We start from the raw sequence: 288,358 nt of genomic DNA, 5'->3' as shown, positions 1-288,358 counted from the left end.
CAGTGTGTGGTGCGATGGCGATGGCATCATCTGTGGATCTATTGGGGCGGTAAATAAATTGAAGTGGGTCTAGGGTGTCAGGTAAGGTAAGGTAGAAGTTATATGATCCTTGACTAGTCTCTCAAAGCACTTCATGACGACAGAAGTGAGTGCTACAGGGCGAGAGTGATTTAGTTCAGTTACCTTTGGTTCTTGGGTAAAGGAACAATGGTGGAAATCTTGAAGCATGTGGGGACAGCAGATTGTGATAGGGTGATGGAATATGTCCGTAAACAATCTAGCCAGCTGGTCTGCACAGGCTAGGGATGCCATTTGGGCCGGCAGCCCTGCGAGGGATAACATGCTTAAATGTCTTACTCACATTGGCCACCGAGAAGGAGAGGTCACAGTCCCTGATAGCTGGCAGCATCGGTGGCACTTTGTTATCCTCAAAGCAGGCGAGAAAGGTGTTTAGCTTACCTGGAAGCAAGATGTCAGTGTCCGCGACGTGGCTGGTAGACCCTGACAGATGCGTCTTGTAATGGTTTTCCTCCTCTTCGTCTGAAGAGGAGGTGTAGCATGGATCGGACCAAGATGCGGCATGGTAAGTGTCCATATCATTTTTAATAACAAAAACACTGAACACTATGAAATACAAAAACAATAAACGAATACGTGAAATGACAAAACCGAAACAGTACCGTGTGGTGAAAAACACAGACACGGAAACAAACACCCACAAACAAACAGTGAAACCCAGGCTACCTAAGTATGATTCTCAATCAGTTACAACTAATGACACCTGCCTCTGATTGAAAACCATACTAGGCCGAAACATAGAAATCCCAAAATCATAGAAAAACAAACATAGACTGCCCACCCCAACTCACGCCCTGACCATACTAAATAACGACAAAACAAAGGAAATAAAGGTCAGACCGTGACACATCTTGTGTCTGAGCTGTTGAATTGTGACTCCACTTTGTCTCTGTACTGACGTTTTGCTTGTCTTTTGGCATTACAGAGGGAATAACTACACTGTTTGTATTCAGCCATATTCCCAGTCACCTTGCGGTGGTTGGCGCTTTCAGTTTTGCCCGAAAGCAGCCATCTATCTATGGTTTCTAGTTTGGGTAGGTTTTAATAGTCACAGTGGGTACAACATCTCCTATACATTTCCTGAAAAACTGAGTCACCATATCTGTGTATTCATCAATATTATTCTCAGAGCCTACCCAGAACATTTCCCAGTCCACATAATCAAAACAATATTGAGGCATGCATTCCAATTGGTCAGACCAGCGTTGAATAGTCCTTAGCATGGATACTTCCTGTTTGAGTTTCTGCCTATAGGAAGGGAGGACCAAAATGGAGTCGTGATCAGACTTGCCGAAAGGAGGACAGGAGAGGGCCTAGTAGGCATTTCGAAGAGTTGAGTAGCAGTAGTCCAATGTTTTCTCAGAGCGATGCATAGAGAGCAGTTTCTTTATGAGGTACCTTCACCTGAAAATACATGATCTAAGTGATTGATAGTTGGTATTCAGCAGTCATAAAACTATGACTTATTTACTTTTAAGAACTACTAAAATAGTGATTTTGTCAGAAAGTAGAAGCAGCAGCTCTATATAGATGATATGATGACTTGGGTGATGACTTGGAATAAGCTATTTTCAAAACAAGACGTTGCTTTTTAGGGGCATTCACTCTTTAAGTGCCTGTGCCTTTGCTGTCTTTGTCAAACAGTTACAAGCCTATGAGAAGTGAAACTTCTTCAGCTTCAAATTAGGATCATCTTCCAGAACCTTGCCCACAGCTGTTTCCCCCCACTCAATCACTATAGGCAGATAAATGGTGAGATGCCAGAGGAAGCTTTGAATAGAGCAGTAGCCTACAGAGTAATATGAATTTATGTAGATATTGTAATCTAAGTGTTTTGGATTTTTATAAATGTATTTTCAGGTCCATGTAGAATAATCAACTCTTTACATAATAGCATAGAGGCAGTGTTCTGCTTCTATGACAATGTGCACCTTTCACCTTTCATTGTCATTCCCAGCCAATAAAGATACTATGCCTATTGGCATTTTGTCTGGTGATAATGGGGCTACCTTGGCAAACATGTCAGAGTGGTCAAGTATAAAGTTTTAATGTCATGTGCAAAAGTATAGTGAAATGTCTTTATTGCAAGCTTTAAACCCAACAATGCAGTAATGAATAGCAATGTAATACAAAAAATAACATAAGGTAGAACAAAAAAACACAAGAAATACAAATAAGAAGAACATGAGAAGGTAAGTAAGCATACCATATACAGGGTAAGTCAGTTCCAGTACCATATTTACAATGTGCAGGGATACTGGAGTGATAAAGGTAGACCTGTATAGGTTGTATGGTGACTAAGCACCAAGATATATGATAAAAAGAGCAGCAGCAGAGTATATGATGATTGTATGTGATTGGGTGTGCGTCTGTGTGTGTAGAGTTAGTGTAAATGTATGTTCATATTATGTGTGTGAGCAAATAATGAAGTGTGTGTGTATGGGTGTTGGAGTGTCAGTGTGTGTGAGTATGTAGGGCCCTGTGACTGTGTATAGAGACTCAAATAGTCTGTGTATCCAATTTGTTAGATATTTAGTTAGCTATTAAGCAGTTTTATGGCTCCTGTTCAGGAGCCTGTTAGTGCCAGACTTCATGCACCAGTACCGCTTGCTGTGCGAAAGCAGAGAGAACTGTGAGAACAGGAGTGTAATCATGGTGAGGATTACACAGGGTTTCTCCCTCCCCATATTGACAGATACCATTCAATTTGTACTCAGCTTGCATTTTTTTTTACTAAAGAATTTACTTTATTTTTTAACCTTTACGTTAAGACATATTGAGACAGTTGAATTTGGAAGTTTACATACACCTTAGCCAACACATTTAAACTCTGTTTTTCACAATTCCTGACATTTAATCCTAGTAAAAATTCCCTGTCTTAGGTCAGTTAGGATCACCACTTCATTTTAAGAATGTGAAGTGTCAGAATAATGGTAGAGAGAATGATATATTTCAGATGTAATTTATTTCATCACATTCCCAGTGGATCAGTAGTTTACATACACTCAGTTAGTATTTGGTAGCATTGCCTTTAAATTGTTTAGGAAACATGTGGAAAAGGCACAACATGCCCAAGCCCCGGTCTACAATCGGGGAACCCAGCCCTAAGAATTCCAAGTGGGAGACAAGGTGTTGGTCTTAATCCCCACGGCCGAAAGTAAGTTCCTGGCAACATGGAACGGGCCATACGAGGTGATAGAGAAGCTGGAACCCGTCAATTACCGTGTACGGCAGCCGGAGAAACAGAAACCCCAACAGATTTACCACGTGAACCTGTTGAAGAAGTGGCACGACAGGAAAGTGTTGGCCGTGTTATGGTCGGGACCCAGGACGCAAACTGTACCAGTGGTGGTCCCGAGCAATGAGGACCTCGACCCGGCACAGAAGCAAGCGCTCAGGGAGCTCGTTGATCGGAACACGGTGGTGTTCCCCGAGAAGCCAGGCCGCACAACCCTGATTGGTAGGAAAGAGGCCATATCGGATTCCTGAGGCCCGAAGTAAGGCCGTGAAGCAGAAAGTGGAGGCTATGCTGAGGATGGGGGTTGTTGAAGAGTCCCACAATGCATGGTGCAGCCCCATCGTGTTGGTGCCCAAACCAGATGGAAGCCTGCCCTTCTGTAATGATTTCCGGGGTGTGGAATGAGTACTATTGTTTGTACAGATGAAAGTGATGCCTTCAGGCGTTTGTAAATTTCTCTCAAGGATGAACCAGACTTGTGTAGGTCTACACCTTTTTTTCTGAGGTCTTGGCTGATTTCTTTTGACTTTCCCATGATGTCAAGCAAAGAGGCACTGAGTTTGAAGGTAGGCCTTGAAATACATCCATGGGTACACCTCCAATTTACTCAAATTATGTCAATTAGCCTATCAGAAGCTTCTAAAGCCATGACATAATTTTCTGGAATTTTCCAAGCTGTTTTAAAGCAGTGTATGTTACTTCTGACCCAATGGAATTGTGATACAGTGCAATATAAGTGAAATAATCTGTCTGTAAACAATTGTTGGAAAAATTACTTGTGTCATTCACAAAGTAGATGTCCTATCCAACTTGACAAAACTATAGTTTGTTAACAAGAAATTTGTGGAGTGGTTGAAAAACGAGTTTTAATGATTCCAACCTAAGTGTATGTAAACCTCCGACTTCAACTGTAGGTGTCTTTTACAAACGCACCCTGTATAAATAAAACATAAATATACACATTATACCCCAAATTAAACACTGAGTATTCTGCATCAGGAAACTCCTGTTCTCAAAGTTCTCTCTGTTTCCCCATGGTAAGCAGTGCTGGTTTATCTCAACAGAGGTTGTTGGCACCTCAATTGGGGAGAATCAAATCAAATCAAATTTATTTATATAGCCCTTCGTACATCAGCTGATATCTCAAAGTGTTGTACAGAAACCCAGCCTAAAACCCCAAACAGCAAGCTATGCAGGTGTAGTAGCACGGGCTCATGGTTATGACTGGTTATGACTGGAGCAAACTTTATGGAATGGTATTTACACATGGTTTCCAGGCGTTTGATGCCATTCCATTTGCGCCTATCTGGCCATTATTATCAGCCGTTCTCCCCTCAGCAGCCTCCTGTGATATATACACTACCGTTAAAATTTTTGGGGTCACTTAGAAATGTCCTTGTTTTTGAAAGAAAAGTAAAACATTTGTCCATTAAAATAACATCAAATTGATCAGGAATACAGTGTAGACATTGTCAATGTTGTAAATGACTATTGTAGCTGGAAACTGCAGAATTTTTATGAATTGTCTACATAAGAGTAACCATCACACCTGTGTTCCAATGGCACGCTGTGTGAGCTAATCCAAGTTTATAATTTTAAAAGGCTAATTGATCATTTGAAAACAGTTTTGCAATTATGTTAGCACAGCTGAAAAGTGTTGTCCTAATTAAAGAAGCAATAAAACTGGCCTTCTTTAGACTAGTTGAGTATCTGGAGCATCAGCATTTGTGACGTTAAGTCATGAAGGTCAGTCAAAAAAAGTGCAGTCGCAAAAACCATCAAGCGCAATGATGAACCTGGCTCTCATAAGGACTGCCAGAGGAAATGGAGACCCAGAGTTACTTCTGCTGCAGAGGATAAGTTCATTAGAGTCAACTGTGCTTCAGATTGCAGCCCAAATAATTGCTTCAGAGTTGAAGTAACAGACACATCTCAACATCAACTGTTCAGAGGAGACTTTGAATCAGGCCTTCATGGTTGAATTGCTGCAAAGAAACCACTACTAAAGGACACCAACTATAAGAAGAGACTTGCTTGGACCAAGAACCTCGACCAATGGACATTAGACCAGTGGAAATCTGTCCTTTGGTCTGATGAATCCACATTTGAGATTTTTGGTTCCAACCACTATGTCTTTGTGATTCCCTCTGCTGCATGTGTGGTTCCCACCGTGAAGCATGGAGGAGAAGGTGTGATGGTTTGGGGGTGCTGGTGACACTGACAGTGATTTATTAGAATTCCAGACACACTTAACCAGCATGGCTACCACAGCATTCTGCAACAGTACACCATCCCATCTGGTTTGCGTTTAGTTGGACTATCATTTGGACTATCAACAGGACAATGACCCAACACAGCTCCAGGCTGTGGAAGGACTATTTGACCAAGAAGGATAGTGATGGAGTGCTGCATCAGATGACCTGGCCTCCACAATCCCTTGACCTCAGCATAATTGAGATGGTTTGTGGTGAATTGGAGCGCAGCGTGATGGAAAAACAGCCAACAAATGCTCAGCATTTGTGGGAACTCCTTCAAGACTGTTGGAAAAGCATTCCAGGTGAAGTTGGTTGAGAGAATGCAAAGAGAGTGCAAAGCTGTCATCAAGGCGAAGGATGGCTATTTGAAGAATCTCAAGTATGAAATATATTTTGATATGTTTCTCACTTTTTTGGTTACTACATGACTCCATATGTGTAATTTCATAGTTTTGATATCTTCACTATTATTCTACAATGTAGAAAATAGTACAAATAAAGAAAAACCCTTGAATGAGTAGGTGATCTTAAACTGTGTATTGTGGCAGACCAGGGGGTTTGGTCAAAACATTTACACCAATTAGACACAGACAGAGTAGGATTAGCTCGGTTTCAAGGGTGTTTATTTGAGTAACAAATCAAAAGAAAATAATAGGTCTCCCCCATGAGACCCTCTCCGGGATACCGTCTTCTGGGCTCCGGGTCTTGCTGTATCCTGTGGGGAACAAAAACTGAGCTCCCTCCTTTTATCTCTGGAACTGTCCCCAACTATACGGTAGTAACCTTTCTTCCCCCAGTCCCTTCCCCCATGTGCTGCCCTTCTGGCAGCTTCATCCAGCTGGTGAGCCATCAGCCCTTGATTACCAACCACGATCAGCCCCAGTTAGTCCTGGCCGGAGAGCCCGTTTAGACCTGGCACCTCCAGCACAGGGAGCCATCGCCTCGTGATGTAGACTCCATCTGTCACCAGGCCTATACGAGTCTCCCTCGTATAGGCCAGGTATAGGTAAAGGGTGCTGATGTACCGGGCCTTTCCCAATCGGTCGATGAGCTCGTCAACCCTCGGCATGGGGTAGGCGTCGAACAAGCTGATGTCGTTCACACCCCGGAAATCATTACAGAAGCGCAGGCTACCATCTGGTTTGGGCACCAACACGATGGGGCTGCACCATGCATTGTGGGACTCTTCAACAACCCCCATCCTCAGCATAGCCTCCACTTTCTGCTTCACGGCCTTACTTCGGGCCTCAGGAATCCGATATGGCCTCTTTCCTACCATTTCCTTGGGCCAGGTACGGACGTGGTGTTCAATCAGGGTTGTGCGGCCTGGCTTCTCGGGGAACACCACCGTGTTCCGATCAACGAGCTCCCTGAGCGGTTTCGGAAGTGTGCTTTTGCGCAGTATATATATTAAAATACAAAAACACAGTCATGGGAAGCACAAATAAAACTTTACATTATTGGGGTGATCCAAAACACAATTTTCACTCATTTTATAGACCCCAGAGCTTTGTCTATTATGTTAGATACGCATCTTATTGAATCAAGGTTTTTGTTGATAATTTAGCAGATACTCTTACAGTTAGTGTATTCATTTTCATATTGGTCCCCCCTGGGAATCAAACCCACAAGCCTGGCCTTGCATGCACCATGCTCTAGGAATTGAGCCACACGGGATCACCTGTGTCATCATGGGCATACTGAATAAAGGGGTAATTTTCGGTATATTACAGTCATTAGTAGTGTATGGGAATATGAACAAATAAATGTATTGAAAGCATTGACTTAAAGATGTCCTCTAGCATTTTTTAAAACTTTTCCTGTTGAAAAGTGATATCCCAAGTATAAATACAGTAAAGTACACACACTAAAGCGTAAAACCACCCTGTCTGTCTTTGTGTACCCTGTCTGTCTTTGTGTTGGGTGGTGTGAGTCATTTAGCTCATTAACACTTGGGCTGTGTATGTTCCTTTCTAAAGCAGAACGATGGGGGTTGTGGGGTGCTCTGTCACAGTGTGGGTGAAGGTGTTGCTGCAGCTATTTCTGCTTGCACTGGTGACAGTGTGTGGGACCGGATGACAAGCGGCTCTACTTCAGTTTCACTCTGTATGTTTATAATCATCTCAACAATGGCAAAATGTATTCTGTCACCAGTTTCACATCTTTTCCAAAGTACATTTGTAGCTACCATTAAGATGCGACTGTCAAAGAGGGCAGTAAAATTCTTCCATCTGCTAGTTAGATGATACACAGCTCAGAGGAAGGAAAATATTTTACACTAACTGCTGGGAGAATTGAGAGGATTGCAATTACTCTAATGAATTATATACCATTTCATGTTCCACTAATATTGCCTCATATCACATGGTTATTGTTAAATAATAATTTGTATTATTTTGGAAAACACATGAGAACTTGAAAACAATGTCTGCAGTGGTGTGTATTCATGGCTGCCAAGAGAAACCAGGCTTCTCCAAATATTTGACAAATAAAAAAATTACAATGATAAAATAATGTGTCTTTCGTCTCACTGTGTTTTCATAATTTTCCTGGCTGAATCTCACTTGAGAAATAGTCAGAGTGGGGAAAACAACGCCCCTCTGTCTCAGTATGTGTAGCCCATTTATCTGATGCTGTCTGGACCAAAAGAGTATGAAATGTTGCCGCTGTTGTATTTGATTGATTAATGGCAGCAAGCATTTGGCCTCCCTTGATGAAAAATTATAAAATAATTAGCCAATCAGCATTGAGCTGTGCTCAACTCTGGGTTGTCCTGATGCAGCAAAAGGACTCACAAGGGGAGGCCAGTTTGGATTTGGCTTCACACCAATCAAATCGTATTATTAGAAAAACATGTATGTTTCTGGTCTGCTTTTGTTGTTGTCCTGCATTAGCTAGCTTGCTAAATTGACTGTTCCCTTAAGCCATGGATGGAGATGGGGATTTGGGTTGTGGTTTTGACTTAATTCACTATACAGAAGGGGAGGCTCCTAAGAGGAGGAAGGGTTGGACCATCCTCCTCAGTGAATTTCATAAGAATAAAAATGGTAAAAACGTTGAAAAGGTTAGCCTTTTAAGACAAAATTATACTAAATATATTCACATCACCAAATAATAGATTAAAACACATTGTTTCGCAATGAAGGTCTACAATCGCCTCGTCAGCACTCTATAGGAGAGCACTATGGCGTATCCTGAGGTACATTGACTTTCATTTTGAAACCTAGGAGCCTCTTGGTTTTCACCCCCTTCCATAGACTTACACAGTAATTATGACAACTTCCAGAGGACGTCCTCCAACCTATGAGCTCTTGCTACATGAATTGACATGTTTTCCACCTTATCAAAGGATCAGATAATGAATCTACGTAGTACTGAAAGCATAAGCTAAAGGTAGCTAGCACTGCAGTACATTAAATGTGGTGAGTAGTTGACTCAAAGAGAAAGGCAACAGTTTTCAACAAATTCATTTCTTTAAAAATTAAGGGGAAACGAGTGTCATTTTTTTCACTTTCAGTTTCAAATACTTATGTAGATAGTAAATGCTGCTGGCTAGTTTAGTTACTCAAACATCTGACTCAAACAGAAGGATGCTATGTAAGCTAGCTGGCTATGACTATCCAACACAAAACTGCAACTCTTCCAAGTCTAGGTAAGCTTTTGGTTTTATTAATGTTTTGCCCGCCGGTGTAACTGCTCACTGACTATACACTGTAACGTTACTGCATGATTGTAGCGGGTTTACTAACGCATTAGTACTATTAGTAGCTATGTTGACTAGGAAGTTATCTTAGCTAATATGGGGACAACAATGTAGGCTGTGTGTAGCAGTTATGACATGGTTTGGCTTTGAATGATTTTTTCTGCCTGGTCACATACAATGGTTCTTCCTGTAAAAGTTGAGTCACACTGCAGCACACCTTGCGGGCTTCCGCAGAATTCTATGGCACTTTATTTAATTGTCAGCCGTTGTTGTCATTAATGCTAGTTAGAGTTAGTTTGACTACCAGAAGGCTTCTTTGAGAAAAGTTTGATAGTCTTCAATATTGCCTGTACTATATGTAAGAACATAGTATATGGGATTGATTTTAAGAAATGTTGCTTAATTAATTTGATTAATATTATGGTGTGTCTATTTCAAGAAAAACAAAAACCCTCAGGGTTTCCTTCAGGAAAATATGGTGTTGTACAAAGTAACGGTCGGTAGTAGACTACACTACTAAGAGCAAAACATTTCCACACCCTAATTGTAGTCTAACCAATACCCAAATGGAGATTTAGTGAAAATAAAAAATCTAATTGATTTATCAAGACCAGTCCCCATGATTGTCTAAGAGCAGCGTGAAACGGTGCTGAAATAGTTGACCATACACAGGTAGGCTATTGCTTCAAATCCTATTGCTACTAACTTCAATATGCTTTTTAAATAAATAAGACCTACACCACTTTTAACAGCACAGTACACAACACTACTGAGACTCATGCCGCCTACTGTAGGTGTACAGTAAGTCTAACAATATTTTTTTCAATTACGTGAGACTCCGACAATAATTACATTTAGAGGATTGGAGGATTCTAAATGAATATTTAAGGAGCATTTTTTTGTTTGGGCAAATCTGATCTGTGACAATATCTAAGGGGCTGTTATATAATTGTAAAGTAATAATAACAATAATAGCTTTCTTTAAAACTTGTTCAGGATAGGGGGCGATATTTCCCCTTTGGATGAATTGCGTGCCCATAGTAAACTGCATAGAAATCTGTCCTAAATTGCTAATATATGCAAATGATTATCATTATTGGATAGAAAACACTCTGAAGCTTCTAAAACCGTTTGAATTATGTCTGTGAGTATAACGGAACTCACAGGGCAGGCAATCTTCCAAACTAGTTTTGAGATCCTGAAAGTTGGGGCAACTTTGACGTCATCGCCCCCTCCTTTCCCAGCAAGTTATGGATCTGGAAACACTTCCTATGTCTTCCACTAGATGTCCTCATTCAGTAGCGTTTAATTGTGCAAATGCTGTGAACTTTGACCCAATGAGGCAAAAAAACTTTGAGTGTCGTGAGGATTTCCATGTGCGTTAGGGCGCGCGTTGGGCACAGAGCTTCCTTTGTTCCAGCTAGCCCTAGATGAACTATGATTGCCCGGTTGGAATGCTATTCGTTTTGTACATTTATAACATCCTAAAGCTTGATTCTGCACTTAGTTTGACCAGTTTAGTCGACCTATAATATGTCATTTAGATGTAGTTTTGATGCGCAATTATTCTGGACCAGAAGTCATTTTTTGGGCATTTGAGCTGAAAGTGGTAGCATATGCTACTACATGGACACTAGAATTGAAACAAAACAATGTATTGGGTAAGTATGACTCCTTCCACTACATCCTGATCGAAGACCATCAAAGGTAAGGTGAATATTTATGTTGTAATTTTGTATTTCTGTTGACTCCAACATAGCGGAGAAATATTGTTACGTCTGAGCGCCGTCTCAGGTTATTGCATAGTCAACTAATTCTGTAACTTTAAAAACAAATCTGACATAGCGGTTGCATTAAGAACCAGTGTATCTTTCCAACTATATGTAAAACATGTATCTTTAGTCAAAGTTTATGATGAGTATTTCTGTTATCTGGCGTAGCTTTCTATAATTTCTCCGGACATTTTTGATAATTTTATGAACATGGCGTCAATGTAAACCGTGATTTATGGATATAAAATGCATATTATTGAACAAAACATAAATGTACTGTGTAACATGTTATATTACTGTCATCTGATGAAGATTTTCAAGAGGTTAGTCAATGATTTATATTTTTATCCTGCTTTTATAATTTTATATTTTCTGGGACAAAATGGCTGCCTCTTGTCTTTGTTTCGGTGGTGGTCTAATATAAATATGTGCTGTGTTTTCGCTGTAAAACCTAAAAAAAATCTGACATGCTGGGTAGATGAACAAGGTGTTTATCTTTCATTTGAGGTATTGGACTTGTTAATGTGTGGAGGTTAAATATTTCAGCATTCCCTGTGCCACCGTTTCAGCTGAACGGGGGGGGGGGGGGTTGTTCCCTGAGAGGGACCCCTCGCTTTGACAGGTTTTAAAAAATAACAACATTTTGGAGATGATTTTGTTTTCAAATTACCAAAAGTGAGCAATTGTAATCTGAATAAAGGCAAAAATAATATTTAGAAAGGCCAGAATATTTATTTCTGTTTTAGGAGGGAGAGAAACAAAAAGCACACCGTGCCTATTTTTTGGACAAGGACATCCCCTAAGCCGGACGACACTGATCCAATTGTGTGCCACCCTATGGGACTCCCAATCACAGTTGGTTCTGATACAGCCTGGATTCAAACCAGGGACTGGAGTGATGCCTCTTGCACTGCGATGTAGTGCCTTAGACCACTGCACCACTCAGGAGCCATGACCAATTTGACCAATATATATTGTCCTGGAAAAGTTGTTTGTCGATTTTACAGCCTGCGATGCTTCTGAAAAACAGGGTTAATAATAATAACAATAATAACACTTTTTCATCTTTCCACTTGTTAAAGTTTCCAATTGATAAAGTAAAAAAAAAAATCTATTAGTATATTTGAGTTTAACCACTATATTTGTTGTATTAATTGTTCTGTCTTTTCTGGTGTATTAAACTGAAATTGCAACCAATTTCTATGTCTTTTTTTTTACTATATCTTGGAGAGGATTTTGTTTTCAAATAACTGAAAGTAAGTGAGAAAAAGGCCATCCTTGAACATGAGGTGAGATATTCTTACTAATACATAGTATATGGGATTGATTTTATGAAATTACATTTCTTTGATTAATATTAATTTGATTAATATTATGTTTCTATAAAAAAAAAAACGAAAAACGAAACCCTTAGTGTTTCCTTGAGCAAAAGATGATGCATTACAAAGTGATTTATTTAACTAGGCAAGCCAGTTAAGAACAAATTCTAGTTTAAAATGATGGACTACACCAGCCAAACCTGGGAGACACTGGGCCAGTTGTGCGCCGCCCTAAGGAACTCCCAATCACGGCCGTTTGTGATACCCTCCTTCTTGGCAAGAGTCTATTGTCCTGCTAATAGCCCATAATGGCGCTCGTTCCTCAAACTCTTCAACGTGTCATTCTCCACCTGACTCTCTGCCAATGACGAGTGACTCTCTGCTCATACCGCTCTGGACCGCCTGGACCGCCTGTATCTCTGCCCTCAGATAATGTTTCTCTTTTTGCTGTTAAGGGTGGAGTTTGGGACAGGGTGAGAAGTACTGGAATGGTGTGACTTTTCGGTTACAATAGGCCAAAAAATATACAGAAGGTCGACGATTGTCCTCACTTTGATTATGCTGTAACAACATACTGTAGCACCATGACCAGGCTCTCTATTTGTTTAATTGAGCAGATTAGGGCGTTCAGGAGGAACGAAAAATCTACTGGAGACATTTACTGGAGATTTTGTTCACAGACAGTGCTATTGGCAAACACTATCATCAGATGCCTGTGCTACGCGGAACGCGAAAGCCTGGGAAAATTAACAAGTACAGTAGAGTACAATACTGTAAAGTAAGTCTAATAATGCTAAAATGAATGCTTAAAAAAATTGACTGCGGGTATTTACTGTATGCTGTACATTTTTACATTGTATTTCATTTCCAGCTATTCTATTCTCATCGACGGTGCTATAGTGGAGCAGGTTGACAGCTTCAAGCTCCTTGGTGTCCACATCAAGACAGTCATGAAGAGGGCACGACAAAGCCTATTCCCCCTCAGGAAACTAAAAAGATTTGGCAGCTGCAACATCCAGAGCATGGTTGCATCACTGGTTGCATCACTGCCTGGTAAGGCAACTGCTCGGCTTCTGATCGCAAGGCACTACAGAGGGTAGTGCGTACGGCCCAGTACATCACTGGGGCTAAGCTGCCTGCCATCCAGGACCTCTTCACCAGGCGGTGTCAGAGGAAGGCCCTAAAAATTGTCAAAGACCCCAGCCATCCCAGTCATAGACTGTTCTCTCTACTACAGCATGGCAAGCGGTACCGGAGTGCCAAGTCTAGGACAAAAAGGCTTCTCAACAGTTTTTACCCCCAAGCCATAAGACTCCTGAACAGGTAATCAAATGGCTACCCAGACTATTGGCATTGTGTCCCCCCCCACAATCCCTCTTTTTACGCTGCTGCTACTCTCTGCTGATCATATATGCATAGTCACTTTAACTATACATTCATGTACATACTATCTCAATTTGGCCGACCAACCAGTGCTCCCTCGCATTGGCTAGGCGGGCTATCTGTATTGTGTCCCACCCACCATCCCCCAACCCCTCTTTTACGCTACTGCTACTCTCTGTTCATCATATATGCACACTTTAACCATATCTACATGTACATACTACCTCAATCAGCTTGACAAACTGGTGTCTGTATGTAGCCTTGCTACTTTTATAGCCTCGCTACTGTATATAGCCTGTCTTTTTACTGTTTTATTTCTTTACCTACCTATTGTTCACCTAATACTTTTTTTGCACTATTGGTTAGAGCCTGTAAGTAAGCATTTCACTGTAAGGTCTACCTGTTGTATTCGGCGCACGTGACAAATAAACTTTTTGACTATTCAAGCGATCGACTCACTAGTGGATGAAGATGCGTTCGGCAAAGGCCATCAAAATTGCTACAGATAAAAGGAAGAAGATCAAGCAAGCCGAGTCCCAAGCATCTCCTCAAACTCCTTGTGTGGGGGGCAATTTCTCTCCAGGGTCCAGGACCATATTTGATTTTTGATGGTAAGTTTAGCTATTTATGAAGCAAAAGGTTCATAAAATATTGTAGCCTTCACCTCACAGACTGCTATGTGTTCCACAATAATTCATTGTTGCCTCCTTTGTCAGGTATTTTGTTATGTTTAGGCCTATTTACATGTCTATTTCTAGTATTGTACCTAATGTTAGCTGTTAGGCTATAAATTGTCATGTTCTGACCTTAGTTCCTTTGATTTGTCTTTGTTTTAGTACGGTCAGGGCGTGAGTTGGGTGGGTTGTCTTTGTTCCGTTTTCTATGTTGTGTTTTGCGTTTGGCCTGGTATGGTTCTCAATCAGAGGCAAGTGTCGTTAGTTGTCTCTGATTGAGAATCATACTTAGGTAGCCTTTTCCCACTTGTGTTTCGTGGGTGTTTATTTTCTGTGTCTGTCTGTTCCACACGGAACTGTTTCGGTTGGTTATTTCACGTGTCGTTTATTGTTTTGTTTCAGTGTTCGCTTGTTTTAGTAAAGAGCATGAACATGTACCATGCTGCGCATTGGTCCTCCGATCCTTACTACTTCTCGTCGTCAGAGGAGGAAGACAGCCGTTACATAAATGTATTTTTTCTGCTCCAAATGCAGATAATGACCCAAACCAAATTGTGGGATTTTCACACCTACAGTAGCCAGGCTATGAAGAAAAGTCTATTGTCCTGCTAATAGGAAACATTGTTTGCATGATGGGCTACACTTGGTACAGTACAGTACTCTTGTGAAAACCTGTTTTCAAAATGCCTCCAGCGTTCCATCACTACAGTAAATAAAATAAAGCATCTTGTTTCCATTCTTTATTGTGGTTACAATGTCACAAATAATGTGTATCTCCCTTTCCATTTACTTTAAGATTTTGGGATTTACAAATGTGCGCTGTGAGAATATCTAATAATAATAATTGCTTTGTAAATAAGGATACATTATGAAAGGAAAATGACATGCGCAAGAGAAGGTGGTATTTTTTTCCTTTTAGAGACTATAATACTGTACATTGTATCTTGGTCATTTTTGTTTCTCTTAGAATAAAAACCTTAGTACAATAACAGTTTGAGAGGGATGTGGCAGAAGGAATGGAAAATAAGTTTGGCTTGCACAACCGATTGGCAAACATATTGCAAATTGAGAAATTATGTGACTAAACTGAATAAAAAGAAGAAACTACACGATGAAACAAAAATAAATGAGATAAAGAAGGATAGCAAAAAGATTTGGAGCACCTTAAATGAAATGTTTGGAAAAAAGGCAAACTCAGCTCCATCATTCATTGAATTCATCACAAAACCAACTGATATTGCCATCTACTTCAATGATTTTTTCATTGGCAAGATTAGCAAATGTAGGCATGCCATGCCAGTAACAAACGCTGACACTACACATCCAAGTATATCTGACCAAATTATGAACAACAAACATTGTACATTTCGAATCAGCCTTTTTTTTGGTTACCTTTATTCATCTAGGAAAGACCAATCAGCCTGTTACCAAACCCTTAGTAAACTTTTGGAAACCAGATAGAATGATATTTTACAGTAAACAAATAGACAACAGACTTCAGCACTCTTATAGGGAAGGAAATTCAACAACACTACACTTACACAAATGACTGATGATTTTGATAAAAAACATTATTGTGGGAGCTGCTTTGTTAGACTTCAGTGTGGCTTTTGACATCATCATTTATAGTATGCTGCTGGAAAAACGTATGTGTTATGGCTTTACAACCCCTGCTATATTGTGGATAAAGAATTACCTGACTAACAGAACACAGAGGGTGTTATTTAATGGAAGCCTCTCCAACATAATCCAGGTAGAATCAGGCATTCCCCAGGGCAGAAATCTAGGCCCCTTACTTTTTTCAATCTTTACCAATTACCAATTACTTTGAGTAAAGCCAGTGTGTCTATGTATGCCGATGACTCAACACTATACACGCCAGCTACTACAGCAAATTTAAATCACTGCAACACTTAACTGCTCAGGCTCCTGAGCGGTACAGCAGTCCAAGGCACTGCATCTCAGTGCTAGAGGTGTCACTACAGACACCCTGGTTCAAATCCAGGCTGTGATTGGGAGACCCATAGGGTGGTGCACAATTGGCCCAGTGACTTCTGGGTTTGGCTGGGGTAGGCTGTCACTGGAAATAAGAATTTGTTCTTAACTGACTTGCCTAGTGAAATAAAGGTTAAATGTAAAAACTGCAACACTTGTTAGCTCTCTCTGTACATCCAAGGGCCAGCCATGCTGCCCTGTTCTGAGCCAATTATTTATTTTCTAACTAAATGGTACAACAGGATAAACATACACACTTAACACATTAGAAACAGGTCCCTAGTGGACTGACACAATATAGTGGCTTGAGAGAGAGAGAGATAAACATACTTTGGTACATTTAGAAACTACTCTCACAGTAATCATACTGTATAATTTGCACAAGTTGTGGTTCTTTGTGGATTTCTGTCAGGACCAGGGTTATTGGAAAGGTTGTTGGGCCTTTTTGCAGCATGCTTGTAAGGCTCTGATTGTCCAAAAGGGGTCCCCACCCGTCTCCTACTCTTGCTCTCCTCTGCCTTCACCCAGCAACCCGTTGTGTAGTTCTGAACAAAATTACAGAGCTCACTCGCTCTGGAAGATGATTATTTGAAGTTAGGCTATATTTTCTGGGTCAAGGTTTGGCTTTTTCAAGAGAGGCTTTCATTATTTGTAACATTTCATACACAATGTAGAGGATGGAGACTTGTACATGTAGTGTATATACTTTTCAAGTTACAATATTTCCTTTATAATTTTTTTTATGACATCACAAAATAACAACCAAAATAACATTCATATTCTTTAGATCGCCTCTGACCATTCCCCACTTTCTATGTTAGAAATATTGTTCCAGTATTTACTTTAGAACGTGTTAGAGTTTTGGCGGGAAAGCGCCTGTGAAACAAAGACACATTTCTGTGTGACTGGAGAGGGAGATAGCTGAACGTTCTAATCCTTGATTTGCCACGGGGTATGAACTAACAACCCCTACCATCTCCCATCTCTGAGGGTGAGAAGGGGCCTGGCCGAAGTCACCATAGATCTGCAGATGACGCCAGCTGGTGCAATGGCTGAGGAGGTCCGTCTGTTCTTTTGTCTCGAGTGGTTTAGAATCCATTGTGGATGATGAAGGGGCCAAAGTCTCAGACCACATCATGGTCCATTGATGGGATGGTTCTGAGGATATAAACCCTAGGTAGAAGCCACCAGACAGTTTTTTTCTGATTCATACATAAATGTGCCTAAGTAGTCTACAAGTTTAGAGTATTTTTACATCTACCAGTTGGTGTTGAAATAGAGATGAATATGCATATACTTAGATGGCTTTCTTTAATTGATCCCTATTTTCTGAACCCGTTCTTTCGAATTCTAGTCTGTAGACAAAATTCTAATTAAAATGAACACTGTATTTAAAGGATGGCTTAAGATAAATGTACAGACAACCCTATTGAATGAAAACACCATGAGAGCTTCCTTTCAATAGGGTATTTTTTAAATGCCTTCGTGAACTATCTTGTACTTTACTTTTTCTCCCCCTTACTTGTTCAGACTTAGCTGATAGCTACTTTGAGGAAAGAGTTCCTGACTATGACTGTGATATATGGTTGTCCCACATAGCTATCTTAAAAGGAGTACACTAACTGTAAGTATCTCTGGATGAGTGTCTGCTAAACAAATAAAATGTCAATGCTATAGGGTTATTTGCGGACTCCTGCGTTATCTTGGCTGTGTGCTTAGAGTCATTGTCCTGTTTGAAGGTGAACCTAATGCCCCCGATTTGAGGTTCTGAGCGCTCTGGAGTAGGTTTCCTTCAAGGATCTCTCGGTACTTCCATTCATCTTTCCCTTGATCCTGACTAGTCTCCCAGTCACTGCCGCTGAAAAACATTGCCAAAGCATGATGCTGCCACCACCATACTTTACTGTATGGATGGTGCCAGGTTTCATCCAGACGTGATGCTTGGAATTCAGTCCAAAGAGATCCAGCTTGGTTTCATCAGACCAGAGAATCTTATTTCTCATGGTTTGAGTCATCTAGGTGCCCGTATGTGTGCCTTTTTATGTGCCTTTTCCTGAGGATTGGCTTCCGTCTGGCCACTCTACCATAAAGGCCTGATTGGTGGAGTGCTGCAGAAATGGTTGTCCTTCTATAAAGTTCTCCCATTTCCAAATAGGAACTTTAGAGCTCTGTCAGCGTGATCATCAGACTCTTGGTCACCTCAATGACCAAGGCCCTTATACCCCGATTGCTCAATTTGGCTGGTCGAACAGCTCTAGGAAGTTTTGGTGGTTCCATACTTCTTCCGTTTAAGAATGATGGAGGCCACTGTGTTCTTGGAGACCTTCAATGCTGCAGAAATGTTTTGGTACCTTTCCCCAGATCTGTGCCTCGACACAATCCTGTCTAGGAGCTCTAAGGACAAATCCTTCAACCTCATGGCTTAGTTGTTGCTCTGAAATGCACCGTCAACTGTGAGACAATATATAGACAGGTGTGTGCCTTTCTAAATAATGTCAATTCAATTAAATTTACCACAGGTGGACTCCAATCAAGTTGTAGAACTATCTCAAGGACGATAAATGGAAACAGGATGCACCTGAGCTCAATTTTGAGTCTAATAACAAAGGTTCTGAATACTTGTTTTTGATTTGTCATTGTGGGGAATTGTGTGTAAATTGATGAGTAAAATGTTTTATTTAATACATTTTAGAATAAGATTCCAAGAACACAGGATGAGATGTTACTATCCTTTGTGCAAGCACTTCCAAGAGTTAATGAACAGTGAGCCTGGTGAAATTTGGGGAGCGCATCATCAGTAGTGTACCTTTGGTTCCTAGGGTGTTTCGGCCTTTCACACTATACACCCTCCCCAAAGGCGGCCAGCGACAGGGTGATCAATCCTACGCTTGCGTCCCATTCCCAATTAGTCATAGGAGTTGCCTTGTTGATGATAGCCAACATCCCATGGGACTATGCATGGCAGGGGCGTCCTCCTCCCTGAGTCAAGCATTGTTGACCGCATACCTCCTGGCCCTCTCACTTCGGGGCCCAGCTGGGGTCTTTCCTCTTCATCCAGAGCCACTGACTGCTGCCTTCTGCCGCCTCCGATACAGCTTTGATTGCCGAACGCTGGCTCTGGCCCTTAATTCCAAGGTCTCTAAGCAGTCTGGTTGTAGATGTTGCCACAAAACCTCTGCAGCCCACCTCCACTGGTCGGACTTCTGTGTTCCAGCCATGATGCCGTGCTTCGGCAGCTAGATCGGCATAGCGCAGATGTTTTCGCTCATAAGCCTCATCTACTGAGTCCTCCCAGGGTACTGTGAGCTCAATGATGAAGACCTTCTTGAGCGAACGGGACCAGAGCACCATGTCAGGTCTTAGGGTGGTGGTTGCAATCTCCGGAGGAAACACAAGTTGCCGGCCAATGTCAGCTAGCATTTTCCAGTCGCGGGCCAAGCGCAGCTGGTCTCGCTCTAATGGTGTCGAGCCGCGCTTCGGTGGTTTAGCCCCTTCGCGGACAAAGTTTGTCCGTAAGGGGTGTGATGCTGCTGGGGGTGGTAGGGAGTTGGTGGCAGCTCGCTTGTCCTCCAGGGCGGACGCAAGGTTTTTAAGGACTTGGTTGTGACGCCAAGTGTAGCGTCCTTGGGTGAGGCTTGTTTTACACCCCGTGAGAATGTGCCTGAGGTTGGCTGGCATGGAACAGAGGGCACAGTCCGGATCTTCACCATACCATTGGTGAAGATTAACTGGAGTTGGAAGGACGTCATATGTTGCTCTGATGGAAAAGCTCAACCGCCTCGCTTCCATGGCCCACAGATCCTTCCAGCTGATCTTCCTCTTCTCCACACTGTCCCATCGAGTCCACTGTCCCTGTTTGGAAAGAGAGACTGCCTTGGCCCACCTTGCAGCCTCCTCCTGATGGCGTACTTCCTGCACTACCATCTTCCGCCGCTCTGGTGCAGTGGCCTTACTCCAAGCAGCACGGCTAGTTAGCCCAAGGCCTCCTCTCCCTTGCTGAACATGATCCACAATGTCAGCATGTCTGAGGGCTGCTGTTGCCTCCTGGACTGCTTTTCCTGGCCTCCATTTGCGCCCAGTTGCCAAGGTCGGCGCGTTGTTGCTCACCACTGGGTCTCGAGATTCATTCAGTGTCATCTGGAGCCTGGTTTTTGAACACTTGAATTCCTCTGTTAGACTGGTGAGGGGCAGCTTGAGGACACCATCTCCATAGAGGCCGATGGTGGTAAGGCATCGTGGAACTCCGAGCCACTTCTTTAAGTAGCCTGTGACTCCTCTTTCCATCTTCTCCACTGTTGAGATTGGAACCTCATACACTGCTAAGGGCCACAACACCCGGGGTAGGAGACCAAACTGCAGACACCAGGCCTTTAACTTTCCAGGTAGCTGGGTGTTGTCGATGGACTGTAGGCTACTACTGATGTCTTTACGCAGCTGTTGCACCTGGTCTTTGTCCTTCAGGCTTGCATCATACCACCTTCCAAGGCTTTTTACCGGCTGCTCAGACACTGTTGGGATTTGGTCATCTCCGATGAAGAATTTCAGGTCAGAGAGTACTCCCTTCACAATCGAGATGCTGCGTGACTTGGATGGTTTAATCTTCATACGGGCCCAGCTGATGTTCTCCTCGAGTTTTCTAAGCAGTCTCCTGGTGCATGGGACAGTGGTAGTCAATGTTGTAATGTCGTCCATGTAGGCTCTGAGTGGAGGGAGGCGGAAACCAGAGTCGACTCGCTGTCCACCAGCAACCCATTTTGAGGATCTGATGATAACCTCCATTGCCATTATGAATGCCAACGGAGAAATGGTACATCCTGCCATTATACCTACATTCAGGCACTGCCATGAGGTGGTGAACTCTGAGGTGGTGAAGCAGAACTGCAGATCCTGGAAGTACGACTTCACCAGGGTTGTGATGGTGTCCGGTATGTGGAAAAATCTGAAGGCAGACCACAGGAGTTCATGGGGCACAGAGCCAAATGCATTGGCGAGGTCGAGAAAGACTACATGGAGGTCCCTTTTCTCCACCTTGGCCATTTGGATCTGGTGCCAGATCATGCTGGAATGTTCCAAGCAGCCAGAGAACCCTGATATTCCTGCCTTCTGTACAGATGTATCGACGTACGCATTCCTTTGCAGGTACTCGGCCATCCTCTGGGCAATGACCCTAAAGAAGATTTTACCCTCGACATTCAGTAAGGAGATTGGGCGGAATTGGCTGATGTTCACTGCATCCTTCTCCTTAGGGATCAGGACCCCGCCTGCCCTACGCCACACTTTGGGTATTATCTTATTTTTCCAAGCTGTTCTCATAAGCCTCCAGAGGAACCTCAGGACGTCTGGTGCGTTCTTATACACTTTGTACGGGACTCCATTTGGCCCCGGGGCTGATGCTGTTCTTGCCCGTCGAACTGTGTTTGCCACCTCTTTCCATGTCGGAGGGCTGGTCTCAATATGATGTTCCGGGGGTTCAATGGGTGGGATATCTGATGGGATGGCCAGATGTTCATGTCGCTTTTGTCAAAGTTTGTTGTTCTCAGGTGCTCCTCTAGGTCTTTCTTTGTTGTTTTTAGAGCTCCACTTTTTTCCTTCGTGAAGAGACTTTTAAGGAACTTGAAGGGATCTTTATAGAATCGAGTTCTAGTTTGTTCTTTCTTCCTTCTGCGTTTCCGTAGGTTCTCTGCTCTACGGAGGGATGCCAACCGGGTTTTGATATCAGCCTGAAGTGCCTCTATGCCCTCCTTCTCCACTTCCGAGGCCTTCTTCCACTGTTTCTTAAGCTGTCGCCTTTCTTGAACGAGGCGCTTGATTTCTTGTTGCCTCCTGGAAGCTGGTGGGGTTGGAACCTTTCTCCCGCCTTTTGCCTCTTCCACTCCAAATCTTTCTGTCCCGTACTCATAGATAATCTCCCCCATCCTCTCCAACTTCTTCTCCACTGTGCCTCGAAGTGTCTCGAGGGTCAAGGTAAGGTCAGTATTCACTGTTTCCCACAACTTCTTGTCACTGGCGCCGGGCCACTTCACATATGGTCTGTGCCCTGGTAGTCTCCTCTCGACTGCAGGTCTGGGAGGCTCGGTGAGTTCCACTACTGTTGTTGGTTCCACCTCAGTTGTTACTTCGGTGCTTGAGTTTACGTCCTCCATGACAGTGGTACTGATGCACTGCAAACTATGGTTTGCGTCCAGTTGCTGTGCTTCATTCGACTGATTTGATCGCTTTCGCAGAAAGTAATCAATGCGAGGCCTCTGTCTCTCTTTACCCAAAAACCCCTTCTTCCCCTGGTGGATCCTCAACCCATGGTGTGATGTAACTTCCCTCCAACCACAGACACATACCTGCATCTGTTTGTGGCCCGCTGTTGCAGCAGAACTTGTGACAGTTGCTGTGGTGTTCTCTTGTGCTGTGCTCTCATTACTCGTAGTTGTTTCCGGTCCAGTCGTTACCATGTTGTCAGCCGATGAGTCATCTTCCGCCCCCGCTCTCGCAGACTCTAGGGGTATTCTCGTATGTTGACTTTCTGTAGCTAAAGCGGGTGTTTCCAACATACTGCGACGCATGGGAAACTACAGAAATGGGAAGCTACCCCATGACTGTCCCAGTGGGGTCTATTCCCTCCTGTCAGCCGTCTCTCCGTGCCGCCACAAGGACTTTCCCCTGTTGTCAGCTGATCTTTCTCAGCAGTCACTGGACAAGTCCAGATATTCAGATTCCAAGAACACAGGATGAGATGTTACTATCCTTTGTGCAAGCACTTCCAAGAGTTAATGAACAGTGAGCCTGGTGAAATTTGGGGAGCGCATCATCAGTAGTGTACCTTTTGGTTCCTAGGGTGTTTCGGCCTTTCACACTATACACCCTCCCCAAAGGCGGCCAGCGACAGGGTGATCAATCCTACGCTTGCGTCCCATTCCCAATTAGTCATAGGAGTTGCCTTGTTGATGATAGCCAACATCCCATGGGACTATGCATGGCAGGGGCGTCCTCCTCCCTGAGTCAAGCATTGTTGACCGCATACCTCCTGGCCCTCTCACTTCGGGGCCCAGCTGGGGTCTTTCCTCTTCATCCAGAGCCACTGACTGCTGCCTTCTGCCGCCTCCGATACAGCTATATAAATAGAATAAAGCTATAATGTAACAAAATGTGGAAAAAGGGAAAGTTCTGAATACTTTCTGAATGCACTGTGTATATACAGTATCAGTCAAAGTTTTGGAGACATCCACTCATTCAAGGGTTTTTATTTTTACTATGTTCTACATTGTAGAATGATAGTGAAGACAACAACCCTATGAAATAACACATATTTAAATCATGTACTAACCAATAAAGTGTGAAACGAATCAAAATATATTTAATTTTTGAGATTCTTCAAATAGCCACCCTTTGGTTTGATGACAGCATTGCACACTATTGGCATTCTCTCAACCTGCTTAATGAGAAAGTCACCTGGAATGCATTTCAATTAACATGTGTGCCTTGTTAAAAGTTAATTTGTGGAATTTCTTTCCTTATTAATGTGTTTGACAAGGTAGGGGTGGAATGCAGAAGTTAGCACTATTTGGTAAAAGACCAAGTCCATGTTATGGCAAGAACAGCTCAAATAAGCAAAAGAGAAAATGACAGTCCACCATTACTTTTCAGTCAATCCGGAAAACATCAAGAACTTTGGAAGTTTCTTCAAGTGACTATATATTTGAATGTATTTTAAAGCCACCTCTTGAAAAGAGTAGTTTGGATGATGATGGTGAAAATATATTGAATGATACTGAAAATGCTGGTCAGGAGTTTTCTTTTCGTTAATTCAGTGACAAATAAGTCCTGGATGCTTTGCTAAGATTTGCTAACAACAAAATCCACAGGGGCTGATCATTTGGAGCCTGGTCTGCTTAAGTGTGCAGTTCCCTTTATTGCTGGCTCAGTAGCTCACATTTTGTATTTAACATTGTTATCAGGAAGCATTCCAAAAGCATGGAAATCTGCATATGTGCTCCCACTCCCACAAATGATCTTGGCAACTATTGCCCCATTTCAAGACTACCTTGTTTAGCCAAGATTCTTGAGTCCTTGTTTAATGTACAAATTAGTTCCTTTTTATCTGATAATTGTATGTTTAATATAAACCAATCAGGGTTTAGGCCTGGGCATAGTACTACCACAGCAACCACGCTAGTTGTTAATGATCTTGTCAATGCCTTTGATGCTAAAAAAAGCTGTGCTGCCTTATTTATTGACCTGTCAATAATAAGCCGTTTGATACTGTTGATCATTCTCTTTTGCTGAAGAAGTTATCAAAAATAGGCCTGGGATATACAGCCTGTTTATGGTTTCAGAATTATGTTAGCGACAGAACTCAGGCCATCTTAACAGATGGGGTTAAATGTGAATTTCTTGAGATTCAAAAAGTTGTTGATATTGTTTACATGCATGCGGCAACCTCGGTTTTGAAACCCTTGGACGCAGTCTACCATTCTGCAATATGTTTTATCACAGGGGACGATTTTAGGACTGATCATTGTAGTCTGTATAAAAATGTGGGGTGGCCCTTTCTGTCTGCAAGAAGAGAGCTGCATTCTCTTTTATTAATTTCCAAAGCAATCTTACAGAGACTGCCTCCATATGTAACTTCATTAATTAAGTTGTCGTGCCTTTGGCCCTGCCGGATTAAGTGATATGATATGCTGTCCTATAAAATAATAATCGTCATCTTAATTCAGTCTCATCTGAAAGTTGTAAATTCTTGGTTATCTGCACAAGTTGAATCAGCAATACAAAATTGGGTTTAATTATTTATTTACTAAATACCTAACTAATCACACAGAATTACACATACACACATTTAAATCATAACTTGATTACAAATTACGTCATAAAGGAAAACGTCCCTAGCGGGCGGAACAGATATGACAGCTGGTTACACAAAAGAAAAGGGCTGGGTTTGAGTGAAAGAGCAGGAAGACTGAGGAACAAAGGGCGAACCTGTGCTATCGTAAATACAGTATTTTATGCATTCTAAATTACCGCTCATTTGGAAAAGGAAAATGCAATAAATATTTACTCTGAGCTGCGCATCAGTAGGTTGGTGGTAGATGGAAGGCCATGTTGCCCAACCGAGTCCTGTGTCCTTTGAAGAATGTCTCTGCTGGTAAATTGAATACGCTGTAGGAACGTCGTTGTGTGGTAGACGGGATACTCTGTCTGTTCCTTCCTAACCCTCGTTTGCAGCCGCTGTTGCTAACTCAACGGCTAGGAGGAATCACTTCTGTAGTGAATAAGAGTTCAAAGTTCAAACCATTCGCAACCAAAGCTCACGCTGATGTTGGCTTCGTTCTGTAGTTATTATTGGCCTGTTCTGTAGTTGTGATTGGCCTGACTGACTTTTCGTCTTTTGAGCTTCTAGTCATGAAATCTATGCAGCCTACTCAATTGCTTTTTATAGCTACTGTTTACAGGCCTCCTGGGCCATATACAGCGTTCCTCATTGAGTTCCCTGAATTCCTGTCGGACCTTGTAGTCATAGCAGATAATATTCTAATATTTGGTGACTTTAATATTCACATGGAAAAGTCCACAGACCCACTCCAAAAGGCTTTCGGAGGCATCAGCTACTCAGTGGGTTTTGTCCAATATGTCTCTGGACCTACTCACTGTCACAGTCATACTCTGGACCTAGTTTTGTCCCATGGAATAAATGTTGTGGATCTTAATGTATTTCCTCATAATCCTGGACTATCGGACCACCATTTTATTACGTTTGCAAATGCAACAAATAATCTGCTCAGACCCCAACCAAGGAACATCAAAAGTTGTGCTATAAATTCACAGAGAACACAAAGATTCCTTGATGTCCTTCCAGACTCCCTCTGTCTACCCAAGGATGCCAGAGGACATAAATCAGTTAACCACCTAACCAGGGAACTCAATTTAACCTTGCGCAATACCCTAGATGCAGTTGCACCCCTAAAAACTAAAAACAATTCTCATAAGAAACTAGCTCCCTGGTATACAGAAAATACCCGAGCTCTGAAGCGAGCTTCCAGAAAATTGGAACGGAAATGGCGCGACACCAAACTGGAAGTCTTCCGACTAGCTTTGAAAGACAGTACCCGTGCAGTATCGAAGAGCCCTTACTGCTGCTCGATCATCCTATTTTTCCAACTTAATTGAGGAAAATAAGAACAATCCGAAATTCCTTTTTGATACTGTCGCAAAGCTAACTAAAAAGCAGCATTCCCCAAGAGAGTATGGCTTTCACTTCAGCAGTAATATATTCATGAACTTCTTTGAGGAAAAGATCATGATTATTAGAAAGCAAATTACGGACTCCTCTTTAAATCTGCGTATTCCTTCAAAGCTCAGTTGTCCTGAGTCTGCACAACTCTGCCAGGACCTAAGATCAAGAGAGACACTCAAGTGTTTTAATTCTATATGTCTTGACACAATGATGAAAATAATCATGGCCTCTAAACCTTCAAGCTGCATACTGGACCCTATTCCAACTAAACTACTGAAAGAGCTGCTTCCTGTGCTTGGCCCTCCTATGTTGAACATAATAAACGTCTCTCTATCCACCGGATGTGTACCAAACTAACTGAAAGTGGCAGTAATAAAGCCTCTCTTGAAAAAGCCAAACCTTGACCCAGAAAATATAAAAAACTATCGGCCTATATCGAGTCTTCTATTCCTCTCAAATTTTTTAGAAAAGGCTGTTGCGCAGCAACTCCCTGCCTTCCTGAAGACAAACAATGTATACGAAATGCTTCAGTCTGGTTTTAGACCCCGTCATAGCACTGAGACTGCACTTGTAAAGGTGGTAAATGACCTTTTAATGGCATCAGACCGAGGCTCTGCATCTGTCCTCGTGCTCCTAGACCTTATTGCTGCTTTTGATACCATCAATCACCACATTCTTTTGGAGAGACTGGAAACTCAAATTGGTCTACACGGACAAGTTCTGGCCTGGTTTAGATCTTACCTGTCGGAAAGATATCAGTTTGTCTCTGTGAATGGTTTGTCCTCTGACAAATCAAGTGTACATTTTGGTGTTCCTCAAGGTTCTGTTTTAGGACCACTATTGTTTTCACTATATATTTTACCTCTTGGGGATGTCATTCGAAAACATAATGTTAACTTTCACTGCTATGCGGATGACACACAGCTGTACATTTCAATGAAACATGGTGAAGCCCCCTTCCTTATGTGAAGCCACTTTCCTTATGTGTCAGACATAAGGAAGTGGATGGCTGCAAACGTTCTACTTTTAAACTCGAACAAAACAGAGATGCTTGTTCTAGGTCCCAAGAAACAAAGAGATCTTCTGTTGAATCTGACAATCAATCTTAATGGTTGTACAGTCGTCTCAAATAAAACTGTGAAGCACCTCGGCGTTACTCTGGACCCTGATCTCTCTTTTGAAGAACATATCAAGACTGTTTCAAGGACAGCTTTTTTCAATCTAAGTAACAATGCAAAAATCAGAAGGTTTCTGTCCAAAAATGATACAGAAGAATTAATCCATGCTTTTGTCACTTCTAGGTTAGACTACTGCAATGCTCTACTTTCCAGCTACCCAGATAAAGCACTACATAAACTTCAGTTAGTGCTAAATACGGCTGCTAGTATCCTGACTAGAACCCCAAAATTTGATCATATTACTCCAGTGCTAGCCTCCCTACACTGGCTTCCTGTAAAGGCAAGGGCTGATTTCAAGGTTTTACTGCTAACCTACAAAGCATTACATGGGCTTGCTCCTACCTATCTCTCTGATTTGGTCCTGCCGTACATACCTACACGTACGCTACGGTCACAAGACGCAGGCCTCCTAATTGTCCCTAGAATTTCTAAGCAAACAACTGGAGGCAGGGCTTTCTCCTATAGAGCTCCATTTTTATGGAATGGTCTGCCTTCCCATGTGAGAGACGCAAACTCGGTCTCAACCTTTAAGTCTTTACTGAAGACTCATCTCTTCAGTGGGTCGTATGATTGAGTGTCGTCTGGCCCAGGAGTGTGAAGGTGAACGGAAAGGCTCTGGAGCAACGAACCGCCCATGCTGTCTCTGCCTGGCCGGTTCCCCTCTTTCCACTGAGATTATCTGCCTCTAACAAGGGCTGAGTCACTGGCTTACGAGGGCTCTTTCATACCGTCCCTAGGAGGGGTGCGTCACCTGAGTGGGTTGAGTCACTGATGTGATCTTCCTGTCTGGGTTGGCGCCCCCCCTTGGGTTGTGCCGTGGTGGAGATCTTTGTGGGCTATACTCGGCCTTGTCTCAGGATGGTAAGTTGGTGGTTGAAGATATCCCTCTAGTGGTGTGGGGGCTGTGCTTTGGCAAAGTGGGTGGGGTTATATCCTTCTTGTTTGGCCCTGTCCGGGGGGTGTCATCGGATAGGGCCACAGTGTCTCCTGACCCCTCCTGTCTCAGCCTCCAGTATTTATGCTGCAGTAGTTTATGTGTCGGGGCTAGGGTCAGTTTGTTATATCTGGAGTACTTCTCCTGTCCTATCCGGTGTCCTGTGTGAATTTAAGTATGCTCTCTCTAATTCTCTCTTTCTCTCTTTCTTTCTCTCTCTCGGAGGACCTGAGCCCTAGACCATGCCTCAGGACTACCTGACATGATGACTCCTTGCTGTCCCCAGTCCACCTGGCCATGCTGCTGCTCCAGTTTCAACTGTTCTGCCTGTGATTATTATTATTTGACCATGCTGGTCATGTATGAACATTTGAACATCTTGGCCATGTTCTGTTATAATCTCCACCCGGCACAGCCAGAAGAGGACTGGCCACCCCACATAGCCTGGTTCCTCTCTAGGTTTCTTCCTAAGTTTTGGCCTTTCTAGGGAGTTTTTCCTAGTCACCGTACTTCTACACCTGCATAGCTTACTGTTGGGGTTTTAGGCTGGGTTTCTGTACAGCACTTTGAGATATCAGCTGATGTACGAAGGGCTATATAAATAAATTTGATTTGATTATCTGAACCGTTCTGACATCGGACCGTCGTCCTCACATCCTCGGAACAGGAGGTTATATTGTCGTCAAGGCTTTATATAGGAAGGGATAGGAGGGTGTGTTAGCTCATGTCCATTCACAGGGGCGGGCCACTGACTGAGCAGAGCCCTACCTTATGAAAACCCAAATCTCACATTTTAGAAGCTAAAATCCCATTTCATCCCATCACGAATAATTTCATATTCAAACATTTAAATTGAACAACAATTCCATGTGAATCCGATAAATCTGATGTGTAGACTTTCCACTGTAGAGTTTATGTCATCTTATCATTGATGAGAATGTCTCAGATGACAACATATTCATTAAGCACCACCGCATATGTCCAATTGGTCGGATTACCAGAATATAGTTCATTTCCCCCCACCTTCTGATGTTCCCAGAATCTCTATGTTAACCAAGGGTTTTGCAAATGTAACATCAGTATGTAACATCAGTAGGGTAGAGTGAGGAAAAAGGGGAGGAGAGGTATTTATGACTGTCATAAACCTACCCTCAGGCCAAAGTCATGACAAAGTTAAGAATCATGAATGACCAAACCCGTTCCCAGGAATGGATAACAGATCCCTTCAGTTTCCACAGATTTGAAAAAATCTGTGTTTAGTTTTTTTCCCCCTACTCAGGCAGTTTAAATGATTGATTTAAGACCTCTATGTAATTGAATGTGATTGCTTTTATTAAATAGGTTGATTTTTTTGTTATGGTTTGCTGAATTATATTGTTTATACACATTTACAGGCCTTCTTGGTTGAATTGTTGCTAAGAAATCACTATTGAAGGACACCAATAAGAAGAGACTTGTTTGGGCCAAGAAACACGAGCAGTGGACATTAGAACGGTGGAAATCCAAATGTGAGAATTTTGGTTCCAACTGCCGTGTCTTGTGAGACGCAGAGTAGTTGAACATATGATCTCTGCATGTGTGGTTCCCACGGTGAAGCATGGAGGAGGATGCGTGATGGTGTGGGGGTGCTTTTCTGGTGACACTGTTGGTGATTTATTTAGAATTCAAGGTACACTTAACCTTGAAACTATGTCTAAAGACTGTTCACACCTTGAGGAAGCCATAGGAAAGGAATCTGGTTGATATCCCTTTAAATGGAGGGAAGGCATCCAATGGAAAAGAAAGCTTTCAGGAAAAACAGCACTTCCTTGTTGGATTTTCCTCAGGTTTTCGCCTGCAATATCAGTTCTGTTATACTCACAGACAATATTTTGACAGTTTTGGAATCTTTAGAGTGTTTTCTATCCTAATCTGACAATTATATGCATATTCTAGTTTCTGGGCCTGAGAAATAGGCAGTTTCAATTGGGTACTTTTTTCAGTTAAACACAAATACTGCCCCCTTACACTCAAGATGTACAATTCCACATGTTAGCTTAGTTATTCCAATTACTTATCTGATCTTGTAATGTTTGTATATTCTTTCAAAGTATTTTTTTCATAGATTTTGGGGTTGTAGAGCAATATAGAGAAACCTTCAAGTTTGTGAGAGCTTCCCCTTTCACAGATGTGTGTCATATTAGTTTGCAGCCCAAAGGTTTTTGGACGCTATTGACAGAAGTTGGCACATCAACGTTAGAGAATTGAGACGAATCCCGTGGGACTTGTGGGGAGTCTCATCTTTCCATAGAGTGGTCAAATTATTTGTTGACCAAACTGTTTGGACACTACTGATGTTTTTTTGTGAGAAGACCGATTTTCGGGATGTCTCATGGTCTGACAAAAACCAAGATAGCTCAGCAACCTTCCACCGCAGATGCGTAAAGGCCAACATTGGCGGAAGCGGCATATTGAGATGCAGCCTTGCAAAAAATAAATAAAGATATCTCTAGCTTAAATGGACTGATTGAGATTGTTTTAATTATGTTACTTAAATTGACACCCGGGTGCATCAATAGGCTCTGAAGGATTGATTCCCCTATATGGGTGACCTTGAATAGGTCTGGACTGGTTCCAAATTACATTTTGGTGTAGAAAGGGCTACGTGAGTGTTGTAGGGTCCTGCCAGAAAGCACCATTTGCCTGTTTTCCACTACCACTCTCTCAGCGGAGCTGATTTAAGTGTCAGGTTACAAACCCCATATTTGCATAGTGAGTGACATGTCAAATATTCTGGCCTTTCCTGACTAAGAATCGATTTGCTCTTCCTCTGAGGTCATTTGAAAAGGTGACAAAAATCACTTTGTGAAAATCTATTTGTGCTTAAAGCTGAAGTTGTAACGAGTCTGTACATGTTTGAATGGAGTCTCTGCGCCACTCAGTGGATGTTTAGGAGAAAATTCTCTGAAAAAACAGAGTAGAAACTCAGACGGACAACAAGAAAAACCTCTAACCAGGTTTATGTAACCCACTGGATGCTTCGGCTGCAAAACACACAAACATATACCTTACGACTGGGTGGAGTCACCTCCTTTTATTTCTAAGGTAAACAATCAGTCTCTGTTGCTGGGCTGGAAAATAGTCTGTTCCTTTTTTCTGGTATTGATATGGCCTAAGTTTGAAACATTCGTGGGCGGGGAGGGGTGTGTGAAACAGGACGGTAGTTACAGTGTTGTTGGGGTGGGTCCCTCTGGCCTTGTTGGGGTGGGTCCCTCTTCCTCTGTTGTCCTCACCTCGGGGGTTGACTTTCACATCCTCACCCTAAATCCACAGAAACTAGCCTGACTTAACAGGAACTGAGACTCAACTGTTGCTTTCTACCTACTTCCTCAGAAATATGAATATACAGCTGAACAAAACTGTGTCTCACACAGTAACTTTCCATCAGTGGCGACCCGTCATTCATGGCAGGTGGGGGCAAAGCCTCTTTTGTTGCCTGTTCTGCATGTTATTCTAGCATTAATGTGTCACATATCTGTTTGCAAACAAAATAATTGATTTCATAAACCCTCCATACAAACATGGTCTCTTTTTTTGCTTTCTTGAGTAAGTCAGCTCCAAAATGCAGGTGTTTCAGCATAGCTCAGTGCTTTCTGTGGTGGTGAGGCCCCCAGTGGAAAATACAGAGTGTACGGTTGGCAATGTTCTTTAATTGCACTGTGATTGGCTCAGTGATCTGTCACTCATGGGGACACTACGTCACTGCCAAATCTAAGGGTAGACCTCGGAATTCAAGACTCTTAGGTGCTGCCATAGAGTTCCATTAGAAGTGCCCATCCAAGAAGGCTCAAAGTAATTGGCCACATATAAAATGACGTCAAATCACATTATATTTATAGTACCTTTAGTTGGACTCACATGCCAACAACATAGTTTCAGCATCTTAGCTGTCAGTCATCATCATGAAACAATTCGACAATCTACTGGGAAATCCTTTTAAATCCTTGTCATATGAAGATAAATAATGAGAAATTATAGATAAAACGTATCTGTGTTCATCGGCCATTGGAAATAAACCTTACACAACAAGTTGAATATCGCAAATTCAACATTGAGTGGTTTGGAAGGAATCACTGGCTAACTGTAAGCATTGCAAAGCATTCACTAGCCTGCTATTCAGTGGAGTGGACATGTGGTCCCAATTATGGGTTTAGGGGGCTCTTTTCCAGGATTAAAATGATCAGCATTCAACATTGACCATACTGTCAATCCGTGATTTTTGCCATGCTCAAGACAACTGTTAACTCGGAACTAGGAAATGTAACAACAATGAGTTCAAGACTAATGGGAAGTTGGGAAAAAATGAGCGCTGACTGGGAAAATACGTTTTGAACGGTCATCCAACTCGGAATTGTAAATCAGGAACTCGGCCTCTTTCTAGAGCTACGACCTGAAGGTCACTGACGTCGTCAAGATTCAACCTTGTTTTTTTTTACAGAGTTCCCAATTGTCTTGAAAGCACCATAAATCCAGAGAATGTGTCCTACGACCTGAAGATCACTGACGTTATCATGATTCAACCTTGTTTTTTCCCCCAGAGTTCCCCGTTGTCTTGAAAGCACCATAAATCCAGAGAATGTGTCCTACTGTTCGCTCATTAATGTCTAAATCTAAATTATGGATTGCCTCATATCCGCTTGACGTCCCCTTATGCCATAGTTTGTAGTTCTCAATTGTCAGTAGAAACCACATTTCTTTAAGGAAGTCAGCCATATCAGCTATGTTTTTTTAAAGGCAGTAAGTGAGGCTGAATTTACTGTTTCGACAAGGCTCTGTTGATAACCAGGTGTAGAAGTGGTAAGGTGTTGGGACTCTACTGTTGGGACAGCTTTATGTAGGCCTTAACAGTTTGTGGGCACCATTTGTCACCGTTTTAGACACATAACATATACATTTCTTATACATGTAACGTAATCGATAAGGTCTAAGATAGTGACAGGAATAAGAATATTTCAAATTAGAACCCATTACCAGTTATATGAAATGGTGCCAATGCTTTACTGTCACTAAGTGGGATAATTTATTTTACAGTTACAAAAAAGTTGCAATCTTTATAATAAGTCCTTTATAATTCAAATGTTTAGAAATCATTTCAGTCATTTTAAGCTCCAAGTTTACTGAATAGGAACAAAAAATATGATTTTTCATATTTTCACAATATTTGTACAGTGTACTTGAGCTTGTGTTCTCAAAAGAATAATTATACAGAAATGTATAATTATTTTTTTTACGTAGAAGGTGAGTTCCAGACCTTTCTAAAACGATGTAACATTACCAGTTATTATTTATGGCCATCTCATGAAAAATAATTACATTTGAGTATGTCTATTTTAGGCAGAAATCTACATTTAATTCAAGAGTTAAGGATAGTTTTTGATAATGAAATTAGTACCCTCTTTGGTAACACTTTACTTGACACCAAGTTTGAAAGTGTGTTTCTTACATCCTTTGTTGTCGTTTTAATGAATTCTATACAGTCATGTATTTTTCATCATATTTTAAATAACTTGTAGAAAATACACTTTATGACACCGTCATGAAGAATTATTACTATCCTGTGTCACTTTACTTGGACTAAGGAAATACACTTTGACACTGTCAAGAAGCATTATGACATTCATAATCAGATAGGCTTTTCACGTACATGTGTTTATATCAGTCATCAGTCAAAAAGAGGGTCTCTTGTCCTGTTCCTGAAATCTGCTCCTGCATTCATCCCAGTCATCAGCAACAGAGAATTTGGGTAGGTGCATGTCTGACATCAATGTGTGAGCAATTACAATGATCATTTAATATGGTCAAAAAAAATACGTAAATAACAAAAATATACTGTTGACACATAGACTATAGCGTTATGGAATGTTTTGCCTTGTGTGGTAGGTTTTGTGTGTTTTGACACTCTTATGTATGTCATAACCAGCAAGAAAATAATGTAATATGTCAAAACAGGTGTAAATGTGTCATGACAGTGTTATGACCATATTATAACAGGTTTTGACACGTTATGGCAGCTGTTATGACATATTATGACATGGTTATGACCATGTCATAACGTGTTAGAATGCTGGGTGTCAAGTAAAGTGTTACCTATTTGGCAAATGTCATATTCATTTTTTGGGTTACAATATCTAACAAGCGGCCTTGAAAAGATATACTTTTGTGGTGTATCATGTGTATATAATTGCATTCGCCTTGTTCAGCCACAAGAGTGCAATACAAGCAAGGCTTTGCCTGATCTACAGTGCCTTGGGAAAGTATTCTGACCCCTTGATTTTGTCCACATTTTGTTATGTTACAGCCTTATTCTAACATTGATTACATTTTAAAAATCCTCAGCAATCTATACACAATACCCCATAATGACAAAGCAACAAAAAACAAACATTTATTCTAAATAAATAACAGAAATACCTTATTTGAATTAGTATTCACACTCTTTGCTATGAGACTCGAAATTGAGCTCAGATGCATTCTGTTTCCATTGATCATCCTTGAGATGTTTCTACAACTTGATTGGGGTCTACCAGTGGTAAATTCAATTGATTGGACATGATTTGGAAAGGCACACACCTGTCTATATAAGGTCCCACCGTTGTCAGTGTATGTCAGAGCAAAAGTCAAGCAATGAAGTTGAAGAAATTGACCGTAGAGCTCCTAGACAGGATTGTGTTGAGGCACAGATCTGGGGACAGGTACCAAAAAAAGTCAGTATTGAAGGTCCTCAAGAACACAGTGGCATCCATAATTCTTAAATGGAAGAAGTTTGGAACTTCCTAGAGCTGGTCACCTGGCCAAACTAAGCAATCGGAGGGAAGGGCCTTGGTCAGGGAGGTGACCAAGAACCCGATGGTCACTCTGACAGAGCTCTAGGGTTCCTCTGTGGAGATGGAAGAACCTTCCAGAAGGACAACCATCTTTGCAGCACTCCACCAATCAGGCTTTACGGTAGAGTGGCCAGACAGAAGCCACTCCTCAGTAAGCTGCTCCTCACAATTCTTGCAATTCCCCTTCAACCTCGCATCAACGAGCTGTTTTCACCCCCACTGACTTGATGTTTTTTGTTTGACGCACCATTCTCAGTAAACACTGTCATGCATGAAAAGTTCAGGAGGCCAGCCATTTCTGTCTTACTGGAACCGGTGTGCCTGGCAGCGACAATCATACCAAACTCAAAGTCACTTAGAACACTCGTTTTGTCCATCCTAACGTTCAATCAAACAGTAACTAAATGCCTTGATTCCTGTCTGCCAGCTTTATATTGCAAGCCACTGCCACATGACTCACTGTCTGTAGGAGCGAAATATTTTTGTGAACGGGTGATGTATCTAATACACTGTCCACATGACCAAGTACGGTTGACCAAGTACGGTTGTAATTGACTGTGTTGTGTGCTTTGTGGCCCACATAAGAAACATAATAGAGTCTACTTGGCTGAAAAAGGTTGTAGAGGAGGTGCTTCACGAGGAGAACGATTGGAGTGAGCTAGAGCTTTGATACTGTCTCAATGTACTGTCCATAGTAAGTGATCCTGTCTAGGTATTATTACTGACCTATGCTCTGTCATAATGAGCTGGTGTCTGAGGTGACTGATGAGGAGCTCGACCTCACAGAGGGCATCCCTGTGGCCTACACCATCCCTGAGAAGGTCAGTACCAAACAACACTTTTAAGAATACTGTATGGTGTATGGTGAGCACTAGCCTCATCGCGAACAAGGCTTCCCTAAAATGTGAAGCCTAGGGAAGTTCCATTGCAGAAATAAAATTATAGAGGGGACGGAACCCTGTGTAAATCAGTGACGTTGTTGTTCGTCGCAACAGTTTACGTGAGGACAGAAATGTCAACAAAACAAGCCCTGGTGACAAAACATTTTTGAATGTTTGCAGCAAGCTGGTTTTCACAGCATTTCACTTATTTCGAGATGAGCCAAAGCTACAGCAAGAGGGGAGAAATGGTCTACAATGCTGGCCATATCAATATTTTAAAATGTTCATGTTTCTTTAGAGATATTTGGCTGTAAAGGCTAGCATGAGGGACACAATGAGGTTTGTTTTGAGAAAAGTCTACTGACCTTGTAAGCTACCTAGGTATAACTAGCTAGCTACCAGCTAGTTCTATTTTTCCCATGATTAGAAAGCCAACTAAGTTTTTATAAAACAGCATATCATTGACCTAAAAGGATAGGCATGTTCGCCCAGTCCCTAGTTTATCCATATGTAACAGCTGTCCAGGGAAGACAAGAAGACTGGTCTCGGTACCAGTGTAACAGATGTGATCGTACTTCCTAACTCTCTTGTGTTGTGTTTTTTAAAGAAAGGACTGTCCAGCCAGCAAGCCCAGCTGATCTGTAGTTTATTCAAGCACAAATACAGTATTTAATTTCAAATAACAAATTTGTAATAGTTCCTATTATGCAATTGTTTCTAGTCGCCACCAGATGACAATATATCCCCACAACCTGATGATGTTGATTCATTTCCTTATATGAACTGTAAATCAGTAACATTTTTTAAATTGTTGTGTTTATATTTTTCCTCTGTGTACATGACAATATTAAATTGTCCTTATAGTTCACAAAATGTTTGGTCCCACAGGCTGTCCCAATACATAATGACATGAAAGTTCATTCTGACAGTGTAAAATGCCCTTAGTTGAATCTAAAATGTTGTATTCTATACCCATCTGAAGAAAAACAAAGTTATTAATGTGTTCAATAAGATTTAAGATTCTCTCAGGTGACCCAATTTACATTTTAGGGGACCCCAAGTTTGGGAACCACTGTATCACTAACCTCTCTCCTTGCTTGCTTAAATGCTTCCTCTCTCTGTGTATCTCCTTTGCCACCTTCATTGCAGCCTGAGTATTTTGTTATGAGAACTTATAGCAGCCCATCTGTCAATTATAGCTAGCAGTCAACTGCTCTTGCTGAGGCCAGGCTCCGTTCAAAGTTAGCTTCTAACTTCATCATTTTAGACAGCTAGTTATAGCTAGCTACCTGGCTAACAGCGAGAGACCTTGAGCTACCTAGCTAGCTAGCTATCTGACTGAACTATCAGCAGCAATTTACCAGTTGTACATTCATTATCTGAGAGTCAGAGGGGTTTTGTTTGAGGGATGTCTGTTGACACGGCAGGAGTCGAGGGATGTTTAAAAAATCCCATAGTCACCAACATCTCTCTCTGCCACCAATGGAGGTCTCGGCTGAGGTAGTTTGTTTCACCTATTGGCCTGAGTCGTGGGCAGAGTTTCCCATTGAATGGAGTGGTGAATGTGGTGCTAACAAGGCAAATTCAGGGGAGAAGGTGAACATAACATTTTTTTTACCTTTATTTAGGCAAGTCAGTTAAGAACAAATACTGACTTACAATGACAGCTTAGGGATAGTGGGTTAACTGCCTTATCAGGGACGGAATGAGAGATTTTTACATTGTCAGCTCAGGGATTCGATCTAGCAACTTTTCAGTTACTGGCCCAACGCTCTAACCAATAGGCTACCTGCCGTCTACATGAATCATTCATGATTTCACTCGTTCGAAAAGGTAGGTGCGATTAGAACTCAGATCTAGAAGCCTTCTGGACATTGATCAATGCTGGGAACTAAATAATATGTGGGTAAATTATAACTAACAAAATAACTAAGGTGAGTAAACGCTATTTCACGAATAAAAATGTGCATAAATGGCATTTACGTACATTTACCCTCCACAACATCCCTGGATGGGTCTGGCAAACCCATTCATAAACATCAATATGGACTATGCATGGCAAGATTGAAATAAATTTGCATGGCATTTTAGCTATCAATGTAATGTTTGGCGGCAGTTAGTTCTGTACCTACCTTGTTGCAGTGTGGGTGGAATGAGCAAGCTAGCCTGGCAAATCAGACATCAGAGAAATCTTGAGGGAAGGATGTTCATATGATAGGTAAGATTAACAAAATCTTGCAGAGAGCCTATCCAACTCTTTAAAAAATATATAAACTACTGGAACCAAGACTTAAAAATAACTGATATTGGTAGGGAATGTTAGTAATGTTCTAACTAATTTGGAATTAACGAAAATGTACAAAAGAAAATGTACATCGGTGGGACAATAAGGTCTGTTTTTTATTTTGAATACGTTTTCTATATGTAGAATTGTAATTTTTGCTATTGTGGGGTATTGTGTGTAGATTGCTGAGGATTTTTTGTTGTTGATTTAATACATTTTTGAATAAGGCTACAACGTAACAAAAGGCACTGTGTGGAAGCAAATACTGTAGGTGTCTAAATGTTCATTTTAAATGCAAATTACATCGACAACTATATTCTACCATGCATAGTAACAGGGTAATGGCATTTTGGAAACATTTGTGAATGTGGAATAAAATCTTGGTGTTGATGTCCTTTCATATTCTTTCATAATATTAATAATACATGATTACACAATTTTTTTTACAAAATAACCACCTTAACAAAACAGCCATTGAACAGCCATTATTAAATAAAGCATAGTCCATTTTTCCATAAAGGCAGTTAGCTACAGTACACTTGACAGGTTTACAGGTAACTCCACTACACTGTTCCATCTCAAAGCAGCATCAGGAATACTGATTGTGAACCTTGGGTGACCCTCGTCTGTAATTCGGTGATTCCTCATGTCATCTCTCCTTTCCCCCTTCCCAAAATCTGGGAGGAGGGAGGAAAGGAAGATGACAGAGAAAACAAGATATGGGGTTGATGACAAGGATGATGTTGAGCTCATAGTGCTGAACAAAAATATAATCTCCACATGTAACAATTTGAAAGATTTTACTGAGTTACAGTTCCAATTGTGACAAACCAAGGTTAGGAGAGTATGTCACAATTAAGCAGGAGACCGTCACCAAAATCACCTACAAACCTGACTCACAAGGAATCGATGACAACACTTGGTATGTAAAGCATAAACAACACATTTTCATTATTATTTAATTTACCTCCAACATGATTGGCACTCTGTGGCTTGTTTGGAATACCACAACAAGTCAACTGCTTGATTGATGAAGGCATGTCATCCAGCAAAGGCAGCTACGCAGTCATCAACTACATGCACCATTTCTTCACCAACTACGGAGTTGTGGAAACACATGTGGACCTGAATTGACAACTGCAGTGCCCAAAACAAGAACACGTTTGTGCTCTGATATTGTGCCTGGCAGATCCTGCACAAGCTTCACCACAGTCTAGATATACAGCAACTGAGACCAAGACATTAAGGAACGTGAATGTGACGTGTACGGAACGTGTACGTGTACGTGTACAGCCTCAGAAGACTCGTCTAAAGGTCCGCCGGTACCAGTAGAAAAGATTTATGGAAGTACAATAATCAAATCAAATCAAATGTATCTATATAGCCCTTCGTACATCAGCTGATATCTCAAAGTGCTGTACAGAAACCCAGCCTAAAACCCCAAACAGCAAGCAATGCAGGTGTAGAAGCACGATGGCTAGGAAAAACTCCCTAGAAAGGCCAAAACCTAGGAAGAAACCTAGAGAGCAACCAGGCTATGTGGGGTGGCCAGTCCTCTTCTGGCTGTGCCGGGTGGAGATTATAACAGAACATGGCCAAGATGTTCAAATGTTCATACATGACCAGCATGGTCGAATAATAATAAGGCAGAACAGTTGAAACTGGAGCAGCAGCACGGTCAGGTGGACTGGGGACAGCAAGGAGTCATCATGTCAGGTAGTCCTGGGGCATGGTCCTAGGGCTCAGGTCCTCCGAGAGAGAGAAAGAAAGAGAGAATTAGAGAGAGCATATGTGGGGTGGCCAGTCCTCTTCTGGCTGTGCCAGGTGGAGATTATAACAGAACATGGCCAAGATGTTCAAATGTTCATAAATGACCAGCATGGTCGAATAATAATAAGGCAGAACAGTTGAAACTGGAGCAGCAGCACGGCCAGGTGAACTGGGGACAGCAAGGAGTCATTATGTCAGTTAGTCCTGGGGCATGGTCCTAGGGCTCAGGTCCTCCGAGAGAGAGAAAGAAAGAGAGAAGGAGAGAATTAGAGAACGCACACTTAGATTCACACAGGACACCGAATAGGACAGGAGAAGTACTCCAGATATAACAAACTGACCCTAGCCCCCCGACACATAAACTACTGCAGCATAAATACTGGAGGCTGAGACAGGAGGGGTCAGGAGACACAGTGGCCCCATCCGAGGACACCCCTGGACAGGGCCAAACAGGAAGGATATAACCCCACCCTCTTGGCCAAAGCACAGCCCCCCCACCACTAGAGGGATATCTTCAACCACCAACTTACCATCCTGAGACAAGGCTGAGTATAGCCCACAAAGATCTCCGCCACAGCACAACCCAAGGGGGGGGGGGGGGGGGCGCCAACCCAGACAGGATGACCACATCAGTGAATCAACCCACTCAGGTGACGCACCCCCTCCAGGGACGGCATGAGAGAGGAACAGTAAGCCAGTGACTCATCCCCTGTAATAGGGTTAGAGGCAGAGAATCCCAGTGGAAAGAGGGGAACCGGCCAGGCAGAGACAGCAAGGGCGGTTCGTGCTCCAGAGCCTTTCCGTTCACCTTCCCACTCCTGGGCCAGACTACACTCAATCATATGACCCACTGAAGAGATGAGTCTTCAGTAAAGACTTAAAGGTTGAGACCGAGTTTGCGTCTCTGACATGGGTAGGCAGACCGTTCCATAAAAATGGAGCTCTATAGGAGAAAGCCCTGCCTCCAGCTGTTTGCTAGCGTACGTATGTACGGCAGGACCAAATCAGAGAGATAGGTAGGAGCAAGCCCATGTAATGCTTTGTAGGTTAGCAGTAAAACCTTGAAATCAGCCCTTGCTTTCACAGGAAGCCAGGGTAGAGAGGCTAGCACTGGGGTAATATGATACAAATTTTTGGTTCTAGTCAGGATTCTAGCAGCCGTATTTAGCACTAACTGAAGTTTATTTAGTGCTTTATCCGGGTAGCCGGAAAGTAGAGCATTGCAGTAGTCTAACCTAGAAGTGACAAAAGCATGGATACATTTTTCTGCATCATTTTTGGACAGAAAGTTTCTGATTTTTGCAATGTTATGTAGATGGAAAAAAGCTGTCCTTGAAATGGTCTTGATATGTTCTTCAAAAGAGAGATCAGGGTCCAGGGTAACGCCGAGGTCATTCACAGTTTTATTTGAGACGACTGTACAACCATTAAGATTAATTGTCAGATTCAACAGAAGATCTCTTTGTTTCTTGGGACCTAGAACAAGCATCTCTGTTTTCTCCGAGTTTAAAAGTAGAAGGTTTGCAGCCATCCACTTCCTTATGTCTGAAACACATGCTTCTAGCAAGGGCAATTTTGGGGCTTTGCCATGTTTCATTGAAATGTACAGCTGTGTGTCATCCGCATAGCAGTGAAAGTTAACATTATGTTTTTGAATAACATCCCCAAGAGGTAAAATATATAGTGAAAACAATAGTGGTCCTAAAACGGAACCTTGAGGAACACCGACATTTACAGTTGATTTGTCAGAGGACAAACCATTCAGAGACAAACTGATATCTTTCCGACAGATAAGATCTAAACCAGGCCAGAACTTGTCCGTGTAGACCAATTTGGGTTTCCAATCTCTCCAAAAGAATGTGGTGATCGATGGTATCAAAAGCAGCACTAAGGTCTAGGAGCACGAGGACAGATGCAGAGCCTCGGTCCGATGCCATTAAAAGGTCATTTACCACCTTCACAAGTGCCATCTCAGTGCTATGATGGGGTCTAAAACCAGACTGAAGCATTTCGTATACATTGTTTGTCTTCAGGAAGGCAGTGAGTTGCTGCGCAACAGCCTTTTCTAAAAATGTTGATAGGAATGGAAGATTCGATATAGGCCGATAGTTTTTTATATTTTCTGGGTCAAGGTTTGGCTTTTTCAAGAGAGGCTTTATTACTGCCACTTTCAGTTAGTTTGGTACACATCCGGTGGATAGAGAGCCGTTTATTATGTTCAACATAGGAGGGCCAAGCACAGGAAGCAGCTCTTTCAGTAGTTTAGTTGGAATAGGGTCCAGTATGCAGCTTGAGGTTTAGAGGCCATGATTATTTTCATCATTGTGTCAAGAGATATAGTACTAAAACACTTGAGCGTCTCTCTTGATCCTAGGTCCTGGCAGAGTTGTGCAGACTCAGGACAACTGAGCTTTGAAGGAATACGCAGATTTAAAGAGGAGTCTGTAATTTGCTTTCTAATAATCATAATCTTTTCCTCAAAGAAGTTCATGAATTTATCACTGCTAAAGTGAAAGTCATCCTCTCTTGGGGAATGCTGCTTTTTAGTTAGCTTTGCGACAGTATCAAAAAGGAATTTCGGATTGTTCTTATTTTCCTCAATTAAGTTAGAAAAATAGGATGATCGAGCAGCAGTAAGGGCTCTTCGGTACTGCACGGTACTGTCTTTCCAAGCTAGTCGGAAGACTTCCAGTTTGGTGTGGCACCATTTCCGTTCCAATTTTCTGGAAGCTTGCTTCAGAGCTCGGGTATTTTCTGTGTACCAGGGAGCTAGTTTCTTATGAGAATTGTTTTTAGTTTTTAGGGGTGCAACTGCATCTAGGGTATTGCGCAAGGTTAAATTGAGTTCCTCAGTTAGGTGGTTAACGGATTTTTGTCCTCTGGCGTCCTTGGGTAGACAGAGGGAATCTGGAAGGACATCAAGGAATCTTTGTGCTGTCTGTGAATTTATAGCACGACTTTTGATGTTCCTTGGTTAGGGTCTAAGCAGATTATTTGTTGCAATTGCAAACGTAATAAAATGGTGGTCCGATAGTCCAGGATTATGAGGAAAAACATTAAGATCCACAACATTTATTCCATGGGACAAAACTAGGTCCAGCGTATGACTGTGACAGTGAGTGGGTCCAGAGACATGTTGGACAAAACCCACTGAGTCGATGATGGCTCCGAAAGCCTTTTGGAGTGGGTCTGTGGACTTTTCCATGTGAATATTAAAGTCACCAAATATTAGAATATTATCTGCTATGACTACAAGGTCCGATAGGAATTCAGGGAACTCAGTGAGGAACGCTGTATATGGCCCAGGAGGCCTGTAAACAGTAGCTATAAAAAGTGATTGAGTAGGCTGCATAGATTTCATGACTAGAAGCTCAAAATTTAAATTTAAATTTGCTATCGTAAATGTTAGCAACACCTCCGCCTTTGCGGGATGCATGGGGGATATGGTCACTAGTGTAGCCAGGAGGTGAGGCCTCATTTAACACAGTAAATTAGTTCATTGACTATAATTGCATTTGAAGTAAGGGATCTAACATTAAGTAGCCCTATTTTGAGATGTGATCTCATGATAGCCCATGGTAGCCCTATTTTGAGTCATGATCTCTTTCAATAATGACAGGAATGGAGGTGGTCTTTATCCTTGTGAGATTGATAAGGCGGACACCGCCATGTTTAGGTCGAGGCACAGACACGGTCTCAATGGTGATAGCTGAGCTGACTACACTGACTGTGCTAGTGGCTGACTCCACTATGCTGGCAGGCTGGCTAACAGCCTGCTGCCTGACCTGCACCCTATTTCATTGTGGAGCTAGAGGAGTTAGAGCCCTGTCTATGTTGGTAGATAAGATGCGAGCACCCCTCCAGCTAGGATGGAGTCCGTCACTCCTCAGCAGGTCAGGCTTGGTCCTGTTTGTGAGTGAGTCCCAGAAAGAGGGCCAATTATCTACAAATTCTATCTTTTGGGAGGGGCAGAAAACAGTTTTCAACCAGCGATTGAGTTGTGAGACTCTGCTGTAGAGCTCATCAATCCCCCTAACTGGGAGGGGACCAGAGACAATTACTCGATGCCGACACATCTTTCTAGCTGATTTATACGCAGAAGCTCTGTTGCGCTTGGTGATGTCTGACTGTTTCATCCTAACATCGTTGGTGCCGACGTGGATAACAATCTCTCTATACTCTCTACACTCGCCAGTTTTAGCTTTAGCCAGCACCATCTTCAGATTAGCCTTAACATCGGTAGCCCTGCCCCCTGGTAAACAGTGTATGATCGCTGGATGATTCGTTTTAAGTCTAATACTGCGGGTAATGGAGTCGCCAATGACTAGAGTTTTCAATTTGTCAGAGCTAATGGTGGGAAGCTTCGGCATCTCAGACCCCGTAACGGGAGGAGTAGAGACCAGAGAAGACTCGGCCTCTGACTCCGACTCGCTGCTTAATGGGGAAAACCGGTTGAAAGTTTCTGTCGGCTGAATGAGCGACACCGGTTGAGCGTTCCTACAGCATTTCCTTCCAGAAACCGTGAGAAAGTTGTCCGGCTGCGGGGACTGTGCCAGGGGATTTATACTACTATCTGTACTTACTGGTGGCACAGACGCTGTTTCATCCTTTCCTACACTGAAATTATCCTTGCCTACCGATTGCGTCGGAAGCTGGGCTTGTAGAAGGCGGTTAAAGGGGTTAAATACATGTCCAAAAAAATAACAAATGTTTTCTGATCTTACCACTCGAATATGGGACAGACACTTCAGAAAAAAATTCCTTTAGATATTTTGGGGGGACTGTTGTTCCATGTGGTGAATGAATATCTTATTCAATGCGCTTGTACGTGCTAATAACAGTAAGGTCAAATTACATTTTTCATAACTGTTTTAAATTTAAAAAATTATACTTCAAGGGGTCTTAAAATTGAAATAGCTAAATGATCCTTGGCATGACTAGCCGGCAATTCCATATTGCTTATTGACATTCCTCTTGTCAAGATGTGATAGGGCAGTGTGAATGAGATGGTGATTGCGTCATTGTTGGATCTGTTGGGCTGGTATGCAAATTGTAGTGGGTCTAGAGTGTTGGGTATGGTGTAGTTGATGTGATCCTTAACTGGCCTCTCAAAGCACTTCATGATGACAGAAGTGAGTGCTATGGGTGATAGTCATTTAGTTCAGTTAACTTCTGTGTGTCTATCATAGACTCTGCTTGACTAATTTTCATTGAGTTCACTGGACATATTAATCTGATGATGTTCAGTACAACCCCTTTACTTGGGAGTGTAATTATTTTTAATCGCAGCTTTTTTGAACTGGTGCAAAAGCCGATATGAATGAAACCCAAGCTATGCTGCTGCCACCCAACTACGGGACATCTGAAAAGTACCTGAGGGCAGGATGTTTAACTGATACCTCCTCCTTCTGTAAGTTCTTTAAAACCCTAGGTTTTCATTGCTTTTTTAGATGTTTTTTATGGAGGTGGTGTTCTCTGGCAGAAAGAGGTTAAGGCCCATTCCACACGCTTCACAATAAACGGCATGCTTTGGTGTAAACATAGGATACCTCTATATCATGTAAAAGGTTTACCGGAAAAGCACAGTGTAAAAAGTGTGTATTCAGTTTGTTCAGCCATAAGATACTTTTTACTGGAAATAGGTGCTGGAAAGCAGCCTTAAACTAGCCTTCAGGGAGCTGTTTTATAGTCCATGTTCTAACATGAATGAAAATAGCATAGTTTAACTGAAGTGGCGAAGACAAAATCACCGAAAAGCATGGGTAAAGTATGGAGGATTTATTTTTACCCCCTAGAGTTGATTGACACGCCGTTCTGTCAATCTAAGTTATATAAGCAATCCCTATCAGAATCTGTCAGTTGAAGCAACAGATATCTGGGTTTTTTTGCATTGGAAGTGTCTCGTTCCATTACATCTGCTAGTGTCACAGTGAAAGGTGGCAACTGGAGCGGTGTTTGTCTGACCATGAGACATCCCGAAAATCTGTCTTCTCGCGTGAACGTCGGTAGCATCCGAACGGATGGAAAGGTACTTTATCTCTTGACACAATGATGAAAATAATCATGGCCTCTAAATCTTCAAGCTGCATACTGGACCCTATTCCAACTAAACTACTGAAAGAGCTACTTCCTGTGCTTGGCCCTCCTATGTTGAACATAATAAATGGCTCTCTATCCACCGGATGTGTACCAAACTCACTAAAAGTGGCAGTAATAAAGTCTCTCTTGAAAAAGCCAAACATTGACCCAGAAAATATAAAAACGAATTGGCCTATATCAAATCTCCCATTCCTATCAAATTTTTTGAAAAAGCTGATGCGCAGCAACTCACTTCCTGAAGACAAACTATGTATACGAAATGCTTCAGTCTGGTTTTAGACCCCATTATAGCACTGAGATTGCACTTGTGAGGGTGGTAAATTACCTTTAAATGGCATCAGACCGAGGCTCTGCATCTGTCCTCGTGCTCCTAGACCTTAGCGCTGCTTTTGATACCATCGATCACCACATTCTTTTGGAGAGATTGGAAACCCAAATTGGTACACACGGAAAAGTTCTGGCCTGGTTTAGATATTATCTGTCGGAAAGATATCAGTTTGTCTCTGTGAATGGTTTGTCCTCTGACAAATCAACTGTACATTTCGGTGTTCCTCAAGGTTTCGTTTTAGGACCACTATTGTTTTCACTATATATTTTACCTCTTGGGGATGTCATTCGAATGTTAACTTTCACTGCTATGCGTATGACACACAGCTGTACATTTCAATGAAACATGGTGAAGCCACAAAATTGCCCTCGCTAGAAGCCTGTGTTTCAGACATAAGGAAGTGGATGGCTGCTAACTTTTTACTTTTAAACTCAGACAAAACAGAGATGCTTGTTCTAGGTCCCAAGAAACAAACAGATCGTCTGTTGAATCTGACAATTAATCTTGATGGTTGTGCAGTCGTCTCAAATAAAACTGAAGGAGCTCTGCGTTACTCTGGACACTGATCTCTCTTTTGACGAAGATATCAAGACTGTTTCAAGGACAGCTTTTTTCCATCTATGTAACATTGCAAAAATCAGATACTTTGTCCAAAAATGATATCCATGCTTTTGTTACTTCTAGGTTAGACTCCTGCAATGCTCTACTTTCCGGCTACCCGGATAAAGCACTAAATAAACTTCAGTTAGTGTTAATTGGCCCAAGCAGCATTATTACTGCTGTCCTTTAGTAGTGATTTCTTTGCAGAAATTTGACCATGAAGGTCTGATTCACGCAGTCTCCTCTAAATAATTGATGTTGAGATGTGTCTGTTACTTGAACTCTGTGAAGCATTTATTTGGGCTGCGAATTCTGAGGCTGGTAACTGGTAGCGTAGTGGTTAGAGCGTTGGGCCAGGAACCGAATGGTTGCTAGATCAAATCTCTGAGCTGACAAGGTAAAAATATGTCGTTCTGCCCTTGAACAAGGCAGTTGACCCACTGTTCCTAAGCCATCATTGTAAATAAGAATTTGTTCTTAACTGACTTGCCTAGTTAAATAAAGGTTACATGTTTTTAATGAACTTATCCTCTCCAGCACAGGTAACTCGGGGTCTTCCATTCCTGTGGACGTCCTCATGAGAGCCAGTTTCGTCATAGCACTTGATGGTTTTTGCAACTGCACTAGAAGAAACTTTCAAAGTTATTGAAATTTTCTGTATTGACTGACCTTCGTGTCAGGGGTGGGCAATTACAGTCCTTTGGGGCCTGATTGATGTCACATTTTCACCCCAGACCCAGCTATCACAACTTACTCCAAATCATGATCTTTAGTTTAGAATGTAATTTGATTTCATTCGCTGTATTTGCTAGGATGGAGAAAAAGTGTGACACCAATCAGGCCCTCAAGGACTGGAGTTGCACACCCTTGTCTTAAAGTAATGATGGACTTTCATTTATCTTTGCTCATTTGAGCTGTTCTTTCCATAATATGGAATTTGTCTTTTACCAAGTAGGGCTATCTTCGGTATACCCCCTACCTTGCACAACACAACTGATTGGCTCAAATGCTTTATTAAGAAGGAAATCATTTCCACAAATTAACTTTGAGAAGGGCACACCTGTTCATTAAAATTGCATTACCGGTGACTAACTCATGAAGCTGGTTGAGAGAATGCCAAGAGTGTGTGCAAAGCTGTCATCAAGGTAAAGGGTGGCTATTTGAAGAATCTCAAATTCTCTGTTTAACACTTTTTTGGTTACTACATGATTCCATATGTGTTATTTCATAGTTTTGATGTCTTCACTATTATTCTACAATGTAGAAAAGAGTAAAACTAAAGAACCCTTGAAAGAGTAGGTGTTCTAAAACTTTTGACCGGTACTGTATATTTCCTAGATTTCGGACAGACACTTCCAAACCTTGTGTCTTATGATTGATTTTATGACTGTCCTTTTTCCCATTCATGAATGTGTTCATTGTGTTTCTACGGGCTTTAGTAGTAGAGGCCAATATATATATATATGTTTTTTTTATATAGTTGTTTTATTATTTTTTTTATTATATATTTTCTATACCTAAAGGGGTCCTAAAAATCAAAAGTAAAATAGATAAATGATCCATCATAGAACCATCTTAAATCAATTCCTATGTCAGCTTAGCACCCCCCCCCCCCCCCAATGCCTTACTCTAAATAATTAAAGATCACATTTACTTTTAGACTAGGCTGAACTCTCAATGGAGTGGAGTTAAAATTGGATTTGATACATGCCCATTTTGCTGTTGAATGACTGGAGCGCTTTGATCTCTTTGGTAAGATAAGCTAAATCCGTGTCATATCTAATATCTATTCCCCCTGCATAGTGCAGTACTTTAGACCAGAGCTTGAGGGGGTTGACTAGAGCTCACAGTATAGGACAGTGCATCCTATCATTATTTCCTATCATCATTGCATTCTTCAGAGAATCTTCTGTCACTGAATGTCAAGCAGGCATTTGAAGCCCACCCTTGTTCATGAGGTGGGGAAAAACATTGTATTTCATGGGTGCACTGGCTGCTGTGCATGAGCACATAAAAGTTGACCGAAAAGGATCTGTATAGCAATAAGACAGATCGCATTTTGATGTGTATGGTCATTCGTTCCTGTGTGAAAGTTTGGGGATGGATCTGTACCTCTGTGGATCACTGGTCTCTCAGATGTGAAAGAGTAACCCTTCTAATAGAGCCATAGTCTCTCACTATGGACTATCGCAATGTCATGCAATAAAATGCTAATTCATTTCTTAAAAATCGTACAATGTGATTTTCTGGATTTTTTTCGATTTTTGATTAACTTTGCTAGCTAATGGCAACATTGCCATCGATTTGAGGACATGATGATAATGATGGCAAAGTTTATTCCTAATAAACATTTGCCTACTTTAGCAATGCCATCAGATTTCCAGGCCACTACAGTGTTATTTAGACAAAACAGTTGTTAGCCTCCATCAATCACAACCTTTGGGCAGCACTATAGTGATGCAAGCAGAAGACAGCTTGAGAACGTTCATGACAATGGCTTGACGTGACCCAGTGATGGAGATGCAAACTTTGAATAGCAATATTTGTTTTGCATTATCTTATCTATTTTACCCAGCTCTCACACTGTGTGTGTCTGTCCATCTGTCTGCCTGCTAGTCTGTCTTTCTTGGAGTTCCTGATGTGGTTTAAGGAGTGGTGGTAGCCACTGGAGGGCAACTTTAATACTGGAGCACATGGAGGAGCTCATTGTCAAGCTGTAGGAGCCAAGTTCATCGCCATTCAACCAGTGGAGGCTCCTCAGAGGAGGAAGAGGAGGACCACCCTCTTCAGGGGAAGGGGAGGACCATCCTCAGTGAATTTCATAAAAATAGTGAAACATTAAAGTTATCCTTTTTAGATTAAACTATACTAAATTGATCTGTTTCACCTGTCTTTGTGCTCGTCTCCACCCCACTTCAGGTGTCGCCCATCTTCCCCCTATAACTGCGGGGATGAGCCTTCTCCCAGGCACCGCCCCGGGAATGACTGTACTCTCTGTCGTGTCCAGAGACCAAGGTTATGGAGACCTACAACGAGGACTCTGTAGCTGCAGGGTGTATCCATCCTTCTGCCTCCCCCGCTGGCGCAGGGTTCTGCATTAACAACAGAGTGTTTTCTGTTTTCTTTATATTTTGGTTAGGTCAGGGCCTTCACGGTTGGTTATTTTGTTAGTTTGTTCTGTGTTCATTCTTTTAATAAATAAGAATGTACGCATACCACACTGCGCTTTGGTCCGATCCTTAAAACAAATGTGACAGAGGCCTCAATGACATCACTGTGGAGAACCGCTACCAGCTACCACTCATACCAGGGGGCCACCATTTTCTCCACGTTGGACCTGCGGAAGGCCTACCATGTGGTGCGAATACGGGAAGGGGACGAGTGTAAGACTGCCTTCAAACATCGCCAGCGGTCACTATGAATATTTAATCATGCCATTTGGCCTTACCAACGCTCCAACTGTGTTCCAGGTCCTGGTCAATGACATTCTCCGCAACATTTTGAACTGGTTCATCTTCGACTACCTTGACGACATACACGTTTTCTCCCACTCAGCCCAAAAACACGTGCTCCACGTCCGACAGGTCCTCCACTGCCTCCTGGAGAACCAGATTTTAGTGAAAGCGGAGAAATGTGAATTCCATCGCTCCACCATCCCCTTCCTTGGTTACATTATCGCTGCAGGGAATGTACAGATGGATCCCAGAATGGTGAGAGCGGTGGTGGATTGGCCCCAGCCTACATCCATGCAACTGCAACATTTCCTGGGATTTGCCAATTTATCCAGGGTTACATTACCCTGACTTCTCCCCTGTCTGCACTCACCTCTCCCAAGGTTCCGTTCACATGGTCCCAAGCTGTGGACCGGGCATTCCGGGACCTCAAGCACCACTTCACAACAGCTCCCATATTGGTTCATCCTGACCCGTTCCGTCAGTTTGTTGTGGAGGCTGTTGCTTCGGATGTCTGAGTGTGGGCTGTACTGTACCAGTATTCTGCCCTGGACCTCAAGTTACACCCCTGCGCCTTCCTCTCCTATCACCTCAGCGCTATGGAGAGGAATTACGATGTGGGGAATCGTGAGCCTTTCATGGTGAAGATGGCGTTGAAGGAGTGGAGACACTGGTTGGAAGGGGAAGAACATCCTTTCATTGAGTGGACAGATCACAAGTACCTGGAAAATCTCTGCACCGCCAAGCTTCTCAATTCCAGACAAGCTATGTGGGCCCTGCTTTCCACCCAATTTAACTTCTCCCTCTCTTACTGACCGGGATCCAGGTATATCAAGCCAGATTCAATGTCACGCCGCTATTGCCCCGCGGCTACACCCTCGGACCCCAAAACCAAACTTCCCACCTCGTGCCTGGCTGATGGCAGTCAGATGGGGAATAGGGAAGCAGGTCCGTGATGGGCAGCGTTCCCAGCCGTATCCCGGGGGGCGCCCAGATAACCAAATTGTTGTTCCTGAAATTGTTCATCCCTTGGTCCTGGTGTGGGCCCACTCCTCCAGGCTTACCTGCCACCTGGGCTCCCGTCGGACCCTGGCCTTTGTGCGGCAACGCTTTTGGTGGCCTACCATGGTCCCGGACGTCTCCGCGTTCATCGTCGCCTGCACGATCTGTGCTCAAAACAAGACTCCTCGGCGAGCTCCTGCTGGTCTCCTTCAACCACTGCCTGTCCTTCACCATCCCTGGTCTCACATATCCCTGGACTTTGTCACGGGTCTCCCCCGTCTAATGGCAACACTTCCATCCTGACAGTAGTGGGTCGGTTTTCCGATGCTACCCACTTCTTTTCTCTCCTTAAGCTACCCTCTGCCAAAGTGTCGGCCCAGCTCTTGGTGCAGCACGTCTTCCGGATCCATGAAGCTCCAACGGGGTTCCTCAGTTCTCATCCTGTTCCTGGAAGGCATTCTCATTGAGTCGTTGGCCAGCCTGTCCTCTTGGTTCCACCCTCAGTCCAACGGCCAGTCAGAACGAGCCAATCAACCTGGAGATGACCCTTCACTACCTTGTCTCTGCCCCACCAGCTGGAGCCAGCAACTCGTATGGGTTGAATATTCCCGCAACACCCTCCCTTGCTCTGCCACTGGGCTCTCTTCTTTTGAGTGTCCCCTGGGTTATCAGCCCCCGCTCTTCCCGGGGTAAGAGGAAGAGGTCAGCATGCCCTCTGTCCAGATGATTGTCTGCCGCTGTCGCCGTATCTGGAAGAGAGCCCGGTCGGCCCTTCTCAAGACCACCTACAGTTATTGACGACAAGTGGACTGCCACCAGACCCCGACATCGTCTCAGGCAGAGGGTATGGCTGTCCACTCAAGATGTTCCGCAAACTTTCCCCCCATTATTTCGGCCCTCCCCATCTCCAAGATTACTGTCCCCTCAGCTGTTTGTCTTCTGTTGCACCGTACCCTCCGTTTACATCCCACTTTTCATGTGTCTATGATTAAACCCATTTATCACAGCCCTTTGTCTCCTGTTTCTAGGCCCACCTCTCTTCCCCATTTCATCGACAGCCAACCGGCACCTCCCGAAGGCTCGACCCAGGGACAGGGGATTCCAGTACCTGGTTGACTGGGTCCCTGCTAGGGACATCCTGGACACAGGCCTCATCACTCAGTTCCAAAGCCGGCGACCCGGTCAACCAGGTATGTGCCCAGGTAGGACGCCAGGTGACGCCCCTGGAGGGGTGGGTACTGTCACACCCTGATCGGTTTCACCTGTCTTTGTGCTTGTCTCCACTCCCCTCCAGGTGTCACCCATATTCCCCAGTGTACTTATGTGTTCTGTTTTTTTTGTTTCGTCAAGCCTAACAGCGTTTTTCCCATGCTCCTGTCTTTCTATAGTTCCTGTTTTCTAGCTTTCCCAGTTTTGGCCTTTCTGCCTGCCTGCCGTTCTGTACCTTTCCGAATCTGCTCTTGACCTGTCGTTTGCCTGCACCCCTGTTCCTGCAATAAATGTTAGTTACATTGAAACAGTCTGCATCTGGGTCTTCTCCTGAGCCTTGATACTAAATATATTTACATGTCACCAAATAATTGATTAAAACACTGTTTTGCAATGAAGGTCTACACTAGCCTCAACAGCACTCTGTATCGTGGCACCATGGTGTAGCCAGAAGACAGCAAGTTGTCGTCCCACTCTGTGTACATTGACTTCAATACAACATTTTGGAGACTCAATGTTTTCACCCCCTTCCATAGACTTGCACAGTAATTATGACAACTTCTGGAGGATGTCCTCCAACTATCAGAGCTCTTGTAGCATGAACTGACATGTTGTCCACCCAATAAAATATCAGAGAATGGATCTAGCACTGAAAGCATAAGCTACCTAGCACTGCAGTTCATAGAATATGAGTAGTTGACTCATATTAGAATAGAAAGAAAGTAGTTGAACAGTTTTGAACAAATGCATTTATTGAAAAATGAAGGAGAAGCATGAGAGTGAGAGAGCCAACTATATTTCAAATTAACCTCAGTAGGGTAGGGGGCACTATTTTCACTTCCGGATGAAAATATAGTTGGCTCTCTCACTCTCATGCTTCTCCTTCATTTTTCAATAAATGCATTTGTTCAAAACTGTTCAACTACTTTATTTAGTATTTATGCTGCAGTAGTTTATGTGTCGGGGGGCTGGGGTCAGTTTGTTATATCTGGAGTACTTCTCCTGTCCTATTCGGTGTCCTGTGTGAATCTAAGTGTGCGTTCTCTAATTCTCTCCTTCTCTCTTTCTTTCTCTCTCTCGGAGGACCTGAGCCCTAGGACCATGCCCCAGGACTACCTGACATGATGACTCCTTGCTGTCCCCAGTCCACCTGGCCATGCTGCTGTTCCAGTTTCAACTGACCTGAGCCCTAGGACCATGCCCCAGGACTACCTGAAATGATGACTCCTTGCTGTCCCCAGTCTACCTGGCCATGCTGCTGCTCCAGTTTCAACTTCCACCTGACTGTGCTGCTGCTCTAGTTTCAACTGTTCTGCCTTATTATTATTCGACCATGCTGGTCATTTATGAACATTGAACATCTTGACCATGTTCTGTTATAATCTCCACCCGGCACAGCCAGAAGAGGACTGGCCACCCCACATAGCCTGGTTCCTCTCTAGGTTTCTTCCTAGGTATTGGCCTTTCTAGGGAGTTTTTCCTAGCCACCGTGCTTCTCCACCTGCATTGCTTGCTGTTTGGGGTTTTAGGCTGGGTTTCTGTACAGCACTTTGAGATATCAGCTGATGTACGAAGGGCTATATAAATAAATTTTGATTTGATTTGATGAAAAGCATGCCGAAAGCAAACTGCCTGCTACTCAGGCCCAGAAGCTAGAGTATGCATATAATTAGTAGATTTGGATAGAACACTCCAGTTTCTAAAACTGATCAAATAATGTCTGAGTATAACAGAACTGAAATGCCAGGCGAAAACCTGAGCAAAATCCATCCAGGAAGTGGGATTTTTTAATGTTTGTTATACAGGTTCCATTGACTTAGGACTCAAATAGCACTTCCTATGGCTTCCACTAGATGTCAGTCTTTAGAAATTGTTTCAGGCTTGTATTCTGAATAATGAGGGAGTAAGACCACTCTGAATGAGTGGACAATGCAGTGTCCCAGAAGTTTTTCATGCACGTGACCGAGAGCCCACCATTCTTTTTTACTTTTATATTGATGAAACTTTTGTCCTGTTGAAATATTGATTATGACTAAAAACAACCTTAGGATTAATTATAAACATCGTTTGACGTGTTTCTACGAACTTTACTGGTACTTTTTGGATTTTTCATCTGCCTGTTGTGACTGCCTTTGAGCCTGTTGATTACTGAACAGAGGTTTTTGGATAAAAAGAGGTACTTTATCGAACAAAACAAACATTTATTGACTAAATGGGAGTCTGTGAGTGCAACCATATGAAGATCAAAGGTAAGTGATTAACCTCTAGTGACACCCTATCCTGTGAACGGGACCGTTGTCATCATCTGACACAATTAGCATAACGCGACAGACATAAATATTACTAGAAAATATTCCTATTCATGAAAATCACAAGTGAAATATATTGAGACACAGCTTAGCTTTTTGTTAATCACCCTGTTATCTCAGATTTTCAAAATATGCTTTACAGACAAAGCTAGACAAGCATTTGTGTAAGTTTATCGATAGCCTAGCATATAATTTTGTCCAGCTAGCAACAGGTAACTTGGTCATGGAAATCAGAAAAGCAATCAAATTAAATAGTTTACCTTTGATGAGCTTCGGATGTTTTCACTCACGAGACTCCCAGTTAGATAGCAAATGTTCCTTTTTTCCAAAAATATTATTTTTGTAGGAGAAATAGCTCTGTTTGTTCTTCACATTTGGCTGAAAAATCGCCCTGAAATAGCAGTCATGAAAACGGCAAAAAATATTCCAAATTAGCTTCATAATATTGACAGAAACATGGCAAACGTTGTTTATAATCAACCCTCAATGTGTTTTTCAAATATCTATTTGATAATATATCCATCGGGACAATTTGTTTTTCAGTAGGACCGATTGGAGTAATGGCTACCTCTATTTTACGCGAGAATCTCTCTGGGAGCATCAGGTGACCACTTGCGCAATGTAGCCGCCTACGGGTATTCTTCAACAGAAATGCGTAAAACTACGGTGTAGACACCTTCGGGAATACGGAGAAAGAGTAATCTGGTTGATAGCCCATTCACTGCTCAATAGGGACACATTGGAACGCAGCGCTTGCAAAACACTTCCGTATTGGATTTTTCTCAGGCTTTCGCCTGCAACATCAGTTCTGTTATACTCACAGACAATATTTTTACAGTTTTGGAAACGTTAGAGTGTTTTCTATCCTAAGCTGTCAATTATATGCATATTCTAGCATCTTGTCCTGACAAAATATCCCGTTTACTACGGGAACGTTTTTTTCCCAAAAATTTAAATACTGCCCCCTAGTCACAAATGGTTAACCTGTCTAGGACTGGAACCCCATTCTGCTAGCGGAACCCCTCGCCAACAGCCAATAAAATTGGCATCATTCAGACAGTTTTAGAAACTTCAGAGTGTTTTCTATCCAATACTAATATGCATATATTAGCATCTGGGCACGCTATTCATCCAAAAGTGAAAATGCTACCCCCTATCCCAAACAAGTCAATTTTATTGCTATTTCTGAGTTCTCTACTTGGCTGTTAACTGTTTGTAAAGATTTGTCTGCTGGGCACTGTTCTCAGATATTCGCATGGTATGCTTTCGCCGTAAAGCCTTTTTTGACATCTGACACCATGGTTGGATTAACAAGAAGTTAAGTGTTATACATCAGTTTAAAGATGATGTTTTATGAATTTTTACAATGTGTATTTCTGTTTTTGAATTTGGTGCTCTGCAATTTCACTGGATGTTGGCCAGGTGGGACGCTACCGTCCCACACCTCCTAGAGAGGTTAACACTTTCCCAGCAAGAGGTAGTTCTAATAAGGGGAATTTCACCCTGGCTCTGTCACAGCATATAGTCATTACTATATTAACATTACGTTTTTATCATAAACATCACAATTATCCAAATCACAAGCTAGAACTCTCACATTTTCATTTTATTGGGTGAATAGGGAAGTTTCGACTCCCTGTGTATTTGTCTGCTCATAGTGAACCACAAAGTCTGGCATTCATAGCAAAAACTGATACCGCCCGCTAGATAGAGGGGGCATGCCCACAAACGTTAATAAAGAATAAATACTCCAACCCCAGTTGTAACTAACCTGATTCAACTTACCAACCTGCTAATTAGAATCAGATGTGGTAGATTATAGAACTGGGTATACAACAAGAATGTTATTTGGTCAGAGTAACATACCAAAAAAGGTCTGAGTGTGTCTCTACGTGTAGAGACCACAAGTGCAGAGAACTGTAGCTACATATTGTTAACACCATGGAACAAACTGTATATCAGATGATAATATCGGGTACACTTTGACCTGGTACAGAACCTCAGTGTACTCCGAAAGCTGCACGCTAGGAGGTGGAGGGGGTAGGCCTACGCTTTCTTAACTGTGTGTGTGTGTGTGTGTGTGTGTGTGACTTAGAGAGGAGGAAAGGGAGAGAGGAGGGGTGGAAAGAAGGAGGTAGAGAGAGATGCTCCCCTCTCTCTCTCCCCCCTCTCTCTGCACATTTTAAAACCTCAGTGCAGAGTGTCTCTTCGATTCACGCTGGGATGTTTAAAAATACTCTTCCAAACAGCGCTTCGACCTTTGCAAGGGAAATATTAGATGACAAACTTGAAATGAGTCCACCTCCTCAAAGAATATTGACTTTTGCTATTTCAAGAGTGGGGAAAAGTCAGTATTTTCAACTAGATGGAAGCAGAGACAACTACATTTCGTCACATTATCCATCTTGCCAATGAGTCAAGGGCACGATTCCTAGAATCCTCTGAGCTTTATAAATGGTTTATTTGAGGATATTGAGGACATGAGAAAGTGGGTAAAATTCCTAATTCCATCTTCAGCATGAATGTGATCCCATACAAATGTTAAGAATATGAGAGAATATGCACCTGGCAAGAGTGAAGTATTTGTGGGGTAAGTCATTTTTCACAAAAAAGCAAGAGACCACAGTTCAATGATAATGACGCATTTAAGTTGCATAGTGCTTTTCAAGAGACAAAGCTTTAGAGGATAGGTGTGACATATGTCATTTTCAGGTGTTAGATATTTAAGTCTGTGATTCAGTCAGTCCATGGTTCGGTGTGCTGTAGAGCCTCGCTGGTAAGCAGGCCAGTGCAAACATTTAGAGGGAGATGACACATGCATCAACTGTATATCATCCAACCGCCGGTGCCCAAAATAGCCCAATTGGCCTCATTGAGGTCTGTTACTATGCATGGCACAAAGACCTAGCGATGCCACCAGATAGAGGTTAGTCACGCATGCCATGCAGGACCCTGGCATTCTGGTGACTGCCCACCTTCTGGTTGTCTTTCAGTGGTTGTCAATTGCGGGTAACATTATGCCAGGCAATGCTCTGGTAAATTCTCTACAGAAATAAGAACCAAGGAGAAAAAGGCATTCACACCCTCACACGTGCACACACACACACACACACACACACACACACACACACACACACACACACACTAATACACAGTCTACATGTTTTTCAAAATGAGGGCAACTGATGCTACTGAGCCAGATGTCAATGTGTGAGGGGAGAAGCTCCAGGTGGTGTCCGATTTTAAGTACTTAGGCATCATAATTAATTCCAACCTCTCTTTTAAAAGGCAGGTGAAAAAGGTAACTCAAATAACCAATTTCAACCTAGCTAATTTCCAATTTGACTACAAACTGTTCTTTAATGCTCTGATACTTCACAACTTAACATACCGCTTGACTAGTTGGGCCAAGCTTGCTGTACAACATTAAAACCCTTTTTTACATGTTTTTATTGAACTAGCCAAGTCAGTTAATAAGAACAAATTCTTATTCACAATGACGGCCTACCCCGGCCAAAACCTCCCCTAACCCGGACGACACTTGGCCAATTGTGCACCACCCTATGGGACTCCCGATCACGGCTGGTTGTGATACAGCCCAGATCGAACCCACCCCTCCAGCACTAGCGATGCAGTGCCTTAGACCGCTGTGCCACTCGGGAGGTCCAAAATTCAGTCTATCTACAAACAGGTTCTCAATGTGCTTGATAGGAAGCCCAATGGCCATCATCACTGTTACATCGTCAGAAAGCACAAGCTCCTGAGTTGAAAAAATATTGTGCAATACATACACCGACGCATGTCTTGTATTCAAGATCCTAAATGGCCTAGCCCTCCCCCTCAACTTAGTACTTTTGTCAAACAGAAAATCCAAACTCATGGCAGCAGATCCACACAGTCTGCCATGCGAGGTGACTGTATAGTTAAAACCTCTCTGGGATATGTGGGACGCAGACTTTGTGGATCTGCTGCCATGAGTTTGGACATTCTGTTTGACAAAAGCCAAAAGCCAGGGAAAATGCAGAGTGCCAAATTCAAATAAATTACTATAAAAATCTAACTTTCCTTAAATCACACATGCAAGATAGTAAATTAAAGCTACACTTATTGTGAATCCAGCCAACATGTCAGATTTCAAAAAGGCTTTTCGGCGAAAGAAAATGATGCTATTATCTGAGGATAGCACCTCCGTAAACAAAGAGAGAAACCATATTTCAACCCTGCAAGTGCGACACAAAACGGAGATAAAAATATAATTCATGCCTTACCTTTGACGAGCTTCTTTTGTTGGCACTCCAATATGTCCCATAAACATCACAAGTGGTCCTTTTGTTAATTCCGATTAATTCCGTCGATATATATCCCAAAATGTCCATTTATTTGGCGCGTTTGATCCAGAAAAACACAGGTTCCAACGTGACTGCAAAATATCTCAAAAGTTACCTGTAAACTTTGCCAAAACATTTCAAACTACTTTTGTAATACAACTTTAGCTATTATTTAACGTAAATAATCGATAAAATTGAAGACGGGATGATCTGTGTTTAATACAGGAGGAAACAAACTGTAGCTATCTTTCTGGTCACGCGCCTCTATCTAACAGTACACTTCAAGTAACCCTCGTTCAAGATGGCCGTACTTCTTTATTACACAAAGGAATAACCTCAACCAATTTATAAAGACTGTTGACATCCAGTGAAAGCGATAGGAACTGCAAGAAGGTCCCTTAGAAATTTGGATTCCCAATGAAACCCTATTGAAACAGTGACCTCAAAAACAAAATCTGAATGGTTTGTCCTCGGGGTTTCGCCTGCTATATAGGTTCTGTTATACTCACAGACATGATTCACACAGTTTTAGAAACTTCAGAGTGTTTTCTATCCAAATCTACTAATAATATTCATATCTTATCTTCTTGGGATGACTAGCAGGCAGTTGCATTTGGGCATGCATTTCATCCGGACGTGAAAATACTGCCCCGGTCACCAAGAAGTTATAAGGAAAAGCACCTTTAGCCAATCTGCTTTCTCTGCTTTCTTTGTGAAAACTCCCCATATCTGTAACACACTGCCATCAGACACATACAACTGCACCACCTATCACACCTTCACAAAAAAATGTAAAGACATGGCTAAATCAGACTTGTGAACTTAATCTCTAGCTGTGTATTGCCACTTTCCATGGTATCTGTTGTCTGTTGCTTGTGAGGTGTGTGTGAACACTTTGTTGCTTTTATGGATTTTGTTTTGTTGCTTTTTGTGCAATTGCTCTGTCTGCGTGACATACGTTGCTTGTCATATGTTTGTCTGAATGTGCTTACTGTTCATTGTTTGTATGTACTGTTACTGCCCAGGGACTGAGGTTGAAATTAGCCTGCTGGGTAATACCGGCACTTTTACTGAAATGTTGATTAACTAAAAATAAAATATAACTCAACTCACACACGTGCACAACAGTGGAGGCTCCTCAGTGGAGGAAGGGGAGGACCATCCTACTCAGTCAATTTCATAAATAAAAAATAGTGAAACATTTAAAGTTATCCTTTTAAGAAAGGACTATACTCAATATATTCTCCTGTCAAATAACTCATTTAAACACACTGTTTCACAGTGAACATTACAGTAGCCTCAACAGCCCTCTGTAGTGTAGCATCATGGTGTAGCCAGAGGATATACTGTACTCTATATCATCTACTGCATCTTTATGTAATACAGTGCCTTGCGAAAGTATTCGACCTTTTGCCACATTTCAGGCTTCAAACATAAAGATATAAAACTGTATTTTTTTGTGAAAAATCAACAACAAGTGGGACACAATCATGAAGTGGAACGACATTTATTGGATATTTTTTAACAAATCAAAAACTGAAAAATTGGGCGTGCAAAATTATTCAGCCCCCTTAAGTTAATACTTTGTAGCGCCACCTTTTGCTGTGATTACAGCTGTAAGTCGCTTGGGGTATGTCTCTATCAGTTTTGCACATCGAGAGACTGACATTTTTTCCCATTCCTCCTTGCAAAACAGCTCGAGCTCAGTGAGGTTGGATGGAGAGCATTTGTGAACAGCAGTTTTCAGTTCTTTCCACAGATTCTCGATTGGATTCAGGTCTGGACTTTGACTTGGCCATTCTAACACCTGAATATGTTTATTTTTTAACCATTCCATTGTAGATTTTGCTTTATGTTTTGGATCATTGTCTTGTTGGAAGACAAATCTCCGTCCCAGTCTCAGGTCTTTTGCAGACTCCATCAGGTTTTCTTCCAGAATGGTCCTGTATTTGGCTCCATCCATCTTCCCATCAATTTTAACCATCTTCCCTGTCCCTGCTGAAGAAAAGCAGGCCCAAACCATGATGCTGCCACCACCATGTTTGACAGTGGGGATGGTGTGTTCAGGGTGATGAGCTGAGCAGGTGTGTCTCCCAGGTGGCTTGTGGCAAACTTTAAACAACACTTTTTATGGAGATTCTTAAGAAATGTCTTTCTTCTTGCCACTATTCCATAAAGGCCAGATTTGTGCAATATACGACTGTATCTTGCCTATGCCGCTCTGTACCATCACTCATTCATATATCTTTATGTACATATTCTTTATCCCCTTACACTTGTGTCTATAAGGTAGTAGTTTTGGAATTGTTAGCTAGATTACTTGTTGGTTATTACTGCATTGTCGGAACTAGAAGCACAAGCATTTCGCACAACCATGTGTATGTGACAAATAAAATTTGATTTGATTTTGATTTGCTTCCATCAAACTCTTGGTACATTGACTTCAATACAAAACCTAGGAGGCTCATGGTTCTCACTCCCTTCCATAGACTGAGAAAGTTATTATGACAACTTCCAGAGGATGTCCTCCAACCTTTTGAGAGATCTTGAAGCATGAACTGACATATTGTCCACCCAATCAAAGGATCAGAGAATTAATCTAGTACTGAAAGCATAAGCTACAGCTAGCTAGAGCCGCAGTGTATAACATGTGGTGAATATTTGACTCAAAGAGAGAGAAAGACAATAGTTGAACAGTTTTAACCAATTCATTTCTTTAACAATGTAGAAGCTAGAGTGCGAGAGTAAAACGAGAGAGCTAACTATATTTTGTTGTTTTATTTTTCACTTTCACTTAGCTAGCAAATGCAGATAGCTAGTTTAGCCAAACACCTGGCTCAAACAGAGAGGGATACTATGTTAGCTAGCTGGCTATGGCTATCCAACACTGAAACTTTTCCAAGTCAAGGTAAGCTTTCGTAATTTATTGCCACCGGTGTAACTGCTAAACTGCTTGCTTACACTGTACTGCAAGATTGTAGTGGGTTTACTAATGCTTTAGTTATTTTAGAAATGTTGACTTTGACATCAGCTAATATGGTGACAATGATGTAGGCTGTGTATAGCGGTTTTCAATTGATTCTGTGGCTTGGAAAGTTTTTTTGCCTGGTCACAGACAGCTGATTTGTACTGAAGTCCACAAGGAAATGAAAAAGGTGAGAGGAGAGCACATAAATGCAAGATGATGCAAGATGATGATGCTGTTTGTGTGTGGCTGCTATGAATGTGAACTGTGTTTCAGGGGTGTATTCATTCTGCCAATTCTGTTGAAAACAAAATCTTAAATGGAAGCAAATAAAACAAAACCAGGATAAACATACCTGAATTTGTCCAACAGAATCTCCTATTTGCAACTGTTGGACTAATGATTACAGCCTAGATCAGCTAGATGCAGGCAATAGTGTTCAAGGCTGTTGTCATGTTCTGACCTTAGTTCCTTTATTTTGTCTTTGTTTTAGTATGGTCAGGACGTGAGTTGCGTGGGCAGTCTATGTTTGTTTTTCTATGTTGGTTTTTGTGTTCGGCCTAGTATGGTTCTCAATCAGAGGCAGGTGTCGCTAGTTGTCTCTGATTGAGAATCATACTTAGGTAGCCTTTTTCCACCTGGGTTTCGTGGGTGTTTATTTCCTGTTTGGTGTTTTGTCATTTGGGACTGTTCGTTCGTTTGTTGTTTATTGTTTTTGTTCAGTGTTCATTTTGCCTCATTAAATTATGGACACTTACCATGCTGTGCTTTGGTCCTCCTCTCTTTCTCCCGACTACATCCGTTACAGCTGTATTTAATGTGTCACCTTGATTACTCAAATTTTTCTCTCAATCTGTGCACCGAGTGTACGTTGTATTCTTTCATTCATAGGCTAGGTTGTAGCAACCTCATGATGGGTATAGGGAAATTTGAGTATCATGTAGTAACCTAACGCTTATATCTAACATTGTGCTGGGTGAATGGAATAGGAATGACAGTCATCCAATATGCGGTAATAGAAATAAGGCCATGCTCATTAAAAAAAATTGCGTTCACCCTCATCTTAAACGGCACAGACGACCACTTGTGTGCGCGCACACACACGCACACACACTCCTCTGAGGCAGAGCAGTTGGCCAATTTCTGAGGGCAGCTTTTTCAGACAAACAGGCAGTAGCAGGAATAGAGAAACCTCTATCTGTTGGTTAACCTACCTAGTAGACAAAAAGTATGCATTCCAAATGTCACCCATTTCCCATTATTTATTTATTTATTTATTCATCTTTATCTAACCAGGTAGGCTAGTTGAGAACAAGTTCTCATTTACAACTGCGACCTGGCCAAGATAAAGCAAAGCAGTGCGACACAAACAACAACACCGTTACACATGGAATAAACCAACATACAGTCAATAATACAATAGAAAAGTCTATAGACAGTGTGTGCAAATGAGGTAGGATAAGGGAGTTATGGCAATAAATATTACATAGTGCCAAAATAATTACAATATAGCATTTAAACACTGGAGTTATAGATGTGCAAGTAGAGATACTGGGGTGCAAAGGAGCAAAATAAATAAAATAAGTAATAGTATGGGGATGAGATAGTTGGATGGGCTATATACAAATGGGCTATGTGCAGTGTGCAGTGATCTGTGAGCTACTCTGACAGCTGGTGCTTAAAGTTAGTGATGGAGATGTGTCTCCAGCTTCAGTGATTTTTGCAGTTCGTTCCAGTCATTGGCAGCAGAAAACTGGAAGGAAACTCAGCCAAAGGAAGAATTGGCTTTGGGGGTGACCAGTGAAATATACCTGCTGGAGCGCGTGCTATTATAGTGCACTAATTGTTACCAATTTTGCACTACGTAGGGAATAGGGTGCCATTTGGGATGCATTAATAGATTCTACAATGGGAGGCTAAACACACACTTCTAAACACACACTGTTGCTCAGCTTTCATATACTGTACAGCATAAAACCTATAATGAACCCCTAGCCACTGGCAAGCTCTGTTCCCATAATTCTTTACCATTTGTCGTAAGACAATGATATGGGAGTTTTTTAGTGGCAGTTGTGCTGCTGCTGGTGCACATCACTAAGGCTAGCAAGGTCAGACTGTGATCTTGAGGAAAGAGAGGGAGGGAGAGAAAGAGGGAGAGAGAGATAGTGATCAAAAGGGATAGAGAGTGAGGGGATTAGAGGGCGATATATAGTGAAAGAGAGGGGGAGAGAGGAGTAGGGATGCAAAGGGAGAGAGAGTGATAGTGAGAGAGGGATGCATGGAAAGAGGGGGTAGTAGAGAGAGGGGTGGTATAAAGGATGAGCAAGATGGGGAGGGAGATAGAATGCGGTGTACATTTGTGACTGGTGGTGGGTGGCGGAGATGGTGATGTGTTAAATGTGCTATTTACAGGCATCCCCTGGCCAGCGGCTCCTGCTGTTTTATGACTAATTAATCTGATTTATCAAATTGCTCGGTGGCAAGGCGAGGCAGCTTGATTGTAGTCAAATAATTGTATTCTTAATTAACCTGTGGGGGGTGGAGAGAGATGGAGGCTTTGATGTGCTTCCGCAGACCTATTAAGTGGCCAGAGTGTGAAGGGAGAGAGGAGGAGAGGAGAAGCAAGTCTAGCAGAGCTGGCTTCTCCGAAGGGTGCGAGATGCACATGTAGGCCGCGGCAACGCCAGCAGCTCGCAGGAAATTGGGTTTTGCTGTGTACTAGGCAGGGGGAACATGACCAATAGCATGAAAACAACCTTAGATTTGGGGTTATGATGGGGTTAGACAGTTGAACTAAGCTCATGAGGCATTTATAAGTGATATTTTTCAAGAATCAATGAGTATAGTATAAAAAATATGACCGCCCGGCTCAAATCACCATTTGAAATTGTGTTTTTTACATTGGATAAAAGTAGAGACTCCTAGCTAGAAAATTGTATATCATACACTACAGTTGAGGAACAATGGTAAAGTAATTCTACTTTGAAAGTTGATAAACTTGTAACCTCACTTTTGAAAAAATGGTCTTGGGAATGTTTTGGTACTACTACTAGAGAGCCCTTCTTTGTCTACACCCATTCACCATCAACCCATCTCTTTAGGTGGATCTGAGTGTTCTGTCCTAACAGCAGTCAAGCACTGAAGCTAACTGGCTAATGTTGGATAGCTTGCTAGCTACTTCTAGACACGTGAGAGAACAGCTCACTGACCATTTTACTCGCTCTAGCAGAGCTGGTTAGACTGTTTTTATGTTATCCAGAGCGTTGGTAACGGCAACTGTGCTACCGGCAACAATAAATAAATACACATTTGCTGACACAGGCCATTTTTATTTTTTTTATTTTTTATTTAACCTTTATTTAACCAGGTAGGCTAGTTGAGAACAAGTTCTCATTTGCAACTGCGACCTGGCCAAGATAAAGCATAGCAGTATGAGCAGACAACAAAGAGTTACACATGGAGTAAACAATTAACAAGTCAATAACACAGTAGAAAACAAAGGGGGAGTCTATATACAATGTGTGCAAAAGGCATGAGGAGGTAGGCAAATAATTACAATTTTGCAGATTAACACTGGAGTGACGAATGATCAGATGGTCATGTACAGGTAGAGATATTGGTGTGCAAAAGAGCAGAAAAGTAAATAAATAAAAACAGTATGGGGATGAGGTAGGTGAAGAAGGGTGGGCTATTTACCAATAGACTATGTACAGCTGCAGCGATCGGTTAGCTGCTCAGATAGCTGATGTTTGAAGTTGGTGAGGGAGATAAAAGTCTCCAACTTCAGCGATTTTTGCAATTCGTTCCAGTCACAGGCAGCAGAGTACTGGAACGAAAGGCGGCCGAATGAGGTGTTGGCTTTAGGGATGATCAGTGAGATACACCTGCTGGAGCGCGTGCTACGGATGGGTGTTGCCATCGTGACCAGTGAACTGAGATAAGGCGGAGCTTTACCTAGCATGGACTTGTAGATGACCTGGAGCCAGTGGGTCTGGCGACGAATATGTAGCGAGGGCCAGCCGACTAGCAGTGGTGGGTGGTATAAGGTGCTTTAGTGACAAAACGGATGGCACTGTGATAAACTGCATCCAGTTTGCTGAGTAGAGTGTTGGAAGATCTTTTTGTAGATGACATCGCCGAAGTCGAGGATCGGTAGGATAGTCAGTTTTACTAGGGTAAGCTTGGCGGCGTGAGTGAAGGAGGCTTTGTTGCGGAATAGAAAGCCGACTCTTGATTTGATTTTCGATTGGAGATGTTTGATATGAGTCTGGAAGGAGAGTTTGCAGTCTAGCCAGACACCTAGGTACTTATAGACGTCCACATATTCTAGGTCGGAACCATCCAGGGTGGTGATGCTAGTCGGGCATGCGGGTGCAGGCAGCGACCGGTTGAAAAGCATGCATTTGGTTTTACTAGCGTTTAAGAGCAGTTGGAGGCCACGGAAGGAGTGTTGTATGGCATTGAAGCTTGTTTGGAGGTTAGATAGCACAGTGTCCAAAGACGGGCCGAAAGTATATAGAATGGTGTCGTCTGCGTAGAGGTGGATCAGGCCATAAATTCGTCAGTTATTCTTCACTCTGGCACACTCAAGGCGAGAGTGCTCTGAAATCAGAGTAGATAGCTAGCTACATCTATCAACAGTTTTCGCAGTGACATCATTTAAACCTCTTAAAGATCCCCCCCCCTATCTTTTTTTAAATTGACGCTTTGCCAGTTTGATGGTTTTTAATTAACCTTTCTAAGGCAGGCGTCCTGCTTACAGAACCCCTCGACAACTTTCCGCTGAAGAGGCAGCGTGCGAAATTCAAAAATATATAATATATATAAGTCCAATGCAGCAAATGAAAAATAAACATCTTGCTAATTTTGTCCGATTTCAAAAATGCTTTACAGCGAAAGTACAACATATGATTATGTTAGGTCATAGCCAAGTCAAAAAAACACACAGCCATTTTTCCAGCCAAAGAGTCACAAAAAGCAGAAATATAGATACAATTAATCACTAACCTTTGATGATAGTCATCAGATGACACTCATAGGACATCATGTTACACAATACATGTATGTTTTGTTCGATATTTGCATGTGCATATTTATATAAAAAAATCTCAGTTTACATTGGCGCGTTACGTGCAGTAATGTTTCGATTCCAAAATATCCGGTGATTTTGCAGAAATACTCATAACAAACATTGATAAAAGATACAAGTGTTATTCACAGAATTAAAGATAGACTTCTCCTTAATGCAACCGCTGTGTCAGATTTCAAAAAAACTTGACAGAAAAAGCATAATCTGAGGATGGCGCTCAGAGCCCAAAACAGCCAGAGAAATATCCGCCATTTTGGAGTCAACAGAAGTTAGAAATAACATCATAAATATTCACTTACCTTTGATGATCTTCATCAGAAGGCACTCCCCGGTGCAAACCTCAGATGTCCCACTTCCTGGTTGGATTTTTCTCAGGTTTTCTCAGCTGCCATATGAGTTCTGTTACACTCACAGACATTATTCAAACAGTTTTAGAAACTTCAGAGTGTTTTCTATCCAATACTAATAATAATATGCATATATTAGCATCTGGGACAGAGTAGGAGGCAGTTCACTCTGGGCACGCTATTCATCCATAAGTGAAAATGCTGCCCCATATCCCAAAATAGTTTTATCCTAGTTTTGCTAAACAAAACAAAAAATTGCGCAGATGGTATATGTTACAAAAAAATGTAATTTTCCTATAATAACCGCAGCTCCATGCCTACTGATAACAATCAGCAAATACCCATTCGGGGGAAAAATAATTTCTATTTAATTCTGTTATATTCCATCACATTCTTACTGTAAAATATACAGTCCCTTCGGAAAGTATTCAGTCCCCTTGACTTTTTTCCCACATTTTGTTATGTTACAGCTTTATTATAAAATTGATTAAATTGTATTTTATTTTATATAAATCTACACAAAATACTCCATAATGACAAAGCAAAAACAGGTTTTTAGACATTTTTGCTCATTTTTAAAACCTAATAGAACTAAAATATTACATTTACATAAGTATTCAGACACTTTACTCAGTACTTTGTTGAAGTTGGTAGCGATCTTGGGTATGATGCTACAAGCTTGGCACACCTGTATTTGGGGAGTTTCTCCCATTCTTCTCTGCAGATCCTCTCATGCTCGGTCAGGTTGGATGGGGAGCATTGCTGCACAGCTATTTTCAGGTCTCTAGAGATGTTCGATCGATCGTGTTCAAGTACGGGCTCTGGCTGGGCCACTCAATGACATTCAGAGACTTATTCAGAGACATTCAGAGACTTCATCATATATGCATAGTCACTTTAACCATATCTACATGTACATATTACCTCAATCAGCCTGACTAACCGGTGTCTGTATGTAGCCTCACTACTTTTATAGCCTTGCTACTGTATATAGCCTCATTACTGTTTTTCACTGTCTTTTTACTGTTGTTTTTATTTCTTTACTTACCTATTGTTCACCTAATACTTTTTTTGCACTATTGGTTAGAGCAAAAAATAAATGTTCTATTAAGGTATCTTTACCTGTTGTATTTGGCGCACGTGACAAATAAACCTTGAATTTGTTTTTTGTTTTTGATTCATCCCGAAGCCACTCCTGCGTTGTCTTGGCTGTGTGCTTAAGGTCGTTGTCCTGTTGGAAGGGGAACCTTTGACCCAGTCTGAGGTCCTGAGAGCTCTGGAGCAGGTTTTCATCAAGGATCTCTCTATACTTTGCTCCATTCATCTTTGCCTCGATCCGGACTAGTCTCCCAGTCCCTGCCACTGAAAAACATCCCCACAGCATGATGCTGCCACCACCATGCTTCACTGTAGGGATGGTGGCAGGTGCCACGTGACGCTTGGCATTCAGGCCAAAGAGTTCAATGATAATTTAATCTGACCAGAGAATCTTGTTTTGTCATAGTCTGAGAGTCTTTAGGTGCCTTTTGGCAAACTCTAAGTGGGCTGTCATATGCCTTCTACTGAGGAGTGGCTTCCATCTGGTTACTTTAGAATAAACGCCTGATTGGTGGAGTGCTGCAGAGATTGTTGTCCTTCTGGAACGTTCTTCAATCTCCACAGAGGAACTCCAGAGCTCTGTCAGAGTGACCATTGGGTTTTTGGTCACCTCCATGGCCAAGGCCTTCCTACCCGATTGCTCAGTTTGGCCGGGTGGCCAGCCCTAGGAAAAGTCTTGGTGGTTCGAAACTTCCTCCATTTAAGAATGTTGTAGGCCACTGTGTTCTTGGGGACCTTCAATGCTGCAGAAATGTTTTGGTACCCTTCCCCAGATCTGTGCCTCGACAAAATCCTGTCTCGGACCTCTACGGACAATTCCTTCGACCTAATGGCTTGTTTTTTCCTTTGACATGCACACTCAACTGTGCAGTGGTGAAAAAGTACCCAATTGTCATACAGTAAAATACTGCTTGAGTAAAAGTTTTAAACTATTTGGTTTTAAATATACTTAAGTATCAAAAAGTACATGTAATTGCTAAAATGTACTTAAGTATCAAAAGTAAAAGTACAAGTATAAATAATTTAGTATTCATTATATTAAACAAAGCAGACAGCCAAATTTACCAGATTTTATTTATTTACGGATAGCCAGGGGCACGCTACAACTCTCAGACATAATTTAAAAATGAAGTATGTGCTTAGTGAATTTGCCAGATCAGAGGCAGTAGGGATGACCAGGGATGTTCTCTTGATAAGTGTGTGAATTTGACCATTTTCCTGTCCTGCTAAGCATTCAAAATGTAACAAGCACTTTTGTGTGTCAGAGAAAATGTGTGGAGTAAAGAGTACATCATTTTCTTTGGGAATGTAGTAAAGTGAAAGTTGTCAAAAATATGAATAGTAAAGTACAGATTCCCGTAAAAACTGCTTAAGTAGTACATTAAAGTATTTTTACTTAAGTACTTTACACCACTGCAACTGTGGGACCTTATATAAATCGGTGTGTGCCTTTCCTATCCACTCAATTGAATTTACAACAGGTGAACTCTAATCAAGTTGTAGAAACATCAAGGATGATCATTGGAAACAGGATGTACCTGAGCTCAATTTTGAGTCTGATAGCGAAGGGTCTGAATACTTATGTACTCTAAATAAGATATTTCAGTTTTTTATTAATAAATTAGCACAAAAACAAACAAAAAAACTGTTTACACTTGCCATTATGGGGTATTGTGTGTAGATTGCTGAGGATATTCTTTTATTTAATACATTTTAGAAAAAGGCCTGAATACATTCCGAAGGGGTCTGAATACTTTCTGAAGGCACTGTATGTGTGACTATGGCAGGGCTGGGGAATATATGTGTGTAATTAACAAGTTAATTTCATTGACATGGTGTAGCCATAGCCTCAGTTACTGTAGCACAGATGAATAAATATTAAAACATGCTATTATTTTCATTTGAAATAAATAGTCTTAGAATGTTTTTATGACATTCCTATACAAAATACTAATACATTTCTTTGTGATTGTGTATATTACATTTATTGGTACGCTACTCGTTGAGTCTCGGCTATTCTACTGTTAATATTGCTTGTGGTGCATCAGACCATAATGGCGCTTTGAAGATTAAATTCTCAGAAGGTTTTTGATATTTATCTCAATGTAGGACTACTGCTAGAGTGTAAAATACACATTTTTAAGAAAATTCAGGGACAGATGGGTTCAAGATTTTTATTGAAATACAATTATTGAAATGACATGGAGCTGTAGGCCTAAGAGTCATGTCTACAGTATCTGTCTTAACGTAACTTACTTATTGGCCTAAAGGCCTACTTCAATATATGCAACATGATAAAAGGTATGTGGACACCTGCTTGTTGAACATCTCATTCCAAAATCATGAGCATGAATATGGAATTGTTATAACAGCCTCCACTCTCCTGGGAAGGCTTTCCACTAGATGTTGGAACATTGCTGCAAGGACTTGCTTCCATTCAGCCACAAGAGCATTAGTGAGGTCAGCACTGATATTGGGTGATTAGACCACTTCATCCCAAAAGTGTTTGAAGGGTTTGAGGTCAGGGCTCTGTGCAGCAAGTCAATTTCTGTATGGACCTTGCTTTGTGCACGGGGGCATTGTCATGCTGAAACAGGAAAGGGCCTTCCCTAAACTGTTGACATAAAGTTGGAAGCACAGAATTGTCTAGAATGTCATTGTATGCTGTAGCGTTAAGATTTCCCTTCACTGGAACTAAGGGGTCTAGCCCAAACCAACAGCCCCAGACCATTATTCCTCCTCCACCACACTTTACAGTTGGCACTATGCATCAAATCAATTACCAGCCACGGAAATTGCAGCCCAAATAAATTCTTCACAGAGTTCGAGTAACCGACAAATCTCAACATCAGCTGTTTTGAGGAGACTGCGTGAATCAGGCCTTCATGGTCAAATTGCTGCAAAGAAACCACTACTAAAGGACACCAATAAGAAGAAGAGACTTGCTTGAGCCAAGAAACACAAGGTTTTGACATTAGACCGATGAGTCCAAATTTGATTTTTGGTTCCAATCGCTGTGTCTTTGTGAGACGCAGAGTAGGTGAACGGATGATCTCCGCATGTATGGTTCCCACGGTGAAGCATGAAACATGGAGGAGGAGGTGTGATGGTGTGGGGTTGCTTTGCTTGTGACCCAGGCTCCCAAGTGGCGCAGCAGTCTAAGGCACTGCATCTCAGTGCTAGAAGCGTCACTACAGACACTGTTTAGTTTCCAGGCTGTATCACAACCGGCCGTGATTGGGAGTCCCATAGGGCGGTGCACAATTGGCCAAGCATCGTCCAGGTTAGGGTTTGGCTGGGGTAGGCCGTCAATGTAAATAAGTTAACTTAATTGCCTAGTGAAATAAAATACAAAAAAATATGTGGATTATAATACATATACATATTTGTTGGTTTTGATGCATTTGTCATTGTTTCTGGATGGCCAGATACAGATTAGTTTCAATCACCAATTAGTTATTATGACTGTTTCGGCTGGCTAGTGTCCAATTTAATGGCTCATCTATGTATGGACTGTGACCGATGTCCATCACTACTGTCAATAACTCTTATTCTAACAATAAAAACACAGCATCAGAAATATATTTAATTTGATTTTAAAAAACTGTTTCAAAATGCATATGCTTATTAGACAAAACACAAGATAATTATATTTTTACTGGAGCCAACTGTATGTCTAATTCTCGAGATATGGGAGAGCAGACTAAGCTAAATTTACTTAAATGCCTTGTATCATATGACGCTGTACTTACTATAAAGTCAGAAACCTTTGGTTATTCATAACGCGTACAGTTGAAGTCGGATATTTACATACACCTTAGCCAAATACATTTATACTGAGTTGTTCACAACTCCAGACATTTAATCAAAACAAATGTATCTATATAGCCCTTCTTACATCAGCTGATGCCACAAAGTGCTGTACAGAAACCCAGCCTAAAACCCCAAATAGCAAGCAATGCAGGTGTAGAAGCACGGTGGCTAGGAAAAACTCCCTACAAAGGCCAAAACCTAGAGAGGAACCAGACTATGAGGGGTGACCAGTCCTCTTCTGGCTGTGCCGGGTGGAGATTATAACAGAACATGGCCAAGATGTTCACATGTTCATAAATGACCAACATGGTCAAATAATAATAATCACAGTAGTTGTCGAGGGTGCAACAGGTCAGCACCTCTGGAGTAAATGTCAGTTGGCTTTTCATAGCAGATCATTGAGAGTATCTCTACCATTCCTGCTGTCTCTCGAGAGTTGAAAACAGCAGGTCTGGGACAGGTAGCACGTCCGGTGAATCCATGTAAAATGTCCCTGTCTTATGTCAGTTAGGATCACCACTTCATTTTAAGAATGTGAAGTGTCAGAATAATAGTAGAGACTGATTTATTTCAGCTTTTATTTATTTCATCACATTCCCAGTGGGTCAGAAGTTGACATACACTCAATTAGTATTTGGTAGCATTGCCTTTAAATTGTTTAACTTGGGTCAAACGTTTCAGGTAGCCTTCCACAAGCTTCCCGCGATAAGTTGGGTGAATTTTGGCCCATTCCTCCTGACAGAGCTGGTGTAACTGATTCAGGTTTGTAGGCCTCCTTGCTCGCACACGCTTTTTCAGTTCTGCCCACAAATTTTCTATGGGATTTAGGTCAGGGCTTTGTGATGGCCACTCCAATACCTTGACTTTGTTGTTTTTAAGCCATTTTGCCACAACTTTGGAATTATGCTTGGGGTCATTGTTCATTTGGAACACCCATTTGTGACCAAGCTTTAACTTCCTGACTGATGTCTTGAGATGTTGATTCAATATATCCACATAATTTTCCGTCCTCATGATGCCATCTATTTTGTGAAGTGCACCAGTCCCTCCTGCTGCAAAGCACCCCCACAACTTGATGCTGCCACCCCCGTGCTTCACGGTTGGGATGGTGTTCTTCGGCTTGCAATCCTCCCCCTTTCTCCTCCAAACATAACGATGGTCATTATGGCCAAACAGTTGTGTTTTTGTTACATCAAACCAGAGGACGTTTCTCCAATGTACGATCTTTGTCTCCATGTGCAGTTGCAAACCGTAGTCTGGCTATTTTATGGCGGGTTTGGAGCAGTGGCTTCTTCCTTGCCATTCAGGTTATGTTGATATAGACTCATTTTACTGTGGATATAGATCCTTTGTACCTGTTTCCTCCAGCATCTTCAAAAGGTCCTTTGCTGTTGTTCTGGGATTGATTTGTACTTTTCTCACCAAAGTACGTTCCAATCTAGGAGACAGAATGAATCACCTTCCTGATAGGTATGACTGCTGCGTGGTACCATGGTGTTTATACTTGCGTACTATTGTATGTACAGATGAACGTGGTACCTTCAGGCGTTTGGAATTGCTCCCAATGATGAACCAGACTTGTGGAGGTCTACAATTTTTGGCAGATTTCTTTTGATTTTCCTTTGAGGTCAAGCAAAAAGGCACTGAGTTTGAAGGTAGGCCTTGAAATACCTCCACAGGTACACCTCCAATTGACTCAAATGATGTCAATTAGCCTATCTGTAATGATTGTCTTCCTCTTCTGATGAGGAATAGGATAGATTGGACCAATGCGCAGCGTAGTAAGTGTTCATGTTATTTTATTTCAACTGAACACAAAAATTCCAAAGGAGAAAACACGACAAAAACAAAACAGTCCTATAAGGTGCAACAAAAACACTAAACAGAAAAGAACCACCCACAACCAAAAGTGGGAAAACAGGCTACCTAAGTATGGTTCTCAATCAGAGACAACGATTGACAGCTGCCTCTGATTGGGAACCATACCAGGCCAAACACATAGAACTACAAAACATAGAATGCCCACCCCAACTCACGCCCTGACCAACCTAAAACAGAGACATAAAAAGGAACTACGGTCAGGGCGTGACACTATCAGAAGCTTCTAAAGCCATGACATAATTTTCTGGAATTTTCCAAGCTGTTTAAATGCACAGTCAACTTAGTGTATGTAAACTTCTGACCCACTGGAATTGTGATACAGTGAATTATAAGTGAAATAATCTGTCCTGTAAACAATTGTTGAAAAAATGACTTGTGTCATGCACAAAGTAGATGTCCTAACTGACTTGTCAAAACTATAGTTTTTTAAAAAGACATTTGTGGAGTGGTTGAAAAACGAGTTTTAATGACTCCAACATAAGTGTATGTAATCTTCCGACTTCAACTCTATGTATCTTTTTAGAATATATTTTCCTTCATTATTCCCCGCAAACCGTAACACCCCTCTCCCAATTGGATTAAACTAATAAACAATAGCACTTAGCCTTCTACTTCCAGCATATAGATACTATATACATTTTACAGACACAATCTATTTCACAATAGTTCTATTTTGTTTGTATTTTGTCCTTCCTCTATTTCCGATATCCATCCAGTTTATTCCTATTTGTAACTGTGCTATTTCACAGAAGTTCTGAACCTATATACATTTTACAGACCTCATATGCTTTACATTGTTTATCTTGTTGTTTTTACGCCCCACCCTTCAGCTCCATTCAACCCCTCCCATCTATCTCTTAACACCATCCATTTTGGATTTCTAATTGCCATATATTTTCAACTGTGCTGTGATGCTTCACAAAAGTACTGAACCTTTCTATTCGCATAGATTCTACAGATTGTAAATTAAAGATAAACATATATGCTAAATTAATTATTGTATCACTGATCGATTGACGATGACTTTTCAAATCACCCAGTATTGCGATCTTCAGCGTTAACTCTAAGTAAATGTTCCAATTCTTCAACCATTCCTGGACCTGTGACCAAAAACAAGCTACATATGGACAGTACCAAAATAAAGTATCTAATGAGTCTGCCTTCTAGCAGCAAAATCTGCAGATCTGGGAGGAGTGTATCCCCAGTATATATAACATTCTATTGGTTGCAAGAATTTTGTATCATCATTTAAATGGAAAAATTCTAGGTTTTGAATCTGGCATGTCAATTCATAAACCATGTGCCATGGAATCGGTACATTGAAAATCTCTTCCCAACTATTTTGCAATTTATATGTACAGCTGTCAATTTTAAGGTCCTTGAATGAAACTGGTATATACTTTTATTATACTTATACTTTATTATACTTCTATTTATCACAATTTATCACAATTATCAGAATTTTCTTCCTTCCCTTTTTCCCCTTCCATTTGCCTCTTCCAATTTTGGTCTTTAATGCAGGGCTGCCAGACAAGCTCCTTCCCTTTCCCCCTTCCACTTGCCTCTTCCAATTTTGGTCTTTAATGCAGGGCTGACAGACAAGCTCCTTCCGTTTTCCCCTTCCACTTGCCTCTTCCAATTTTGGTCTTTAATGCAGGGCTGACAGACAAGCTCCTTCCGTTTTCCCCCTTCCACTTGCCTCTTCCATTTTTACAGTAGTGCTGCAATTAGTTGGTTGTAATTTGGGTAGAGCAGACATTTCCATATGTCTGTGTTAGCTGTGGCATAACTCCACCAGTCCTATTTATGATATCATTTACACAGATTATACCTTTTTTTTTATCTCAAAAATATAGTTTTATCAATTAGTATAAATAAAGGTTAACTTATTTGTTTTTTGCTGTCCAGTTGCACCACAAGTGGGTACTTGATTCGCGAACACATCACGTGTGATTACTGCACTTCAGAAACACTGCTAACCAAACAACAGAGCAAGTTTCATAGATTTTTCCCATACCTCAAAAGCCATCTCCTGGTGTGGTTTAAGCATTGCTGTAAACACAGAACATCTCATTTTTTTCTATTAAAAAAAGTGTTAAATAAAAAAGTGTGGGAAAAGCAGAAGAAAATTGGTGAAATCTGAAACCTGGAATAACAAAACCGAGTAAAGTAAACTCAGCCAAATAATAAACATTCTCTCACTGTCAACTGCGTTTATTTTCAGCAAACTTAACAGGTGTAAATATGTGTATGAACATAACAAGATTCAGCAACTGAGACATAAACTGAGCAAGTTCCACAGAAATGTGACTAACAGAAATTGAATAATGTGTCCCTGAACAAAGGGGGGGGGGGTCAAAATCAAAGGAACAATCATTATCTGGTGTGGCCACCAGCTGCATTAAGTACTGCATTGCATCTCCTCCTCATGGACTGCACCAGATTTGCCAGTTCTTGCTGTGAGATGTTACCCCACTCTTCCACCAAGGCACTCACAAATTCCCGGACATTTCTTTGGTGGAATGGCCCTATCCCTCACCCTCCGATCCAACAGGTCCCAGAAGTGTTCAATTGGATTGAGATCCGGGCTCTTCGCTGGCCATGGCAGAACATTGACATTCATGTCTTGCAAGAAATCACGCACAGCACTAGCAGTATGGCTGGTGGAATTGTCATGCTGGAGGGTCATGTCAGGATGAGCCTGCAGGAAGGGTACCACATGAGAGAGGAGAATGTCTTCCCTGCAACGCACAGCGTTGAGATTGCCTGCAATGACAAGCTCAGTCCGATGATGCTGTAAATCACCGCCCCAGACCATAACGGACCTTCCACCTCCAAATCGATCCCGCTCCAGAGTACAGGCCTTGTTGTATCGCTAATTCCTTTGACGATAAAAGCGAATCCGACCATCACCCCTAGTGAGAAGAAACTGCGACTCTTCAGTAAAGAGCACTATTTTGCTAGTCCTGTCTGGTCCAGTGACGGTGGGTTTGTGCCCGTTGTTGCCAGTGATGTTTGGTGAGGACCTGCCTTACAACAGGCCTACAAGCTCTCAGTCCAGCCTCTCTCAGCCTCTGTGCTTTCCTGGTGTAACCCGAGCAGTTGTTGTTGCCATCCTGTACCTGTCCCACAGATGTCATGTTCGACTGTACCGATCCTGTGCAGGTGTTGTTACACGTGGTCTGCCACTGTGAGGACGATCAGCTGTCTGTCCTGTCTCCCTGTTGCGCTGTCTTAGGCGTCTCACAATACGGACATTGCAATTTATTGCCCTGGCCACATCTGCAGTCCTCATGCCTCCTTGCAGCATGCTTAAGGCACGTTCACGCAGATGAGCAGGGACCCTGGGCATCTTTCTTTTTGTGTTTTCAGAGTCAGTAGAACGGCCTCTTTAGTGTTTAGTTTTCATAACTGTGACCTTAATTGCCTACCGTTTGTAAACTGTTAGTGTCTTAACGACCGTTCCACAGGTGCATGTTTATTAATTGTTCATGGTTCATTGAACAAACATGGGAAACAGTGTTTATACCCTTTACAATGAAGATCTGTGAAGTTATTTGGATTTTTACGAAAAACAGGGTCCTGAAAAGGGACGTTTCTTTTTTTGCTGAGTTTATTTGACTGCGCATGACTGCACTTTAGTGTGTCATCCTGCAGCACAGCATTTTGGGGAAAGTTTAGGTCAGGTCCAATATTGGCTATGCACCCAAGAGGGCCATCCTGGAAATGTTTTAAAGTAATAGAATATAATTTAGAAACTGGGTGATTCGAGCCCTGAATGCTGTTTGGCTGACAGCCGTGGTATATCAGATCGTATACCACAGGTATAACAAACCATTTATTTTTACTGCTCTAATTATGTTCGTAGCCAGATTATAATAGCAATAAGGCACCTCGGGGTTTGTGGCATATGGCCAGTATACCACGGCTAAGGGCTGTGTCCAAGTACTCCGCGTTGCGTCATGCAATAAAAACAGCCCTTAGTCGTGGTATATTGTCCATATACCACCCCCCCACACTTTTATCTGAAGCGATTTCAGTTGTGTGTGTGCATACATTTTTGAGTATGGGTGGTCCCGTGAATCTAACACACTATCCTGGCTTTACAATGCTCTTCCAAGAAGCATGACAAGATTTTAAATTCATTGTGAAGCCTCAATTGAATATTTCGGCGGTGCTTATGCCACCCTTTATAAAGCACAGGTTTATGTCATATTTAAGATAGTGGGTTTTGTCACATTTGGCTAGCAGATACCCATAGACTTCCAGTCATTGTGCTAACGCTAGTTAGCATTGGCTCGCAAAACCACCTCAAACTTCCTGCATACTTGACACAGCGACATACAAATGGTATCTACAAGTTCATCTGAATCTGGGGAAGTAGATACAGGGCCTCATTGCCAAAATCATAAAGTATACCTTTAATCCCCACATGAAATAAATTCTTTCCCCACTCACATCAGCAAGAGAACCTGGAAAAGGTCTACATTTTTCTATATATATATATATATATATATATATATATATATATATATATGTATATATATGTATGTGTATGTATTTTTACTTTTTATTTTAATTTTACCCCCTTTCTCCCCAATTTCATGGTATCCAATTGTTAGTAGTTACTATCTTGTCTCATCGCTACAACTCCCGTACGGGCTCGGGAGAGACGAAGGTCAAAAGCTGTGCGTTCTCCGAAACACAACCCAACTAAGCAGCACTGCTCCTTAACACAGCGCGCATCCAACCCGGAAGCCAGCCGCACCAATGTGTTGGAGGAAACACTGTGCACCTGGCGACCAGGTTAGCGTGCACTGCGCCCGGCCCGCCACAGGAGTCGCTAGTGCGCGATGAGACAAGGATATCCCTATCGGCCAAACCCTCCCTAACCCGGACGACGCTAGGCCAATTGTGCGTCGCCCCATGGACCTCCCGGTCGCGGCCGGCTGCGACAGTTTTCTATATATTTTTTTACCTATATTTAACTGTGATTGAGGCACCCTTACCAAAAAACAGGCTTCAAATATTTAGCCAATTTGCCCCAAATTTGCGACAAGCTCATATTTTCCCATGCAAATTAGTTTTGTGGCAACATGATTCCATATATGTTATTTCATAGTTTTGATGTCTTCACTATTATTCTACAATGTAGAAAAGAGTAAACATATAGAAAAACCCTGGAATGAGTTGGTGTGTCCAAACATTTGACTGGTACTGTATCTACGACAAAAAAAATCCATGTGTATGTGTGTGTAGAGTGCGTGTCTTATCATGTGTATGTGTTTCTGTGCCTGTGTGTATGTCTGTGTCTCTTCACAGTCCCCACTGTTCCATAAGGTGTATTTTTAACTGATTCTAGTGCTTTCATCAGTTACCTGATATGGAATAGAATTCCATGTAGCCATAGCTCTATGCAGTACTGTGCGCCTCCCATGATCTGTTCTTGACTTGGGGACCTTTTTACATTCGATATGTCAACACTTCTTATAAATACAAGTAGTGATGAAGTCAATCTCTCCTACACTTTGAGCCACTAGAGATTCACAGTAAATCCATATTGTTAATGTCAGCTCTCCATGTACATTTAAGGGCCAGCCGTGCTGCCCTGTTCTGAGTAAACATTGGAGATGGCAGCCCTGTGGAAGTACTTCGTCTAAAGCTTGTTGAATGCAGGGCACTGAAACAATCAGAAAACACAAAACAAAAACAACATTAAGATAGAGAAAACAATTACTCAAAACATGTTCTATTTTGGCATCTTGAAATGTGGACTGGGAGGCTAATGGGCAGGTTTGGCTTTGGAAAAGCAGGGTCAGCTGTTAAAAAATTGCGCTAATGTTGCTATGCTTCTCACTTAATAAATTGGCATTCTATATATTTTTCAGCATGGAAACAATTGTATCAATGCTATATAAACAAACAATTTAGCTAGCAGAAACTGGGATTTAGGCCTACTAATTTTACATTTAAATGTGTACCTAGAGAGTCACACATTTTCTCCAGCCGAGCCTCAACACAATTGATTCAAACGGATCAACTAATTATGATCTTCCGTCTAGACTGGGGACGTCATCATCAAGAGCCAGTTGTCTACTAATTGTCTATTCTTCCTGACTCCAGTGTATAAGGCTTGGGTGGAAGAAAAGGTAAATAAAATGTTATGTTTATGGAAATTGATATGAATTTTTCAAAAAAGTATTATGTTAACTTGCATCTCAAGGACATGCATGAAAGAAGTATTAACCCTGTGCACCCATATTTCTCTGATCCTCACTTTGATTGAGGGCCTCAATTTGTATTTTTGCCTGGTAACTGCTTCTAGAAAGAGCAGTTGGTTCAAAGAAAATGAGTTGGCTACAATTATGAGAATAATACATGCATTTGCTTACCTTATCAAGACGATACACACATTTATCACAACAAAGAGTGTTTTGAGTGAGTGCACCACAAACATCTTTACAGGGTGTTGATGTATCCTCATTCCCATGCAACCTCTTTCAACACCATGGGTAGGGAAAAGGTATCCATCTGCAAAAGCAAAGTTTTGCTTTGATGTCAAGTCAGCTCATATTGTTGCTACCTTAGCTTTTGTGCTAGCTAACATGCTACTCAACACTGAGACAAGGATATTAAAATGCATATACAAAGCCTTCAGAAAGTATTCACATCCGTGAACTTATTCCACATATTATTGTGTAACAGTTAAAATTGATTAAATATAGATTTGTTTGTCAATGGCCTACACACAATAACCCATAATTTCAAAGTGGATTTCTTTTATTCTGAATGTTTACAAATTCATAAAAATGTAAATCTGAACTCTCGACTCTTGAAGAACAATCTGGCCTAATTAGCCATGCGCTCTTTTAATTTCCATCCAGCACAGCCTGAAGAGGACTGACCACTCATCAGAGCCTGGTTCCTCTCTAGGTTTCTGCTGATGTAAGAAGGGCTTAATAAATACATTTGATTGATTGATCGAGTCAATAAGTACTCAAACCCTTTGTTAAGGCGAGCCTAAATAACTTCAGAATAAAATAGTTGCTTTAACAAGTCACCGAAGTTGCATGGACTGACTGTGTGCAATAATAGTGTTTAACATGATTTTTGAATGACTACCTCATCTCTGTACCCCACACATACATTTATCTGTAAGGTCCCTCAGTCAAGCAGTGAATTTCAAACAAAGATTCAACCACAAAGACTAGAGAGGTTTTCCAATGGCTCGCAAAGAAGGGCACCTATTGGTAGATGGGTAAAATACAAAAAGCAGATATTTAATATCCTTTTGAGCATGGTGAAGTTAATTAATTAATTACACTTTGGATGGTGTATCAATGCACCAAGTCACTACAAAGATATGGGGGTCCTTCCTAACAGTTGCCAGAGAAGAAGGAAACAGCTCAGGGATTTCACCATGAGGCCAAAGGTGAATTTAACACAGTTACAGAGTTTAATGGCTGTGATAGGTGAAAACTGAGGATGGATCAACAACATTGTAGGTACTCCACAATACTAACCGAATTGACAGAGTGAAAAGAAGGAAGCCTGTAAAGAAAAGCATTCCAAAATAAGAATCATGTTTAAAATATAACTGCAAAAAAATGTGGCAAAGCAATTCACTTTTTGTTCTAAATATAAAGTGTTAAGTTTGGGGCAAATACAATACAATACTTTACAGAGTACTACTCTCCACATTTTCAAACATGGTGGTGGCTGCATCCTTTTTATGGGTATGCTTCTAATTGTCAAGGACTGGTGAGTTTTTCCAGAATAAAAAAATAAACAGAATGGAGCTAAGCACAGGAAAAATCCTAGAGGAAAACCTGGTTCAGTCTGCTTTCCACCAGACCCTGGGAGATTACTTCACCTTTCAGTAGGACAATAACCTAAAACACAAGGCCAAATCTACACGGGAGTTGCTTACCAAGAAGACGGTGAATATTCCTGCATGGCCAAGTTACAGTTTCATCTTAAATCTACTTGAAAATCTATGGCAAGGCCTGAAAATGGTTATCTAGCAATGATCAACAACCAATTTGACAGAGCTTGAAGAATTTTGACAGGAGTAATGGGCAAATGTTGCACAATCCAGGTGTGGAAAGCTCTTACCCAGAAAGACTTACCCCAAAAGACTCAAAGCTGTAATTGATTCCAAAGGGCCATTTACAAAGTGTTGACTCAGGGGTGTCAAAACGTATGTATATTAGATATTTGTGTATTTAATTTCCTATAAATGTACAGACATTTCTTAAAACATGTTTTCACTTTGTCATTAATGGGTATTGAGTGCAGATGCATGATTTGTTTATTTTTTAATCAATTTTGAATTCAGGCTGTAACACAACAAAATTATCAAGTGCTATGAATACTTTCTGAAGGTACAGTAGGTTTTAAAAGACAGCAACGTCTTCACCAAAAAATATGTGTTGAAAATATCCAGCAAATCATGAATTCGCAAGCTAGCTATCACATGCAAAAAAATATATGATAGCTAACTTTAGCTAGTTAAGCGCTATATACTAGCTAGCTAGCCAGTCAGTGGCATTGACAGTGTCACGTTCTGACCTTTATTTCCTTTGTTTTGTCTTTATTTAGTATGGTCAGGGCATGAGTTGGGGTGGGCAGTCTATGCTTGTTTTTCTATGTTTGGTTTCTGTTTCGGCCTAGTATGGTTCTCAATCAGAGGCAGGTGTCGTTAGTTGTCTCTGATTGAGAATCATACTTAGGTAGCCTGGGTTTCACTTTTGAGTTGTGGTGTTTGTTTCCGTGTGAATGTTTGTTGCCACATGGTACTGTTTCGGTTTTCGTTCATGTTCACGTTTATTGTTTTGTATTTCAGTGTTCAGTTCGTTGTGAATAAATCATCATGAACACTTACCACACTATACGCTTAGGCTGTCTCTCCATCTTCTTCCTACAGGTGTTCCCACCTGTCCAGCGCTGCTAGAGCCTTCCTCCTCTCCAGAGCCGCCAGAGTCTCCCGTCTGTCCTGAGCCGCCAGAGTCTCCCGTCTGTCCTGGGCCGCAAGAGTCTCCCGTCTGTCCTGAGCCGCCAGAGTCTCCCGTCTGTCCTGAGCCGCCAGAGTCTCCCGTCTGTCCTGAGCCGGCAGAGTCTCCCGTCTGTCCTGAGCCGCCAGAGTCTCCCGTCTGTCCTGAGCCGCCAGAGTCTCCCGTCTGTCCTGAGCCGCCAGAGTCTCCCGTCTGTCCTGAGCCGCCAGAGTCTCCCGTCTGTCCTGAGCCGCCAGAGTCTCCCGTCTGTCCTGAGCCGCCAGAGTCTCCCGTCTGTCCTGAGCCGCCAGAGTCTCCCGTCTGTCCTGAGCCGCCAGAGTCTCCCGTCTGTCCTGAGCCGCCAGAGTCTCCCATCTGTCCTGAGCCGCCAGAGTCTCCCGTCTGTCCTGAGCCGCCAGAGCCGCCAGTCTGTCCTGAGCCGCCAGAGCCGCCAGTCAGCCAGGAGCTGCCAGAGCCGCCTGTCACGCCGGCATCGCCCTTCACTCCGGAGCTGCCGGAGTCTTCTGCCTGTCTGGCGCTGCCGGAGACTCCCGCCTGTCCGGTGCTGCCAGAGTCTCCCGCCTATACGGCGCTGCCGGAGTCTCCCGTCCATTCGGGACCCATTTCTAGGGTCCCCAGTCCGAGGTCAGCGGTGAGGGTCGCCGCTCGTAAGAGGCCACGGAGGCGGACAATGAGGCAGACAAAAACTGTGGTGAAGTGGGGTCCAGGTCCCGCGGCAGAGCTGCCACCGTGGACCGACGCCTACCCAGACCCTCCCCTATAGGTTCAGGTTTTGCGGCCGGAGTCTGTAGGTACTGTAGGTTTTAAAAGACAGCAACGTCTTCACCAAAAAATATGTGTTGAAAATATCCAGCAAATCATGAATTCGCACGCTAGCTATCACATGCAAAAAAATATATGATAACTAACTTTAGCTAGTTAAGCGCTAGATACTAGCTAGATAGCCAGTCAGTGGCATTGACAGTGTCACGTTCTGACCTTTATTTCCTTTGTTTTGTCTTTATTTAGTATGGTCAGGGTGTGAGTTGGGGTGGGCAGTCTGTTTTTCTATGTTTGGTTTCTGTTTCGGCCTAGTATGGTTCTCAATCAGAGGCAGGTGTCGTTAGTTGTCTCTGATTGAGAATCATACTTAGGTAGCCTGGGTTTCACTTTTGAGTTGTGGGTGTTTGTTTCCGTGTGAGTGTTTGTTGCCACACGGTACTGTTTCGGTTTTCGTTCATGTTCACGTTTATTGTTTCATATTTCATTTTATGGACACTTACCACGCTGCGCATTGGTCCTCCGATCCTTCTCGCTACTCCTCCTCAGAAGAGGAGGAAGAATGCAGTTACAGACAGGTTGAAACTGATATAAAAATATGTATTTCACTCTATCCCATGAAACATGACATTGCTAACCAGGCATTAATTAGCTAACACATTAAAAATGTATTAGGAAGTTTAATTAATACGTTTAGACACTCCCCGGACAACATTGCAAGGTAGCTATATCCTTGGTCTCCATTAGCAACATATTTTTCTTCTCCCTCTGACTCGTCGTCAATGGTTACTGGTTTGGAACATGTGTGTTCACCAGAGATGTCTTCTGGTAAACTGTTTGCTACTAGTGGCAATAAATATTGTTGCCAAAGGTATGCCACAGATTAAAATATAATCTTGAGAGAATTGTTTGCAAAAATTGTTTGGCACCAATAATATTTATTGCCAATAGAGGCAAAGTTTTTCTGGCAACATTTTGTGGCACACTATTTAGTTTGTATCAAATTTTCCACAAACATGTGGTAAATTTTCTGCAATTTTGGTAAGGACACTGCTTATGTGTTGAGATCAGTTTAATTAAATATGTCTGCCCGATTGAGCTATCATCAAGCGTATGGGGTAATTACCTCAGTCATTCTTTGAAAGACTCTTTGATCCATAGGTCTCCATTTAACACTGCAGCTGTCATGCCTGCTCCCACTCTCCCTCCCTGGTGCGTGGCAAGGCTCCCCAGCATTACGCACTCCTGCCACCTGCCTTTCCCCGTCACGCACATCAGCGTATTATTTGACTCAATCACCTGTTTATTACTTCCCCTATATCTGTCAGTTCCCCATCCCTGTTCCCCTCTGCTGCATTAATTGTAATTTGTCCTTGTATACCAATGTGCTGACTCTGCTCCTGTCCTGTTCTCTGTCTATTCCTAATTAAATGTCAACTCCCCATACCTGCTTCTCGAATCCAGCATCGGTCCCTACAGTAGCTAAATTCCTATCATTGTCAGGGTGAAGTCAGGGGTCATTGGGATCGACATCACTGCATAGTGAGCACAATAGCATGGGACTGTTCTCTTGGAGGTTGATTTGAAGAGGGGCCACTATTGCCTTCCTCCTAGATGGCAGCCCGAGCAATGACCCATCATACCCTCCCCAACACACCTCTCCCCCTTCAAGCCCCCTGCCCAGGCCCAAACCACAGCCTGTCATACACCCCTCCTCGCCTGGTGATGGAATCGCAGTGATTAGAAATGTACTCCTACGGTTCTCTGAGCTCACCCCCCAGTCCAGAATGGCCCTCACTTAACTCTCTGAGTGAAGTAAGAGGGTTTGTCAGGCGTTTAGCATAGGACTGGATTGGTCAGGCCCCAGCCCAGAGGTTGCAGCAAAGCAGCAGCCTTTTCACAGTTGACTTGGCAGCATGGTTATAAAAATGCCACATGACCTTACTGGGTCAGAACACCAGGGCTTGCCTGAATAGGCCCCATCTAGTCCAAATACTGTACAAGACAGGGACACAGTGCTTTGTAGAATGTTTACGATCCCTGCCCTTGCCATTGACTTCTTCTGCTTTGTTCTCCACCTTCCTTTCTCTCTCCCTCTTTCTTTCCACAGAGTCCTCTGTCATTTACAAGAGAACATCAGAGGTTCCTCAAAATAGCTTTTCCTTGTGCTTAGATAAAAGTGAACCTAATGAACAGTGTCCCAGAAATCAATGATCTGTCTGCAATTATGACTCACCATGGTCGCTTTGATTGAAGTTAGATCATCGATTTCTGAGACTGTTCAGTAGGTTCACTTTTATCTAAGCACTAAGGAAATGCTCTTTTGAGGAACCTCTGTTCTCCTATAAATGACAGAGGACTCTGTCGAAAGAGAGAGAGATAGAAAGAGAGGTCAGGTATATGCTGGAATATAACAGTAGGTAAAGGCATTCATGAGATGCAGAAGTCAACTGATATTCTATTGTGTGTCATCTGTAATTATGACTCACCTTGGTTGCTTTGATTGAAGTTTACAGACGATAGAATGTTGCATCTCATGAATGCCTTTACTTACTGTTCTCTTCCAGCATATACCTGTCTGTGTCACGTGTGCTCCCCCTCAAGCCTCTAGGTCACCAGGCTGCTCGTTAAGGCGCACACCTGTCACCATCGTTACACGCATTAGTGCAATATTACACTCCTTGATTACCTGCCCTATATATATATGTCACTCCCCTTGGTTCATTCCCCAGGCGTCATTGTTTCTGTTTCATGTCTGTGCGTTGTTCGTATTTCTTGTTTTGAGTTATGTTGCGTTTTTTCATTAAAACACTCACTCCCTGAACTTGCTTCCCGACTCAGCGCACAACGTTACAGTCTGTGTCAAACAGTACTATAATTATAGCAATGATCAGCATTGACACGGACATCCATCTCAGTTGTTTGTGTACTTGCAATATTTACATTACGTTTTATAGTTATGTTGAAATTGAAATGGGGCTCAGGTGGTTTTTAAAATGATTGCTGGGAATATAAAGTTGTCAATCAAAGAACAATCACATCAACATTTATGTAGACGCAAATCATTCAAATCACAAGGAAAAGTTCTCCAAGTTTCAGGAAGACAATGTGGATATTTGTGATTTAGGGCTGATGCACATAGTGGTCAGTGCTGAGGGTAGTAGAGCATTATGGCAGGGCAGAGCACAGAGAAAGCTGCCGATACTGTTTATATAAATTATATAAATTATTATGTATGGTCCTGTGTGGTTCAGTTGGTAGAGCATGGCACTTGCAGTGATAGAGTCGTGGGTTTCATTCCCCCCTGTGGCCACCCATATGAAAAAATCTTTGCATGCACTATAGTAAGTCACTTTGGATAAAGCATCTGCTAAATGGCATATATTATCTAAATAATCAAAGTAACTGGTTATCACCACACACAGATCTTACAGTTGCTGCAATATTATCATATTATGTCTATATTAACATGACCTTCGATTGGCATCATCAATCTCGAATTCATTCAAGTCTTCTTACAAAATCGAATGTCCAAATAACTATTATGATTTACCGTCGGATAAAACAAGTGTTTAAAATACCCAATTACGAAGGAGCTATTAATTTATTTTATGCGACAATAAAATATCAGAGCTTACCAGTGAGAGCTAAAATCAGCGGGAGGAGTAACATTTGTAAGCAGCTGAGCACTCACATTTCTATACAGTCCCTCTGCATCATCTGAGATGGTCAAATACAGCTATATTACTAAACAAAGCATTGGTTCACTTTTAAGCATTGTATAGCCGCACTTCATCAATTTAACAAAAAATGCCCTCCCACCCCATAAAAAAAACATCAAAAAAGCAGTACTTTCACAAACTATTCACTAATCCCTCTGACAGTAGAAAAAGACTAACCAAGCCTTTCTCCTCCAACCTTGGGCTGTTCCTTCAACGTTGCGACAGGATATTTGAATGTGTTATAGCTCATCTAGTGGAGAAAGTTAAGTTTGGAGCAATGATATTGGTCAGGGGGATGAGGGGCAGAGGGGAATGGGAACTCTTGGTAATCGGCCAAGCACACACACACACCTTTCACAGTCCCTCCACAGAACTTTGAGGGAATGTTGCACCTCACTCTCCGAGGCTAATTTCAGGAGCCTGTGTCATTCAGTCACACGCTGTGTGTAATTGTCGAGTCTGACTGAGCAATTGTCAGCGATGGCTCATGTGTTATTATCACTATCTCTCTTCAGCGAAGATGTGCTGCGTTTAATCACAACGTTCATCTCTATTAAAGACTCATCACAGAGGGGATACTTATATATATACACAGTATCAATGTCTTATTTCTCTAAAATGGTTTCCTCTGAACAATGTCTTATAAGCGCGTCAGAAGCACTTGATGATCAACTGTACGGCTGGTGTGGCTGCTTTCACATACAGAGAGAATCCTTGACAGAGACAGAGAGACAGAGAGACAGAGAGACAGAGAGAGAGAGAGAGAGAGAGAGAGAGAGAGAGAGAGAGAGAGAGAGAGAGAGAGAGAGAGAGAGAGAGAGAGAGAGAGAGAGAGAGAGAGAGAGAGAGAGAGAGAGAGAGAGAGAGAGAGAGAGAGAGAGAGAGAGAGAGAGAGAGAGAGAGAGAGAGAGAGAGAGAGAGAGAGAGAGAGAGAGAGAGAGAGAGAGAGAGAGAGAGAGAGAGAGAGAGAGAGAGGAGAGAGAGAGAGAGAGAGAGAGAGAGAGAGAGAGAGAGAGAGAGAGAGAGAGAGAGAGAGAGAGAGAGAGAGAGAGAGAGAGAGAGAGAGAGAGAGAGAGAGAGAGAGAGAGAGAGAGAGAGAGAGAGAGAGAGAGAGTCTGTAGCAGGGGTGAGTATTGTGCTGGACTAGCTCGTACCAGAGAAAAGTATCTCAGATACACACACACAGGCCTACCTCCCTATGTTCTCTAACCCCCTCTCACGGTTGCAACTCTTGCTCTTAGCAGTAATATGAATTGGATAACAACACCTTGTCCTGTTTCTAAAGGCACCATCAGGAATACTCCTAATAAAGCCATCCTTATTCAAAATAACTACTGTACACTACATGACCAAAAGTATGTGAAAACCTGCTCGTCGAATATCTAATTTCAAAATCATGGACAATAATATGTGGTAGGTACTCACCTTTGCTGCTATAACAGCCTCCGCTCTTCTGGGGTTTTCCACTAGATGTTGGAACATTGCTGCAGGGACTTGCTTCCATTCAGCCACAGTGAGGTTGGTCAATGATGTTGGGTGATTAGGCCTGGCTTGCAGTCGGTGTTCCAATTCATCCCAAAGGTGTTCAATGGGGTTGAGATCAGGGCTCTGAGTGGTTCTGTCAAGTTCTTCCACACCGATCTCGACATTTCCGTTTGGACCTTGCTTTGTGCACAGAGGCATTGTCATGCTAAAACAAGAAAGGGCCTTCCCCAAACTGTCGCCACAAAGTTGGAAGCACAGAATTGTCTACAATGTCATTGTATGCTGTAGCTTTAAGATATCCCTACACAGGAACTAAGGGGCCTAGCCAAAACAATGAAAAACAGCCCTTTGCATTTGGGCAGGTAGCGTTCTCCTGGAATCCTCCAAACCCAGATTCATCCGTCGGACTGCCAGATGGTGATGCGTGATTCATCACTCCAGAGAATGCGTTTACCACTGCTCCAGAGTACAATGGCGACGAGATTTACCCCACTTTAAGCCTAAGCTTGGCATTGCGCATAGTAATCTTTGGCTTGTGTGCGGCTGCTCAGCCATGGAAACCCATTTCATGAATCTCCTGATGAACAGTTCTTGTGCTGAGTGTTGCAACCGAGAACAGAATATTTTTACGCACATCACGCTTTCAGCACTCGGCGGTCCCATTCTGTGAGCTTGTGTGGCCTACCACCTTGCTTTGAACTGTTGTTACTCCTAGACGTTTCCACTTCACAATAACAGCACTTACATTTGACCGGGGCAGCTCGAGCCAAATCAAATCATATCAAATTGTATTGGTCACATACACGTATTTAGCAGATGTTATTGCGGGTGTAGCGAAATGCTTGTATTTCTAGCTCCAACAGTGCTGTAATATCTAACAAGTAATATCTAACAATTTCCCAACAATATAGTCAATACACACAAATCTAAGTAAAGGAATGGAATTAAGAATAAAATATTTAGAGGAGCAATGTCAGCACGGCATAGACTAAGATAGAATACAGTACATACATATAAGATTAATAATGTTGAAATATTTTGCATTACCAAAGTGTCTAGTGTTCCATTATTAAAGTGGCCAGTGATTTCAAGTTTATGTATATAGGGCAGCAGCCTCCAATGTGCTAGTGATTGCAATTTAACAGTCTGATAGCCTTGAGATAGAAGCTGTTTTTCAGTCTTTCGGTCCCAGCTTTGACGCACCCGTACTGACCTCGCCTTCTGGATGATAGTGGGGTGAACAGGCAGTTTCTCAGGTGGTTGTTGTCCTTGATGAGCTTTTTGGCCTTCCTGTGACATCGGGTGCAGTAGATGTCGAGGCGATGCGTTGGGCACCACCCCTGGCGATGCGTTGGGCACCGCCCTGCGGAAAGCCCTGCGGTTGTGTGCGGTGCAGTTGCCGTACCAGGTGATAAAGCCCGACAGGATGCTCTCGACTGTGCATCTGTAAAAGTTTGAAGGTTTTAGGCGCCAAGACAAATTTCATCAGCCTCCTGAGGTTGAAGAGGCGTGTTGTGCCTTCTTCACCACGCTGTCTGTGTGGGTGGACTATTTCAGTTTGTACACTGACTGACTTGAAACTTTCCTCCTTCTCCCTCTGCTGTTTCCTGAAGTCCACAATCAGCTCCTTGTTTTGTTGACATTGAGTGAGAGGTTATTTTCCTGGCACCACACACCCAAGGCCCTCACCTCCTCCCTGTAGGCTGTCTCGTCATTGTTGGTAATCAGGCCTACTACTGTTGTGTCATTTGAAAACTTGATGATTGAGTTGGAGGCGTGCGTGGCCACGCAGTCATGGGTGAACAGGGAGTACAGGAGGGGGCTTGAGTATGCGCCCTTGTGAGGCCCCAGTGTGGATCAGCAAAGTGGAGTTGTTGTTTCCTACTCTCACCACCTAGGAGCGGCCCGTCAGGAAGGCCAAGACCAAGTCGCACAGGGTGGGGTTCAGACCCAGGGCCTTGAGCATAATGATGCACTTGGAGGGTACTAGGATGTTGAATGCTGAGCAACAGTCAATGAACAGCATTCTTACATAGGTATTCCTCTTCTTCAGATGAGATAGGGCAGCAGTGCAATGACAATTGCATCGTTTGTCGATCTATTGGGGTGGTAAGAAAATTGAAGTGGGTCTAGGGTGTCAGGTAAGGTAGAGGTGATATGATCCTTGACAAGCCTCTCAAAGCACTTCATGATGACCGAAGGGAGTGCTACAGGGCGAAAGTTATTTAACTCAGTTACCTTTCTTGGGTACAGGAGCAATGGTGGCCTTCTTGAAGCATGTGGGGAAAGCAGACTGGGATAGGGAGAGATTGAATATGTCCGTAAACACTCCAGCCAGCTGGTCTACGCATTCTCTGAAGATGCGGCTAGGGATGCCGTCTGGGCCGGCAGCCTTGCGAGGATTAGCACTCTTAAATGTCTTACTCACGTCGGCCACAGAGAAGGAGAGGTCACAGTCCTTGGTAGCGGGCCACGTTGGGGGCACTGTGTTATCTTCCAAGTGGATGAAGAAGGTGTTTAGCTTGTCTGGAAGCAAGACGTCAGTGTCCGATGTGGCTGGTTTTCCCTTTGTACTCCTTGATTGTCTGTAGACCCTGCCAGATATGTCTCGTGTCTGAGCCATTGAATTGCGACTCCACTTGCTCTCTATACTAATATTTTGCCTGTTTGATTGTCTTACAGAGGGATTAACTGCACTGTTTGTATTCGGCCATATTTCCAGTCACCTTGCCATGTTTAAATGCAGTGGTTTGCACTTTCCTGATAGACAAATACACCGACATGGTGACTGAGTTTATATGTAATGCTCGGAAGCTACCCAGAACAAAGCCCAGTTTGCATGATCAAAACAGTCTTGAAGCATGGATTCCAATTGGTCAGACCAGCAATAGTCCTTAGCATGGGTTGTTCCTGTTTGAGTTTCTGCCTACAGGAAGGGAAGAGCAAAATGGAGTCGTGTTGAGATTTGCCAAAGGGAGGGTGGCCTTTTAGCCATTCCGGAAGTGGGAGTAGCAGTGGTCAAGTGTTTTAGCAGCGCGAGTACTACAGTCAATGTGTTGATAGATTTTTTGTAAAATGTTCCTCAAATTTGCTTTGTTAAAATCTCCAGCTACAATAAAAGCTATCTCAGGATATGTGGTCTCCAGTTTGCATAGTCCAGTGAAGCTATTTTTAGGGCCGTCGTGGTACTGGCTTGAGGGGGAATATACACGGCTGTGTCTATAACCGAAGAGAATTCTCTTGGGAGGTAATACGGTCGGCGTTTAATTGTGAGGTATTCTAGGTCACGTGAACAAAATCACACCATGAGTAGTTAATCATGAAACATACACCCCCACCCTTCTTCTTCCCCAACAGATATTTATTACTGTCTAAGCGATGGACTGAGAAGCCACCTGGCTGTATGGACTCAGACAGTACTGTATATCCCGATATCCCATGTTTCCGAAAAAACAGAGTAAGTTACAATCCCTGATGTCTCTCTGGAAGGAAATCCTCAGCCTGAGCTCGTCAACATTACTATCCAGAGACTGAACATTAGCGAGTAATATACTCGGAAGCGGGTATGGTAGTATCGCTGGTGTGTGCGTCTCCTGAGTCGAACTCCGGCGCACTCCAGGAAGTCCACTCCGAATACCTCCTCTCCGCCGGTGTTCTTTGGGATCGGCTTCTGGAATCATTTAAATTTCCCTGGGGGGTACGAACAAAGGATCCGATTCGGGAATGTCGTAATCGTGGACATATTGCTAGAAATGCTTGTGAGTTACCGCCACTCTGATATCCAAAAGTTATTCTCAGCTGAATGCAATAACACAAAAAAAATCTGAGATAGTATTGAAGTATTGAAGCCGAATACACCAATTTGAAGTGGTGTCCACATACTTTTATATATTCAGTTGAAATTGTAAGTTTACATATACCATAGCCAAATACATTTAAGCTCAGTTTTTAACAATTCCTGACATTTAATCTTAGTATAAATTGCCTGTCTTAGATCAGTTAGGATCACCACTTTATTTTAAGAATGTGAAATTTCAGAATAATAGTACAGCTTTTCAGAATGCTGTTAATTTCAGCTATTTCGTTCATCACATTACCAGTGGGTCAGAAGCTTACATACACTCAATTAGTATTTGGTAGCATTGCCTTTAAATTGTTTAACTTGGGCCAAAGGTTTCAGGTAGCCTTCCACAAGCTTCCCACAATAAGTTGGGTGTATTTTGGCACATTCTTCCTGACAGAGCTAGTGTAACTGAGTCAGGTTTGTAGGCCTCCTTGCTCTCACACGCTTTTTCAGTTCTGTCCACAAATTTTCTATGGGATTGAGGTCAGGGCTTTGTGATGGCCACTCCAATACCGTGACTTTGTGGTCCTTAAGCCATTGTGCCACAATTTTGGACATATGCTTGGGGTCATTGTCCATTTGTGACCAATCTTTAACTTCCTGACTGATGTCTTGAGATGTTGCTTCAATATATCCACATAATTTTCTATCCTCATGATGCCATCTGTTTTGTGAAGTGCACTAGTCCCTCCTACAGAAAAGCACCCCCACAACATGATGCTGCCACCCCCGTGCTTCACAGTTGGGATGGTGTTTTTCGACTTGCAAGGCTCCCCCTTTTCCTCCAATCATAACGATGGTCATTATGGCCAAACAGTTCTATTTTTGTTTCATCAGACCAGAGGACATTTCTCCAAAAGTACGACCTTTGTCCCCATGTGCAATTGCAAACTGTAGTCTGGCATTTTATTCCGTTTTTTGAGCAGTGGCTTCTTCCTTGCTGAGCGGCCTTTCAGGTTATGTCCGATATAGGACTCGTTTTACTGTGGATATAGATACTTTTGTACCTGTTTCCTCCAGCACATCACAAGGTCCTTGGCAGTTGTTCTGGGATTGATTTGCACTTTTCGCACCAAAGTACGTTCATCTCTAGGAGACAGAACATGTCTCCTTGCTGAGCAGTATGATGGCTGCGTGGACCCATGGTGTTTATACTTGCGTACTATTGTTTGTACAGATGATTGTGGTAGCTTCAGGCGACGAACCAGACTTTTTTTTAAAGTCTTGGCTGATTTATTTTGATTTTTCCATCATGTCAAGCAAAGAGGCACTGAGTTTGAAGGTAGGCCTTGAAATACATCCACAGGTACCTCCAATTGACTCAAATTATGTCAATTAGCCTATCAGAAGCTTCTAAAGCCATGACATAATTTTCTGGATTTTCCTAGCTGTTTAAAGGCACAGTCAACTTAGTGTATGTAAACTTCTGACCCACTGGAATTGTGATACAGTGAATTATAAGTGAAATTATTTGTCTGTAAACAATTGTTGGAAAAATGACTTGTCTCATGCACAAAGTAGATGTCCTAACTGACTTGCCAAAACTATAATTTGTTAACAAGTAATTTGGGGAGTATTTGAAAATCTAGCTTTAATGACTTTAACCTAAACTTCCGACTTCAACTATATAGTGTATCTGCAGACATACATGGAAAGCAAATTTGCTAAATCATAGTTAAAGTGTGGGTCTGGTCTGATGTGACATTTATGCTTAAATCCAAAAATGACCAAAACATGGGCTGAAACATCATATTCATAATCAGTGAAGACATCTCATGGATACATTCACAACCTAAAATTGACACTACTCCACATGGCACACAACAATTCTAAAGGAAAACACACAAAATCCAATTTAATTTGTTTCCTCTTTCAGTCCAGACCTTTAAGGCTAGGCGTCCCGCTAAAGAGTCAACTGGAGGGCCCGCAATTCAAATAAATAATCGTAAAAATTATGGATATTAAACATTTAGGAACATACAAGTGTCTTATATCGGTTAAAAGCTTATTCTTTTTAATCTAACTGTACTGCCTGATTTACAATACGCTTTACAGTGAAAGCATGTAAAGCATTTTAATGCCCTGTGATTGTTTGAGAACAGCGCCCCACATCAAAATATTTTTCCTTCAGCACAAGTTTCATAAATTCACAGATAGTGGTTAAATATTCACTTACTTTTTGAAAATCTTCCTCTGGTATGTCATCCAAAGGGGCCCAGTTACAACATGTTGTGTCGTTTTGTTAGATAAAATCCTTCTTTATATCCCAAAAAGTCTGTTTAGTTCGTGCCATCTATTTGAGTAATCCACTTTTTCAACATGCAAAGAAAGGAATCCAAAAAGGTACCGCTAAACTTTGTTAAAACAAGTCAAAATACATTTCTATGTAATCCTCAGGTATCCTAAAATGTCATTAAATTATACTATTTCATATGGAAAGAAGTATGTTCAATAGAAAAACGATATTAGCAGCTGCGCGTCATCTTCTTCGCACATGGATAGACTGATTTCCAAACTACTAAATCTCATAATTCCTCTTTGGGAAGAAACCAGCCTGAAACATTGAACAAAGACTACTGACATCCAGTGGAAGCCATAGGAACTGCATACTAGGAGCTAGATAAACATTTTTCCCTATACGTTTCAATGGAAGAGCATGGGCTCTAAAAAAAAAACGAAGTTTTGGTTGGTTTTCTCCTCCCATATCTACTGTGTTATAGTCTCCTACATTATTTTAAAATTTCTACAAACCTCAGAGTGTTTTCTTTCCAATGGTACCAATTACATGCATATCCTGGCTCCAGGGCCTGAGCAACAGGCAGTTTACTTTGGGCACGTCAGTCAGGCAGAAATTGAGAAAAATAGACCCTAGCCTGAGGAAGTTTTTAATGCTCTGATTTCTCCACTTTCACAGGACATATTCTATTCAATAATTTTGAATGGTGTAAAATGTTTTTGAATAAGACACAGGACATGTCACATGTATCAGTTTGTAGCCTATTGTTGATTTATGTATTATTTATTTAATGTAATTAATATCTTATCATATAGGCTATATCTCATATGCGGGTTTGGATGAGGCTGGGATACCTTGTTAGCGTCCCAACTATATGACCATCAGATGCATAATCTCTAACACGTTATCACATCAAGATCACTTATTTTGTCATTAAACCGCACATAAGGGCACGGCGCAGTCAAGGAGAAAAAGTAGGACAACCGTCTGGTAAGGTAGTACAGTAGCCCCCTGAATGCTGCGGGTGAGCATGCGTAGAAAGATTGCAACCCATCATGAATCACATCGCCGTCCAACATTTGGAGCGAACAACAACGCACCGTTATCATCAGGTTTTGACTCGGCATTCCACTGGCATCTGTTGGAAAATTTGCCTATCACTTGTCCGCAGGTAAGGATATATAACGTTTATTTAAATAGCTTGACAAATGCAGTGCGCAAGTTTTGTTCTTACTTCTACCCTGGCTGTTGATCGGAAAGAGTAACTTTAATGTCAAAGAGAAATGTCAAGCAGCGTTTTTAATGTATGTTATGGATGTTTTGTTCACGAGCGAATAATCTGTCCGTGCACAAAGAAATCATATGATAATGTGCCTGACCTGATACACTGTTCAAACTTATCCGGTCTATTTCAGGATATATCCTACCTGGTAATACATTAAGACAGTCTACAGTAGTGCATTTTGTTCCACCCAAGAATTGGGATCTTGGTTATAGTTGACAGCATGATGATATATGTTCTGGTATTTCTGACTTTGTGAACCTTTGGCGTCATAAAATCCAAAAGCTATCAGTTTGTTTTGTGTAAGAGCTCAATTATGAAAAAAGGTGTTTTGCAACACTCAAACTTTTCTCTCAATGGGGGGATTCCGATAATGTAGATTTCAGCCACGTTTTGAGTTTAATCCTCTCTGGTCCATCTCAGTCTGGTCTATCTATATAGTATAAATGTGTATCCAGATACATACCTTTCATTAAAAGCTTTCCTGCTGTGCTTGGACACTTGGACCAACCTACATTATCAGGAGTGCTGTTCTCTTTGGATTTTGTAATTGACAACAAGTGTGTAAAACGTAACACCTTTTTAAACAGATTACAGTTGTCCTCACAAAAGAAAGAAAGCAAATGTTCTACTTTGGTGAAGGTGCCAAGTTCACATAATTCCACTGTTAGCTGGTTATGTGTTGCTATTTCTGGGTATCAAACAAGTCACACATGGAAAAATGACTCATTTAACATATCTCAAGCACTGTGTCAGAAGCATTCAGATCATTGAAGAATACTAATGTAATGCAGCTCATGCTGTTTGGTATAGAGGGCAAACACCTCTTGACCTCCCAAGAGGTGTTTGCAAATGTGTGAATATGGAGCAAGATTCATATTTGTATTACCAGGTAAGGATCTGTTTTGTATATATGTTATGTAGATCATTAGTAGGTTTGTAATGCTGCCAGAGCGCAGGGCAGCGGATCTCTTTCAATTTGAGAATACATGAAGCTGGTAAAACTATTTACTTAAAAATGATAGAATGACAAACTAAATAAATATGTATAGCAGCCAAGAGGTAGGCCTAGCTACAAGGTGGTTTCTTCCGTGTCTTCTCTATGGTGGTGGAGGGAATGATGAAGAACTATAGGCTATTTGTGTGAACTGCGGAGGCCCGTCACATGCTTGACCACTTTGGCCAATCAGAACGTTGATAAAAAGCTGCTGTTTTCGGGGCGTTCCGACATGTGGGCATTTCTGCATCTGCAGTAACCCCTCTTTATACTTCAACTGGTAAATTTTTAATTTAGGACAGGTGGGAGGAGAGGGTGTTCCAGTACAGTAAGTGGTGTTAATGCACAATAATGTTGGATGCCAGCCACCGATAAACCCCAGGCTCTGTCGTAACCGGCCGCGACCGGGAGGTCTGTGGGGCGACGCACAATTGGCCTAGCGTCGTCCAGGTTAGAGAGGGGTTGGCCGGTAGGGATATCCTTGTCTCATCATGCACCAGCAACTCCTGTGGCGGGCCGGGCGCAGTGCGCGCTAATCAAGGTTGCCAGGTGCACGGTGTTTCCTCCAACACACTGGTGCGGCTGGCTTCCGGGTTGGATGCGCGCTGTGTTAAGAAGCAGTTGGTTGGGTGGTGTATCGGAGGACGCATGACTTTCAACCTTCGTCTCTCCCGAGCCCGTACGGGAGTTGTAGCGATGAGACAAGATAGTAGCTACTGAAACAATTGGATACCATGAAATTGGGGAGAAAACAATTAAAAAAAGAAGAAGGGGCGGAGGCGACTACGGTAGCTAGCTTTCTGTACACTGGTAGACAGTGTCCTTCGCCCCTGCCTGTCAGGCACTGTTTTCCCACAGTTCTGTTAACAACAGCGAGGGCAGGTGCTCGGCACGCGGGAGCGAAGGACACTGTGTGCTAGCTTAGCCAGCTAGTCCTACGGAGGACTCTAGTACACAGCAGCTGGGAGGTGAGCAAGCTAACAAGCATTCTGTGTCACTAACTATCAAGCTAGCTAGTATACGGTGTTGCCCAAGCCTCGTGTGTTAGAGGGAGACGGTGATGACCTGTAGACAGTGTACTTCACCCCCGCCTGTCGCAGACAGTTTTCTCTGGTACACAGCAGGCAGGAACGACACAGTGTGCTAGCTAGCTAACTAGAAAGCTAGCACACTGTGTCGCTAACTAGCAAGCTAGCTAGTAAACTAGCATACGGTGTCACCCTAGGCTCCTGTCTGCTGTGCTAGTGGGAGGCAGGGACGACTGGAAGAGAGTGTCCTTCGTCCCAGCCTATCAGGCACTGTAATTCCACAGTTCTGTTAATGACTGAGGGCAGGTGGGAGGGAAGGACACTGTCTACTGGTGTCGCTCCTGCTAGATAGCAAGGAGGACTCCAGTAGGCATGGGCGAAAAACTCAGATAATACTTTTATTTCCACACCATTCTGCTGAGGACACCCACACCGGAGTGATCACATCAAAGCCCAAGGAGCCTGAACATCTCTGGATGTTGCTTTGGATATTTAGCCTATATTCACTATTGGTTGAGATGCAGGCACTGTTCTAGCTTGTTATGTTAGTGTGGGCAATTGAAAATGTGAATGCATTTAGGTTATAGAACAACAGGTTTTTACCTCATCAGCTCGGGGATTCGATCCAGCAACCTTTCGGCTCCTGGCCCAACGCTCTAACCACTAGGCTACCTGCTGCTCCAAGATTCATTCCCATACCAGGAGTCGAATCCGGGCCGCCAGGGTAAAAACCACGAATCCTAACCGCTAGACCATATGGGAAATGCATGAATACACCACACCAAAAGCTTGATTTTTATGGGTGTTTTAAAACGATTTTCCTGCAATTCTATGTCGTAAAGATTTATGTTTTCTACTTGGCCAATTGATTTGATAGGTGGGAAATGTTCTTGTTACTTATGCTCATGCTAGTCACATTAGCTCAACAGTCCCGAGGGTGAAACACCAATCTGTAGAGATCCTTAAGAGGATTTATTAACCTCTGAAGGATCATTGCCCCCTAAAGCGCAACTCTAAATTGCGCCTAGATTTCTAAGTCATATTGGCCTTTCTCATGCATTTCAAAGATGATGGAACAAAAAATAATGCATGTTTTTGTCTTTGTATTATCTTTTACCAGATATGTGTCATTCTCCTACATTCATTTCGCATTTCCACAAACTCCAAAGTGTTTCCTTTCAAATGGTATCAAGCATATGCATATCATTGCTTCAGGTCCTGAGCTACAGGCAGTTAGATTTGGGTATGTCATTTTAGGTGACATTTTAGAAAAAGGGTCCGATCCTTAAGAGGTCCTTTAAACAGTAACAGCAGCATAGGCGATGAGTCAAAATAGTTAGTGCAAAAAGGGTAAATGCAGATAGTTAACTATTTAGCAGTTTCCATTCCAAGTGGTGATGCTGCACGTCAAGATGCTCTCAATGGTGCAGCTGTAGAATGTTTTGAGGATCTGAGGGCCCATGCCAAATCTTTTCAGCATCCTGATGGGGAAGAGGTGTTGTCATGCCCTCTTCAGGACTGTGTTGGTGTGTGTGAACTAGGGCCGGGTGATATGGCCAAAATATCATATCTCTTTCTAAATTTAGTTTATGAATAGTGAGTGACCCTAGGGTGGCAACACATACATTCTAAGTGATTTCAATGTGTCTTTTTCCATTATGATTGTTTTATACTGTTCAGTTCAACTTCAACTGAAAATAATATTTTGCATTTTCATCAACTTCTGCATTTCGGGCACTCATTTCAGTTCATTTCCACACTGCCACGTAGGGCTGCACGGTATGGCCAAACAATCTAAGCTGTATTTCTAACCAAATGTTGCAATTGCGATGTTAATTGCGATTTAGAGCAACACACTTGGGTAAACTGTTGAAATAACGGAAATAGAATGATAATTCAAATTCTATAGTTAGAATATAATAGTGGGCATTTTCAATAGTGTTTGACATGACAGCGAATTAAAATGAAGAGTAGGAACCAAAGTGTTGATAAGTGTTTCCTTGTGGACTCTAATCTTTGGATACATTTCATGTTTTCTCTTAGATACAAGATGTAGCTGAGATATTCTTGCTTCGCATATTCCTCTTTGATTTAGAAGATACTGTTGCAAAAACATGCTGATTTAGGTCTACACCATCACTGGTATTATCAGGCTGTATAGCTAATTGGGTTCGCTCTGACTCAGTACAAGTATTAGCTAGCTAGCAATTAGCATTAGCAATTAGTATGGACTATTAGCGGCTAACAAGATTGATGAAATACAATCTAGCTGTTTCCAGATGTAAGAAGTCACAAACTAATAGTGTAATTACAGAATGCTAGTGGATTTACCGTTGAAGTCAGAAGTTTACATATACCTTAACCAAATACATTTAAACTCAGTTTTCACAATTCCTGACATTTTAATGCTAGTAAAAATTCCCGGTCTTAGGATCACCACTTTATTTTAAGAAAGTGAAATGTCAATAATAGTAGAGAGAATAATTTATTTCAATTTTTATTTCTTTCGTCACATTCCCATTGGGTCAGAAGTTTACATACACTCAATTAGTATTTGGTAGCATTGCCTTTAAATTGTTTAACTTGGGTCAAACGTTTTGGGTAGCCTTCCACAAGCTTCCCATGATACGTTGGGCCCATTCCTCCTGACAGAGCTGGTGTAACTGAGTCAGTTTTGTAGGCCTCCTTGCTCACACACGCTTTTTCTGTCCTGCCCACACATTTTCTATGGGATTTAGGTCGGGGCTTTGTGATGGCCACTCCAATACCTTGACTTTGTTGTTTTTAAGCCATTTTGCCACAACTTTGGAAGTATGCTTGGGGTCATTGTCCATTTGGAAGACCCATTTGTGACCAAGCTTTAACTTCCTGACTGATGTCTTGAGATGTTACTTCAATACATACTCATACTCATAATTTTCCGTCCTCATGATGCCATGTATTTTTCAGCAAAGCACCCCCACAACATGATGCTGCCACCCCCGTGCTTCACGGTTGGGATGGTGTTCTTCGGCTTGCAAGCTTTCCTCTATTTCCTCCAAACATAACGATTGTCAAACGGTTGTATTTTTGTTTCATCAGACCAGAGGACATTTCTCCAAATGTACGATCTTTGTCCCCATGTGTAGTTGCAAACTGTAATCTGGCTTTTTTATTGCGGTTTTTGAGCATTGGCTTCTTCTTTGCTGAGCGGCCTTTCAGGTTATGTCGATATAGGACGCATTAGAGGTCCGGTCCATCCTGTGCCACCTTCACACACCAGTCCTCCGGTGGCAGCTCCCCGCACCAGGCTTCCTGTGCGTGTCCTCAGTTCAGTACCACCAGTTCCAGCACCACGCACCAGGCCTTCAGTGCGCCTCGATTGTTTAGCACTATCAGAGCCTTCCTCCTCTCCAGTGCTGTCAGAGTCTCCCACCTGTTTAGCGCTGCTGGAGCCTCCCGCCTGTTCAGCGCAGCCAGAGCTTTCCTCCTCTACGGCGCTGCTGGAGTCTCCCGCCTGTTCAGCGCTGCCAGAACCTTCCTCCTCTACAGCGCTGCTGGAGTCTCCCGCCTGTTTAGCGCAGCCAGAGCTGCCAGCCTGCATGGAGCAGCCAGAGCTGCCAGCCTGCATGGAGCAGCCAGAGCTGCCAGCCTGCATGGAGCAGCCAGAGCTGCCAGCCTGCATGGAGCAGCCAGAGCTGCCAGCCTGCATGGAGCAGCCAGAGCTGCCAGCCTGCATGGAGCAGCCAGAGCTGCCAGCCTGCATGGAGCAGCCAGAGCCGCCAGTCTGCATGGAGCAGCCAGAGCCGCCAGTCTGCATGGAGCAGCCAGAGCCGCCAGTCTGCATGGAGCAGCCAGAGCCGCCAGTCTGCATGGAGCAGCCAGAGCCGGCAGTCTGCATGGAGCAGCCAGAGCCGCCAGTCTGAATGGAGCAGCCAGAGCCGCCAGTCTGCATGGAGCAGCCAGAGCCGGCAGTCTGCATGGAGCAGCCAGAGCCGCCAGTCTGCATGGAGCAGCCAGATCCGCCAGTCTGCATGGAGCAGCCAGAGCCGCCAGTCTGCATGGAGCAGCCAGAGCCGCCAGTCTGCATGGAGCAGCCAGATCCGCCAGTCAGCCAGACTCTTCCAGATCTGCCAGTCAACCAGACTCTCCCAGATCTGCTAGTCAACCAGACTCTTCCAGATCCGCCAGCCAGCCAGGATCTGCCGGAGCAAACTACCTGCCTGAGCTTCCTCTCAGTGCTGGGCTTCCTCTCAGTGCTGAGCTTCCTCTCAGTGCTGAGCTTCCTCTCAGTGCTGAGCTTCCTCTCAGTCCCGAGCTTCCCCTCAGTCCCGAGCTTCCCCTCAGTCCCGAGCTTCCCCTCAGTCCCGAGCTTCCCCTCAGTCCCGAGCTTCTACCTCAGTCCCGAGCTGCCCCTCAATCCAGTGGGGTCCTTGGTGAGGGTTATTAGGCCTAGGTCGGCTGCTTGCCTTACGGAGTCGATAGGAACGTTAGCCCAAGCTATTTAGGAGGGATATCACACCTGGCACAAATGATTGTCTAGTTCTGTTTTTCCTGCTGAGGGGTGCCCTATACCTGCACTCAGAGTGGAGTAGTTCAAAGTCCAGGTACAGGGAGTGGCTTGGGTCTAAAATGATTTTGTGAGCCTTACGGAGGGCCCTGACCTTAAAGATCTCATCCAGGCCTGACTGTTTGACTCCAAGTACCTTGCTTGTTGTGGTAATAATCCTTCTCAACATATTTCTCTGGCTAACAGTGGCATTGCCAAACCAACAAACAATACAAAAAGTTAAAATACTCTCATTAAAAGATTTGTAAAACAGAGTCAAAATAGTACAGTCTACATTAAAAGATCACAGCTTTTTGAGAAAGTACAGTCTCTGTTGGCTCTTTTTGTAGATCAGGTCTGTACATTTACTCCACTGAAGCTTATTGTCCAAAAGGACACCCAGATATTTGTATTCCTCTACAATTTCTATATTCTGACCTCTGACAGATGTTGCAGAGGTAGGTGTTGTACGCTTCCTGAAGTCTCTGCACATCTATTTGGTCTTGTTGGTATTGAGGACCAAGTGTGATTCCTCACACCACTCTACAAAGTCATCTAGGACCGGGCCATGATGTTCTTCGTCATCATGCAACAGGCTGATCAAGGCAGTGTCATCAGCGAACTTAACGAGGTGTCTGTCCGTATGGGAACTAGTACAACTGTTACTGTACAGGAGTGGGGACAAAACATATCCCTGAGGAGAGCCTGTGTGGGTATTGCGTATATCCAACACGCGGGGACTTATTTTAAGCGTTGGCTCAGGAACTCCAACAGCCACAAAACCAGCCCCCCATCTAAGGAGACGTCCCGAATGACATTCTGGCACAGAGACTAAGGCTGGATTGTGTTGAAGGCAGAAGAAAAGTCAACAAACAGAACCCTGACATGGGATTTGGCACCCTCTAGATGTCTATAGACTATGTTAATTAAGGAGGGTAAGAATGGCATCATCAACTCTGCTAGGCTGATAGGCAAACTGAAATGGGTCGATAAGCTTCTGGGTGACACTGAGTATGACTTCGCAATTTTCTCAAGGAATTTCATTACGAAGGATGTCAAGGCGACAGGGCTGTAGTACAGAGGGATTAGATGCTTTAGGAAATGGTATAATTATTGAGTTTTTCCACAATACTGGCACGTGTTGCTGGTCGAGTGAGGATTGGAAAATGTCTGTTAAACACCAGCCAATTGTTCAGCACAGTGCTTTACCACACGTCCACTTATTTTGTCTGGGCCTGGGCTTTTGTATACGTTAAATCCCCTGAGTAACATTAAAACATCAGACTGTTTAACAACAACTCCCTCAAACATTTGTAATGATGCTTCCATTTGTTTTTTTCACCTCCGACACAAAGTTGTCCGAATCAAATCTTGAGAAGAAAACATTCAGTTCATTAGCCATGTTCTGGCCCTCATATCCCCCAAGGTCAGCACTGTTTTTTTCCTCCTGCCTATGTGGGGGGTACTAGCCATGGATTTAATCCCTTGCCAGGCCACCCTTGCGTTTCCTGTGGAGAGGGTCCTCTCCACCCTTTGCTTGTATGCCTCCTTGTCCACCAGTATCTGTCTTTTGATCTCACATTGTATATCTCTTAAAGACTGTCTATCACCCACAGCATAAACTGCCTTCTTCCTAGCAAGTAGTGATTTTAGATATTTTGATACCCAAGGGTTATTGTTAGGGAAGACTTTACAGGTTTTAGTAGACACAACTGACTCAACACAAGTTTACGTAGTCTGAAATAACATCTGTGAGTTCATCAAGATCAGAGGTGCTGTGCTCAAATACCTCCCACATTGTACAGTCAAAACACCCCTGGAGACAAGTGATACTGTTGTCATTCCAGATCTGGACAGTTTTAACTGTGGGTTTCTACCTCTCCAGGAGCCGACAATAGATTTGCCTGAGGTAGACCACATTGTGGTCTGATGTCCCCAGGGGAGGTCTGGTGGTGGCAGAGAATGCATTTGGTATTGTCCCATAGCACAAATCAAGAGTCCTATTTTTGCTAGTGTGACATTTCACATACTGGTGATATGTGCGCAGGACTTTGCAAGGTATAGTTGTTAAAATCCCCTAAAATAAATTTGGGAGCGTCGGGAGAGATGGATTCCAGTTTCTGTGACAGATTATAAATAATCTGATGCCTTTTTTATATTAGCTTTCGGGTTGAAGGGGCACAACGGTAACAAACCATTGGGGGAACTCACAGGGCAGATGGTAAGGTCGCAGTGATACAGAAAACAATAGTATGGGTCTTGCCTGTCCTAGCCACTCGGGGGCTCACCATCTAACGCTTCTAGCCCCTTCTTATTAATGGTATCTGTTGCTTTTATACATGTATTGCTACTCGAAAGTTGTCTTAATTCTCGCTCAAAAAGCATCTGTGGCTTATTTTTCAAATTGGCATGTTTTGTTTCAAAATTTCTTCACGAGTGAAAGTTTCACCGAGTTGTGAGAGTACTTTTGCACGTATAACACACTGTGGCTGAGGAAAGGCACTACTCCCAATATAAGTGAACCTCACATGTGGAATTACTAATGCTTGCATTGGATGTGGTCGTGGAAGCAGAACAACTTGTTTCGTCGACAAGTGCAGGTGTAGAACTGCTGGTAGAAGCAGTACTACCACCAGTAGAGCTGGTATGTGTCTCTATGGATGCGGGCATTACTTCTTCTTTTTTTTACCATTTTATCTATTTTTGAGCAAAAAGAATGAGCAGCAGCTACGTTTGGCTACATACGCGAGAGAGTAACGGTTAATGTGATTGGATTATTTATTTGACTAGGCTACCTGTATTTGACGTTGTTATTTCGCTGACCACTAGATGTGTGTACCCCTGGGAGTGTGCGTACCCCTGGGGGACACGTACCCCAGTTTGAGAATACCTGTTGTAGATTACAGCATGCCCTTGTTTTGCTGTAGGTAAGCACACTGTTCAAAGGAATAGGATATTAGCTGCGTATCCCAACTCCCGAAGTGACTTGGCTATGTTTTAGAAATGACTGGGAATCTGTTCAAAACAGTCCATGTATTTCAAATTGGAAATCGGAGGTGGATACTTTGAAAACAGGGTTGTGTTAAGTTGGCACCAAACAGTAAAAACTGTGAAATTGAGAGGTATCTCTAATTGTCAAATAAGAAGTGCTTGTTTTCATTTTCTGAAACATTTTGCTACAGTATGCTCTTGTGAACATGACCCAGGCCTCCTGGTAGATACAGGGAGAACTCGGATGCTGCAGGGGCCCCTATACTCGGCCTCCAGGGTTCTCTATATGGGCCTGCGCATGATTGAGAAGATGGTGTGGGAAGATTCATACTGTTTGTGAATGTGCCATTTAGGCAAATCCCACTCCCATGAGAAAAGTGCAATCCAGGTGAGCTGTGCTGACTCTAGCCCTGAGGTCAACCTCCATCCCCCCCTATCCATCCCCACTTCCCCCTTTCCCTCTCTCTCCCAGGTGTGCACTGCCTACTAGATAAGAAAGCGTCAGGTGCACCATGGGAAAATAAGTCATAAATCGGCAGAATAGGCCTGGGAAAAATTATAGATGCAGGGCTATGCACATGAAATGCAGAAACACAAAAAACACTTTGAATGCAAACTATGAACTTGACTTGATACTTTCGTGTTGATATGTTAGAATGGACCCGGACGATGTTGGGCCAATTGTGTTCCGCCCTATGGGACTCCAATCACGGCCCGATGTGATACAGCCTGGATTCAAACCAGGGATTGTAGTGACACCTCTTGCACTGAGATGCAGTGCCTTAGACCGCTGCGTCACTCGGCAGCGACCCCGTAATGGGTTGCTCTATGATCGCTGTGAGATCCTATACCAGCTTTTGTTTACTGTAGTGGTTCTCATTGACTGGTATGAGACTGGACTGTTGTGCCTTTTTACTGTGAGGGTGGGGTTCATTAGGCACTAGACAGAGAAACTGACAGACAGCCAGGGACCACCTGGACCTGTAAGAAACGCTCATTTACATGTTCTGTTGATTGCCCTCATGAACACAACACTGAAGTAGAGTGTTTTTGCACAGTAGTGGGGATAAGTAGTTCAACAAGCTAGAATTGGGAATACTATTTGAATGAGCATTTGAGTTGAAGTATCCTGAAGGCTACAATATAGAAATCAACAATTGTAATGTCAATAGGTAAAATGTATGCAATATTGGAATGCTCTCATAACCTTACATTTTACATTTACATTTAGCAGGCGCTCTTATCCAGAGCGACATAGTTAGTGCATTCATCTTAAGATAGCTAGGTGAGAGTCGTAGTAAATCTTTTTTTTCTCTCAGTGAAGGAGTTATCAGCAAAGTCAGTGCTATTACAAAAAGACACGTGCAGTAAAAAACAAACATTTATGGGGATAACAATGAGATGTCTTATTTAATATACTCTTTGAATAGGTAGGGTTTCAGAAGTTTTCAGAAGATGGGCAGTGACTGCTGTCCTAGTGTCAGGGGGAAGCTTGTTCCACCATTGGGGTGCCAGGACAGAGAAGACCTTTAATTAGGCTGGGATGGTCAAGAGACCAGACGTGGCAGAAAGGAGTGCTCCCGTTGTGGTGTGGAGTTTGAGCATATCCTGAAGGTAGAGAAGGGTCGGTTCCCATTGCTGCTCCGTAGGCAACCCTCATGGTGTTGTGGTGGATTCAAGCTTCGAATGGAAGCCAGTGGAATGTGCAGAGGAGTGAGGTGACCTGGGAGAACTTGGGAAGGTTGAACACCAAGTGTTCTGAATAAGTTGCAGGGTTTTGATGGCACAAGCGGGGAGCCCAGCCAACAGAGAGTTGCAGTAGTCCAGACGGGAGATGACAAGTGCCTGGATTAGGACCTGTGCCGCTTCCTGTATGAAGAAAGGTTGTACTCTACGGATTAAACTCTATAGTATGTACCGATCTTTGAGTTTGCCACATTATGTTGCTCTAACATTAGTAAAAAGGTGTTTTTAAATCTAGACCCCACTATCAGCATAAATCAGAGAAATGAGATTCAAAGCTACAGACTACATTGTTATCATGTGGAATCCCCCCCCCCCCCCCCCATGTACTTTACCATTGCCTTTGCATTGTGGGGCCCTGTGTTCACCATGAAATGTACATGTTTATACGACACTCGACGGAGCCTGCCATAGAGGTTGCTGGGTAGTCAACTGCACATAAATAAATTGGCTCCCTGTCTCGGGTGTCTCGGCGGACCTAAACAAATGATCGCTGTGGAGATGAACTAGGATATTGGGAAGGTCAGCTGGTTCCAGCAGTTAGCTGCAAGGATACGGAGAGTGAAGGGGTCTAGGTCTACGTCCCAACTGGCACCCTATTCCATATGGAGTGCATTACTTTTGATCAGGCTCTTGTCAAAAGTATAGCAGTATGTAGTAGAGGTCGACCGATTATGATTTTTCAACACCAATACCGATTATTGGAGGACAAAAAAAAAAGCAGATACCGATTAATCGGACGTTTTTTAAAATGTGTGTGTGTGTGTGTGTGTGTGTGTGTGTGTGTATATACACATTTTTGTAATAATGACAATACATATGAGCTTTTGGATGGGTGTTCTTTAAGGGGATTCCACAGGTTGGTGGTATTGTTTGATTTAGCCGTTGCTGACCCCATGCTTACATCTTTATCACAAATAAGACACCTTGCTTTCCCTGGTGACAATTCCATGTAATAGTCCCACACTGGTGCTCTGTTTTTCTCTGCCATCTGTAAAACACACATACAGCTCTGAAGTGACAATGATACTGAAGAGTCTGCCTAGGAGACAAATACTCTCAACTGTTTGAATAAAAATAGAGTTTAAGTTACCTGTGATGAATGTTGAAAACAAAAACTGTAATTTCTACGTGCAGGAAATCCTATTTTATTTTAATAATGGACATGGTAAGAATTGACTACCGAAGTGTGAGTCATAATTCCCATGACACCTAGCAAAATCTGAAAAGCGGTTCCTTCATTCATTTATTCCATAGGATATTTTTTAGAGTCACTTAAAATAAGGTCTGTGTTTTGTGTAGGCTTAAACCACCTTGCCAATTTTATAACTGTGTAGATATCCATAGGACAAGGTAACTCTGATCAATATTGGCTAAATATAAGCGAATATCACAGTACTTATTTGAAGTAGATCAAGACATTCTCTATGGAAGACATGAACGGTAAAATAACGAAGGAACCCCTTTCAGGTTAAGACGCAAGTTATTACAGGAATTATAACGCGTTGACTATTTCTCTCTAAACCATATTCCTTTGACTATTACGAGCCTGCTGCTGCCTACCACCCCTCAATCAGACTGCTCTATCAAATATCAAATCATAGACTTAACTATAATAAACACACTGAAATACGAGCCTTAGGTCAAATCCGGAAACTATCACCTCAAACAAAACGTTTATTCCGTTCTGTATTTTATCTTACGGGTGGCATCCATGAGTCTAAATATTCCTGTTACATTGCACAACCTTCAATGTTATGTCATAATTACGTAAAATTCTGGCAAATTAGTTCGCAAAAAGCCAGGCGGCCCAAACTGTTGCATATACCCTGACTCTGCGTGCAATGAACGCAAGAGAAGTGACACAATTTCACCAGGTTAATATTGCCTGCTAACCTGGATTTCATTTAGCTAAATATACAGGTTTAAAAATATATACTTGTGTATTGATTTTAAGAAAGGCATTGATGTTTATGGTTAAGTACACATTGGAGCAACGACAGTCGTTGATTGATTTGTTTTTTATAAGATAACTTTAATGCTAGCTAGCAACTTACCTTGGCTTACTGCATTCGCGTAACAGGCAGGCTCCTCATGAGGCAGGTGGTTAGAGCGTTGGACTAGTTAACTGTAAGGTTGCAAGATTTCATCCCCCGAGCTGACTTGGGAAAAACTGTCGTTCTGCCTCGTTCCTAGGCCGTCATTGAAAAAAAGAATGTGTTCTTAACTGACTTGCCTAGTTAAATAAAGATTAGATAAAGGTGTAAATAAAAAATAATAAAAAAATAAGCAAAATCGGCGCCCAAAATACCGATTTCCAATTGTTATGAAAACAACTTGAAATCGGCCCTAATTAATCAGCCATTCCGATTTAATCGGTCGACCTATGTAAGGAATAGCGTGCCAGTTAGATGCAGCCTGGGAGCTCGGAGGGGCGGTGCAAGAAGACAGGAGGGCTGGGGAAGACCCCTACTGTTGGGTGATTCATTCATCATTCCTGTCAGGTACAGAGCTATTATGGGTAGAGAACAGAGGGAAAAAGGAGTTCTTGAACAGCAATGGTCTATGTAAACTCATGTCATTAGCACACACACACCCACCCCCCAAAAAAACACCTACGTCTATCCTTTGGCCTTCTCACAGATGGGTGAGGAGAGGGCAGGCAAGTAGAGGTATGCTGTGAACCCTAGTTCATCTCAGGTTGCCAGTGATTATATGCTAGCCCATCTTGTGTAAGGTTCTCTTTATTGGTTTGGTCATTTTGTCCTTCTCTGCCCTTCAGTTGAGCTGTAGAAGCTACCTCTGCACTCCCCCACTCTGCGCTTCCCCCATAGGTTAAAGATACCAATCTAGGCCCCTCTCTGGCTGTCAGATCTGGAGGTCATGTCCCCCACAACATCGACAGCCCTTAGATGTGAATGTGTGATAGTGCAGATGTAAATGTGTGATAATGCACTCAATGCCCATCAAGGGCAGAGTGAAGGAGAGGAGCTGATGCATATTTGGCTGCTGGAGTGCAGAGCAAGAGGCTGCCACCCTCCTCTCTGTTACCTCACCCTCTCCACACTCTCTGCTCTAGCGAAGGCTATTATGTAACTTCAAAACATGGCTCATTCTCCCTTGTTTTCGAAGAGGTATAACTATTCCCTGGGCTGCCTTCGCTTCATTAAACTGAGGTCAGGTTACGTGGCATGTTGAAGCTCTGCCAGTCATCGGGTCTGTTTGGAGAGGCAGTCAGATGGAAAACACTCCTCACAACAAGGCACTGGTTGCAAACGCAGCCCTGTCTCCCACACAATACTTCAACTCAGTCCAGTAGTATTTTCATACCTACAGTAGCATCTGGGTCATATTCATTAGTGCACACTGCTTCAAACTCTTTTGCAACGGAAAAGGAAAACAAGCATTCAGGTAGATCCCTCTCTGTTACATTGTGTTTTTTAAATTTGGTACCTGATTAACAAAACCCAGTCAGCAGATGATTCTCTGAAGACCACAAGGCCAACTTAACATAAGTGATGTCATGGAGTAAAGGTCTACAGAGCCAAAATAGCTTCAATCAGTCCACTTAATCCTATGTTGTGCCGGAATACTTACTAATCAATGTTTTTCAATCAATATCAAATTGATTTGTCAGCCTGTTTAAGCAACGACTAACTTCATTAACTGATTATCTTAAATACAAGGAATTACAGGCAAACTGAATAGCAGTCAGTCCCATAAATGCCCTACATGTATTAATATGTTTCTGAACAGGGCAGAGGTCACCTCAAGTAAGAAAGTAAAGAGTTATTGCAAGTAGATAGAAAGACGGTAGAGGTCTCTTCAGTAAGGTATAGGAGCTGAAGGCACACACCCAAACACGTAACTGGTGCAGACCAACCTCATAAGGTTATGATTATATACTGCAGAGTTAACCTTTAGTACCTCCCAGTGGTGTAAAATACTTCAGTAAAAATAATACTTTTAAAGTACTACTTAAGAAGTTGTTTTGGGTCATCTGTACTTTACTATTTATATTTTGGACAATTTATACTTTAACTCCACTACATTCTTAATGATAATAACACTTTTTACGCTATACATTTTTCCTGACACCCAAAGGTTATATTTTTTCTGCTTGGCAGTACAGGAAAATGGTCCAATTCACATGCTTATCAAGAGAACATCCTTGGTGATCCCAACTGTCTTCAATCTGGAGAACTCTAAACTAAACACACATGCTTCATTTGCTAATTATGTTGGAGTGTATCCCCTGGATATCCGTTTAAAAAAAAATTGCGCCATCTGGTTTGCTTAATATAAGGAATTTGAAATTATGTATACTGTTACTTTGACACATGAATACATTTTAGGGATGACATTTACTTTGATACTTAAGTATATTTAAAACCAATTACTTTTAGACTTTTACTCAAGTAGTATTTTACTGGATGACTCACTTTTACTTAAGTAATTTTTCTATTAAGATACAGTGCCTTGCGAAAGTATTCGGCCCCCTTGAACTTTGCAACCTTTTGCCACATTTCAGGCTTCAAACATAAAGATATAAAACTGTATTTTTTTGTGAAGAATCAACAACAAGTGGGACACAATCATGAAGTGGAACGACATTTATTGGATATTTCAAACTTTTTTAACAAATCAAAAACAAAAAAATTGGGCGTGCAAAATTATTCAGCCCCTTTACTTTCAGTGCAGCAAACTCTCTCCAGAAGTTCAGTGAGGATCTCTGAATGATCCAATGTTGACCTAAATGACTAATGATGATAAATACAATCCCACCTGTGTGTAATCAAGTCTCCATATAAATGCACCTGCACTGTGATAGTCTCAGAGGTCCGTTAAAAGCGCAGAGAGCATCATGAAGAACAAGGAACACACCAGGCAGGTCCGAGATACTGTTGTGAAGAAGTTTAAAGCCAGATTTGGATACAAAAAGATTTCCCAAGCTTTAAACATCCCAAGGAGCACTGTGCAAGCGATAATATTGAAATGGAAGGAGTATCAGACCACTGCAAATCTACCAAGACCTGGCCGTCCCTCTAAACTTTCAGCTCATACAAGGAGAAGACTGATCAGAGATGCAGCCAAGAGGCCCATGATCACTCTGGATGAACTGCAGAGATATACAGCTGAGGTGGGAGACTCTGTCCATAGGACAACAATCAGTCGTATATTGCACAAATCTGGCCTTTATGGAAGAGTGGCAAGAAGAAAGCCATTTCTTAAAGATATCCATAAAAAGTGTTGTTTAAAGTTTGCCACAAGCCACCTGGGAGACACACCAAACATGTGGAAGAAGGTGCCCTGGTCAGATGAAACCAAAATTGAACTTTTTGGCAACAATGCAAAACGTTATGTTTGGCGTAAAAGCAACACAGCTCATCACTCTGAACACACCATCCCCACTGTCAAACATGGTGGTGGCAGTATCATGGTTTGGGCCTGCTTTTCTTCAGCAGGGACAGGGAAGATGGTTAAAATTGATGGGAAGATGGATGGAGCCAAATACAGGACCATTCTGGAAGAAAACCTGATGGAGTCTGCAAAAGACCTGAGACTGGGACGGAGATGTGTCTTCCAACAAGACAATGATCCACAACATAAAGCAAAATCTACAATGGAATGGTTCAAAAATAAACATATCCAGGTGTTAGAATGGCCAAGTCAAAGTCCAGACCTGAATCCAATCGAGAATCTGTGGAAAGAACTGAAAACTCCTGTTCACAAATGCTCTCCATCCAACCTCACTGAGCTCGAGCTGTTTTGCAAGGAGGAATGGGAAAAAATTTCAGTCTCTCGATGTGCAAAACTGATAGAGACATACCCCAAGCGACTTACAGCTGTAATCGCAGCAAAAGGTGGCGCTACAAAGTATTAACTTAAGGGGGCTGAATAATTTTGCACGTCCAATTTTTCCGTTTTTGATTTGTTAAAAAAGTTTGAAATATCCAATAAATGTCGTTCCACTTCATGATTGTGTCCCACTTGTTGTTGATTCTTCACAAAAAAATACAGTTTTATATCTTTATGTTTGAAGCCTGAAATGTGGCAAAAGGTCGCAAAGTTCAAGGGGGCCGAATACTTTCGCAAGGCACTGTATCTTTACTTTTACTCAAGTATGACAATTGGGTACTTTTTCCACCACTGAGTACCACACATTACTTGTAGCTGAAAAGTTTTTTTAATTGATTTTTTTAATGACATGAATCAGCATTAGCTGGGGGGAAGAGACACTTCAACAGTCTTTAGTTTCACCTTTAGTACCCGCAGTGACTCTTTATCAACTCTTTGCTCGTAAATGGCAGAATGAAATCCCTCTACTCCTTAACTGTGTCACATCCTCCAACAGACACTTCCTCATTTCCACTATGGCGGAGAACGAGAGAGAGGGGAAAGGGCTCCAGTAGATTATGTGTATAATTACTTCCACAGTAGGAGATTCACAGGCCGGCAGAAAGCCCCTCTACAGCTGAGACCATAATAATAGAATGATTTAGAATGGACAATCCCATTCAAGTGAATATCCTGTGATTGGGAGGACAGGCAGCCATATTGATTTGAAGATATTCCTGGAGGATTAAGTGGACTGAAGTTTTTTTTTTGGCTCTGTTGACCTTTCTCTATAGCAACACTTCTTTTAAGATGACCTTGTGATCTTTAACAGAGATTAATCTGTATCTCAACCTGGGTTGTGTTCATTAGGCCCCAACCAAAGAAAATGGACAGAGACAGGAAAGGGAGTACCTGGACAATAAGAAACGCTCCATTCAAGTAAGAAAATACAAGTAACGAGTTATTTCATAAAGTAGATAGAAAGCAGGTAGAGGTCTCTTCAGTAAGGTAGCACACACCGAAACACATAACAGCCTTAGTCAAATGGTCCATTGGTCCAAATCACAAATAGGCCTAAGAACTAGAAGCTTCATCATAATCATCAATATTACAAATGACCTTCAAATCAGTATTACAAATTACCTTTAAATCATTTTTTAAATGTCTTTCCAGTGAGGGTGATCAAACCATATTGGAAAGTCAGGACAGAGATCATACAAACCCTTCAAAGAAGGGTTTCCAGTACATGTCTTATCAAATTAATTAACGTGTTCAATTCAAACTCAAAAAAGAAAAACGTCCATGTGTGTGCCTCTTTAAGATACCTTGGCATGAAGACAAAAGGAAAACTCACTAAACCCAAATGAAATAGAACACTCACAATAAATCAAATGTAGTATTTTAAAAACACCAACAAATTGTCATATCAGGTGTGTTGTGTGTGAGTATTTGCAAAACTAAAGGTAAAAACAAACAAAAATGGTCAGGCCTTATTTAATTTGGCAGTTTATGGCCTTACTCTCACTCACTACTCTCCCCAAGACCATAGCCCCAGGAAACATTTCAAAGAGAGAAAATGACTACCCACATTATCCTGGAAAAAAAGAAAAAAAGTCAATTTCATTAGCATTCACTATAATAATATCAAAATCAGTAACCCAAAGGTTTATGATAAGTCCATTGTATTCCCTCAAATCATTAATCGTTTGTTTTAATGTACCCTAGCGCTTATGTGCGCTCAATTTAGCATGTGCTACCCTTAGACTCTGTGGCGAGATACATTTTGCTGTGTATAACAATTCACTCCCATATTATATAACTGGTCTCTTTTTCATAACCATATAACATTATTCTGGTATCGTTACTAAATGTACTACTTTTTTAACTGTCGCAAATGTCAATTTCTCAGCGTAAGGTATCAGTGATATTTGATCCCAGGCATCTATTAAAGTAGTTTGAGACATGGTCTCCTACGTCTCCCTTAAGGGTTTGTTTATTTTAAGTTTGCAGGGGCAGTATTGAGTAGCTTGGATGAAATGTGCCCAGAGTAAATGGCCTGCTCCTCAGTCCCAGTTGCTAATATATGCATATTATTATTAGTATTGGATAGAAAACACTCTGACGTTTCTAAAACTGTTTAAATGATGTCTGTGAGCATAACAAAACTCATATGGCAGGCAAAAACCTGAGAAGAAATCCAAACAGGAAGTGGGAAATCTGAGGTTGGTCGATTTTCAACCCAGCCCCTATTGAATACACAGTGGGATATTGGTTGTGTTCCACTTCCTAAGGCTTCCACTAGATGTCAACCATCTTTAGAAACTTGTTTGAGGATTCTACTGTGAAGTGGGGGCTCATAAGGGCTGTTTGAGCCAGGTCTCTGGCAGATTGCCACAGGCTCTGAGGCGCGGTCACGAGAGAGTTAGCTCTCGTTCCATTGCTTTTCGACAGACATAGGAATTCTCCGGTTGGAATATTAGTTTTATGTTAAAAACATCCTAAAGATTGATTCCATACATCGTTTGACATGTTTCTACGGACAAAATGTTTCCACGGACTAAATCAAACATTTAATGTGGAACTGGGATTCCTGGGAGTGCATTCTGATGAAGATCATCAAAAGGTAAGTGAATATTTATAATGCTATTGATGACTAATGTTGACTATCCAATATGGCGGATATCTTTTTGGCTGCTTTGTTGCATGGTTTGCTTTTTCACAGCGGTTGCATTAAGGAGAAGTGTATCTATATTTCCATGTCTAACAATTGTATTTTCATCGACATTAATGAGTATTTCTGTAAAATGATGTGGCTCTCTGCAATATCACCGGATGTTTTTGGAACTAGTGAACATAATGCGCCAATGTATACTGAGAATTTTAAAACAAAACATATGTATTGTGTAACATGAAGTCCTATGAGTGTCATCTGATGAAGATCATCAAACGTTAGTGATTAATTTTCTCTTTTTGTGACTTCTCTCTTTGGCTGGAAAAATTGCTGAATTATTCTGTGACTTGGCGGTGACCTAACATAATCGTTTGTGGTGCTTTCGCTGTAAAGCCTATTTGAAATCGGACACTTTGGTGGGATTAACAACAAGATTACCTTTAAAATGGTATAAGATACATGTATGTTTGAGGAATTTTAATAATGAGATTTCTGTAGTTTGAATTTGGCACTCTGCACTTTCACTGGCTGTTGTCATATCAATCGCGTTAACTAGTTGGATATAGGGGGCGCCCTTTTAATTTTTGGATGAAAAACGTTCCCGTTTTAAACAAGATATTTTGTCACGAAAAGATGCTCGACTATGCATATAATTGACAGCTTTGGAAAGAAAACACTCTGACGTTTCCAAAACTGCAAAGATATTGTCTGTGAGTGCCACAGAACTGATGTTACAGGCGAAACCCAGATAAAATCCAATCAGGAAGTGCCACATTTTTTAAAACCGCCTCATGCCAATGACTCCTTATATGGCTGTGAAGGAGCTAGGAGTCAGCTTACGTTTTCCACCTTTTCCCCAAGGTGTCTACAGCATTGTGATGTCTTTTTAGGCATTTCCATTGGAGAATGGCTGTAAGAGACCATATAGGGCAAGTGGTCGCATGGTGTCTCCCGGAGAAAACCTTGCGTAAAATACTGAGGTAGCCATTTTTCCAATCGTTTCTTATGAGAAACCAACTGCCTCGACAGATATATTATCGAATACATATGTTAAAAACACCTTGAGGATGGATCCTAAAAAACGTTTGCCGTGTTTCTGTCGATATTATGGAGCAAATTTTGAAAAAAGTTTGGCGTTATAGTTTAAGTATTTTTCGGTCGATTTCTCAGCCAAGCAGGATTAACAAGTTTTTCGCCTACAAAAATAATATTTTTGGAAAAGATCTTTTGGTCTTGTTCATAGTGGAGTTTGTAGTGTAGTGGAGTTTGGAGTGTGACTGTTTGAGGTTGTGGACAGGTGTCTTTTATACTGATAACAAGTTCGAACAGGTGCCATTAATCTAGGTAACGAGTGGAGGACAGAGGAGCCTCTTAAAGAAGACGTTACAAGTCTGTGAGAGCCAGAAATCTTGCTTGTTTGTAGCAATAATAATCCACCATAATTTGCAAATAAATTCATTAAAAATCCTACAATGTGATTTTCTGGATATTTTGTTTCTCATTTTGTCTGTCATAGTTGAAGTGTACCTATGATGAAAATTACAGACCTCTCTCATCTTTTTAAGTGGGAGAACTTGCACAATTGGTGGCTGACTAAATACTTTTTTGCCCCACTGTATATATTTTATGACCCCCAATGAGCTTCCCTCTGGCTCCCCTGTGGAATGTCCATGGTCCTCTGTTTGTTAAGCCAGATGTCAGAATCACAACCCTGTCCATCTTCTGTTCTGGGCCTGACCCTGCTCTCTGATCCTCTTATCTGATTAGGTCATGCTTTCTGAATCAGCATGCACACAGTTTCATGGCCTAAACTCCATTAATGCTCACAGTAATCATTCACTAAACAGAATACAAACTACATTTTTTACTTGAAACATGTTACATTTTAATAGAATCCATCAGTCCCCCCTAGTAAAGACACAACAGTTTAATATCATTAACTGAAGACTGATAGTTTTTATAAAAGATTCTCTGTAATTAGTTATTACGCGATTAGACTGATTAATCATGTAACCGTAATTACTAGGAAGTCGGAGCACCAAGGAAAAATATTCCGATTACAAAGTTATAATTTCCTAAAATAACTTTTCAGATATTTTATCTGATCAATTAGTCTTCGAATTAATGAATAATTTACTTTACCTCACGTTAGTCTCATTCCAAACGTCGTAAATTGTTGGTTATCTGCACTAACCCAGTCTTCATTATGAGTCATCCATACATCAATTGTCTTAATTTATTTATTTATTACTAACTAAGTAATTCACAGAAACGCATAAACAAACAAACAAGGTAAATGTGGTTACATGAAATGAGAGGAGAATGTGCCCTAGTAGGCTGAACCGGCATGGCGGCTTGTTAGACAAAAGGGGAAGTGGGGGGGTCGACTAAAGTCACTACAAAGTGATAATTATAGCAATTGAAATGCTAATCCTTTGCACATGAACGCTCACTCATTCGGGAACAATTGCAATCAGTATATATATTTTCTCTCAGTGTGTCGTCTTGATCGCTGGTGAAAAGTTTATTTATTTTGTAGAATTGTCCATCTCTCTCCCTCTCTCTCGGTTGTGGTTAGAGGGGATTGTTCAGAGTGACATTCGTTATAGATTAGATATTTTGGCGGTTGTCGTTCTTTTCTTTGTTCAATGATACCGAATTCCTAGCTGCAGACTAGTAATTAATATCAAAGACTTGTTCTTATTCTGTCGGTATCGATAGTCTAAGAGTTTAACCACGTGGTATGGTTAAAAGATTCAGCAATGGTCTACAACCTTTGTCCTCCTAATGGAGAAAAACACGGTCTTCAACCTTTAGCCATCTCGTAATTGAGGTAAGCTCGGTCTGCTGATAATTTCTCAAAGTTGGGTTTTATTCAGAATGGCAGAAAAGGGGCTGTCCCAGGAGGCCTGACCCTAACTGGGCTCAGGGGCGGTCCTCTGATTTAGTTCAAATCAAAAGGGAATTCTATTTTTCTTCATAAAACAGTCAAATCATATTACACAATTATACAAACAGTATCATACTCATTCATCTTATACAACAATTAGATGTAAACCTCATCTGAGGCTATTATATAAATAGTGTTATGGTAATGTGGCCACACCGTCTCCCATGAGTTGTGACAAATGAACCAGTTCGTAGCTGGATTCTTCACCGATCTTTTATACTTTCTCCGGAACATGAAATTTGTTCATACCTCAAGTTCTGTGAGGTGGAAGGATTTCCTTTGTTTTCCATGAAAATCTACTCTCTATACTGTGTGTCCATGAGGAGATTCTCAGGAATTTATGACATCTCTCTGACCACAGCAACCTAGCTGAAGGAGGAAAGGGGGAGGCAGGGAGAGGGGGATGGGCTTGCTATACCCAAAGAGGCCAACGTCATGACAAAACCATAAACACATTGTTTAATATCACTAAACAATCATTCAACTGCTGTTAAGGCTTTCTTCCGTCGAAGGAGAGGCGGACCAAAATGCAGCGTGATTATTTCGATACATGTTTAATAAAAGATAAACATGAACAAATACAAAACAATAAACTTAACGTGAAAACCTAAACAGTCTATTCTGGTGCAAACTAACACAGAGGCAGGAACAATCACCCACGAAACACTCAAAGAATATGGCTGCCTAAATATGGTTCCCAATCAGAGACAACGATAAACACCTGCCTCTGATTGAGAACCACTCCAGGCAGCCATAGACTATTCTAGACAACCCCACTAACCACAATCCCATGGCCTACAAAACCCCAAGACAAAACACACCACATAAATAACCCATGTCACACCCTGGCCTGACCAAAATAATAAAGAAAACACAAAATACTAAGACCAGGGCGTGACAACTGCCTGCTGTAGACTTTCTTCTTTGGTTTTCTCCAGACCGGAGAGTGTGATAGAATCAACAGACTTGATAGAGAAAAAAGAAAATACTAAACACAAAACAGAAACAAAAAACAATCATGAGTTAAAACAATCCTACGTTTTACTGATTTATCATAAGCTTCTATGTAGATACATTTATAAACTAAATCTCTGACCACAGCTTGAAGAACCCGACTGACGCAATCTCCTGCTACCCATGAACACTATGCCCACTGATATGCTTTTCTGCGAAGGTCCACAAAGATGTTTTTCAGCCAAGTCCTCCTCACTGCGTCCACCTCCTAAAGCTACCCTGAAGACGCGAGCCGGAGCCTGAATCAATTTCACCTCCTACTGTGGCAGTTCCTCACTATAGATGCGTTTCAACAACAAAGCTTTTACTATATGGATTCCTAACAATGCCATCAGAGCTACCTCGTAACTGCCAATGCGGCATAATCCAAAATCCACCTTATTTGATTAATAGTCCAATACCATGCTGTTCCTACAGCATCTTCCACAACCTTAAGTGTATTTTGTTATTACTCCCAATGTAACTGCAGTAAGTATTGTTACAGCTGTAACTCTGTCACTGTCAGTAACTTTCATCACTGGCTTTACCGCTAGATCTATGATTGAGTTTGTGAGATATTCTCTGCCTTTTTCCCAGTCCTCTCCTGTTTTCCTGACCATCTCATCTATTGCCTCCTTATGTTGTGCTATAGTAGGGACTGGTGGGTAATAATTGGTAATAATTACCATTACTCGGATCTGGATCACATCTCTCATCCCATGGCATACCTATCCCCCAACCCCTTGTGGAAACCCTGTGTGTGACATAGATTTTAGGGCCTAAAGGTTGTTTTTCCACAATCCCTCTACAAATTCCTATTTAACCATGTTGGTCCCAGTTCTCTGGGAGGTATGTAAATGGGTTATCTGCTCTTTGATATGGAGGAGAGAGCAGTGGGTTTGAGAGTGTGTCCAGTTCAACATATCTCTGAGTCACATGCTTCCTGATTGTCCGCTGCAACAGATGAGCTGCCACAACTACTGCAAGCTTTTTCCTCTGGGAATACAGCTTCCTGTATACATGGGTCTGTGGCAACCCTCTCAATTGTTGTTCCCTCATCCGTAAAACCATCACCATATGTGGATATTAAAGTCTGAAATGACAAAACTATTTCAGCGACGGTTATGATCACTCTCCTAGAGTCCTCCATGTTGAGCTTATCCTCATAGTAGTCCTTCCACTCAGTGGAGTGGTATCATTCTCTAATGAGTCTATCACCCATTTTCTTAATTTATAGGCGAGTCACATTTATTCCTCTATTTCCTGTCCCTGTAAAGACTATGGCCTTGGTTTTCAGAATACCCTGGAGCGGCCTTACATGGGTTACCCCCACATCTGACATCAACACTCCATATAAATGTCCAGTACTTCCCACATTCTGCCAAAAGCATTGGTGTATATGTGTCTCATGAACTAAAGTAGGGCCTAACTGAGCCTGTAAATGAGCCTTCATCTGCTCATATCCCTCACTTTGCTCATGCCGTTTAACAATAAGGACTATCTGGTCATTATACTCTCTTTGCATAATATCATCCAGGGTCTGATTACCCCAACAAGTTATTTCTCACCAGGTCCTTAGCCTCTCACTATCTAAAATCTTCCCAGACCATTTCATTCCTGTTGGTGTTAGGTAATACGGGGTGACAGGTATGTAAAACCTCTTGCTCTGATATAATCACCTCTTTTGTTTCTGTAGCTTCACCTGGCTTGACGTCCTGTGTCGTGTAACTCTCAAAAGTGTTGTCCTCTGCCCACAATAACTTGAAGGTTATTCATTTAACTGCTGTTCTTTTTATCTGGAGTCTATCGCACACAATGCCAAGTTGAGGGAGGGTCGAGAATCTGGTTTCATCCCTCAAACTATCTGTTCCATTGCGCTCTTTACAAATGCATGTTTGTAAGAGAACCGTCCCCTTATCAGAACATCCTACGTCTAGGACACTAGACCTATTTTCTAATGGAGCCTCCCATATCCCCATGCCCTTATTATTAGTCACGCTCATGGCTTCAGCAACTTTGGATGTTACCCTCTCCCAATGAGTATCGAGCTATCCACTCTATATGAAGTGGTATTTGATTTTCTCCCCTTGGAGTAGTAGTGATTATAGCAGCTGCCACAAAAACTACCCCAACTAAAAATGTCCCTAGGTGTCACGTTCTGACCTTTATTTCCTTTGTTTTGTCATTATTTAGTATGGTCAGGGCGTGAGTTGGGTGGGCAGTCTATGTTTGTTTTTCTATGATTTGGGTATTTCTATGTTTCGGCCTAGTATGGTTCTCAATCAGAGGCAGGTGTCATTAGTTGTCTCTGATTGAGAATCATACTTAGGTAGCCTGGGTGTCACTGTGTGTTTGTGGGGGATTGTTCCTGTCTCTGTGTTTTGCACCAGATAGGACTGTTTAGGTTTTCACACGTTTCTTGTTTTTGTAGTCAGTTGTTTATGTGCACATTTATGTATTAAAAGAACCATGGACACTTACCACGCCACATATTGGTCCTCTGATCCTTTTCGCCTCTCCTCTTCGGAAGAAGAGGAGGAAATCCTTGACACTAGGCCCCACATTAATGCCCTTCTACAGTGTGATCTACACTCCTTTTCCATTATCACCTCTATCAAATCTTGCTCTTGCCTCTCCCAATTTTGACTCCCATCTAATTTCCCGTGACCCATCCAGCCTTTCATCCATTCATTAAATCTATTTCAGAATATGACGAAATATGTCTCACAAGATTAAAACATTTCCCCCAATGTTTTCTGAGTTTGCAAGGCGTATTTTCCCATTCCGATTCTAACTTGTTACCTTTTATCCTCCATTGTCTTTGATTCTCGCAAGGATTTTCCAACCCCCCCCAATTGGCTCCACTTCCATCCATGTCAAATTATTTGGATATTGTTACTGGATCTATATTCAATGACATGGTTAATAGCTGTATCGCCTTAGATGATGACAATATTACCCTGCTAAATTAAGTTGTTTCCTGTCGCAATTGTAGCATATATCTTATCTTATTTAATCCCTGGCATCTTAAAATGTTGCGTGACACGTGTCCTCCCACGTCTCCCTTCGCGTAACTCTATGATCTCTATGAACCACTATTGATCGAACTGAGGCCATACAACGCTATTGAAAAGTTTCCTGCTCCTCTGCCTTTAACAGTTGCTCTGTTCTTTGGTTGAAGATGCAAACATTTGCATTGCTGCAGTCTCTCCGAATGCACCGGGTGTAGTCGGCTCCATTACTACTCTACACTCATTCTTCCAATGGCCCCACATCTAAAACAGGGATCTATCACCTTAGAAACCAGCTCCCTGGTACCTTATGGAACAGAAACACCAACTCATGCTATGGAATGCAGTCACCCAAAGCATCATAAATCTTCTGTCAGCATTGAGCCCCCCAGAGGCCCACTTTCAGTTCACACAGACACAATAGAGTTATAAGAACCATTGATGTTGCATTAAACAACCATTGATGCAATACAGTATTATAGGAATCTTGCAGACCATCATAAGGTTCTGATTGTATAGAATTAACTTTCAGTACCAGCAGTGTTAAAACATTTAGGTAAAACTTGAGTTCTACTTACGAAGTTGTTTTGGGGTATCTGTACTTTACTATTTATATTTTGTGTTCATTAGGCCCCAACCGAAGAAAATGGACGGAGACAGGGAGTACCTGGACAATAAGAAACACTCCTTTCATGTAGGAAAGTAAAATGAATACTTGGACAAGGAGTACCTGGACAATAAGAAACACTCCTTTTCATTTTCCGTTGCAAAGCTTCCTGCCCTAATGAACATGACCCAGGTGATTTGATTTCTTAATGTACATAATGGCAATCCAGCATAGAGTCCCCAAAGGGTAGGCTATGCAGTCTGCGTATTTGTGGAAATTAATTGGACTTTATTACTGCAATCCCTGGGGTGGAAATTAAGAGCACACAAACATAATAACAACACATAAACAGTATTGGTCCACTCCACTCTCAGTGATGTGTGTGTGTGCCATCATTGACATGTCCACCTCAATGTATTGTTTTATTGACAGCTAAGTCAGAAGGTAGAGAGTAGGGGCTGAGGTGAGGTCTGGAGTCAGCAGTACAACTAGACCAGACTTCGGCACGGGTGTGTTTATGTGAGTCATACAGTCCTACTGACATTGGTTTTGCATGCAGCAAGTGTGTCCGTCAGAGTAATGATATCATGCTCGGCCGGATGCTGTGCTGAGCAGGTGCATACACCGCAGACACTTTGACCTCTGCCACTCCACATGCCAGAAGGCAGATGGAGGAGAGTTTAGTCCTACCCCCCCAACCCCCCTCCTCCCACCGACCGACCATCATCACCTTGTCCACAGCCCTCCGTGGAGAAACTAAATGAAATGTTCCGTCACTGTGTTGGCGCTGCCTCCTCTTCTCCTGGTTCCCTACCTGGCCATTACCTCACAGCCCTGTGTCGGCACAAAACCTGGCTACATGCATGGCACAAGTCTCACTAAGTACCTCCCTATGGAGAGACAGTATGGCCAAACCGCTAGGGAAAAAGACAAGGCATCAAAAGGATGCTGATTCAAGCCCCTATTTGGGATTTGAAGCCCCTTTTGGGATACATAAAAGTTTTAGACAATTGTTTGTTTGTTGTTTATCACAGTGAATATATATATATATATATATATATATATATATATATTCTCGCTTTCATCCTTTGTTTTCTGTTTGGAACAGAGGCATTGTGGACTTGTGAAGACTAATTTGCTGAATGAAAAAAAAAAAAAAAAACCTGAGGCAAGTACTGACCTGGATGGGAGAATTAAGAGTTGTTGTCTCCAGCTGTTACCCTCCTCATAGGGATTGTTAGCAAACACAGAGGTTGAGTCCTGAATGGAACCCTGTTCCCTTTATGGTACACTACATTTGACTAGGGCCCATAGGGCTCTAGTCAAAGTAGTGCACTATAAAGGGAATATGGTGCCATTTGGGATGCATACAGAAACACTGGAGAGATTAGTCAAATAAGATTATTTAACTTGATTTGGAAAGATGAGTAGAAAATGTTTTGTACCTTTTCAGAAATATACAATACAACTGTATTGTCCATATGTTACACCGCCGAAAGATGGACATTTGTCTTCTGCTCCATTCTCAACCCATGCATCCCTTTTGATATTGTAAGTAGACATTGTGCACCAATATTGAATTATAAAAGCCTGTTATATTAAATGAATTGCCTTTTAATATAGACCACATTCATAATTAATTTTAATATGAATAAAGGCTTGCTAAAGTGGCAACAATCTGCATTTTGACATGTCCCTAATGTTTTCCGATTTCTAGGAAGATTTGTACACACTTAACAAAAATTAATATCATTGTAAAGTTACTTTGTTACCATTTCTGAAGATGATTATTAATTTCACGTGATTCATTTTCATTTGTCCTTCATTTTAAGGTCAACTCTGTCACGTGAACTGAACTCTTGTTTTAATATGGTGAAAATATTCCTTTTAAAATTGTTTTTTTTCAAAGGAAACATTAAACGTCTAATAGTCAAATCATTATGTAATGGCCAGTGAGCTGGTTCTACTCTTTTTGGCAATTTTCTGGTGTTTTGTGGTGGAAAACTGAGCGGGTCGAGCACAACATGTCAACTCTGTTACCCATAGACAGATAGGCCATTTGAGTTTTTTGTAAAACCTGCATTCAATTGCCCTCCCTGTTGCATACAACAAGCTTCCATTTCCTGCGTCACTATGGGATTTATGACCGATTTAAGATTACGTCAACCCTGTTACTTTAATTGACACCAATCAGGGGTGGACATGGGAAATCAGCAAATTATGTCACAAATTGGCTTAATCTACGATGCATTGTGTTGAAAAATTCTTTCAACTGTTAATTTTTATCTGTCCCTAGTCTATTCAAAACATCTATTTGAAAATGAAGACAGAAAATATTCAAGTTAGATACATGTTAACTTAAGTGGTAACTGACTCCCATTGAATAATTACCAACCTTTGAAAGCAGTAAGGCAATTCCAAGGTAACATAGTGACACTAAGACTTAGATTTGTCCAGGGGCACGCCATTCACTGGGAACATAATCCCCCCACATTCTGAAATTGCATTTTTGTCCCCGTTCCCTGGAGTATAATCATTGCACTGTGATACAAAAAGCGGAACCGGGACCATGCAGACACCTCAGAGCGGTTGGGTAGGCTGTTTGGTGGTTTTCTCAGACTGGATTTAGGTTGGCGCGGATACCACAGAGCGTGCGAACAGAGGCAGCTGTTGTCTATGTGTGTTTTGCTATTTATCAGAGTTGTAAAGCAAGCAGAGCAGAAACTGGCTACTCTTTATTTGGCTGATATAGCTGGCAAGGTAACTGCTGTTTGACTTAACAGGAAACAAGTGTTTGCTCTGTGCTGAGCTGGTAGTGTAACAGACATGTAAAGTAAGCTAATGTTTCATCCCCTCTTGACTGAAGTTCTGTCTGAAGTGAATGAAATAGCTAGCTAGCTACAACAGCCAGTTCAGCTGTAGCCTCTAGCTATCTGCGAGGTAGCAGTATCTAACAGATGTTGTATGTATGGAAATGTTTTGTAGCCTTTGTTTTGTCCCCTTTCAACAGAAGTAAATTGATGTACCATTGGTGCGAGCCAAAAGTTGGTTAACCTTAGATGTTATTTTTTATTCAATCAGTAGCAATGCAACATTATTGGTCTGTCTTTTTCCCAAGATAATTCCCGACTTTACACACTGACACGGTATAAACAGCTCTAAGGGCTTCACTTTCATGGTGCACAGTCAGTACACAACACTTTGCTCATTATATCTTAGCAGGATCAGATGGTGACAGGTGTCCCAGCAGGGTCAGACAGCCGCCAGAGAAGACCAGTCTACAGAGCTCAGGTGAATTTTGTAGTATATTATCGCAATCAGTGAATGAAAACAAAGTTCCATCTTGAGTTGATGGGTAGGCTACAGTCTGGGATCTGGGAATAATGGTAATTTCAATTATTTAACTATTAATTATATTCTTGGATAATATAATGTAAAAATGTATACTAAGCTAATTCTTTGTCATGCCTCATCTGAGCAGGATAAGATGGTGACTGGTCTCAACAGGGTCAGGCAACTAGGGAAGACCAGTTTGTGATGACGCTGAGGGGAACTCTAGGAGATGCAGCAAACACTGGACAAGCCAGAAACTTCAAAGATTAAAACTATTTGCAGGCAGTTTGGGGGCACAGGTAAGTCAAGGTAATTGAGGTAATGTAGTTAGAGTTAGTGGCTATGCATAGATAATATACCCAGAGTAGCAGCAGTGTACTGTATAAGAGGGGTCTGGGTAGCCCTTTGATTAGTCTCAAGAGGGGGGAATATGCTTTACCGTCCCCTCTTCAGGACTGTCTTGGTGTGTTTGGACCATGATAGTTTGTTGGTGATGCAGAAACCAAGGAACTAGAAGCTCTCAACCTGCTAGACTACAGCCCCGTCGATGAGAATAGGAGCGTGCTCGGTCCTCCTTTTCCTGTAGTCCACAATCATCTCCTTAGTCTTGATCACATTGATGGAGAGGTTGTTATCCTGGCACCACACGGCCAGTCTCTGACACATAGGCTGTCTCATTGTTGTCGGTGATCAGGCATACCACTGTTGTATCATCGGCAAACTTAATGATGGTGTTAGAGTCTTGCCTAACCTTGAAGTCATGAGTGAACAGGGAGTACAGGAGGGGCCTGAGCAGGCACCCCTGAGGGGCCCTCTTGTTGAGGATCAGCGTGGCGGATGTGTTGTTACCTACGCTTACCACCTGGGGGTGGCCCGTCAGGAAGTCCAGAATCCAGATGCAGAGGGAGGTGTTTAGTCACAGGGTCCCAGTAGTCATTTAGGCAGGTTACCTTGGTGTTCATGGGCACAGGGACTAGGGTGGTCTGCTTGAAACATGTTGGTATTGCACACTCAATCAGGGACAGGTTGAAAATGTCAGTGAAGACATTTGCCAGTTGGTCAGTGCATGCTTGGAGTACACGTCCAGGTAATCCGTCTGGCCTTGTGAATGTTGACCTGTTTAAAGGTCTTACTAACATCAGCTACGGAGAGCACAATCACAGTCATCCGGAACAGCCCTGCAAGCCCTGCCACAACCAACGAGCGTCGGCACCGGTGTAATACGATTCAATCAAAACAGTTCTGTAGCTGAGCATCTGTGTCATCTGACCACTTCTTTACTGACCGAGTCACTGGTGCTTCCTGCTTTAGTTTTTGCTTGCAAGCAGGAATCAGGAGGTTAGAATTATGGTCAGATTTGGAAAGACAGTACCGTGCAGTATCGAAGAGCCCTCACTGCTGCTCGATCATCCTATTTTTCCAACTTAATTCAGGAAAATAAGAACGATCCGGAATTTCTATTTGATACTGTCGCAAAGCTAACTAAAAAGCAGCATTCCCCAAGAGAGTATGGCTTTCACTTCAGCAGTAATAAATTCATAAACTTCTTTGAGGAAAATATAATTAGAAAGCAAATTACGAACTCCTCATTAAATCTGCGTCTTCCTCCAAAGCTCAGTTGTCCTGAGTCTGCACAACTCTGCCAGGACCTAGGATCAAGAGAGACACTCAAGTGTTTTAATATTATATCTCTTAACACAATGATGAAAATAATCATGGCCTCTAAACCTTCAAGCTGCATACTGGACCCTATTCCAACTAAACTACTGAAAGAGCTGCTTCCTGTGCTTGGCCCTCCTATCTTGAACATAATAAACGTCTCTCTATCCACCGGATGTGTACCAAACTCACTGAAAGTGGCAGTAATAAAGCCTCTCTTGAAAAAGCCAAACCTTGACCCAGAAAATATAAAAACTAAAATCGGCCTATATCAAATCTCCCATTCCTCTGAATAAAAAATAAAAAACTGTTACACGGCAACTCACTGCCTTCCTGAAGACAAACAAATTATATGAAACGCTTCCGTCTGGTTTTAGACCCGATCGATCATAGCACTGAGACTGGACTTGTGAATGTGGTAAATTACCTTTAAATGGCGTCAGACCGAGGCTCTGCATCTGTTCTCGTGCTCCTAGACCTTAGTGCTGCTTTTGATACCATCGATCACCACATTCTTTTGGAGAGATTGGAAACCCAATCTGGTCTACACAAGTTCTGGCCTGGTTTAGATCTTTTCTGTCAGAAAGATATCAGTTTGTTTCTGTGAATGGTTTGCCCTCTGCCAAATCAATTGTAAATGTCGGTGTTCCTCAAGGTTCTGTTTTAGGACCACTATTGTTTTGACTATATATTTTACCTCTTGGGGATGTCATTCGAAAACATGTTAACTTTCACTGATATATGGATGACACACAGCTGTACCTTTCAATGAAACATGGTAAAGCCCCAAAATTGCCCTCGCTGGAAGCCTGTGTTTCAGACATAAGGACGTGGATGGCTGCAAACTTTCTACTTTTAAACTCGGAGAAAACAGAGATGCTTGTTCTAGGTCCCAAGAAACAGAGACTTTCTGTTGAATCTGACAATTAATCTTGATGGTTGTACAGTCGGCTCAAATAAAACTGTGAAGGACCTCGGTGTTACTCTGGAACCTGATCTCTCTTTTGACGAACATATCAAGACAGTTTCAAGGACAGCTTTTTTCCATTTATTGCAAAAATTGCAAAGATCAGACATTTTCTGTCCAAAAATGATGCAAAAAATGTATCCATGCTTTGTTACTTCTAGGTTAGACTACTGCAATGCTCTGCTTTCCGGCTACCCGGATAAAGCACTAAATAAACTTCAGTTAGTGTTAAATACGGCTGCTAGAATCCTGACTAGAACCAAAAAATGTGATCATATTATTCCAGTGCTAGCCTCCCTACACTGGCTTCCTGTTATGGCAAGGGCTAATTTCAAGGTTTCTCTGCGAACCTACAAAGCATTACATGGGCTTGCTCCTACCTATCTTTGCGATTTGGTCCTGCTGTACATACCTACACGTACGCTACGGTCACAAGATGCAGGCCTCCTAATTCTCCCTAGAATTTCTAAGCAAACAGCTGGAGGCAGGGCTTTCTTCTACACAGCTCCATTTTTATGAAATGGTCTGCCTACCCATGTGAGAGACACAGACTCGGTCTCTACCTTTAAGTCTTTACTGAAGACTCATCTCTTCAGTAGTGGGGGCTGTGCTATGGCAAAGTGGGTGGGGTTATATCCTGCCTGTTTGGCCCTGTCTGGGGGTATCATCGGATGGGGCCACAGTGTCTCCTGACCCCTCCTGTCTCAGCCTCCAGTATTTATGCTGTAGTAGTTTGTGTGTCGGGGGGCTTATCTGGTCTTATCTGGTGTCTTGTATGAATTTAAGTATGCTCTCTCTAATTCTCTCTCTCTCTCTCTCTCTCTCTCTCTCTCTCTCTCTCTCTCTCTCTCTCTCTCTCTCTCTTTCTCTCTCTCTCTTTCTCTTCTCTCTCTTCTCTCTCTCTCTCTCTCTGAGGACGACCTGAGTCCTAGGACCATGCCTCAGGACTACCTGGCATGATGACTCCTTGTTGTCCACTTGGCCGTGCTGCTGCTCCAGTTTCAACTGTTCTGCCTGCGGCTATAGAACCCTGACCTGTTCACTGTGATTACTATTATTTGACCATGCTGGTAATTTATGAACATTTGAACATCTTGGCCATGTTCTGACATAATCTCCACCCGGCACAGCCAGAAGAGGACTGGCCACCACTCAAAGCCTGGTTCCTCTCCAGGTTTTGGCCTTTCTAGGGAGTTTTTCCTAGCCACCGTGATTCTACACCTCCATTGCTTGCTGGTTGGGGTTTTAGGCTGGATTTCTGTACAGCACTTTGATATATCAGCTGATGTAAGAAGGGCTATACAGTGGGGCAAAAAAGTATTTAGTCAGCCACCAATTGTGCAAGTTCTCCCACTTAAAAAGATGAGAGAGGCCTGTAATTTTCATCATAGGTACACTTCAACTATGACAGACAAAATGAGAAAAATAAATCCAGAAAATCACATTGTAGGATTTTTAATGAATTTATTTGCAAATGATGGTGGAAAATAAGCCTAAGAAGCCCATGCGCAATGCCAATCTTCGGTTGGAGTGGTGTAAAGCTCACTGCCATTGGAGCAGTTGAAACACACTCTCTGGAGTGATGAATCACGCTTCACCATCTGGCAGTCCGACGGGCGGATCTGGGTTTGGCAGATGCCAGAAGAACGCTACTTGCCCCAGTGCATAGTGCCAACTGTAAAGTTTGGGGGGGGGGGGAGTAATGGTCTGGGGCTGTTTTTCATGGATCGGCCTTAGTTCCAGTGAAGATAAATATTAATGCTACAGCATACAATGACATTCTAGGCGATTACCAACCTTGTGGCAACAGTTTGGGGAAGGCCTTTTCCTTATATCAGCATGACAATGCCCCCATGCACAAAATGAGGTCCATACAGAAATGGTTTGGAGAGTGGAGGCTGGTATAGCAAAGGGGGACCAACTCCATATTAATGCCCATGGTGTTGGGATGAGATGTTCTACGAGCAGGTGTCCACATACTTTTGGTCATGTTGTGTGTGTGTATATATGTATATATAAAAAATTCATTTTCTAATCATATGAGCATTAATGATTCATTGAACTTGGTTTATTCTGGCACAAAGAACCAAATCAAATCAACCTTTATTTATACAGCCCATTTCAGACATGGACTGCAATGCACTTCACAATCTTTTTTAAATAAAAAACATTAAAATAAAAACGAATATTTTCTACAGAACATAAGAGGATAAAAACAAAATAATAACAATAAAAACTGAACGACTACAAGGGACACTAAAGAAAAGCAAAGCTAAAAAGTTGTGTTTTAAGATCTCTTAAATATATCCACATTTTCAGCCCTCCTCAGGTTCTCTGGCAGGCTATTGCAGAGGCTGGGGGCATAATAAATAAAGGCTGCCTCTCCATGCCTCTTGGTCCTAGGCTTTGGGATATTTAAAAGGTCAGTGCCAGAGAACCTTTTGGCTACATCTCCAATGGAGTTGATAGGGAGAGATGCACTGATTTTAAAGCAATGACATTCAAGTGATAAACTGTTATAACACTCTGCAGCTGCAATTCATTTTTGGGGATTTTTACAATTAAAAAACAAGGTGAGCATAGGCTATGCTGCAGCAACTGTAGGCCTTCGTGTCACAAGAAAAAAAAGTTACCATGATGAGATGATAGGTCTACATCCATTGTGAATTGCTTTCCATACTGAGATGGGTTGTCTGACCCCACCCTGAGCATTGATTCATCTTGCAGAAGCCATAGATAAGCAGATTTAGACATTGCATATAATTTAACAGTTCCATTTCACGTCATGCTGTTCATATAAATCATTTATTATAATTAACCAGCTTCTCGCAGTTATTTATCCCGGGTAAAGGGAGTGGTAACCGGGTTCCCCGCCATTCAACCCTCGTGTGTATGTGCATGGATGTGCGCCTGAATGTTTGTAACTGTGTATGCACGAGATGTGTCGCTGTTTGCATGAGAACGTGTGTATCTGGAAGGTTGCGTTAGCAGTTGATGTTATTCTTCAATAACACACACCCCAAAGCAAATCGTGGGGAGTAAAATATATGTATTCAAAGAGAACAAATCATAGTTGTTATGCTGGAAAGTATATGTTAGATGTTTATTCTTCCCTGTCCTCAGTGTTTTCTCCAGGGAACAAAGAGACAGGATGTAGTTTATACCCAAGCCTGTCACGCCCTGACCTTAGAGAGCCATTTTATTTCTCTATTTGGATAGGTCAGGGTGTGATGTGGGGTGGGCATTCTATGTTTTGTTTTCTATGTTTCTTTATTTCTATGTTTTGGCCGGGGTATGGTTCTCAATCAGGGACAGCTGTCTATCGTTGTCTCTGTTTGGGAATCATACTTAGGTAGCCCTTTTTCCCTCCTTTCAGTGTGGGTAGTTAACTTTGTTAGTGGCACTTAGCCCTGTAAGCTTCACGGTTGTTTCGGTCGTTCGTTTGTTTTGTTGGCGACATTTTTAAATAAAAGAAGAAATGTACGCTCACCATGCGCACTTTGGTCCACTTATTTTGACGACCGTGACAAAGCCTTTGGTTGACCAATTAGAATTCCTTGCAGTAAAATTGGGCCAATGGCAAAATACCAAGTTTTCCATTTCAGGCTCAATGTAAAAACAGTTTGGAACAATGAGAACTTGCCATGTGTAGCTATGAGTCCCGGACTGAAATTCCTACACAGATCCAAAATATATGTTGAACTGAAAAACACGAGTTCCATTGCTCTCTAGCCCTCTTGACCTCTAGACCTCTGCATTGTGTATTTATATTAGAATATTCTTACAGTTGGGGAGTATTTGGTAAGTATTCAGGCCCCTTGACCTTTTCACATTTGTATACAAACCTTATTTGAACATTTATTAAATTGTTGTATTTTTCCCTCAACAATCTACACACAATACCCCATAATGACAAAGCAACAACAGGTTTGTAAGAATTTTTGAAAATTTATAAAAACTGAAATATTCATTTACATAAGTATTCAGACCCTTTACGCAGTACTTTGTTGAAGCAGCTTTGGCAGCGATTGCAGCCTCGAGTCTTCTTGGGTGTGTCGCTACAAGCTTGGAACACCTTTATTTGGGGAGTTTCTCTCATTCTTCTCTGCAGAACCTCACAATCTCTGTCAGCTTGGATAGGGAGTGTTTTTTTCAGGTCTTTCCAGAGATGATAGATCGGGTTCAAGTTTGTGATCTGGCTGGGCCACTCTAGGACATTCAGAGACTTGTCCTGAAGACAGTCCTGTGTTGTCTTGGTTGTGTGCTTTGGGTCATTGTCCTGTTGGAAGGAAATCCAACAGGACAACCTTCACTAAAGTCTGAGGTCCTGAGCACTTTGGAGTAGGTTTTCAACGAGGATCTCTCTGTACTTTGCTCCATTCATCTTTGCCTCAATCCTGACTAGTCTCCCAGGCCCTGCTGCTGAAAATCATCCACGCAGCATGATGCTGCCACCACCGTGCTTCACCGTAGGGATAGTGCCAGGTTTCCTCCACACGTGACACTTGTCATTGAGGCCAAAGAGTTCAATCTCGGTTTCATCAGACTAAAGAATCTTGTTTCTCCCCCTATTGCTCAGTTTGGCCGAGGGGCCAGCTCAAGGTGGTTCTTGGGGACCCTCAATTCTGCAGACATCACCAACGAACTGGTCCAAACACACCAAGACAGTCGTGAAGGGGGCAGAACAACACATTTTCCCCCTCAGGAGACTGAAAAGATTTGGCGTGGGTCCACAGATCCTCAAGAAGTTCTACAGCTGCACCATCGAGAGCATCCTGACCTGTTGCATCACTGCCTGATATGGCAACTGCTCTGCATCTGACCGTAAGGTGCTACAGAGGGTAGTGCGAATGGCCCAGTACAACACTGGGGCCAAGCTTTCTGCCATCCAGGACCTATATAATTGGGGCGGCAGGGTAGCCTAGTGGTTAGAGCGTTGGACTAGTAACTGAAAGGTTGCAAGTGCAAATCCCCAAGCTGACAAGGTACAAATCTGTCATTCTGCCGTTGAACAGGCAGTTAACCCACTGTTCCTAGGCCGTCATTGAAAATAAGAATTTGTTCTTAACTGACTTGCCTTGTTAAATAAAGGTAAAAAATAAAATAATAATAATAATAGGCGATGTCAGAGGAAAGCCCAAAAATGGTCAGATACTCCAGTCACCCGAGTCATCATAGACTGTTTTCTCTGTTACTGCACGGCAATTGGTACCGGAGCGCCAAGTCTAGGACCAAAAGGCTCCTTAACAGCTTCTACCCCCAAGCCATAAGACTGCTGAACAATTAATCAAATGGCCACCGGACAATTTACATTGACTTTTTATAATTTTTTACTTTAGTTTATTGGGTACATTTTTTTCTTAACTCGTCTTGAACTGCACTGTTGGTTAAAGGCTTTTAGGTAATAATTTTACTCTAAGGTCTACACTTGTTGTATTCGGCACATGTGACAAATAAAGTTTGATTTGATTTTTTGGTACCCTACCCAGATCTGTGCCTCGACACAATCCTTTCTCAGAGCTCTACGGAAAATTCCTTCAACCTCCAGGGCTTGTTTTTTGCTCTGACATGCTTTCAACTGTGGGACCTTATATAGACAGGTCTGTGTCTTTCCAAAACATGTCCAATCAACAGAATTTACCACAGGTGGACTCCAATGAAGTTGTAGAAACATCTCAAGAATGATCAATGGAAACAGGATGCACCTGAGCTCAATTTCGAATAATTATGTAAATAAGGTATTTCTGTGTTTTATTTGTAATAAGTTTGCAAAAATGTCCAACTGTTTTAGCTTTGTCATTATGGGGTATTGTGTGTAGATTGATGTTGGTTTTTTAAAATGTAAAACATTTTGGAATAAGGCTGTAACATAACAAAATGGGGGTAAAGTCAAGGGGTCTGAATACTTTCCGAAGACACTGTATGTGTTTCCCAGGCCTTTCTGCATGTGAATATGTAGATGTGAGTGGAGGTGACCTGGTGTTTACCAACTAGTTGCTAATCCATTTGGAACGAGCGGAGTGACAGTGCTTTGATAAACACCAGGTTCACCTCTGGCCCCCGGGAAGCCTGCACCCTCTGTTTGACACAACGAGTGTCTGAGAATCGTCATTTTTCATCTCCGTCAAAGAAAAATCACTTAACCTTTAGCTGATAGGCAATTTGGCAGTGAGTAATGCTGGGTCTGGGCTATAGCTTTGTCTTTGTCCCAAATGGCACCCTATACCTGGGATAAAAGTAGCACACTATATAGGGAATGGGTACCATTTTGGATACACGTTTTGTGATGATGGCAGAGCAGAGGTAAAACAAGTGGTACTAGTTGATGTGTTGACTAGCAGTTTTTGAGTGGAACTCAAAGGTAATAGCATGTGAAGACTTTGTGCAGAAGGTGACGCTAAAAAAAATAGCGAAATAAGTTGTGAATATGTGGTTTGGAGCGAAGACTTTTCTCCCTCTGCAATTACCGTCCTCATATTTTTTGCCTGTATCTATGCTCTTGGTGTTACCTGAGGAGTTTTGCTACGAAATCCCAGCCGTTTGCACCCGAGTTGGAAAACTGATGGGCAGCACACTGTAAGATGTCTAAAGAAGACATTTCCAATTCTGTACCTATTACTCATCTCTTGACTCACCCTGTTCCCCCGCTGTGTTAATTTCTAGGTATGAAGAGGCCTCGGAGTCCGACCCAGTTGCTGCAGAAAGGCAGTGGCGGCGGCCATGGCGGAGGCGTGTGCTTGCCCTTCAACCTGTGTGGCGAGCTGCTACAGGAGCCCGAAGAAGGACACCCAGATGGCCCTCAGCAGAAGAAAAGGCTGCTCTACTCCCTCTGCGAGGTGTGCAACCTCCAGCTCAACTCAGCCGCCCAGGCCCAGGTCCACTACAACGGCCGTTCCCACCTGCGCAGGGTCAAGCAGCTCAACAATGGAGAGCTCCCCCCGAGCACAGGCAGCGGCACCAGTCCAGCACCGGCCGGCACTCTCACCTGCTCCAGCATAGGTAAGCTGGGACAACTCGCCATTCACCAATTCACTGGAACATAGAATAAAATAGAATAATATGTTATTAGTCTGTCTACTGAGACATAATTATTCTGCTCTACTTCCAACACCCAAAGAGTTGTTTGTCTCTGTTCATCTGTCTCTCTCTCTCTGGGCGTGCATGTGTGTGTGTGTGGGCACTGTGCACGCATGCAATTGTGGACGGAGGTGTTTTTGTGAGTGAGAGAGAAAAGTACATCGTGTCCTGTGGGTTACTCATGGTGAAGAGATTCCCTGCCCCCCATGGTTGACGAGGCTTGTGATGGGCTGTGCCCTCTCTCTCCCCTGTATTAACCCAGCTGGAGATGCCTGGTTAGGGCCAGAGTCTGAGCATCATGCACACCCTAGAGTAACGAGCTCTCACGGAGGAGAGAAGCCATGGTGCTGGGGTTGGAGCTCGGCTAGAGCTGGAGATTGAGGGTCAGGCTGGAGCTGAGGCTGTGGGTCAGTTGATGCTGAGGTTGGAGCCTGAAGTCAGGCTGGGGCTGGAGGTGTGGGTCGGCTTGGGCTGGAATTGGAGGTCGACTGTTGCCTGCTCATGGCAGAGCTGCAGCTCAAACACCACTCTCAGTGTATTATTGGTGAGAGAGCAGGGAAGAGATAGTGAGAGGATTACATAGGTCAGGTGCAGTGGGGCAGAGGAATATAATCACAGTTACCAGGGCAGATGTACTGTAAACAGCATGGAAAGAGCACTTGCGGGTGAAACACCATTTAATAACACGGATGTTGTAGAGGGATGCATTGGGGAAACAAGATGAAACCCTTACAAGTAGAGTAGGTAAGGTTAGATGTTACTAAAAAAACATTGAAGCGATTTGCAGAAACATTTAAATGGAACACCACTAGCTAAACAGTAACAGAGTTTTGGAAGAAAATGACTGGGACCATCCAGCAGAACTAGGTTCAAGTATTATTTATTTTCTTTCAGATTATGAACCAATGGAATAGTCCCAAAAAATGCTAATCCCACCCATCTGTCACACAATACAGCATTGATCAAAAAGTATTTGAAAGAAAACAAGCTATGCTATTTGAACCCAGGTCTGTTTTAAAGTCTGTTCATAACTCTCCTTTCAGTCAGGAGGTCCACACTGCTGTTGTTGTGTCGTTGTAGAGCTGTCTGAGCCAAACAAATGTAATTACAGCAGGCTCAGGCTAGGACTGGAGATCCTCCTCAGTAATACTATATCATCCTAATCAGGAAGTGATGCAGAGTGCCTGGAAATCTCCTAAAGTCACCACACACCTTGTAAATAAATGAGTCCTTGACCTGCAGTGAACCAATCAGTGGCGTGCCGTGGGCCTGGGGCCTGGGGCCTGGGCCTTCAGTGAAGTCCTACACAGTCCCACCCGAATTAAGCCACCTCTTATTACCATCATTATGATGCCATGGCTCTAGACACTATACATTTAGACAGAAACGCAGTATAACCAGGCGTTGCGTCACCTTGAAATCGACATTTTTATTCAGAGAATTGCAGGGGAAGAGTACAATACCTTTTCATTGTGCAGCTTCGTTGCCCTGCGCGCTTGTTCGTTGAGCTGTAGATCCACTCGGGTGTCCCCAAAAGTTTTCAAAAGCACCATTGCTTGTAAGTACCCAGCCGTACTTTGGAGTCTCGTTGCTGCCTTGGTTAGACAACTCAGGTTAGCAAAGCCAGTGTGGCTCCAAACACCAAATCGATCACTTGCAAATAATAGGCATTCCCAGCAGTACAGTTTGCAGTGCTTCTCGGAGCCTGTGAGCCATTGATAGCGCTCGTAGTTAGAACTTTGAAAGTGGCGAACGAACCCCTTTCCCGCCTGTGACAGGCTTTGTAGCGTCGGCGTCGACCTCTCCTGACAATGTCTAACTTTTCTTGAAATATTTGTCTTGAGAATGGCGTTATAATTATATCCTCGACCAAATCGATATCTTCTCCTTCCGCCATTGTGGGTTGAAAAAACAGCTTAGTACGCAAATTAATTTGTTTATCAATTTCAGTTTCCTAGTTCTGAGACCTGCCCATATAGGACCTGCCTCTCAATATTGGTAATCCAATCAAAAGACGTGCACGCACTACGCCTGCTAGCTGGCTCCTGTGTAACACTGGAGCCAGCCAGCAGGCGTACAATAGCCAACTCTAAAGCTGATTGTTTGACACTAAATTTTAATTTCCATTCACTTTAAGCTACAAGCGCCCGCACTGTTGATTCTGAAGGCCTGAGGGCAGATTTTAGACCCCTGGCAACACATGATGACTGAATATGATTGGATAAAAGATCTAACATAAAGCCCAGCCCTCCAAATCTCAACCTGGGGCTGGAAGCAGTGCAACCAAGAGGAAAGCTATGAAATGAAGAGTGTAACTCTTACTCTGGGGAATAATTTAATACATATTTGTGGGAAAATATATTTAAAAAAAATATATATTCTGATGATGTTTAGGCCAGCAGAGAAGGCCTTGCTGGCCCTGACGGCCCACCACTGGAACCAATGGTTGTGCCAATTGGATGTATGGATGTCTGATATGGCTATGGTTCACAATTGCCCCCCCCCCCCAAACATTGGCAGTAGAATGGCTTTACTGAAGAGCTCAGTGACTTTCAATGTGGCACCATCATGGGATACCACCAACAAAATTTCAGCCTTACTAGTGCTGCCCCGGTCAACTGTAAGTGCTGTTAATGTGAAGTGGAGCAACAACGCCTCAGCCGCGTAATGGTAGGCCACACAAGCTCACAGAACGGGACCACCGATTGCTGAAGCGCGCAGCATGTACAAATCATCTGTCCTCGGTTGCAACATTCTAGTGAATGAGTTCCAAGTTACAAACTGCCTCTGGAAGCAACGTCAGCACAAGAACTCTTCGTCAGGAGCTTCATAAAAGATCACCATGCGCAAAGCCAAGCTTCATCTGGAATGGTGTAAAGCTTGCCGCCATTGGACTCTGGAGCAGTGGAAACATGTTCTCTGGAGTGATGAATCATGCTTCACCATCTGGCAGTCCAACGGACAAATCTGTGTTTGGTGGAAACGCTACCTGCCCCAATGTATTGTGCCAACTGTAAAGTTTGGGGGAGGAGGAATAATGGTCTGGGGCTGTTTTTCATTAGTTCCAGTGAAGCAAAATATTAACGCTACAGTTTACAATGACATTCTAGATGATTCTGTGCTTCCAACTTTGTGGCAAAAGTTTGGGGATGGCCCTTTCTTGTTTCAGTATGACAATGCCCTCGTGCAAAAAGCAAGGTCCATACAGAAATGGTTTGTTGAGATCGGTGTGTAAGAACTTTGAATGGCTTGTACAACCCTGATCTCAATTTCTTTGGGATGAATTGGAACGCCGGCTGCGAGCCAGGCCTAATCGCACAACATCAGTGCCCAACCTCACTAACATGCTGACCACACCTCTCGCATCGCATATGCGAGTGTCGCAAAATACATTTTCACCTGTTATTTAATTATTGCGCCCACACTGATCGCGCACGTCAACGAGCATCTGCGTAGCCAGTCGCTAAAATAGAACTTGATTATTTTTTTGACGCTTGATGCTCTGCAAGTCCCGCCTCTCCCATCTCCTCATTGGTTTTTAGGAGCATATACCCACGTGAATGACTGAAAGATGAACTGAGGTCCACACTCCGTTCCTGTTGGTGGTGGTAATGCACCTTTAAAGTTGTTTGCCAACCGCCATAAAGTCCAAAGAAGAAGAAGAAGCCTGAAGGAGGAGAGATTACTAGAAACGAACTTGGCCAATTCATCCATAGATAAAAGGATAAACCGAGTAGAGGACCTACCCTGGCGTAACACAATGTTTATCACAGGACAAATTAGATAGCAACAGCAAGTTGGCTAGCAAAATTGACGTAAATCTTTAATGCTTTTTGTTCTGTCCCCAAATAAAAAAAATTGTTTCAGAGTTGTTTCAGAGTTCGTTTTGATATTTCAACCTGCGTGTCGTGATTGTGTCTGCTGTGGGTGGACAAAATCCTCATGCGTGCTCTTGTGCAAACAATGTACCAACATCCAGTGGAAAGCCTTCCCAGAAGAGTGAAGGCTGTTATAGCAGTAAAGGGGGGACCAACTCAATTAATGGCCATGATTTTTTTGAATGAGATGCTCAACGAGCAGATGTTCACATACTTTTGGTCTTGTGGTGTAGGTAGCCTAAACAGTACCAACTACCAGCCTACAGGATCCAGATTACACTGGCCTCACCACTAGATGGCAGTGCTGACAAAAAGCAGTAGCCAAGACACTGCACCATAGAGCCGCTAAAAGGGTTGATGGTAAGTGTTGGTGTTATGAACATAAAATAAAACTATTTGCACAGTAGCTCTTTTTTTCCCATGGTCGATTTAAAAAAACAAATAATTGTTGTGGGGACTTTAAATACTACTACTACTACTACTAATACTACGACCACCAACAGGTAGACTCCCCTCACAGGTATATGCTTCCAGTGATCAGAATAACAATCATTTGTAGACAAAACAATTGCTATGGGGTTTCATTGAAATTCTAGCAATTCTTTGAATTTGACCTTTCATGTTCATTGCATGTATATGTCATTTGTAAATACAACATTTAAATTTCTCTTTGATGAGAGCTCAATAATAAAAATATAGGAATGTCACCGTGGAAATGGTGGGCAACATCATCCGTATATACAAAAATAGTATCTGAAAGTACAAATGCAATTGTCTTATGTGCATGTATTTAGGCTACACACAGCACTGAGGTAAAAACTGTTCTGGTGCTTTGGTAGGTTCCTGAGCTCTGAAGCTATTGTACAAGTAAAATGTAAAAGAGTCATGAGTGAGCAACAAAGCACATTTTCACCCGTAGTCGATTTGCATCACCTCGAGATTAGTATGACAGAAACAATGACCTTATCAAACCTAGGCTGGGAGCATAACTGTTTGGAAAGTTAATTACTTTATTAATTCATTAATGTGTTGTGTCTCTTGGGCCATGCTGTAAATATAATCATGTAATGTGATCTTGATTACCAACAACGACGAGACGGCCTTCAGGGAGAAGGTGAGGGCCCTCGGAGTGTGGTGTCAGGAAAGTAACCTCACACTCAATGTCAACAAAACGTGTGTGTGTGTGCATACGTATATGCTCATCTATACATCTCCCAACATTGATGACAAAAAAACCGCACAAACACATCCCTCTGCCTGTCCCTGAGGAGAGTGTTTCCGCAGTGTGTTTTGTCCTTCTCTTCTGATATAGTCATCGAAAAGACTTTCTGAATCGCACCAGTGACTAATCAGTGACTAATTCATTATTCCCCAATTGCACTTCCCAACCAGTGTTGCAATCACATGGTACTGGTACTGTATAATTCAAACTCATTTGTTCGCCTCTTTATTTACAATTGTAACGGACACAATTTGAAATCGCCCTTCGAGCATGAAAGCAGACATTGGCAAGATGCCAAGTTGGCCCCCTCTTGGTGATAATTGAAGCATTGCTCCAGATGCTATGGCAGAGTCATAAATAGCCCATGGGCTCTGGACAAAAGTAGTGCACGATTTTGGGGAATAGGGTGCCATTTGGAACGCAACCTTTAATTGATTTACTCACCAGTGAGGGCAATCAGACAGGCTTTATTTGTTTCTGTACTTGGCACGGTCACTGGAGAAATGAGCTGCTAGCTAGGTCAGGGAAACTGCTGACACGTCATTGTGGAGCATCAAGATGCTATTGGGACAGATTGCACAGAGGACATTGGCACTCACTCAGACACACACACACTCTTGTGTGCACACACATACTCGCACGTGCACACACACACACACACACACAACACACAGATGACGGCAAGAGCAGTACAGCATTCCGGGCTGTGGTGTGGGATCTCTCTATTTACTTTCCATTAAGGACAACTTCTGTTTAGGTTAGAGAAATAATGCACATGAAAAGTGATCTCATTTTGGTGTGAGTGGCATCCAGTGCCGGTGATTTGGTATTCAGGCACTGTCAAACTGCCTCCTGTCAACAGAAGCAGAGCAGGGCTAACACGGCACGTTAGGGGGAAGGGAAGCGGGAGGAGAGGGGCGAGGACAGACTGATTGGGCTTTGGGACCAGTAGGACCTCTAGAGAACGATCTTGAGAGAGCTAGATGTTTGACTGACATTTCTGTTGCTCCTATCCACCAAGCTCCTTCCTCCCTCTGCCTCAGCAGACTCCACTCGGAAGACAAGGTCGTTTTCATTAGGACAGGGTATGGAGTACAGCTGGTCCAAATTGCTCCCTATAACCCCTCAATGTGGTTAGCATGTCTGGATAGGTATAAGCAGTGTGGTAGTAAAGCTTCCACCATATTGCTTCCTGCAAGGATTATGGCCAAGTAAAGTGATAGGGAATGAACTGGGACTAGCTTGTTGTGCAGTATACCCAAGTATAGCGTAGCATTGTGTAGTGTCCGGGGGTTGTTGCGGACTGCTGTGCATGCATTGCTTTCACACGCCAAGGTCACTTTCACACTCTTTACGTAGCACGTTATTGTCTGCTCTTGTAGATTGACATGAGAGAGAGATTGAAATATATCCCACATGAAAAAAGTTGTTTGAACCAGCGACACCCCCTATGGCTACTGTCCTTGTATTTCATCATTCTCAGTATTACTCCTGGCCAGCACCATTAACTTGGCAGCACACAGTATATTTGAGGAGCTTTACATAGCCAAGATCTTTTCAGAAGCTTTGTTTTATTTCGGCCATAGTACATCCCTCATGTTTTTCCCCAAGGCTCGAGACATATGTTTGCTATATCAGAAGGTGGAACATTTGTGGCGTTTGGCACATGTTGAGGCTCTCACTCTGTGTCAGTGAGAACACATGCTCTGTCTCTGTCGGGAGCTCAGTGTTTGTAATTCTAGTCCGTCATCTCTCTCTCTCTCTCCTCTCTCGCTCTCTCTCTATTCAATTTCAATTTAAGGGACTTTATTGGCATGGGAAACGTGTTTACATTGCCAAAGCAAGTGAAATAGATAATAAACAATAAAAATGAACAGTAAACATTACACTCACAACATTTCCAAAAGACATTTCAAATGTCGTATTATGTCTGTATACAATGTTGTAATGATGTGCAAATAGTTAAAGTACGTGTTAAAGTATTAAAACATAAATATTGGTTGTATTTACAATGGTGTTTGTTTTCTTCACTTCACTGATTGCACACTGTGGTATTTGACCCAATAGATATGGGAGTTTATCAAAATTGGATTTGTTTTCGAATTCTATTTGGGTCTGTGTAATCTGAGGGAAATATGTGTCTCTAATATGGTCATACATTTGGCAGGAGGTTCTCTCTCTCTTTCTCTCTCTCTCTCCCTTTCTCTCTTGGCACAGGCCATGCCATCACACTGTGGCCACGGCCAGGCTCCCTGGTGCTGTGTGCCTGGCTCTCCGTGCCAGTCCTGCTTTATATATCCCATGCCTGGACCGTGCCAGGCCCTGCTGACGCCAGGAAGACCCCAGCCCTCCCACTCCTTCATACAGGAATTAAACTTGGCAACCACTAATAGGGACTCACAGGCACTAAAGGTTCAGAGATTAAAAAGGAAATGCCGATAGGGATATGTCAGTTGAAATTTGATGGAGATGTCTTCTTCCTCTTTAAAAATGTGTATGTGTGTGTGTCACCGGCATACCACGCCCCGCGAAACTACGTGCACGTGTGTCATTTGATTTCTCTCCCTTTAAACCGTGTGTGCATACATGTGTGGTGTGTACATGTGTGAGAAAGATGACGGAGTAGACAGGCTATCGGCTTGTTAGCTGCTTGGTCAGATAGTGAGAGAAATGTTATGTTATAACATGTTCTGAACGTCAAACACACACACACACACACACACACACACACATACACATACACATACACATACACATACACATACACACACACACATACACTTATTTACAACTTCCTCAGAAGTGTCACTGTGAACTAGTCTCTCCTCACCTCATTTGTTATCTCTAGTGGCATGGCTTATCTGTGTTTGTGTGTACCTGCATGCGTGTGTGTGCCTGTGCACATGTGTGTGCCAGCTTGCGCGTGTGTGTGTGTGCGCGTGTCACTCTTTCTTGCTTCCCACTGAGTGAAGGGTTTTGCTCAGGGGGAAATGAGCCAGTGTCTAGGGAGCTGCGGAGGTGTGCTGATCTTAAAGTGTGTTGTCACACTGACGATAAGGCTCAGAGGCAAGGCGCACTAGTTCTTCACCACTCAACACAGTGCAGCATTTCTTTCTCTCGCTCACTCTCTCTCCCTTTCTCTCTCTCCCTCAGCTCTCTCTTTCTCTGTCTGTTCCTCTCCCTTTTCCCCTACTCTCTCTCTTTCTTAGTCCCCTTCTCTTTTCCCCTACTCCCTCTCTTTCTTAGTCCACCTCTCTCTCCTTCAATCTCCTTTACTCTGGCTCTCTCTGCCCCCCCCCCCCCCCCTCCACAAACACACACACACACACACACACACACACACACACACACACACACACCTACCTCTCTCTCAATCTCTCTTTTAACATAGGAGGACACAGATTCTATTCAGCATTGGGAGGGAGGAGTTGTGTGTGTGAATATGTGGACCAGTCTACTGAGCCGAGGTGAGCGACGCTGTTCCGTTGTTGCTGATTGTTTTTAGTAGTGCTGTGCTTGAGAGAACTCGAAGCTGGTAACAGTACAGCAAATGCATGACTTTGACATTTCTTTCAGTTTATTGATTTCATAGTAGTTGTTCCCTGCTTTGAGTGAATACGTGTTTGATATACAGTGTCTCTGTTAGGTTACAGTATGCCAACAGATTTTTTTGATTTATTGTCTTTTTGTATTGACATTTGAGAAGCAATTTTTTATGATGTATAGTATTTTGAATACACAGTTATGGACAACTCTTTATAGCACACTGTAAAGAGGATGTCGTGAATTTGACAGTAACTTACAGGCAGCTAGTGGTAAGTAAGTTACTGTATTTCATATTGGAGTACAACTACTGTAATCTAAATGCAGTATCAAAGCAAGTACTGAGTAATGACACACAGTAAAATACATACCGTAGAATTGATTGTATTATACTGTTTAAAAAAAAGTTAATGCTAATGTAATTGTATAGAATGAATGGGTGAATTAGTTAAATTCTTTAAGGGCAGATGGGATTTGTATTTCACAGTATTATACTGTAATTACATGGGATTGGTGCAAGCAGGTTGGCTGATAGCTAATGTGTTTACACATTACAGCATATCAATTCATATTTGGTATGTTATATGACTTGCACTTCTAGAGTACTTATCAAATGCTTTCAAATTGGCTGCGACTACAGGGCAAAACTGACCAAAAGGACATGTCAAAATGCTCAACAAGGTTTAAGACTTGATGCCATTCCAATCTGTCCCCTATACATTTTCATTTCATGGGGCGCTACTACTACATACCAGTTAAATTGGTGCAGCATTGTTTAAATATGTTAATGTGCCAGAAACAGCAATACCATGCACCCACTGTTGGTCAAAATGGTTTTGGCACTCCAATAACACGGTACTGTCCTGTTTTCTGTGGGAAGGAATTACTGCACACAAACCTTTCCCACAACGCATCATAAATTTACAGTATGCTTCAGTAAATCTTTTTACACTATTTTACTGTTGATAATACCCCAAATTACCAGATAAATTACAGTTTTACATTCGTGTGTCTGTGTATGTACTCTACTCATCTACTTGGGAATCAGAAGGTGTGTGTGTGTTTGCATACAGCTTGTGACCATAGATTGTTGATACTAGAGTAAGGGCTGTTGTATTCTGTAACAGTCAATCATGACTGTGTGTGTCTGTCTGTGTGAGGGTTTGTGACTGTGTGTGTATTTTCTTTGGTTGTGCATCTGTGCATGCGTGACTGTGTGTGTTTGTTTGCTGAAAGAGCTATATGGAGTCAGGAGTTTTCTCCTCTGTCATTATGCAGAAAGCTCATTCAATAGGTCAAAATGTCTATCTATGTCTGCCTGCCTGTCTGTATGTCTCACCATGGGCCAGCAGAAATGAGTGTGGCTGCCCTGCACCCAGTATATTGGTCAATTCTAATGCCTGTTGATTGTATTTATTGGTGTTGTCTGGATTTGAATGTATGTCCAGCATTATACATTATGTTCTTCAAGCTTATGTACTTCAATTACTGTAGATCAATAGACACAGTATTAATGTGGAGAATAGCTTTAAATCAGCTTTACGGTGGTAGGGGGGGGGGGGCTCCATATCGCCTTCTCACACCATGTCACTTTTATGGGCGGCTGAAAAGTAGTGTCAGTCTGCTTAATACTCGGCCCTAGGCTCCCTTATATTGGGTTGCCTTCATTAGGGTACGCAGCAAAAAATCTTTTAGCATTTTGCAAGGGAAAACGAACATTTACATTTCTATTGGACAAATCCAGGTAGTACCTACCTGTTTTACTCCATTTCCCTTTATTTCGGACCACTTTCTTCTGTTTCTTGCCTAATGAACACGACCCTGTTGGTGTGATGCTTTAGCCTCGCAGTCCACTGCTCCTCCACAGTATAACCAGCTCATAGTCTGGAGGAACAAAGAATGGGAATTTGTCCTAGTCTTCCTCCCCACCTGAGAGGAGAGGTCAGCTGTCAGCTGAAAATGTTATCAGGATGATCCCAGGGCCAACAAGATACGCCATATCCCGGGTTGATGACATAAAATCATGATTTGAACTGTTTCTGACAGTCAATTGAAACTATAGTGATCAACATGACCAACTTGGAGGGGAGACACGTTTACAAAGACAACTGGAAGTAGGTAGACCAGACAGATGTTCAAGCATACGTGGGTCTCTTGATTTTGGCTGGCGTGTACAGGTCCAGAAACAATCTACCAGTTTATGGGATGCAGAGTCTGGTCGTGCCACTATGTCATTTCAGACATTTCACCCGTGTTGTCAAGTGTGATTCGCTTCGACAACCATGATACATGACCAGGCCGCCGTCAACCAGACAAGCTTGCAGCAGTCAGATAGCTTTGGCACAAGTGGTTGGAGAGCCTGCCACTCATCTATAACCCAAGTCCAGGCACATGCAACAACCACCACGCATTTTCCAACATGTGCATGAGAACACACAAAATGTTGATTGACAGATTGTGAACATTTTAATGTTTGTTGTTCTTTAGTGCGTTCAGACACACATTTTGTAATATGGTAAAGTTTTCAAGTGTGGTTTTGGGCCTATGTCCTTTCTTTACGAATAAATCAGTTTTGACCGGGAACTCAACCAATGTTATTTTGTGCCACTATTTAAAATGTTGAAATGGTTTCAAAACAAATGTCCTTAATAAACTTTGACACAAAGTGATAAATAGCACAATATGTTTCATCTGAGTATTTGTTATAGTCAAAATAATTTTGGACTAACATTTTTTTACTCAAAAACGAGTTGTTTGAGCTCAGGTCAATGAGGCCTACAGGCCATAAATAACAAATAGAAGTTCAAAACTTGTAATGTTCACAATAACTTAAGTTGATAAAAAGATCTAACACAACATTAGGTGATAATATATGTATAATTATGGATTTATAATCAGCTATAATGGGGTGGTCATTTAGGACAGAATGAATTAACATGAAACAAACACAGAGGGTTAATTGAATCTTTGAAGTCTCTTCTGTGATGTTAAGCCCTGAGAACAACTAAGGGGTTGGGGTGGGAAAAATGTAATGTAATACACTCATATTCATAGACGGAGCAATGGATGCAAGGATCAATGGCAATATATCATTACTTTAAAAGTCAAAATTTGTATGTACCAATCCCAGATTGCAATTTCAGTACAACTGAAGTGGGTACCTTTTGGAAATGTGTGCGTCTTTGCACGTTAATATGAGAGTTCAATGCTATCACTTTTAGTCAAGTCAACTCTAACAACCGACACATTGCTGATTTAGTGTTGTACCAAGATCAAATATTAGATGAATAATGTGAGGAATGTCTTTGGAGATCAAATAGTAGCTTTGGTATTGCCAGTAGCGGTGCGTGGGTAAAATCAATGGGGGAAAAAAAGCCATTTAACAACCTATGTGGTGTTATAATTGCGTTGGAACCGTGATATGTAGGCCTGAGGCCAAAACAATAAGAATACACAGTGGCAGAATAAATTTAACCACACCTTGGCTTCATCACGAAACCAGAGAGCAACCTCTGGCTGGTAAGGTCTGTTTCAAGCCAAATACAATCAATGGGCAATAGAAAGTGTGTGTCTGCTTTCTGAAAGGTTATAGTTAGTCCTAAGCAATTAGTACTTTTCTAGCTCTGTTCGGTTTCATTTTGATTATTCAGTTTTGCGGACCCCCACAAGTGTCAGGGGACTCATATAAAGGTAACCGTACTGGTTAAGGAAATGAGCCTCCGCCGAAACCTCCAGTGACTGTTCACGGCCCGGAACCTCCACCGACTGTTCACGGCCCGGAGCTTCCAGCGACTGTTCACGGTCCGGAGCTTCCAGCGACAGTCAACGGTCCGGAGCTTCCAGCGACAGTCAACGGTCCGGAGCTTCCAGCGACGGTCAACGGTCCGGAGCTTCCAGCGACGGTCAACGGTCCAGAGCCTCCAGCGACGGTCAACGGTCTGGAGCCTTCCTCTGCGCCGGTGCCCAGTCCAGGCACGGCGTCCAGTCCCGCTCCATGGCTGGCGCTTTCCTCTGCGCCAGTGCCCAGTCCAGGCATGGCGTCCAGTCCCGTTCCATGGCCGGAGCCTTTCTCTGCTCCGGAGCCGCCACCAACGCTAGTTGCCCACCCTAACCCTTCAGGTTTTGCGGTCGGAGTCCGCACCTTTGGGAGGGGGGGGAGGGGTACTGTCACGCCCTGACCATAGAGAGCCCTTGGGGTCAGCAACCGCTGAATAGCATAGCGCAACAGTCAAATAATATTACAAAAAAATATTCATATTCATGAAATCACAAGTGCAATATTGCAAAACACAGCTTAGCTTTTTGTTAATCCACCTGTCGTCTCAGATTTTGAAATTTTGCTTTACAGCAAAAGCAATCCAAGCGTTTGTGTAAGTTTATCGATAGCCTAGCATAGCATTATGTACACTTAGCATCAGGAAGCTTGGTCACGAAAATCAGAAAAGCAATCAAATGAACCGTTTACCTTTGATCTTCGAATGTTTTCACTCACGAGACTCCCAGTTACACAACAAATGTTCCCTTTGTTCCATAAAGATAATTTTTATGCCCAAAATACCGACGTTTGTTTGTCGCGTTATGTTCAGAAATCCACAGGAAAGAGCGGTCACGACAACGCAGACGGAAATTCCAAATAGTCTTCATAATGTCCACAGAAACATGTCAAACGTTTTTTTATAATCATTCCTCAGGTAGTTTTTAAAATATATATTCGATAATATATCAACCGAGTGTGTAGGTTTTTCAATAACAGCGGGAGGAACAATGGCGGCTTTACTCTGTAGTGCAAAAACTCACTCTAAGAGCCCCCACCTATCCACTTACGCAATGTGATCTTTCACGCTCATTTTTCAAAATAAAAGCCTGGAACTATGTCTAAAGACTGTTGACACCTTAGGGAAGCCAGAGAAAAATGAATCTGGTTGATATCCCTTTAAATGGAGGATAGGCATGCATAGGAACAGAAGGGTTTCAAAATAAGAGGCACTTCCTGATTGGATTTTCCTCAGGGTTTCCCCTGCAATATCAGTTCTGTTATACTCTCAGACAATATTTTGACAGTTCTGGAAACTTTAGAGTGTTTTCTATCCTAATCTGTTAATTATATGCATATTCTAGCATCTGGCCCTGGGAAATAGGCCGTTTACTTTGGGAACGTTATTTATCCAAACATAAAAATAGTGCCCCCTAGCTTCAAGAGGTTTTAACACTTTTTTTGGTTACGACATCATTCCATGTGTTACTTCATAGAGTAATAGTGAAGACATCAAAACTATGGTGTAGAAAATAGTTCAAATGAAGTAGGTGTGGCTTAAAAATAGAAAAATTATGTTCAAATGAGTAGGTGTGTCCAAACTTTGGACCGGTACGGTGTATATGTATTTTTTCTATCTTTTTTGCCATTTATGAATGTGTTATTCAGTGTGTTTCTCTGGGCCACAGTAGTAAAGTCCAAATTCAATATATTATCCCCAAAGAATTATCCCTAAAGGGGTCCTAAGATTCCAAATCAAATAGTTCAATGATCCATAGTGTGACCACCTTAAAACACTTCAATATGTCAGTTTGGTAACCCCCCCCCCCCCCCAATGGCTTCGACTTTTAAAACTTAAGGATTAGCCCCTTAAGTTTTTAGCACACCATATTGGAATAAGGTGCATTTTGGGACAAACCCAGAATGCCAAAGCCTAGGCACTAGATCCTGAGATCAAGAAGAACCCAATGAAAGTTTCAGAAGGCTCCCACCCAATTACTGGCATTATTCAAATCCCAAGCTTGCTAAACACTGCATTGATAAACGGTGCATATATTTGATGTTTATTTCAAGAGCTTGAAGCTCCCACCTCTGACTGGTTAGACTGAGACATTGAAGGTATTATTTTGTTGTGAATGGTGCCAATAAAAATAATGGAATGGTGGACTTGTTACTCTTTGAACTTGTAATTATACAGCACTATAGGTCAAAACACACAGCATTGTAAAAAATTGTAAAAATAATTGGTTGTTGGCACTGGCCCAACCACATTTCTTTGTTTGATAAATCCTGACATTTTGTGTGGTTTGGGTTTCGTTGCACTGCACAGCACACCTATTGTTGGTCTACCTGTCTACCTGTCTACCTGTCTGTCTACCTGTCAACCTGTCTGCCTGCCTGCTTGTCTGCCTGTTTTGTCTTTCCTTTGGTCTATTCTCATCTGGCACTGTATGAAGCAAAGCAAAACTGCACTTTTACCAACCTCTTTCCATAGTATGTTCCGTCAGCTCAAATGACAGTGACAGTTGGAGAGCGATGACTCCATTGCCTCATTCACACTGTCACACATACAGCACCCCCACCAATGCTAAAAGGGTATTTCAGCACAAAGATTACCTGGAAGGTCTGTCCCGTTCTACTCAATGTTAATGATGTTGTGAACATTGTGGAAATTAAAGCTGGAGTGTATGAACTGTGATTGATGAGTGTGTCAGCTGTTTGGGATGAAAGGCCATTATCACTGGGAGATACAATTATAGATCATGACACAGTTGAATTTCACTGGGAGCTCTGTTACTTAAGTCTAGTAGCTTAGTCTACACACAGCACCACGCTAGTTGTGTTGAGGGGAATACTCAAGCGTTTGTATTGGTAAGGAGACAGGACAGCATTATGTTAGCCTCAGAACATCTTTACTAAGACAATACTGGATATGGTGTAGAGAGCATATGGGTTCTGTAGCATAATGCTTCAGCTCTGGTTAATGGTATGATCGTGTGAATAAATAAGAGGTGCTTGTATATGCTTCAATTCAAGATGTCTAAGTCAGGGGTGTCATTGACCCCCACCATATTCCCTATTCAGTGCACTTCTATTTTAACCAGGGCCCATTGGACTCGGGTCAAAAGTAGTTTAGGTAATAGGTTGCTAATTGAGACACATAACTATAACGCATCCAGGGCGAAACCAGGATGCAGACACAGGAGGCAGATGGTATTTATTGAAATACAATGGGCAGGTCGGGTACAGGCAGAAGTTCATAAACCAGGTCAGAGTCCGAAAGGTACAGTGGGGGTAGGCAGGCTCGAGGTCAAGGCAGGCTGAATGGTCAGGCAGGCAGGCTCAGTGTCAGGGCAGGCAGGAAGACTAGGAAAACAGGAGCACAGAAAACACGCTGGTAAGCTTGACAAGACCAGACGTACTGGCAACAGGCAAACAGAGAACACAGGTATAAATACACTGGGGATAATGAGGAAGATGGGCAACACCTGGAGTGGGGTGGAGAGAAGCACAAAGACAGGTGAAACAGGGAGAGCAAAGACAGCTGCTGTCATCGCTGTGGTTTACCCATGGCATTACGATGGTGGAGTTACAGGCTGGGTTGGTTACACAGGATAGCATTTATGCCACACCTGACATAGGTTCTCCAATCTGACCAACCATTCAAAATATATAAGCCTGCTGTTTGTGTGAGATAGAGTATATAACCTACACATTTGTATAGGGCCTTTTGTGAAAATCTGACAAATTTGAGGAGTTGCTTGTGAAAGAAAACCAGATCTGTTTGTGAAATAAAGGACACAGCATTGTATGACCACTACAAACTGGAGAATGGAGTTGCTTAGCAGGTTAACGGTGACTTATTAGCTTATTTCTGATTTACCAATAGGATGATATAATTGTATTTAATTTCAAGTTTGTTTCTCATGTTATGCTTCTCCTTCCACCTCTCGTTCCTCATACTTTTCAATGCACCGCAAGCTGATTCAATCCATTTCCACTAACATTGCTACATGTTCAAAACATTTTTCAGAAAGAAAGTTGAAAGTCAAAAGCAGTACATATGCTAAAAATTCACACATGGTGAACTATCCCTTTAACTCCTTTCTGTTAGACTTGAAAACCCCTCAGGTAAACTTATTTCTGATAGCAGAGAATTCAATCTGTATGTGTCTCTCCTTTTTGCAGCCATGGGCTCTTCTCTCTAAAGAGAGATGTTAAATTTAAATATGAGATTCATTTCAAAGGGGATTCATGATTCCAACAGCAGCACTGAGCACTTTGTCTCTGTACACATATTTGACTTTCTTGTTTGGTACTTCAAAGCCATCATTGTGCTTCTGGCTTGGTGTTCACCAATCGTGTATTCTAGTCCTGACGTTTCTGTCTCATACCGAATTGTTATTGTGCAAGTAAGTCCTTGGAGAATAAACTGAATTGCGTGATATCATACAAGATTCAATATTCTTAATGTGAAACCACTTTTTCCTATTTTCTGCTAAATTAAGGATTTATGCTCTTACCAAGGGGGGGGGGGGGGGGGCGAGAAACATAGACTTCAATTTGAGGTAAACCCCACTACAGCTTTGATATTCTCATTTCAATACTGCTGTCAGGAATCCACAGGGAACCATATGGATTTGAGGGTTGAAAATAGCGCAGTTTATTATAATTGCCACTCAAGTTTCCCTTTATTAGACAGTCTGAGGACTCCCAGTTGAAGTCGGAAGTTGACATACACCTTAGCCAAATACATTTAAACTCAGTTTTTCACAATTCCTAACATTTAATCTAAATAAAAATGTTCTGTCGTAGCTCAATTAGGATCACCACCTTATTTTAAGAATATGAAATGTCCGAATAACAGGAGAGAATTATTTATTTAAACTTTTATTTCTTTCACCACATTCCCAGTGGGTTTGAAGTTTACATACACTCAATTAGTATTTGGTAGCATTGCCTTTAAATTGTTTAACTTGGGTCAAACGTTTCGGGTAGCCTTCCACAAGCTGAATTTTGGCCTATTCCTCCTGACAGAGCTGGTGTAATGGAGTCAGGTTTGTAGGCCTCCTTCCTCGCACACGCTTTTTCAGTTCTGCCCACACATTTTATATTGGATTGAGGTTAGGGCTTTGTGATGGCCACTCCAATACCTTGAATTTTTTGTCCTTAAGCCATTTTGCCACAACTTTGGAAGTTTGCTTGTGGTCATTGTTCATTTGGAAAACCCATTCGCGACCAAGCTTTAACTTCCTGACTGATGTATTGATGTTGCTTCAATATATCCACATACATTTCCAGCCTCATGATGCCATCTATTTTGTGAAGTGCACCAGTCCCTCTTGCAGCAAAGCACCCCACAACATGATGCTGCCACAACATGATGCTGCCACACCCTTGTTTCACAGTTGGGATGGTGTTCTTCGGCTTGCAAGCATCCCCCTTTTTCCTCCAAACATAACGATGGTCATTATGGCCAAACAGTTCTATTTTTCTTTCATCAGAACAGAGGACATTTCTCCAAGAAGTACGATCTTTGTCCCCATGTGTAGTTGCAAACCGTAGTCTGGCTTTTTTATGGTGGTTTTGGAGCAGTGGCTTCTTCCTTGCTGAGTGGCCTTTCAGATTATGTCGATATAGAACTTGTTTTACTGTGGATATAGATACTTTTGTACCTGTTTACTCCAGCATCTTCACAAGGTCCTTTGCTGTTGCTCTGGGATTGATTTGCACTTTTCGCACCAAAGTAGGTTCATCTCTAGGAGACAGAACGCGTCTCCTTCCTGAGCGGTGTGACGGCTGCATGGTCCCATGGTGTTTATACTTGTGTACTATTGTTTGTACAGATGAACATGGTACCTTCAGGCGTTTGGAAATTGCTCCCAAAGATGAACCAGACTTGTGGAGGTCTACAATGTTTTTTCTGAGGTCTTGGCTGATTTATTTTGATATTCCCATGATGTCAATTAAAGAGGCACTGAGTTTGAAGGTAGGCCTTGAAATACATCCATATTCCTGAAAACCTGAAGTAAACAGTGGCCAGGGGGTGCTAGGGCACCCAGGTTAAACTATACCAAATTATTGGGGACCAATTTTTCTCTCCATGTCCCTGGATTTCGACTGCTCTCTGGACATTCATACCCGGATCTCACAGCTAGCTAGCTGCTATCCGTGTGACTATCGGCCTTCGTCGATTCCGGAGCAAACATCAATTATTCCGGAGCTAGCAAGCTCCGTCAATCACTCCTGAGTTCCATCAATCACACCTGGGCTGCAGTCACCTATCCGGACCCGTTTTACTGCCTTCGCGGAGCCCCACCGGGCCTTCACAACTGGACTGCCGACGTTATCTACCCGAAGGAGTTATTCGGCTGGCTCCTCCGTCGCGACGTTACCTGAACGCCCATCTGCGGCGTTTTGTATTATTATTATTATGTTTTCTTCTTGGGCCTCTATAACTATATCTATTGTTTTTATTTTTGTTGTTGTTGTGTGATTTGGATTAATCCCCTCTACCACACGGAACCCCACTAATCTACTGACGGAACGCAAGAGGTAGCTAACAACAGACCTCCATCCTATGCTAGCTTGCTACCGATGCCCTGGCTAGCTGTCTAAATCACCAACCAACCTCTCCACTCACCGGACCCTTTTGATCACTCGACTAAGCATGCCTCTCCTTAATGTCAATATGTCTTGTCCATTTCTGTTCTGGTTAGTGTTTATTGGCTTATTTCACTGTAAAGCCTCTAGTCCTGCTCACTATACCTTATCCAACCTATTAGTTCCACCACCCACACATGCAATGACATCTCCTGGTTTCAACGATGTTTCTAGAGACAAGATCTCTCTCATCACTCAATACCTAGGTTTACCTCCACTGTATTCACATCCTACCATACATTTGTCTGTACATTATACCTTGATGCTATTTTATCGCCCCCAGAAACCTCCTTTTACTCTATGTTCTAGACGACCAATTCTCATAGCTTTTAGCCGTACCCTTATTCTACTCCTCCTATGTTCCTCTGGCGATGTAGAGGTGAATCCAGGCCCTGCAGTGCCTAGCTCCACTCCTATTCCCCAGGCGCTCTCTTTTGACGACTTCTGTAACCGTAATAGCCTTGGTTTCATGCATGTTAACATTAGAAGCCTCCTCCCTAAGTTTGTTCTATTCACTGCTTTAGCACACTCTGCCAACCCGGATGTTCTAGCTGTGTCTGAATCCTGGCTTAGGAAGACCACCAAAAACTCAGACATTTTAATTCCAAACTACAACATTTTCAGACAAGATAGAACTGCCAAAGGGGGCGGTGTTGCAATCTACTGCAAAGATAGCCTGCAGAGTTCTGTCCTACTATCCAGGTCTGTACCCAAACAATTTGAACTTCTACTTTTAAAAATCCACCTCTCTAAAAACAAGTCTCTCACCGTTGCCGCCTGCTATAGACCACCCTCTGCCCCCAGCTGTGCTCTGGACACCATATGTGAACTGATTGCCCCCCATCTATCTTCAGAGTTCGTGCTGCTAGGCGACCTAAACTGGAACATGCTTAACACCCCAGCCATCCTACAATCTAAACTTGATGCCCTCAATCTCACACAAATTATCAATGAACCTACCAGGTACCTCCCCAAAACCTTAAACACGGGCACCCTCATAGATATCATCCTAACCAACTTCCCCTCTAAATACACCTCTGCTGTCTTCAACCAAGATCTCAGCGATCACTGCCTCATTGCCTGCATCCGTAATGGGTCAGCGGTCAAACGACCACCACTCATCACTGTAAAACGCTCCCTGAAACACTTCTGCGAGCAGGCCTTTCTAATCGACCTGGCCGGGGTATCCTGGAAGGATATTGATCTCATCCCGTCAGTAGAGGATGCCTGGATATTTTTAAAAAATGCCTTCCTAACCATCCTAAATAAACATGCCCCATTCAAGAAATTTAGAACCAGGAACAGATATAGCCCTTGGTTCTCCCCAGACCTGACTGCCCTTAACCAACACAAAAACATCCTATGGCGTTCTGCATTAGCATCGAACAGCCCCCGTGATATGCAGCTGTTCAGGGAAGCTAGAAATCATTATACACAGGCAGTTAGAAAAGCCAAGGCTAGCTTTTTCAAGCAGAAATTTGCTTCCTGCAACACTAACTCAAAAAAGTTCTGGGACACTGTAAAGTCCATGGAGAATAAGAACACCTCCTCCCAGCTGCCCACTGCACTGAAGATAGGAAACACTGTCACCACTGATAAATCCACCATAATTGAGAATTTCAATAAGCATTTTCCTACGGCTGGCCATGCTTTCCACCTGGCTACTCCTACCCCGGACAACAGCACTGCACCCCCAACAGCAACTCGCCCAAGCCTTCCCCATTTCTCCTTCTCCCAAATCCATTCAGCTGATGTTCTGAAAGAGCTGCAAAATCTGGACCCCTACAAATCAGCCGGGCTAGACAATCTGGACCCTTTCTTTCTAAAATTATCTGCCGAAATTGTTGCCACCCCTATTACTAGCCTGTTCAACCTCTCTTTCGTGTCGTCTGAGATTCCCAAAGATTGGAAAGCAGCTGCGGTCATCCCCCTCTTCAAAGGGGGGGACACTCTTGACCCAAACTGCTACAGACCTATATCTATCCTACCGTGCCTTTCTAAGGTCTTCGAAAGCCAAGTCAACAAACAGATTACCGACCATTTCGAATCTCACCATACCTTCTCTGCTATGCAATCTGGTTTCAGAGCTGGTCATGGGTGCACCTCAGCCACGCTCAAGGTCCTAAACGATATCTTAACCGCCATCGATAAGAAACATTACTGTGCAGCCGTATTCATTGATCTGGCCAAGGCTTTCGACTCTGTCAATCACCATATCCTCATCGGCAGACTCGACAGCCTTGGTTTCTCAAATGATTGCCTCGCCTGGTTCACCAACTACTTCTCTGATAGAGTTCAGTGTGTCAAATCGGAGGGTCTGCTGTCCGGACCTCTGGCAGTCTCTATGGGGGTGCCACAGGGTTCAATTCTTGGACCGACTCTCTTCTCTGTATACATCAATGAGGTCGCTCTTGCTGCTGGTGAGTCCCTGATCCACCTCTACGCAGACGACACCATTCTGTATACTTCCGGCCCTTCTTTGGACACTGTGTTAACAACCCTCCAGGCAAGCTTCAATGCCATACAACTCTCCTTCCGTGGCCTCCAATTGCTCTTAAATACAAGTAAAACTAAATGCATGCTCTTCAACCGATCGCTACCTGCACCTACCCGCCTGTCCAACATCACTACTCTGGACGGCTCTGACTTAGAATACGTGGACAACTACAAATACTTAGGTGTCTGGTTAGATTGTAAACTCTCCTTCCAGACCCATATCAAACATCTCCAATCCAAAGTTAAATCTAGAATTGGCTTCCTATTTCGCAACAAAGCATCCTTCACTCATGCTGCCAAACATACCCTTGTAAAACTGACCATCCTACCAATCCTCGACTTTGGCGATGTCATTTACAAAATAGCCTCCAATACCCTACTCAACAAATTGGATGCAGTCTATCACAGTGCAATCCGTTTTATCACCAAAGCCCCATATACTACCCACCATTGCGACCTGTACGCTCTCGTTGGCTGGCCCTCGCTTCATACTCGTCGCCAAACCCACTGGCTCCATGTCATCTACAAGACCCTGCTAGGTAAAGTCCCCCCTTATCTCAGCTCGCTGGTCACCATAGCATCTCCCACCTGTAGCACACGCTCCAGCAGGTATATCTCTCTAGTCACCCCCAAAACCAATTCTTTCTTTGGCCGCCTCTCCTTCCAGTTCTCTGCTGCCAATGACTGGAACGAACTACAAAAATCTCTGAAACTGGAAACACTTATCTCCCTCACTAGCTTTAAGCACCAACTGTCAGAGCAGCTCACAGATTACTGCACCTGTACATAGCCCACCTATAATTTAGCCCAAACAACTACCTCTTTCCCAACTGTATTTAATTTTAATTTATTTATTTATTTTGCTCCTTTGCACCCCATTATTTTTTATTTCTACTTTGCACATTCTTCCATTGCAAAACTACCATTCCAGTATTTTACCTTGCTATATTGTATTTACTTTGCCATCATGGCCTTTTTTGCCTTTACCTCCCTTCTCACCTCATTTGCTCATCATGGAATATAGACTTGTTTATACTGCATTATTGACTGTATGTTTGTTTTTACTCCATGTGTAACTCTGTGTCGTTTTATCTGTCGAACTGCTTTGCTTTATCTTGGCCAGGTCGCAATTGTAAATGAGAACTTGTTCTCAACTTGCCTACCTGGTTAAATAAAGGTAAAATAAAATAAATAAATAAATAAATTGCCCTGTGTAGGGTGCCGTCTTTCAGATGGTATGTTGAAAGGGTGTCCTGACTCTCTGTGGTCACTAAGATCCCATTAAACCAAGCAAGAAAAATAAACGTTCAATCAGTATTCAGTGATTGAACAACGACATAAATTTCCTGTTATTACCATACTGTCCATATAAAATGTGTCAAGATAATGCGTTCATGACAGGGTTCATAGCGTAAGCGTTAACACCACCGCAATGGGATCTGAAGAGTTACCACAGTCACAAATTAATGTATTTAAAAAAGACATACTTTAAGGTTCGGGTTAGACATAAGGTCACCAGTGTGATTAAGATTAGGGTTAAAGTTAAGGTTAGATTTAAAATCCTATTTTAAGAAGATAAATGGTAGGAATAGGCAGGGTTCATGACTTTATGGCTATGTTAACTAGACCAATCTGAAGGTCCTGGGTTCGCCTCTCAGAGGAAAAATTTGGACCATTCTGTTATGTTTATTTTTTTGACACCCCGTGCCAATCCCAACACACACACACTGGCCTGCACAGGCACCGGTGCTCCTAGTGGCCGGAGCCTTTATTGCAGGGAAACTTAAATCAGTTTTACCAAATTTACATCAACATGTGAAATGTGCAACCAGAGGGAAAAAAATTCTAGATCACCTGTACTCGACACACAGAGACGCATACAAAGCTCTCCCTCGCCCTCCATTTGGTAAATCTGACCACAACTCTATCCTCCTGATTCCTGCTTACAAGCAAAAATTAAAGCAGGAAGCACCAGTGACTCGGTCTATAAAAAAGTGGTCAGATGAAGCAGATGCTAAAACTACAGGACTGTTTTGCTATCACAGACTGGAACATGTTCTGGTATTCTTCCGATGGCATTGAGGAGTACACCACATCAGTCACTGGCTTTATCAATAAGTGCATCGAGGACGTCGTCCCCACAGTGATTGTACGTACATACCAGAAGCCATGGATTACAGGCAACATTCGCACTGAGCTAAAGGGTAGAGCTGCCGCTTTCAAGATGCGGGACTCTAATTCGGAAGCTTACAAGAAATCCTGCTATGCCCTGCGACGAACCATCAAACAGGCAAGTGTCAAAACAGGGCTAAGATTGAATCATACTACACCCGCTCCGATGCTCGTCTTATGTGGCAGGGCTTGCAAACTATTACAGACTACAAAGGGAAGCACAGCCACGAGCTGCCCAGTGACACGAGCCTACCAGATGAGCTAAATCACTTCTATACTCGCTTCGAGGCAAGCAACACTGAGGCATGCATGAGAGCATCAGCTGTTCCAGACGACTGTGTGATCATGCTCTCCGTAGCTGACGTGAGTAAGATCTTTTAAACAGGTCAACATACACAAGGCTGCAGGGCCTGATGGATTACCAGGATGTGTGCTCCGGGCATGTGCTGACCAACTGGCAGGTGTCTTCACTGACATTTTCAACATGTCCCTGATTGAGTCTGTAATACCAACATGTTTTAAGCAGACCAGCATAGTCACTGTGCCCAAGAACACAAAGCCAACCTGCCTAAATGACTACAGACCTGTTTCACTCACGTCTGTAGCCATGAAGTGCTTTGGTAATGGCTCACATCAAAACCATTAACCCAGAAACCCTAGACCCACTCCACTTTGCATACCGCCCAAACAGATCCACAGATGATGCAATCTCTATTGCACTCCACACTGCCCTTTCCCACCTGGACAAAAGGAACACTTTTGTGACAATGCTATTCATTGTCTACAGCTCAGCGTTCAACACAATAGTACCCTCAAAGTGCATCACTAAGGTAAGGATCCTGGGACTAAACACCTCCCTCTGCAACTGGATCCTGGACTTCCTGACAGGCCAGCCCCAGGTGGTGAGGTTAGGTAGCAACAAATCTGCCACGCTGATCCTCAACACTGGAGCTCCCTGTTCACCCAGGACTGCATGGCCAGGCATGACTCCAACACCAAGTTTGCAGACGACATAACAGTGGTAGGCCTGATCACCGACAACGACGAGACAGCCTATAGGGAGGAAGTCAGAGACCTGGTCGGGTGGTGCCAGAATAACAACCTATCCCTCAACGTAACCAAGACTAATGAGATTATTGTGGACTACAGGAAAAGGAGGACCGAGCACGCCCCCATTCTCATCGACGGGGCTGTAGTGGAGCAGGTTGAGAGCTTCAAGTTCCTTGGTGTCCACATCAACAACAAACTAGAATGATCCAAACACACCAAGACAGTCATGAAGAGGGCACGACAAAGCCTATTCCCCCTCCGGAAATGAAAAAGATTTGGCATGGGTCCTGAGATCCTCAAAAGGTTCTACCGCTGCAACATCGAGAGTATGACTGGTTGCAACACTGTCAGGTACAGCAACTGCTCGGCCTCTGACCGCAAGACACTACAGAGGGTAGTGCATACGGCCCAGTACATCACTGGGGCTAAGCTGCCTGCCATCCAGGACCTCTACACCAGGCGGTGTCAGAGGAAGGCCATAAAAATTGTCAAAGACCCCAGCCACCCCAGTCATAGACTGTTCTCTCTACTACCGCATGGCAAGCGGTACCAGGGGGCTACTCTCTGTTCATCATATATGCATAGTCACTTTTACCATATCTACATGTACATACTGCCTCAATCAGCCTGACTAACCGGTGTCTGTATGTAGCCTCGCTACTTTTATAGCCTCGCTACTGTATATAGCCTGTCTTTTTACTGTTGTTTTATTGTTCACCTAATACCTTTTTTTTGCACTATTGGTTAGAGCCTGTAAGTAAGGATTTCACTGTAAGTTCTTCACCTGTTGTATTCAGCGCATGTGACAAATAAACTTTGATTTGATTCATGCTTGTGTGACACTTGAATTTGTCTATGCGATTATAATGTGGGTCAAAAGAAATGGGAAATAAAAGTATTACTTGAGTTTTTCGGGGATGGACACTATCTAGGCATCTACCGGTGTCATCCCCACCTCCCACCTGCTGTGTAAAGGTGTCCTCCTAGCTATCTATCACACAGTGTCCTTTGCTAACGCCACCTTTGTGTGTCTGTGTGTGTCTGCTCGCCATACACAACTAGACACACAGCAACAGAGAGGCAGTGGGTCAGCTCTGATTGAAGTCCTATTCTCTGGGAACGAACTCCAGGAGCAGAACTTATAAAACTTAAGAATTTGTTCTTAATTTACTTGCCTAGTTAAATAAAGGTTACATTTAAAAATATATATATATATTTTCCTCCTACTGTCACTACACCTTATATCTTACCTCCTAAACTGGTTGATCTCCTCCTACCTCTTACCGCTTTCCTCAAATATGCTATATCCTACCTCTTACCTCCTTTCACCTACTGTAGCTCTTACCTCCTACCCCTCTACAGTCGCTCACTATTACCTCTTACATCTTACCTTGTAACTTATGCGGTGCCTGCTCCAACCGCTTACCTCCTACTGTAACTCGTACCTTCATAGCTCCTACACCCTACAGTAACTGTTCCTACCTAGTACTTCCTACATATTACAGTTTACCTTCTACCTCCGCTGTGGCTGCTGCTCCACTGACAGCTGCTTTATTGTCTGGGTGAGTCCGGAAGTTAGTGCACCAGCCACCTCTTCCCCCCATCGCACCCCAGCGTGTGTTCCCCTGTCCTCACAGTAGAGCTAGCAGTGACAGCAGAATGCCAAAGTGGACCAGGAGGGGAGTTGCATGGATGTACTCAGGCGTATTCACGATCACACTACATAGTGCAAGCATGCTTTTAGGTGAGTTGGACCGTTGGATTCCTTTGATTTGATGGGAGCATGCAGTGTGTGGTGAAGGCGTCTGTTGACATGGTGTAGGCAGTTTGTGCTGATATCAGAACACTCCTGTGTCTGTAGAATTGTCTGGAATTAATTGTTTGTTTGATCTAAATTTGAAAAGGTTTTTGAAATGTGGAAATGTCTTAATTGAAGACAATATCTGGGCTATCCTCTGTTACATAATACTTGGTTGTTGTTGCATTCTTATGTCTTTGAAATATGCGCTGTGCTCCTACTGTCACCGTGACAGTGTTCCTCAAGTGAGCAGCCAGCAGAACAGAGGATGTTGAAGTGAATTGTGAAGGTGTTTGAAAGAGCATTGATGATGATCCTACTTCTGCTTCAAATTCTAGATGGCATTAAGCTGAGAAATCAAGCTGAGAAATTCCCTTCCTGCTGTCAATCCCAGATAGGAGAGTACATCTGAAATTCCTGTCAACTTAAATTGAATGATAACAATGCGCCACTCTGAATATAGCAGAAATCATCTGTAACATCACCCTGACTGAATGACTGAACTGTCACTTGGCGACTCGATGAAATGGTTTTCGCACTGCTATCGAATAGCTGGTGTAACATACTACCCTGCTGTCCTAGTAGATCTGTTTCCACTGCTAACAGTGAAAGGATGTATTGTGCGTGTGTGTGTGTGTGTGCGTGTGCGTGGTTGTGTTTGTATGTGAGCATGTGTGTGTGCTTGCGTGTGTGTGCTTGCGTGTGTGTCTCTGCTTCTGCATACCAATGTGTGTGTGTGTGTGTGTGTCCTCACAGGGCCCTGGAGAACACCAATGGGGTCTGTACCAGACTGACCCTGAGACAGAGCACTGCTGGGACCACTTGGCCATTCTGGCAAATGGTCCAGGGGGCTAACAGTTGCTCCTTTCAGACACTGCTTGGTTAAACTGAGGTATAAATGCCAGCATGTTCAACTGCAGTTGTACAGTTTTGAGCTCATGGCAATATGAGTGTATTACAGTATCTACTTTTATATAGTCTGTTTTGTTACTAATTAAAACTTTGCAGCAGTAATTACATTGGTTGTGTCTCCACCATCTAGGACATAACTTAAGATCTGTGTGTATGTGTGTGCGTGTGCTCCTATTCCACTGTCAGGAGAAAATTAAGGGAAGTTCCTCTCCTTATGTAGGCCCTTTGTTTCCATGGAAATCTTAAAGCTGAAACAACAAGAACATGCCCCTATTAAAGTCAGTAAATTGAAGTCGATTTTTTTACACAGCTTACACTGTTTTGTGATGGGAATTAATTGATTGCTGTGAGCATGTGCTTGCCTATTTGTTTTCTTTGTCAAACCCCTTTGTTCAGAATTTAACATTTGGTTAACTTTGGGAAAGGTGGGGCGCTAGCTCCCCATCTCGACAACATCCGGTGAAATTGCAGAGCGCAAAATTCAGAATACAAATATCGTAATATTAAACATTCATGAAAGTACAAGTGTCTTACATTGCTTAAAAGCTTAACTTCTTGTTAACCCAGCCACTTTGTCAGATTTCAAAAAGCATTTACGGCGACAGCATAGCATGCGATTATCTGAGGACAGCACCCCACACACAAAAGATTTAAAACATTTTCCAGACCAGCAGAGGCGTCACAAAAGTCAGAAATAGTGATCAGATAAATCACTAACCTTTGAAGATCTTCCTCTGTTTGCAATCCCAAGGGTCCCAGCTACATAACAAATGGTTGTTTTGTTCAATGAAGTCCTTCTTTATATCTCAAAAAAGTCAGTTTAGTTGGTTTGCTTGATTCAGTAATCTACCTGTTCCACTCATCCAAAATGCATACAAAGGAATCCCAAAAGTTATCAATAAACTTTGTCCAAACAAGTCAAACAACGTTTCTAATCAATCCTCAGGTAGCCTAATATGTAAATAAATTATCAAATTTAAGACGGAGAATAGTATGTTCATTACTGGAGATAAATAACGAAGTGCAGGCCCTCATCCACGCACGACAAAACACTACAGTCAAAATGAGAACCACCTAGAAAAACAACAAATTCTAGCTTATTTTTCAAAAAACAAGCCTGAAACTGTTTCTAAAGACTGTTGACATCTGGTGGAAGCCCAAAGAACTGCAATCTGGGAGGTATTCCTTTGATTTTCCCATAGACAGGCATTTTAAATGATGGTCACCTCAAAAAATTCTGGATGGATTCTCCTTGGGTTTTTGCCTGCAATATCAGCAATATCACTTCAGAGTGTTTTCTATCCAATACTACAAATTCTATGCATATCCTAGCTTCTGGGCCTGAGTAACAGGCAGTTTACATGGGCACCTCAGTCATCCGAACTTCCGAATACTGCTCCCTAACCCAAAAAGGTTCTAAGGTTAGCTCAGTGCATTCAATGAATGCAATGGTAGGCTATGGCATTGTGCTTTATATCTTTACATTGTGTTTCATGCCAGCTGGTGAAAAGTGCATCTTGGGCATTTTGTTGATTCCTTCAGGTAATATGTGGTCTCAAAATAGTGAAGAGAATGCAATGGAAGGCAATTTCATTTGATCAATTTTATTGTGTATGCTACTGTATTCAGCATCTCATTTACAGTGTGAGTCATACAACTGTTTTGTGTTTTGTCTCGTGTTTTTCCCATGTTGAGTGGACTTTTCAAGGGCATAAAGTGCCTTGATATTCATCTAAATGAACGATTTCACTGAGATACACTCTGTGTGTGAGACTAATAGTGTTGTTGGCTGCTAAATGGAGACGGGTTTGCGTTTAGCTACAGCTTAGATGTGCCTGGATTGGTGTCTGCAGTGGTTTACCTGCATGTTTGATTCATTGGGCATCGTCGCCTCTTCCTGTCCTCATCTTGTGAACTTCACATCTAAGCATTACATTTTCATGTACTGTATGTATTTCATTGTATTTGTCACTGTTTAATGCAATGACTGGTAACAATGATACTAGGAAATAATAGTAGAATAAAAACCCACTACTTTTTTATTATCCTAAAGTTTTCGAGCAGATGTGAACTTCACAGACCCACACTGACTGGTTCTCTGCCACCTGTGTTCTTTAAGTTAGGCCTAATTGCAATGGTAGACTCTATTTCTTATTAAAGCATTACTGTAGCCTGTTTTCCAATTGTTCTGCCACTGGCTTTGACTTATGAAGGCTGTCTATATTTATTTCCCATGTGGAATCTGGACTTTCTTTTTCTGTAGAGCAGCATTTCCCAAACTCGGTCCTGGGGAACCCAAGGTTTGCATGTTATGGTTTTTGTCCAAGGACAATACAGCTGATTTAAATAATCAACTCATCATCAAGCTTTAATTATTTGAATCAGCTGTGTATTGCTAGTGCAAAAAAAATAAACCTGCACCCCTTAGGGTCCCAAGGACCCGAGTTTGGGAAACGCTGCTGTAGAGAGAGATCCCAGGTACTCCCGTATTTATGGATTCATTCACACTAGAAATTACTAATATCTTCCACGTTGAGATGGACCACTCTCCTTTCATTTTATTCCAACATGTTGGATTTGTCTTTGCATTTGTCCATATTAGCAAGCAATATTTAATTATGACTTAATTATGTGGAATGTAGCCTCAGTGTTATACACAGATGCTCTGAAGTTTACATTTTTTAAGGAAGTGGAGCATATTTTCTGTTTAGTGACCCTGTTCACTGCTCTAACCCAACTCTGCCTTATGACTGGCAGGCCTCTGCTCCCACCAGGTCATCTGCCTCTGCAATTGAATTAGTCCTCCCTGGCATGCGGACCCAAATTTGTGATAAGCCCTAATTTAATTTCACCCAGCCTGCATCAGATGCTTCTAATAGAAGGGAACCTTCAATCTTCTCACAAAATCGTCTGTAGCATCCGAACGGTTTGGCCTACAAGCTATTATGACCCCTCTATGGAGACTCTCACGAACACGTTTTGCTCTACGACCCCCACATGCATCTTAGGACTCCGTCTGACGTCGGTACAGCCAATCTGCCAACTTCTGTCTGTAGCGCCCGAACAGTTTGAGCTACACACAAATAGACTCTCGCGAGACTCTCACGAACGCGTACATGTTGGTTGTTTTGCTCTAGGATGTCCACAGTCCTCAGAAGACCCGTCTGAAGGTCCACGGGTACCAGTTGAAAAAATGAATGGAAGTACAGAGCCTTCGGAAAGTATTCAGACCCCTTGACTTTTTTCCACATTTTGTTAGGTTAGATCCTTATTTTAATGTCAGTAGTCTGCAAAGCTGTCAAGGCAAAGGGTGGCTACTTTGAAGAATCCCCCCAAAAATGATATTTTTAATGTTTAACATACAGTGCCTTGCAAAAGTATTCACCCCCCTTGCCATTTTTCCTATTTTTTTGCATGACAACCTGTAATTTAAATATATTTTTATTTGGATTTCATGTAATGGACATACACAAAATAGTCCAAATTGGTGAAGTGAAATGAAAAAAATCACAGAAAACGGAAAAGTTGCTTTCCTATGCTATGAAGCCCCTAAATAAGATCTGGTGCAACCAATTACCTTCAGAATTCACATAATTAGTTAAATAAAGTCCACCTGTGTGCAAACTAAGAGTCACATGATCTGTCACATGATCTCATTATATATACACCTGTTCTGGAAGGCCCCAGAGTCTGCAACACCACTAAGCAAGGGGCACCAGCAAACAAGCAACACTATAAAGACCAAGGAGCTCTCCAAACAGGTCAAGTTGTGGAGAAGTACAGATAAGGGTTGGGTTATAAAAAAATATCCAAAACTTTGAACATTCCACGGAGCACCATTTTAAATCCATTATTAAAACATGGAAAGAATATGGCACCACAATAAACCTGCCAAGAGAGGCCCAAAACTCACAGACCAGGGAAGGAGGGCATTAGTCAGAGAGGCAACAAAGATACAAAAGATAACCCTGAAAAAGCTGCAAAGCTCTGTCCATGGGACCAGTTTAAGCCTTACACTCTGCTGGGAATTACGGAAGAGTGGCCAGAAAAGAATAAGCAAACATGTTTGGTGTTCACCAAAACGCATGTGGGAGACTCCCAAAACATATGGAAGAAGGTACTCTGGTCAGATGAGACTAAATTTAAGCTTTTTGGCCATCAAGGAAAACGCTATGTCTGGCGCAAACCGAACACTTCTCATCACCCTGAGAATACCATCCCCACAGTGAAGCGTGGTGGTGGCAGCATCATGCCTTGGGGATGTTTTTCATCAGCAGGGACTGGGAAACCGGTCAGAATGATGGATTGCGCTAAATACAGGGGCATTTGTGAGGGAAACCTGTTTCAGTCTTCCAGAGATTTGAGACTGGGACAGAGGTTCACCTTCCAGTAGGACAATGACCCTAAGCATACTGCTAAAGCAACACTTGAGGGGTTTAGGGGGAAACATTTAAATGTCTTGGAATGGCCTAGTCAAAGCCCAGACCTCAATCCAATTGAGAATCTGTGGTATGACTTAAAGATTGCTGTACACCAGCAGAACCCATCCAACGTGAAGGAGCTAGAGTAGTTTTGTCTTGAAGAAATGTCAAACATCCCAGTGGTTAGATGTGCCAAGCTTTTAAAGAGACATACCCTAAGAGACTTGCAGCTGCAATTGCTGCAATAGGTCACTCTGCAAAGTATTGACTTTAGGGGGGTGAAATGTATTTTTATTTTATTTTACAATTATTTTACCAGGTAAGTTGACTGAGAACACATTCTCATTTACAGCAACGACCTGGGGAATAGTTACAGGGGAGTGGAGGGGGATGAATGAGCCAATTGTAAGAATAGTTATGCCCGCTCAAGTTTTCAGTTTTTATGTCTTATTTCTTGTTTGTTTCATAATAAAAAGTATTTTGCATCTTCAAAGTGGTAGACGTGTTGTGTAAATCAAATGATACAAAATCTATTTTAATTCCAGGGTGTAAGGCAACGAAACAGGAAAAATGCCAAAGGTTATTTCTTAGTTTTGTTGTCTTCACTATTATTCGACAATGTAGAAAATAGTGCAAATAAAGAAAAACCCTGGAATGAATAGATGTGTCCAAACTCCGTACTTTGTTAAAGCGCTTTTGGCAGCGATTTCAGACTCGAGTCCCTTTGGGGATGAAGCAACAAGCATGGCACACCTGTATTTGGGGAATTTACCCCATTATTCTCTGCAGATCTGCACTTAACCAATCTCTGTCAGGTTGGATGGGGAGCATTGCTGCACAGCTTTTTTTAGGTGTCTCCAGAGATGTTCGATCAGGTTCAAGTCCGGGCTCTGGCTGGGCCACTCAAAGACATTCAGAGACTTGTCCCGAAGCCACTCCTGCGTTGTCTTGTCTGTGTGCTTAGGTCGTTGTCCTGTTGGAAAGTGAACCTTCGCCCCTGTCTGAGGTCCTGAGTGCTCTGAAGTAGGTTTTCATCAAGGATCTCTCTGTACTTTTCTCCATTCAAACTTCACGTCTGGAGGAAATCTGGCACCATCCCTACAGTGAAGCATAGTGGTGGCAGCATCATGCTGTGGGGATGTTGTTCAGCAACAGGGACTGGGAGACACTAGTCAGGATCGAGGGAAAGGTGAATGGAGCTTAGTACAGAGAGATCCTTTATGAAAACCAGGTCCAGAGCACTCACTACATCCAAACCACTTGAAAAATGATCATGTAAATCTGAAATGTCAGACTACAAATTGCAAGACAGATCGCTTTAGGGTAAAATGTTATCAGAATGTGTAATTTGTCCTATTAAACACAAAAAAATATGTTTCAAGTTAAAATTAGGCAGGTCTGATGCCAAAATAGAAAGTACTTTATTGCTTACTTCCCCCATATTGTATTTTCTTTTAGCAATAATTAGACCTTTGATTTTTATCTTTCTCTAAAGCAATTTAAGACTTGGGGTTACGTCCCTCGAATTGGAACAATGTGTCTGCACTTAACCAGTGGCAGCCAATAGTTGGGGAAGGATGAGGTTGTGGTAATGTGGTGGCTGTTTGTCTTTTTAACAGAGCTCAGGACTTAATTGTAATAGATGACGCACTGGCTATTTAGCGAACATTGCCAGCTCTGAACAACCAACTGACCAGCATTTACAATTCTTGTCATTTTTAGGTTCCCTCTAGCCTGGTCCCAGATTTGTTTTGTTGCTCTTGTCAACTCCATTGCTGCCATTGTCAAACCATGCTTTTTGTCATGACAATGAGTGACAAGGAGTTGGCATAATGGCACAAACAGACTGGCACTCAGGCTATCTTCCATATCATATGAGATAAAATGTGACCAACCGGCTCTATTCTGTTTTATGCAGCAAAATTTACATTGCATAAAAGTACAGTCAGATCTACAAAATGGTATATCATACACTACAGTTGAGGAACAATGGGAAAGTAATTCTGCTTTGAAAGTTGAGAAATGTGTTACCCCACTTTTGAGAAAATGGCCCTTGTGTGTTTTGGTGCTGTCACGCTTGCTCCCGCTCTTCCCCCCTGGTGCTCGAGGACGCCAGGCTCCCCAGCGTTACACACTCCTGCCAGCATCATTACGCACACCTGCCTTCCCCCATCACGCGCACCAGCGATTATTGCACTCACCTGGACTCAATCACCTCTGTCATTACCTCCCCTATATCTCTCCGTTCCCAGCTTCAAAATTGATTGTCATATGTTCTTGTATACCCGTGTGCTGGCGCTGTTCCTGTCTTGTTCCATGTCTGTTCCAATTAAATGTTTGACTCCCTGTACCTGCTTCTCTACTCCAGTGTCGGTCCTTACAAGTGCACCTACTGGAGAGCTCTTCTTTGTCTACACACATTCATAATCGTCACACACCTAAGCCTTATGCCCACCCATCACTTTAAGGATTCACATGTGAGGCCATGTGCTATACAGAGTAAGTACGGTTGTGTACTAAACAACCAAAGATTTCAAGATTAAAGGCTGGTTTATAATATGTCTATTGTCATGTTTGTAGACAGTTGTTGCAGTGACATTATGAACATTCTAGTGTCGTCCGACATCCAACTTGTCGTTGTCTTGATGAAAAAGTATAAACACAAAAATGATCAGGGTTGGTAGTCCAACATATCATAACTGGTGAATTTTAACACGAATAAATCCGTTATTGTAAACATTTATTTTGTGTAAGTCCATCTAACAAACCAATCAACTAAAACCAACTCTCGAAACAATGTTTTGGTTAGTTTCTAGCTTGTTAGCTAGAACCCCACTTTTTTTTGGACCGTAACATAAAGCTGACAACGTCTTAACTTTAGCTCATTTGTATTTGTTATTAAAGGAAAATAAACTCGCAACAATAGTTAATGGCAAGCTAATTACAGAAAATAGCTTACGGTTGTGAGTGTGAAGAAATAAAACGAGGGCATTCTACCGGAGAATTTTAGACAATGTCTCATTGGCCTAATGCTATATCCTAATTTGACTTTGGTGCAGTTCATGTTGTTCTTCACATTACCATTAACAGTGACACTGAGAAAAATGGCCTTACAGATTTTTTTTTAGCTAGCTAGTAAATATGTTGTAAGAGAAAAATGCACTGATTTCTCATCTTATTATTAAGTAATGTTTATCATATAAACCATGACCACTGATTTGACCTATGACCGTTTAAATGCAGATACTGCACTCTGCCTTTGTATTACCTTAAAAAATTACACGGAGTGTACAAAACATTAGGAACACTTGCTCTTTCCATGACAAACTGACCAGGTAAAACCAAGTGAAAGCTATAATCCCTTATTGATGTCAATTGTTAAATCCACTTCCATCAGTGTAGATGAAGGGGAGGAGACAGGTTAAAGCCTTGAGACAATTGAGACATGGATTGTGTGTATGCCATTCAGAGGGTGAAAGGACCAGACAAAATATTTAAGTGCCTTTGAACAGGATATGGTAGTATGTACCATGCGCACCGGTTTGAGTGTATCAAGAACTGGAATGCTGCTCTGGGTCAGGAGACGGAGGAAACCAAAGGCTACCCTCGGAACTGCATGAACAAACCATGCAATCTGGAGTGAAAATGTCAAAGCTCTTGGCAATGACAAATCTGTTCTTTGCCACCAATTTAAGGGAAACTCTCCCAAAGTGGTCTGAAATCAGACTGAACTACTTTTTTACTATACATCAGTCATTATCCACCAGTCAGCTGTTTACCTATACAGGATGAATTATAGTGGTTTGGCATAGTGGTCTTGTGTGGCTAAGCTAGTAAGATTTTGGCGCTAGCAATTGGTTGTAGGTTCAACTCCTGCAAGGATCACCATCATGTACATACAGTACGTAAAATGTATGAACTCAGTACTGCAAGCCACTTCAGCTAAATGGATAGGCTAAGTGGCATGTATAATTATTATATTATATATTATCAAATATTACTCTGAATACAAGTGAGCACTCACATTTGGTGTGCTAGAGAGTGGAAGTATTTCTCTCTTCTCACTATTTCACCCTCAGTTGATGCTCTTGGGCCTCATGTAAAGGCCGCAAGATGAGGGTTCTTTTGTTGCATCTTTGTCCCAAACTGAGGGAGTAAGTTTGGGTCACTTCCATTTCAATTCAGGGATTGAAAGGTCTGCACAAAAATAAATGTGTAATTTCCTATTCAACCATTGAAATGCAATGTACAGTGGTTCCTCCTTTAAAAGTTGTGAGCTTGCACCGCGGTACCCAGCGTCACGGCTTCATTGCTCCAGACCACCACAAGGGGGAGTTAGAGCACTCGTTATGCATTTGGGTCCCAAGGTTTTTATATGACCAATCATATCGAGTGGTTCCAATGACGAATTTTGACGCGAGCCACCCGTCCCTGGATGAAGATGGCTGACAAATGTTAGTTGTTATAACGTCATAACGAGTCAAGCAAAACATGTACAACTGAGAGGAATATGTTAGTTAATATAGAGACAAACGTTTATTAACAAAAAGTACATTTACGAAACTTGCTATTTAGCAAGTTATCTGACTAGTGAACATTAGCCAGCTAGCTAATGTTAGGATAATGAATTTGTAATTTGTGTTGTTTAACAATTAAAGCGAGGCGTCCCTCTCAGTGTCTGTTGGCAGCAACAGACAGCAACACATAGTCTTGTGAAAATGGCTTTGTTTATGTGGTGTAAATCTGAAAAAGAACACAGAACAGTTTAATTACCTCTGGTTATGGACACTTTTGCCAGCAATAAAGCTTCCTCGGCCTGTTCCTCGGACAGTGAACATCTGGCAATATCTACATTTTCGACCCCTTGATCAACTCGCACTCTGAAAGTAAAGAAAACAGCTTATTTTTTATAGATATGAAAACAATATCTGAGATATGACCGTTCAATCTAAAGCAGCAGATGTAATTTTTTGGATACGTCAATACAGCCCAGTGCTGCTTACCTGAGATGACTTGTCCGCTTTAACTTCCTTTGTGTCGGGGAAAAAGTTGCCTTCAGAACAATTATTTTTGATTGAAAATCAAGGTCTTGCTCTTGACATAAAGACACAAATGTACCTCCATAGCATATAACAATTTGCATGTGAATTATTATTTTTACCTTCATTTAACTAGGCAAGTCAGTTAAGAACAAATTCTTATTTTCAATGACAACCTAGGAACACTGGGTTAACTGCCTGTTTAGGGGCAGAACAACAGATTTGTACCTTATCAGCTCGGGGATTTGAACTTGCAACCTTCCGGTTACTAGTCCAACGCTCTAACCACTTGGCTACCCTGCCACCCCTGAATAACCACACCTTCATACAAACGTGGTATTGTATGCAGAATGCTTAGCGCACAACCGAAGATGCTGCCATATCCTGCCAGCACGCCCACAAGCTAGCCACTCAGGAGCAGAATGACGACACATGGAAGAGGGAAAGGAATGCGATGGGAACAATTTGTTGCAGGTTGGAGAGGGGGGCTAATAGCTGAACAATAGACTATTCAACCTTTACTAAAGAATAGTCTAATAGCCGAGCTAGGTGTGAAAAACACCCCTCCTATCACAGACCAGATTTGCCCTAACGACCAATGGGTAGCTTGCTACTCAATAAAATAAAGTAATGACTTTTCAAATAAGTTACCTTACATGTTATGTTGACTAACAATTTGTTAGCTACACTGTTATTACGACAACAGAACAAGTCAAAATTCACCCAAGGCTGAAAAACGGCTTAAGAACATTGGCTGAACTGGAAAACTAGAGCGAGCCCATAGCAAATTAATGGAATCGAACATTGGCAGTGCCAGTTGCGAACATTCGCAACTGTGCTTATGTCTGCGTAAAAGTAAGGGAAAAATACAAACTTCTGACTATTAACGAGCTCGCTGCCCAGACTTACATAATTACGTCCCTGGTTTGAGGGTCCCTTTGGGTGCAGAGGGTCCCTCAAACCAGGGACCCTCTGCACCCAAAGACAACAACCACCCTCGAAGCATTGTTACCCATCGCTCCACAAAATCCGTGGCCATGGCTCTTGGCCTCCGACTTGAAAATAGTCCAAATATACACATTGCGAGATATTTTGCAAAATAGACAGACATGCCAACATTTCCGCCATAGGAAACAATTGAAAGACCGCAGAGTTCCAATATTATTTTTGTTCTTTACATTTTAACTATAAAACAACGTGAGCAGGTTTCATTTCCAACAATACCGAAGCAGGCATTGTAATGTTGAACAATTAGCTGGGAATAGAACTTTCGGATGGCGAGTTGATGCAATGGTGCTCAATAGTACTAATCAGAGTTGGCAGGGTGAAGAATGCAGATGTTCATTTAGTTATGGATCCATAACGAATTACTTTGGGAAAAAATATTACTGATTTACAGAAATATTGGAACAAAGTTGTCTAATGAAGGCAAACAATTTAGAATCCTTCAATCCTGTAGCCTACTCCCGACAATCACGTTGTACAGTGCCATTTTCCATTCGAAATTCAAGCAAACAAATACAGGTCTCAGTAATAGTAAGAATTTTGCACAGCTATCTTTTGAAATGTAAGGCTATATTGTCTGAGATGGCTTTCTCAGAGAGAGATACACAAATTCTGTTTGTGTGCCTGCATATGTGCATGTTTTTGTTTCACCTTTATTTAACCAGGTAAGCTAGTTGAGAACAAGTTCTCATTTACAACTGCGACCTGGCCAAGATAAAGCAAAGCAGTGTGACAGAAACAGTGTGACAGAAACAACACAGAGTTACACATGGAATAAACAAGTCAATATGTCACGGCCTGACCTTAGAGAACCTTTTATTTCTCTATTTTGGTTAGGTCAGGGTGTGACTAGGGTGGGTAGTCTAGTTTCTTTCTTTTCTATGTTGGCCTGGTATGGTTCCCAATCAGAGTCAGCTGTCTATCGTTGTCTCTGATTGGGGATCATATTTAGGCAGCCTTTTCCACCTGTTGTGTGTGGGATCTTGATTTTGCATTGTTGCTTTTTAGCCCTACAAAGCTGTACGTCTCGTTTGTTACTCTTTCATGTTTTGTGCCGGTTATCATAAATGAAAAATGATTAACCTGCATCTTGGTCCGACCATCCTTCCAACAACGATCATTACACAATAACACAATAGAAAAAAAAGAAAGTCTATATACAGTGTGTGCAAAGGGCATAAGGAGGTAAGGCAATAAATTGGCCATAGTAGCAAAGTAATTACAATTTAGCAGATTAACACTGGAGTGATAGATGAGCAGATGATGATGAGTAGATGATGGTGTGTAAGTAGTGATATTGGTGTGCAAAAAAACAGCAAAGTAAATAAAAGCAATATTAGGATGATGTAGGTAGATTGGGAGGGCTATTTACAGATGGACCATGTTCAGCTGCAGCGATCGATTAGCTGCTAAGATAGCTAATGTTTAAAGTTAGTGAGGGAAATGTAAGTCTCCAGCTTCAGCAATTTTTGCAATTCGTTCCAGTCACTGGCAGCAGAGAACTGAAAGGAAAGGCGTTCAAAGGAGGTGTTGGCTTTGGAGATGACCAGTGAGATATACCTGCTGGAGCGTGTGCTACAGGTGGGTGTTGTTATCGTGACCAGTGAGCTGAGATAAGGTGGAGCTTTACCTAGCATAGACTTATAGATGACCTGGAGCCAGTGGGTCTAGCGACAAATATGTAGCGAGTGCCAGCCGACTAGAGCATACAGGTCGCAGCGGTGTGTGGTATAAGGCGCTTTGGTAACAAAATGGATGGCACTGTGATAGACTACATCCAATTTGCTGAGTAGAGTATTGGAAGCTTTTTGTAGATTACATCGCCGAAGTTGAGGATCGATAGGATAGTCAGTTTCACTAGGGTAAGTTTGGCGGCGTGAGTGAAGGAGGCTTTGTTGCTGAATAGGAAGCCGACTCTAGAATTGATTTTGGTTTGGAGATGTTTGATATGAGTCTGGAAGGAGTTTACAGTCTAGCCAGACACCTAGGTATTTGTAGTTGTCCACGTATTCTAGGTCAGAACCGTCCAGAGTAGTTCAGAACATCTGCAATCTGGATTTGGGTGAAGGAGAAGCTGGGGAGGCTCGGGAAGTAGCTGCGAGGGGTGCGGAGCTGTTGGTTGGGGTAGCCAGGAGGAAAGCATGGCCAGCCATTGAGAAATGCTTGTTGAAATGTTTGATTATCATGGATTTATTGGTGGTGACCGTGTCACCTAGCCTCAGTGCAGTGGGCAGCTGGGAGGAGGTGCTCTTGTTCTCCATGGACTTTACAGTGTTCCAAAACTTTTGGGATTTAGAGCTACAGGATGCACATTTCTGTTTGAAAAAGCTAGCCTTTGCTTTCCTGACTGACTGTGTGTATTGGTTCCTGACTTCCCTGAACAGTTGCATATCGTGAGATTGGGAGCATCTAGCTTAGATTGTAGGACTGCTGGGGTGTTAAGCATATTCCAGTTTAGGTCACCTAACAGAACGAACTCTGAAGATAGATGGGGGGCAATCAATTCACATATGGTGTCCAGTGCACAGCTGGGAGCTGAGGGGGGTCTATAACAGGCGGCAACAGTGAGAGACTTATTTCTGGAGAGATTCATTTTAAAAGTAGAAGCTCGAATTGTTTGGACATAGACCTGGAAACTATGACAGAACTTTACAAGCTATCTCTGCAGTAGATTGCAACTAATCCCCCTTTGGCAGTTCTATCTTGACGGAAAATGTTGTAGTTGGGTATGGAAATCTCTGAATTTTTTGGTGGCCTTCCTAAGCCAGGATTCAGACACGGCAAGGACATCAGGGTTGGCGGAGTGTGCTAAAGCAGTGAGTAAAACAAATTTAGGGAGGAGGCTTCTGATGTTAACTGTCATGAAACCAAGGCTTTTTCAATTACAGAAGTCAACAAATGAGAGTGCCTGGGGACACGCAGGGCCTGGGTTAGCCTCCACATCACCCGAGGAACAGAGGAGGAGTAGGATGAGGGTAAGGCTAAAGGCTAGCAAAACTGGTTGTCTAGTGGGACGAGGTATAAATCAATCACAGGTGTTGATTGGGAGATTGCTAAGTCATCAACGGGTAAGACAACAAGATCTAATCAGCTAAGACAACAACAACAGGTAAAATGGCCATGTATGGGCAAAGAGGGTCGGTTAACTACATACAGGGTTAACTACACACAGTTCGGGGCTAGGGCCGACAGATAAACTTAGGTAAACAAAGTGGAGTACCGTGATAAATGAACAGTCCAGCAGGCATCAGCTATGTAGCCAAGTGATCATAGGGTCCAGTGTACAGCAATAGATGAAATAGGCAAGCCGCTAGGTATTTGTTACTACGCTAGCACGCGGGAGACACAGCGTTTAAAGTTAGCAGTCTGGGGTAAGGAGAAGCATCTGCTCCGTCGTCCGGCAAAGACCGGTTGAAGGCACAGCTGATGGGCGGGGCGGGGCGCCGAACCAGATGGCAAAAGAGGTAGTGTAGTTGTGGTAATTTTGTTTGCTAGCCGGGAGATGCGCCTGGCTCAGGGCTAGCTTCGGGGCTGGGTCACTCAGTGGCAGCTAGCTAGATGTGATGATCAATGGTCCAGGGTTTACGGCAGGAATCTGGCGTTGTAGTGGAGAAAAACAGTCCAAGGCTGGCAGGTATTATCCACGCTAAAAAAAATGGTGTGTGCGTGCTGCCATTAAATAATTTTGGTTTGGTTTTGTAATTTGCTCAACATTTCTTTGAATCGTCATTGTGTTTCCTTAGTGACTATTTCAGATTTCAAATTGCCTTGATGTTATTCAGAACAGAGTGTGCCGGCTGTTTTTGTCTCTCTCTAGTCTGGCTGTGGAGCTGCGATCACTGCTTTGAATATTGATGAGAGTTCAAAGAGATTGTTAGCATACGTTTCTTTCTGATTACAGCATCACTAATATGACCAGTGTATATCTGCTACTGGTGTGCTGTGCTATAACTTATATTGATATTTGAGCATAATCTCTCAATCTGAGTACAATTATACCTGCAAAATGTTACTGTCCATCCATATTTTATTGTTTGACAGATATAGTATGAAATGAAGGGGAGATAGAGAGAAGGGAGATGCTGTGTAGGGCCGGTAGATGCTGAGATTTGTACCATGGCAGGCAGATGAATCATATACATGCTTTAACGACAAGGCCAGCCTCAGGCACCAATAGATTTTGTTCAAAACATTTTTTTTCTATGGCCTGACATTGTCAAATGAATATTTCATCAAAAGAGATGAGAGGGATGCTCTATTGCATCGAGAGTTTGGTATGACCTTAGGAAAGAGGATCTAATTGAGGCCGTTAACCTAAAGCTCTGGATTAAGCTGTCAGTTAGCCTGCTCCATGTTTTCAATAATTTTCAATAAACACTCTTTACGTTGACCTTATTCCATGCAGATGTGCATGAGTTATTGGTTCCCTTAAATGACACGGCATGCTTTTCATCCACTTCAACGGGAAAGGCAACTGGAAAATGTTAGATGTCTCAGAGATTTACCCAAAAGGTTGGCTGGACTTCATTAAAGTGCCGTAAATCACTTCTGTATTCCCTTTTTGTTTGCTAAGCTCTACTGACCTTAACTTTGCTGTTAAAATATAAAAACATGAGACACCATGGGGTTGGTTAACCTGATGTTCCTCAGGTCTCCACCAACATAGGTAAATCCGCATTTAAAGCACCTCATACATGGAAATGGATCGGCGTCCTGTCAACGGGTCAGTTGTAAATCATGCAGCACCTTGTGTCACGATCGCAGGTTTTAGAGAAGCAATAAATGTCGGTACTTATAAGTGTCTTATATCGTCTGAAAGGTTCAATTGTTGTTAATATAACTGCACTGTCCAATTTATAGTAGCTATTACTGCGAAAAAATGCCATGCTATTGTTTGAGGAGAGCTCCTAACAACAAAACACTTTTCACGCACATTAGGTTTGATAAATTCACCTCTGAAGGTGAAACGTTCTGAAATCTTGCTCTGATCTATCATCTAAAGGGTCCCAGAGATAACATGAGTTGTTGTTTTGTTAGATAAAATCATTTTTCATATTCTAAAAAGGTCCATATAGCATGCACGATCGATTTTTGTATTTCCATTTGTTCAATTTGCAAAGAAAGGAATCTGTGAAAATCTAACCCTAAACGTTGTGTCAACCAGCCAAATCACGTTTGCATGTATTCCTCAGAGATCCTAGAATGTAACCAGACTTCACTATATCATTAGCGGTGTAGTATATCCTATAGGACACTATATTTGGTCAGAGAGCGACGCCTTCATGGCACGCCGATGACGCGGGCGGTCTTCACTTGAACGACTCTAACTTTGACAAATAAGCTCCCATCAGGGTTAACAAAGCTAGCTAGATAGCCAATGAGCTGGGCTTTACGGGAGTATCCGGGAACCCTATATGTGTCCTAAAATGTAGCTACTAACCTTGTACAACAGCATGCCTTTTCCTTTTGGACAAAAATTATAATTAATATTCAGAGTTATGAAGTTATAAAAATGGTTTGTTTTTGCAAATGTTGAACTTATAATATGGCTACTAATACCGGAAAAGCTCAATCAAAGTCCAAGTATACAGATTTGACAATATTCTTGCAGAAAAATGTAATATGAATGCAAATGTCTCCTTCACGATTTGCCCAAATGTACCTGGGTGACTTCACACTAGATGTCATGTAGTTCGCTCATACTTCAAGTTATCTGTCTGAAACTTTGCACATACACTGCTGCCATCTTGTGGACACCATCAGACTTGGAGTGATTAATAGAACTGGGACTTTTCTCTTGCATTTCAAAGATGGTTGTAGAAAAAAAACGGTTGTTTTTTTCTTCGTATTTTCTTCCACCAGATCTATTGTGTTATATTCTCCTACATTCAATTCACATTTACACAAACTTCAAAGTGTTTACTATCAAATATGTAAATATACATATCCTTGCTTCAGGGCCTGAGCTGAGATAGATTTGGTATGTCATTTTAGGCGAAATTGAAAAAACGGAGGCTATCCCTAAGAAGTTTTAACTCTTGAGGTTCCTCAGGTCTCCACCAAACTAGGTAAATCCACCTCATTGCTGGAACCAACTACAAAAGACATTACAATGGAATGTTTTTGTGCCGCTCGGGCAATTTAAAATATTGATTGGGGACCTTCTTATTGAGGAATGTAATTGTTTTCTTGTAAATGTGTGTTGTGTAGTATTTTACATGTTTTATATTGTATTTGATTTTTGATTATCTCAAATGAAATTGTAGATGCAGGGCTTCCTTGTGAAAGAGACCCTTGTATAAATAAACTCCTTGCTTAAATAAAGGTAATATAAAAAAATATACCTTAATGTTGCCTCGAGGATCCTCTGTTCCTCCAAAACCACATTCCAAAGTGTGTGTTTTTATCTGAAAAGATATTGAAAATAAAGTTAGACACGTTTTCTGAAACTCTGCTGTGATGTATTCGTCCTGTTGTGATGTATAGCTGCCAAAATTGCAAACTCGTTATTGATTTATTGTTGTCGTTTGCATTTTAATTGGATTTCATCAGTTATACGCTTTCATAGAATTCTGTCTGCTTAAACATCATCAATAATGGATTATGTGATGATCTAAGTCAAGAGCTATGAACTACAATGTTATTATAAGATATTGCAAGTTACATTTCAGTGTGTATTAGTCTGTACGATGCTTTTGATAAAACCATCTGCTAAAATGGATGTACTATGCTATATATTATGACGTGTTGGGTTATTTTGAGTGGGACTGTTTTTTGGAGATTCAGCATGTATGTTCGACTGGATTGATGTGGGATTGTATCAATTGTTCACTGGGCACAGAATTACCATGCTGCCTCAGCACAGGTGCATTCTAGTCCCTTGGTGCGTCGTACTGTATGACATGATTGTCTGCGAGGGGATCCATGAGCTCAGTGGCAGAGCAAAAAAAGTGATGCAGTAGGGAAATTCTGAAGGCATGTTGTGTGTGTGTGTGTGTCTTGTTACTCTCTCACGCATCACTGAATACTTGGCTCCCAGGTGGTGCAGCGGTCTAAAGCAGTGTAGGCTGTCATTGTAAATAAGAATGTGTTTTTAACTGACTTGCCTAGTTAAATAAAGGTTAAATAAAATAAAATACTTATCCACACTCCATCTCCTCTTCCTCTGTCCTCTTGATGCCGTCCGTAGGAATGAATTACATGTGTGTGCAAGCACTGTTGCAGATATAACCATGGTTTCCTGTGAGTATGGAAGACATTTACGTATCTAATTTCTCTCTGTCTCTTCCTCCCCTCTCTATCGCTTTGTCTCTCTCTACTGTTGCTAAATTGCGTTCTCTCTCTCTCTTTCTGTAGGAAGTGCCTTCCATAGCAGCTGTCTCCCGGCGTTGGTGCGGACCCCTCCTGTTATGATGCAGTCCACTCTGGATATGAAGTCCTTCATGTCCTTCCCGGTGGACACCACATCAGCAGTGGGACTCTTCCCCAACTTCAACACAGTGAGTCTCCTGCTATCACTTCCTATCTCGCTGAACTGCTCTGATCTGAATTGATAAGTGATGCTTTGGGCTGGACAATTAAAGCAAAAGTTGGTGATTGGTACATCCATTTTGGGACTTTAAAATTAATAAAAATTAATACAACCTATATACAAATGGCTCATAAGCTTGGATCGACTGTCTTACCCCATCAAAAATGTCTTGTTTTTAGGAGCATTTATGTCCACTTGTTCTCATGTTGTCTTTTTGGTCTCATCTCTTTCACTTCATTCTGTGCTTTGCTCACCTTCCCATTTACTCACAAACGCCAAGCCCCTTTCCCTGCCACTCACAACAACAAATGTGAAAGATCACTTCTTCCTTTCTGACAAGCAGTTTCAACTCGCCATTTGCATTTGAGGTTTGGGCCAACAAAATCAGTCATAAGGACACTGAAAGACATTTAGACATTATTTGTTAACCTTTCTAACAATACCCTTTTTATGTCTCAACTCCTCAAATTGCATGCAAAGCAGACACTACTAAAACAGCACTATTAATGAAAATTTATCCTGGAAAATTCATGCTCAGTTTGTCGTGCTGTACCAAGTACAGCTTGTCGTGCTGTACCAAGTACAGCTTGTCGTGCAGTACCAAGTACAGCTTGTCGTGCAGTACCAAGTACAGCTTGTCGTGCAGTATACTTTGTTTAGATGTTGAAATCAAGTGGCCTCCCAATTCCTTACATAATTGCAATTCATGCTTATTGCGCCTATGAAATAACACATATAACACAAATGATAGTCCCACTAAGCCCAAACCAGATGGGATGGTGCATTGCTGCTGAAAGCTGTGGTAGTCATGCTGGTTAAGTGTGCCTTTAATTCTAAATAAATCACAGACAGTGTCACCAGCAAGGCCACACCATAACACCTCCTCCTCCATGATTTACTGTGGGAAATATACTTGCAGAGATCATCCGTTCACCAACACCGCGTCTCACAAAGACAGCGGTTGGAACCAAAAATCTCCAATTTGGACTCCAGACCAAAGGACAAATTTCCACCGGTCTAATGTCCATTGCTCTTGTTTCTTGGCCCCAGCAAGTCTCTTCTTCTTCTTGGTGTCATTTAGTAGTGGTTTCTTTGCAGAAATTTCGACCATGAAGGCCTGATTCACACAGTCTCCTCTGAACAGTTGATGTGAATTGTGTCTGGCACTTGAACTCTGCGAAGCATTGATTTGGGCTGCAATTTCTGAGACTGGTTACTCTAATGAACTTATTCTCTGCAGCAGAGGTAACTCTGGGTCTTCCTTTCCTGTGGCGGTTCTCATGAGAGCCAGTTTCATCATTGCACTTGATGGTTTTTGCGACTGCACAAAGTTCCTTAAATTTTCCGTATTGACTGACCAAATTTTCTGTATTGACTGACCTTCGTGTCTTAAAGTAATGATGGACTGTCCTTTCTCTTTGATTATTTGAGCTGTTCTTGCCATAATCTGGAATTGGTATTTTATCATTTCTTAACCTTTTCAGTGTGGATGATCTCCACGTTCTCTGGTGTTGTCCTTTGGTAGAGTTGCCAACCATTGCAACATGTAGCGACAGCGTCCATGTTTTCTGGTCTCAATGGTGGATCATTCAGGTCACAGGTAGAACCACTTCACACACCGGAAGCAACGCGGCGTGTTTTGGTCTAGTGTAAATTTTGTCGGAAGTAGGTTTTATACTTTCAGTAGAAAGGGGGACGCGTTCCATGACGCCGTGTAATGTCTGTGCTCACGGGAGCATGGCCACTGACTGATTGTAAGTTACTATGAAAAACAATTATGTGTATACTTCTCAATGTGTGTCTCCTGTCTTTCATGAGGTCACCAAATAAAACAAATTCGACATGGTCATTTTCTGCTTCCCCACTGACCGGTTCCACATTCTCAAAAATGTTGGGGATGTAGAAGTTTGTGGGAACAGCTTCTTTGTTCCACTGTGAAGTCCTCTCTCCCCATACTGCATGTCCAAACGGGGAGAGGGTCTCTTCAAGGAATTTACAACCTGTAACGGCGTTCTTCGTTTGTTGAGAGAGAGTCGGACCGAAATGCAGCGTGGTGGTTAAACCTGATTTTTAATAAAGAAAACCGCGATACATGAAATAACTAAATAAATACAAAAACAACAAACGGAACGTGAAACCTAATACAGCCTATCTGGTGAAACTACACAGAGACAGGAACAATCACCCACGAAATACAAAGTGAAACTCAGGCTACCTAAATACGGTTCCCAATCAGAGACAACAAGAAACACCTGACTGATCGAGAACCGCCTCAGGCAGCCCAAACCTAACTAGACACACCCCTAATCATAGCAATCCCAATCCTATAAAACCCCAATGCGAAACACAACACGTAAACCCATGTCACACCCTGGCCTGACCAAAATATATAACGAAAACACAAAAACCTAAGACCAAGGCGTGACAGAACCCCCCCCCCCCCAAGGTGCGGACTACCGGACGCACCTCAAAACCATAGGGAGGGTCCGGGTGGGCGTCTGTCATTGGTGGTGGCTCCGGCTCGGGACGTGGACCCCACTTCATTAATGTCCTAGTTCCTCCCCTTCGCGTCCTGGGATAATCCACCCTCGCCGCTGACCATGGCCTAATAGTCCTCACCCAGAACCCCACAGAACTAAGGAGCAGCTCGTGACTGAGGGGCATCTCGGGACTGAGGGACAGCTCGGGACTGAGGGGCAGCTCGGGACTGAGGGGCAGCTCGGGACTGAGGGGCAGCTCGGGACTGAGGGGCAGCTCGAGACTGAGGGGCAGCTCGGGACTGAGGGGCAGCTCGGGACTGAGGGGCAGCTCAGGACTGAGGGGCAGCCCGGAACTGAGGGGCAGCCCGGAACTGAGGGGAAGCCCAGTACTGAGAGGGAGCCCAGTACTAAGAGGAAGCCCAGTACTGAGAGGAAGCCCAGTACTGAGATGAAGCTCAGGTAGGTAGTAGGCTCCGGTAGATCCTGGCTGGCTGGCGGATCTGGAAGATTCAGGTTGACTAGCAGATCTGGAAGATTCTGGTTGACTGGCGGATCTAGCTGCTCCATGCAGACTGACAGCTCTGACTGCTCCATGCAGGCTGACAGCTCCTTGCAGACTGGCAGCTCTTTGCAGACTGACAGCTCTGACTGCTCCATGCAGGCTCACAGCTCCTTGCAGACTGACAGCTCCTTGCAGACTGACAGCTCCCTGCAGACTGGCAGCTCCTTGCAGACTGGCAGCTCCTTGCAGACTGGCAGCTCCTTGCAGACTGACAGCTCTGGCTGCTTCATGCAGACTGACAGCTCTGACTGCTCCATGCAGGCTGACAGCTCCTTGCAGACTGGCAGCTCTTTGCAGACTGACAGCTCTGACTGCTCCATGCAGGCTGACAGCTCCTTGCAGACTGACAGCTCCCTGCAGACTGACAGCTCTGACTGCTCCATGCAGGCTGACAGCACCCTGCAGACTGGCAGCTCCTTGCAGACTGGCAGCTCCCTGCAGACTGGCAGCTCTTTGCAGACTGACAGCTCCATGCAGACTGGCAGCTCAGGCTGCTTCAAACAGGCAGGAGGCTCCGGCAGCGCTGTAGAGAGAGAAGGCTCTGATAGCGCTGAACAGGCGGGAGACTCCGACAGCGCAGGAGAGGAGGAAAACGCTGGCTGCGCTGAACAGGCGGGAGACTCCGACAGCGCAGGAGGGAAGGAAGGCTCTGGCTGTGCTGAACAGGCGGGAGACTCCGACAGAGCAGGAGAGGCGAGGCGCACTGTAGGCCTGATGCGTGGTGTGGGCACTGGTGATACTGGAGCGAGGACACGCACAGGAAGCCTGGTGCGGGGAGCTGCTACCGGAGGACTGGTGTGTGGAGGTGGCACAGGATGTGCAAGGCTAGGGATGTGCACAGGAGGCCTGGTGCGTGAGGCTGGCACCAACTTCACCAGCCGACTAACACGCACCTCAGGACGAGTATGGAGCGCTAACTCAGGTGCCATCAAATCCCCGACACGATCCGTCGGACGAATATGGTATCTATAGCACCAAGCTAGCAACTCCCTCATTACTCTCCACTCCACTTTCCCCATTAACTCCTTCACAGTCTCTGCTTCGCTCACCTCTAACACCGGCTCTGGTTCTGGTCTCCTCCTTGGCTCCTCACGAAAAACAAGGAGAGTTGGCTCAGGTCCATCTCCTGACTCAGCCACTCTCCCTCTGAGCCCCCCCCAAAAACATTTTTGGGGGTGACTCTCGGGTTTCGCTCTGTGCCGCCGTGTCTGTTTCTCCAACTCCATTCGCCTATAGCCTTCTTCGCACTGTTCCAGCGAATCCCATGCGGGCTCCTGCACTCTCTCTGGGTCGGCCGCCCACCTGTCGATTTCTTCCCACGTCGTATACTCCATGCCATTGCTGTCCATTACGTCTTCCCATGTCCATTCCTCCTTTCGCTTTTCCTGCGGTCGCTGCCTGTAACCACGCCGCTCGGTCCGTGTGTGGTGGGTGATTCTGTAACGGCGTCTTCGTTTGTTGAGAGAGAGTCGGACCGAAATGCAGCGTGGTGGTTAATCATGATTTTTAATAAAGAAAACGGCGATACATGAAATAACTAAATAAATACGAAAACAACAAACGGAACGTGAAACCTAATACAGCCTATCTGGTGAAACTACACAGAGACATGAACAATCACCCACGAAATACAAAGTGAAACTCAGGCTACCTAAATACGGTTCCCAATCAGAGACAACAAGAAACACCTGACTGATCGAGAACCGCCTCAGGCAGCCCAAACCTAACTAGACACACCCCTAATCATAGCAATCCCAATCCTATAAAACCCCAATGCGAAACACAACACGTAAACCCATGTCACACCCTGGCCTGACCAAAATATATAACGAAAACACAAAAACCTAAGACCAAGGCGTGACACAACCTGCCATTTTGTCATAAAACTGTGGAGAGAGAAGGGGGGGTGGGCGTCATGACAGACGCTTGGCCTGAAGAGCACTCAGAAGGACCTAGAACTGTTTTGTTTCTCCGTTTTTTTTGGCACACAATATTTAATAACGTTATTTTCTGGTTGTGAATTTGTTTTCTGGTTGAGAAGACATCATACAACCAGTTTACAACCAACTAATCAAATCAAAGTTTATTTGTCACGTGCACCGAATACAACAGTGAAATGCTTATTTACAGGATCTAACCAATAGTGTGGAGAAAAAAAGTATGTGTGTGTGTGTGGTAAGTAAAGAAATAAAACAGTAAAAAGACATTTGAAAATAAGAGTAGCAAGTCTATATACAGACACCGGTTAGTCAGACTTATTGAGGTAGTATGTACATTAATGTATAGTTAAAGTGTATAGTTGACTATGCATATAAGATAAACAGAGAGTAGCAGCAGCGTAAAAGAGGGGTTGGGGGGGCACACACAATGCAAATAGTCCGGGTAACCATTTGGTTACCTGTTCAGGAGTCTTATGGCTTTGGGGTAAAAACTGTTGAGAAGCCTTTTTGTCCTAGACTTGGAAAGCTGGTTCCGTTTGCCATGCGGTAGTAGAGAGAACAGTCTATGACTGGGGTGGCTGGGGTCTTTGACCATTTTCAGGGCCTTCCTCTGGCACCGCCTGGTGTAGAGGTCATGGATGGCAGACAGCTTTGCCCCAGTGACGTACTGGGCCGTATGCACTACCCTCTGAAGTGCCTTGCGGTCAGAGGCCGAGCCATTGCCGTACCAGGCAGTGATGCAACCGGTCAGGATGCTCTCAATGTTGCAGCTGTAGAACCTTTTGGGGATCTCAGGACCCATGCCAAATCTTTTTATTTTCCTGAGGGGGAATAGGCTTTGTCGTGCCCTCTTCACGACTGTCTTGGTGTTTGGACCATTCTAGTTTGTTGTTGATGTGGACACCAAGGAATTTGAAGCTCTCAACCTGCTCCACTACAGCCCCATCGATGAGAATGGGGACGTGCTCGGTGCTCCTTTTCCTGTAGTCCACAATCATCTCCTTAGTCTTGGTTACGTTGAGGGATAGGTTGTTATTCTGGCACCACCCGGCCAGGTCTTTGACCTCCTCCCTATAGGCTGTCTTGTCGTTGACGGTGATCACTGTTGTGTCGTTCAGTAAACTTAATGATGGTGTTGGAGTCGTGCCTGGCCATGCAGTCGTGGGTGAAAAGGGAGTACAGGAGGGGACTGAGCTCGCACCCCTGGGGAGCTTCAGTGTGGAGAATCACAGTGGCAGATGTGTTGCTACCTGATCTCTGTTATAACAATTTAATTAAAGAGACCTTTTTCATGATTTTGAAAATTAGAGAAAAAATATTTCATATAACCAGATGACAACCAGATAGACAGCCTTTTCTGGCTGCTAGAAATATCTTAGTAAAACATCCTTATATGACCGGTATACAACCTGACCATGCGTTGTAAAATAAAACAGCGTTGTGGTGAAGTGTAAGAGATACTCCGCTGCCCTGGCATGAGGTCAGCAGTGTCCATGCATCTTTCATGGGAACAGCGAGCAGTTGTCCATAGTTATAATTCGCAGTGGTTACTCTTTTTCCGAGCGAAGAGAATAGGCAGGGCAATAGGTGGCATAGTATTGTAGCATCACGAAAGTCAGAAATAACAATAAAATAAATCGCTTACCATTGAAGATCTTCTTCTGGTGGCAATGCCAAGTGTCCTAACTACCCAGTGAATGTTTGTTTTGTTTGATCAAATCAATTTTTATAGCCTAACACAAAACATTTGTAAACCGGTTGCGTTGTGATTTCCGTCTCATTCAACTTTGGACGTGGCGTTCGTGGTAATTACACACACTAAACAAACGTTTATCCAGTCATGGTTGGTTTCATTGCAATCCTCTGGTTGTTACTAACACAACCATACATGATGGTTCTTTTCCCGGGACGTATTGACCGAAAAACCCCGATTTGAAGACACCAATCAATGACCTCATTGCGCACCAATGGTAGGACCGGTCTATCGTTGATTGACTGTATTTTGGCCCAATGACCACTGATCCTCTTGAAATCTAGCTTGGAAGAAAGCCAATGTGCTGAGGTAATCGGCAATATGTAATGGTTCTACGTTCGAAGACCAGCCTTTGTCGTAAACTCAGTCGTAAAAGAGGTTCATTCGCCATTGCAAATCCTACTTGACGGAGCCACAAGTGTTACGCATAGCAGTACATATTCAATAGCATTTTCAACAAGTTTATATATTTAAATTATGGCGAATAAATCAGGAAAAGCTAAAAACAAAATCTAGGTATACAGATTTAACCCAAATTATAGAGGAAATTGATTGAGACAGCGAGACAGAGTTTCTTCAGGAAGATTAATCTTTCAGCGAAGCTAGTTTTGCTAGTTTTGACTCCCAGGCGGAATAAATGTTTCTGCACAGAGAGGATGCCATGCTGGATTGGTAAATTCTAATGCTAATGTCATTGTTTGAAATTAATATGAAATATTATTCATTTGAGATTTTTTTTAATTTTCTTATTTTATAAAAATATAATCTGTAATGAAATGTGTAAAGTACACATTGGCAATACTGTGTGTGTGTGTGTGTGATATATATTTTAAATGTATTTTACATAAACATGGAATGGAACAGCACTTCATCATAGTGATTATGTTCCCTGTACTCTATATTTATCTGTATATGTTATGTGTTGATACAGGGCTCATACATGAAAGTATTGTTACTGATTTTTTAAACATTTCACAGTGGCAGTGATTCTGATTATGAGCCGCCAATGTCTAGGTGTCCATCTCCCTCTGAAGCTGGTTCATCCAGCCGGACCCTCACTGTCTCCGGCTCCACATCTACCCGGCCAACTAGAGTTGTGAAGTCAGTGACAAAGAAGAGGAGGTGGGGAAGAGAGAAACCTGCAGACAGAGGGCCACAGGGTCGTTGGCACTCTGTGTTAGAAGATGATGTGGAACCAAATCCACCAGTTTTTAGACCCAAAAGGCAGCCAGGACCTCAACTAACCATGACTGCAAAGTGCAGCCCCCTTCAACTTTTTCAACTGTTTTTCACCTCGTCAGTTGTTGATTCCCTGGTGTCGAACACCAATAAGTATGGTGCTAAGAAGCAGGCAGGAAAGAAAGAGGCATGGAAGACCATTTCCATGTCAGACCTTTTCTGCTACTTTTCAATGGTCATTTACATGGGGCTGGTGAAGTTGAAAACTCTAAGGGACTACTGGAAAACGTCAGCTCTCTATCAACTGCCTTTCCCCATGACTGTCATGTCTTGTAAAAGGTTTCTATCTCACGGGCGCTTCACATCAGTGACCCAGAAGTTGATGGGGAGAATGACAAGAAGAGAGGCACACCAAGGTTTGATAGGCTCTATAAAATAAAACCTCTCTACCCCAGCATCGTTGATGCCTGCAAGACTTATTTTCAGCCCGCCCAGAACCTGTCCATCGATGAGAGGATGGTAGCCTCAAAGGTCAGAATCAGCCTCGAACAATACATGCGTAACATGCGTAACAAGCTGTTTGTTTTGGCTGATTCTGTGTGTGCCTACACTTGCATTTTTTTTATGAGGGGAAAAACAGTTTTGCTACCGGTAATGGACTGAGTTATGATTCTGTTATGGAGTTATTGGATTTTCAACTGCTGGGGAAGGGCTACAAACTGTTTGTGGACAACTTCTACACAAGCCCTACAATGTTTACAGAGCTGAGGAAGCAGGAGGTGTCGGCTTGTGGCACCATTCGTACCAACAGGGTGGGATTTCCAAAGACCAAGGTGAACGACATGCCTAAGCGGGCTGAGCGGGGTACCATGCGATGGATCCGTGAAGATGGCCTGCTGTTTGTGAAGTGGATGGATACCAGAGAGGTGGTCATGTGCTCCAGTATCCACATGTCCTTCAGTGGAGATCACGTCGTCAGCCGTGTGAAGGACGGTGCCGGGGCATGGACCACAAAAAAATGTCCCCATTCCAGCTGCTGTGAAGGACTACAACAAGAGCATGGGGAGTGTGGACCTGTCAGATGCGCTGATAGGATACTACAATGTTCTTCACAAGAGCATGAAATGGTACGAAACATTTCTTTATAATTTCATTGACATTGCTGTGGTGAATTCCTTCATCCTCCAGAAGGAAATGGCCAAGAGCTGTGGACAGCCCCCCATCTCACAGTTAGCCTTCAGGGAGCTGCTCATCCAGGAGCTTGCTAGCTACAGCAAGTCCACTGCAGCACCTTCTGCTCCAACCAGTGGTGTTCACCTGCCCAGATTCATCTCTGCAGGCATGAATGTACCTGGGAGATGTCGTTGTGCCCTTTGTCACAGGAAATGCCCCATCACCTGCACCACCTGTTCAGTAAGCCTCTGCTTTACAGCAGAAAGAGACTGCTATGGGCCATGGCACCAGCAGCACAATATTGTGTAGAGGACTGAGGGTTTTCACAATATTGTAAATAGAAAATGTGTAAATAGTTACCCTTGTTATTTGTTTGTTTATTATTATTTATTATATTTTATTTTTCATATATGTAACATTTGGGGGGGGGGGGGGTGTTAGAATAGCATTTATGTATTTTGTATATAGTTCTTTCCTTCGAAATGTATCACTGTACCAATTCGGCCACTTGGGTACATTTGTGTGGGACACCTGGGTGACTTCATGCTCAATGTCATGTAGCTCGCTCATTTTTGAAGTTATCTGTCTAAAACTTTGCTCAGCTATTGTAGCCATCTTATGTTCTTCATTCAAATCATCCACAGCATCCTATCTGTATGTTTGGCTGTTCTTGGCCATTTGAAAGATGATGCGACAACAATAAAAAACAGAAAACGTATGTTTATTTCCTTGCATTTTATTCTACCAGATGTATTGTGTTATATTCTCCTACATTCAATTCACATTTCCACAATTCAGAGTGTTTCCTTTCAAATGATACCATCATTTGAATATGCATATCCTTGCCTCTGGGCCTGAGCTACAGGCAGTTTGATTAGGGTATGTCTTTAGGCGGAAATTGAGAAGAAGGGGGGGTACCCCAAAGAAGTTAAGGTTAGAATTAGGGTCAGGAGCTAGGGTTAGGGTTAGGGTAAGTTTACCTGTACAAGAGAGAGAGAGAGAGAGAGAGAGAGAGTGTGTGTGTGTGTGTGTGTGTGTACTGGGATTAATGTTTGAACACACCAGACTATAACCTATACACATTGATATGTCTGTTCAGAAAGTGAAAGCCCTTGATTTTCTGGTTGACCTACTGTATCTCCGTTAGTAATCTAAAAGGGCATTCTGTGTGTATGTATGCGTGCTTATGTTTGCACACATAAATATATACACACACTACTTCCTGTGATGAATGACTAGGCAAGACTTCATTAGAACGATTCCGCGTACCCATCTATCAGGCTGATTAGTGGTGTGTGGCTGGGCATGCGGAAAATTATTTCTACATGATTGCATCATAGCCCCAGAGCCGGTGCGTGCCCTCCATTCTGAGACTGTGTAATCAATACTTGTTGGAAAGCAAACACAGCAGATAATGGCTGCGTTCCAAAGGGTAGCCTTTTCCCAATATAGTGCACTTCCTTTGACTAAAGCTCTTTGGACCGTGATCAAAGTTGTGCACTAAATAGGGTGCCATTTGGGACGTAGACAATGGGCAACTAGAGGGCAGCCAGGCCAAAAAAAGGCCCTGATCAAAAAGTTAACGGACGCGATTCAACTGTATCCAGGGGCTAGGTAAGGCAAGAGGTGCTAACTTAACTGATGCTAACTGATATTAGTGGACGGACAATAAACAAGGTAATAGACAAACACACTCACACACACTCATCCATAGACCGACAGATACCAAAACAAGCAAGCACTCACAATAGCAAGCCAGCGACAAACCAGCACGTGTGAGTGACAAGCCTGAACACACCGACAAGCACATTCGTGAGTGACCGTTACAAAATACCTCACATGGTGCCATGACTATTGCCACCGCTTGATCAAATTAGTTTTTCTTGTGCATACCGTGTCGGAATATATTTGTCTTGTTCCATGCATCTGTTACAGTCAGGTGTGTGTTAGGTTGAGCCTATTAGGCTTTAATGGTCTATAACACTGCAACAGTGAGAACCACAGCTTTGTATGCGTGTGTGTGCGTGGGCATGTGCGTGTGTGCATCTGTGTCGTTAGTTGCCTTTTTCTGCCTGTGTATGCTACAGCCTGCATCTTCGTTTGCTGCTCATGTTTTATGCATCCCACAGCACACAACCTCTTTGTTCCCGCGCCAGGATATGTAAAACTGGCGAGCCTCAGCTCTTCATGCCAAACATTCCTGGCTCCAGACTTGACATTTGCCACACAGGACCTCTCAATGCCTGTTAAGTCAACAAACACTCAAACACTGCACCTCGCCTGTAATGGGGTGGGTGCTGGTGGCAGGGAAGTCAGGCGCAGGAGAATGAACTTGGTATAAACGAAGCAGTTTAATAAGTACTCAAACTCCGTTAACCAAAATGTACAAAATAAAATAATGGGGTGAAACACCCGTCGCGCACCAGAACATAATCTTGCACAAACATACAACAAACAATCACCGACAAGGACATGAGGGGAAACAGAGGGTGAAATACACAACATGTAATTGATGGGATTCAAACCAGGTGTGATGTAAGACAAGACAAAACCGCCCGAACAAGGAGAGGGACCAACTTCGGCGGAAGTCGTGACATCGCCACTTGTTTTAAACATTATATTCTCTCTCTCTCGCTGCTTTGCTCTGCCCAAATTATAAATTATTGCTCCTACACATACCCTTATAAGGTGTTTGAGTTAGAACCAGTAGTGGAAAAATACCCAATTGTCATCACCCAGTAAAATACTACCGGAGTAAAAGTATTTGGTTTTACATATACTTAAAATATGCTGAACCCTTTGACGCGTATGTCACATATTTGTTGAGTGGTCCCTGCAGCGTATGCTCTCAAATATGTGACTGGAACAGTAGCAACAGAATGTACGAAGCAACAAATGCGTCTAAACAGCATTGTTGTCTGAACAACATCTAAATATTTGTACTGATGGAAAATTAAGGTCTTAAACTTTATTCCTCAATTTGACCTTTTATTATGAAAGCAACAGAACATAGAAGATAAATGCGAACTTAATCATCCAAGAAATCACACGGAACACATCCACAGTCAAACTCATTCCATAAACTGTAATGAATACTCAGGGAGAAAAAGGTGTAGATTCACGCGCAGAGGGCAGCAGGTGTTTATTTCGCCCTCGCAGAACGCATGAATCGTGGTCAAATGCAGGCAAGGCAAACAGGCAGGTGAATCAAAACTAGGACTGAAGACTATAACTGGTTCGCACAAACGAGCTAGGAAAAGGCTTAGTTGAGTCAAATTGAACAATACCTCACAAAGGCACAAACAGAATGAACTGAACTGAATAAGGAGTTGATGAGACCAGGTGGTTAACTAACATAGTTGAAATCAATGAACAAAAATGAAAGACAGGGCTACGTTCAAGAACACAAAAGAAACAGGACACAAGGTTGACTTGCCGGACCTCACCCCCGAGGTAGCCCTCCCCCTTCAAGCCCATAACCTTCCCAGTCCACTAGATCTCTCATGTGTTTGAAATCAAGGATGGCCTGAATGGCGTAGGCAGGTTCCCCTCCGATGTCTAATGGTGGGGGCACACTGTGGGTTGAGACTGGAGGATGAAGCGGACTGTAGGTGACCAGTTTTAACAGAGACACATGGAAGGACGAGGAGACTTTATATTGACGGGGTAACTGGAGGGGGTACGTGACAGGGTTGATGCGATGGGTTATCTTGAAGGGACCAATGAAGCGAGGACAGAACGTTTTGCATGGGAGGCGGAGCCAGATGTCTCTGGTAGAGAGCCACACATGCTGTCCGGGGTGAAAGAGTGGCGTAGGTTGGCGGCGTATGTCGGCAAAGCGTTTCTGGGTATTAGAGGCTTCCTGCAGATGCCGGTGAGTGGTCTCCCATATCCGCTACTACACCAAAACCAGTCATCGACAGCTGGGACAGTACCAGGCTTCACCTCCCAGGGAAATATGGGGGAGTTGGTAACCAAGTGAAACGGAGTAAGGTGGAAGGATGAATGCATGAGTGAGTTCTGAGCGTATTCGGCCCAGGCCATAAAAAGTGTGGAGAGGCAGAACATTGTTGGCCTAGGTACTTCCCTATTTCTTGGTTCAGGCATTCCGTCTGCCCGTTGGTATGGGGATGGTACCTGGATCAGAGTCTTTTGGCTGGTAAGGGCAGTAAGGGGAGCGGCAGTATAACAGAAGTTACGAATGAACCGGCGATAGTAGTTTGAGAACCCAATGAAACATTGGAGTTCCTTAACGGTGGTGGGTTTGGGCCAGTTACTGGTGGTGGTGACTTTGTTCTCATCCGTGCTGACCCCTCCAGGTGTCAGTACGAAACCGAGGAAGCTTACCGAGGTTACATGGAAGGTGCTCTTCTCAGTCTTGACATAAAGGTTATGGTCAAGGAGCCGTTGAAGAACCTTTTGCACATGCTGTATGTGTTCCTTCAGGGAATGGGAGTAAATCAGGATGTCATCAATGTAGATGATGAGAAAGCGGTTGATCATATCCTGGAAAACCTCGTTCATAAAGGATTGGAAGACGGTGGGGGTGTTAGTAAGGCCGTAGGGCATGTCCAGGATTTCGTAGTGCCCAAGTGCGGTGATAAAGGCCGTCATCCATTCCTCGCCTTCACGTATACGGACAAGGTTATATGCACTTCCTGGTTGAGTTTTGTGTAGATGTTGGCGCAGCCCACTTGTTCAAGGGTCACTGGGATCAGAGGAAGAGGGAAACGGTTCTTGACCGTGATGTTATTCAGGGAACGGTACTCAATACATGGACAAAGACCACTGTCCCCTTGACCACTTTTTTTCCAACGAAGAAGAAGCTGGACGCAGCCGGGGAAGAAGAAGGATGAATGAAACCATCGAGTGTTTCGATTTTCGAGTGTTTCATCAATGTAGTTCTCCATTGCCTAATTTTCCGGGATAGATAGGGGGTTAACACAGCCCTTTGGTGGGGACACTACAGGGAGTAAGTCAATAGCACAGTCCCCCGGGCAATGTGGAGGCAGAGTGGAGGCCTTGATTTTGCTGAAGACATTTCTGTACTGGGCATATTCAGATGGTATGGTGGGTGGCACTGCAGGGTAGGCTGAGACAACTGGTGAAGCAGGTAGAAGACCAGGACAGTAGTTCACCTTGTCGACAGCAGGGTCGTGACGACAAGGCCAGGGATGTCCGAGGATGAGTAGCTGTTTGGGGGATGAGAGTTCCATGAGTTGGAATGGTTTCGGTGTGGAAGACTTCAATCTGGAGGGTGAGGTTGACTATGAAAATAAATAAAGAACCTTTTATAAACCAGTCTAAATAACAGGTTGCGCTGACAAAAAAACGAAACACAAGTTAGCGACCTAACAGCTAGACTAGTTTACAATGTACCACATCTCTGGTGAGCACAAGAGCCTAATGTAATGTTGTTTAGAAAAGAAATGTGTGTCAGCAAAGCTAACAACCGCTAAAGTCCTTATGATGGCAGCCATGTTTGTTTATGTTTCACCTGGCGAAAACTCCATAATCCCAGAATGCCATTCACTATGAGACGCAAATAAATAAAGTCAAAGACTGCTGCACCCATTTCCTGAAAAATATTAATTTAATTTAGCGACTTTTCAGCATAACATCGGTGTACTTGTTACAGTATATACAAGAACCGGAGCACATGATTTGACAAGTCGTTTATAGTTTTTTTGACATCATAAAGCAAATAAAATATTTTCACCTCACAGCTCATCACATCAAATACAAGCCTACTGCCTAGCCTAACCGTAGTGCATAAGCTAAACAGGGAATAAACTATTTTAGGGTTGTTTGTAAGTGGGGTTAATTTAATTTGTAGGGGGTTTTCAAGTCCATGGGGGGTAGAAATGGGGGAAGGTATTGTGGGGGGATATGCTGCAGGAAATATTACTATGATGGAGGATTTATCAATAAATGGGGGGCAAACACAGGATAAGTTTTTAAACCAAATATAAATAAAAACCCTGGAAAGGGGGTAGGGTCGGACCTGGCAACCCTGAGGTACCAAAGTTACAATCTGATGTCGTGTTCAAAACAACTGGGAACTGGGAAATCTCTGACTTCCGACTTCAGTACGTTTAAGACAACTGGGAACTCTGGGAAAAACAAGCTCCGACTGAGAAAAATAGTTTGGAACGGTCTCCCAACTCGGAATTCCAACTCTGGAACTCGGACCTCTTTCTTGGGCTCCGACTTTCCGACCTGAAGATTATTGACATCATGATTTGACCTAGTATTTTTCCAAGTTCACAGTTGTCTTGAAAGCACCATAAGTCAGTCAAGTGAACTATCCCTTGTTATAACATCTTTGGTCTGACAGAAGCTTACATGACAACCAGAATGCATTGTATGATGTCAACAAACATGGCGCCACATATAGCCGGAAAGGAGCTTAGCATTAACTCCTCATAATCAGTAGAACATTCAAAAAAGTAATGTGTCTGTTACAATCTATACAAGAATTGGAATGCATGATTTGTCACCAGTACTTGAAAACATTTGAATAAAACAGTGAATACATTATGATCCATATATACATATGGTGTGCTACAGCAGAAACAACAACAAAATATACAACAAATAAGCCATTTACTTTGATAGGAACGCACACATGTCCAAGGTCCAATGTTCAAGGAAAACAATCATGAAGGTAATGCGGGCGCCAGCCAGAAAATGTGCTGGTGGAAAAGATTTGTGCAAGGCCTGTTCTGACTAGAGATGTGCAATGTCTTCATACTTGATCTGTGGAAACACTAAGGAAGTACTCAGGCTCTCGATGAAGAGAGAATTTTATCCTCTCTGTAAAGCCTCAAACATAAATTGTCCGCAAACAGTGAAATGGGCCACTTCTTATGTGAATTAACGAGGAGGCGGAACACACCTCAATTCAAACTGTTTTTAGAAAATCAACTTGTTAGAAAATAATTTGAAAATAACACGTTGAAGCATAGCCTATAGATAATTAGCAGGCAGCGTGCCTTGGTTTGAGGGCAGCGCGGGTAGCTGTCCTGTTGCTGAACAATCACATTTTGGAACAGTGATAGCATTCTGACAGGAGCGACGGTTGGTATATTTGGAACTCAAGCGTGAAAAGGTTCAAGGAAAAATCCACCCCAAACTATCTTTTTTAAAATTTGTTTCATTAGTCCATTGTTGACATAGTCCCAACTTTGATCAGAAATCAAAGTTTTCCAGACATGTAACTTTTAAAATACAGAAATCATCCCCGTTTGGTGCATTTTGCATCATGTGATTTCTGTATTTTGAAAGGTACATGTCTTTATAACTTGATTGCTCACAAGCAAAACATTTTGGGACTATGTCAATAAGGGACTAATGAAACAAATACCAAAAGATAGATTTGGGGTGGCGTTTTCCTTTAAGTGTCAAAAGTAAAAGTATGAATCATTTCATAATCCACAATATAACAGGGGTGTAAAAGCCATAACATACTCTATATATTTTTCCAGCAGCATACTATGATCGATAATGTCAAAAGTCTAACAAAATAGCTCCCTCAATATTTTTATTATCAATTTCTCTCAGCCAACTATCCGTCATTTGTGTAAGTGTCGTGCAAATAGAATGCCCTTTCCTATAAGCGTGCTGCAATTCTGTTGTTAATTTATTTACTGTGAAATAGCATTGTATCTGGTCAAACACAATTTTTTCTAAAAGTTTACTAAGAGTTGTTAACAGGCTGATTGATTGGCTATTTGAGCCAGTAAAGAGTGCTTTACTATGCTTGGGTTGTGGAATTACTTTTTCTTCCCTCAAGGCCTGAGGGCACACACTTTTTGTAAGCGTAGATTGAAAGATGGCAAATAGGAGTGGCAAAATCATCGCTATCATCCTCAGTCATTTTCTATCCAAGTTGTCAGACCTAGGTGACTTGTCATTGTTGATCGACGACAAAAAAAATCACCTCTTCCACACTTACTATAAGGATTTCAAAATTACAATGCTTGTCTTTTATAATTTTGTCAGTTATGTTGGATGTGTAAGTTCGGTGTTTGTTGCTAGCATGTCATGCCTAAATTGGCTAATCTTGCCAATTAAAAAATTTGTAATTGGCAATATCAGTGGGTTTTGTGATGAATAAGCCTTCTGATTCAATGAATGATGGAGCTGAGTTTGCTTTTTTGCCTAAGATTACATTTAAGGTGCTCAAAAGCTTTTTACTATCATTCTTTATATCATTTAGCTTTGTTTCATAGTATAGTTTCTTATTTTTGTTCTGTTTACTCACGATTTCTCAATTTGCAGTAGGTTCGCCAATTGTTTATGCTGCCAGACTTAATTGCCATTCCTTTTGCCTTATCCCTCTCAACCATAAAATGTTTCAATTCCTCTTCAACCATGCGGATTTAACAGTTTTTCCAGTCATTTTCTTAACTTTCCTAATATTCTCTTGATAAGTGTGAATTGGACAAATTTCCTGCTAAATATTCAAAATATAACTAGTACTTTTGGGTGTCAAGAGAAATAAATGGACTAAAAACTATATTATTTTCTTGAGAGTGAAGTGAAAGTAAAAGTTGTCAAAAGTATAAATAGTAAAGTCCAGAAGATTAAACTACTTAAGTTAATTTCCCTAAAATGTTGTGCACAAAATTTAGTGAGAATTTCTCCTTTGTCAAGATAATCCATCAACCAGACAGGTGTGGCATGTCAAGAAGCTCATTTAAACAGCATGATCATTACACAGGTGCACCTTGTGCTGGTGACAATAGAAGGCCACTCTAAAATGTGCAGTTTTGTCACACAACACAATACCACAAAGTTTTGAGGGAGCATGCAATTGGCATGCTGACTGCAGGAATATCCACCAGATCTGTTACCTGAGAATTGAATGTTAATTTCTCTACAATAACCAGTTTTTTTTTTTTTTTTTTTTTTAACCTTTATTTAACTAGGCAAGTCAGTTAAGAACAAATTCTTATTTTCAATGATGACCTAGGAACAGCGGGTTAACTGCCTGTTCAGGGGCAGAACAACAGATTTGTACCTTGCCTGCTTGAACTTGCAACCTTCCGGTTACTAGTCCAACGCTCTAACCACTAGGCTACCCTGCCGCCCCAGGGTAGCCTACTGTGACGGGATCATGAGGCCCATTGTCATGCCATTCATCCTCCGCACTCACCTCATGTTTCAGCATGATCATGCACTGCTCCATGCTGCAGGATCTGTACACAATTCCTGGAAGCTGAAAATGTCCCAGTTCTTCCGTGGCCTGCATAATCATCAGACATGTCACCCATTGAACATGTTTGGGATGCTCTGGATTGGCATGTACGACAGCGTGTTCCAGTTCCCACCAATATCCAGCAAATTCACACAGCTATTGAAGAGGAGTAGGATAAGCATTCCACAGGCCACTGATTAACTTTATGTGAAGGAGATGTGTCGCGCTGCATATGGTGGTCACACCAGATACCGACTGCTTTTCTGATCCAGTCCCCTACCTTTTTTTAAGGTATCTGTGATCAACAGATGCATATCTGTATTCCCAGTCATGTGAAATCGATAGATTAGGGCATAATGAATTTATTTCAATTGACTGATTTCCTTAAATGAACTTTAACTTAATAAAGTCTTATACATTTTAGCTTATTGCGTTTATATTTTTGTTCAGTATAAGTACTGTACAGTCATGGCCAAAAGTTTTGAGAATGACACAAATATTATTAATGTCCACGAAGTTTGCTGCTTTAGTGTCTAGGTATTTTTGTCAGATGTTACTATGGAATACTGAAGTATAATTACAAGCATTTCATAAGTGTCAAAGGCTTTTATTGACAATTACATTAAGTTGATGCAAAGAGTCAATATTTGCAGTGTTAACCCTTCTTTTTCAAGACCTCTGCAATCTGCCCTGGCATGCTGTCAATTAACTTCTGGGCCACATCGTGACTGATGGCAGCCCATTCTTGCATAATCATTGCTTGGAGTTTGTCAGAATTGGTGGGTTTTTGTTTATCCTCCCGCCTCTTGAAGATTGACCACAAGTTGACAATGATTTTCCTGGCCATGGACCCAAAATATCGATGAATTGTTCTCCGAGCCACTTAGTTATCACTTTTGCCTTATGGCAAGGTGCTCCATCATGCTGGAAAAGGCATTGTTCGTCACCAAACTGTTCCTGGATGGTTGGGAGAAGTTGCTCTCGGAGGATGTGTTGGTAGCATTCTTTATTCATGGCTGTGTTCTTAGGCAAAATTGTGAGTGAGCCCACTCTCCTGGCTGAGAAGCAATCCCCCTCATTAATTGTCTCAGGATGCTTTACGGTTGGCATGACACAGGACTGATGGTAGTGCTCACCTTGTCTTCTCCGGACTAGCTTTTTTCCGGATGCCCCAAGCAATGGGGTGAAGTCAGAGAAAATGACTTTACCCCAGTCCTCAGCAGTCCAATCCCTGTACCTTTTGCAGAATATCAGTCTGTCCCTGATGTTTTTCCTGGAGAGAAGTGGCTTCTTTGCTGCCCTTCTTGACACCAGGCCATCCTCCAAAAGTCTTCGCCTCACTGTGCGTGCAGATGCACTCACACCTGCCTGCTGCCATTCCTGAGCAAGCTCTGTACTGGTGGTGCCACGATCCCGCAGCTGAATCAACTTTAGGAGACGGTTCTGGCGCTTGCTGGACTTTCTTGAGCACCCTGAAGCCTTCTTCACAACAATTGAACCACTCTCCTTGAAGTTCTTGATGATCCGATAAATGGTTGATTTAGGTGCAATCTTACTGGCAGCAATATCCTTGCATATGAAGCCCTTTTTGTGCAATGCAATGATGACGGCACATGTTTCCTTGCAGGTAACCATGTTTGACAGAGGAAGAACAGTGATTCCAAGCACCACCCTCCTTTTGAAGCTTCCAGTCTGTTATTCGAACTCAATCAGCATAGAGTGATCTCCAGCCTTGTCCTCATCAACACTCACACTTGTGTTAATGAGAGAATTACTGACATGATGTCAGCTGGTCCTTTTGTGGCAGGGCTGAAACGCAGAGGAAATATTTTTGGGAGATTCAGTTGATTTACATGGCAAAGAGGGACTTTGCAATTAATTGCAATTCATCTGATCACTCTTCATAACATTCTGGAGTATATGCAAATTGTCATCATACAAACTGAGGCAGCAGACTTTGTGAAAATTATTATTTGTGTCATTCTCAAAACTTTTGGCCACAACTATACACCACTGGTTATGACTCATAGCCTGAGGGGTGCCTGGGAATGGTTAGGCCGGGCAGATGCATTAAAAGATGAGGCGTGACACTCTTTACTATCAAATATACACTCAGTGGCCAGTTTATTAGGTACCCCACGTTTACATGCCTCTAAGAAATCAGGCTATTGTGGAGGAAAAGGGGGTCCAACCCGGTTCTAGCTGTACCTAATGAATTGGCCACTGAGTGTAAATAGTTTATTGTATAACCAAACTTATAAACATACTGTGAAGATCACACCTCATCTTCTAATTCATTGTTCGATTATTTAAGGTAGCACCAGCAAACACCAGTTTTCTCCTAGCCGAGGATGATGGGAATAGGCTTTTATTGGCTTTGGTACAGGAGTGGAGAGCAGGATGGGGAACATATCTACTATTGAAGTCTGAAAAACACTGAAACCCTGGATAGTACAGTATCTGGCAATAAAACATCCCTGGATTATGTTCTATATGATGACAAAGTTTAAATTGATCCAATTGAGTAGAGCACAGAATAAGATAATTTGACAAGGATCGACACAGTGCATCCTCCCAATCATCATTTGATAAAGGATATATCATCATTGGAATAACATGAATAACATTTTATTAAGAATAACACCACAACATACTGTGTACATATAACTCATTATTATGGCATTTAGTGTGGTTTAAATATTGCATGCACACACACACACATACACAGACTCACTGCGGTAGGGAGCTAACAGATTGGCATCACTCATGCGTATCGTGAATGGTACTTATCTTCTTATATGAAGAGTGGCAGCTAAGGTAGTATGAAGAGTAATGAATGTTGTTTTTACACAGGAATAGAAACAATTAGTCACATCCACTAATCCCCACAGCTTGTGTGTGTGTGTGTGTGTGTGTGTGTGTGTGTGTGTGTGTGTGTGTGTGTGTGTGTGTGTGTGTGTGTGTGTGTGTGTGTGCGCAAACTCACAACCATCCATTTCTGTGTCCATGGCGACAGTACATCTAGATCTCAGGAAGGCAGTAGCAACGTACTAAGCTAACATATGGAAATGTTTTAAGATGGTCATACCAAGGATCATTTAGCAATTTGATTTTGAATTTTAGGACCTCTTTAAGTATAATATAAATACATCCATTCATTGTTACCATTCATTGTGTAACAATGAGCATTGGGATTGCAAACAGAGGAAGATCGTCAAAGGTAAACTATTTATTTTATTGCAGTTTGTGATTTTCTTACGCCTGTGCTGGTTGAAATAGTTGTTTTTTTATGGGGCTCTATCCTCAGATAATCGCATCGTATTCTGTCACAATAAATCATTTTTTAAATCTGACAACGCAGTTGGATTAGCAAGATTCTAGGCTTTCGAAACATGTGAGACACTTGTATTTTCATGAATGTTTAAAACCTGTTAAAGATAGGGCCGACTACTGCCCCCTTTGGAGGAATTGCGTGCCCATAGTAAACAGAAAAAAAATCTGTTACAAATTGCTAATATATGCATATAATAATTATTATTGAATAGAAAACACTCTAAAGCTTCTAAAACCGTTCAAATTATGTCTGTATGTAAAGCAGAACTCTCAGGGCAGCCATTCTACCAAACTCTCTCTTGTCTTCATGAAAGTTGGACCAACTTTGACGTCATCGCCCCCACCCTTCCCAACCAGCTACAGACCTGGGAACAGTTCCTATCTCTTCAGCGCGGTGTCCTCTTTCAGTGGGGCCTCTCTTTGTGAGAATCGCGCACTCCCTCGAGTTTTGGCGGGCTGAAACATCCGGGTCACGTGAAAATACATGTACTTTCATGCGCACGTCTGGTCCGGAGCTCTCTTTCTTCCAGGATTGACCAAACGATTTCGGTTTGTCTGTTCGGGGCTAAGGTTTGTTTTGCATGTTTAGAACATGTTTAAGCTTGATTCTGCACTTAGTTTGACCAGTTTAGTCGACATATAATATGTAATTTTGAAGTTTAGATGCGCATCGACTAGAATTTTGGCTGCATTTCAACCGGAATTTGTCGCGTTTGGTAACCTAAAGACACAGACTTGAAAACCAAACACAGTTTTTGGTAAGTATAACTCCTTCCACGTCTTCTGATCGAAGAACATCAAAGGTAAGGGAATATTTATGTGTTAATTATGGGTTTCTGTGGACTCCGAGATAGAGGAGACATAATGCTAATTTCTGAGCGCCGTCTCATATTATAGCCCAGTGAACGAATTCTGTAACGTTAAAAATAAATGTAACACAGCGGTTGCATTAAGAAGAAGTGTATCTTTCTATCTATATGTAGAACATGTATATTTAGTCAAAGTTTATGATGTGTATTGCTTGTTATCTGACGTTAGCTCCGGCAGATATCATCATTTCTCCGGACATTTGAGTAGCATTTTGTGAACATGCCGTCATTGTAAACAGAGATTATGGATATAAATAGCATATTATTGAAAAAAACATAAATGTACTGTGTAACATGTCCTATTACTGTCATCTGATGAAGATTTTCAAAAGGTTAGTGAATTATTTTTCTTTTAATCCTGCGTTTGTTGATTGCATTTTTTGGCTATGCAAATTAGCTGTGTCTTTGGTGGTGGTTTGACATAAATATGTGCTATGTTTTCGCCGTAAAACATTTTAGAATTCTGACTTGCTGGCTAGATGAACAAGGTGTTTATCTTTCATTTGAGCTATTGGACTTGTTAATGTGTGGAGGTTAAATATTTCTAAGAATATTTTTGCGTTCCGTGCGCCACCGTTCCAGCTGAACGTGGGAGGGGTCGTTCCCAAAAGGGAACCCTAACCCGTCAACAGGTTTTAATATGACTATTTATGTAGCGATCACCGTATGTTGTCGAATTTCATCCCGCTACCGGGTTCGGTGCGCAGAGAGGTTAATCTATTTTGCCACAACTTTGGAAGTATGCTTGGGGTCATTGTTCATTTGGAAGACCCATTTAACCCAAGCTTTAACTTCCTGACTGATTTCTTGAGATTTTGCTTCAATATATCCGCAGAATTTTCCATCCTCATGTTGCCATCTATTTTGTGAAGTTCACCAGTCCCTCCTGCAGCAAAGCACCCTCACAACATTATGCTGCTACACCCGTGCTTCACGGTTGGGATGGGGTTCTTCGGCTTGCAAGCCTCCCCCTTTTTCCTCCAAACATAACGATGGTCATTATGGCCAAACAATCTATTTTTGTTTCATCAGACCAGAAGAAATTTCTCCAAAAAGCACAATATTTGTCCCCATGTGCAGTTGCAAACCATAGTCTGGCTTTTTCATGGCGGTTTTGAGCAGCGGCACAGTGAATTTAGTGTATGTAAACCTCTGAACCACTGGAAATAGAGAATAGTGAAATAGTGAATTATAAGTGAAATAATCTGTCTATAAACAATTGTTGGAAAAATGACTTGTGTCATGCACAAAGTAGATGTCCTAACTGACTTGTCAAAACTATAGTTTTTTAAAAAGACATTTGTGGAGTGGTTGAAAAATGAGTTTTAAAACCTGTACAGGAACCAAATCAGCGGAAATTTCAGAGTGCCACCTATAGTACTCGATAAAACTCAAACTTTCATTAAAACACACACGCCAGATACTCAATTAAAGCTTCACTCGTTGTGAATCTAGCCAACATGTCAGATTTGTAAAATGCTTTTCGGTGAAAGCATGAGAAGCTATTATCTGATAGCATGCACCCCCCGAAATACCTGTACGAGACCTAAACAAAAGATTTTGCGGTACCCGGCGCTACACAAAACGCAGAAATAAAATATAAAACATTCATTACCTTTGACAAGCTTCTTTGTTGGCACTCCTATATGTCCCATAAACATCACAATTGGGTCTTTTTCCCGATTAAATCCGTCATTGTATCCCCAAAATGTCATTTTATGAAGGCCGGTCTGATCCAGGAAAATTCACCTTTACAAGACGCAACGTCACTTTTTAAAATTAAAAAAGTTGCCTATAAACTTTTACAAATCACTTCAAACTACTTTTGTAAACCAACTTTAGGTATTAATAAACGTTAATAATCTATCAAATTGATCACGGGGCGATCTGTATTCGATAGCAGCAAGTCTTGAAATCATCGTCCATTTTTTCACTTTCATAACTTCCTCCGGTGCGCCCCAAGACAGGAAGTGCCTATACGTCATCTCACCAAGGATAAACCAGCCATGAAATGCCAGTACTGGCGACATCGTGTGGAAGCTGTAGGCATTGTAATCGGAACCTCATCTATTTTCTATCGCCTTAGACAATACATTGACTGGCGGATGAATATTTTCCCTGTGATTTTTACTCCTAAACACGTTCTGTTATAGCCAGACACGATTTAACCAGTTTTAGAGACTTCAGAGTGTTTTCTATACACACATACTTATCATATGCATATACTATATTCCTGGCATGAGTAGCAGGACTTTGAAATGTTGCGCGATTTTTAACAAAAAGCTGCGAAAAGCTGCGAAAATTTGCATCATCCCTAACTTAATGACTCCAGCCTAAGTGTATGTAAACTTCCGACTTCAACTGTACACACACACACACACACGGAACCGAACCATGGTCTGTAGTGGCGCCTCCATCACTAAGATGCAATGCCTTAGACAGCTGCGCTACTCAGGAGAATTAAGAACAATATCTTCTTATTTTCACAATACGATGTGGCACATTGACAACTCAAATCGCTTTGAAAAAGAGCCTTCTAATTAGGCTTCATAACTAATGTTAGCCTATCAGAACATAACAAAACAAGACCTTTACATTCAATATAGAGATAATCAAATAGTTCAATTGAAACTTAAATAAACAATTCCCAGAATCGAATAGGCTAAAGGCTCAATCTTTTATCAGCCGCACAGGTTTAGTCTAAACTTTATATGGCTTGCTTATGGTCTAAATGAGCGAAACCCTGAATTAACAAAATAATTAACTGAATTATCGTAATCAAATAGGCCTACCTCCTTGCATGTTTTGCAGGCTGTGTATCCATTTACCTGGTTGTTGGCCTCCACAAAGACTCCAACATTTCAACATTTCACTCACACAGCACCTGTTTCCACAATAGTGTATTCCACAATCATAACCTTTTTGTTCATTAGCTATTTTAAAGTAAGCTGGGCTAGCCAGGGAAAGTACATTTGGCAACGTGTTGTCGTGTGGGGGGAGGTAATATAAGCTCTGCACGTGGACAAATTAGGAATGTTTCAGCACCACACAAATAATAGACAGTTCCCAGCTCTCGCTGCGTGGCTGTTAGTCTAGGCCTAGGCTACTATGTCTGCCTCACTGCTCACAGAATGGAATTCGCAACACAATACAACAGGCTCCTGGTTTTGTAAAAAAACAAATATTATCTTGATTTCTGACACAATAATTGTTCCATAATTGTTCAGAACTGCAACCGCAGGTTGAAATAATGTTTTCATTCACCCGCCAGCTGAATTTTTTGCGGGTCACCTGCGGGGAACAGTGGGTATCCGACCCGATGCAGGACTCTACTCTGTGCTGTGCTGTAGGGCTAGGTATACTCTTCCATTTCCTTTTACTAACAAAGAGCCCTTTAATTGCAGCACACAGTAAAGAGAAAGGCCAGCCTCTTCCTAACACTGCCACTCTAATGTTGACAACAGCTCCATGGGCTGACGACTATCAGTATATGCACAAACAGGCAGAAGACTAAATAATGAAGCTCTTCAGTTTATAGTACGAGAGAGAGTGTGAAGAGAGAGCGATGGAGGGTGAGGGATTGAGAGAGCGAAAAGGGGAGTAGAGCGATATGGGAGGCGAGATAAAGGGGAGAGAGAGACAGAGGCTCAATCCCCATATCCCCCCCCCTTAGCCGTCCCACTTAGCCCTACCCACTCCATTTTGTGCAATCCCGTGAGCTGGATGGAGAGGAAGTGGTGTCCCGATTGAACTTTGAACAAGGCATAGTTCCTTTTCAGCACTCTAGTTAGCCCTCCATGCAAATCGAATCGAGTTATTGACTTGCTAGCGAGTGGTACCCAAAATTCCCATGAAGCTCAGCAACCCAAGGCTGAAGAGTTGCTTCAGGAAAGATGGCAGCCAAAAACACTAGGATTGAAGCAAATATAAGTAATTATAACTTCATAACAAACCATGAAAAAAATTTACAGTTAAGAAGAATATGTTAGTTAATGGAGAGACAAATGATTGTGCATATTTAGCAAGCTAGCTGACTGGCTAACTTAGACAGCGAGCTCTATATTTAGCTAGACACAGTTGAAGTCGGAAGTTTACATACACTAAGGTTGAAGTCATTAAAAGTCGCTTTTCAACCAATCCACAAATTTCTTGTTAACAAACTATAGTTTTGGCAAGCCGTTTAGGACATCTACTTTGTGCATGACACGTAATTTTTCCAACAATTCTTTACAGACAGATTATTTCATTAATAATTCACTGTATCACAATTCCAGTGGGTCAGAAGTTCACATACACTAAGTTGACTGTGCCTTTTTTAAATTTTATTTTACCTTTATTTAACTAGGCAAGTCAGTTAAGAACAAATTCTTATTTTCAGTAACAGCCTAGGAACAGTGGGTTATATTTGTACCATGTCAGCTCAGGGGTTAGAACTTGCAACCTTCCGGTTACTAGTCCAACTGCCTGTTCAGGGGCAGAACAACATATTTGTACCATGTCAGCTCAGGGGTTAGAACTTGCAACCTTCCGGTTACTAGTCCAACGCTCTAACCACTAGGCTACCCTGCCGCCCCAGCTTGGAAAAATGTGAAAATATAATACAAAGAAAAAATCTGTGTTTTTTTGTACCATCATCTTTGAAATGAAGAGAAAGGCCATAATGTATTATTCCAGCCCAGGCACAATTTGGATTTGGGCACTAGGTGGCAGCAGTATCTTTTCAAAATTTTGTATCAAGACTGCCCAAATGTGCCTAATTTGTTTATTAATACATGTTCAAGTTCATAATTGTGCACTCTCCTCAAACAATAGCATGTTATTCTTTCACTGTAATAGCGACTGTAAATTGGACAGTGCAGTTAGATTAACAATAATGTAAGCTTTCTGCCCATATCAGATATGTCTACGTCCTTGGAAATGTTTTTTGTTACTTACAACTTCATGCTAATCACAATAGCCTACCTTACGGTTGGGGACACGCACACCGATCCCGTAGAGGTTAATATTGAACACTAGTCACTATTAATGTTTACATACTGCTTTACTCATTTCATATGTATATACTGTATTCTATTCTACTGTATTTTAGTCTATCCCACTCTGACATTGCTCGTCCTGATATTATTATATTCCTTAATTACATTATTTTATTTTTAGATTTGTGTATATTGTTGTGAATAGTTAGATACTACTGCACTGTTGGAGCTAGGAACCCAAGCGTTTCGCTACACCCGCAATAACATCTGCTAAATATGTGTATGTGACCAATAAAATTGGATTTTATTTCATTTTGATCCAAAATGGCATTTTCCCTGAGCCTTATTGAGCGTGGTTCAGAAGTAGTGGGATCATTGCACAAATGAGTGCTTTTTGCTTCCCTTTGATATTTTAAGTAGAAATTGTGCACCAATATAATATAATAATAATATAGTATTTGAAAAGCCTGTTATATTCAGTGTGCCCTTTAATATAGACTAGATGGAGAATTACTATAAATCCAATTTTTTAAATTTGAATTAAGACATGCATTAAGACTGCATTTTCACATATTCCTCCATGTACCTTCTGTCATTTCTATGAAGATTTTAAACTTGTAACGGTTTTCTTCATCTGAAGGAGAGGCGGACCAAAATGCAGCGTGGTGGTTATTCATGTTTTTAATAAAGACGACTATACATGAACAGACTAAACAAAACAAGAAAAGTGAAAACCTAAACAGTCCTATCTGGTGCAAACACAGAGACAGGAACAATCACCCACAAAACCCAACACAAAACAGGCTACCTAAATATGGTTCCCAATCAGAGACAATGACTAACACCTGCCTCTGATTGAGAACCATATCAGGCCAAACATAGAAATAGACAAACCAGACACACAACATAGAATGCCCACCCAGCTCACGTCCTGACCAACACTAAAACAAGGAAAACACATACGAACGATGGTCAGAACGTGACAGAAGGCCCCCCCCCCCCAAGGTGCGGACTCCGAACGCACAACCTAAACCTATAGGGGAGGGTCTGGGTGGGCATCTGTCCGCGGTGGCGGCTCTGGCGCTGGACGTGGACCCCACTCCATAATTGTCTTAGTCCACCTCCTTAGCGTCCCTTGAGTGGCGACCCTCGCCGCTAACCTTGGCCTAGGAAACCTAACAACGGGCCCCACTGGACTGAGGGGCAGTTCCGGACTGAGGTAGCTCAGGACTGAGAGGTAGCTCAGGACTGAGGGGTAGCTCGGTACTGAGGGGAAGCTCGGGACTGAGAGGAAGCTCGGGACTGACAGGAAGCTTGGGACTGAGAGGAAGCTCGGGACTGAGAGGAAGCTCATGACTGAGAGGAAGCTCAGGCAGGTTGATGGCTGACTGGCGGATCCTGGCTGACTGGCAGATCCTGGCTGACTGGCGGATCCTGGCAGACTGGCGGATCCTGGCTGACTGGCAGTTCTGGCGGATCCTGGCTGACTGGCGGATCCTGGCTGACTGGCGGCTCTGGCAGCTCCTGGCTGACTGGCGGCACTGGCGGCTCCTGGCTGACTGGCGGCTCCTGGCTGACTGGCGGCACTGGCGGCTCCTGGCTGACTGGCGGCACTGGCGGCTCCTTGCAGACTGGCGGCGCTGGGCAGACTGGCGGCACTGGCGGCGCTGGGCAGACTAGCGGCGCTGGGCAGACTGGCGGCGCTGGGCAGACTGGCGGCACTGGCGGCGCTGGGCAGACGGGAAGCTCCGACAACTCTGGAGAGACGGGTAGCTCAGATGGCGCTGGGCAGACGGGAAGCTCCGGCAACACTGGAGAGGAATGCTCTGGCAGCGCTGGACTAAGGAGCTCTGGCGCCTCTGGAATGAGGGGCTCTTGCGCCTCTGGACTGAGGGGCGGGAGCTCTGGGAGCGCCGAACAGGCGGGAGACACCGGCTGCGCTGGGGGGGAGGAAGGCTCCGGCAGCGCTGGACAGGCGGGACGCACTGTAGGCCTAATGCGTGGTGCTGGCACTGGTGTTACTGGGCCGAGGACACGCACAGGAAGCCTGGTGCGGGGAGCTGCCACCGGAGGGCTGGTGTGTGGAGGTGGCACTGGATGGACCGGACCGTGAAGGCATACTGGAGATCTTGAGAGCAGGGCTGGCACCAACCGCCCTGGCTGGATCTTCAGTCTAGCCCGGCAGATGTGAGGAGCTGAGATGTAGCGTACCGGGCTAAGCACGCGTACTGGGGACACCGTGCGTTCCACCGCATAGCACGGTGCCTGACCAGTACCACGCCCGCCACGGTTAGCACTGCTAGGCGCACTGTAGCGCTGAGCTGGCACAGGACGTGCAAGGCTAGGGAGATGCACAGGAGGCCTGGTGCGTGAGGCTGGCACCATCTTCACCAGCCGACTAGCACGCACCTCAGGATGAGCATGGAGAGCTGACCCAGGTGTCATCAAATCCCGGACACGCTCTGTCGGGCAAATTCCGTGTCTCATGCACCAACACAGCAACTCCCTCATATCTCTCTCCTCCAATCTCCCCATTAACTCCTTCACCATCTCTGCTTCGCTCACCTCCAACACCGGCTCTGGTTTGCTCCTTGGCTCCTTACGATAAACAGGGGGAGTTGGCTCAGGTCTGACTCCTGACTCTGCCACACTCTCCCTGTTCCCCCCACCCCAAGAAACTTTTGGGGCTGACTCTCGGGCTTCCGTCCGCGCCGCCGTGCTTGCTTCGCCAACCTCATTCTCCTGTAACCTTCCGCACACTGCTCCATCAAATGCCAGAATCCCGAAACATAGAAATAGACAAACCAGACACACAACATAGAATGCCCACCCAGCTCACGTCCTGACCAACACTAAAACAAGGAAAACACATACGAACGATGGTCAGAACGTGACAAAACTAAACCTCAACATTTCTTCAAGTTTTCACTATCATTGTAAATAAATCCCTAGTTATTTTGTTGCTTTGACAAGGTCATTTCTGAAGGGTATTATTTAGTTAATGTGATTAGTGAAAGAAATAATAACCGGTCCCTCATTTTAAGGTAAACCCTGTTACGTACTCCTGTTTTAATATGGTAAAACTATTTATTTTTAAAAATCTAAAGAAACATGGAACATCTAATAGTCAAATCATAGTGTCAAAGCAGGTGGGTTGGTTTTTCTCTTTTTGGCCATTTTCTGGTGTTTTAGTGGTGGAAAACTAAGTGGGTCGAAGCATAACACATCAACCCTGTTAGCTAGACAGCTTTTTGTGAAGCTTGATTTCAATTGATCCTCCCTGTTGAACACAACAAGCTTCCATTTATGGCTGATACAACATGAAATCGTCAACTCTTGTTACTTTATTTGGTGCTTAATAGGCACTTTATATTTTTATTTAACCTTTTGAGATGGGAAAACATGTTTTTCATTGCGTTGAAGATGTGGTCTTTATGACAGAATGTCAAATAGTGGTGAAATTGTACATTTTTTTTTCAAGAAGTTAACTTATTTGTATTGCTTTTAATCTTTTTAAATGAATTTATCTTATTAACACTTTGTTCTAGCTAGCTATTTGTGTTGGTAGCTATGTGTTGGATATACCCGGTGCACTAACTAGGGAATAGGATGCCATTTTCGATGCACCCATAGTCTTTGATGCCCAAAAGGGTTATGGTGGTACTCTATCATTGCTTTTATGGGTTTATAACAAACACCCACTTTCTTTTGTTCTTCAATATGGTTTCTTGCTATTCAGTTTCTTTACTTTGAAGGTGAGATCTAAGACAGTGGAACAGAGATACTGGGACTTTGATTATACTCTTGTCAACTGAATGTTTATTCTATTAAAGGATAATCATTGTGGGTAAACACGTTTGATATTGATCGCTGCTCTGTCATTCACACAGAGAATCAATGACTATGCTGATTTTCCACCTCTCTGCCTCCCTGCTGTTTGCTTTCATCCCTCTAGTGGTTCTAATGGTTTTACTTACATAAACAAAAACTGTTGGTTTGACTTGATATCCCCTGTTTTCCTGTATACACATCTGTGTACATCATCCTTTTTCACCCAAACTCTCTCGCTCTCTTGCTGTCTCTCTCTCCCTCTCCCTCTCCCTCTCCCTCTCTCTCTCTCTCTCTCTCTCTCTCTCTCTCTCTCTTAATCTATGTCTTTCTCTCCATGCTCTTTCCCTCCCCTTTCTCTCTTTGTCCCATTTCTATCACACAGCGGTGCAACTTTGGTTTTAGAAGTGGGGAGGGGGAAGATCAGCTTTAACATTATCATAAATTAAATTGTGAATTTTAATGCTTGGTTGCAAATCCTTTGCAGGCAATGACTGCCTGAAGTCTGGAATCTATAGACGTAGACAGCTGGGTTTCTTCTCTGGTGATACTCTGCCAGGCCTTTACTGCAGCTGTCTTCAATTCCTGCTTGTTCTTGGGGCGGTTTGCCTTCAGCAAGTGAAATTTATGATCAATTGGATTCAGGTCAGGTGATTGACTTGGCCATTGCAGAACATTCCACTTCTTTGCCTTAAAAAAGTATTGGGTTGCTTTCGCAGTATGCTTCGGTCATTGTCCATCTGCACTGTGAAGCACCGTCAAATGAGATTTTAAGCATTTGGCTGAATCTGAGCAGATAATATATAGCCCTAACAAGTCAGATTTCATCCTGCCGCTTTTGTCAGCAGTCACATTATCAATAAATACGAAGGAACCAGAATCATTGGCAGCCATACATGCCCACGCCATAACACTACCTCCACCATGCTTCACAGATGAGGTGGTATTTTTCGGATCATGAGCAGTTCCTTCCCTTCTCCATACTCTTCTCTTACCATAATTCTGGTACAAGTTGATCTTTGTCTCATCTGTCCATAATTTCTGTTCCAAAACAGAAACTCTCAGAAACTCTCTAATCTGGTCTTCCAGTTTTTGAGGCTTACCAATGGTTTACATCTTTGGTAAACCCTTTGTATTTGGGTCAAAGACGTATAAGGTTTTCAAAGTAGCAAAAAAATACAACAGCAATTACAAAAGCCATTTCAAGGATTTTTTTATGTTCATTGGAGTGTCACCTATGCCTTTATTTTAGTTATATTCAAGAATAAAGCCAATAATTCATTTTTATTGGGATTCTTATGAATGTACCCTAGTAAAACTGTTGTTTTTTTTCAAATTCATTTTATGCCCATTTTTTCATAATCACAAGGTTATATACACATGCCTAGAGTGGCAGAAATATAACTACGTAGAAAAAATGACATTTTATTTTGAATACCACATATTTGATGTATCACGTGTACAACTCAAAATTTGTTGAAGGTTTTTTACAAAAGCCTTACACTGAAAAAATGAAAATATCTATGAACATTTCTTTCACCTCATCCTTTGAGATTTGTTTTTGTCTCTCTGAGTCAACAAAACAAAGTTATTGTACTTTAATATAAAATACTGATGTTATACTGTATGACAATATTTTGTTACCCTGAATGACACATATCACTATGGCCCACAAATATTGATTAAATGTGATTCCTTCAGCAATAACAATAATGATCCTATGAACTATTATTAATAGCAGCAATAGTATTTTTCTTTTAGCAATTATTTAGTTGTTATAAAACTATGTAAAAAAACAGGATAAGATGTAATAAAATGTGCAGGCTAGCGGGTCACTTCCATACTAGAGAGAGAAATGACCCATATGCCACACACATAAAAAACATGGGTTTTACTATGCAACAAACAGTTTTTACTGGCACATGAGGTACAATTTCATTCACGTAGGATTAAATCAGCATTGAACATTTCAAACAAAGCATTAATTTAACATTGTGCAAAAAACTGTAGTTTTGCTTAAAATCATCACGAAACAGTGGATATCTTTCTCAAATCATATCAGGCATTTGAAAGAAAATGCATAAAAAGTATTCCACCAACATCAAAACAAAACATTTCTGTATTCTGAACATCAGAATATTAACCAAATCCATTGTCTGAACATCAAATGGAACTCATCAACATAACTTGGAATTTGGACTAATAAAGCTCTGTAAACTTTTCCCAGTCAGAGTTGCAGAGTTTTGAATTCCTTCGTTTTAAACGGCTCTGGTTCCTTAACTTGAGGCCACGCAAATTAATTATTTCTTTCAGCTGCTTGTTGCATGCAACATCAGATTGTATTATTGTATGGATTGGTGAATGATCAGGATTGACATCCTTCTTTCTTCTCCGAAAATGTCATAGTTATGACACAGAATAGGATTCGCATCTATTAAATGTTATTAATAGTCTATTGGTAGTAGGCTATACAATGATAACACTTAATAAAAGTTGAAAAGTTAAATCAATTCCATCTCCCTTTCTCTCTCAAACATGTTTTGTTACTATTTCATTACTAATGTTAATAATAATCACTTTACTATAATTTGAGCCTACGGCAACACTTTCCGTTGCATTGAGTTGCATTATTACACGATTATTACATGATAGTTAGTTAGAATTATGCATTGTTACACTAACTGGTAAATATCTATTAATGCAGGTACACAAATGCAATTTCAAGATACCTACACAAAATGGCTACATAAAATGCCCATCAAACTCCTTCAATTCAAACGTGTACAGTCTTGATTTTTCATAAAGTGCCCAAAATGTGAGCAGCTATTAACTAATATAATTCATAATCCATTTTTTTATCCATAATTGTGTGTGTGTGTGTAATATTATATTAACTAATATAATCCATCAGTTATACCTTACCTGCAGTGCAATGCAACATTTACTACAGTGTAATAGTGCAACTTAAAGTTAAGTTTTATCCACCCATCTTTATATCCTATTGTATCCTATTCTGTTGATGACAGTAGCATGAAACCCTGAAAACAAAACCTTGCTTTTCTTCTGGCTAGTCTTTCCCACTTCTTCTTACTAGACAACGGCATCTACAGTATAAAGATCATGTGCCTTGAAATACCTTAAAATGCCATAAAATAGTTTAAAATTATATTATTCAGTATTCAGTATTCATACAACAAGTAAATATGAATTGCATGATTAAATGTTGTAAACTAGTGAAAACATGGAAAAACAAAGCTACTGTCATTCAGCATAATGGTGACGTTGTGTTATATTAAACTTTTGTTGTGCTGAAGGACAAAGTCTAATACTGAAGAACGGATTTCATACATAAACATATTTAACAGGCAGTTCCTTATAAAGTAATGATCTTGACCTATAAAGACTATCCTTACTTTTCATATTTAATCTAGCTTTTTATAAAATAATAACATAAAAAGTATGTTTTCTGTGTTGTTGTTACAAAGGTTACTAGACGGTGAAAAGGTGAAATCATCAAATATTTCAGAGAGATTTACTCGCCTCATCACATTCATAGAGCGTCTTCAATGGGTCTTCTTTGTGATGTCACACACTGTCACATGATCACCATCATGTGATATGCTTTAAAATTGCTTTTTTCCTTTGTTATACTGAATGACATTGATAAAGCACAAAAGTCCGGACATATTTATTCAAGTTTTTAAATATTTTTTAGATACTGTATGTAGATACTGTAATACAATAATGCCATGGGTGTTCATTTATTTTTTTAGGATTAATTTCTACATTTTAAAAACACATTTGTCATTCTAATTTTAACCCGGACAGTTACACTAAAGGACATTTTGACACTTTAGACCTCAATAACTCCCTTAATTTAATAGTTTGCAAAACAAATATTTCTGGGTCAAAAGAAGGGTAAGAGTTGAGTGATTTAATATTATATTTATACGTATTTATATTTTTATGTTAAATGAATGGACTTCGGACACCAAATTCACATGTCTTGTCTTTAACCCATTTTCTCTGGTGAAGTCTTCTCTTTATTGTTGACTTTGATACAGATATGCCTACCTCCTGGAGGGTGTTCTTAATCTGGTCAACTGTTGGAAGGGTTTATTCTATCATCCACCACCATTGTTTTCTGAGGTCTTTCGGGCCTTTTGGAATTGCTGAGCTCACCATTGCGTTCTTTCTTAAGAATGTACCAAATAGTTGATTTAGCCACACCTACTGTTTTTGCTATCTCTCTGGTGGGTTTGTTTGAATTTTTCAGCCTAACAATGGCTTGCTTCACTGGCAGACTGCTTCACTTCACATCGGACTTATTGAGGGTTAACAGCAACAGATTCCAAATGCAAATGGCACACTTGAAATCAACTCCAGACCTTTCATCTGCTTACTTGTAAATGCACTAATGAACACACACCTGGCCATGGAACAGCTGTGCAGCAATTACTTTTGGGTGACAGCAACAAAAAAAAAAGTGTTAAACAAATAAAACATATATTTTAGATTGTAGATTCTTCAAAGTAGCCAAGAGCTGCCTTGGTGACAGCTTTGTACACTCTTGGCATTCTCTCAACCAGCTTCACCTGGAATGCTTTTCAACAGTCTTGAAGGAGTTCTCACATAAGCTGCTTTTCTTTCTCTCTGCGGTCCAACTCATCCCAAACCATCTCAATTAGGTTGAGGTCGGGTGATTGTGGAGGGCAGGTCATCTGATGAAGCACTCCATCACTCTCCTTCTTGGCCAAATAGCCCTAACACCGCCTGGAGGTGTGTTGGGTCATTGTCCTGTTAAAAAACAAATGACTAAGCGCAAACCATTTGGGATAGCGTATCGCTGCAGAATGTTTTGGTAGCCTTGCTGGTTAAGTGTGCTTGGAATTCTAAATAAATCACTGACAGTGTCACCAGCAAACCACCATCACACCTCCTTCTCCATGCTTCACGGTGGGAACCACATATGCAGAGATCATCTGTTCACCTACTCTGCATATCACAAAGACACGGTGGTTAAAACCAAAAATGTCAAATTTGGACTCATCAGATCAAAGGACAGATTTCCACTGGTCTAATGTCCATTGCTTGTGTTTCTTCGCCCAAGCAAGTCTCTTCTTCTTATTGATGTCATTTAGTAGTGATTTTGTTCCATGATTTTGACCATGATCGCCTGATTCACGCAGTCTCCTCTGAACATTTGATGTTAAAAGGTGTCTGTTACTTGAACTCAGTGAAGCATTTATTAGGGCTGCAATTTCTGAGGCTGGTAAATCTAATGAACTTATCCTCTGCAGCAGAGGTAACTCTGGGTCTTCCATTCCTGTGGCGGTCCTCATTGAGAGCCAGTTTCATCATAGGGCTTGATGGTTTTTGTGACTGCACTTAAAGAAACTTTCAAAGCTCTTGAAATGTTCCCAGTTCACTGACCTTTATGTCTTAAAGTAATGATGGACTGTTGATTATCTTTGCTTATTTGTGCTGTTCTTGCCATAATATGAACTTGGCCGTTTACCAAACAGTGCTATCTTATGTATACCAACCATACCTTGTCACAACACAACTGATTGGCTCAAACGCATAAAGAAGGAAAGAAATTCCACAAATGAACTTTTAACATGGCACACCTGTTAATTGAAATGCATTCCAGATGACTAGCTCATGAAGCTGGTTGAGAGAATGACAAGAGTTGTTACGGCTTTCTTCCGTTGAAGGAGAGTCGGACCAAAATGCAGCGTGGTTAATTCGATACATGTTTAATGAAGAATAAACACTAACAATACAAAACAATAAACGGAACGTGAAAACCTATACAGCCTATCTGGTGAATACAAACACTGAGACAGGAACAATCACCCACGAAACACTCAAAGAATATGGCTGCCTAAATATGGTTCCCAATCAGAGACAACGAGAATCACCTGCCTCTGATTGAGAACCGCCTCAGGCAACCATAGACTTTGCTAGAGCACCCCACTAAGCCACAATCCCAAACCTACGAGAAAAAAAACATACATAAACACAACACAAAATAAACCCATGTCACACCCTGGCCTGGCCAAATAAATATAGAAAACACAAAATACATAGACCAGGGCGTGACAAGAGTGTGCCAAGACTCTCAAATATATAAGTATATTTTGATTTGTTTCAAACTTTTTTGGTTATTACATGTTTCCATATGTATTATTTCATAGTTTTGATGTCTTCACTATTATTCTACAATGTAGAAAATACAATAAAAATAAAGATAAACCCTTGAATGAGTAGGTGTGTCCAATCATTTGACTGGTACTGTATACATTTGAAGTTGGATGTTTACATACACCTGAGCCAAATATATTTAAACTCAGTTTTTCACAATTCCTGACATTGAATCCTAGCACAAATTCCCTGTCTTAGTTCAGTTAGGATCACCACTTTATTTTAAGAATGTGAAATGTCAGAATAATAGTAGAGGGAATTATTTATTTCAGCTTTTATTTCTTTTATCACATTCCCAGTGGGTCCGAAGTTTACAAAAGCTTACCAAAATAAGTTGGGTGAATTTTGGCCCATTCCTCCTGACAGCTGGTGTAACTGAGGCAGGTTTGTAGGCCTCCTTGCTTGCACACGCTTTTTCAGTTCTGCCCACAAAGTTTCTATGGGATTGAGTTCAGGGCTTTGTGATGGCCACTCTTATACCTTGACTTTGTTGTCCTCAGGCCATTTTTCCACAACTTTGGATAAATGGGGTCAATATCCATTTGGAAGACCCTTTTGCAAACAGGCTTTAACTTCCTGACTGATTTCTTGAGATGTTGCTTCAATATATCCACATATTTTTCCCACCTCATGATGCCATCTATTTTGTGAAGTGCACCAGTCTCTCCTGCAGCAAAGCACCCCGACAACATGATGCTGCCACCCTCAAGCTTCACGGTTGGGATGGGGTTCTTCGGCTTGCAAGCCTCCCACCTTTTCCTCCAAACATAATGATGGTCATTAGGGCCAAACAGTTCTATTTTTGTTTCACCAGACCAGAGTACATTTCTCCAAAAATGTCCCCTTGTGCAGTTGCAAACCGTAATCTGGCTATTTTAAGGCAGTTTTGGAGCAGTGGCTTCTTCCTTGCTGAGTGGCCTTTCAGGTTATGTGAATATAGGACTTGTTTTACTGTGGATATAGATACTTTTGTACCTGTTTCCTCCAGCATCTTCACAAGGTCCTTTGCTGTTGTTCTGGGATTGATTTGTACTTTTCGCACCAAAGTACGTTCCAATCTAGGAGACAGAATGCATCTACTTCCTGAGCGGTATGACGGCTTTTACCTGCATACTATTGTTTGTACAGATGAACGTGGTACCTTCAGGCATTTGGAAATTGCTCCCAAGGATGAACCAGACTTGTGGAGGTCTACAATTTTTTTTCTGAGGTCTTGGCTGATTTCTATTGATTTTCCCATGATGTCAATTAAAGAGCCACTGAGTTTGAAGTTAGGCCTTGAAATACATCCACTGTTACACCTCCATTTGACTCCAATGATGTCAATTAGCCTATCAGAAGCTTCTAAAGCCATTACATAATGTTATAGATTTTTCCAAGCTGTAGGCACAGTCAACTCAGTGTATGTAAACTTCTGACCCACTGGAATTGTGATGCAGTGAATTATAAGTGAAATAATCTGTCTGTAAACAATTGTTGGAAAAATTACTTGTCATGCACAAAGTATATGTCCTTACTGACTTGCCAAAACTATAGTTCATTAACAAGAAATTTGTGGAGTGGTTGAAAAATGAGTGTTAATGATTCCAACCTAAGTGTATGTGAACTTCCGACTTCATCTGTATATATTTATATATATTTATACTTCTGATTAGTCTCTAGATTCAACATTTCCAAGCAAACAAAAAAAGGGAGAATCTGTAAACATGTTGAAATAAATGAACATACTCTTTGCCAGAATTCAGTCAGCCTTCACAAGACCACAACATATGCAAATATGTCCCTTTTGTGCTTTAAACCTCCAGCAGAATAATACAATTCCTGAGTGCATGATATTCAGTTTCACTGGCATATAGTACATTCAATGGATGGTTTTAACTGCAGTAATTTATGCCAGAGATTACTGCAGTTTAAACGTAAACTGCTTAAACTGTAGGTCTACCCATCAATTCGATATGGAACTTTGTATCATTCACAACATATACTGCAAAATTCACCTGAGCTCAGTAGACTGGTCTTCCCTGGCTGTCTGACCCTGCTGGGACTCTGTCACTATCTGATCCTGCTAAGACATGATGGGCATAGTGTTGGGTACTGACTGCACTAAAGGGCTGCATTCCCAAGGGATGCCTGCGGGACCTGCGAGTCCCCACAGAGATCATTGCGGGGCGGGCAGCATTTTTCATGCTGCAGGCAGGTGCGGGCAGTCAGACAGACAAAAATGAAAATAGTTTTGTTGTCCAGCAGATTATTTTTTGAAACGGTCCTTTTTCTGCTTTGTTTGCTTTTGCCTAGCTATTGTATTAAAATCACGTATTTTTCGCACTATTCACACACTCAGAATGCCCAGCTTCACTTTCAGTAGCCTGCCTCTCCTAGTTGGGCGTGAGAGCTCAAGTGCGCCTAGAATGTGTGGTCTCAACTACGTTGTAGTTAAACCTGAATTGGAAATTAACTTAAATATGATTAGACTGTACTTTACTAGTGTCTGTAAATACATATTGATAATGAAAAGAAGCGGAGGGCGCTCACCCAACGTGAGTCAAAGTGAAATTCAAAAAATGTAATCATCATTGAAAAGGAAAAGGCACAACGCGCACATAAATTGGGCTTCTATGGTGAGCGGAGTGTTGCGCCTTTTCATTTTCAATAAGTATGGATTACCCTAATATTTGTCTCTGCCTGCAAATCGTACTCCTAAAAGGTAGGCTATATCATATAGTATTATGCGAAACGTCACAGGTGTCGCTGTCATAATTCTCGCTGCTTCCAGTTCAGTAGCCATACTTACGAGATCAGGTGCGCGTTTGGTCCCAATTAAATAGAGTAGGCTATAGACCGAGGTAAAAATAGTTTTAAGTTGGATATTCGATGGGTATTCCCGCTTTCAAACCTCAATAGCTTTCAAACCACTTGAGCCACAGACTTCAAATAAATGTCATGATGTTGGGGAAATTATTTTCACCATTTGGACATTAATTCGCTTTCCAAAGCTAATAAACATAGAAATGTGAGCAGCATTTTGTATTCCTAGTTGAATTAGTTAGGGAGTGTAAACAAACTTTTTTACATTACATTTTTTAAAACATTCAATAGGTCCTTGCTCATGTGACCTACTTGACCCAAACAAGGTTCAGAATATCCACTGACTACCCTTCTATATTGCACACCCTTTGGTTTGTCCATTTTCATCTCACATGTTTTTTACATACATTTTTCAAATATTCTAATTTCAATAGCTCCTTGGTCATGTGACCTACTGACTTCAAACACGGTTCAGAATGTCAACTCAGTGGTCCTACACATTGCACACCCTTTAGTACTATTAAACTATTACTATTGAAATTTTAAATTTAGAAAAATTCATGTAAAATGTGTGAGATGAAAATGGACAAACTAAAGGTGTCCACTGAGTGAACATTCTGAACCTTGTTTCGATTCAATAGGTCATATGACCTTTGAAATTCAAAAATGAATTTCAAACCTTTGAAATTCAAAAATGTAAATAAATAATAAAAAATTGTGCGAGATGTAAATCGACAAAACAAAAGTGTCTATGCCATCGGGTTAGCTACAACCAGTTTTGAAAGTTTTAGGAGTAATGGTTAAAGAGCTATTGAAATTAGAACATTTTGATTTGTCACTATGTTGACGGTCCCTAACTGCTGTTGGTGGCCATAAGGAAAGCTACAGACAAATATCAGTCAAATATCCAACCTGAAACACTCTTTACCTCGGTGGCTATATCCTGTGTATACATGGGCAGAGAAGCACAGGGCAGTTATCCTAAATAGGCCCATGATTAGGCTATAGTTTACTACATTGAATAGTAATAGGCCTAAATATTGATCACACATATTTCACCGTCTGAAAATCTTCCCACTCCTAAAGGATAGGCTATGAAAATAGCGCAAGAGAAAATGCAAGTGTCTCCAATTCTGCTCTCTTCAAACTACATCTACACATATTGGCTGATATAGCCCAGTAATACAATGTAAGGGCCATGTCAGAATCTCTGGTATTTTAACTTATTTCAGAAGTTATTTTTGCACATTTGATATTGCCTATATTGCCTAATCCCTGGGAACATGGCAGGCAAGTGAGCTAAGTCACATACGCCTAAAATAACATTGCGGGACTGCGGTTGGGTTTGAGACCAGTTCTTGCAGTAGGGAGTGGGAGTCCGACAGAAAGCCAACAGATGCGGGCGGGAGCAGGATGAAGAAATCGGTCCAGCGCAGATCACTACTGTGCACCATGACAGTGAAGCCTGTAATGTTAGAGCTGTTTTTTACTGTGTCAGTGTGAACAGTAGGGAATTAGCTTGGGAAACTGACAGATCAATAACGTTACATTGACATACTGACTAATATAACTCGCATTGCACTGAAAAAGCATCCGAATATCAATCTTCGATTGTATGGCTGATGGTTTCATCGTTTGATTCAGGTCTAGTTTGATTGAGGCAAAAATGATGGTACATCAACTGGCGAAAGCTTGCCAGGTGCATTTACTTCTGAAACATGACAACACAAAGGCTACAAAACTTTTCCATACAAACAACTGCTGTTAGATAACGATATGAGGTGGTCATTCCAACGTCATGACACTACTATCTGACAGATAACTACAGGCTAGGGCTGATCTGGCTGTGGTGGCTACTGTAATTTATTCATTCACCTCAGTCGAAAGGGGATGAAACATTAGATAACGTTACATGTCAGTTACAATACTAGCTCAGCAGTAGTTACCAGCAGTTACCTTGCCAGTTACATAAGTCAACTAAAGAGTAGCATGTATACACTGATTACTGGGGGTAATTGGGGGGGGGGGGGGCATTTCCCACCCGTTGCCAGTCAAAGTTGCGCCCCTGCTCTCACACACACATACTCTCTCTCCTTTTCTCTTTCTCCCCCTTTATTTTTTATCTGGTCTCTATGTGCTCTGCTTGTTTTCCAGATGGACCCTGTGCAGAAGGCCGTAATTAATCACACATTTGGAGTCTCCATCGCGCCGAAGAGAAAGCAAGTTATTTCCTGCAACATCTGCCAACTGCGCTTTAACTCAGATGTGAGTACATGGGAATCCCTTCTCTCTCTCTCTCTCTCTCTCTCTCTCTCTCCCTCTCTCTCTTTCTCTCATGAACAGCTTTGTGCATTGTCATTTGTCTTCAGGTAGCTATATTAAGTGGTGTGAAGTGTGTGTTCCCCAGACAGTCTACTCTAAAGGTTCAGGGAGTACGATAATGTATGATTAATACAATTAATGATATCAAGACATCTATTTGCTGGCATCCATATTAGGACAAATGTAAGTTGTCAGTAAGTTCTCTGACAGTCAATCAACTATATAGGATGTTATGGATCATGCAGAAGGGGAATTTTTTAAATGTGTTCTTTATTTAACTTTTATTTAACGAGGCAAGTCAGTTAAGAACAAAATCTTATTTACAATGACGGCCTACCCAAGCCAAACCCTTCCCTAACCTGGACGACGCTGGGCCAATTGTGCACCGCCCTATGGGACTCCCGATCATGACCGGTTGTGATACAGTCCGGTATCGAACCAGGGTCTGTAGTGATGCCTCTAGCACGGAGATGCAGTGCCTTAGACTGCTGTGCCACTCGGGAGCTAAAAACAGTGGGGTGTGTGTCTCCTGTTTAATGCCTCTTCAATTGACAGCAGCTGGGCTCTATTGTCCTCGGTCCAAGTGTTTTCCTCTCTCATACTCTCGCCAGACATGTGAAATGACTGAGGGTGTTTGAGACTGTTGTAGACAGGCAGCGTTCAAGAGAGCTTAAGTGTTGCAGTGTTTAAGTATTGTGGAGTTGCCATTCTCTGCCCTGTGTAATTAGGTAGAAGTTGACTCTGAAAGGCTCATCAAATAGATGCAGTCAGAGAGAGAGACAGTGACAGAGAGAGGAGGAAAAAAGAGCGAGATCTTGTGAAATAAGCCCTACTGTGGAAGAGGAGGGTTCCACTGTCCTCCACTCATCATGGTCATAATATCAAACAAACCACAGCACTATGGGCGAAACAGGACTTGGATCATTGACTTTTAAGTTTCCTTACCAACTCCTTTGGTACATAATGGAAGTTTCAAGGGAGGGTATTAGGGGAGGTTCTTTCTTGTCAGTGCATTTCAATGATTATCCAAGAATCTTCCGTTTCTACTGAACTGTAGTGCTGAATTCTTATTCCTGACCTCGTCAGTGTTTCGGAGCAAGAGTGCTGATCTAGGATCAGTTTTGTATTTTCAATCATGATGAATTAGATTACATGGACATGGGGGGACCTGATTCTAGATTAGCACTCTTACTCTGAAACGCTTTATGAAAAAAGTTGGTTACTATGTGCCATGGTTACTGTGTGATTGAGAGCATAGCTGATTCAATATCAACAACATTGCAGAGGCATTCCACGCCAGACTACCCAAAATATAATTATGATGTTTTACGTCTTCCCCAAATTAAATTCATAGAAAGGTCCGGGATTCAATCCGCAATGTACATTTTAAAGGCAATGTTCCCGTGTTCGCAGAGACCAAATTCACAGTAAATGCTGCAAATGGTAGATTTGGTCACTGATAAGTGCCTAAATTGGAACGTAGTGGCTGTAACATTCTATACAGTACATGATGTCGGAGCCCAGGGTCTCCACTTTACAGCTCTGTATACTATTCAACTGACGGCTGTTCTAAACTTGAGCAGCAAGTGCAACAAGAAGATGCCCCCATCCTCATAGCAAATTGGGCTACTTTGGCAAATATTTTGTTGTCTGAGTGAGGGGAATGTGCACTTCACATTTCCGTATTATAAAATTCATGTAATTTACAGTATCAATGTTTATGATCACTATGTTTGATGCACAGTTACAAGGATGACATGGCATTTTTCCTGTGTTGTTCTGAACAGAATGAGCCTATGTTTGTCGTATTTTGGAACACTCACTTGAATGCACTCATGACTCCATTCTGTGGGCACCAAACGTGTTATCTCTGAAGTGCCTTGTGAAAGGCTATCACTGTAAGATCGTATTTTATAGCTAGTCATGTCAGCAATAGAATAAGCTTTCAAATGTTGCCCACCTGACCCAGATTGCGATTTATAGTGGGCTGTTTTTGGATTGCGTAAACAACAGTAATTGTGTGATGGTGGGGATGCAGGCTGTGTTCCAAACAAAAAACTACAAGAATGCTTGCTTCAGTTCCTCAATGGCACAGCTAGACGAGCAAAAAAATCACATATTAATTAAATTACTTAAGAACTATGCACACTTTGGAGAGTTGTGTGGCCACTTGGAGACACCAGTGAGACCTCTAATTCAAACCCTTGTCATTTTTTGTCTTATGTTGCACCTACTCTAGATTTCCATGAATTCTTATTATATTACTGAATGTATCCAGAGTATTTTCAGATTTCGCTATTGACAAATGCTGTGAAAAGTACAGTAAATGTAAAATGCACATTAAACCAACAGTGTAATGTGTGATGTCTGGACTATCATTAAATGTGAAGACATATTTAAATCAAATCAGTTCTCTAGGTTTAATTATTACGTGATTAAACTAATCCCGTAAACATTAATTAAGTAGGAAGTCGGGGCACCACGGGAAAATATTTAGAGTTACAGAGTTATCATTTCCCGAATATAACTCTAATTACAGTCTTCCATTAATGATTACTAATTGTTACCTTCTATCAGTCTCATCTGATCATCATAAAATTCTTTATCTGCACAAACCCTAGTTTCAATAATGAATCAGCAACATACAAATTGGTTTAATTATGTATTTACTAACTAACTAAATAATCACAGAAATACATCAAAAACAAACAGTAGATATTGGTTACTAACAATGATAGAAAGTCACTAGTGAGCTATGTCGATATAACGGCTTGGTAGACAAAGGGAAGGGGGTGTGGACTGAGAAAGAGCGGGAATTACAACATGGATTCACTACACACAGTCTATAATTATATTAATTGAAATGCTAATCCTTTGCCCATGAACGGCCGCTCATTCAAAAATAAATTGCAATTTATATTTACGCCCATATATCGTTGTTGTTTTCTCTGTTGGAATCCTCGATAGTCCTGTAGGGTTTATCAGAGTCTCTGGTTAACTTTAATTGAAGTCACAAAGTATTTTGTGGTTGTAGGCAGTTAAAATGGATACTTCAGATGTTCTCATGGAATAGATGCTTCGACGGTTATCGGTATTCTGGTCCTAGGTTTACGTAATTTCAAGCTGCAGTCTAGTAATTTGTGCCGTCTAGAATTTCTCACTTATTCTGTAGTGAATCGATAGTCTCACAGTTTAACCATTTCCAGCTGTGTAGCCAATACTCCACGTGGAATGGTTTTCTAGTCTTATCGTTTGTAGGGTCTTAACCATTCACAACCACAGCTCGTGCTGGGGTTTGCTTAGTCTGATGTGAATTCGGTCATCCCTCTCCAACCAATGTCTCTTCAACTTGGGTGGGGCCACTGAGTCAGCATAAAATTACTTCTGAAAACAATTCTCTCATTTGGAAGGCTAAAATTACATTTAATCTTTTCAAAATTAGTTTCATATTTAAACATTTCAATTGCACAACATTCACAACCATGTGCATCTGAATGTGAATCTGAACTAGAATGTGTAGACTTTCCAAGATATAATTTATGTTGTCCTATCATCAGATATTATGTCCCAAACAACAACTGATCTGACATCATATTCTTTAAGTACCAACGGACACTTTCAACTGGTTGGATTACAGAAATATTACTCCATTCCACAACCTTTTTATGTTACTGTATTGCAAAGTCTCTCTCTGTGGTAACAAAGGATTTTCAAAAGTCCATCCTATAGAATGGAGAGAGTGAGAGTTTTGGTATTTATGGAGGGGTCATAAACCGATGGGGGGGGGGGAGTTGGTTTTATGACCCTCACCCAACAGTGTTTGGATTCAGTCTTGTGTCAGGTGAACTGTTGTGTCCTTACCTTTTGGTTTAATAATTTCTCCATAATCTCCAAAGTGATCCCTTTCAATTGCTACCATGGTTATGCATATGCTTCTCATATATATTACTTCTTGTAGAAACATTTCAATTTGACCCTTTCCAATACTCACACTCATATTACAGATGGCGTCCTGAGTAAGGCCAAAATGTTTCTAACTTTAATTAATTATTTCTCAAATTATTTTGGATACAGATTTCAAATGTATGCCAAACACCCTTCCCTCCAAGGGCCTTTCTACAGATTTTAAAGAATATCCAAAACATCATGATTATCATTTGGCCAAACCGGCATGCATTTGCCCTGCATTATTGATCAAAGAGAATAAAAAATATATATATAGAAAGTCAGAGGCTGGAAATATATAACCAACTAATACCATTTTTTAAGGATTGAAGGCTCTCAGTGTCACTCTGAATGGACCTTGTCAGTTTCTGTATGAAGTCTATAATCAATGGCTTTGTCAATTTTATATTGCCCTTCATCTCTCTCCATGCAAAACCATGCAATTTAATATTCCCTCGCCCCACTTGTCAGTCGATTCAAACCCCACAGGCTGTGTGGTGGCCTCTGGGAGGCAGGTAGAAAAACAGAGGTACAGTGCATTCGGAAAGTATTCAGACCCTTTGACTTTTTCTACATTTTGTTACATTACAGCCTTATTCTAAAATTGATTAAATTGTTTTTTTTTCCTCCATCAATCTACACACACTACCCCATAATGACAAAGCAAAAACAGGTTTTGAGATATTTAGCAAATTTATACAAAATAAATATTGAAATATCACATTTATATAATTATTCTGACCTTTTACTCAATAACAGTGTTGAAACACCTTTGGCAGTAAATACAGCCTCAGGTTTTCTTGGGTATGAAGCTACAAGCTTGGCACACCTGTATTTGAGGATTTTCTCCCATTCTTCTCTGCAAATCCTCTTAAGCTCTGTCAGGTTGGATGGGGAGCGTCGCTGCACAGCTATGTTCAGGTCTCTCCAGAGATGTTTGATCGGGTTCAAGTTTGGGATCTGGCTGAGCCACTCAAGGACATTCAGATACTTGTCCTCGAAGGGTCATTGTCCTGTTGGAAAGGGAACCTTCACCCCAGTCTGAGGTCCTGAGCGCTCTAGAGCTGGTTTTCATCAAGGATCTCTCTGTACTTTGCTCCGTTCATCTTTCCCTCAATCCTGATTAGTCTCCCAGAAACTGCCACTGAAAAACATCACCACAGCTGGATGCTGCCACCATGCTTCACCGTAGGGATGGTGCTAGGTTTCCTCCAGACATGACATTCAGGCCAAAGAGTTCAATCATGATTTAATCAAACCAGAGAATCTTGTTTCTCATGATCCGAGAGTCTTTAGATGCCTTTTGGCAAACTCCAAGGGGGCTGTCATGTTCCTTTTACTGAGGAGTGGCTTCCGTCTGGCCACTCTACCATAAAGGCCTGATTGGTGGAGTGCTGCAGAGATGGTTGTCCTTCTGGAAGGTTCTACCATCTCCACAGAGGAACTTTAGAGCTCTGTCAGAGGGACCATCGGGTTCTTAGTCACCTCCCTGACCAAGACCCTTCTCACCCAATTGCTCAGTTTGGCCGGGCGAACGGCTCTAGGAAGAGTCTTTGTGGTTCCAAACTTCTTCCATTTAAGAATAATGGAGGCCAATGTGTTCTTGGGGACTTTAAATACTGCAGACATTTTTCAGTACCCTTCCCCAGATCTGTGCCTCGACACAATCCTGTCTCAGCGCTCCAAAGACAATTCCTTCGACCTCATTGCTCTTAAATGCACTGTCAGCTGTGGACATTATATAGACAGGATGCACCTGAGCCCAATTTTGATTCCAAAGCAAAGGGTCTGAATACTTACGTATATAAGGTATCTGTTTTTTACATTTAATACATTTTTTTAAATAAATTAAAACTGTTTTCACTTTGTCATTATGGGGTAGTGTGTGTAGATTGATGAGGAAATTGTTTTATTTAATCCGTTTTAGAATAAGGCTGTAACGTATCAAAATGTGGAAAAAGTCAAGGGGTCTGAATACTTTCCGAATGCACTGTATTGTCATATTTCTGAGGTGGACTGACAGGTGATTAGGGTCATTTACATTAGGACACACAATGGAAAACAAAAATGAGCTTTTCTTATTGGACGAGTCTAAGTAGTCCCTCCCTATTTCAGGCTGTTTTCTTCAGTTTGGTGCCTAATGAACACGACTTTGTTTCAGTAAGAATGCATGAAGGGACAGAGACCATCGACCTGTTAAAGTAGACAGCTAATGGAGGAAACACAACCAATCAAAAATTCAGTAGTGTTTGCAACTTCCTGACATCCCACAAGTTTGCCTCATGCGCTTTGGTTAGGGCTGAATATAATTACCTTTGACAGTGAAATATGACACTGTGTGCCCGTGCGTGTGTGTGCGTACATGCGTGTGTGCGTGCATGCATGCCAAACTCGGTTAAATACTTTTGAAATCATTATAAATACGTTAGCTGGGTTTTGAGATTGCCTGGCACAATGGAACCAATAGAATAGTCACAAAAGTGCAAACTGCACCTTCTGCACTTGAAGTAGGCTAAAGCAAATGCTAAAAGTATTTGAAGAGTTTCAAATAGTATTTGAACCCAGGTGTCTGGCGCGTGTGTGCGCGTCTGTGTTTGGCACTACAGATTAAAATTTGATTGATATAATCCGGTTCCATGTATGTTCCCCTCAAGGCACGTACTCTGAGTGAAGATCTAACCCCAAGACTATTTCCCAAATTAAGCTAGTGAAGTTAGATAGCAATTTACAGCATTAAATCTGCTGCCACTGTTATTGTATTTTTGGGGGTGAAGCATTAGTGAATTGAAAAGGAATAAGATAACCACGAACACTTTGATGTATTACTTCTATGTCTGAGTCCCACATGGCACTCTATTCCCTATTTAGTGCAAGACCAACGGGTTCTGGTCAAAGGTAGTGCACTTTATAGGGATAGGGTGCCATTTGGGACGATACCTAAATCTAGACGGCAGAGAATAATCAGATAGGATAGAAGCTGATTCATTGAAGAGAAGGAAGAAGCTTTTATTCACTGAAAAGAGGATCCATTGTTCTTTCTAAGGAAACTTTATTGAGTAGTTTTATATGTAGGCTTCTACTATACCTGTAGTCTCTAAACACTACAGCTATAGTGGCATCCAAAGAAATAAATTCAGCAAAAAAAGAAATGTTCCCTTTTCAGGACCCTGTCTTTCAAAAATAATCCATAAAAATCCAAATAGCTTCACATATCTTCATTGTAAAGGGTTTAAACAATTAATGAACATGCACCTGTGGAAAGGTCGTTAAGACACTAACAGCTTACAGACGGTAGGCATTTAAGGTCACAGCCATGAAAACTTAGGACACTAAATAGGCCTTTATACTGACTAAATAGGCCTTTATACTGAAACACACCAAAAGAAAGATGCCCAGGGTCCCTGCTCATCTGCGTGAACGTGCCTTAGGCATGTAAGGAGACATGAGGACTGCAGTTGTGGCCAGTGCAAAAATTGCAATGTCTGTACTGTGAGACGCCTAAGACAGCGCTACAGGGAGACAGGACGGACAGATGATCGTCCTCGTAGTGGCAGACCACATGTAACAACACCTGCACAGGATCGGTACATCCGAACATCACAACTGCCGGACAGGTGCAGGATGGCAACAACAACTGCCCGAGTTACACCAGGAACGCACAATTCCTCCATCAGTGCTCAGTCTGTCCGCAATAGGCTGAGAGAGGCTGGACAGGACATTTAGGCCTGTTGTAAGGCAGGTCCTCACCAGACATCACCGGCAACAACGTCGCCTATGGGCACAAACCCAACGTAGCTGGACCAGACAGGACTGGTAAAAAGTGCTCTTCACTGACGAGTTGCGGTTTTGTCTCACCAGGGGTGATGGTCAGATTGCCGTTTATGGTCGAAGGAATGAGCATTACACCGAGGCCTGTACTCCGGAGCGGGTTCGATTTGGAGGTGTAGGGTCCATCATGGTCTGGGGCGGTGTGTAACAGCATCATCAGACTGAGCTTGTTGTCATTGCAGGCAATCTCAACGCTGGTCGTTACAGAGAAGACATCCTCCTCCCGCATGTGGTACTCTTCCTGCTGGCTCATCCTGACATGCATGACAATGACACCAGCCATACTGCTCGTTCTGTGCGTGATTTCCTGCAAGAACGGAATATCCATGGCCATGGCCATCGAAGAGCCCGGATCTCAATCCCATTGAGCACGTCTGGGACCTGTTGGATCGGAGGGTGAGGGATAGGGCCATTCCCCATCCGGGAACTTGCAGGTGCCTTGGTGGAAGAGTGGGGTAACATCTCACAGCAAGAACTGGAAAATATGATGCAGTCACCAAGGAGGAGATGCACTGCAGTACTTAATGCAGCTGGTGGCCACACCAGATACTGACTGTTACTTTTGATTTTGACACCCCCCCCCCCCCTTTGTTCAGGGACACATTATTCATGTTTGTGGAACTTGCTCAGTTTATGTCTCAGTTGTTGAATCTTGTTTTGTTCATGCGAATATTTACATTATGTTAAGTTTGCTGAAAATAAACGCAACGGACAGTACGAGGACGTTTCTTTTTTTGCTGAGTTTAGAATCAAGATTCTGTTTCTATGGTGGCAGCTATAACAAGGCTGAAGTGGCCTGTGCTTACACATTTGGTACAAATCAAGGATTATGCCACGCCACCAATAGCCAAGTATTGCCAGGTGTACAGGGTGAAAGAGGGTAGGAGGGAGCATAAGTTTGCTCTGGAGCACTAGACTGACAAGTGATTCAGATGGCCATGCAAAATCAGGGAGGTATATAGTATAGAGGTAGCCTGGTCCCAGATCTGTTTGTGCTGTATAGCCTTACAGCACAAACATACCTATAGCACAAGCATATATGGGACCAGGCTAGAGTTGGGGGATCTTTACTTGCAATGACTGTGATATGGTTGTCTTACTTACCTTAGTTAAATGCACTGACTGTAAGTTGCTCTGACTAAAATGTCAAATGTAATCCTAGGTCTTCCTCATGTCATGATATTCTCTCTGTAAACCAATAAGGAAACTGTAGTTTTGGGCATGTGTAGGAATGTATTCGTTCTCTGATATTCTGCCCAAACTCTGTATGCCATGGGCTCTCCAACCTTGTTCCTGCAGCTACCCAGTGCATAATTTGGGAAACCAAGTGAAATCTGTTCAGCAACATCGATAGTAACACAAAACCCATGTCATTTAACTGTAGACAGCCCCTCTATATTGTTGTACTTTGTACCCCTGATAGCCAATTGGTAGTCCCATCGCTGCAAATCCTGTGTGGACTTAGGAGAGGCGAAGGTCGAAAGCCATGCGTCCTCCAAAACACGACCCTGCCAAGCCGGACTGCTTCTTGACACACTGCTCGCTTAACCCAGAAGCCAGCGGCACCATTGCGTCAGCGGAAACACCATACAACTCCAAAGTCAGCGTGCATGTGCCCGGCCCACCACAAGGAGTTGCTAGACCGCGATGGGACAAGGACATCCCGCCCTGCCAAACCCTCCCCGGACGACACTGGGACAATTGTGCACCACCTCATGGGTCTCCCGGTTGTGGCTGGCTGCGATACAGCCTGTTATTGAACCCGGGTCTGTAGTGATGCCTCATGCACTGAGATGCAGTGCCTTAGAATGCTGCACAAATCAAGAGGCCCAGCCCCTCTCTCTGTGCTCTTGAGGAAGGAATAAAGGAGAGAGGGGAGAAGATGATCTTATTAGGTCAGTGCACTACTTTCACGTTTCGATGTTGGTTTATTTTTTTGTTTTGGAGTTTCACCGAAATAAAGATGTGGAACTCTACACACGCGCCTTGGTCCATCTCTCCTCACAATCATGACAGGATCAAGCAGCGTGTGACAGAGGCACGGTATCCAGTCCAGCTCCAAGGCCGGAGCCTTCCTCTGCGCGATTACTAGAATTAGTTTAATTTTGGAATATATGCTAAACCAATTATGTAACAATGTAACAAAATAATTTTTCAAATTTGTATTTCTGCTTTGCGTAATATGCTGTAGGCTAAAGTTGTATAACATCACAGTCATTATTTTAATTTGTGGTTTGAATGGGTGTTTTGAATTAATCATCACCTTTCATTTTGTTAGGCTTTGAAACAACATCCACTTAGTTTCAACCTGTTGTTCAACTTCTTTCTTCAAATGAATCAATCACAGTGAGGTTAGTTGTTAAAGCACATACTATTTTGTTGAGTGGCACAGCGGTCTAAGGTACTGCATCTCAGTGCTAGAGGTGTCACTACAGACCCTGGTTCAATTCCAGGCTGAATCACAACTGGCTGTGTCCTGGGCCATATACAGTGCTCCTCACTGAGTTCCCTGAATTCCTATCAGACCTTGTGATCAGATCAGTCACCTTGTGACTTTAATATTCACATGGAAAAGTCCACAGACCCACTCCAAAAGGCTTTCGGAGCCATCATCGTCTCAGTGGGTGTCACGACTTCCACCGAAGTCGGTCCCTCTCCTTGTTCAGGCGGCGTTCGGCGGTCGACAAAGTCTTCTTGCCATCGCCGCTCCACCTTTCATTTTCCATTTGTTTTGTCTTGTTTTCCTTCACACCTGGTTCACATTCCCTCATCAGACTAAATGTATATTATCCTCTGTTTCCCCCATGTCTGTGTGTGGAATTGTTCTTTGTGTAGGGTGTTACGCTACAGGCTGGCTTGCGCTATATTTGTTTCAAACCTAGGTTTGTTTGTTTTGTTTAATCCGGTTCATGTTACCGTGGTTGTGCTTTGTACTGCCCCGCCTGTGCCTTTGGGCCAGGTTGTATATTAAAGTTCTCCTGTTGTCACCCATCTCGGCTCTCCTGCGCCTGACTTCCTGGCAACCAGTCACTCACCCTGTTCCAGTGGGTTTTGTCCAACATGTCTCCGGACCTACTCACTGCCACAGTCATAATCTGGATCTACTTTTGTCCCGTGGAATAAATGTTGTGGATCTTAATGTTTTTCCTCATAATCCTGGACTATCGGACCACCATTTTATTACGTTTGCAATCGCAACAAATAATCTGCTCAGACCCCAACCAAGGATCATCAAATGTCGTGCAATAAATTCTTGGCAAAGATTCCTAGATGCCCTTCCAGACTTCCACTGCCTACCCAAGGACGTCAGAGTACAAAAATCAGTTAACCACCTAACTGAGGAACTCAATTTAACCTTGCTCAATACCCTAGATGCAGTCGCACCCCTAAAAACAAAAAACATTTGTCATAAGAAACTAAATCCTTGGTATACAGAAAATACCCGAGCTCTGTAGCAAGCTTCCAGAAATTGGAACAGAAATGGCGCCACACCAAACTGGAAGTCTTCTGACTAGCTTGGAAAGACAGTACCGTGCCGTATCAAAGTAGCACTGCTGCTCGATCATCCTATTTTTCCAACTTAATTGAGGAAAATAAGAACAATCCAAAATGTATTTTTGATTCTGTCTCAAAGCTAACTAAAAAGCAGCATTCCCCAAGAGAGGATGGCTTTCACTTCAGCAGTAATAAATTCATGAACTTTTTTGAGGAAAGGATCATGATCATTAGAAAGCAAATTACAGACTCCTCTTTAAATCTGCGTATTCCTCCAAAGCTCAGTTGTCCCGAGTCTGCACAACTCTGCCAGGACCTAGGATCAAGGGAGACACTCAAGTGCTTGAGTACTATATCTCTTGACACAATGATGAAAAAAATCATGACCTTCAAGCTGCATACTGGACCCTATTCCGACTAAACTACTGAAAGAGCTGCTTCCTGTGCTTGTCCCTCCTATGTTGAACATAATAAACGTCTCTCTATACCAAACTCTGTACCAAACTCAATAATCAAATCAAATTTTATTTGTCACATACACATGGTTAGCAGATGTTAATGCGAGTGTAGCGAAATGCTTGTGCTTCTAGTTCCGACAATGCAGTAATAACCAACAAGTAATCTAGCTAACAATTCCAAAACTACTACCTTATAGACACAAGTGTAAGGGGATAAAGAATATGTACATAAAGATATATGAATGAGTGATGGTACAGAGCGGCATAGGCAAGATACAGTAGATGATGTTGAGTGCAGTATATACATATGAGATGAGTATGTAAACAAAGTGGCATAGTTAAAGTGGCTAGTGATACATAAAGATGCAGTACAGTATATACGTATACATATGAGATGAATAATGTAGGGTATGTAAACATTATATTAGGTAGCATTGTTTAAAGTGGCTAGTGATATATTTTACATCATTTCCCATAAATTCCCATTATTAAAGTGGCTGGAGTTGAGTCGGTGTGTTGGCAGCAGCCACTCAATGTTAGTGGTGGCTGTTTAACAGTCTGATGGCCTTGAGATAGAAGCTGTTTTTCAGTCTCTCGGTCCCAGCTTTGATGCACCTGTACTGACCTCGCCTTCTGGATGATAGCGGGGTGAACAGGCAGTGGCTCGGGTGGTTGTTGTCCTTGATGATCTTTATGGCCTTCCTGTGACATCGGGTGGTGTAGGTGTCCTGGAGGGCAGGTAGTTTGCCCCCGGTGATGCGTTGTGCAGACCTCACTACCCTCTGGAGAGCCTTACGGTTGTGGGCGGAGCAGTTGCCGTACCAGGCGGTGATACAGCCCGACAGGATGCTCTCGATGAGTGCTTTTGGTGACCAATTCAGTTTGTCTGTGATGTGTACGCCGAAGAACTTAAAACTTACTACCCTCTCCACTACTGTTCCATCGATGTGGATAGGGGGTGTTCCCTCTGCTGTTTCCTGAAGTCCACAATCATCTCCTTAGTTTTGTTGACGTTGAGTGTGAGGTTATTTTCCTGACACCACACTCCGAGGGCCCTCACCTCCTCCCTGTAGGCCGTCTCGTCGTTGTTGGTAATCAAGCCTACCACTGTTGTGTCGTCCGCAAACTTGATGATTGAGTTGGAGGCGTGCGTGGCCACGCAGTCGTGGGTGAACAGGGAGTACAGGAGAGGGCTCAGAACGCACCCTTGTGGGGCCCCAGTGTTGAGGATCAGCGGGGTGGAGATGTTGTTGCCTACCCTCACCACCTGAGGGCGGCCCGTCAGGAAGTCCAGTACCCAGTTGCACAGGGCGGGGTCGAGACCCAGGGTCACGAGCTTGATGACGAGCTTGGAGGGCACTATGCCGAGCTGTAGTCGATGAACAGCATTCTCACATAGGTATTCCTCTTGTCCAGGTGGGTTAGGGCAGTGTGCAGTGTGGTTGCGATTGCGTCGTCTGTGGACCTATTGGGGCGGTAAGCTAATTGGAGTGGGTCTAGGGTGTCAGGTAGGGTGGAGGTGATATGGTCCTTGACTCTCAAAGCACTTCATGATGACGGAAGTGAGTGCTACGGGGCGGTAGTCATTTCGCTCAGTTACCTTTGCTTTCTTGGCAACAGGAACAATGGTGGCCCTCTTGAAGCATGTGGGAACAGCAGACTGGGATAAGGATTGATTGAATATGTCCTTAAACACCAGCCAGCCAGCTGGTCTGCGCATGCTCTCAGGACGCGCCTGGGGATGCCGTCTGGGCCTGCAGCCTTGCGAGGGTTAACACGTTTAAATAGTTTACTCACATCGGCTGCAGTGAAGGAGATTCCACAGGTTTTGGTAGCGGGCTGTGTCTGTGGCACTGTATTATCCTCAAAGTGAGCAAAGAAGTTCTTTAGTCTGTCTGGAAGCAAGACATCCTGGTCCGCGACGGGGCTTTTTCTCTTTTTGTAATCCGTGATTGACTGTCGACCCTGCCACATACCTCTTTTGTCTGAGACGTTGAATTGCGACTCTACTTTGTCTCTATACTGACGCTAAGCTTATTTGATTGCCTTGTGGCGGGAATATCTACACTGTTTGTATTCGGTCATGTTTCCGGGTCACCTTGACCAGGTTAAAAGCCGTGGTTCGTGCTTTCAGTTTCGCGCGAATGCTGCCATCAATCCACGGTTTCTGGTTTGGGAATGTTTTAATAGTTGCTGTGGGTACGACATCGCCGATACACCGAATCAGCGTATTCGTTAATGTTGTTGTTTGACGTAATGCGGAACATATCCCAATCCACGTGATCGAAGCAATCTTGAAGCGTGGAATCAGATTGTTCGGACCAGCGTTGAACAGACCTGAGAGCGGGAGCTTCCTGTTTTAGTCTCTGTCTATAGGCAGGGAGCAACAAAATGGAGTCGTTGTTAGCTATTCCGAAAGGAGGGCAGGGGAGGGCATTATATGCATTCTGGAAGTTAGAATAACAATGATCAAGGGTTTAACCAGCCCTGGTAGCACATTCGATATGCTGATAGAATTTAGGGAGTCTTATTTTCAGATTAGCCTTGTTAAAATCCCCAGCTACAATGAATGCAGCCTTAGGATATGTGGTTTCCAGTTTACATAGAGTTAAATCAAGTTTGTTGAGGGCCATCGATGTGACGCTTGGGGGGGGGAATATATGCGGCTGTGATTATAATCGAAGAAAATTCTCTTGGTAGATAATGCGGTCGACATTTGATTGTGAGGAATTCTAAATCAGGTGAACAGAAGGACTTGAGTTCCTGTAGGTTGTTATGATCACACCACGTCTCGTTAATCATAAGGCATACCCCCCCCCCCCCGCCCTTCTTCTTACCAGAAAGATGCTTGTTTCTGTCGGCGCGATGCGTGAAGAAACCAGCTGGCTGTACCGACTCCAATAGCGTGTCTCGAGTGAGCCATGTTTCCGTGAAGCAAAGAAAGTTGCAGTCTCTTATGTCTCTCTTTAATGCTACCCTTGCTCGGGTTTCATCAACCTTGTTGTCAAGAGGCTGGACATTGGCGAGTAGTATGCTCGGGAGCGGTGCGCAATGTGCCCGTTTCCGGAGCCTGACCAGAAGGCCGCTTCGTCTGTCTCTTTTACGGCATCGTTGTTTTGGTTCGCCGGCTGGGATCCGATCCATTGTCTTGGGTGGTGGGTAAAACAGAGGATCCGCTTCGGGAAATTCGTATTCCTGGTTGTAATGATGGTGAGTTGACGTTGCTCTTATATCCAGTAGTTCCTCCTGACTGTATGTAATAAAACCTAAGATTACCTGGGGTACCAAAAACAAAATACTGCATATTTTGCAGTATTTTCCTATGAATGCGAAGCGAGATGGCCATCTCTGTCGGCGCCGGAAGTGCCCATTCCTCCTGACAGAGCTGGTGTAACTGAGTCAGGTTTGTAGGCCTCCTTGCTCGCACACGCTTTTTCAGTTCTGTCCACAGATTTTCTATAGGATTGAGGTCAGGGCTTTGTCATGGCCACTCTAATACCTTGACTTTGTTGTCCTTAAGCCATTTTGCCACAACTTTGAAAGTATCCAAAGTTGCAACCAAGCTTTAACTTCCTGACTGATGTCTTGAGATGTTGCTTCAATTTTTCCACATAATTTTCCATCCTCATGACGCCATCTATTTTGTGAAGTGAACCAGTCCCTCCTGCAGCAAAGCACCTCGACAACATGATGCTGCCACTCCCGTGCTTCACGGTTGGGATGGTGTTCTTCGGCTTGCTAACCCCCCCATTTTTCCTCCAAACACAATTATAGTCATTGTCGGAAAACAGTTCTATTTTTGTTTCATCAGACCAGAGGAAATTTCTCCAAAAATTACAATCTTTGTCTCCCTGTGCAGTTGCAAACCGTAGTCTGGCTTTTTTATGGTGGTTTTGGAGCAGTGGCTTCTTCCTTGCTGAGTGGCCTTTCAGATTATGTCGATAAAGGACTCGTTTTTACTGTGGATATAGATACGTTTGTACCTGTTTCCTCCCACATCTTCACAAGGTCCTTTGCTGTTGTTCTGGGATTGATTTTCACTTTTCGCACCAAAGTATGTTCATCTCTAGGAGACAGAACGCGTCTCCTTCCTGAGCGGTATGATGCTGCGTGGTCCCATGGTGTTTATACTTGGGTACTATTGTTTGTACAGATGAATGTGGTACCTTCAGGCATTTGTAAATTGCTCCCAAGGATGAGTTCTTGGCTGTTTCTTTGATTTCCCATGATGTCAAGGAAAGAGGCACTGAGTTTGAAGGTAGGCCTTGAAATACAGCCACAGGTACACCTCCAATCGACTCAAATGATGTCAATTAGCCTATCAGAAGCTTCTAAAGCCATGACGTCATTTTCTGGAATTTTCCAAGCTGTTTAAAGCACAGTCAACTTAGTGTATGTAAACTTCTGACCCACTGGAATTGTAATACAGTGAATTATAAGTGAAATAATTGTTTGAAAAATTACTTGTGTCTTGCACAAAGTAGATGTCCTAAACAACTTGCCAAAACTATAGTTTTTTAACAAGAAATGTGTGGAGTGGTTGAAAAATGAGTTTTCATTCTTGCGACAAGCAAACCCGTATCCGGGAGCATAATCATAGCCTCAAACACATTAGCATAACGCAGCGGACATAAATACCCCTAGAAATGTTTCATATTCATGAAAATCGCAAATGAAATGAAATAAATATATTCAAACACAAGCTTAGCCTTTTGTTAACAACACTGTCATCTCAGATTTTCAAAATATGCGTTACAGCCAACGCTAGACAAGCATTTGTGTAAGTTTATCATGGCATAATGCTATGCTAGGCTCTGCTGGCAGCAGGCAACATTTTCACGAAAATAAGAAAAGCAACCAAATTAAATAATTTACCTTTGAAGAACTTCAGATGCTTTCACTCAGGAGACTCCCAGTTAGATAGCAAATGTTCCTTTTTTCCAAAAATATTATTTTTGTAGGCGAAATAGCTCCCGTTTCTTCATCATGCTTGGCTGAGAAATCGACTGGAAAATGCTGCAACTATAACGGCAAACTATTTTCAAAATTTGCTCCATAATATCGACAGAAACACGGCAAACGTTGTTTAGGATCCATCCTCAAGGTGTTTTTAACATATATATTCGATAATATATCCGTTGAGGCAATTGGTTTCTCATAAGAAGCGATTGGAAAAATGGCTACCTCAGTATTTTACACAAGATTTTCTGCGGGGGAGACACCATGTGACCACATGCTATATATGGTCCCTTACAGCCATTCTTCAATGGAAATGCCTAAAAAGACGTCACAATGCTGTAGACACCTTGGGGAATACGTGGAAAACGTAAGCTCATTTGTAGCTCATTCACAGCCATATAAGGAGTCATTGGCATGAGGCGGTTTCAAAAAATGCGGCACTTCCTGGTTGGATTTTTATCTGGGTTTCGCCTGTAACATCAGTTCTGTGGCACTCACAGACAATATATCTGTGAGCTTTGGAAAAATATCTTTGCAAAATATCTTTGTAGTTTTGGAAACGTCAGAGTGTCTTCTTTCCAAAGCTGTCAATTACAGTGCCTTGCGAAAGTATTCGGCCCCCTTGAACTTTGCGACCTAAAAAGATAAAGATATAAAACTGTATTTTTTTGTGAAGAATCAACAACAAGTGGGACACAATCATGAAGTGGAACGACATTTATTGGATATTTCAAACTTTTTTAACAAATCAAAAACCGAAAAATTGGGCGTGCAAAATTATTCTGCCCCTTTAATTTCAGTGCAGCAAACTCTCTCCAGAAGTTCAGTGAGGATCTCTGAATGATCCAATGTTGACCTAAATGACTAATGATGATAAATACAATCCACCTGTGTGTAATCAAGTCTCCGTATAAATGCACCTGCACTGTGATAGTCTCAGAGGTCCGTTAAAAGCGCAGAGAGCATCATGAAGAACAAGGAACACACCAGGCAGGTCCAAGATACTGTTGTGAAGAAGTTTAAAGCCGGATTTGGATACAAAACGATTTCCCAAGCTTTAAACATCCCAAGGAGCACTGTGCAAGCGATAATATTGAAATGGAAGGAGTATCAGACCACTGCAAATCTACCAAGACCTGGCCGTCCCTCTAAACTTTCAGCTCATACAAGGAGAAGACTGATCAGAGATGCAGCCAAGAGGCCCATGATCACTCTGGATGAACTGCAGAGATTTACAGCTGAGGTGGGAGACTCTGTCCATAGGACAACAATCAGTCGTATATTGCACAAATCTGGCTTTTATGGAAGAGTGGCAAGAAGAAAGCCATTTCTTAAAGATATCCATAAAAAGTGTTGTTTAAAGTTTGCCACAAGCCACCTGGGAGACACACCAAACATGTGGAAGAAGGTGCTCTGGTTAGATGAAACCAAAATTGAACTTTTTGGCAAAAATGCAAAACGTTACGTTTGGCGTAAAAGCAACACAGCTCATCACCCTGAATACACCATCCCCACTGTCAAACATGGTGGTGGCAGCATCATGGTTTGGGCCTGCTTTTCTTCAGCAGGGACAGGGAAGATGGTTAAAATTGATGGGAAGATGGATGGAGCCAAATACAGGACCATTCTGGAAGAAAACCTGATGGAGTCTGCAAAAGACCTGAGACTGGGACGGAGATTTGTCTTCCAACAAGACATAAAGCAAAATCTCAAAACCAATGGAATGGTTCAAAAATAAACATATCCAGGTGTTAGAATGGCCAAGTCAAAGTCCAGACCTGAATCCAATCGAGAATCTGTGGAAAGAACTGAAAACTGCTGTTCACAAATGCTTTCCATCCAACCTCACTGAGCTCGAGCTGTTTTGCAAGGGGGAATGGGAAAAGATTTCAGTCTCTCGATGTGCAAAACTGATAGAGACATACCCCAAGCGACTTACAGCTGTAATCGCAGCAAAAGGTGGCGCTACAAAGTATTAACTTAAGGGGGCTGAATAATTTTGCACGCCCAATTTTTCCGTTTTTGATTTGTTAAAAAAGTTTGAAATATCCAATAAATGTCGTTCCACTTCATGATTGTGTCCCACTTGTTGTTGATTCTTCACAAAAAAATACAGTTTTATATCTTTATGTTTGAAGCCTGAAATGTGGCAAAAGGTCACAAAGTTCAGGGGGGCCGAATACTTTCGCAAGGCACTGTATATGCGTAGACAAGCATCTTTTCGTGACAAAATATCTTGTTTAAAACGGGAACGTTTTTCATCCAAAAATTAAAATGGCTGCAATGCTCCAAAGCACCTCTCGCTCACGTGGCTCTCTCAGATATCTCAAATCTTATTAGCCGATGCCAGTCACATGATCATTTCAGCTAAGAAGTAGGTAACAAGTGAATGAAGACAGACACATCAGGGATGCAACTGCGTGTGTCCCTCTTATCAAATTCCGAAGAGCATATTGAAGATGTTAGAAGTGTCCACATTTATCCTACTTTTCATCAGCCAACAAGATGAGTTGGCCTAACGAACAGCAAAAGCACTAGCCTATGTCAATCTACTATTCCCCCATAGTACAAAAGTTGATCTATTCTTGTAGTCAACTTGTCCTTCTGTGCAATAAATTAATATTCCAAACATACTCGCATCAATAAAACTTTTAAAAGCATTGAGGCTGATGTAACAGATCAGAACCGTTTAGCTTAAAATGTTGATAAACTATTAGGCTATTTCTTCACATTATAAGCGCATCAATGCGCACAAGGCAGTAGGCTATGAATGTGAATATTACAAAATAAAATTAATTAGCAGTAATACACTGTTCTCGAAAGTAACAACAAATGCAATTATGCATGTAGTGCTGTATTATAAAGGTGCATTTTTATGGTGAAAATTATCTTCCCCAAACTTGAAACTCACATGCAGCCTATGTACAGATGCCAGTTAGGCTCTACACCGGTTATAAAGCAGACTAATGTGCTTAATTTTAAGAAGCTATTTGGCCACAATTGTGATACAAACCTTATCAAAACATATAGGCCTATGGTCTAGGCTACATAAGGTGTGTGACTATGATTTGAAAAAGTCGCAATGCTCTGTTTCTTGCCTTACTGTACAAGCTGGGCATCATTCACAAGTGAAAATATATAATTCACAAGTGATAGACTAATATTGTCACCCCATCAGACTCTTGTTAATTTAATGTTGTCTTTACATATACTAAATAATATATGTGTGTAATGATCATATTAATATTAGGACAGTTGATAAATGAATATAGTAGGCCTAGCCTATAGAAAGCTGATGGGATCATCCTCTTTTTAATAGAGGCTTTCAAAACTCTGTTTTCTCACGCAATTACATAGCCTATAGAATTGTTGTGCAACATGAGCTCATGGGCTCTCATTAAGTGTTTGATAAATATTTTTGAGTGATGAGTGGGACAATAGAGTCCCTAGTACCAGGCAGTTAGCAAGTCTGGTAGGCTACTAATGACCATCAGTAGAATCAGAGCTTAGAGAAGCCTAGTTACCGTCACGTGGAATTTGACCGTGGTCATCATGACTGCTGGTGTGGCGGTAAGAAGGTCACATTAACAGCCCTTGGCCTGCCTGCCTGCGTGCGTGCGTGTGTGTGTGTGGCGGTAACCTCTGTGTTAGAAATGAGCCTGACGGAACAGTTAATTTCTTCCCCTTTGTAGAGCCAAGCCGATGCACACTACAAAGGCAGCAAACATGCCAAGAAGCTCAAAGCGCAAGAGACGCCGAAATATAAGACCCTGAAAAACAACAGCACACCCAGCCAGGACAGAGGAAAGAGATTCATGTCCTCCACCACCTCCTCTTCCTCCTCCAGTATCGCTGTCACTGCCTGCAGCTCTGAACAACCAGGTTAATAGCTCATCTTGTTTAAGGTTGAGTTCCAAATGGCACCCTATTCCCTACATAGTGCATTACTTTTGACTAGAGCCCTATGTGGGCTCTGGTCAAAGGTAGTGCACTATATAGGGAATAGTGTACCATTTGGGACAGGCCCATTGTCTACTCCGAATATTTATGCTGCATGCTCTATACAGCCATTGTCTTATTGGTCTTTGTCTCAAGTGTTTGGGACTTGTGATGATGTTAAGTGTGTTTGTGAATGTGTGTATGTGCTTCTCTGTGTGTTATTGTTATACCTCAGCTTAGAGGAGCTTGTGAACATGTGTCAGGGTCATTTGAATGTGCTGCCTACATCAATGTGCCTCGTTAGATTGCTAAAATCACTGACCTATGAAAGTGGTGTTGGATTGCATACCCATTGATCTGAGTTGGGAATGGTAGGCTACGCTACCACCTGGGCTGTTGCTTGGTTTAATGATAGATGTATTCGTGCTGGATAAGTAGTGGTGGATCCCAATATCAATCATTTGTTATGATATCGATATGAGCAAGGCATATTGTGAATAAGTTTAACCCCGCCACAGCTTAGGGATGTGGCTAGATAAATGTAAGCACCTGCAAATTCATAGACAAAGCTATGGATACAGGGAATGACCATCCATGATATCAACATTATAGGCAAAACAAACAATGGAGTAAAACAAGCTTATATTTTGGGTTCTGATCGGTCACGACAGTTGAATTAAGCTCATGTGGCATTCAGAATTGACTGTGTATTCTTAAAGAATCAATGGATATATATCATTAATTTATGTACCAATTGCAGATTGCCTGTAAAAGAAATATATATTTAAAAAAGCACCAATCATCATGTATACGGTCTGTTCCTCCGCAGGTCAGCTCAAATTTATTGGCTAATTCATAGTCACGAAAAGGAAGAAATCGGTCCAAAATGGGGAGTCTCTGACTCATCAATCCTGAACAGATGGAAGTCAGATGACGTTAGGTTTGATTAAGGTTAGATAAAACCATAGAGGGAGTCTTCTCTTATGGTAACAACGGCATGTATCAATACCTTACAGACATGCAATTCAGACTAGTTTAATACCTTCGAATACATGCAATTCAGACTAGTTTGAGAGAGAAAAGGCTCTCGACTCATTCATTCAATTGATCACAGATTGCGTGTATCAATGCCAATTCTGTGGCCTGTCGTGGTCAAGCGGTCTAAGCCGCTGCCTCCAGAATACAGCCACTGTATCCGTGCAAGCGTGGTTTCGAGCTAGTGTCCTATCTAATAAAACACACCCACCAAAAAAGCCCAATACCCCTACTTACTAACTCTGTAGCACAACACTTTGTTAAGTGGGTTATGAGGTGGTTTAACTGTTGTATCAGTTTGATTTTCTGTTAAAATAGGGTTACATCCAAACAATCACTACACCATGGCGTCTTCAAAATCGTTTTTCCCAGCTGCTGGCCTGGCATTGGCGCCCTCATCTATCCTGTGTAAACCTCTGTGTGAGCCCACACCTGCCAGTCCGGCCCCAGAGATGTCAAAGCCCACCCTCACTAAACCAACCCCAGTGCCTGCTGTGCCTGCTGCCCCCGCCCCGTGCAAGCACTCTGACGAATCAGAGGAGGAGAAGGCCAAGAAGCTTCTCTACTGTTCGTTATGCAAAGTGGCCGTCAACTCCCTCTCCCAGCTTGAGGCCCACAACACAGGTCGGCTAAATGGAATCTACTAGTTGCTAATTGTTCACGTGAAACTTTGGCTATGGTTCATATACTGTACATATAATGTAATAATATGTGTATTGTCTGGGGAGGTGTAATTTCTGTCCATCTATGGGATGTGCCCCTTTTGGCTCAAGAGCACCCTTTATACGTGACGAATAGTCTCTTTAATTTGCTTGCTTGTTATTCCACATCCTTACCAGGTTCCAAGCACAAAACGATGCTGGAGGCGAGGGATGGAGCAGGGCCCATCAAAGCCTATCCCAGGCCAGGGGCTAAGCTCAAGGTCCAGGCCACCATCACCAAAGGCTCAGGCCTGCAGAATAAGATGTTTCACTGCGAAATCTGTGATGTCCACGTCAACTCAGAGATCCAGCTCAAACAGGTAAAGAAATAGACCATTACAGACAATCTCAACATTTATTCATTGAATTGATCACAAATCCTTAATAATACATTTTACCTCTGTACAACAAGTGGATTGAGTTGGAAGAACAATTGCCTCAGTGTGTGTGCAACACAACACTCCGTCTTTGTCACAAAGTCCTGTACCGCGGTATAGTTTTTTATTTCAACAACTTTTTGTGTATGTGCCATGCCATTGCCTGTGTAGTCAAATTACATTTGAAATGTCTATAGTATGATATGTCATCTTGCAAAGTTGATCATATGAAGTCTCTAATTCATAGAATATGGCCTCCATGAATCAAACACTAGGCGGGTGGCTTTTATATTTTTCTCCCACAGGTATCTCATAATTACACTGTCAATCTCCACCAACATTAGCAGTTAATAACTTCACATTTATAATGAACAGGCTTAAGGCATGGGTTGTCATTTTTGGGATGGCCGCAGTATGTGCAGGCTTTTGTTCCAAATGTTAAAAAACCTGATAAACTAGTCTTGATTTAAAATGTATTATTTCAATCAATCATGTGTTAGTACTGGGCTGGAATAAAAGCCTGCACCCTGTAAGACCAGAGCTTCCCATCGCTGAGATATGTCCTACAATCAACTAGATCAAACTGATTAGCTCTGAAGAAATACGAAATCAGTGCCAGTTTAGTGATTTTCTTACGTCGGCCATATTGAGTTTGTACACTATGTTTCAACTGAGTATGAACGACTTTGAAAGGTAATATTTCATGCGCCTACGGGACTTATGTCAACCCTTTTTTGTACTTGTTTCAGCACATTTCCAGTCGGAGGCACAAAGACCGAGTGGCCGGGAAACCCTTGAAGCCCAAATACAGTCCTTACAGCAGGCAGCAACACAGCACCACCACCACCACACTAGAAGTAAGGCAGTATTATCATCAGTCATTTTCCTCAGTTTTGGTGGAGATTTGTCAAATCTACACTGAGTGCACAAAACATTAAGAACACGGCAGGTAGCCTGGTGGGTAGGAGCGTTTGCCTGTAACCGAAAGGTTGCTGGATCAAATCCCCAAGTTGACAAGGTAAAACTCTGTCATTCTGCCTCTGATCAAGGCAGTTAACCCACTTTTCCCCGTGCGCCATTGATGTTGATTAAAGCATCCCCCCGCACCTCTCTGACTCAGTTGTTCAAATGACTAACTATTTCCTTTCCACCTTCCTAATACTCCACCTTCCACCTTTCCACCTTCCTTTTGCCCTCAGAACAACTTCAATTCGGCAGGGCATGGCCTCTACAAGGTGTCGAAAGCGTTCCATAGGGATGCTAGCCCATGTTGACTCCAATGCTTCCGACAGTTGTGTCAAGTTGGCTGGATGTCCTTTGGGTGGTGAATCAGTCTTGATACACATGGGAAACTGTTGTGTGTGAAAAACCCAGCAGTGTTGCAGTTCTTGACACACTCCAACCGCTGCGCCTGACACGTACTACCATACACCGTCCAAAGGCACTTAAATATTTTGTCTTGCACATTCACCCTCTGAATGGCACACATACACAATCCATGTCTCAATAATCTCAAGGCTTAAAAATCCTTCTTTAACCTGTCTACTACACTTCATCTACACTGATTGAAGTAGATTTAACAAGTGACATCAATAAGGTATCATAGCTATCACCTCGATTCAGCTGGTCAGTCTGTCATGCAAAGAGCACACTCAGTGTATATACACTATGTTTCCAGATGAAAAGAGAATAGCAACTCACTGAAATAATATCGAGTATCCTGAGATAATGTCCTGAGATAATATCTGTATTAATGTACAGAATTAACTGTATTATCTCACCCGGTGGCTGTTTTCTTTTAATTGATTACACATTGCCTATGGGTAGTCTGTTTGAGCAGAGAGGCTAGAATCATCTCTCTGATGGATTCGTTTACAGATTTATTTGTTGACTAATCAGTCAATTATAGAATTGGATAGCATTTACACACCTTACCCCCATGTGAATTGTTGTGTCTCATGGAGTTGCTCTCTTCCCCTCAGGCTAAACTGGCATTCCAGAAGGACCTTCTGAAGCCCCTGTCTCAGGCTTTTCTCTCCAGCCCGTTCATCCCCACCACAATACCCTCCATCTCCCTCCACCCGCGGCCCAACACCTCCATCTTCCAGAAAGCCGCCCTCCCGCCCTCTTTCCTGCGAGCGGCTCCTGGCCCTATCCGGCCAACAGGAGGGTCCATCCTCTTCGCCCCATACTGACCCCTCATCCCGACCACCTGAGCACCGAGGGAGGTCCAGCTTCGTGTGTACAGTGTCCATATTATGACAGCCTCAGAGACACAAGTAGTTGGTGTCAAACTGTTCCTCAGAGAGCTCTGAGATGTGTATGAGAGGTGTTACCATGGCAATGTTCACACTGGTGCAGTCAGGATTACGGAGCTTGACCCGACAACATGTTTCTCCTAAACCTGCTGAACCTTAACCGAGGGGAGCATTGAACTGTCTACACCCTGATTGACTTGAATTTCTCGGCACAATGTAAGGACAACACCAGTCATGTGTACGGTGACCTATTAGGACAGCCTCAGTGTCAGGACTTCTTTCAATCTCACCTTACACATGATCGGTGTGAATTTGTGGTAGTGCTGGACAGCAGAGGAAGTGCTGTGTTGTTTTAGACCGATGATGGAGGCTAGCTTGCCTCCAGTGTTTGTATGGTGGAGAAAGCTATGGGATACAGTGTCATGATTGACCTCAAATCAGGCTTTTTTCTAACTCTTGTGGGCTGAACAACTGACACCAGCTGCGATTAACTCTTTCAAAACCACAATAAACATCCCTGCAAAATCTGGGATGTTTTCCTTCGGTCCTTTCAAATTCAGTGTTATTATAAGATAAACAACTGTTTGTTTTTCCAAAGACAAAATGGAGAATTGCACATTAATGCTGACCTGCCTGTTGTCTGGCAGGGACGTCATGGACATTTGATTTCTATGTGATGTCAACGTTTTTGTCAGGGCACTGTATTGTGACCCCTTAATGCAATAATGTACAGAGTTTAAGATACGTGTACAGTATATACAAAACTATGTTAGGTAGTATTGTAACAGAGTACTAGAAATAGAGTTTATGCACACATTGTGGTTTGGAGAGTTTGGAAAATACTGCTTTAAACTTTTTTTTATCAAGAAACGAGATATGAATGTTATAGTTGTGCTCCTTTAAGTACGGAATTGTGAGCTTAGGATCAAAATTGAAAAACTGCCATCTCTGGATGATACAGTGATGTCCTTTGCTATGCAAGAAGTTGATAACTATTGTCACCACATTTTAAGCAATATTGTGTACGGTTTTAACTGCGGCAACAACAGCAAGATTTAACATGTATGGTGTTAATATTGCGACACCCTCATTCGCAGCAGCACTTGTTTCAATCTTAGCAGGACTTAGGCAGTCCTAATATAGACACCGTCAAACAGAGTTGATTACAATAGAAGGTGGCTAGATGTTTATCCATAAGAATTCTTTGAAGGTATGCCTTCAGAAAGTATTCACACCCATTGACTATTTCCACATTTTGTTGTGTTAGAAAATGGGCTTAAATTGGATTTAATTGTCATTTTTGATAACGATCTACACAAAATGTAATGTGAAAGTGGATCTCTTTTTTGAACATTTGTAAAAACTATTCATGAAAAATAAAACACTAATATATCTTGATTAGATACAGTTGAAGTTGGCAGTGTACATACATCTTAGCCAAATACATTTAAACTCTGTTTTTCACAATTCTTGACATTTAATCCTAGTAAAAATTCCCTGTCTTAGGTCAGTTAGGATCACCATTCAGAGAAAATGATTTATTTAAGCTTTTATTTATTTCATCGCATTCCCAGTGGGTCAGAAGTTTACATACACTCAATTAGTATTTGGTAGCATTGCTGTTAAATTGTTTAACCTCGGTCAAACATTTTGGGTAGCCTTCCACAAGCTTCCCACAGTAAGTTGGGTCAATTTTGGCCCATTCCTTCAGACAGAGCTGGTGTAACTGAGTCAGGTTTGTAGGCCTCCTCACTTTTTCAGTTATGCCCACAAATATTCTATAGGATTGAGGTCAGGGCTTTGTGATGGCCACTCCATTACCTTGACTTTGTTGTCCTTAAGCCATTTTTCCAGAATTTTGAAAGTATGCTTGGGGCCATTGTCCATTTGGAAGACCCATTTGTGACCAAGCTTTAACTTCCTGACTGATGTCTTGAGATGTTTGCAAGCCTCCCCCTTGTTCCGCCAAACATAACGATGGTCATTATGGCCAAACAGTTCTATTTGTGTTTCATCAGACCAGAGGACATTTCTACAAAAAGTACAATCTTTGTCCCCATGTGTAGTTGCAAACAGTAGTCAGGCTTTTTTATGTTGGTTTTGGAGGAGTGGCTTCTTCCTTGCTGAGCAGTCTTTCAGGTTATGTTGATATAGGACTCGTTTGACTGTGGATATAGATACGTTTGTACCTGTTTTCTCCAGCATTTTCACAAGGTCCTTTTCTGTTGTTCTGGGATTGATTTGCACTTTTTGCACCAAAGTACATTTATCTCTAGGAGACTGAACGCATCTCCTTCCTGAGCAGTATGGCAGCTGCGTGGTCCCATGGTGTTTATACTTGCGTACTATTGTTTGTACAGATGAACGTGGTACCTTCAGCCATTTGGAAATTGCTCCCAAGGATGAACCAGACTTGTGGAGGAGGTCTACAATTTTTTTCTGATGCTGATTTCTTTTGATTTTCCCATGATGTCAAGCAAAAAGGCACTGCGTTTGAATCTTCTAAAGCCATGGAATTCTGGAATTTTCCAAGCTGTTTAAAGGCACAGTCAACTTAGTGTATGTAAACTTCTGACCCACTGGAATTGTGACACAGTGAATTATAAGTTAAATAATCTGTCTGTAAACAATTGTTGGAAAAATTACCTGTGTCATGCACAAAGTAGACGGCGGCAGTGTAGCCTAGTGATTAGAGTGTTGGACTAGTAACCGAAAGGTTGCAAGTTCAAATCCCCGAGCTGACAAGGTACAAATCTGTCGTTCTGCCCCTGAACAAGGCAGTTAACCCACTGTTCCTAGGCCGTCATTGAAAATAAGAATTTGTTCTTAACTGACTTGCCTAGTAAAATAAAAAGTAAAAATATGTCCTAACCTACTTGCCAAAACTATAGTTTCTTAACAAGAATTTTGTGGAGTGGTTAAAAAAATGAGTTTTAATGACTCCAACATAAGTGTATGTGAAGTAAGTATTCAACCCCATGAGTCAAAACATGCTAGAATCAACTTTGGCAGCAATTACAGCTTTGAGTCTTTCTGGGTAATGCTCTAAGAGCTTTGCACACCTGGATTGTACAATTTTTGCACATTATTATTTAAAAAAATGTTCAAGCTCTGTCAAGTTGATTGTTGGTTATTGCTCGACAGCCATTTTCAAGTATTTTTAAGTCATAATTGAAACTAGGCCAATTAAAAAAATTATTTTTATCCTAAAAACTCCCTAGTCCTTGCTGATGACAAGCATACCTATAGCATCATTCAGCCACCACTTTGCTTGAATATATGGAGAGTGATACTCAGTGATGTGTTTTATGGATTTGCCCTAAACGTAATGCTTTGTATTCAGGACAAAAAGTTAATTTCTTTGCCAAAATGTTTGCAGGTTTACTTTAGTGCCTTATTGTAAACAGGATGCATGTTTTGGAAGATTTTATTCTGTACAGGCTTCCTTCTTTTCACTCTGTCAATTAGGTTAGTATTGTGGAGTAACTACAATGTTGATCCATCCTCAGTTTTCTCCTATCACAGCCATTAAACTATGTAACTGTTTTAAAGTGACTATTGGCGTCATGATTAAATCCTTGAGCAGTTTCCTTCCTCTCCTGCAACTTAGTTAGGAAGGACGTCTGTATCTTTGTAGTGACTGGGTTTATTGATACACCATCCAAAGTGTAATTAATAACTTCACCATGCTCAAAGGGAGTTTTAATGTCTGCTTGTCCCTTGTCTTTGTGGTTGACTCTGTGTTTGAAATTAATTATTGACTGAGGGATCTTACAGATAATTGTATGTGTGGGGTACAGAGATTAGGTAGTCTTGCAAAAATCATGTTATTGAGTCCATGCAACTTATTGTGACTTCTTAAGCAGATTTGTACTCCTGAACTTATTTATTCTTGCCATAACAAAGGGGTTGAATAGTTATTGACTCAATACATTTCAGCTTTTCATAAAAATATTTTTTGTAAAAAGCTCTAAAAACATAATTCCACTTTGACATTATGGGGTATTGTACAAAGGCCAGTGACAAATTTAATACATTTTAAATTCTGTCTGTAACACAAAAAAAATTGGAAAAAGTCAAGGGGTGTGAATAATTTCTTAAGGCACTGTGCCTCTATGGGTCCACAGTGGGATTTGTAATATGGTGTGTTAACCAGAATTTACAAAGTCCTCCTAAATAAATTGGTACTAAGTCATATATTAATATTAAGTCATTTACACTGCTCAGATGAGACAACAGAGGTTATTTGCGAGGATGTGGGTACTTGATAAGTGTATAAGATGTATGTATGAGAAAAAAGTATACACTGAAAGTATTTCAATAAAATAATATATTTGTTTCACAACCACCTCAATGTTGTTGTTTTTTTACTGCACATTAACAATACTTCTCACCTGAATACAGTATGATCATCCCTGAATTTGATTGTAAATAGAAAGAAATAAAACTGTGTTTGGGAAATGTAGGAGATAATCAATTAAACTACCATCATTATCCGCTTATCAGGTGCAATGGAACACAAAATTGGATGATTGGTCTTATGTTTCCTCTTTTGTCCTATTTGCTTGACAAAAATGTCAAGGCAAGATTTATGATGATTTACTAAGCATTTGCTTCAGGTGCAAAATTACAACTGTTTTTTTTCAACAAGTGATAAAACATCAAAAGCAATGCTAAAACATGAAACTGCATTATTTACAATTTACTTTAGTTTTATTCTTTCTCGTAACTGTTATTTTACTTGTTTTGCTCTGTCCTCAATGTTTAATTCCGATTTGAATATTTTTCAATATTGGCCCTATGTGAGTGTAAAAACATAATACTGTACAGTGGCTTGCGAAAGTATTCACCCCCCTTGGCATTTTTTCTATTTTGTTGCCTTACACCCTGGAATTAAAATATATTTGGGAGGGGGGGTTGTATCATTTGACTTACACAACACACCTACCACTTTGAAGATGCAAAATATTTTTTATTGTGAAACAAACAAGAAATTAGACAGGAAAAAATGAGAAATTCAATACTTTGTAGAGCCGCCTTTTGCAGCACTTACAGCTGCAAGTCTCTTGGGGGTATGTCTCTATAAGCTTGGCACATCTAGCCACTGGGATTTTTGCCCATTCTTCAAGGCAAAACTGCTCCAGCTCCTTCAAGTTGGATGGGTTCTGCTGGTGTACAGCAATCTTTAAGTCATACCACAGATTCTCAATTGGATTGAGGTCTGGGCTTTGACTAGGCTATTCCAAGACATTTAAATGTTTCACCTTAAACCACTCGAGTGTTGCTTTAGCAGTATGCTTAGGGTCATTGTCCTGCTGGAAGGTGAACCTCCGTCCCAGTCTCAAATCTCTGGAAGACTGAAACAGGTTTCCCTCAAAAATGTCCCTGTATTTAGCGCCATCCATTAGCGCCATCCATCATTCTTCTGACCAGCTTCCCAGTCCCTGCCAATGAAAAACATCCCCACAGCATGATGCTGCCACCACCACGCTTCATTATGGGGAAGTGGTTCTCGGGGTGATGAGCGGTGTTGGGTTTGTGCCAGACATAGCGTTTTCCTTGATGGCCAAAAAGCTCAATTTTAGTCTCATCTGACCAGAGTACCTTCTTCCTTATGTTTGGGGAGTCTCCCACAAGCCTTTTGGCGAACACCAAACATGTTCACTTGGTTTTTTTCGGCCACTCTTCCGTAAATCCCAGCTCTGTGGAGTGTATGGCATAAAGTAGTCCTATGGACAGATACTCTAATCTCCGCTGTGGAGCTTTGCAGCTCATTCAGAGTTATATTTGGTCTCTTTGTTGCCTCTCTGATTAATGCCCTCCTTGCCTGGCCCGTGAGTTTTGGTGGGCGACCCTTTCTTGGCAGGTTTGTTGTGGTGCAATATTCTTTACATTTTTTTAAATAATGGATTTAATGGTGCTCTGTGGGATGTTCAAAGTTTCTGATATTTCTTTATAACCCAACCCTGATCGGTACTTCTCCACAACTTTGTCCCTGACCTGTTTGGATAGCTCCTTGGTCTTCATAGTGCTGTTTGCTTGGTGGTGCCCCTTGCTTAGTGGTGTTGCAGAATCTGCGATCATTTGACAGATCTTGTGACACTTAGATTGCACACAGGTGGACTTTATTTAACTAATTATGTGACTTCTGAAGGTAGTTGGTTGCACCAGATCTTATTTAGGGACTTCATAGCAAAAGGGGTGAATACATATGCACGCACCACTGGTCCATATTTTTTTTCCTTTGAATTAAAAAAAAAATCCTTGTAAATTACAGGATATAATGCAACAAAATAGGAAAATGTCAAGGGGTGTGAATAGTTTTGCAAGGCACTGTATGTCATATGGGTTTATCCACAAATGTGTGTAAGTATTAGTGTGACTCATGCGGCAGCAGGATTTCGTTATGCAAGCAGGTTATGTAAAGAACATGCGTGTCTTTTGATCCTCCTGCCGAGTGCTGTGTAAGAAGCTCAGCATCACTCCACTGACACCACATCTAGCTTATACTCATGTTTACATAAAATCACTTAGTACAGGCTACAGTGCATTAGAAAAGCATGCAAGAACAAAAATATGCAATGGCTGAAATGACCAGTTATGTTTTCAGCCATATCAGCGAAATCACCGGACATTTCATATTTAAACAATTTACAAATGATCTACATTGGCCATGTTGATCATTTAGTTCTGCAGTATAGTTTTGAGCCTTAATGCTGCTGTTATGACAGGCAAGTCATACCACATACGTCAAAGAACACAATCTAACCCTAGAAAAGCTTTAAGAAATCTCAGGAAAGTATTTTAGCAGTGTGAAAGACTCAAGTCCTCAAGTCTTTTCCCCCTTTTCCTTTGAAGTGAATGCCGAGGTTAAACCGTGGTTGTCATAGTATTATGAAAGCCTTATGTCAGCTTATCTACTCTTTTCACTCGCGCTTGATGCGGTTGATCCCACTTAAACACCCAGGCCCCATGCATAATGTTGAAAGCAAGTCATTACAGTCAAGAGCGCTGAAAGAGGAACACAAGTGGAACAAGTGTCGCAAATCCCCCTTGATTGCAGTTAATGCCAGATTTAGAAAGCATAGTTCTCTCCCTTCATATTTTTTAAATGTCAGTACTTATTAACTTGCACAATTGATCTGATAGGCATGGTTAGCTGGTTTGTGCTACTGTGGAGTAAGAATTAATAGTAAATACTAAATAACAATAACACTGGGTAGTTCTCATCATTTTATGCTTGGCCCTACATGAAAATGACCTTGCAAATAATCCAATAGTAAATCATAGAAACATGTACAGTATGTAGGCTACTGAATATTAATGCTATGCCTGTAATGAATACAACAGGAGACAGAGAGCTGGTTTCAAGCACATACAAATCATAAAAATCCAGACAGAAAATATTTACACAAGAAGCAATCTAATATCACACAGTCAAAACTCTCCGTCGTTTAGTTAAGTTCACCAGGTGTTTATTTGTAAAGGACTACAGGAGGAGGCAGGTAGCTGGGTCCAGGGGCAGGCAGAAGGTCATAAACAAGGGTCCAAAAGGGCAACAGTACAGGCAGGGAGAAGGCTACAGACATAGTCCGGGAGATCAGGCAAGAGATTGATGACAGGAAATCCAACAGGCAAAAGTACAGGCAGGGAATAGGCAAAAAGGCGTGGTTAGTGAGGATGGCCAAAACTATGGTACACAGGAGGACTAACACGGGAAAACCCAGCACTCCAAGTAGACATGTGTATCAACACAAACAATTCCTCACAATGATGAGGTGCTAGGGAACTGAACTAAATAGTGTGTGTAAATTACATACAGGTCTGTGAACAGGTGATCAGAATTCAGGTGATTGGGATCTGGATAGTGAGCTGCGTTCAGGGGATCTATGTGTTTGAGAGTGTGAGTTGGAAGCAGACGTTACTATGAAAAGGACTCCAAATGGCAACATTTTCTCTATATAGTGTACTGACCAGAGCCCTATAGACCCTGGTGAAAAGTAGAGCTTATATAGAGAATAGGGTGCCATTTGGGATGCAAGCACTTTGTTAACAGTCTGCCTGGAGTGCTTTATATGCACAACCATTAGTCTGTTAATCCTTGTGAGGCTGGGAGCAACAGCTCGACTCTAGCCTTCTGTTATGAAAGATGACACCATGGAATCTCTCAGTTTCTCTCAGAGCTAATATCACACTGACATGACTGAACATGCCAGAGTATGATACCATTCAGGTAGGAAAGGGAGAATGGACCTCTGTTAAAAACGATTGGGAAAATAAATACAGTAGTTTGCATATGGACATAAACATTTAGAAGAGCATCACTACTTTCAGTTATTCTGTGCTGGCTGCTCACTTCCTCCTGATATATAGAAAGCTCTGTGTTAGTCTTATTGAGTTGGCCCTGGCATCCTCTCTGCAGGGAAGCCCCATATTGTTCAGTAGTGAGTAATCCAGACAGGAAATATTTACACAAGAAGCAACCTAATATCACACAGTCAATCTCTCAGTCATTTAGTACGTTCACCATTCTGCGATTCTCACTGTTAAACATTGCCTACTACCAATGTTCATCAGTGCTCAGAAACAACCCCAAGCCCTCCTCCACCTTAGACACTTGAAGATCTGAGAGGATATGCTAATAGCGCTACCTTACCCTTGTTGTGTCTTTGGCTATGCCGGATTCAGTGATATGACATGCTATTCTATAAAATAATTTATCCATAATTAATATCACCTGATTGAGCTAATTATGTAAATGTAATTAACTAGAGAGTCAGGCACCACAAAATAATATTTATAGAGCTGTTATCTTCCGAATAAACTCTTAAAGAAGTAGTAATATCTCCCGGGTGACGCAGTGGCTAAGGGCACACATTGGCGCGGCTGGCTTCTGGGTTGGATGGCGCTGTGTTAAGAAGCAGTGCGGCTTGGTTGGGTTGTGTATCGGAGGATGCATGACTTTCTACCTTCGTCTCTCCCGAGCCCGTACGGGAGTTGTAGCGATGAGACAAGATAGTAGCTACTAAACAATTGGATACCACGAAATTGGGGAGAAAAAGGGGTAAAAAAATAAATAAAAAATTAAATACATTTTTTTAAATTAAAAGACCTAGTAATATTTTACATCAATAGCAGTCAATATTAATCGTCATCTTATTTCAGTCTCATCTGAAAGTTGTAAATTCTTGGTTATCTGCACGAAGCCTGGCTAACAAGTTGAATCAGCAATACAAAATTGGGGTTAATTATTTATTTACTAACTAACTAATCACACAGAATTACATATACAAAGAATGAATTATACCTCGATTATAAATTACGTCATAAAGGAAAACCTCCCTAGCGGGCGGAACAGATATGACAGCTGGTTACACAAATGAAAAGAAACTGGGGTGAAACTTTGAGTGAAAGAGCGGGAAGACTGAGGGACACAGGGAGAAGCTGTGCTATCCTAAATACAGTATCTTATGCATTCTAAATTACCGCCCATTTGGAAAAGGAAAATGCAATAAATATTTACTTTGAGCTGCGCTTCGGTAGGTTGGTGGTAGATGGAAGGTCGTGTTGCCAAACCAAGTCCTTTGTCCTTTGAAGAATGTCTCTGGTGGTCAATTGGATACGTTGTAATAGAGTCGTTGTGTGATAGACGGGATACTCTGTCTGTTCCTTCCTAACTCTCGTTTGCAGCTTCTGTTGCTAACTCAACGGCTAGTAGGTATCACCTCTGTAGTGAAGAGTTCAAAATTCATACCATTCGCAACCAAAGCTCACACTGATGTTGGCTTCGTTCTGTAGTTATTATCTGAACCATTCTGACATAGGACCGTCGTCCTCACGTCCTCGGAACAGGAGGTTATATTGTCGTCAAGGGCTTATATAGGAAGGGAGAGGAGGGCGTGTTTGAAAAGTTTTATAGCCCATGTCCCTTCACAGGGGCGGGCCACTGATTGAGCAGAGCCCTATCTTATGAAAACCCAAATCTCACATTTTAGAAGCTAAAATCACATTTCATCCCATCACGAATAATTTCATATTCAAACATTTAAATTGAACAACAATTCCATGTGAATCCGATAACTCTGATGTGTAGACTTTCCACTGTAGAGTTTATGTCATCTTATCATTGATGTGAATGTCTCAGATGTCAACTGAACTGACATCATATTCATTAACTTTTATGGCTGCAGGGGCAGTATTGAGTAGCTTGGATGAAAAGGTGCCCATTGTAAACGGCCAGCTCCTCAGTCTCAGTTGCTAATATATGCTTATTATTATTAGTATTGGATAGAAAACACTCTAAAGTTTCCAAAACTGTGAAAAAACTGTGAGTATAACAGAACTGATATTGCAGGCGAAACCCTGAGGAAACTCAAAACAGGAAGTGGCTTCTATTTTGAAAACTCCATGTTCCAAAGTATCCCTTTGCTGGATTTAAAGGGATATGAACCAGATTCCTTTTCCTATCGCTTCCTCAAGGTGTCAACAGTCTTCAGACATAGTTTCAGGCTTTTATTTTGAAAAATGAGCCAGAACGATAACATCGCGTCAAGTGGTCACATGAGTTTTGCAACAGAATTTGGATAGGTATTGATAGGTATTGCTTTTCCCTCTCCTACTGTGAAAGACATTTGCAGTTGATATATTATTGATTATATATTTTGAAAACAACCTGAGGATTGATTATAAATTCGTTTGACATGTTTCTGTGGACATTATGGAAACTATTTGGAATTTTCGTCTACGTTGTCGTGACAGCTCATTCCTGTGGATTTCTGAACATAACGCGACAAACAAACGGAGGTATTTTGGATATAAAATAATCTTTATGGAACAAAAAGAACATTTGTTGTGTAACTGGGAGTCTCGTGAGGGAAAACATCTGAAGATCATCAAAGGTAAACAATTCATTTGATTGCTTTTCTGATTTTCGTGACCAAGCTTCCTGATGCTAAGTGTACTTAATGTTTTGTCGTGCGATCGATAAACACTTACACAAACGCTTGAATTGCTTTCACTGAAAAGCATAATTTCAAAATCTGACACAACAGGTGGATTAACAAAAGGCTAAGCTGTGTTTTCCTATATTGCACTTGTGATTTCATGAATATAAATATTTGTAGTAATATTTATTGAATGTAGCGCTATGCTATTCAGCGGTTGTTGATGACACTTATCCCGATATCGGGATTGCAGCCATAACAAGTTATTAAGTACCATCGCATATGTTTAATTGATTGGATTGCCAGAATATAGTTCATTTCCCCCCACCTTCTGATGTTCCCAGAATCTCTATGTTAACCAAGGGTTTTGCAAATGTAACCTCAGTAGGGTAGAGAGAGGAAAAATGGGGGAAGAGGTATTTATGACTGTCAGAAACCTACCCCCCCCAGACCAACGTCATGACACCCTCTTATAGGCTAGGTGGAATAAACAACTGTGCAATCCTCTCACATCTCCACAAGTGCCTAGGCCATGGGGTAGTGGCGGGCACCTATGTGAAGGTAGCCACAATTAGGATTAGCCACAATAGTAGAATCACTAATTGAAAGTGATGCAAATGGTTACAAATAGTGTTATCAAGACATATTTGGACTAGGTAGGTAGCCTCAAGGTTTGAGCATTAGATCAGTAACTGAAAGGTTATTGGTTCAAATACCAGATCCAACAAAGTAAAAAAAGAAAATAGAAATCTGTCACTGTGCCTTGCCTAATTTCTGTACAATAGTGCTGTGAGTGTCACTGAGTAGGCTGATGCCAATTTCATGGGTGCACAATCCATAGCTTAGGCTGTACTGTGCATATAAGTACGCCCCCAATGCAATTCTAAATCCACAGTGGGATTTTAACCGCCTTTTATTTATTTTTGTTTTAAATGAACTATTGTCATCTGTTTAATATATACATAACAACATTCCAACCGTAGCATTATCTAGTCCAAATATGATTCCATTATTTTTAATTAGTTTGAATCATTTTCAATTGGGCACTTTTATTTTGGAGGCGATTCTCAAATTCCACCATTGTAGCTAATCCTTATTGTGGCTAGCTTCACACCGGTGTGGCGAGCAAGGAGTTGTTTCTGGATAGGGCCTATAGACCTTTATTCTAAAAGCCTAAAGAGAAGCACATGACTTGTTGCCAGTGTAAACTAGCTGATAAATCACTTCGGGGCGGCAGGAAGCCTAGTGGTTAGAGTGTTGGACTAGTACCCGAAAGGTTGCAAGATCAAATTCCTGAGCTGACAGGGTACAAATGTGTTGTTCTGCCCCTGAACAAGGCAGTTAACCCACTGTTCCTAAGCCATCATTGAAAATAAGAATCTGTTTTTAACTGACTTGCGTAGTTAAATAAAGGTTAAAAAAAGTTTAAAGATCTATGACAGTTTATTACAGCTCTCAGATGAATGTGTGGCTGATCATTTTGTGAATTCATGCATTTAATGACATCACTCTGTGTTCCACATTTGTTCGATGATGGCTCCTGATTTGGAGCAATTTACAGCCAATCAGTACAATGCAATTCAAAGTGAAAAGCTTTGCAGGCTCATTTCTCCTGAACATAGTCCAGTCAAACCATTTCCACTTCACATTCTCTACATTCAACTGCTCCACAGTGACAGTAAGCAGTGAGGTGAGGTGTATATGATAGTACAATGACAACAGACTTTTCTACAGTTCAAATGATCTTGTCACACCAGAATTACACCACATCTCAACTGCAAACGAGAATGATTTTGGAACTGGGCCCTGAACTTGTTTTCATGATAGTATGGCGCCCTCTACTGTTATATGTGATATAACAAAAGCGCATTGAATTAAAAAAAAAATGTTTTGGACATCCCTTGTGTTTTATGATCTTTTATTATTCCCATTTAATGCTTCTTGTTTGCTTTTACTTCTTTTCATTTGACTATTTTACTGTAAAGTGTGCTGCAATTTTAAATGCACTGCAATTATAAATGATTTTAAATGCACTTTAAAGTTTGATTTCACTTTTAATTTGACCATCTTTCTGTACTAACTATGTTACGCGCCTGAAACCAGGGGAGAAATAATCACGACAGTGATACGGTGTTGTATTCCCAATTCAACGTTTAGTTCAATGAGAAAAGACCGCGATTTTCCCCAGGAATATGGGTGGAGACCAGAGCAATCGATCTCCGGCTCATAGATTAAGAGCATTTCGTAGATCACAGATTAACACTTTTAGGCACCACAAAATAAAGTAATCAATATAACGTTTACACATTACTCTCACAATTCGTAGCCTTTGACAGATTTGAACTTTAACACAATTATATGAATGTTATCAATCTCTATCAACTAATACTGAATGCATCTTTTTAACCTTAGATGTTTTAAGATCCTCACATACTGTGAACTTACTAATACTTTTCAATTTATAACAGGCTATGAATATTTCCTTTAACCTGTCACACTCTCCCCGACAAAATAAATGTTGTCCCAACATTACCAACATTGTCTTCTTCAAAAGTCCGTATGCACTGGACCTAGAAAATCCTCTTCTGTAAGGTAGTACTTGAGCAGAGGTCAAGGGTCACAGTTCAAATATAACTAACAAGTTATATTCACAGTCCATATCTGTTGACCAGCTATATAACATAAGCAGTATTTTCTCATACTATTGATCAACAGTCCATCAATTTTAATGATCTATATGCATAGTCTGCAAATTGTCTCTTTTGACAGTCTGTGAAATCAGACAGTAGTCCATGGTCAAACATGTCAACTCTGTAGTCTCATGTTTGCTGAAGCCCATACATGTAAGGTGGCTGAAAGTAACATTGCTGTAGTGATGGCAGCCATGGAACCAGTCCTGGTGCAGAGTAGACAGGGAACAACTGTGGCTGTATACTGTAGCAGGAAGGGATACCAAGCTGATCATAGGTGATACGTCTTGGAGGGTGTCTCTCTCTTTGTGGCAGCTGGTAGGCTGGTTCCTCAGGTTCAGCAGCATCAGCATATGAAGGAAAGGCACTTGGTGGACGATCATCAGGCAAATTTTCAGCAGGCAAGTTACTCTCCTCAGCAGGCAGGTCTTTAACTGTTGTTGTCTCCTCCAGCCGCTTTTCAACAAGAGGCTGTGCTGGTAGCGTATCAGGGACTGGCACTGCAACTGTCTGTTTCACTGTTGGGGGCCTGTGTTCCCACTCTCTCGCTGGTTCAGCATTCCTCTCCTCAGGTACTGTAGGAGATGTGGGAACCTGTAGCGGCTCATGATGAAGGTCATATTCATCCCCACTATCTTCATCAGAATCTAGAGTCTGTGATGCAGGCTGGTGTCTCCTCGTTTTCTGACTTCTGTCCTCTTTGGTCATTTCTGGTTGTGTCTCAAAAGGTAAGTGGTCACAGGACATGAGCAGATTTCTGTGCAGGACCCTGTAGCGTCCCCTACCCTTTTCTGGTCTCAATTCATAAATCGGCAGGTCTGAACCCATTTGTCTCACCACTGTGTGAATTGTATCTTCCCAATAGTTACGGAGTTTTCCTGGTCCTCCTCTTTGTGTCAGGTTTTTAATCAGAACTCGCTCGCCAGGCTGTAGCACTGAACTCCTAACTTTAGTGTCATAGTACTTCTTACTTCTTTCAGCGGCTTTCTGAGCATTTTCATTTGCAATGGCGTATGCTTCTTCCATCCCTCGTTTCCAGTTCTCCACGTATTCTCGCTGGTTACTGGAACCTGCCTCTGTGCACAATCCAAAGAGCATATCAACTGGGAGCCTGGGTGATCTCCCAAACAGAAGATAAAATGTGTTGTCCTGGACCCCGCCATGCCACTGAGTTTCTTTAACTGATGGAACAACTGATTTTCAAATTCTCCCCCTTGGTCATGGTGGATGCGGGACGGGAACCCAAACTTCAGAGCAAAGTCATTGAAGATGAGATTTGCAGCAGTTTTACCTGACTTTGATGTGGTGGCGTAGGCTTGAGTGAAACGTGTAAAATGATCAACAATCACGAGGATGTACTCATATCCCCCTTTGCATCTGTCGAGATGAAGGAAGTCAATACATACCAGTTCATTGTTGTCACAATGTTTGTCAGAGGAGCTCTTGTTGCATGGGCTGGCTTTTTCTGCTTGACACAGCTACAAGTTTTAGTCACATAGTGCTTGATGTCAGATTGCATATATGGCCAGAAGAAGCGGTCACGTACTAGTGATACAGTGCGGTCAGTACCTTGGTGTCCCATGTTATTGTGCAACTCTTCCATCACTTTACCTTTGTACTGCTCTGGTAGAACTAACTGCTTGCGGGCTGTAGTGATTCTGTACAGAATGCCATCACTGTCTATTGTCAATTTGTCCCATTCTCTGAATAGGCATTTTGTCTTTGGACTGAATTTCTTTTGCTCTTTAACTGGCGGTTTGGAACCAGACAGTTTGAAATTGAGCACAGGACGGATGACCGGATCAGATTCTTGTGCTTCTCTTATCCCATCTTTTGGTATCGAGCTGGTTGTTGCAGTGGTTGTCTCACCTTCAGCTGATACTGACATAGATGCAGCTGAAAATGACCAAGGTACAACAGCCTCTTTCTGTACCTCAACTGCTTGTATCGTGGCGGCGATGGTGTCTGGTGGAAGCTCCTCAGAACATTCTCTCATCAGTGACTCTACATCCAGTGGCATCCTTGACAAAGCATCTGCATCACCGTTCTCTCTGCCTGGCCTGTACTTTATTGTAAAGTGGAAATCAGCCAAGTCTGCAACCCACCTGGAAGTGGTTGCGTTCAGTTTTGCAGTAGACAGAATGTAGCAGAGCGGGTTGTTATCGCTGTATACAGTGAAGGTCGGAGCATAGTACAAATAGTCATGGAACTTATCAGTGATTGCCCATTTTAGAGCTAGAAATTCTAGCTTGCTCGAGTGGTAGTGATAGTTCTTCTCAGCTGCTGTTAAGGTTCGAGAGCCATAAGCAATGACCCTAAGCTTCCCCTCTTGCTTTTGATAAAGAACTGCTCCCAAGCCTTGGTGTGACGCATCAGTGTGTACAACAAATGGCTGAGTGAAATCAGGGAAACCTAAAACTGGTGGGTGAAGCAAACACTCAATCAGCTGTTCAAGTGCCTGTTGATGCTGGTCAGTCCACAGGATTGGCTTGTTTGAGGGCACCACATGACTTACTTTCTTTGTTTTTGTTTTCCGTGGGTGGTCAGGTAATTTCTCTGAATCTGCTTTCAGGAGGTCATACAGGCAGCAGGCACTCCTAGAAAAGTCTTTGATGTACTGTCTGTAGTAAGTGAGTAAACCAAGCATTTTTCTGAGCTGGCCCACAGTCTCTGGTCTGATTTCTTTCAATGCTCTTACTGCTTCAAAATCGGCTGGGTCAACTCGGCTGCCCTCTGCAGACACTATTCTGCCCAAATAACGGACCTGGGGTTTAAAGAGATCACACTTACTTGGCTTGAGTTTAATGCCATACTCTCTGAGACGCTGCAAAACATTTCGCACATCATTCACATGGCTGTCGAATGTTTTACTGAAAACTAGCGTGTCGTCCAGATAAGGAATGCAGATGTTATCCCGGAGCCCTTCCAAACACTCCTCCATACACCGCTGAAAAGCTGCAGGAGCGTTCATGAGGCCAAATGGCATACGTATAAACTCATAGAGTCCCCACGGTGTCACAAATGCTGTCAGTGGTCTGCTTTCTTCAGAGATGAACCCCTGGTGATACGCTTTCCCCTGATCTAAGAGGGAGAACCAGGAATTACCACCTAAACTGTCCATGATGTCTTGGACCCGAGGGATGGGCTGGCGGTCGGGATGTGTCTTTCTTTTCAGGTCTCTGTAATCTATACACAACCGGAGGGTCCCGTCCTTCTTACGAACGCACATGACAGGTGAAGAATATGAAGAGTTTGACTTCCTAACCCAGCCCTGGACTATGAGGTCATAAATGTAACCCTTCATCTCCTGATACAGTGGCCTGGGCACTGACATGTATGTGCGCTTTACTGGTTCAGAGTCCTTTAGAGAAATAGTCATTTTCAATCGTTCAATGCAGCCAATGTCATTGTCTGATCTGGAGAAGGAGTGACACTCTTCTCTAAGCATTTGCCTAACAACCTCTCTCTGCTCTTCGGTTAGGTGAGTTAAACCTACTGGTGGATCCCACTGTTCAGTAGCAGTACATGGGGTTCGAACGCTGGTGTGATTCACTGTGGCTGGTTTTTTTTCAAAGACTTGGGCAGGTAACACAGTCATAATGGTTTGTACTGTACCGATTAATGTGCGTCCTAGCAGGGCAATGTCGTGGTCAGTGGGGTTAGAGACATCAAGCAGGATAACTGGAAAAACACCTTTCCTGACTCTGACTAGTGTGTCAAAGAACTCAAGGTCGTCTGGCCACTGCGGGTTCAGGTCTGGCTGGAAAAGCATTGTCATGTCATCTTTGAAAGGCTGCGAAGCTACACGGCACTCAATCTGAATGCTACTGTGTTTTGGTACAGCAACCTTCTCTTTCTTGGTTTTCACAGCGTATTCATCTGTCTGTTCTGCGCTAACAGCCTGTATAAAAGCTCTCACCTTGTTTCTTTTGAGGCTTGGGAAAGCTGTTTTTACTGTACTGTATTGTTTATTCTTTTCGGTCATTGTCAGGATGTGCTCGATAACATTGAAACCTATGATGGGATGAGATAGGTGACAGCCTTTCATTACCAGCACCGGGATGATCAGTTCCTTTGTTTGGTCAGTTTCAGAGGCTAGCCGAAAAGTTGTTTCAATCCATCCCAGGTACGGCATTTCAGTCCCATTTGCTGCAGTCAACCTTAGATCATCAGGTGAGTCCAGGATTTCTGAAACATCTCTCAGCCTTGCGTTTGGGAGAGATTCCTCTTTCCATCGTTCATCAATGACCGATACCTGAGAGCCTGTGTCCCATAGAGCTTGGAGGTGGTGGCGATTCAGGTGACACTCAATAAGGCACTGTCTGCCGACTAGCGAGGTGACCTTACGGGGGTGGCAACCTTGAGCTAGGGATGGTAAGGAGTGGGCATTTTCCTCTGTGCGGGAAAACCTTTCACTATTAGAGTCAATTTTCAGGTGAGTGCATTTTTCCTTATGTTTAGTCCAATGTTGGTTTTGACATACTTTGGAACAGTACAGTGTCTCTTTACATGATGAACATTGTTTCAGGTTCTCAAATGAATCTTCTCTGGCACAATTTGAACATTTCTGGGACTTTTTGGTAGCTATGGTTAACACTCGTCCCTCAGCGGTAACCCGTTTCCGTTTAAAGGGGCCTCCCTTGATGGTCTGGCTTCCCGGATTTTACATCCAGCTTGAAAATGTTCTCCACTCCCACATCAGAAGCAGTGTGTGCAGCGTGCATCTGTTCTGGCCTGCTGGCAGACAAAACACCTCCTTGGAGCTTGAGCAGAGCGGTTGGTATACCAGTTAGGTGCATATTGATGCTGTGCAGGGTCAGGTGCTTGGGACCGACTGTAGATGCTGTAATACTGCTGCTGGGAAACAGGTGGCTGGGGGTCCCTATCTGGCCTCCTAACTGGGGGTGGGGCATAGGCACAAGGCGGTGACTGAAACATAGGCTGCTGTAATGTCTCCTTAATCTGAGCAATCTCTGCACTGAGACCTTTTAGAGAAGCTACATCTGTCTTAAGTTCAGCTAACTCTGTTAACAGTCCTGCGGGTATCGTAGTTTTGGCTTCCTTCACAGGACACTTTGCAGATGGCGTATCTTCTAACTGGACTACACTTACACTTGTAGCAGGCTGTGGGGCATTAAACCGCTTTTTGTTTCGTCTTTCTATCTCATTAGCACAAGCAATGTTAAGCTTCTCTAGCAAAACCTCATCTGATGTTTTGCTCTCTAGCAGGAGAGGCTGCATGTCAATCCTGATACTGTCACTCTGGAGACTAGAGCAGGGTCATACTTAAGCCCTGATTCTGACTCCTGGGATGCAAACAGTACTTTTTGCCTCAAATCTAAAACGCGCATCAGGAAGCTTTGAGGGGTCTCCTTGCTATGCTGTGCTTCTGAAGCTAGCTGTTTGTAAAGCTCTGTTGCACTCTTCTCTTGGAAGTGGGAACGCAGGATACATCTAAGTGTGGGAAGAGTTAGCTGGGGTTTACCTTCCAAGTAGCTGCGTAGCTGTGAGCCTGGAGAAATAGCCCTGACTACTGCGTCTACTATTTCTACCTCAGGATAGCCTCTGTTAAGTCCATTTTCAATCTGATGGGCAAGGCTGGAAAAAATCAGTTTTTCTTTCTGGCCCGGTTCACCTATCTGACCAGAAATTTTAAACTCTTTGCGCCAGTATGAGCTGGGCTGTGCATTGGGTGAGAGCGGCACGCTCCCCTGAAGATTGGCATGTTGTTGGGGCTGACGCAGAGAATCACTGGCTTTGGCTGCAATAATCTGCTCAGTTCCCACCCCTTGTTGTGGAGTTACAGTTCTCAATTCCTCTATTCTGTGATGTGTTCCGGCTGGTTCAATATCATGGTCAATTTGCCCTGTTTTGTTATCTCTGCCACTGATCATCTCTGTCATTTCGTCTTTAAGTAGCAACAATTCCGACATGCCGCCATCTTCTAAATCTGCGACTTCCTCTCTTCCAAGGAACATCATAATGCGAGTCATTAATGATATGCGGGATTTGTCTTTAACATCTCTTCTCTGTTCGCCTGATATTTCAAGGAAATCACATATCTCTAGTAATTTGTCTTTAGTCATGGTGTGCAATTCTCCTACTACCTCTTCCTGTAGTTCTTCCAAGGCGCTTGTCATGTTGACAGAACAGGAGGAACTTTTACTGTGCAGGAGTTGACTCTGAATTAGATGGTCCTTACTGTCTCTGATGGTCGATCAATGGCCTCAGTTGACACGTACTTAACCACTAACTTCCAACTTCCCTCGAACAGCAACACTTTCCTCACTGCAGCCTGCCTGAGTTGTTATGCGGAGATTTAGCTGGCTCGGAATTCAGCGACCAGGGTGTGGAAACTGGACATCTGAGCAGCTATCTCAGCGGAGCCTCCAAAAATGTTACGCCCCTGAAAACAGGGGAGAAATAATCACGACAGTGATACGGTGTTGTATTCCCAATTCAACGTTTAGTTCAATGAGAAAAGACCGCGATTTTCCCCAGGAATATGGGTGGAGACCAGAGCAATCGATCTCCGTCTCATAGATTAAGAGCATTTCGTAGATCACAGATTAACACTTTTAGGCACCACAAAATAAAGTAATCAATATAACGTTTACACATTACTCTCACAATTCGTACCCTTTGACAGATTTGAACTTTAACACATTTATATGAATGTTATCAATCTCTATCAACTAATACTGAATGCATCTTTTTAACCTTAGATGTTTTAAGATCCTCACATACTGTGAACTTACTAATACTTTTCAATTTATAACAGGCTATGAATATTTCCTTTAACCTGTCACAACTACAGGTGGAAGATCTGATTTAGAATGCAAATAGAGCATTTATCACCGCAAAAATGACCAGCCTTTTGTCATGACGTGGCCCTTTCTGGGTATAGATCGTGGCATTCCCCTCTCTATCTCCTACACCCAGGTTCTGTTATCTCAGGTCGTGCATTTCTGGAGGAGACTCTCTTCCTTTGGGAATGCAGAAAGAGAGCCACATAGAGAGAACAAAGGATATCAACATGTCGAACTCCTAAATTCCCGCAATGGGAATTTGATACAAAAGGTCCACTTGTGAGAAGGTGGGAATGGTTCATGGACACTTAAGGGACGAGTGTGTTTCATTTGGTGACCTCAGAGAGGACAGGAAACACACATAACTATATCTCTGAATATGTCAATTTCTCAATTATGGGGTTTGCATCTAATTCTTGTATAAAATGAATGAGTAAAGATTAAACTATTTGTGAAATTATATAAGGTTTCCTTTAAAGTTTAACTAAGTCATTGGCCCTCCCCCATGAGCACAGACATGATCTGGCGTCATGGAACAGTCCTTTTCTACTGTTAGGAATAAAACCACCTCCTGAGGAAATCCTCTTCAGACCACAAAAACAGTATAAGCTAAGGTTGTAATGGTTGTTGAATTCCTAACCATACCACATGGAGCATTGGCTACACGGCTGGAAATGGTTAAACCATGAGACTATCGATTCCTACAAAAAAAGAACAAATCTTAGATAATAATTACTAGTCTGCAGCTAGAAATTGGGATGCGGGATGGGATGCGAAGATAGACAACCACCGAAACACCTATTCTATGAGAACATTTCTAAATGGTACTCTGAAGTAACCATTCTAACCAGGAAATACTTTGATCTTCAGGGAAGCAGAGAGAGCGACGATGATGAACTGACTCCAACAGAAGGACCGGATTCCAACAGAAATCACGACGACACACTGGGCGTAAATATATATTGATTCCAATTATTCCCAAATGAGTGAGCGTTCATTTGCAAAGGATTAGCATTTCAATTAATATAATTATCAACTGTGTAGTGATTCCTTTTTGTCTTTCCGGCCTGTTCTCAGTCCACACCCACTTCCCTTTGTCCACCAAGCCGTCATATCAGCTAGCCCACTAGGGAACCTCCCCTATCATTTCCTTGTAACCATAACTGTTGTTTGTTAATGCGTTTCTGTGATTATTTAGTTGGTAAATAAATGATTAAGACAATTGGTGTATGGATGATTCATAGTAAAGGTTGGGTTCGTGCAGATAACCAACAATTTACGACATTTGGAATGAGACTAACGTGACTTAAAGAATAATTCATTAATTAGAAGGCTAATTGATCAGATATTAAAATATTTGAAGAGTTATTTTAGGAAAATTATAACTTTGTAATCTGAAGATATTCCTTCGTGCCCCGACTTCCTAGTTAATTACATTTACATGATTAGTTTAATCATGTAATAATAATTACAGAGAATTGATTTGATAAAATAAGTCTTCACTTTAATGATGCCAAAGACAAAACACTTTCTTTGAAGGAAAGAAGTTCCAGTAAGTGACGGTAAAACAATAAGGATCTGTTGGTAAAAAAATCTAATGGAAAATCAACAAGGAAATGAATCGAATTGACAGCAATCACTTTTATTCCCCTCTGCACTACATTTTCAGAGTAACAGAATGTTCAGTTCACTTAATTGGCCTTTGTGGGTGTTTGACTCACATTTCTTAGAAATAAAATCAACTGTTGTCAACTATGTGTCCTAAAGACTAGTCTCTCATGACAGACGTTAACATAGGTGTAACTCAAATATAAAGGTGAATAAAAACACATGGTTGACTGACTGTTTGCTATGATGCTGCAATCAAGAGACAGTTCAGACCTCTTGAGCTGGCTCACCTCGTGATTGACAGGAGGACTATCCTTCAACCACTCCGCTGTCAGGAGGGCAGAAAAGGAACACAGACACCTTACTGTCATAGGATCTGGCCTGCACATGATGCACAGCACTCTGGGCCAGGCCGGGACGCTGCAAGACATGCGGTTCAGCTTGGGATCCGACACAACCTTCTGAGATGAGCCTGGACAGTCAACCTCCCTCAGGATCATCAGAGGGGTTTCTGGGGTCGACACACAGGATGGACTCCCAGAGGAATTTAGCCTTGCACCGGTCAGCAGTTCCTGCACGGTGAGTGACTTTGAATTCGGAACCAAGAGATGAAGCTGTAGCCGGGTTGTACCATTGGAGACTTGAGCAGTATGCTACTGTTACTAGAGACTGAGTTGCATCCTGTGGTAACCTCAGATCCAAGAAAATGCATTGTCTGTCACAAGAGACTATTCCTATGGATTCCTGAAAAGTGAGGAGAATTGAAATGCTGTGAGAAATGTTTTTTTTACATTTTAGAACTGCTTTTAGGCATAAGCGACAGAAGCTGTAAGTTCAAAATTTGGTTGTGCAGCAGCAGTTTTTCTTGTTTTGTCGGTCACCGACAGTCACACAACAGTGCTTTCAGAAAGTATTCATACCACATGTTGTTGCGGTGTGAACAAACTACTGTACAATTCCTAAGCTATCATTCATTACATTAACACGTAGACCTAGTTCCATGTCAGTGATGCTTTGACCTGCTTGCACTTTCCCCCAAAAATAATGTTTGGATAGAAGTCCGCTGTTGATATGGTCCCAAAAATTTAGCATGTCAGCAGGAAGGTTTTTATGATAGAGCTTTTTTGAGTAAAAAGAAGTAAAAAAGCAACCAACATTTTTTTGAATAAAAAGCAAAAAAATGGAGATGCAACATGCACCATATTATTGTCCATGGAAGAACGGGCCACAGAGGTCATCCTCAGTGTGGGATCCTTACAGTCACTACACTGACATAGGGAGAATTTCAATTGCATTTCCTTGATTCCTTGCCTCCTTAAAAACCATTGGATGAGATCAGAAAGGAGGGACCTCCCTTTCGATCTTTCAAACCCCAAAAGGAGGCTGAAGGACACAAGGAAAGGCAATTGAGATTCTCATTGTGTGACATTTAGTAAATTGGTCTCCTTCACAGTGGCAGGTGTGTGCAACCCTGGAGGTCAGGTGCTTGAAATGGGTCATCAATATGTCAGCAGCACCCCCTGCTGGCATAGATATGTGGCTGTGTCACTTCATTGTCGGTTCTCTCCGAGAAGCTTAAAACTGACTGGCATCTGAAATTCTTTCACAGATAATGAATGCATTGCATAATTCATCTTATTCTTAAGATGAAAAGGGGTTAGGCTATTTGTGACAGCCTTTCAGAATAGAGAGACACAACTGTCCAATATGACAGGTTTCTGTCAGATACACCAAGAGGGCGATAGTCTAAAATGTTTTTTGAATAGTAGTACTGATCTAGAATCGGCAAACTCCTACCCATATAATTTGATTCATTATGGTATAAAATGCTAAACTGATCCTAGATCAGCACTTCTACACTGAGGCACTATGAAGATGAGCCCTGCTTCTCATTGCAACATATTTCCAAAGGACATTTTCATAGTGCTAAATAATTGTGGGAAGTGCAAAAATTGCCATAACCCTCATTATATAATCTGGCAGCATACTTTAATTAGGAACTTTTCTTTAACAATGTGTGTTATAAAAAAATAATGTAATCACCTGCAATATGAGGTTGACAGTAATTTTGGACATTGCACAATTCTTTTGCACCCACGAAAACATCGACCTTTGTCTTCTGTCAGAATTAACAGTATTATGATACAATCAATGTAGAAATGATATACAAACAAGTGATTTCACTTCATTTTTAAGACACATCTTCACATTTCAAACATCAACATCATACAGTCACATAACTCCTTCCATGCCCAGAATCTCTGTTAAGGCATTACTATTTTTTGGTGGATGTAATGAATGGCAAACATAACTTAAAAAAATAACAATAAAAAGTGTCTGTCACATAGCAATATGGTGAACACTGGGGGCTTGCCAAATTTGAAATATTGGGCAAGTTTGTTTTGCATCTCCCAGTGACTTGGGAGGGTGGAGATTTCACTTTAGGACCGGAATGGTCTAAAATAGACAAAACTCTGCCCATCCGGGGTACCAGGAGATGCATGTGAACTCAGCCCATTGATGAAAATGTACCCACATCCACACATTCTGAATTGGTCCTTGGCACAGTTAGCAACCCTAACATTTAAGGGTTTTGGTTAAAGGCTAATATGTCCCACCTCTGTGTTTCAAGGACAATTTTTCACTCCATAGTGAATGAACAGTAATGTTGCATATCAAACATTTTATTCTGCAATAATAACATAAAACTTCCTGGAATAGTACAAACATTCAAAAAGGACTTTGTTTTGATCCATAATTCTTAAAGTGCAAAGCAATGCTTCCACAGGAAAAAAATACAATACTTTTTGAAAATACCATTAACGCATTGCCAAGCAGTGACTGCATTGCAGTATGTGAGCAATAAAAGCTGGGGAGTGTTCATTAGGCACTGAAGGGAAGAAAATGACAGGGAAGGACAACTAGAGTTGTTCAATAAGAAACACAAATTTTTTCCCATTGCGTGCCCTAATGAACACAACCTTAGTAACACCTCACATTACAGTAGCCTCAGATCAGTCTAACTTCAGTAGAGTAACTGAAGTACCTGATACATTCAGCTATTCACGCTTTAGCCAAGTCATTATTCAGAAAAGATAGACAGTACTATGCCTACAAGTTTGCACAGGCCTACTGACCAGACGGACCAGTCACTTGACAGCAGACGACCAATCTCAACTCCAGGACCTGGATTCACAAAACACTTCTAAAGTCTCTTTATCTGAAGATACTGCAATGTATTTGGTGAGTGACAGGACAGGTCAGATGGACAGGTCAGTATCTGGAGTGTCTGACATAGCTCGGGGACTGGTAGGACTGATGGCACCACACTCCTCGGGGATACTGTGGGAGGAGTCCCCGTTCACACTGGCATTGAGACACAGCACAGCAGTGCCTGTATGGATGAGACAAAATGGAGACCAGGCTCATTTTCAGCAGGAGAATACAGGAGAAAGTATTTTGAAATGGAGGTGCCTCATCATACATGAACTTGTCCAATTAGAACCCAAAGTGTTTAGGTACGTTGTGCCCTCCCTACACACTACACACCAGCCCCGACTAACAACTTAGAAAAAGGGAATGTATGTGTGCAAGAAAAATACTGAACTAACATAACAAAAAGCTAAAAAAATACACTTTTTATTTATTTCACCTTTACTTAACCAGGTAGGCTAGTTGAGAACAAGTTCTCATTTACAACTGCGACCTGGCCAAGATAAAGCAAAGCAGTGCGACACAAACAACACAGAGTTACACATGGAATAAACAAACATACAGTCAATAACACAATAGATAAAAAGTCTATATACAGTGTGTGAAAATTAGGTAAGATAAGGGAGGTAAGGCAATAAATAGGCCATAGTGGCAAAATAATTACAATTTAGCAATTAAACACTGAAGTGATAGATGTGCAGAAGATGAATGCGTAGAAAACAGATACTGGGATGCAAAGGAGCAAAAATAAATAACAGTATGGGGATGCGGTAGTTGGATGGGCTATTTACAGATGGGCTATGTACAGGTGCAGTGATCTGTGAGCTGCTCTGACAGCTGGTGCTTAAAGTTTGTGAGGGAGATACGAGTCTCCATCTTCTGTGATTTTTGCAATTCATTCCAGTCATTGGCAGCAGAGAACTGGAAGGAAAGGCGGCCAAAAGAGGAATTGGCTTTGGGGGTGACCAGTGAAATATATCTGCTGGAGCGCTTGCTACTGGTGGGTGCTGTATGGTGACCAGTGAGCTGAGATAAGGCGGGGCTTTACCTAGCAAAGACTTGTTGATGACCTGGAGCCAGTGGGTCTGGCGACAAATATGAACCGAGGGCCAGCCAACAATAGCATACAGGTCGCAGTGGTGGGTAATATGGGGCTTTGGTGACAAAACGGATGGCACTGTGATAGACTGCATCCAATTTCCCTAGTAGAGTGTTGGAGGCTATTTTATAAATGACATTGCCGAAGTCAAGGATCGGCAGGATAGTCAGTTTACGAGGGTATGTTTGGCAGCACGAGTGAAGGATGCTTGGTTGCGAGATTCTAGATTTAATTTTGGATTGGAGATGCTTAATGTGAGTCTGGAAGGAGAGTTTACAGTCTAACCAGACACATATTCTAAGTCAGAACCGTTCAAAGTAGTGATGCTGGACGTGCGGGCAGCGATCGGTTGAAGTGCATGCATTTAGTTTTACTTGCATTTAGGAGCAGTTGGAGGCCACGGAAGGAGAGTTGGATGGCATTGAAGCTCGTCTGGAGGTTAGTTAACACAGTGTCCAAAGAAGGGTCAGAATTATACAGAATGGTGTCGTAAAGCGTAGAGGTGGGATCAAGGAATCACCTGCAGCAAGAGCGACATCATTGATATATACAGAAAAATGGGTCAGCCCGAGAAGAGACTACCACACCGTGCTTCTACAACTGCATTGCTTGCTGTTTGGAGTTTTAGGCTGGGTTTCTGTACAGCACTTTGATATATCAGCTGATGTAAGGGGGGCTATATAAATAAATTTGATACCAGAGGTCCGGACAACAGGTCCTCTGATTTGACATGTTGAACTCTATCTGAGAAGTAGTTGGTGAACTAGGCGAGGCAGTCATTTGAGAAACCAAGGCTGTTGAGTCTGCCGATAAGAAGGTGGTGATTGACAGAGTCGAATGCCTTGGCCAGGTCGATGAATACAGCTGCACAGTATTGTCTCTTATCGATGGCGGATATGATATCGTTTAGGACCTTGAGCGAGGCTGAGGTGCACCAATGACCAGCTCGGAAACCAGATTGCATAGCAGAGAAGGTACGGTGGGATTCGAAATGGTCGGTGATCTGTTTGTTAACTTGGCTTTTGAGGACCTTAGAAAGGCAGGGTAGGAATATGAATAAATAAAATGAAAACACATGGAAGATGTCTTGTATGTGAATTCACAAACGTAGAGTCTGAGAAGTGACATAATTTGGTAATTACTGTAACGTTTGAGGGGAGCAGTGTGCGTGTATGTGTTTGTTCGTTCAAATATCTCTTACGGTCCATCTCATAAACACAGCTGTCACTGTGAGTCTCTGTGTCCGAACAAGTCCGTATCCTCCTCTGGGTTGACCTTTGACCTGATATCACACCCTCCTTTGGCGGGAGACCAGACCTGGAAATGACAACGGCTTCACTTAGAAACACAGCTCCAGGGTGAATTTTCCCCTAGATACAGATCTAGGATCAGCTTCCCCAACCCTAACCATTAGTGGGGGAAATATAAAACTGTCCCAAGATCAGCGTCTAAGGGCAAATTCACTCTACACCTAGAAGCACACTGGTAATGACAAGGACCTTTGTAGTAGAACCAGTGGAATGTTTTCTGTACGCAATAATACCTGTCGAAGTTGTACGTGCCCGGGTAACTTATGGACCGCTTCATCTGCAAATGAAAAAAGGAATGGACACCGTTAGTACCTGTGCCTATCACTGAATATCAAGGACTTTAAAATGACAAAATATGATTCCTATATTGAGCCTATTCACAGCAGCATAAAAGTGAACATCCGTAATTGTGGTATATTCCAAAACAGGTGTATAAAAAGTAAGTAGCATAGGAAACTAAAACACAGTCTCTGTTCAAGTCTACAGAAGCCAGAGGCAAAAAAATATATAAAATGTACACTCTTGGAATTCTCACTAGAACGACTTAGTATCTTGTTCAAATAACTTTTAGTATCTTTTTCGAACAATTATCTAATTTGTCATTCAAACGGTAGTACCTATTTTAAACAAATTAGTATAAGTAGTTTCAACCACTTATCTCGTTTGAATGACAATTAGACCTCATTTGTTGTAGCCATTCCATCCATTGATATGATTATTAATTGACAGTTCTTTGATCATGCAGGGCTGCTTTTGAATGCCAGAGCATGTAAGTAGGCCGCAGAGCGTAATTTGAGCAGATTTAAAAAATGGTGTCGGCCTTCTCTTCCACTCCAATGTCACTCTGGTACTGCTCAGCCACAAGCTCTGGGCATGCCCCGCCAAGCATTTGTTGTTTCCTTTATCACTATTTCAATTAGGCCTATTCGGTTGTAATCATTTAGCCTACTCCATCCACCGTAGTCTATATCTAGTTTATTATTCTACTTTCTAACTGTAGGAAATGTAATTTCAATTTTGAAGGACTTCAAATGTATTAACATATGTTTTAGGTAGGCAATACATAGGCTACTGTCAAATGTTTTTCTTGGAATAGAAACACCATAACATAAATCCATTTAATTAAGCTAAAATATCAGAAATAAATAGTAAATAAAAGGCCACTTTGAGCTTCTTTTCATAAATAATCATCTCAAACTGCCAAAGTCAATTGATTTGCGTGCCGCAACAAGCACCAACAAGCTTCACATGTGCAATGAGTTTGGGAAATGTGCTCGACAAATATATTCTAATTATTATTAAAGACAGAAAAATACACATGTAAAAGCTTAATTACATAAAGGAATATTAGTGAGAATATAGACAAGAGAAAGTAATATATTTGAAAAGCCTCAAATTGAAAAAGAAATGCATTGATAAAGCCGCCGCCGTGTGTGGATGCTATTTAAAAAATGTTTTATTACATTTAAGTAGGGACCGGCACAGAGTTCAGCAGGACCGTGTCAAAAGGCTGCATCGTCGTAGGCCTACACTTCACCACTGCTGGAGGGAATACACAGCCATCCTTGACTGTGAGCTAGAATTTAAATGTTGAATTAAATGTGTGCGACACTACACGTAAACAATAGAATCAATGTAGGGAGGTAACGTGATATAAGGAAATTGCTTTAGACTGCATTTACCAGTAGGACTAGTTATCTTACGCGCTCTGGCAGAGAAATAGCCTGTGAGTTCTTTAACAGTAGCCTAAAGTAAAGTATCCATCACCAACAAATTCAGGAATTTCCGAGATAATAGGCTGGTTTATGCTGCGAACAACATGCTTTTATCAGCCTACCAGAATCACCTACAAAAACAGGTTTGTGATAGGCCTTTAATTGAATTGTTCTAGCCCACAGTTTATAATAACAGGAAAATATATATTTAAATCACTGGAATAAAATGAAGCGATAGTAAACTTTCATGACATTTAATTTAATCTTTAAAGTGTTGGCTAATGGTTTACTGAAACATAAGGAAGCTATCTGATTTTCAATAGCACTGATGACAATAACCTATTAACTTGATGGAAAGGCAAAAAATATATATTGATTTGAAAGCATCCTTGAGAAGGAGCACTTGAGAGGGAGAACCATGTGTAATGGATGGAGTGTTGCTAAATAAATCCTTGCATTGCAGGGATCCACTTGATTTTTGAATGACTACCTCATCTATGTACCTCACACATACAGATAATTGTCCCACAGTCGAGCAGTGAATTTCAAACAGTTTCAACCACAAAGACCAGGGAGGTTTTCCTATGCCTCGCAAAGAAGTGCACCTATTGGTAGATGGATAAAATCATTTTCTTTTTAAACAGACATTGAATATCCCTTTGAGCATGGTGAAGTTATTAATTACACTTTGGATGGTGCATCAACACACACAGTCACTACAAACATACAGGCGTCCTTCCTAACTTAGTTGTCAGGGATTTCAGCACAAGGCCAATGGTGACTTTAAGACAGTTACAGAGTTTAATGGCTGTGATAGGAGAAAACTGAGGATCAATCAACAACATTGTAGTTACTCCACAATACTAACCTAATTGACAGAGTGAAAAGGAAGCCTGGACAGAATAAAAATATTCCAAAACATGCATCCTATTTGCAACAAGGCACTAAAGTAATAATGCAAAAAAATATGGCAAAGCAATTCCCTTTTTTCCTGATTACAAAGTGTTATGTTTGGGGCAAATCCAATACAACACATTACTGAGTACCACTCTGCATATGTGCAAGCATAGTGGTGGCTGCATCATGTTATGGGTATGCTTGTAATCATTAAGGACTGGGGATTTTTTCAGGATAAAAAGAAACCGAATGGAGCTAAGCACAGGCAAAATCCTAGAGGAAAAAATGGTTCAGTCTGCTTTCCACTAGACACTGGGAGATTAATTCAACTTTCAGCAGGACAATAACCTAAAACCCAAGACCAAATCTACACTGGAGTTGTTAACCATGTTCATGAGTGGCCGAGTTACAGTTTTTACTTAAATCGGCTTGAAAATCTATTGGCAAGTCCTCAAAATGGTTGTCTAGCAATGATCCACAACCAATTTGGCAGCATTTGAAGAATTTAGAAAAGAATAACGAGCAAATATTGCACAATCCAGGTGAGGAAAGCTCTTAGAGACTTACCCAAAAAGACTCACATCTGTAATAGCTCCCAAAGGTGATTCTAACATGTATTACTTCAGGAGGTTGAATACTTATCTAATCAAGATATTCGTGTTTCAATTATGAATCATTTTTTACAAATGTTATAATTTTTCTTCCACTTTGACTTTACAAAGTATTTTTTAATCCCACTTTGTAACAACAAAATGTTGAAAAAGTCAAGGGGTGTAAATACTTTCTGAAGGTATTGTATTTCAACAGTATTTTAGGGAGTGCAGATTACCAGCGTAGAGCTGTTTTTACACAATAATCTGTGTTCTCTTTTGGTGATATCACCATTGCGCATGCCCTTGGTGAGTGTGTTAGATTACAGCCACACATTGTTTTGTCGAGTTAGTAGTGAGTCTCTTATAGAACTTGGAGTAATTCAGTTTTATAGACAGGATATTCTTGTACAGTAAAAGCACCTCCCTTGTCCACTGGGTGGAAGGTTATAGGTGTCATTCGGCGGGTAAAGTTATTTCTAACATGGGGAATATGAAATGCAAATCTTTTAAATGGTTGCATGTTGAGTTTATATTCTTGTTTAGAATTCATAGGGGACTGTATAGCTGTGCTTTGGATCAAGTCAAGCAAGGATGCAGCAGATAAGAAGAGATAAGAGACAAAAAGAGATAAGACATCTGGGTAGTGTTCATTAGGCACCAAATGGGAGAAAATGGATTGAAACGGAGTGACAACCTGTCATTTTCCAATACGAAATGCTAATTTTGCAATATGTTTTATAATGTTGTCTGTTGCATGCCCTAATGAACACCCCTGTGATGAAGCTGTACAGAGTATGGTGAAGTTGCCCCTAGACATTGATCATGGGTGAAGTTTTGCATTTGCCCCACCAATTGGATTGGGGAGGGGAATCTGATCCAAGATCTGTACCTAGGGGAAACTTCACTCCGGAGCTAGACAGTACATTGAATACCATCCTACCCGGGCCATCTGTATTGGGGAAGGAGAAACAGGGGAGATCATCATGTCATCTGGAGGGTTCAACAGGACCATGTCTGTCTTGAACTTGGAGTTGGCCATCTTCATACATTCTTCCAGTGTTTTGATGAAGGTGTTACAAGTGGCACTCAGTAAAGAGGAGGCCTCATTCAGAGTCTGGAGCAACAAAGAAAAGACAAGGAGAGGTGAATCAGTCAACTACAATTGGAGTTGGGCACGGACAAAAATAAAATACATAAATATACACAATATTAAGCCTAATATATTACTACATGGGCCTCAGGCTTTCTTAGGTGGTGTGAAGAAACTACTCCTTAAATTGGCAACACAATTTGTTACTAAAAAGGGCTTGAAGAGTTTACAATGCTCCAAACTACAACCATTTAGTCACATTTCACGACCCTTTGACTTGGTTGTGAAGGTTACATTTTTAAAATTGGACATACCGGTGAGAGTTGCACATTTTACCTGGTCACCTCAATCAAAACTTCAAGATGTTTTGGGTGGATAAACCCATGCTTTTGTCAAACAGTAAAGTGCATTATCCTCATGGTTTCTGTAATGAAATTGTCTGCCCTGCCACTGTGCCTGTTTTGACGGGGCTGGCTGATGCAATGAGTGAGTCTCTCACACGCTCTTCTCCCCCCTCGTGCACCCCGAAAAATGCATTATGATTGTATAACATAAACAAATGCAATAGCGGGGGTAAAACAACTTTGGAAGCAAGTTGTCCATGCAAAAAAGAGAGGAGGAACTCGGCTTTCTGTAGGTATACTTTTTATTTCTGAACTCTCAATATTTAGCTCCAAGCACACAGTTTTACAATCAAGATGTCTGATATGGCTTTGAAATACGGAGCACGCGAACTGCATATCGGCCATCACAAGTGCACTAGGCCTCATTAGCAAATTTTAAAGGGAGTGCTCCTAATCGCAGCTTGTTACCTGTATAAAAAGACAGCTGTCCACAGAAGCAATCAATCAAATCAGATTCCAAACTCTCCACCATGGCCAAGACCAAAGAGCTCTCCAAGGATGTCAGGGACAAGATTGTAGACCTACACAAGGCTGGAAAGGGCTACAAGACCATCGCCAAGCAGCTTGGTGAGAAGGAGACAACAGTTGGTGCGATTATTCGCAAATGGAAGAAACACAAAAGAACTGTCAATTTCCCTCGGCCTGGGGCTCCATGCAAGATCTCACCTTGTGGAGTTGCAATGATCATGAGAACGGTGAGGAATCAGCCCAGAACTACACGGGAGGATCTTGTCAATGATCTCAAGGCAGCTGGGACCATGGTCACCAAGAAAACAATTGGTAACACACTACGCCGTGAAGGACTGAAATCCTGCAGCGCCCGCAAGGTCCCCTGCTCAAGAAAGCACATATACATGCCCATCTGAAGTTAGCCAATGAACATCTGAATGACTCAGAGGACAACTGGGTGAAAGTGTTGTGGTCAGATGAGACCAAAATGGAGCTCTTTGGCATCAACTCAACTCGCCGTGTTTGGAGGAGGAGGAGGAATGCTGCCTATGATCCCAAGAACACCATCTCCACCGTCAAACATGGAGGTGGAAACATTATGCTTTGGGGGTGTTTTTCTGCTAAGGGGACAGGACAACTTCACCACATCAAAGGGACGATGGACGGGGCCATGTACCGTTGGGTGAGAATCTCCTTCCCTCAGCCAGGGCATTGAAAATGGGTCGTGGATGGGTATTCCAGCATGACAATGACCCAAAACACACGCCCAAGGCAACAAAGGAGTGGCTCAAGAAGAAGCACATTAAGGTCCTGGAGTGGCCTAGCCAGTCTCCAGAACTTAATCCCATAGAAAATCTGTGGAGGGAGCTGAAGGTTCGAGTTGCCAAACGTCAGCCTTGAAACCTTAATGACTTGGAGAAGATCTGCAAAAAGGAGTGTGACAAAATCCCTCCTGAGATGTATGCAAACCTGGTGGCCAACTACAAGAAACGTCTGACCTCTGATTGCCAACAAGGGTTTTGCCACCAAGGACTAAGTCATGTTTTGCATAGGGGTCAAATACTTATTTCCCTCATTAAAATGCAAATCAATTTATAACATTTTTGACATGCGTTTTTCTGGATTTTTTTGTTGTTATTCTGTCTCTCACTGTTCCAAACAAACCTACCATTAAAGTTATAGACTAATCATTTCTTTGTTAGTGGGCAAATGTACAAAATCAGCAGGAGATCAAATACTTTTTTCCTTCACTGTATAACTGAATGCATTCAACTGAGATGTGTCTTTCACATTTAACCCAACCCCTCTGAATCAGAGAGGTGCGGGGGGGCTGCCATAATCAACATCCACGTCTTCGGCGTCTGGGGAACGGTGGGTTAACTGCCTTGTTCAGGGGCAGAAAGACAGATTTTTTTACCTCGTCAGCTCAGGGATTCGATCTAACAACCTTTCAGTTACTGGCCCAATACTCTAACCACTAGGCTACCTGCCGCCACGCTGGCGATTCCTGACAGCCAACACTTGGGCTGCATCCCTATGGCACCCTATTCCATACAGTGCACTACTTTTGACTGGGGCCCATAGGTCTCCGGGCAAATGAAGTGCAGTATGTAGGAAAAAGGGTGCCATTTGGGACACAGTCTAGCTAAAACCTTGCAGGTATAGTTACCTCCGAGCTGGAATTGGAGTGGTCTCTTTCCTGGTCCTCCTGGCCCACAGACTCCTGTATCGTGTGGACCTGCTGCATTAGCAAGTCACAGTAGAGACGCAGCTCGGACATCTTCGTTTTCAGAGATTCTGTCGTCTCTGTTATTTCTTCCAATAAAAAAACAGAACACTTATGTTAGTGAGAGGACCTTTAAGGTAAGGTACTGTAACTCTAGCCTGGTCAGTGGTCCTAGATCTGTTGGTGCTCTTCAGTTTCCCACTAGGATTTCTTTCCAGCAGCAGTGTCAGAGTTAGCGGTGAGGGGGGTCTCCCTTCGGGGGAGATGGGTTCTTTCTTGGGCATACATCTCCATATATTTTGTTACCATTGCGACCACGATTGCGATATGCTTGAAGGGGAAACACTGCTATTTCCAACTTAATTTCCGTCATTTGGCATCACAATTCCATAAGGAGTAGTCAGCAAGAGAGCATAAACAGACTGGCATCCAGGCAAAGGTAACACATGATCACTCATCTAAGGGTGTTTTTAGTTCGGTTCCCTTTTTAAGGGCATTGTGAACATAAAGCTCCCCAGGTTTGCTTGTCATTATTCCCGCACCACACAGACTACTGCAACACTGTTTCCCCTGCCCCTCACATTGGTGCCACAAAACAGAGATGATGATGTGAAAGTTCGTGGGAAAAACATGTGCCGTTATTGGATATTGATTAGCGATTTTCAAGGCTGGAGTGAAATTCCCAAATATGTGTAGAGATTTGTACTGGCACGATAATATGTTATTTGTTTGCAATATGTGATATACTCCAATGTAGATTTGGCCATGTGTTTTAGGTTATTGTTCTGCTGAAAGTAAAATAAATTTAAGCAATTATTTTACTCCTGAACTTATTTAGGCTTGCCATACCAAAGGGGTTGAATACTTACTGACTCAAGACATTACATTTTTATTCATTTGTAAACATTTCAGAAAAACATAATTCCACTTAGACATTATTGGGTATTGTTTGTAGGCCAGCGAGAGAGAAATTCAGGTTTACCCTGGGAGCTTGAGTGTGCGGCTCTCTTTATCTATTTTTATAGCCTACAAATTAAGGATGTAACACAACAAAACATGTAAAAAGTCAAGGGGTGTGAATACTTTCTGAAGGCACTGTACATGAATGATCCCAATTCAAGTTCAAAGACGGCGGCAATTAGAAAAAAAATGAAAAAGTAGATTGTGCTGATTTATAGGTACATTGAATGAACCGTATCACGTCATAGATTAAAAAGTCTGTGGATAGTGCCCAAACAAAGACGTCATATCTGAATTCCTCCATCTTTATGCACCTTCGCCATAACAGCATTATTTAATCTGCAGTATTCTTCTGCTATTTATTCTGTTACCAATAATATGTACATGCTAATATGTTCTGATTAGAATTGTCTCATCTTTTAACTAAATGCAATCTATTAGCTTCCAAAATGTTAGTTTGAAGTTTTATTAGTTATATTTACGGAATACACATGATATACATCGTCCAACAAAATGCTTACTTGCAGGTTCCTTCTCGACAATGCAACAATAAGAAATAATAAAATAATGTAAGTAGCTCAGTAGAATAGAATAAACATTTTAGCATAGGTATAATACAGGAAGGGATAATTTATAGTCAAATATTTACACGTGTATTGTGGAAGGGGTGGGGCAGTGTATAATCTGAGCAGTATAATAAAAGCCTGGTAGCAGCAGTTGTGAAGTGTGTGTAGCATGAAAGTAAACTCAGCAAAAAAAAGAAACGTCCTCTCACTGTCAACTGCGTTCATTTTCGAATGATATATATGTGTAAATATTCGTACGAACATAAGATTCAACAACAGACATAAACGGATCAAGTTCCACAGACATGTGACAAACAGAAATAGAATAGTGTCTCTGAACAAAAGGGGGCTCAAAATCAAAAGTAACAGTCAGTATCTTATGTGGCCACCAGCTGCATTAAGTACTGCAGTGCATCTCCTCCTCATGGACTGCACCAGATTTGCCAGTTCTTGCTGTGAGATTTTACCCCACTCTTCCACCACGGCACCTGCAAGCTCCCTGACATTTCTGGGGGGAATGGCCCAAGCCCTCACCCTCCGATCCAACAGGTCCAGTTGAGATTGCCTGCAATGACAACAAGCTCAGTCCATTGATGCTGTGACACACTGCCCCAGATACACTCCACCTCCAAATCGATCCCGCTCCAGTGTACAGGCCTCGGTGTAACGCTCATTATTTTGACGATAAACGCGAATCCAACCATTACCCCCTGGTGAGACAAAACCACGACTCTTCAGTGAAGAGCAGTTTTTGCCAGTCCTGTCTGGTCCAGCTACGGTGGGTTTGTGTCCATAGGTGACATTGTTGCCAGTGATGCCTGGTGAGGACCTGCCTTACAACAGGCATACAAGCCCTCAGTCCAGCCTCTCTCTATTGCGTACAGTCTGAGCACTGATGGAGGGATTGTGCGTTCCTGGTGTAACTCGGGCAGTTGTTGTTGCCATCCTGTACCTGTCCCGCAGGTGTGATGTTCGGATGTACCAATCCTGTGCAGGTGTTGTTACATGTGGTCTGCCACTACAGGGACGATCAGCTGTCCGTCCTGTTTCCCTGTAGCGCTGTCTTAGGTGTCTCACAGTACGGACATGGCAATTTATTGCCATGGCCACATCTGCAGTCCTCATGCCTCCTTGCAGCATGCCTAAGGCACGTTCACGTAGATGAGCAGGCACCCTGGGCATCTTTGTTTTGGTGTCCTAAGTTTCATAACTGTAACCTTAATTGCCTACCGTCTGTAAGCTGTTAGTGTTTTAACGACCATTCCACAAATGCATATATTCATTAATTGTTTATGGTGCATTGAACAAGCATGGGAAACAGTGTTTAAACCCTTTACAATGAAGATCTGTGAAGTTATTTGGATTTT

At 42.1% G+C, this 288,358-nt stretch overlaps 3 protein-coding genes across 4 annotated transcripts in view; 2 read left to right on the top strand and 1 right to left on the bottom strand.

The window, feature by feature from the left end:
* The first annotated feature begins 97,154 nt into the window (after window positions 1-97,154).
* On the top strand, window positions 97,155-145,300 carry LOC109890457 (zinc finger protein 385B-like). Its single transcript, XM_020482393.2, has 3 exons — window positions 97,155-97,306; window positions 137,397-137,732; window positions 145,128-145,300. Exons 2-3 carry the CDS (start codon window positions 137,399-137,401, stop codon window positions 145,298-145,300), a joined length of 507 nt encoding a protein of 168 aa, XP_020337982.1. The 5' UTR covers window positions 97,155-97,306; window positions 137,397-137,398.
* A 973-nt stretch (window positions 145,301-146,273) lies between these two features.
* Window positions 146,274-252,377, top strand: LOC109890123 (zinc finger protein 385B-like). Its single transcript, XM_031824606.1, has 8 exons — window positions 146,274-146,377; window positions 183,120-183,262; window positions 225,756-225,866; window positions 246,301-246,490; window positions 247,955-248,206; window positions 248,422-248,603; window positions 249,410-249,517; window positions 250,643-252,377. The coding sequence occupies exons 1-8, from the start codon at window positions 146,353-146,355 to the stop codon at window positions 250,853-250,855; spliced, it is 1,224 nt and encodes a 407-aa protein (XP_031680466.1). The 5' UTR covers window positions 146,274-146,352; the 3' UTR covers window positions 250,856-252,377.
* A 22,561-nt stretch (window positions 252,378-274,938) lies between these two features.
* plekha3 (pleckstrin homology domain containing, family A (phosphoinositide binding specific) member 3) overlaps window positions 274,939-288,358 on the bottom strand; it is a 19,551-nt gene continuing 6,131 nt past the window's right edge. For both annotated transcript variants that reach the window (XM_020482734.2, XM_020482735.2), the window contains exons 4-8: window positions 285,409-285,554; window positions 282,736-282,909; window positions 278,824-278,867; window positions 278,482-278,597; window positions 274,939-276,362 (exon numbers count right to left, since the gene is read on the bottom strand). In XM_020482734.2, the coding sequence (XP_020338323.1) occupies window positions 276,229-276,362; window positions 278,482-278,597; window positions 278,824-278,867; window positions 282,736-282,909; window positions 285,409-285,554 (614 nt within the window). In that variant the 3' untranslated portion in view covers window positions 274,939-276,228. The remainder of the gene's footprint in view (window positions 276,363-278,481; window positions 278,598-278,823; window positions 278,868-282,735; window positions 282,910-285,408; window positions 285,555-288,358) is intronic.

The sequence above is a fragment of the Oncorhynchus kisutch genome, linkage group LG5, assembly GCF_002021735.2.
Source record: "Oncorhynchus kisutch isolate 150728-3 linkage group LG5, Okis_V2, whole genome shotgun sequence".
NCBI lineage: Eukaryota > Metazoa > Chordata > Actinopteri > Salmoniformes > Salmonidae > Oncorhynchus > Oncorhynchus kisutch.
This window is presented reverse-complemented; position numbering and strand designations above follow the sequence as displayed.

What these genes read in the sequence shown, in the direction of transcription:
- LOC109890457 (XM_020482393.2), top strand. Translation starts at nt 137,399, where the DNA reads ATGAAGAGGCCTCGGAGTCCGACCCAGTTGCTGCAGAAAGGCAGTGGC. An exon ending in TCTCACCTGCTCCAGCATAG is followed by an intron (nt 137,733 to 145,127) that starts GTAAGCTGGGAC and finishes CTCTTGGCACAG; the next exon opens with GCCATGCCATCACACTGTGG.
- LOC109890123 (XM_031824606.1), top strand. Translation starts at nt 146,353, where the DNA reads ATGTGGACCAGTCTACTGAGCCGAG. An exon ending in CTGCAGCTCTGAACAACCAG is followed by an intron (nt 246,491 to 247,954) that starts GTTAATAGCTCA and finishes CGTTTTTCCCAG; the next exon opens with CTGCTGGCCTGGCATTGGCG. An exon ending in CAGAGATCCAGCTCAAACAG is followed by an intron (nt 248,604 to 249,409) that starts GTAAAGAAATAG and finishes TACTTGTTTCAG; the next exon opens with CACATTTCCAGTCGGAGGCA.